Source organism: Mauremys reevesii, linkage group 27 (assembly GCF_016161935.1).
Source record: "Mauremys reevesii isolate NIE-2019 linkage group 27, ASM1616193v1, whole genome shotgun sequence".
Lineage (NCBI taxonomy): Eukaryota > Metazoa > Chordata > Testudines > Geoemydidae > Mauremys > Mauremys reevesii.
In genome coordinates, this window is record NC_052649.1 from 7,879,484 (window position 1) to 8,095,776 (window position 216,293).

Consider the following 216,293-nt stretch of genomic DNA (forward strand, 5'->3'; position numbering starts at 1 on the left):
GGCTGGAGAAAAGCCCCTAAACCTGCCCCGTGGTGCAGAGCGGCCCCTGCCCCGCGCCACCGGCCACCTTACACCGGTGCCAAGCGGGCGTCAAAGCCTTGGCAGGCTGCACGCCAGGCCCAGCGTTCCAGGGAGCCCCCATGTAGGCACCTACAGGGCAGGTTTGCCCGGCTCCCAGCAGGACACAGCCGCATTCCCCCGAGAGCCACCCAGCCACCCACCCTGCTGAACTGGGCCCCCGCTGGGGGCACTGAGCCCTCTGGAAAAACGTCGCCCCCCCCCCCCGCCATCATTCTACCAGCACAGAGGGAATCCCAACCACCCCCCGGCTGATCCACGAGCACGCGGCCCTCCCTTCGCACGCCAGCACCCGGGGCAGGCCGCTGGCTGGCTGGCTAGAGGGGCCCTGGGCGAGACGGAGCTCTGACTCTCCAGGCGCGAGCGAATCCGGGGCCTGCCCACCCTCGGCAACGTTCCCCGGCGCATCCTGTCCCTGCGAGGGCGTTATAAACTGCAGTGCGTGGTGCTCCTCCAGCGTCCTCGCCGCCACGCTGTGACAATAGGATGGCACCTTTGGAAGGGGAGTCATTGTCAAATGCACCCAATGACCATCGTTAACGACAGTCACCGTACGGATAAGGAATCCTGGAGCCCCAAGATAGGCAGGGGAACAAGCTCGCCCATTGCTGGGAAGCAGCTGTCTCTGGGTTGGCGGCAGCAGTTGTGTAGCAGCTCCCAGGAATGCTGCAGGACAGCAAGCAGAACATAGGAACGGCCACACTGGGTCAGACCAAGGATCCATCCAGCCCAGTGTCCTGTCTTCCAACAGTGGCCGGTGCCAGGTGCCCCAGAGGGAATGAACAGAACAGGGAATCGTCGGTGATCCATCCCCTGCCGCCCATTCCCAGCTTCTGGCGAACAAAGGCTCGGGCCACCATCCCTGCCCAGCCTGGCTAATAGCCACTGATGGACCCCTATCCTCTGTGAACGTCTCTAGTTCTTTTTTGAACCCTGTTGTGGTCTTGGCCGTCACAACAGCCTCTGGCAAGGAGTTCCACAGGTTGACCTTTGGTTCTTGTGTTACGAGAAGGAATAAACAACACTTCCTTATCTACTTTCTCTGCACCAGTCATGATTTTATAGACATTGATCATATCCCCCCTTAGCCATCTCTTTTCCAAGCTGAACAGTCCCAATCTGATTAATCTCTCCTCAGACGGCCGAGTAAATTGCCCGGCTAGACCCAATTTAAACAGCAGAGGGGAGGGGGGCAGAACCCAGTTACCTGAGCTGGCCCTGGCCATGGCTCCTGGGAAAGCCCCTCCCCTCCCCCAGCCAGACCCAGGGGATCCATAACCCTCGCAAGCTTCCTTCTGGAGCTCACCTGGAGGGTGGAGCCTCCCGCCCAGAGCGAGCGGGAAGTGTGCTCCTGTCAGTCACCCCGGGAAATCCCCCGACACTAGGCCAAGGCCTGAGCCTGCGTAGCTGGGGAGAGCAGAGCAGCGAGGGCCTGGCCACAGGGGCAGTGCGGGGGGGCGGTTACACGGACGTCTCGATTTATGTGCAGAACAAGCTCAGCTCTCAGCCCAGCTCGGCCAGTGGGGCTCGAGGCCTGGGGACTCCTTGAATCAAAGGTACCAGCTGCCATCAGGCAGCCGTCCCTGGGAGGGGTCTGATAAGGGGCCCAAGTGCAGAGACAAGTGACAGAGACACACCGTGCTCGCCAGCACGCACACACACCCCGGGGAGGAGGCTGCAGCTGGGTGGTGGGGGCGGGGATTTGATCCTCGTCTCGTGCCCTGATTAATTCCCTTCTCGCGCTTTTTATTATTGTTTCACCTGCTTTGAACTGGCACTAGCCATGAGCACTCGGATACATGGATTGGGAGACGTGGCTGCTCCCTTCTGCTGTAGCATCCTGCCCCCTCGCTGAATCCCAGCTATGGCTCGGCTTGCTCAGGGAAAACCCTCCCCGTGCTGAGAGGAGAGAGGGGATGAGAGCAGCTGTCAGCTGGGAGCTGGAGCTGCAGCATGGAGCGGAGTTTGCAGGGGCTAGGACAGAGCTGCGGAGGAGAAGGGGCTCGCACCCGGACGGTGGTGAGGTGTGAAAGGACCGAGAGCAGCTGGGCAGGCAAAGGGAGCAGGGAAGGGAGCAAGACAGGATCTGGGAGGTAGTTTGGAGAATGGGGGCTGAAGACAATCCTGAGCTGGATGCTGAAAGGAACCGGGAGCCGGGTGGGGGATCCTGTCCAGCCGTCCATCCCTCGCTAGCCGGCCTCTCTGCTGTCTGCCTGGGCTGAACCCTGGAGAGCAGAGACTGGAGCCACCCAGCGAAGGAAGCGGGATAGCCCGGGCCGGAGCCAGATCAAGGTGCTGTAAAGGGGGAATATCGCACCGGGGGGGACACGCAGGAGATGGTGGCAGGGCAGGTGAGTCCCTGGGGCCGGGAGGAGGACGGGAGTTCAGAGCTGAGGGAGGGGATGGAGGAGGAGCGGGAGCTGAGCAGGTTCCTCTGGCCCCAGACCCTCTTCTCCCTTCGACCCCTCAGGGAACAGGTGCTGAGCTGGAGTCACGTGGTGAAGACGCGGGGGGGTCATACAAGCATCCAAAGATCCAGCCAGCAGAGCAGCCGCCCCAGGCACAGGTCCCCCTGTCGCCGGGCGGGCTCACACCCCAGCTGTAGTCGGGCAGGGCTGGGCTGACACCACCTGACCCTGCTCCGAGTGCTTATAGACACTGGGTGCCGGGGCGGGCCGGCTCCCCAGGCGAACGCCCTGGGCCCTCGCTAGCACAGACTCCCCGTTGCTCGGAGGAGAGTGATGCTAAGGGGGCGCAGCGCAGTCTGGCTCCAGCCCGGCCTGCTCATGTTACCGACCAGCCTCAGTAACGCACGGGGGCCCCCGGCTCCTTAGCCCCCGCCCGAGCCCAGCAGCAGGGGCAGAGCAGCAATCGGGCGGCACACGGGAGGCTCCGGGTTTCACTGCCCTGCATTGGTCCCTGCTGGGAAGGTCTCAGGGGCCAGGAGCTGTGGGAAATGGGGCTGGAGCCACAAGGGGCCCTGCTGGAGCTGCCTCCTTCAGACCTGTGAGGGAGGAGGCCGACCCAGGCAAGGCCAGGGGAGGGAGGGGGCCGGCCTGCCCCGGCTGTACACAGCTGGGGCAGGGTCTGCGTCCAGACAGGGAAATGCAGGGCAAGGAGCAGAGCCGGAGGGGTCAGGACAGGTGCAGATAAGGGCAGGGAAAAGGCTGGATGTGCTAACCACCACCCCAGCTCTGCCCCTTCCATGTCCCACTCCCAGCGGGGTGGAGCCACCCACAGGCCTGGTGCAGGGGCAAAGAGACTCCTGCCACCCTGTGCCACTGCAGGTCCCAACCACACCTGTACGTCCCCAGGGCAGGGGCCAAGGGCACTGCCCAGCTGGGGGGGCAGGGGGCTGAGCCGGCTCCATGCTACAGAGACGCTGGTGTCCAGCCTGCCTGGCAGGAAGGGGCCGTGTCTGAGTGTCGCTATGGGGCGGGGCGCACAGAGAGCAGCCGGGCAGGGACCTAGCTACAGTCGTGCCCCACTGCGACTCACAGCCAGGAGGGGGCGCCCCATGGCACCCATTAGCCAGAGAGAGGCCTGGCAAGATGGGGCTGGGTCTTCCCATCACCTTTCCAGTGCACCGTGGCCCTTCCTCTCCCTGAAGCTGCGGTGAGCCCCTGCGGCGAGGGCGGTAACGGGGCTTTGCCACGGGGAGGATCAGGCCCAGCGAGCCATTCGGTAGCACAGACGGGGCAGGACACGTGGCAGAGATTCGTCACTGCTGAGCCCCGAGGGACCGGCCGGCTCGCACCATGGGCTCCCGTCCAGAGCAGGTCTGCAGTGACTGCACAGTGCTCCCCGCCCAGGGGAGCTGAGTCTGGTGGGGCGCAGCCCGTGCTGGCCGGGAAAGCCCCACCTTGCCATGGGGCTCAGCTCCTAGGCAGGGGCGAGGCACAGGGGGAAGGGGCTGGTGCTGCCAGGGCTGTGAACGTGATACCTGCCGCCTCCAGTTCCCTGGCCATCTTGGGTTCTGATCTGGCCCCAGCCCCATAAGGTCTGAGCACCTGACACCGCTTATAGGGTTTATGCTCGTAGCCCCCTTCCCCCCACCCCAGGAGGCAGGGCAGGGCTGGGCTGTTATCCCCACTCTACAGCTGGGAAACTGAGGCACTGAGGCTAAGGGAATCACCCATGGTCACACTGGGCATCAGTGGCACAGAGGGGAACTGAACCCCAGCCCCTAAAGTCCTGTAAGAGCAGGGCCCACCCCCGAGGCAGTGGGGGCCCTAAGCAGGAATATTTTGGGGCCCCCAACACATAATAAAAAGTGAATGGGGGCCCCCTTGAGCTGCTCGAGGCCCTGAGCGATTGTTAGGCTGTTTATGCCTAGGGCCAGCTCAGGACCACCCGGCCAGCTCAGGCACTGAGCAGGCTGGCACTTGCCAGGACAGAATCCACCCCAGGCCGGCACCTGCCAGCTGCAGGCACGGAGGGGCCAGCGCCGCCCAAAGCTCCACAAGGTGGCAGTAAAAGGCCAGAGATTGGCAAAGCCGGGGGGGAAGCAGAGCCGATAAATCCACTTGGGAGGTTGCTGAGAGTTTTCAGGGGCACGTAGGGGGAGCAGGCACCCCAGGCCCCGGCCAAGGCTCTAGAGTGACACCCTGTGGCCAGTGCAGGAGCAGCCCTGGCACTTCCCTCCCCAAGACTCTGCTTGGTGAAAACTCCCTGCAAATTCCAGCAGCTCCTGGGCTAGCGCTGCCCAGGATAGCAAGTCCGGCCAATGGCATTGCCCTGCCAGCCCCCGCCATGGCATTGCCCCACAAGGTTGTGCCAGCCCCACGCCAGGCATCAACGTGCCCCAGAATGATCGGCCCAGAGAACTGGCCCTGGCTGAGAGGAGCAGCCCCAGCGAGGGAACCTGCCTCCCCTCCCCTCCCACGCTGGGGGAGAAAGTACCAGCCGGGCCTGGCTCCTGCCCCCAGAGGCCCCCAGGGGGTGGAGCATCCAACGTGCCCGGCTCCCGGCCGCTCGGCTTCCTAACCCGGCCCAGCAGAGACCAGGGCTGTGCAGCGTTGATTGTCTGCAACAGTAACAAGCCTGGGGCCAGTGGTGAGAGCGGGGCCGGGAGTTCTGGGGTCACTTCGGGGGGCGGGAGCCACATGCCACAGGGCCCAGCCAGCCGCCCCGTGGCAGCTCTTGGCTCAAGGATGTCCTGACTCCCCTCCACACACACACACACTCCAGGCAGCCAGCTGGTGTTTGGCGCTTTCCTGGTCCTGGGAAGTGACGAGACAGGAACCGAGGCCTCGTCCCTGCGGTGCAGCCGGGCTGGGGCGATCCTCCAGGCCCCGCAGGGCTGTGTTCAGCATCAGGATTTCAATCCCTCCACCCCAGCTGCCAGGCCAGGCCGCTCCCCCGGCCCCACTCCGTCTGAGCAGGCAGGCGCCCATCCCAGCTGGCCCCATGACAGCCGGCGGGGCTGTCAGAGCAGGGGAGGGCTGCTCCCACCCCCAGCCAGCAGCTGGGCCAGGCAGAGCCGCCATGCTCAGCACCAGGCCAGGCTGGCAGGACGCTCTGGGCACTGCCAGCTCCCACCTGGGGGCTGCCCATTGTAGCAGAGCCTGGGAAAGTCTCTACTCCAGGCACCGCCCAGGGGGATCGATCCGCCAGGGTGGGGCAGCCCCTGCCCGTCAGAACAAACAGGCCTTACGGAACGGACCCCCCAGTGAGAGGCTAACTGGAAGCTGCCTCCCTTTGCGAGTAACAGCGGCAGACAAGGCCCCTGGGTGCTGTGAGCCAGGAGGGGTACAGCTAAGGCGCATGGGGGACCCCCGGGCCGTGACGAGTGCTGGGACGGCCCCAGGCCCAGACCCAGCGTGCGGAGGGGGAGCAGACAGGTTAAGAGACGTGGCTGGGGTCAGGCAGTGGTAATGGGACCCGACTATCCTGTGCCAGGCTCCTGCCTCCCCCCCAGGACACACCCCCCAAGCTGCGCGTGGAACCCAGCCCAGCAGCCCTCGGCTACCCACGAGCTCCCTCCCCTGGGGCCATTTCGTCCTCTCCCCCCACTTCGTTCCTGGCCCAGGCAGAATACAGGACCCTGGGTGGCAGAAAGCGCCGAGCTGGAACCAGGGTTTGATGTCGAGAGCGAGATGGGAACGGCTGCTGCTGCCTTTGATCGTGGCTGGCAGCCCATGGCGCTGAGCGCTGGTGGCAGTCGGACCCGCTGATTAGCCTCTCACGGGGTACGTGAAATGGGCTTTGCTACGAGGGACCAGCATTGGGGGGGGGGGAGGAGGGAAGAGAACAAGGGAGAGCTAGGAAAGAATGGGCCCCTCCTCAGCTGCCTATTCCCCCAAACCCGGGGCATGGGCCTTTGAGTCTTTGCCTGTGGCTCATCCCTCTCCCCCCGCCCCAGGCACAACCTGGGGCCAGAGATTGGACTTAACACTGCGACCGTGTCGAGCTGCCACAGCCTCCCTGCGCGGCCAGGGCCTGGCAAAGGGGAAAGAGAGAAGGGGACGAAGCTGGGAGAGCATATTGCTCATCGACCCTCCCTTGCTGGGGCCCAGGCAGGACTCACCCCAGGGGACGGGCGGGGGGGCTCAGGCCAGAAGAGAATAAACCCACGTCTCCAGAGTACCCACGTTCCACATCACTCAGGTTACCGACCACAGGAGGGCACGGCCCAGAGACTGGGGCCAGCACAGGGAACCAGGGTCTTTGCTACTGTCCCCCTGTGCCACAAACACCCCAACAGGACAGTGCCCTCTGCCCTTCCCATCGCCACCCAGCCAGAGCACACTGCAGAGCTGAGGGCTGATCTGCCCTGGCTTGGCTTACAGGGAGAGACCCTGGCATCAGGGGCAAGGCAGGGGTCGTGGGGGCCCCACCCCGAGGACTGGATGGCGGGAAGTGCTCTGCATGACAGGTGCACCTTGGCTGCGGAGTTCATCTGGCTCCTACTGCCTCTTCCAGGCTCTGACCTCCATCTCGCCCTTTCCCAGTGACCTTGAAAGGCCGAGCTCCCACGGGCCGCTCAGCAGCACCAGCCCTGCTCTGCCCCAAGGTCTCCCACTCTTCCCTGGCACTAGTGGAGATGGGGAACTGCCAGAGACGCAGCCCCAGCTCAGCAATGGAGTTGGTGGTGGTTAGTGGTGAGCAGGGGGACTCTGGGAGAGTCCAATACTTTGGACTTGCTGGAAATCGTAGACTCCAAGCTGACCACGTCCCGCAGGGGGGCTGGGAAGGGAAACCCTCTCCTACAGCTGGGAACTTTGCTCTCAAGCCCTAATCCCATCAGCACCTGGTGCCAACTCCCTGCGCTGTGATCCAGCTACGGGGGTCAATGCAGAGCCTGCGAGCAGCCAGGCAGCTGCTCCGTTTGTCGGTAACTCTGCAAATAGCCGGTTTCTGGCCTCGGGCAGCCGGGCGCCCCTTCACCGGGCAGCCTCAGGCAGCAGCTGACAGCTGGGGTTTCAGGGGGAACATTTCCTCTCGCTGTCTGTCCCACAGAACACGGCGGCTAGGTTAGGCTGGAGTGAAGCGGCTTTTTAAACCCAGGGTATTGTGGCTCCATCCCACCTCCGTCCTATCCATCATGGGAGCTGGCGCTGGCAACGAGCGTGTTTATCCCCCAGGGCTCATCACACGAGCCATGAGACACCGCGGAGATGCTGCCTAATGAATAAACATCTGAATTATGGGACTTTTACCTCCTAACTTCTTACTAAGCGGAAGAGGAGCTGGTACAGTCAGCAGGCTGATGACTGAGCACTGGGGAGGGTGTGGGCTGAGCACAGCAAGCGACCATGCAGCACTGCAGCCTGCCACACTCACCACAACGGGTACAGACTTCCCCCACATCCCATTGTGACTCTGCACCCCCTACTCTTCAGTGATAGGATAGGAAGATGGCATAATTATGATGCATTTTATGCAAAATAAGGCACGTGAGGTCACTGGAAAGGTTTGATTTGCTGAATATGATTCTCCTATTTCTATGCATGTACCTTTTTTGTACCCTCCTTATGAATATTGACTCTCTATTTCCCACATATCTATTCCTGGGCAACGCCCACTGGGCAAAAGCCTCTCGGTCTAGATGGCTGGCTGGGAAGGGCCCATTCAGGTTAACGAAAACAATAGGCCTTAGGAGACGCTCATCTCCCACCTGGGGAGGCTCCAGGGTAATGGCTGTTGTGACACTACAGGACATGTGACCAGGTCACCTGGTGCCAGGCTCCATCTTGGGATGTCAGTATTTTCCCCCACTGACTGGCATGGGACCCAGGCTTTGAAACAAAGGGTTCCTGCCGTATGCAAAAGCTGTATAAGGCAGGGGAGTGACATCATCATGGTTCTTCACCGACTCCCCACCCAGGAAGACTCCTGGAAAGACCTGAGGACAAAGACTGAACAGGGGGAAGGGCTGGACCCCGGCTAAAGGGATTTCTAGCCTGCGTATGGAACCCCTGGGGATGCCAAGCTGTAAGAATCGGCAGCCTGCCGCTGTCACCACTGCCGAGGAGGATCTGCTCCTCGGATCCGATCCACTCAGTACATTCCGCTTAGTTTGTATTTCTTTACTTGCTGGGTAACCTGCTTAAATTAGAAGTGATAGCAAACGGACCCGTCTTTTCTAGTTACACTGGTTTTAGATAAAGTAAAACCAAGTTTGTAGGACTCATCACTCGGGGAGAAAGCTGCTGCCTGTCCCTCGCCACGCTGAGGGAGGGGGTGAATTGTATGAGCTTACGCTGTACAGTTCCCTGGGCAGCACAAGATGGCAGAATTTTGGATTTATACTCCTGGGGGGGTGTGGGCCTTAGGAACTGGGAGGTGCCCTAGCTAAAGCCTTCCCATGCAGGGGCTGCCTGCACGTTCTGCAGCTGGGTGTGTCCCTACCTGTATGTACGCTGGTGAAAGTGCAGGCTGAAGCCTGGAGGGCTTGTCAGTAGCAGCACAGTGTAGAAGGGAGCCCAGGCTGGTGGGTCAGGGGGACTCAGTGGTACCCCAGCTCCAGGTGGCACAAATGCCAATGGGCCAGGGGCTGGCGCAGGTAGAAAAACCAGCTCACTGCAGCATGGGGTTAGGGTGTTTTATTCTTTGCTTTGGTCTATACAAAAAACTTACAGAAATAATAAAATCCTCAGTTCCTGAACCACATTCCAAGAACATCCATCCCTTTCCAACGGAAGCAGTAAGCCATCAGATCTAGAGTCGCTTTAAAAATGCATGAAGAGAAGGGAAGAGGGGAAGGAAACACACCACTCACCAGAAAGGAGACAGTCAGGCTAAATTGTGCAATAGTTGACTGATACAAGGACACAGTTCCTAGTGGTTAGAGTCACTCCTCTATCGTAAGGACAGTTACACTGAAATTCTGCTCACCCACGTCTGATCGGAAGGAATAAAGCTGTTGACACATCCCTTGGGCTAGAACAAAGATTGCAGGAAAAGACGGCACCCTTTGTTTTCTGCAAACTCACTGGATTTGCTATTTTTAATTTAAAGTTTGTGGAAAGCAAAAGGCTCACTTTAAAATGTTAGATTATTTTTGTTAAACACTAAACACAGAACAGGAAGTGGGAAGTTAAAAAGCACGAACTTAAAATCAGACGGCAAAAGCCATTTGCACCATATTAAAAATAAAAGAAATATATATTTATAGAAAAGACTATTACTGTTATGCCAATGGAGTTTGATAATGACGCGGGAGTCGCGTGTTTTAAAGCTTCAGAAACAGTATCCTGGCTTGGCTGGAGGGTGTTTGAAGCAATCTCAGGAGGAAAGGGCCTTTTTCACAGACCCACAGCAAAAAAGAAATAATAATAAAACAAATCTAAAAATAAAGCCTCTGGTGGGAATGGAAAAGTTTGTCTCAGGCACTTCTGTCTCCCAAGTCCCTCTTGCAGGCGCTCAGTTCTGGAGCCACCCTCTTCTGGCCGGAGAACACACCTGCAGCAGACCAGGAGGAAGGACCGTGTCAGACAGCTGACGGGGTGTGACGGGGGAACAGCAGCTCTATCAGAGTGGGGGATTGTTTCGAGGACTAGGGGAACCCTAGGGCTAGACTGGCCAAGGCGGAAGGCATGCTGGAGGGGAAGTCCGGCTTAGCCTCCCCTAGGTACTCCGCCCAGTCTCACGGTAGAGCAGGCAGCCATGCCGTGGGTTGGCCGTATTTGCAGACAGCTGGACAATGGTTCCCTTGTAACAACGGACGAGAGGAAACCAACCCAGCTACCCATGGCCAGACTTGTGGGGAAGGGGCTGGGAGGGCATGGAGACCTCACAGACCTTAAGGTCAGAAGGGACCATGATGATCTAGTCTGACCTCCTGCACAACGCAGGCCTCCTCTGGGGGTGCACAGCTCTCGGTACCATGGGACTGCCTGGAGCTGGCACTAGGGGGCAGAAGGGGGTGATTTCCCCAGAGCCCCCAAGCAGCCAGGTGGGGGCTGTGCACCAGACACCAGGCTATCCGGCCACAGCTCAGCAGCCATCCTCCTCCAGCCTCAGACAGGAGCAGGACAATTCCCTCCCCGCTGCCCAGGTCAAGGCAGTCCCTCCTCCCCTCCCAGCTGGGCTCCCCGCCGGGCAAGGCAGCGGTGGCCCTACCCTTGTGCAGTGCCTGAGGAACGGGTTAGGCCAGCATGTGTTCGGGGTAGTGCCCTCGGACGCCATCGCTGTAGGTGTCCATGGGGTAGTCTCCGTCCATATCCATGTTCATGTCCAAGGGGTCGTCACCCGGATACATACGATAACCAGCGTCCATATCTAGCCAGCAGAGGGGAGAGGGCAGCCGTTAGCCTGTACGCCAGCCGCTGAGCAGAGAATTAGCACCAGCTCCGTGCTCCCATCCAAGCATTACAGCCGCCCTCCCGGCCACCGAGCCTGCGTCAGAGCTGGGAGCCATCGAGGCCAAGGCCTGACAGGTGCCAGCACCAAATACTGCAGGAGACCCCCCACCATGGCCAGATATGGAATAACCGGGCCCAGGGAAAGCATCTTCCTGACCCTGTTGGAGGCTGGCCCGTGCCCTGACGCAGGAGGAATAAGCCCCAGCTGGCCTCGGCCGGGGGGACAGCAAAGCTCCCGGCCACACGCTTCGCCAACAGGCGGCAGCGCCATGTTCCAGAGGGGAGCGGACGCTGACAGGACTCGAGTTTGCTGAGCCATCCTGCTTCCAGTTCCAGTGAGGCTGCGGCTCCCGGTGGGGGCGGGCAGAGAAATTCGGCTCAACATACGGAGCATGGCAGCGCCACGCCGCCAGCCACCTGGGGCCTGCGTTTGTTCACAGCCCAGTGTTCGGTTCCCCTGTGCCCAGACACTAGAACCTGGCCGGCCAGACGTGCGTGGAGCCCTTGCGGCTCTGCTGCCAGCCCAAGCGATGCCACGCTGAGGAGCGGAGGCAGAAGGCTGCAGCCGCCTGACGGGTGCTTCCGGCCGAGCGGCCCAGCAGGGCCCCCAGCTCAGACGCACCGTTTGGTCCCCCGGCAGGCACCGACCCTGCCGAGCTTGGCATTCTGCACTAAGCACATGCCCAGCACTTACCCTCCGGGTACGGCTCGTTGATCGGGATCATGCTCTGCGCCTAGGGAGAAGAGACACACCGGTAACGCGAGGACACAGACTGGGGTCAGCCTTTGCATGGTGCTTGGAACAGGCATGTGCAGGGAATTAGCTTTTCCCGGCAGCAATGGCTTTTGGGAGGAGAGTAACATGACCCTGTGGTGCTGGGTCCCTGCAGTCTCTGGCCAGCTCCCTGCCCGGAGCAACGAAGGCTCCTGGAGCCTCTGGGGTGGTGCCAGTGCTGAGCTGTTTTATTGGAGGAATCACAGCTCCTGGGGGTGGGGCCTCCCGCTACCTGGGGATGCTGCATGCGCATCACTATCTGCCCAGCTCCTGAGCTGATGGCAGCCCCAGGAGGCCACTGGTGGCCGGGATTCTGTGCCAACACAACAGGGAGCCCAGCTGCCACCAGCCCCAGTGCAGGAAGACTCGAGGGTTGTGGCCGGAGCATGTTGGACCAGTTTCTAAATGGAGCTTAGATGTCCCAGTCCCGAGTCCCCCAGTACAAGCATTAAGCCCTCCGTTTACTAACCCCTCCCACCTAGGAACAGGCACCCCCATGCACTGCCTGCCCTGCCCCCACCCTTCCCACTGCAGACAGTCACGTGCTAGGGCTACGCGGAAGATGTGGCTCCTGTTCTTCCCGGCCCAAGTTCCACGACAGATGCATTTAACCAAGGAGCCTCTAGACTCCCCTGGGGAGGGACCGTTCCCTTGGGCCTTCTGAGCCACGGAGGGACCCGCGGAGCTGAGCAGCCTCCCAGACGCCCTGGGTACAAACCCCATTGGTGGGCAGGGTGGCAGGAGAACAATCTCATGGAAGACGATAGCGCTCAGCTCCGGGGGAGGGGAGAGCTCCTGCGGCGCTACCAAGGACCACGAGCTGGCCCCCGATTGGCTCGAGAAGGAAAAGCAGCCCCCGGCCCCTCCCAAACAAACAGGCACTCACTGCTTCCCAGGCGGCAGGGTCGTGTTTGAAGAGGGAGTTGGTGAGCTCCACGGAGACGCGTTTCCTGTAGTCGGGGTTTTTGTCCTCGGAGATGCGGAACAGCACGGCTGCAGCGTAGGTGGCTGGAGCAGAGAGGGGGAAACGTTGGAAGAGGAAACCTCTAAATGCCAGCAAATGGCAGAGGGAGCCGCGCTCCTCTCCGGGCAGATGGTTGAATGATTTCCACTTCAGCGGGCGGCTCTGCATGTAATTACGTTTCCCGTTGCCACCGGGCGGTCACAGCAGCCCTGCCATCGCATTCCCGAAAGCCCCCGAGCCCCAGCATCCCCGATGCCGCAGCACCGTTTCATGGAGCAGCGCCTGTGCGCTGTCCCCCAAACCCTGGGGCTGGAGCCTAGTGTGAGAAGGAATGGGGGCGGGGGGGGGGGGGTAACAGCACTTCCTTTACGAGCGTTTTCTGGCCTAGCAGCTCTGTGCATGGCAGAGAGGGGCACCGAGTGTAGGAGACAGTGGGACCCTGTCAGCTGGCTCGGGGGCCTGGTGGTGGCACGCTGGCTCGCCACAGCACCCACTCTCCAGATGGCGGCGGCCCCGAGGCAGCCGAACGAGAACGGGACAGAACCAGGTACTGCTGAATGCGCCGACTGAGCAGCTCGGTGCGAACCCTGCTGGGAGTCCCAGCTCCGAGCGCGCGGCTCCAGCTGGCTCGGCTCACCTGTGCCTTCGTTCCTGGAATGCAGCAGCTCCATCAGCGGAGCAGAGGCCCCCTCGGCATCAATCGTGTCAGCAGCTTCCTTGTCCTGGGCCAGCTCGCACAGCACTCCGGCTGCCACCCGCTGGATGTTCTCCACCGGGGAGTAGAGCAGCTGTCGGGGGAGGAAAAGCAGCGTGAGGTGGCGGGAGCTGCAGCCGCCTCTCCACTCCTGGCACCGCGAGCTCTGCCACTGCAGAGCCGCTTCTCCGGCTCCCTTCACCCAGCCCCGAGGCAGCTGGCAGTTCCTGCACGTGCCAATCAGACGCACAGGGGCTCAGAGCCACCCGGACCACCACAAGCCACCCGGGCCTCCCGAAAACACCCCACCCCCACCTTTGCCTTGTGCTGCAACCCGAAGCCCAACCTGCACAAAGAGAGGAATCGTGTTGAGTCGGAAGATCTCCATCCGGTTCATTGGGTCCCGGGCCAGAATATGCAGGGCTCCCGTGCACCCCTCCACTATCTCCTCCATCTTCACTCCATCCTGCAAAGGGAGCAGTGATCAGCACCGAGGGGCGCCACAGGACGGGCCTGGTAGATGGCCGGGGAGGGGGGGAATAGAGCACCCCGCCTCCCCTCATCTGCCTGCTGACAGAGTAGTTACATCCTCCAGGGATCACCCAGCAGGGGGCGCTCTGAACACCAAGTGGCCTCTGCTTAGAGACCAGTCCTTGTATGGGATGGAGGGGAGGGGAGGGCCTGGGCCTGGCACGCCCTCTGCACTGTGTGGAGCGTCTGGCCAGAGCTCACAGGAAGACAACTGCACCACTGGTCGTTCTGGAGCATACGCGGCCGCTGCTGCTGCTGCTGCCAGGGGCAGTCACCAGGGGGCAGGAGCAGCTGCTGTAGCTACAGCCGGGTTACAGCAGCCTTACCCACATGCCCAGCTGCCAGGGCAATACCCAGGGGGTGTCCAGGGGCCGAGCGGAGGCTTCATGTTCTGGAATAAGCCAGCTGAGCAATGCCCCGTGCACCGGGAAGCCTAGGACACCGGGCAGGCGTTCCCCAGCTCGGCCATTGGCCCCTCCCGCATCTGTACTCACTGTGTACGGCTGCTGTGTGCCGGCTGCCACATGGCGCTGGGCGTCCTGGTGAGCCTTCACCAGCAGCTGCACCAGGCGAGGGATCACGGCAGCCTCCTGCAGCGGGGCGTGGTTAGCCGGGCACAGGGCCAGGTTGCGGATCAGACCGATAGTGGCCTGGAAGAGAGGAGGAAGAGGCCATCGGACAGGGCCGCAGCTGTAGGCGCTCAGGACTTCTCCATTCGAGAGGGGAACTTGATGTGCCTGGAGCAGGACTGTTGGCGTTTTAACCTCCCGTGCCCCCGGCAGGAGTCCGGCTGCAGAGCCTATACGGCACCAGCTCTGTACGCACTCGGCAGGGGGTTCAGAACCAGCCGCCCCAGCTCACCGGCGCCAGCCGCTACCTGCCAGCACCTACAGCGAGAAGCCACCTTCCTCCGCCCCCACAGCTCACACAGCAGGTGGCGGCTTTTAAACCTCTAATCAGCCTGCAGCATTTCCATAAAGGGATCCACCTACTTCCCTGCTGCTGGGAGCAGACAGACAAATTCTGATTCAAGAAGAGACCAGCCCCAGCCCTGTCCTCTTCCCGCCTGCAGAACACGACTGGGGGCAGACAGGGAGCCAGAGCGCCCTCTCCTCTGCAGGGAGCTCAGTGGGGCACGTTAACATGGCTCGCTGGGCATCAGGCAGAGCTCCGCTGAGCCCCAGCATCCCCCCACCCCGCACCCCCCCCAGCACTTTTACCTTGACCAGCGGCCACTGGTTGGGCTGGTTGAGGAGCTTGACGATCGCCGGGATGCCGTAATTGAGCCGCACCGAGTTCTGGGCCATCTCGGCCTCCGGGTGCCGGCTGGTGAGGTGCCGCAGGGCGCAGACAGCCGGCTCGGTGATGTCCTCCTTGTCGCCCGCCCTCAGGATGGTGTGGATCAGGGCTTCCACCCCGTTGGACTGCGTGACCAGGGTCTTGTTTTTGCTGTTGTTGCAGGTCAGGTTGGAGAGGGTGCCGGTGGCGCAGGTCAGCACGTTCACGTCGTCCGAGCTCAGCTGGTTGACCAGGATCTTAAGGACACCATCCAGACCCTCCTACAGAACAGTGAGTAGGTGACAGCAGAGGCAAGACGTCATCACACTGTCCCCTTCACCCGGAGACCACCAACCGCAGCACGGACAAGCCAATGGACTAGGCCTGGCCTGTCCCCTCCTCATGGGGCTCAGCTCTGCAGCCACCACGAGCTGCATCGTAATAGCCCCAGGCCCTTTCCCAGAGCTCTGCTCCCTCCTGCCCCACTGCCTTATAAGGCTGCTTGTCTGTTCACACAGCTGAGCCATCCCACATCAAAGCAGGCTCCTCCGTGCAGTGAATCCTCTGCCAACACCTCCAAAAACACAACTCTCTGCCTAAGGGGCCGCTTCAGGCCACGGGGAGCTGGGAAAGCCATCTCTGCTCGGACTGGTGGAGGTGCTACGGGAGGCCACGTGTCACCGGATTCACCATACACCTCACTATAGCTGCACAGGAGCCCTCATGCCAGCTCCCCAGCAGTGCAGGCCGGCAACGGCCCCGGCCCATGCAGGCCAATAGGCCTAGGAGTCACCAGCCCAATGCTTTGGAGACATCCCTCTCCACGTGCCATGAGAACGCGTAGCTAGCCCGAAGCCTGGCGAGCTGGTTTCAGGGAGATGGCAGCTCTGGCATTGGGGCACGTAGCCAGGCTGTGCCAGGCTGCAGTGGGAGAGGGGAGAAGTAAGGTGGAGTTAGCAAGTGTTGCTGTCAGAGCATGCTGACAGGGGAGGAGTCGACACAGTCCCTGCTGCCTAGGCACAGGAAGCATTGGAGGTGTCATTGCAGAGGGCCCAGCGAGCTCCAGTCCCCACCCCCAGGCGGAACATGATGGTTTTGGGGTCAGGGATTCAGAACCCCAATTGCACACCATCAGGACACAGCCTCGAAGGATGCGCAGCCGCTTGGTAGACACAATGCAGAGCATTGTACAGATGAAGGGGCAGACAGTGAAAGACTCGCATTCCTTTGAACACCATTAATAAATAATGCCAATCTATGCATCCTCTCTAGAACTGGAGGAAGCTCAGAAAGTCATTGAGTCAGCCCCCCTGCCTTTACTAGCAGGACCAATTTTTGCCCCACATCCCTAAGTGGCCCCCTCAAGGATTGAACTCACAACCCTGGGTTTAGCAGGCCAATGCTCAAACCACTGAGCTATCCCTCCCCCTCCCATTCACACCAACCAAACCTGTTCACGCCCCCCCTCGTGCCAGGGAGATTAGATTGGTAGAGGGCAGAGCACGCCTGGGACCGAGGCAGCCATCAGCTGGAATGGCAGGTAGGAATGTTTCCTGGAGGGCCCTCACAAGGGAGAATTATAGAGCTGCAAACTATCCCCCCACCTCTCCCTCAAACCCTGCTTGGAGCATGCAGTAGGAAGCTGGGGTGTTTTTATCTGATCACACCGGAGATCTGCCCATTTAACTCCTCAGAGTGAAGCTTACAAGGTACCATCCAGATACTGTCCGTCCCCTGGGGCCCCAAGACTGTGCTATTTGGGTCTACGGCTTGGCAGACTCCAGCAGGCCTGAGAACATGCACAATTCAACAACCCTTCCCCATGCCAAAGGCCAGCTATTGTTCCAGCTCCAGCAGGGCGTCCCAATGCAGTAAGAGTCTTGCTCACGGCAATGTTTTCTTAGAACAAGAGTCCAAGGCCTCTGGACCCCTGTAACCAGAGCTCTCCGGACTGTTTGGACAGCATGAGTGACAGATGTGCCAGACATGTGCAGCTTCACTTAGGAGTTTAGTATCTTCGCCAGGTTTCCCGGCCGGAAACATGCAAGTGATACAATCCCCAGCTGTTCAGAGCAGCCTGGCACGCCAGCACGCGCACTTTGGGTGATCGGGAGGGTCGCTAGTGGCAGGACTGCGGGATTTAAGAACAGCCAGAAGGACAGTGGGAGATGGGGGTGAGGTGTCTTGGGTCCTGGTTAGACAGAGGACGTGAAGGAGTTAAGTCAGTAGACAAAGCTGCATTCCCGTTTGCTCCTCGGCAGAGCCTGACCACCAAATGTTTCATTCGTTAATCTCACTGGAGACTGAGTTACATGCCTTCCAAAAACCATCCCAAATACTTTCCACGCTGCATCAGCCCCTAATCCATGTAGAGGGGCAGGCCAAGCACCATGTGGGGAACACATCAGGAAGCAGCGGAAAGGCGGGGGGGGCAGGGGAGGGGAGGGGGGGGCATGTCTGTCAGCAGAACCCCTGGTGTCAAAGCAAGCAGCTTGGGGAAATTTCGGGGGCGTCTTCCTCATCCAGACTCCACCCCGCCCTGCCCAGCCTTGCTCCCACTCTCCTTCCACGGATACCATCAGCCTGACAAACAATGGCTTCCTCGCCGGGTGTCGGAACAGTCTGGCACCGGTTCTGCAGCAGAGGAACACCGGTGACGCCTTTCCAAGGGTGCTGACGCCTTGGCCTGGCTCCTAGCCCCAGCCCAGTGGGTGCGGTGCGTGGGCTGGCAGCGCCCAGCAGCATGTTCTCACAGGCTTGCAGCAGGGGGAAGGGCTCGCCTTCTCCCCACTGGGTCCTGGAGATGGAGTGCAAGTCAGACACGGGCAGGGAGAGCACAGACTGCCATCCCCGTGGGAACCGGCCCCCAAGGGCCGCTGGGGGATCCTGAGCACTAGGAAGCCAGCATTTGACAGGGTAACTGGCCCAGCGGACAGGGGAAGCAGTAGATGGGATGTACCTTGATTTTAACAAGGCTTTTGACAGTCCCGCACAAGAGTCCCATAAGCCAAGTAAAGAACTGGGTCTAGATAAAGTTACTATAAAGGTGGGTGCCCAGCTGGTTGAAAGCTACTCGCTGAGAACAGTCTATCAATGGTTCACTGCCAAACCGGCAGGGCGCCTCTAGAGGGGTGCTGCGGGGTGCAGGCCCCGGTCCAGAACCATTCAATATGTTCATTAATGACTTGGAGACTGGAGTGGAGAGTCTGATGAGAGGGTCTGCAGAGGACACCCAGCTGGGTGAGTCACAAGCACTTTGGAGGACAGGATTAGAATTCAAAACAAACGGACAAATTAGAGAATTAGTCTGAAATCAACGAGATGAAATTCAACAAAGACAAGTGCAAAGTACTTCAGCTGGCAAGGAAACAAATCAAACGCGCAGCTACAAACTGGGAAAGAACCGTGTAGGCGGAATTAGTGCTGAAAAGGATCTGGGGGTTCTAGCGGGTCATCTATTGAATCTGAGTCAATGCGACGCAGCTGTGAAAAAGGGCTGATCTCATTTCGGGGTGTAGGAATGGGAGTGTTAGACACGGGCGGTAACTGTCTCACTCTGCTCTGCGCTGGTGAGGGCTCAGCTGGAGTCCTGGGTGCAGATCTGGGCACTGCGCTTTAGAAAAGCTGCGGACAAATTGGAGACAGCCCAGGAGAGAACAATAAAAGGGATCCAAGGTTTAGAAAACCCGACCTGTGAGGAAAGGTTAAAAATCTGGGCGTGTTTAGTCTTGAGCAAAGGAGACTGAGGGGGACCTGACAATCTTTGAACATGTTAAGGGCTGGTATAAAGAGGACGTGGATCAATTGTTCTCCATGGCCGCTGGAAGTAGGACAAGTAGTGGGCTCACTTGGCACCACTGGAGATTTAGGTTAGATATTAGGAAGAACTCTCCGGGCAGTTAAGCCCTGGGACACGGTTCCAAGAGAGGCTGTGGAATCCCCGTCACTGGAGCAGTTCAAGAGCAGGTTGGACAAACACCTGTCAGGGAGGGTTTAGGGTTACTTGGTCCTGCCCCAGCTCAGGGGGCTGGACTTGGAGGTCCTTCCAGCCCCACATTTCTAGGATTTCCATTACTTCCTGCTGGCCCCATGGCAAGCATACCATAGCAACCGGATTGCGAAGGGAGCTGCTCCTGGGAGTCAAAGCTGGGTAAGAACATCCCCTCTGGAGCGTGGATGTTGGGCTCAGTGCAGAACAGGCTAAGATCAAGTATCCCCCCCACCCCAGAGCACCAGACAGGTGATTAATGCTCTACAGTCGATTCAGAAACAGGCCTTGTAGAAGCCTCAAATAAGCATTTCCAACGCCTGGATTCCTGTGCACTCACCTGCTTGGTGGCCACATCAGAGAGGTTCCTCAAGGTCCACAGGCAGTTCTGTACGAGCCTCGGGCTCGAGCTGGTGAGATGTTTCCCCAGAGCCTGCATGCCACCTGAGGAAGGGAACACAAAGCTCAGCCCAGCTGTAATTAGCCCCAACAGCCGAGCCACCCAGCACCGTCAGCTCTCAGAGAGAGGCTACACATGGGTTTGGGCTCTTCAGACAGCCCTTTGCAACACTAAGTCTGAGGCCACCATCTCGCCTTGTACTGTAGAGACACAAAGGCAGCATCACAGCTGGCCAGCGGGGCCGGGAGCAATTCTGCCCCCTCGTCCTCCCCCAGAAGCATGTGTCTGCACAAGCCTCAGCACAAAAAACCAGCATCTGTCCTCAAAAAGTTTCCACTGTCCTGTATAAGAAGCCAAAGAGTATGAGTGCCCAACTCGGGGCAAGGCTGGGATGGTAACCCTGACACAAGGGCACTAATCAGAGATTAACCCATCCCTGTAGCTTCGCTACTGCACTGGCTGCATCCATAAAGGGCCCCCACCTCGAGTAAAGCCGCTAGCAGGCCCACCTCCCATCAGAGGCGTCTGTGCACCAGAGGAACCAGTCCTCTGGGAAATGCCTCTCCGCCATACAAGCTCTCTGGAAACAGGTGATGGCCATGGGGGCAGAGACCCAGCCAACATGGCAAGGGACGTGCCAAGACAGTCTGTCACTCCATGGCATCTGAGCGAGTGACAAGCGTGGGCAGCATCCTGGCAGGAGTAGCAGGGCTGTAACCGGGTGGCGTTAGAACACTAAGTTCTAGACAGTCGTACGGAAACCTAGAGGGACCAACCACACTGCAAGCGCTCGGGGACGCTGCAGGGATGGAAGGTCACACGGAGGACGTGGGTGCGAGCAGTGGGGGACAGGTGCTGTTTGGGGAGAGCTGCCAGAGGTGCTTTTTAACTTCACTGCAATGGAAGGGGATGAGAGAGCTGGGAACCTTAATAAGGGGAAGCATTAGGATGTTACAATTAACACTGTCATCTTAGAGGGTCTCTGATGAAGGCCTCATTAAGAGTAACAGGCAGCACAGCTGGAAGCAAAGTGACGTGACAAATGGAAATTAAATCCACATTGCTGAATAGGAGCACGGTACAGAGCAGCTCGGGGACTTCTCAAGCCATAACTGACATCAAAGCAGGAGCCCGATGCTGCTGGCTGCTGCTGAGACAGGGCACAGTTCCACACCCAGCGTTAGTCCATGGGCCTTGGAAGAGAAGCAAGTATCCAGCGGTGCCTGGGAAGGGCCACAACCCAGTTTGCTCCAGCTGCTGAGTCTGAACCAGCCCCCTCCAGCACAGGCCCACCCCCTGCAGGGCTCACTCACCGGCCTCCACAATGGCAGGCTTGTTGCTGGGACACACAGACAGGACCTTGAGCACCCGGCTGGTGGTCCAGAGCAGCTTCTCGTAGGTGTAGCTGCGCATGATCTGCACCAGGGCTTGGGGTCCTCCATTGGCCAAAATAATCAGCTGCAAGAGAAAGCAGCGTTAGCTCGCCAGAGTGGCCACAAGGGGTGTCTGCAGACATCAGGTGCTGCCCCAGAACTCCGATTAACCCCTAACATTTACACTTAAGCCACTGAGCAGGGTGCTATTGTATTAGCAGGAATATCTGCTCTGCTCTCCTGACTCAACTGGATCCAACTCCGCGTGAATGGCAGCCTCTCAGCTTGGTTCCACACTGGAATTGCTAAACACGTCAAAACTATTCCCCCCCCTCCACCCCCAATATAACAGGGTTACTGGCCTAGGGGGTGGCGGGAGCAGTAGATGCAATATCTTGATTTTAGGACAACTTCTGACACACCGTCCCCCATGAGGTTCTCATAACCGAACCAGGGAGATGTGGTCTAGACGAAATGACTTGAAAGGTGGGCGCACAACTGGCTGAAAGCTGCTCTTGAGTCTGGTCTATCAATGGTTCGCTGTCGAACTGGGAGGCTGTGGGGTCCCACAGGGCTCGGTCCTGGGTCCAGTGCTATTCCAGATGTTCATTAATGACCTGGATAACGGCGCGGACAGTACGCTCATGGAACGTGCAGGTGACACCAAGCTGGGAAAAGGCTGTATGCACTTCAGAAGACAGGAGCAGAATTCAAACCAACCTTGACAAATTGGGGAATTGGTCTGAAATCAACCACAGGCTGAACTTCAACAAAGACAAGTGCAAAGTACTTCACTTGAAGGGTGTGTGCGCATGTGTATCAAATGCACAACTGCAAACTGGGGACTAACCGGCTAGGTGGTAGTTCCACTGAAAGGGAGCTGGGTTCTAGCAGATCACAAATTGAATAGGAGTCAACGCTGTGATGAAGCTGTGACAGAGACTAATCTCATTCTGGGGTGTATGAACCGGAGTGTCGTGTGTAAAACCCAGGAGGGAACAGTCAGGCTCCACTTGGCACCAGCTGGAGTCCGGTGTCCAATTCTGGGCACCACAATTGGAGAGAGTCCAAAGCAGAGCAACAAAAAAGGTTAAAAGGTTTAGGAAACCCGGACTACGAAGGGCACGTTTAGTCTAGAGAAAAGACGACCAAGGCGGGGACCTGAGAACAGTCGGCAGACATACTAAGGGCTGTTATAAAGACAACGGGGGTCGATTGTCCATGTCCACAGGAGAAGCTGTAACGGGCTTAGTCTGCAGCAGGGGAGATGTAGGGGAGATATTGGGAAGAAGTCTCTAACTCTCAGGGTCGCTAAGCTCTGGAACAGGCTTCACAGAGAGGCTGTGGACTCCCCATCACTGGAGCCTTTTAAGAACACCTGTCAGGGACGGGCTAGGTTCACGTGGCCCTGCCCTAGTGCAGAGGGCTGGACTTGACTTCAAGGACCCTTCCAGCCCCACATTTCTGTGGTTCTATAACCAGGGCACCAGGACAGTCTGCAGGTCCATTGTGCAACTTAAATCTGACTCAAACGTTCAGGCTTAAAGTCACAGGACACTAGACTAGACGGCCCACTGCACTGTGTGCACAGCAAATTCAGTGCAACTTCTCCACCCAAACACCAAGAGCCTCACACAGACCAGCCACCCAGCCCGAAAAGGATTCAGACTTAGGCCTGGTCTAGACTCAGTACGGTCAACATCGCTACGGCGCCCAGTGGTATGAGAAATGCCACCCCTGAGCACCGCAGTTCAGCCCCCACCCACTCCCTCCTGGTGTAGACATGGCTACGCCGCTGCAGTGCCTGTAGCGTAGACTCGGTCTAACTAGCAGCCAGAGGGTTTGCTACACTTCTCTGGCGTCTGTAACAGGAGATCCAGTTCCCGCTGCACACGCGGCAGGCAGTACCTGCTGGCAATAAATGCTGGGTTTCTGTGCTATTCCGGGCACCAAGCCTTTCTCAGGAGTGTTTACACACAACTACTGTCACACAGGAGTAGGGAAAAGAGGGTCTTTCTTCAAGGCTATAAAGACATTTCCGTACTGTCCTTCCAGCCTAGACAAGTCCAGCAGAAGAGCTAAACTCGCCATGGGGAGCAGGATGGACTGAGGGGGTTGGGCTAGAACCGCTCACCTGCTGGAGCTGAGCTGAGCTGAGCTACCATGGCATTTAGTGCTGCGGTACCAAGTATCCAGGCTAGTGGGCCCTGCAAGAGCGGAGAGGGAGCGTTCGAACCTTCCACCCTCGCTCTCACCCCAGCAGTTCCGCTGGTTCTAATTAACGGACAAGCTGACAACGCAGACCTGGCTGTCCACTGACAGCAGCCTCCACTTCCCACCTATTCCCGGATCCTGGCAGCCACGGGACAAATACAACAAGGCGACGAAGGAGCGGGCTGGCAGCAGGCTCACCTTGCTCTCCTGGTTCCCGTACGCTAGCAGCTGAAGGCAGTCAGTGGTGATGGCGAGGAATTTCGGGTTGTTCTTGTTCAGCAGGGGAACCATCTTCTGGAGGCCGTCGGCCAGGCGCACCGCCATCTTGGCGCCTTCCTGGTACAGCAGCAGGTTGTGCAGGGTGGTGATTGCATAGAACAAGACCGACTCGACCGGAGAGCTAGGGACGAGAGCATGAAGGGGAATCAGGCCACAGCAGGAGGTGGCTGAAGGCCGAGGGACGTGCGGGCGCCTTCGTGCTTGCTACAGGGAGGACGGCCTGTGGGAAGGCAGGCCGCAGAGCGGTCCAGGCACTGCATGCTGGGATGTGTAGTTCTGGCAGACTGCACTGCCATGTTAGGAATGGAAGGGCTGCTGCAGGCAGCACCATTTTATGCCAGTTGGGTGTGGCCCCCTGGCAGGCGGCCATCGAAGCGCGGTGCCTGGAAAGTTCATCCCCCCTGGGATCCGCATGGACAGAAGCGAGCACTGTGCTGTCCCTAGCTCCGCTCCTCACTAGCCCAGCAGGCACTTTGAGAGCACAGCTTAAACCTCACCAGCGAGCGAAACACCAGGGGGGCCCACAACAGACGTCTGTGGCATCCCCACCATGGCCAGCTGGAGGGAGTCCCTGGATTTCGCAAAGCGCCAGAAGCCCAGGAGACTGCGTAGCCAGCTCGGCAGAGGAGCGTCCAAGCGAGAAAGCAGAGACTCCTCTTTGACTAGGGAACAGACTCAGCTAAGCCTGCAGCAGTTGTGAGACAACGAGCTTTGCAACGCCAGTAGACTGGCCACACCAGAGCGCTGCCAATGCCTCTCACCTGCCCTGGCTCCGTTCCCTCCCACTTCCAGCCACCCTACAGCACGCAGCTGTCCTACTGAACAGACTCTGGGTGAGCGCAGAATTAGCCGTCACTCCAGCACATGGCTGCCTGGTACCTGAGCATCCGCACGAGAGCTGGGATGCCTCCAGATTTGAAGATGGCCAGCAGCCCCTCCCGGTGGTGCGAGAGGTTGTGCAGGATGCTGGTGGTGCAGCGGGCGGTGTCCAAGTCGCTCGTGTTCTGCATGGCACGCACCACCGCTGCCACAATCTGTGGGGACTGCATCAGGGCGCGGCGCGAGGCCTCCTTCTTGGACAGCTGGTTCACTATCATGGCTGCTTTGCTGACCACAACCTGGGGAGAGAGAAGGCTGCAGATGGGAGAGGGGTCCCAGCCAATGCGACGAACCGGGAGATTACAGAGCAGCGAGGGAGCTGAGTCTCCCACTAAAGAAGCCAGAAGAGGTTTCCTGCCTTTCAGATGGATGGCGCTGCACGTGAGACAGCTGGATCCACTGTACCGTACGGATATGCTGGGCCAGGGTGGTGGGAAAGACTCTGCTCAGGGGGCTGAAAGCCCGCACAGCTAGAACGAGGAGTACTTGTGCGACGGCGGCTACTTAACAAAATGATACCACAACGCACAGCAGCAGGGCGGGCTGCGGCCAGGGCTCAGGCGCTCTGGCACAGCAGGGGGGTGGGAAGGGAGAAGCAGCCAGGGGTGCAATGCATCGGGGGGTTTCTAAAAGCTCTGCTCCAGGAGTTAGTTTGGGGCAGTTCCCTGGCCTGCACATACAGGAGCTCACAAGGGTCCCTTCTGGCCTTGGAATCTATGCAGCACTAGGGTGCAGGCTGCCCTGCCTGGCCAGCTGGCCAAAGCCAGGAGCGCTACGGTCACATGAGGTATTAAAAGGACAGGAGGGAGAGGGGAAGAACTGAGTACAGATGTAAAGGGACACAGCTGTCCTGGGTCCGGTTCCCCCTTGCTGCAGCAGGGCTGATGGGCCATGTGACTACAGTGCTTTACAAAGGAGAAGGGCGTTGGTCAGCGTTGGCTGGATCTCCTCCGAGGGCCCAGCCAGAGCTACGCTCCCAGGCAAGCACGCAGCTAGGAGGCTTGCAGCCTGATCCCAGAACACACCCCAGACAAGAGCGTGCATTGAGCAGAGTTTGCTCCCTTACCGGGTCCTCATCATTCAGCAGCTTGGTGAGCTCCGGGATGGCCCGGGTGGCCAGCTCCGCATCGTCCTGGTAGTTGATCAGGTGCACAATGGCAGATTTCAACATCTGCGAGGGCTCGGCCAGCCTCTGCACATTGGTCTGCTGGCCCTCAATGTGAGTGGTCATGAGCAGGGATCGGTCCTCCACGGTCTCTGGGTACATGGCAGCCCGGACACGCTGGGCCCGTGTCATGGCCAGCTGAGACTCCATGTCTGCTGCTGCAGGGAGGAGAGGGGGCGGGAATGTTAAACTCCCAAGCTCTGCAGAGTTCACTGCCAGGCCTCCAGATTTCAATTAGCTGAGCAGGAGCTTAACAAAATAACACCCGTAAAGTCAGAATCCCCCCCCGCCCCAGAAGCTGGTGCTTCACGTTGTAAACAGATACCTCTGTGCTGCTGTAAGGGAACACTTCATTAGGCAGCATAATTAGGAAATTGTCACACAAGGCCTGTTAATTAAAAAAAATTAAGGGCATTTGCAAGTTGGGACCAGCTGGCTCAGGGGATTGGAATGGCATCTGGAGGCCTTTCACTGTGGGGTTTGCTAGGACAGATCCAGCTCTTACCACCAAATTGCCACCTGTATCCTCTGGGAACGGCCGGTGGCTTTGGTCCAGTTCCTAGCTGACAAACTATCCCCAAATCACACCATTTCCTAGGCGCAGCCTCAGGACCAGGGTAGGGCGTGAGCTACTCCACTGTAAGGCCTGGTCACGGGGCAGTGAGAAAGGATTCTTCCGCCGACCGAGCCACAGCCTCAGAGAGGTGGGTTACCTGCCTGCATGGAAACCCCCTTCTGATGCTGCAGGAAGTATCTAGGCTAAAGCAATACGTCTGCAGCTCTGCTGCTGTAGTGTGGAAATACCTTTCGCTTCCCCTCCTCTGCCAACACTGTACCTCTTCTGCGGGAAAGGGGATTTACCATCTGGGGCCAGTAATCTGATCCCTTTACTCAGAGATAAACACAGGGGAGAACCACTAGAACGGAGTCCAGCGTTGGCAGGTAAGAGTTCAACGATTCACTCTCTTGTTAGAGAGAAACAGAGCCAGGGTCTTCTACTTCGCGTCACAGAAGCTGTCCCTCCCCTCCTCAGCCCAGCCCAGCCCGCGTACTGTAGCTGCCAAGACAGCTGTCGTTCTGCTGACAATGTGCAGGTGTTTGGGGTACAGGGAAAAAAGGGAGGAGGGGAACATTTTTCTGGTTTTCTTCCCCTCTGTTTCAGACATGCCAGAATTGCACCATCGCCAGCTACTTTGGGCAAACGACAAGCTGAATGCCTGGGAACAGTTTTGCAAACTGTCTCTGAGCAGCCAGGTAATTGAGAGGCACAGATGGCTGATCACTAGGCTGGGATCAGACGGCTCCTATCTTGAGAACGCAGCTTAAAGCGCCGTTGAGGCATATGTGGAGACCGAGCTCGGAATTAGAGATGTGGTTATGCCACAAAACACCCTCTCTGTACGAGATCCTTCCTGCACTCAGCCATGCTGCCCGTGGGCAGGGAGACAGGGGAAGGTATTTTCAGCTGCAGTGGCCGCCCGGGCACGGAGAAGACAAAGGATTTATGGAGTGGGGTAGATCCAGTATAGGACATGGGAGGGAGATGGAGAAAGGCTGGGACGGAGCACTAGAATTTCTGCATCACCAACTTTATATCCTGGCCCTGTGTGTCCTACCTGCCGCTGGGCCCAGGCCCTGGCCCCCCGCCTCTCTGTAGGTGGTTGTCTTGATGGTGTACTGCTTGGCGTAGAGGTCCTCGTCATCCGCGATGCATTTGCTGCTGACCGACGGCACCTGGGTGTTCACCCCAGAGTGTATGCCGGAGTCGTAGGTGTAGGTCTGCTGCCACTCCGTCACCTTGATCGGCTGCTCCATCATGTTCATCACCTCCATTGCTGCTCTGCAGGGAGAAGGGGAAGGAAGTTACAGACTCCATCCAGAGCCCCCTCCCCTCGCAGACCCAGGCTAACACACCATCAGTAGCTAAGTGCTGCTTGCCCGGGACCCTCCCACACATGCCGAGATCACTATCTGCCCTTTTCTTATTAACCAGATGGAAGGATGAACCAAGATGACAAATCCCACAGCTCAGCACTTTGCCTCTCGTGTTGCAACATGAAAGGAGGCTGTGGCTGGTACAGACAGCCTGAGTAAAGCTCCAGCTCCCCATGGCCATTACTCGCTGCAGAAGGGGGCGGGTTATTCTCGGTTCCTGAAGGCGTGTGCAGAACATCCCGAGCCGAGGGACAGATCCCCTGCTATTCCGGGCAGCACAGAGGAGCTTTTTAAAGAGCCGTTTCCGGACAGACGAACTGGCAGAAAGCTGAAGCCAGCCACAAGGGTTTGGAGTTCAGAATAAAAACGGGCTTTTCAGAGATGTTTCTGGGACAGCTTGAGTGCACCTAAAAATAAGGCAAGCCACGCTAGCCTGTCCTAGTGAAATGCCCTCCAACTGGGTGCCGGACCCAGGGCTAAGACTCGCTGCTGTATCCATGCCACGGGAGATGCCCAGGAGAACAGGTACCGCCGTCCCAGGGCAGGTACTTACCAGGATGCAATAACCTGAGTATCGGCACCTCCAGGCAAGATCTCTTACACCCCTAGTGATGGAATTCAAATGGAAACAGCTCCGCAGAGTCGCCTCTAGACTGCCATACAGGAGAGCCACTCTCCTTCCTGGGGCTGGCAGCAGCCGGCTCAGCCCCTGGGGGAGGAGACGCCAAGCAGCCACCGCCCCATGCTGCTAGGAGTGGCTCGCAAGGGAGTGCCAGATTCCAGCCCCATACCCTGCTCAGAGATTAAGGTGGGGACTGCCACAAGGAACCTGGATCAGGATAGGAATCCCTTGTGCTGACTGAGTCCAGCATTTCTGCCAAGTGCGAACTGGGAATCCAGTCTTTCCCACAGTGGAAATGCACTTTGTCCAGGTATCTCCCCTGCCCGCCCACACACACCCTGCACAGCCTCAGAAGATTCCACACAGACTTGAGGTCAGGCTGCTCAGGATTCCCGTGGCCCTCACAGATCTGCCTCGAGCAGTCACATTTCCAGGAGAGCAGGCAGCTGCTGCAGAGGTATTCAGAGAAACACAGAGCAAGCAAGGAAATAGCCACTGGACATTGGCAGGATGGGATTTGGATGTAGGGTGACCGTATAGAAGGGTGAAAAATTGGGACGGGAGTGGGGGGTATACAAGAAAAAGCCCCAAATACTGGGACTGTCCCTATAAAACCAGGACAGCTGGTCACCTTACTTAGATGCACATTCTGTATGCTGCAATTGCAGCCAGTGCCACTAATGGAGACCCCACTGCACTGAAGGGTTAATGGAGAAAGCAGCTGCAGCTGGGTGCAGACACACCCAGGATAGGAATGCGGGTTAATCATGGTGGCTCTCTGGGTAGGGGGCTCCTCCAGATGCTGGCGGACAGGAAGGACGCATTCCTGAGAGAAGCTGGCGAAACAATGGAAACATCGGGAGCCGGGGCGAGACTGATCTCGTTAGTCACCTGAACGGGTGCTTTCAGCGGAGACTTGGCAGCTCAGAGGCTTGGCAAGAGGATATGGAGCTTTCACCTCTAGGTCACTGGCTTGAATCTGGCACATGCTGCTAGCAGCTAAGTGAGTCCAACAGCTGCTTGGCCTACACCCAGCGAGTTGCTGGGTCTCCGGCCAGCTCGGAGGGGGAACGTCTGTTTGCTCTCTTAGCAGAGCGCAGCCATTCAGCGCTTGACCTAAGATGGAACCTGCTTCCTCGCAGAGCCGGCCCCAGGAGGTTAATAACGCCCAGACCGGTGCTGTGGGCCAACCAGGTCCAAGCATACACAGCGGCCACGCATGCTCAGCCAGCTCAGTAAGGCAGCCCGCTTCCTTGCGAGCCATGTTTACCCTACTTTAACCAAGCGTTTCTCTTCATTTAAAGCTCCAGCTGGCATTTGTTTCTGCTCCACCCAGCTGTGCATTGAGCCGAATGCCAAGAGGTAACAACAGCTACTTATCTCGGAGCTGACGGCCCAACTCGTATTCACGCCAGCTGAGCGGCTGCCCTGTGACCCTCTAATCCCAATAGGCACCTCAGGTCCACAGAGGACAGGAGGGGCCCAATTCCAAGCAACAGCCAGACCCTGAGGAAGGAATTCAGGAATCTCTGCAATCCAGCTGTGCTGTTATTGGCCAGGAGTTGGCAGCATGTGGGGGGAGGGAGGTACTGCAGGTGGTAAAGCAGGTTTCTCAAACCCCCACCCCAGCACAGCGATGTCCAGATGCTAACAGGGCCTATTCCAGAGTCACTTGCCTCCTTCCCATTGGCACAAGCCAGACACCTAATGGAGCCGTCCCTATGGTCCTTAGGACGGGGTGGGGGGAGGTTTCTGCAGTGGGCTGGGTTTCAGCCCAGAGCTCAAACAAGCCAGCCCCCAGCCCCGCCTGCATATGCAGGTAGGGCACTGTCCTGCTCACCTGGAAAGCACCTAGCGTTTCTGGGGCAATACCACAAGGAACTGAGTAATGCTTGGCCTCCTCCCTGCCCAGCCCTGCCAGCCTCACCCCTCCGTAGCTCTCTGTAAGACCCACCTTGCCAGCGTGCTGCAGTAGGATCACAAGCAGGAGAGCCAGGCTAAAGAACTCGGGCAAGAGAGCTTAGCAGACAGCAAGGAGCTTGCTGCTTATTGTCTGGACTGCATGTTGGCTTGCAACAGAGTGACTTCTCCAAAGCAAGTGGAGTACATTATAGCCAGGGCTGACTGGGGTGGGAGGGATCAATTGTACTGGGGCCCAAAAACCTCTGCAACTGGGGTGAAATGGGAGGAGGGCCCCACTGAACTGGACATACCTGGGACACAAATTTCTCTCGAAAGGCCTGATGATAGCCCCAGCCTTTGTACTGAGAGCAGGGCACCGTTTTGCAGAGCTATTCCTCAGACCCACTCCAGAGGGTGGACAGGGGACAAAGCTCAAGGGGCTGGAGCATGGCTGGCTGGCAGCAGGGGCAGCTCTAACCCTGCCTGCTTCCGGCTCGTGTCAGACAAACTCTGCCTCGCTCTCCCCACATCTGCACAGATCCACTAGAGCATGTGACGCTTCTACACGGGGCTGCTTACCCCCAGCATCAGCCTGTGTTCATGCACTCTGCTCATTTGAGAAAAACAGCCCAGGCTGCAGATGGCTCCAAGCAGGGCCCTGCCCTGGGGACGGCTGGGTAAACACAGCGGAAGCTTTCCAGGAAAGAGCCTGGGTGTGGTTTGCACTAGGAGACAATGAAGGCCATTCCCGGGCTGCTATGCATTTCCCCAGTCCCATCTGTGTCCAGGCAGCCCGGGGGGGGGTTCTAACACTCCCAGATGGAAGGAGTCCCCTCCTCTACCCCCTTCCTGGGCTCCCCAAAAGAACCTTTCTGCGCTCCGGGGAGAGGGGAGGTTGCTCAGGACAACGCTCTGGTCAAGAGAGACCCAGGCTGATGCAGGGAGCCAGGAGAGCTGCCTTTTATGGCCATGCCAGGCTCCCCTCAGACTTCACTCCCACTCCCAAGGTTTGCAGGGCCCTCTGAGATCAGGAGATCCGTAGTCCGCCCTCCCCATGGCCTGTGACCCAGACTCAGAGTCACAACAAGTCAGGGAAGGGAGGGATGAGTCACAGTTTCAGACTTGATAAGAGAAGTGAGCCCCACTGTTGGCCTCACCGGAGCAGGAAGTTTGACTGGTAGAGGCAGCCACATGCATGTCCAAAGGAGAGGTTTAATTACCACCTTGCACTAATACTCTGAGTCATGCGTGGAAGGAGCTGGACCAGGAGAGCTCTCTGCTGACTGCTCCCCTCCACCCAGGAACAGACCCAAGCCAAGCAATTTCATGGGACAGCCCAGCCCGTGAAAGCTACAATGCAGCCTTAACCCATTTTGGTGCCTGAGCTGGCAGGAAGTTAGTAAAACCCTGACTCCCATTTCCCTCGGCCCGCTGACTTAGTGGCACATCTGATGTCTGAGTCAGGGCGTTGGGTGGCGGCACCAGATTTTATAGGGCAGATGGGGGTTGCACCTTGCTGCGTCGGGACGAGGTCTGCTCAGGATTCGTTACCAAGAAGGTTGCTTTTCCTGCAAGGGCTTGGTGAAAACACGTCTGAGCACTGCCAGCAGTTCCCAGGCAGCCCTGTGCTATAACGAACAGCACAGAGCCATGTTCAAGGGGGAGCGAATCAGACCCAGGGCCTGGCACATTCAGACAAACCAACGAGGAGTCCAAATGAAGCTAAAAGTGTTGTCTAGTCAAGTTAGAACAGGGGTCAGGAAATCTGGGTTCTACTGTTCCCAGCTCTGCCACAGATTGAATTTGGACAAGTCACTCCACTTATGCACCTCAGTTTCCCCACCTATAAAATGGGTGAACCACACTGAAAATTAAACCTCGCCAGCTTAGTGCTATGAAAGTCTATTAGCTCGCTGAAATCCACACAAAGCTAGTACACAGACACACCCGCTCATCATCTTCTACCTCCTCTCCCGGGACCATCCCAGGTACATTTTAAGGGCAGTTTTCTACTCTTGTCTGTCTGTAATTTTAAGCTATAAAGTTGTAATTGTATTTACTGGTTAGGTTACACCTATAATGGCCTGTGCATAATGTTTGCATATGCAGTAGTAAAAAAGGCAAAGAGAACCACTAATGGAAGCTGCTTGAGCTATTTACTCCCCGTCATGTGTCAACGGGATATGCTGGAGGGTGGGGTGGAGATGGGGTTGAACTAATGCAAAGCACCGGGTCCGGGAAAACACAGGACTCTCCACACAGCACAGGAGCATTCAGTGCTCAGTGAGCTGTTAACAAAGGTAAGCACAGATCCAAGTTTCCAGAAAAAGGCGAGAGTCGATAGCGGACTCAGTGCTGAAAAGAGACTGGTCTTACATTCAGCATTTCAGCCCACGTCTCTTGTTATCCTGATAGACTTGAGATACTTCTGTCCCTCTTCTTGCATCTGCAAACGAAGTGAACAGAAACCGCTGGGTACGTAAATACAAAGGGTCAGTCTGAAAACTGCACCAAGATGTGTGAAAAACAATTCTCTTTGCAGCGTCAGGTGGGCGGGATGTAAGTTGCAGGCTGACAGCGATCAGTCAAGGGGACAACATACCAAGCAGAGGCAGCCAGGAGACCCTCGGAACAAGGCACTGAGCAGTATCCGGAGACAAATGACATTGTCCTAAAGTCATCACTTGTCATGGAAGGGCACCTGCAGAGCTCATCCCAGGGCGAGACGTGCTACCAATTCCATGTCACAGCATGCACGCCCCTCTAAATACACAGCCCTGGTCGCTCCCCGCGAGGGCTTCCCCTGCCATGGGGAGGCTGGCCTTTAAGCCACGATAAAAGCAAGGGAATTAGTAAGCCCTGGAGTGAGTATTGACCCACTTCTGTTCCACAGCTTGGTCAGTTCTGCGTGCCACAAAAAACCCACAGCTAGTTCCCAGGGCACCAGACAGCAGGAGCAGACGGAGGTTTCGCAATTTGGACAGCAAACTGGGGGTATCTAAATACAAGGAGATGGGAAACACTTGGCACTTCTCAAATCTTCTCCCACGCCCCAGTGAGGTAGGTGGGGAAAATGGCAGGGAGGTGAGGTGAATCTCTCAGCGCCACAGAATGTGTCTGGGCCATAACGAGGAACAGAATTTACGAAGGCGTGGCTCGTGTGTTATCCCAAAGCAGAGGCCACCTACAGAGGGAGGAGATAGCCATGAGCATATGGGACCACACCCCCAGAAAGTAAGTGTTCCTAAACTGGCTGAGTATACACACGCACAGGAGTATAGTGGGTCAGAGAGAACAGTGGAGTCAAGGGGAGGGATTTTCACAGCAGTCTAGGAGATTTAAACACCTTTCAGTAGGGTTAATTGAAGAAGTGTCTCAATCCCTTTGCCTACTTTGAAAATCTCAACCAAGATGAGGAAACAAAATGCAAGTGGGTGGTAGTTGAGGCATGGAATTGGAAGCTGAAGAGATCCAAGAAGCGTTGACTGGAGCCTATGGAAGGACTAGGAACAGGTCCAATCACAGCCACTGCATGTTAACTCTGCACTGAAATTCAGGTGTTGCTAAAGAGGGGCAATTTTCTATTTAAGGAAAAACAAGGTGTCCCTAGAGTGACCAGACAGCAAGTGTGAAAAATCGGGATGGGGGTGGGGGGGTAATAGGAGCCTGTATAAGAAGAGACCCAAAACTCGGGACTGTGCCTATAAAATCAGGACATCTGGTCACCCTAGGTGTCCCCCAAGGCCAGGTGTAGCCCTGCGGGGAATCGGACCATCTGCCTCCCTCCAGCACCGCACAGCACGAGCAGGATGCCCAGCCAGTGGCCAGCAGGAGCAGGTTTTGTTAATTCAGTCTAGCACCTAAGGAGTGCATGAACTATGAGGAGGGGCTGGGTACAGAGAGACTGAGCATATATGTGGACAGTAACTGCTGCTCCGAGAGCTGAAGGAGTCTGACAGGCACTTATTTTCCAAGCATGCCTGGGTTCAGCTGGAACCCTGACTGCTCACACGGCTCTGCATAATGCATGAGCCGCCGCAGTTTTTCCAGGGTAGATGGCAATCGTTTAAGCTTACAAATCAAAAGCTAGTCCAGGGGTATTTTACAAGCTTAAATGAGCTAGGCCTGATAAGTTTTGGCTGCAAACAGGATAACAATTTTCAAGGCATTGCATGTGACTATCTGCTCTAAGAGGCTTTGTACAAACAGTGGGGAAGCCAATGGCCCTGGGACACGGCAGCTAGTCCCACAACACAGCTAGCCACTCAGAAGTGCAGGCAAATCACGTTGGCTAAAGTACCAAGCTGAGAGTAGCCCAATGAGTCTGTTTCCCAGATTGAGACTTCAGGACAGATGTCTGGCACCAGCTTTCTTCCATTCCTTCACAGCACTCACCAGGAGGCTTCAGAATGCGCTAGCCCGTCTTCCAACTGCCCAACTCCGTTACAGGATAGAGCTAATGGCGAGCAGCCGGATCCGGTGCAGCACTGGCCAAACACCGAGCAGCTTCGGGAAAGGTGGGAACCGCTGCAGGAGCATGCAGGATCAGTACTGGTTGGCAGGCCACTGGAACAGAGGGGCCAGAGATCATGACAGGGCCAAAAGCAGGTTCTCCTGGCCTCCGCTGGCTGCTAGGCAATAACAGATGAATGGCAAGGGAGTCAGCTGGGAAAACTGTACACTACAAGATTCTACTTGTTTATAGTGTGGCCTTCCTGGAATTCCTCGCAAGTGTTTTCAGTTAGGAATTAGTATTATTCAGAGTGAGCACGCATCTCCCTTGGGGAGCAGGAGAATGGACTTCCCCCCCCCCCCCACTCACCTCTCTGGGGATGGGGATGAGGAAGGAAGCAGGTTCTATTCAGTTCAGAGCGGCACTGGAAATATGAAAGGGGATTTTAGCCTTTTGATGGAAGGAGTGAAAGCAAATGAGGTATATTAATGCAACAAAGAGCCTTGCAAGCGGAGACTGTGATTGTACTTTGACCTAGTTTTCTCCAGAGTTTCATCCATGCTACAGAATAAAAAAAAGCCACATTTCATCTGCCCATCTGGCAGCCTTTGGTCAGAGGCAGGGAGCAAGCTAGTAATAAGCCTGATCGTTCGCACCTTGAGAAGCATCTCTGTGGGTTCAGGAAGTAGCACGCTCAAGCAAGGAGTGAGCCTGCAGCAAGTGCGCTCCTAGGCAACTGAGCCAGCAGAAAGAGAATGTCACTGTTTGACTAAGGGTTCGGGAAATGTCACCAGCGCCAGGGACTCTCTATTCGGTGTGGTCCTGCTGTGCTCCCCATGGTACAAGCGCATTGTCAGACCTAGGAGTCCCCGAGGAGAATGCAGCTCTGTCCCCTTGTCAGATCAGGGGGGTTAGCACAGGAAAACTAGTGAAATTCATTCTGAAGGCAGCAAGATACATGGTTATTCTGGCCTCTCAGTTGGGGCAACATGCCAAGTGGGTGGTCAACAGTGCCCACCGCGGCAGAGGTGCCTGACCGCTGCTGCAGCAGGTGGTGGTCAATCGAGAGGTTTGGGCCAGTAATTTGGAGGGACTGGAAGATAGGACGCCTTTGTCCTCACCCTGTTCATGCAGAGAGATGAGCACAGGGAAGGTATGCTCTGCGCAGCTGCAATCGGAACAGAGAACAAGGCAGCAAGGCACCCATGCAGAGTCTTCTGTAGAGCAAATGATATGCAAAACATTTGCTCAGCCTTGAGAATCTTTCAGTGCCAGGCTGCTCTGCCTCATGCCCCCCATACCAGCTCCGTGGCCTTCTGCTCCAAAGCAGCAGATACAGAGTTTCTCTCCATGCCTTCTGAGTCAAAGAGAATCCTTTCCCCAGGATCTCAGCTCTGAAGAAGTCTCAGAGGAGAGCATTCGCCGTCACAAAGGAAAGCCGACCTACAGAGTGCAGGCATGTAAACCGAGATTAGGTTAATGGGTCTGTACATAAAAGGGTTTCCAATACCACAAACACCCCGCTCGGATTTGGAAAGAGCCAGAGAACTCGCGGGAAGACGGGCGGGCAGGCACCAAGAGGAGCTGAAGTGAGATGTGACAAGAGGATCCAGGCAGTGACCACTGGTGCCAAACACTCAGTCTGGTATTTACCTTAGAGCCGTGGGAACATGCTACCATGTCCTCCACTCCTGAAGGGCTTAGCCTTGTTGCTGTGGAGGACAGTTTGAAACTGTGGCCCTAAAGGCGTAAAAACCAGAAGGCAAATTTTAAAAAAAGGGAACGTAAGTCTCGTGATTCTGGGGGTCAGACTCATGAGCTCTGAGTTGGCAGCACTGCAGGGGCCCTCCGGGAAAGGGGAGCACGGACAGGAGCACCACACAAGCGACAGGGTCCTCCTTCCCTGTAACAAACAGGAACCAAATTTTGCCACCACAAACTTCTGCATTCAGAGATGGGGTCATTATATCAGGACTCATCTGTTAAAAAAACATGATCCAGGTACCTGCTAGGCTGCTCCCCACGCTGGTGGGGTGGTGTAGCAATGAGAGGCCAACAGGAAATGCTTATTATGAGGGGCGGGGGGAGTTTTCCCATTCTATTAGCCTCTACAGCAGCAACACCAGATCTCTCCCAGGAGATCACATGAAGGTCAAGCCCTGCTCCTTTAATGGAGCGCTGGACAATAATACGCAGCATGCTCCCATCCATCACTCTGGAAGTGCTCTGCTGCCAGGAGCTCTCGACATGGGCTTGTCACTCCACACTAATGCAGCTCCACACCCTTTGTTGTGCCAGCACAGGAGCTGGAGATATCCAGATAAGAGGATCCACACCTGCTAAGCAACCACCTCCGGACCTAGACAACGACCCTGGGCAGCTGTCTGAAGGGTGCGAAGCACCCACTGAACGCAGTACAGACGGGTAACTGGGAGACAGGGACCAGATCACACTGTGGCAGCTCTGTACCTTGACCGGGTCATGGAGCTTACGGCATGAATACGGTGGTTTAGTTTAACAACAAGCAGTTGGTAAAAAAACAGGAAGCAGAACAATGGCTTGAGATAGCCACTCATCTGCCAACACTTATGGGACATCACAAGAGATATTCCCTTTGATGTTCTACCTCTGACCACCTGCTGAGCTCCCCCAACTAGGCTGTCCTGGGAGGGGCCCAAGCCTGGGAACACAGGAGAAAGAAAACCCGGCTAGATTTAAAAGGATACACCCTCAACCAGGGACAGAGTTACAGGGAGAGGGACCAACATCTGTCCTAGAACCCACAGCTACAGGCACCAGGCACAGAGAAGCTTCCCTCGGTCTCCACCAGAGGATGGCAATGCTTCTGGGAAGAGTCCTGTATATAGACAGTTTTTAAGACCTTTTCCCTCTCCCTCCCTCCTTACTGCTGCTATTACAGATTCAATACTTGGCTTAAGGCGGCTGCTAGTCACTATCTAGCATTCTGGAAGGGCAGAACCATGGGTGCCGAACCCAATCAGAGCTGATGGTTAAGCTCAGTTGATACTTAGGCTATGGCTACACTTTTCTCAAAGCGCCGCGCGGCAGCAGCGAGCGAGCGCAGCAAGCGCCAGCGCTGGGAAAACTCTCCAGCGCTGTCTCGTCTCCACCTCCTGTAGGGGGGGGGGGGGGGCGCTGGGCGCGCTGGCGCGGCTCTGGGCGGCTGGGGCTTGACTACACTGGCGCTAGAGCTTTTGCAGCGCGCTGCAGCAGTGTGTTTTCACACCCTGCTGCAGTGCTGCAAATTTGTAAGTGTAGCCAAGCCCACAGGATGCTGCAGCTCAACGCCAGGTCTCGGAGTGGAAGAACTGCACGATTCCATACCAGAAGTCACGGCTTGAGGCCTGGAGCCTGCGGTGCGCAGTCAGAGGGGACGGAGCTGCAGCGAGCTCTGTACTTGTGACCCTGGAACCAAGGAAGATGCTTGGAGACTATCCAGAAAGCCGAGATCATCTATTGGACTGTTCCACATCCTCAAAGGGGACAGCAGCAGCATGGAATGAAAGTGGACTGAGTGTCACCTAGCTTGATCACCGGAAAGATTCAACAATCACACAAGATACCACCCTACTGAACTGGTTCAATGTAATTACTGCAGAGAAGCAGGGGCTAACCTGTGCCTTTTCAACTGCAAGTGTTTGGCTTGGTTACAAGGGCTACTGCTATGCTGATAGGACAAACGCTGACCATTAACCATCAATGATCACTAGCAAAAGGGGAAAACCATGGAGATTCCAGACTGGCCAACTGCATGCGCATGTTGGGAGGACATGACACTAGATGTGAAAAGTTTATTTAAGGGCACAGAAGCATCAAAACAGAACCAAGAATCAGGTCAGGCCAGATGGTTTAGCCATCCACTCCCCCAGAGCAATGGATTTTCTTAAAAAAGGTTTAATTCTTTCCTACTACAATCCTGGAGTCAAGGAGTTAAGAATTGTGACAAGGAGCAGAGGAAGCTACAGCTGGGAAGAGAGACTAGAAGCCTCATATCTCCAAAGTTATTTGATCTGCATCCAGACAGCTTCATCTTTGCACAGATAACGTCTGACAAGGAAGTCTCCAATAAATATGCATCTATTTGCAGCTCGAATGCCTGCGTCTAGCCCTTTCCTTTTGCTCCCTGAGATAAACTTGCCCTTCTTTGTGTCGAGCAGGCAGCAGAATCTTTATTAGAGTTCCAGCTTTAAACTGATTTACCGTTGAGCGACCCCCAAAAAAGCAGCAGGGAAGCCGTAAATATTGTTGCATTAAAAAAACAACCTATCCCCAGAGATGCTCAGCTCCTGGTCGTGACACTTCCAGTTGTCAGGCTCCAATCACTCAGCGCCAGCTTCACATGGGGGGGTGGGGAGCAGCTATGCCTATCAAGGCACAACAAGAGGACACTGTGCCCCCATGCTGGAGTGCGTGACTGCATCCTACCCCACCTCCTTTCAAATCCCAGGCCAATGTTGAAAGCCAGAACTGCCAGCTCCAGTTAAAAGGATTTGAGACTAAGAACACAGGGCTTACCAGAGCACTATCTAACCACTAAAATAGGTTAAATGAAGCTCAGGGATATTACATTAACCCCTTGGACAACACAGCGAAACCTGCTAAGCATCCTCTCAGCTTGGAGGCGGAAGAGCCGCAGTGTTTACACAGTCTAGTTACACGTTAGAAATCTTACCTTGTGCTTAGAATTTTTAGAAGACTTCAAACTAAAGGTGTTGACACTGAGGATCCTAAACCACTACCCTGCGGAGGCAGGCCAGTAACTTTAAACACACCTTTGGGTAAAATGGGGGAGACCCCCCGTTTCCCCACACTTGGGAGTTTTCAGGGTTTCATTCTTCTACACAGAGAACAAACCCAAAGCGAGCTGAGCTGCTCTCCCCTACAGATGAGGGGGGGAGGAAGCAGTCTCAACTACCTATTCTGCACACAAAGCAGCCCCTCCATTTTCCGGGAGAGAACAAAAGGTCAGAAGGGCTGTTGCTCTCCCCATTCAGGAATCGCATTGTTCACAGCTCTGTGCAAGTGGGATGAGCCTGAGCGAATGTAATTAGTTACTTAGGCCTTTAAAAGAGGCATTTACGGCAGTTTGACAGACGCATGTAGCAAGAGGCACAGATTCTAAGGCAGGTGATCTCAAATCCTCCCACCAGGAAATCAGATAATACTTAAGGTACAACGAGGAGTCCTTTTGGCACCTTAGAGACTAACAAATGTATTTGGGCATAAGCTTTCGTGGGCTAGAACCCACTTCATCAGCTGCATGGAGTGAAAAATACAGGCGCAGGTATCAATACATGAAAGGATGGTGGTGCTTTACCAAGTCCTAGGTCAGTCTAACAAGATAAATCAATTAACAGCAGGCTACCAAAGGAGGAAAAATAACTTTTGAAGTGGTAAGAGAGTGGCCCATTACAGACAGTTGACAAGAAGGTGTGAGTAACAGTAGGGAGAAATCAGTATTGGGGAAATCAAGTTTAGGTTTTGTAATGACCCAACCACTCCCAGTCTTTATTCAGGCTTAATCTGATGGTATCCAGTTTGCAAATTAATTCCAGTTCTGCAGCTTCACATTGAAGTCTGTTTTTGAAGTTTTTTTGTTGAAGAATTGCCACTTTGAGATCTAATTCTTGACCGACCAGAGAGACTGAAGTGTTCTCCTACTGGTTTTTGAAGGTTAGGATTCCTGAAGTCAGATGTGTCCATTTATTCTTTTGCATGAAGACTGTCCGATCTGGCCAATGTACATGGCAGAGGGGCACTGCTGGCACATGATGGCCTAGATCACATTGGTAGATGTGCAGGTGAACGAGTCCTGGATGGTGTGACTGTCACCTGCACATCTACCAATGTGATATATGCTCATGCCCAAATCAATGTGTTAGTCTCTAAGGTGCCACAAGGACTCCTGTTCTTTTTGCAGCTACAGACTAACAGCTGCCACTCTGAAACTGAAGGTACAGAATCAGAGGGGGAGCCGTGTTAGTCTGGTTCTGTAGAAGCAGCAAAGAATCCTGTGGCACCTAAAGCAGGGAAGAGAGAAAGCAGCAGAGACCGTGCTGGCCTCTAGAGCACCCAGGAACAGTGCCACACCTAAGGGAAGGAGAAGGGCTTTTCCCTTTGCTCTCCACGTTCACGTCATAGCCCAAGTCCCAACCTGCAGAGGGCTGCACATGTCCAATTCACACTACGCTTCCTGGAGGTGATCTGTGGGCCCCAGAGGTCAGAAGAGTCTATCATGCCTCATCATCTCCTCCCCTCACACAACAGTGAAAGTATTAGACAAACCAATTTCTTCTTAGTGCTGAGCCCCAATCCCAGCCTGTCTGTGACCTTACAGACACACAACACTGAATCCATTCCCATTTGGGGCACCACCCACTCTGCCCATCACAATGCCATGGATTGACTCAGGGCAGTCCTGAATCCAGGAGCCCCTCCTCCAGCATTTCTGACTTCATGTGGCCTGGCCTGGCATCCCCTTCCTCAGCCCACAGCAATGGGAGACGTCTCCAGCAGGGCTTCTTTAGCATGGAAGATAGCAAAAAGGCCTATGCATTCACACACAGGGGGAGCAATCAAGATACCAACCACAACAGGGGATTAAAAACAGGACATTTTGTCCTGCAATGAAAATGACTTCCTCCTAACTTTGCAGCAAATAATCAGGGATACAATTTGGCCTTGAAGATGTCCCAAAAGCGTGTAAAGCAACCCCACTGGAGCACCAGTCAAGTCCTTTCTGGGAGGTATAGAAGCCAGGAAATCTTTGGGATCTCATGACAGCATCTGTGGCCCTGGAACAGCACTTAACACAATCTCTCCACACCCCTCAGAGGGAGGTAAGTGTCTATGGGCTGTAGATAGGTGCCTAAAGATGCAGACAGGTGCCTAGTGGGGTTTTTAAAAGTGCCTAGGTGCCCAACTCCCATGGGTGTTATCCCACCACATGCCCAACTCCCATGAGCTCTGGTGGAATTTTCAGAAGGGCCCAGGGACCTAAGTACTTTTAAAACTCTGGCCCTAAAGCACTGTGTAAGTTACGGTGATCTACAAGGTCTGAATGGAGTCCATATTGCTTTGTGGGGGGAGGGTCAAGAAGCACATCCATTCCCTGTCCACACCTTCCTATGCCACCCTCTAAGGCAGAGATTGGGTAACTTCAGGAGCAGAACAAAACTGCTTTTCCTCCCTTTTTTTTTTTTTTAAAGGCTGCAATATTTACAGCTAATGAAGCTCGGATAGAAAGCACGGCAAATGCAGTGCCCTAAAGACGACTAGTTGCTGAGGGTATGAAAGGGGTCCCTTCCCAGACGGAGAAACAAGGATGGGAGAGAGAGAAAGCAGCTTTTCAAGATTCCATCAGCATCAATGAAAAATAAAAGCACTACATATATATAGAGAGAGAGTCAGACCTTCGGTAGTTTAAATCATTTCAATGGAGGCTTTACAGGGAAGGAAAGTGGAGGCATTCAAAGGGAACGGAGGGATCTTTAATGAGAAGACTTGTGTGTTACAGGAGCAGTGATCTTTTTAAAGGAAGCTGAAATAGCACAACGTGATTCACTCCCTCTCCCCACAACCCCCACTCTGCTAGCTCTGTCCTGATCATCCACACAAACAAAGGAAATGAATTCCTCTGTTCTCCTGGCATGTTCGTACTGTACTGGAACCTTCCCCCAGCTTCCCATGTCAGGCAGATGAACAACGATCAACAGGCTCTTGGATAACGTCATTCCGAGTTGCTCAGAAAGAGGGGAAGGGGCCTTTGGAGACAGGTCAGCTGACTGGGGGAGGTTATTACAAAATGGTATTTTTTAAATGCCATCACTGGGAGGCAAAGGTCATTTCCAAGACTGTTGATAGAAGGTTACTACAAAGCATCCTCCCTCATGCACACAGCGGTGTGTGCATTTCTCATGCATTCCTTCACACAAATCGCAGCTGAAACCAAGAGCCACCCTCCAAACCGCGCCTTTCTCTGCAGTTACCTGTTTTGCTTGGTTGCAGCTCTCCATCAGTGGAGCTCACCAGAACAGATGCAAGAGATGAGTGCATGCTTCAAACCCTGGAAGTGCCTTGGCTTCACCCAAGTTAATAGTTATGGACAACCCCCCCCACAAGTCTAGTCCAGGTTGTAATATTTCAGCACCTCCTGTCATACGATGACAAGGGGTTATGTACAGGCAAGTCTCATCTTACATTCATTTAACATATGTGAACTCAGCTTTGCGCGGTCGGCAAAAGAGAGAAAAACAATTTAAATACTGTACCTGTAGTGCGGGCGATTCCGCCTGCCATTACACTCAATGTAATTTTGACTATACGCGATTTTCGCTTTACGCACTGACAGCGGAACGTTATCCCAGCGTAAGATGAGACTCCCCTGTATTAACAGCTTCCACAACTCTCCCCTTGTAAGAATATGCAGTGCTGGTCATTACATTTATCTTCCCCCAGCAAGTGGAGTATACAACCCTCCTGAAAGCTGTTTGAGACACACCCATCTCCATTAGGTCTTATGCTGAAGTTTGGTTATTGTAGGTACACAGCAAATGGCGAGCTGAAATAACCATTCGTTGGGCCACCACCGCAGTAGCTGTTTGCATGTTTTCCTTACCTCCAGCAAGTTGTTCTGCTTTCTGCCACACTGAAGCAAAAGCCCCACACAAGGGAAGGGCAGGGAGCTAGCATCTGCCAGACAGCATGCCGCTCAGTGCATTATCTCACTGCCATATGTACACGTGGGCACGCTCAACACAAGCAGCCGATCGGCCTGTTCTATTGTGTCTCATGCTGATATTTTCCATTGGATTAAGCCTCAGAAGCAGTGAATAACTCAGCCATGAAGAGACATTTCAGAGATGCCAAAGCCAGAAGGACCATTAAATGATCCAAGACGGAGGGCTCGTTTTTCAGAGGACATTATATTTCCCCTCCGTTACTGAGCACAATAACGTGTTAATTTGTGTTTGGCTAAAGCCTTTTCTAGAAAGGCATCCAGAGATTAAGAACCCAGCACTGCCCTTGGCCATTTGTTCCAATGATTAATCACCTGCACTGAAAAATTTGTGCCCAATTTCTAACTGACTTCAACTTCCAGCCATCAGTTCTCGTTCTACCTTTCTTCACTAGATTAGAGACCCCATTACTACCTGGTGTTCTCTCCCCATGAAGGCACTTCTATTAATCTAAATCACCTTTTTGATCAGCTAAGCGGATTGAGCTCTTCAAGTCTCACTGGAAGGCATTTTCTCTAGGCCTCAAATCATTTTTGTGGCTCTTTTCAGCAGCCTCTCCATCAGCATCCTATAAAACATGGACCACAGAACCGGACGCAATATTCCAGTAGCGGTCTCACCAATGCCATAGGCAGAGGTAAAAGTCACCTCCCTTCCCCTATGTGCTACTCCCCCGGTTTATCCGGAAATGGAGAGTCAGGGAGCCACACAGTAATAAGGTGCGATGCCCAGATACGTGCAGTGCTGTAATGATGGAACACCCTCCCATGGTCCATCCTTGAGTGGCTGAGAAACTCCACTTTACACCTCCTCTCCCTGCTCCACCCCAGCTGGGGGAGGGTGGAGTGTTATGCATGTTCTTTCCTGCCCCCACTGCTTGGAAGGCAGGGACTCCTGGCAACACTGGGTGGGGCGGGGTGGGGCACCGTTGCTAACATGGTTGGTCTACACACTCAGCAGCATCTCCCATGCATCAGGGAAAGTGCTCCTGCAATCACAGCTGACTGGGGCACCAGTCAAACCAGGCCTCTTGGCCTGCATGCCTAAGTACTGCTGTACCGGGGGACAATGGACAATCATGATTAATGCCAACTCCTATGTGGCACTCATGCAGGTCAGCTGCATTCATCCCCAATACTATATCAGGGCAATCTTTAGACCAATCAGCAGGCCCTTCCCCACAGGGAGCTGGTCAGAACCCAGCCTGCGAACCTGATTCCACTCTACCCTGTGAGCAGAAAGAAATGCAAGTTCTTTTCCCAGTGGGAAGGTTCAAGGACTCTAGCAATTTTACAGAGCACCAAGGTGACTGGCACACCAGAAGCACGCACATGTTCTTTGAGAACAGCACACACAGAACCCTCCCACACCCTTCTGTTAGCTACTTACCAACCATTTGGCAGAAAGAGGTCACTGCAGAAGTTTCCACTTTTGAATCACAACTATTCCACCGCCCTTGCAGGCCAAACCTGTCGCACCCCGTGGGCTCTCGTAAGCTTTGCTAATATATTTTTGCTGTTAGATGTGTAAAGAAAGGGAAGCCACTCCCCTTCCCTTTATTTCCCTCTGCCCCACACTCTCTCTTTCCAGGTTAAGAACCCTGATGCCACCCCATTACTGCATCTTCACTTCGACAGCAGCATCACCCTCCCCAAGGTTAACAGGGACTAGTCTCGTTTGTTTTAATAATGGGGAATGCGTGCACAATTAAGAGCAAAAGCCAAAGGCTCTGATAATTACTACATCAGAATAACTAGAGGCAAAATTACATTAAATGTGTATGCTTCTGTCTTAAGCCCTTTCCCCACCCCCTGACCTGCTTTCCCATTAACAAGATGTTTGGGAAAGAAATCGGTTTATATTAACAAAGCTGGAGAGAATCCCTGGACACAAACCAGCCAGTCAGCTGTGCTCGGGGACTTCCCAACATCCCTGAAAACAAATATGGGGCCCAACCTTCAGCATTTAAGCAGAGAGACTAGGCATAGAGGAGCAGCACCGCCTGACCCCTGGGAGCAGACATGACACGACACCCCAGGAGGAAAAGCACCACGTCTTCGTTACACCATGGTGTGATGTTCGAGGCTGTCCCCACTTCAGCTGTCTACGTAAGACACTTGCAACACTCATCTGCCCCAGGTACAAGGAGTTCTGGTGATACACACCACAGCTTCTGTTGCACAAGAACAGATGAACCACGTTTGTGCCTCCACACCTACTACGCTGCTAAAAGTCCTGTACCGGTGCTTTCTGGGAAAGTGTGGCTGGCCAATAGTGCCTCAGTACGTGTCGAATGCCCAGCAGGACACAGAGCTGCCCCATGTGTTGCTGGCATCATGTCCTCTCCCGCCACAGAGAGCTGGCGAGAGTATCAGCCAAAGCAGTTACCCAAGCACAAGGAGGGAGGGGCCGTCCATCTACACAGCGGTGGAAAGAAGCATGTCAGACCAGCTGCAGAAAGACAACCATGCACCAGATTAGGCCACCAACTCCTAGTCTCGAGGTGGGCAGGGACACAGCTGGATTTAGAGCCAGCCACGCTCAGCTGAAAGCTGTAGTGGGGACAAGATCTAAGTATCAGAAATGCTGCCTCCACTAGAGCTCCCATACAAACATATTCTAGGTACATCCAAGTCTGGAGACCTGCGGAACTGTCCTATGGAAACACCAAAAGATGCTAAGATCAGAACCCCAGTGTGCTAGGTGCTGCACAGACACAGAATAGAGTCCTGGCCCCAAGGAAATAGACAGAGGAAAGATCTACCCCATTGCAGAGTCAGGGAACAGACAGAGATTAAACAATTTGCCCAAGCACATATAGGGAGGGTTTGGCAGAGGCAGGAAATGAAATCAGAGCTCTAGAGTCCCAGTCCAGACCCTTAAGCACAAGCCCATCTTCCTTCTCCGCAGAGCAGCACAGAAAGGCTAGGGTTAGATATTTAACAGCACAAGGCAAGGGTTGAAACGAAACAGACGAGGTTAGTGGTATTCAGAAACGTAACATGGCTAGGATTCATTCAAACACATACCGAAGGGGCAAGTTTTAGGCAGGGGCTTAAAACAAAGGCAATTAAAAATAAAGATGCCACTAACAACGCGTGTTCCTGTCAACCCCTCAATCGCCTAGCGTGCAAGTGCTCCCCATCCCCCCAAGATGTGGCAGACAGCTCTTTGGGGCAGGGGTCGTCTCTTCCTCCATTTGCACAGAGCACCATAAGGCTGTATCCCCCAGGGATTACCCCTAGATGCACAATAGACCTGGCATTTCCCACGGCCTCCTTGAAGCCACACTCAGCGCTGCTCCTTATGTAGGATCGGAAGGAGCCATCTGTGCTCTGATAGGAAAGGCATTTGCTTTTAAAATTTAATAGCAACCCTTTCTGCGTCCGAGGACGTTCTCTCGTTGGCAGGAGAAGCTGGGGCTTCTCATGGGGACGCACCTTCTGGGGCAGGAAATCACTATCGGCGCTACAGCATGAGGCTCAGCTTCCTTCTCACCATTCACGTTTCCTGGAAAAAATCAGCAGTAGCTGCACTCAGCTGTCACCAGTGAGTTTTATCAGAAGGAAACAAGCACCAGCACTTGGCTCAGAGCTGGATACCAGGGGCTGACAGACTCTACAAACCTGGGACGGGTGCCTTGGAGAGTATATTTCTCTAGGTCATTAAGGTCACGAGGCTGCATCTTAGTAGGTCTCAGCTGGCATTAACAGAGGTGCAGCTGCCCTACACGGTGACAAAACATTCTCCCTCTGTGGTCCAGCAAGGACACCCGGCCATCACCTCTCTCAGGCAGAAACCTTCGTCTCTCTCACTGCTGACCAGAGGTTTCTCCTGGCTGTACAGTTTCCCACCAACACTGATCTCCCCAGCAAGCCAGACTGTCTAACCAGGCCAGCATCTGCACTTTGTTTACTATTCGCAGGCTCTGAACAGCGTAATTGCCCGCAGCTGTGAGTTACCACACAGCTCTAAGCAAGCACATTTATTCTGAAGGTGAAAACATCAGCGAAAGCACATCAAACCCAATAAAATAATCTACAGACAGGCTAATAAACGTACCAGAGATCACCCCGCAACTCTGCAGGGGCTCTGGTAGAAGTCAGTCCTTCAAACCCCACCACAGGGTTCTTCTGTGCTTACAAGCTCAGAACAAGCACCCCCATGCATGCATTAGGCTTTCCACTACACAGCCTGAGCCTTGAGCTCCAGATGCCAAAAGACAGGTAATGGGTAGACACTGGCCCCTTCCTCAGAGGGGAGCTTCAAAAGGCTTGAGGGGGGGATTTCATTCACCTCCCCCTAGACATTTCCCAGTAAATCCACTTCACATATATTGTCCCCAAAGACCATTCTAGTCTGCCACATTGTTCGCTACAGCCCTTTCGCCAGCCAGGCCCCCCCCAATAATACAAAACCTTTGCATTTAATACAAAGATATTTAAACTTAATTTAATAAGGCTTTTCAAGGATATTGCAGAGAGAATTGCCACAACTGTCACACTTTCATTTAAGGAAACCAACATCAAGTGTCAGGAACAGAAACCCTAGATGCGCCATTCTCTCATTAATGACAGTTTGTTCTTGTTGGAAATATCAGTGGGACAGATGAGAGAACTTGCCATTTGCCCATGAATAGGAGATTCTGGCATGCTTGCTTGAGCTGCCCATGACTCCAAAACAATACAATTAATCACAATAACTCCATCTGGAGAAGATAGATTTTATTACTTTTAAAAAGCTACGAACAAATAGCTCCCTAAGAACACAATAATTGCAGGCTTTAAATTTAGGTTTTGAGGCACTCGCGTGCTATTTCCAGCTTGGATAATGGCGAGAAAAATACAGTATTTCTGCAGCACAGTCCCCATTTTACAGCCAAGAAAAGAATTCAAGAGGGGAAAACAAAAGGAGTTGGGGGCTGTTTCATTTCTACATGCAACCGCATTACATCTGCGGAGTTCAGATGTTTCATAAGAAATTATAACCAACACCAGTCAGCTCCCAGCCTGTCCGAGCAAGTTAATGGTTCGCCACTAGTGCCCCGCCTGCATGTCAGAGTGATTACTAGGAGGTTGTTTAAAGTGGCCAAAGGTCTTTTTACCACCAGCTAAGCAAATGCACTTCATGCAGTGATATGGCTAAATAAGTCAATGCCACAAAGCAACAGAGTCTGTCTAAAGGCAGCATGGCTCCACATTCCCGATATAGCAGCCGCAGACTGATGTGACACCCGCAGAAAGCTATACAGCTGCCCCCTTCGACCCCCCATCTCCCCTCTGCCAGCTAGGCACGCTTCACAAAAGAGGGGCAGGGGAATGCTTCTTACACCACAAGTTTGCTAGCAAAATGATGCAACTGACATATGTGGATCCTAATTAGGAATTTTAGCTTTTTCCAAAACCAAATGAGCCTTCAAAGAATTCAGAACAGCCACACTCATCTGTTAACAAGTCTCATCTGTCTTCAGTGCACTGGAAAAAAACTTGAACAGAGTTCACCCTTTCCAATTTCATCGTGTAGCTGGAGAGAGAATTATCTTTCTGGAGCTGGAAACGGTCTCCCATCCTTGCCACGGTCTGCTGCAGAACAGCAGCAATATTTTTCATCCAGAGAGCTCAAGGCTCTTCACAAGGAGAAGGCAAAGTTGGGAAACTGAGGCAGAATTGAAGCAACTTGCCAATGGTCACAGCAGACACAGAAGAACCTGGGTTCTAGTTTCAGCTCCTAGACCAGTATTCCCCCCCCACACCCAACAGGGCCATGCTGCCACAACATCCCAGGCCCAGTGTGAAGTATGGATGTCGGTTGTATTTATTTTTACAGCTGTTCATGGATAGTGGCTTTGGTCAGCCAGGTACAAAAAACATTTAGCAACCCAGATCACCTTCACCTGGCTGTCCCGTTCTGCCTCAGGAGTGGCAGAAACCCAAGTCTCTCACTCAACATCCTGACAAGAACCTTGAGACACATTTGGTTTAAGTACCGAGAAGCCAAAACTTTCAGTGCACTGGGGCTAATGATGCAAACGCCTCTGTAGACACCAGCGTCTGTATTAAGAGTTTCAGATGGAATGCCACGCCCCCTGCCCTTTCTGTAGAAATGATTTCAGAACAAAGTGACTGAAGCATTATGAAATGCCTAAAGGCCTGACAGAATCTGCAGAAAAACTAATCAGGGATGGCAGATTTAGAAAGATATTTCAAACCTCCATCTAATTAGAAACATCCTTGTGTCTGACAACTGTTTCCCCAGCATAGCTGGTTATGAAATATACATTATTCCTACACAAGAGAAGTGGGAGGTCTGTTTGTCAAAGAGATTTCAGACAAGAGCACAGCAATATTCCTAGGCTGCGTATTCAACATCAAAGCTAGAACTGCAGTTGTCACTTACGTGTTTGTTTCAAAAGAGGTCTGAGTGCTGAAAAGAAAATTCCTGCTCTGCAGACACAAGCGCGTTTTATTCTGTAAACACCTGTAGTACCAGTATGGTTCAGTGGGGAGCACTAGATCATCCTAGGACAAAATCATGGAATCAGTTTCAACCAAGGCTATTTATGCAGCACCACTGATGCTTTACAGATTGGTCATTGGTGATCCCTGCCCCAGAGATCTTCAGATACTAAGGTGACAGGCATGAGGCAAAAACCTAGACTGTGGAGAAAGAACTTACAACAGAAAATCAGATCTCTGGTCTTTCTGAAACAGCTCTGCAGGTTAGAAGATACATTAGGAGCACTCTAGGAGCACTCTCCCAGGAGAGAGGCTGATAACCCCCCCCACCCAGCTAATGCTGTTCCCTCACTAAATGGGTCCTAATGCCCTTGTCTACTAAGCACTTAGTGCCTGTGCTTTCCATCCACAGATCCCAAAGCACTTTGGGAAGGCGGGTCCGTGTCTCCCCAGAGCCACAACAAGCACGTGAGAGAGTGGAGAAGAGAAGTCCAACAACTTCCTGTTTCATCATGTATGACTGCTGACTACCTGCACCCTTCACTACCACAGCTTATGCCTTACTGCAAAGCACTTTCAGGTACTCTGAGAATGAGAAGAATCATACAAAACCTAATTCTATTCCAGCTACCAGCTTACGTGCCTAACCTGAAACATTTCCCCAGCACTTTCAGATTCCAAAATTAATGTGACATTCAACTGACGTTTGACAAGCTAATTAGACCAGGCAAGCTCATGCCTGAAAACATTTACATCTTTAGATGAGATCAGTAAAACAGTCAGAGCCAGGACTTGCAGCTACCTGCGATGTGCTTTTTGGTTATACGCTACACCACGGTCAGGAAGGAGCAATCACTGCAGCGAAGCGGGACAGACTTCTTTTTTAATTTGTCAGTAAAGAAAGCACCTCCCTTTGCGAGAGCACAAACAGTTTCTATAGAATTCCTCTCAGCCATTACTGCCAAGAACCAGCAAGGAAACCCAGTCTAGCCAAGCCAGATCTTCGCTATTCACCAGGGACGCTTCCCCGCTAGGACTTACCACGACCAGCTAACACGTGTTAAACTATGACCTTGCCTTGTCCACACTGGGATTTCACACGTGTTTGATGACATGTTACCTAACATGTCAAAACACTCGCTTTTTTCCTAGTGTGGACATTGCGTAAAGGAGCAACAAGCAACTCATCCCCTCTTGACTGCAGCCCTGCCACACTGGTTTTACTCCACATCCCCAGGTGCCAAGTTCCTGAAATATTTTGCACTTGGTTTTGGCAATTGCCACTGTGCAAACAGCACACACTTTTAAAGCTGCTTCTGTCAGGTTCTGAGGATTCCTTTGCTAGTTTTTCTACATGCAGATACAATACTCCTGCTACCCCACATAATCATCAACTCCAACTGCTCCTCCGAACCACCTGCTATGTGTGTCATGCTGGATGGGGGAAGTGACAGCTAGGAACTTGGCGAAGAGCTGCTGGCCCCATGAAACTCCAGAAGGGCTGCCAGTGTTCGGAAACAGGCACCATTCTTCTCAGACATGAAGGAGGGAGTCAAAGGTCTCTAATCAGACCCACAATGAGTGCACCTGGACTAACGGTGAAAAGCAGAACGGCCCTGTGGGTCAGACACTAGACTGGGAGTCAGAAGACAAAGTCTATTTCCAATCCTGACACCTCTTGGGCATCACACTTTTGGGCTTGTCTTGGGGAAGAAAGTTGCACTAGATTAATGTCAGGGGGGGGAGGAGTTAAGTTTTGTTACACCACCACTAACCCCTGTGTGGACAGGCCTGGTTTAAGAGGGACTTCTTTTGGTTTGGCTGACATCAATCAGGAATAGATTGAAGCGCAACAGAAACAAACTGATGCAAACAACTGTGTGGACACTTAAATCTGTGCAACTTTTTTGTTTTTTAAATGTAGAAAAGACATCGGTTTCCCTATCTACCACAGGGGGATGCCTTCCTTTGCGGAGTGCTTTAAGAGCTCTGATAAAAGTGCTAGGGAAGACCCAAGTGTTTTCTGAAACCGATCCAGAGCTGAAGTGTAGTCAAAAGCCAAACCCTACACTGCCCAAGAAGAACCCAGGCTTAGAGATAAACTACAGAAGCAACAGGACCAAACTCGAAGTTGGAAAAGCCTCACAATCATTAAACCCTTGCTGACCCCAGCTCCTGAACCTGATCATGGATTTGTGCGGGGGAGGGGGGAGAGCCAGCTAACGCAATTAGGGCTGCACTGAGCATTACCAAGGATAAATGCTGCCTGGGATTAGCCGGGAAGTTGTTCAAGGTCTGCAGCTCTAAGGAAGGAGACTCAGCTTCGTAGAAGCAACTGACCTTCCCAACTGGAAGCGAAGCACTGGGGAAGCTGTAACCTGAGACCCAGCTGTAACCTCTCAACTGTGTGGAGTGGCCATGGATCTGGGAGGTGTTCAACTTACTCCAAGCGTTCCCCCAAAAGCTGCTTTTTTGCGCCCGGAAATGCAGCTCTGCACCAGCAGGGTTGGTCATGGCCAAGTCACGATTTAAGCCACACAGCGATGCTATAAATGGGTTTCCGCTCCCCTCAGTTCTGAAGGAAGTGGCCTTTTTCCTCAGCCGTGCAGGATTGCTCCTCCGAGACAGGCCTGGGCTTGCTTTAGTGGGCTTATGGCACAGGTTTCTTTGGAGAGATGTCGTCATGTTTAATAGGTCTGTTTTAAAATCCTTTTTACCACTACCCAGCGGGGAGGGGACGACACACAGAACTGCAACTCCAACTCTTAAAACTCTCCCCACTTCACCACTGGCATGGCCCTGGTCTGCAGTGACACTGGGGGCTTTCAATACCCTGGTCTCATGAGGTTGCCTGTTCTGCCCGACACCATTATCCAGGGCACCAACCCCCCCACCCAGCAAGTTGCTCAGTTAGGTTTTCAATAGCCACGCAGCCCTCCCTCTGGAGGACTGCTGGTGGAAAGCACCGAGAGGTTAAGCACTGGCCTCGTCAATCCTGACTGCTCACTAGGGTCTCTCTATGGAGCCCCTGGAAGCCATCGAGCCTGGGTCAGCAGACTTGGGCTAGCAGGGCTCTCACCAGCACACTGAAAACACCGGGGGAGACAGAATTTTGAAGTTGCGGCTCAGGCTGGAGCCTGGGCTCTGAAGCCTAGGGAAAGGGGTGGGCTTCAGAGCCTGAGCTGCAATTTCAAGGCACTGTCTACACAGCTATTCTTGGAGCGCTCCCGCCCCTGTCCCCCCCTCACCCGGGCTGGGAGGCTCGCTGCAAGGGCTGTGTAGACATACCGAGTTTATTTTGATAGCCCTGTTTGAAAGAAACAGACTTGGGGAGGATACGCCCATCACTCATGGATCCGTGAGACAATAGAAGATAAAATTCTATTGTTCTAAAGTGGCTGCTGCGCAGTGGCTGTTTTGCAGAGACTCTCTGGCAAGCCTGAGAGGGGGAGGTTAATGGGACCCACTTTCCTACATGCCATAATTCAACTTGCTTTTTTTAACTAGTTTCCCCCAAAATGGCCCAAGCAATTTGTTCGCAGCCACCTAAAAAAGTAAGACAATTGTGAAGTTGCAAAGCACAAAAAAAGCCATTTTAAAACAACAAGTTTTTGCATTCCTATAATGGCCAAACCCACTTAAACCAAATTTGCAGTACAATGGGTATTTCCATGACATTTTATGGAACCCTTCCAAGCTGATGAATAGTTACAGATTTAGGATGTACAAAGACAGTTTAATTGGGTATTCTGTACTTTTATAGCCTACTTCAACAAACATTAACAAAGGACATGAAAATGGACCTTTAAACCTCTCCAAATTCATTATCGGAGAATGAACGGATCTGTTGGAGTCTTCTGCCTCTACTACAAACAGCAGGGACCCCCACAGCGTGCCAACCCCATTTAGGAACACAGCTGGAAAGCAGAGGCTCCATCCAATCACTGAGGAGGAGAAGATTGTTGCTTTTAAATCCCCCTGGAAATTCTCACATCTCTTAAAACACATGGGAACAGAGAGCTAGAGATTCTCCAATCCCAAGGGTAAGTGACAGTGCCCAGATGACTACTTGGTGTTAGCACTTCTTCACTCCAGTATTTCATCAAGAAATAAAGACTGGACAGCAGGACTGCTGGAGACAGACTTCTTTTTTTGGTTCATTACAGCAGAGTCAGACTATAACTTGGCCATTTTACGCCCTCAGAGCTACCATCTCCAATGGTAAAAGAACCAAACAGCATCATTGCTGGGTTCTGAACTTCACCTCCAAGCTGGGATGTGGGGCTTTCACTAGCCAGTGGAAGGACCGTGCGTGCTGTGGGTTCACTACTCTAGGTGAACTAGTAGCACAAATACCAGAGAAGCAGGGTGCCAGTTGTGCCAAGGTGCAGTAGTGGGTTTGCTGGATCTACAACCTGCTCTTAACACTGCAATGCAGGAATTAGCTACAAGTAGCAGCACTGTGGAGTCTTCATAGCTTAAGCAAAGGTTTTGTTTCAAGAAGAGCTTATGTCACGTGCACATGGACAAAACGACTTCAGCTTTAGCACCCATGCCTCTCCAGAGGCAGTGCCCCTAGGAAGGGAAGGATTTCAGAGAAAGATGGTGCAGAGAAACACTGAACAGCTTCATTCAACTGCATGTGGAAGGGATCCTGTGTTGGCAGGGGATGGAAAAGTCAATACACGGCACAAAGCCGTCTAGGTGCAGAGATCCACCCGCTACAGCGGCTGGCAGGAGAGAACCTTTGTTTTGTGGTTAGAAAGGCAGGAGAAATGAGGGTCAGATCTGACTTGCTACAGGTCCAAGTATTTGAATAGGAAAGGGTCACGCATTGCCCGGAGAGCCTGCTACTGCTGGGGGCACACACCATAGGAACTCAAGGGCTTGCAGGCCTCTGTAGCTACTACAGGGTGTCGGGGGAACTCCAGTTTGCAAACAAGTGCTTGCTTGTGGGACTTTCAAGGGGATTCAAGTACAGAACACGTGAGTAGGATCATGGCCCTAACATCTCCTTAGTCCCTCTGCCCTTCTTAAACCTCGCCGGCCCCAGTACTGGTGCGCCTGGGGATAAGACACAGTGGTTTGATGAAGCTCTTACAGTGCTCCAGAAAAGGCGGCTGAGCATCAGTATCCCCATTTTGCAGATGGGGTAACAGACACAGGGGAAGAAAAAAAAACAATGAGGAGTCCTTGTGGCACCTTAGAGACTAACAAATTTATTTTGGCATAAGCTTTCGTGGGCTAGAGCCCACTTCATCAGATGCATGGAGTGACTCACCCAAGGTCACATAGAGAGTCTATATTAGAACTGAACAGAACCCAGGAGTCACTACCCTGCCCTCTGGAGCTCACTAGTTCCCTGCAAGAACATGTCTACTTTAATCAGGCGCACAAGCAGGTGCAGCGTGGGCAAGACACACAACCTGCTACTTCACGTTTCAAACTGACATTCTTTGCTTTGTAACTGGGACTGGCACAGCCAGAGTTGTTAATGCTCGACTTGAAAGTCGCCCTGAATGCACTAACACCTGACCCGCGAGCTCAGAGTGCTCACTGACGTCACCCCCAACATATTTTTAGAGACCCATGGAGCTAACACACAAGGGGGCACTTTGTTTCCCTTCAGGCAGGGATCAGCATGACTCATTTCAGAAGGTTCCCAAGACACAGCCCCAGCAACTGAACACACTCAAGTGCCTCCTCTCCTCTTTCAAAACTCACAGTCCTGTCCTCCACCCGGTGAAGGAATATGCTGTTCTGCCTGCTGGGGATACACCTCAGGTGAACACCGCCCTCCCTGAGAATTCAGAACATGGACACTGAGATCCTGGAAATAAACAGCACATTTTCAGCATTGCCAGGCTTCATACTGAGCATATTTATTGACCTGGAAGAAAAGGGCATCTTAAATACTCTGCAGAACACTGGGACACTGGCCGATTTCAGAGCATTTGGTATTATTGTGAAAAGATGTTTTTATTTCTTTTGCTCTTCCTAAACTTTTAATTTCTACCCAAGAAAACCACAAGCACAAGAAGGCTCATCTTTCACATGCGTCTTGTATTTTCTGCAGTTCGGTTCTAAGCAGGCTTTGCTACAACATTCTCCGAGAATAGAGGGTTTAAATCAATGGTACAGCATCACACCTACTTCAAGATTCCCACCAGTCACCACTTTTTCCATGCCTGATACTCGGGTCAGTTTTCCGCACTGGGGTGTACATCAGCCCAGGATCGAAAGTACAGAGACACAATGCTTTGCGTTCAGTTACTTCACATCAATAGAACAGTCTGAGGCCAGGTGTGGTGTGAAAAATCCACAGCCCTGAAAAATGCAGGTAAACCAGCCTAACCCCTCATGTAGACAACAACCTAGCCCACCACCCCCACAGGTGGATTAACTACATGGATGGGAGAACCCCTCCTGTGAGTCCTCACACTGAGGAACTATAGCAGCACAACTGAAGCATTTCAAGAGCAGACAAGGCCTCAGACTTTTACAATGCACAATCAGGTCTATATTCTGTTGTTATGGACAGCACCAAGCACGCTGCGGGGACTCCCCTTCACGCAGCTCTCACTGTATTTACCATATAGTTAAATATGCACCCTCCCTGCTGAGAGCAAAGTACATTAGGGCGTTTACACATACATGTTCACACTGATTTTATGGCAGCAATTTTCTACTGAGATTCTCTTTTCAGGTTCCTTATACAAGAGCTTTTTTCCCCCCAGGCAATTCCCAGCAACACTTTGGCACTGTCCTTTCATCTTTACTGCAAACCTAATTAATTAAGCTAATCATTTAGCTAATGCAATTAGAACACCCTCTCCTCTACCAGTGCCAGGGTTCCCCCAAAGCATGGGGGACTGAACATGCATCATGGATTCCTTCCTTTTGCAGACTGGCATCCTCCATTTTTACCTTCAACTCAGATATGAGGTTTGGGTGTATTCCTTCACTCTTTATCCTCACACTCAAAGTCCTGCATACTTCCATAATCAACTACTAACTCCCTCTCACTTAAGGACAGTTCCCGGCAATAAGATGAGAACACACAAGATTTCGGACTCTAAAGTTACTTTACCTCAACATGCTGCAGAGTGTAACGAACAGGCTCAAGCTCTTATAAATAGGGCCCTACCAAATTCACAGCTGTGAAAAATGTGTCACAGACCATGAAATCTGGTCTCCCCTGTGAAACCTGGCTATTGGGGAGGGAGGGGGGTTACTGTATTTCTACCTTTACCTCTGTGCTGCTGCTGCTGGCAGCAGTGCTGCCTTCAGAACTGGGCTCCCGGCCAGAAGTTGTCATTGTCTGGCCACCCAGCTCTGAAGGCAGCACAGAAGTAAGGGTGACAATATTGCAACCCCGCTCCCATAATAGCCTTGTGACCTCCTTTTGGGTTGGGACCCCCAGTTTGAGAAACGCTGCCTTAAGGGCTTTACATGTTTATATTTTTTTAAAACATAGCCATGCTTTGTGACAACACCATGAAATGTAAAATTTAACTCTCTGAAACCACAGATTTTAAAACTGACTGTGAAATTCACCAAAATGGACAGCGAATTTGGTAGGAAGCTATTAATAAGGGCCCAAACTCAGCTTTGAAGGGTGTGACAAAGGCTGTGCAATCACCATGCTGCAGACAACAAGCAGGCATGCGCTCTGAAAACCAACACGGGACACCGAGGGTGCGTGCACACCAAGGAGACTAGACCAGCATAGCTATGGCGGCATAGCCCCGCAGTGTAGACATAGCCTCCTTGAAGGAGGAGTTTTGCTGTCAGTGGAGGACCACCTCCTCCCATAACTATTTCCATCCACATAGCTTGTACAGTAGCTACACTGGGGTGTGGTTTTTCAGGTCTCAACCTGCCTAGATATGCCAATAGATTTTTCAAGCATAGGCCAAGGCTACGTTGCCAACCGCCTGGCAAACAATTTTAACCTGCAATCTCCGTGTCAACTTGCTTGCAAATCAAGTCTCTACCACTACAAGCCGTGTGACTGCAGGGACTTCAATCAGGCAATTTAATTTAAAAAAGTCAACACCGTTCACTTGTACAGAATCTTCCTTTAAAAGGTCTCAAAGCGTTGGGAGCCAAATGCCCAAACCCTGCCTGCACCATTTATTGTGTTTTGCAAGAAACAACACATCAGTCACAGAATCGCTGCATGTTAACCAAGAAAGCATGCTGTGATCATTTTATAATAAATACATGAACAGGGTTACAGCAAGCTCAGAAAGTGAATATGTCAAACACTTATAAGCAGCCACACTGCAACTTCATCCTGAAAGCTGGTTGCATGTTGATCCACACCCCTGTCAATTATACAGAGGGATGATTTTAAGTGCATGTTGTCCATGCCTCAGAAAGAAATTGCCATTTTATGTTGCATATGGAGCGCTGAGCGAACACTCTCACATCCTCCCTCCCATAACAATCAGGGGAGCAGTGACTGTACTCGCACCCAAAGGCCAGGCAAGGAGACAATTTGCGAACTTGCTCCCAGGGAATCAACAGCCACTGCAAGACTCAAGCACGAGAGCAGGAAACCCCCATTATGAGCTTTAAAAGAAAGTCTAATTTCAAGGAGCGGTTGAAGTGGATTTGCAGAACATCTTGCTCAGTGATTTTTGTAATTTGCCATTCAAGAGTAACTCAAGCTGCGCTGCCTGTTTACCAAGATTTCCTGAATTATAAAACAGCTAGTTAAGTCTGAACACCCAGGACAACTCCAGTTTACACCACTTGTCGGGAACAAGCGGCAGGCTGCCTTTTCGCTGTCGTGCACAGGGCAGGTTTCTGGAGCCACTGCACAGGGCTACGCAGATAAAAGGCTCCTCATTCTCCAGATTCCATCAGGCTCCAATTCCCCCTTGAAAAACAACTCCCCACTGCACGTAACCTGCGAGCCGGGCGTCCCAGCTGGGAAGCAAGGCCCCCGCCCGGGGGACGGTCGGGGCTCATTGCAGACTGTCCCCCACCTTGTCCGCCTTCAGCAATTAGCTGCTCCGCTCACCAGTGACCGGGGTGCTTATTCACCATACGCTGGAGACGTGACTCTCCGGCCAGGGAGGGTCCCCGCCCGGGAAGGGTCACAAGGCTGCTCGCTAGCGGCCCCCGAGAGGCGCCCGGCCCAGCCGCGGAGGGTGCGCACCTGCCCGGACCGCGGCCCCCCCCCTTGCACCACCTCTGCTAGTGCCAGACCCCGCCGGAGCCGCCTGGGCGCGGCTGCGGAGCCCCCTGGGCGCGGCCCCTCCGAGGGGCTGGGGGCTGCCCGCCCGGACAGGGGCAGCGCCGAGAGCCGGGGCGGGGCTCGGAGCAGGGGCCGCTGCGCCCCCCGGGGGACGGGACCGGACCGGACCGGACCGGCGCTGACCCGGGAGAGGCGCCGCCCTGAGCCCCCCCACGCGCGAGCCTCACCTGCGCCGCGCTCCCTGCTCCGCCCGCTGCTGCCCGGCTCTGGCGCCCGCCCCGCTCGCACCCAGCGAACAAAAGGCGGGCGGAGCAGAGCCCGCAGCCCAGCCCCGCCCCCTCCCCTACGGTCCCCATGGACACAGGCACCGCCCGCGCAGCGCCGCCCATTCATTGGCCCGGCCGCCCTTCCCTCACCCCGGCAGGGGCGGGGGCTCCGCCGCCACCTGGCTCGGTTGACCGCCTCGCCATTGGCCGCCTCGCGAGCAGAGGGCGGGCCGGGCACGCGGGCCGGAGGCGGATTGGCTATTGGCTGGGGAGCTGGGAGGCGATTGGACGTCGGGGATGGCGGTCAGGGGGGCGGAAGGCTGGGGAGGGCGTGTCCCTAAGGCAAGTGGGGAGGTGCCCACCTGGATGAGGTCATGCAGGTGAGGGAGGAGCCTGCGAAGAGGGGGAGGGGCAGGCTAGAAGCTGGGGCCTGTTCAGTCCCCTAGGAACATCCCTGTGCACCCTCAGGCAGCTCCCCCGGAGCAGCCCCCCCCAAACCCCAGACACAGGAGCCCCCTTTCCCCTCTCCCCTCAGCAGCCCCCCTCCAGCCCCCGTCACACCCCCCGTCTCCTTCCAGGGGGCGGCCCGCTCCGGTTAATAACCACGGGGGTCACCTACCTGCGAGCGAGGGGGAGACACAGGCTGTGCCTCAGTTAGGGCTTGGAGATGGAGCTCACAGTGGGTAGCACCCACGGCTCCCTCCTGGGTGGCTGCACGTGGTTGAGCTGTTTGAGCGCAACAGGCCGCGCCACGTTCAATAACCTCACGCTCAAACACCTGCCTTGGCTACTCCACTCACGGCAGGATCCAGTTCAAAACTGCCTTTTTTATTCTGCAACCCCTAGTGCACTAGCTCCAGCCAAGGGTGATGACTTTCTTGGCTCCCTTCTCTTCATGTAGCATTGGTTTCCCTTCTGGCCCCAAGTTCCCAAAACAATCCCCCAATCCGTATGCAAGAGCCTTCTCCTCTGCCTCTCCTCCCGCCTGCACCAAGTTCCTTGTGTCACTCCATTTCTTTCCTGACTTTCTGTGAAAACATTTGTTTCTCCCTTGCATTCCCTGCAGCACAGCGCAAACCCAGACAGGAACAACTGTGCAACCAATTTGACAGAGGAGAAATTGAAACAGAGTCGCTTTTCTACTCCGGAGTTGACAAAAACGATATTTCCTCCAATGATCAGAAATGATAAAAGACTTCCCATTAAAAAGCAATGAGGAGAACCTGTGCTTGGCCCGCAGGGAAAGGAGCGAGTTGATAGGAAGAGCATCTCACAGTTTAACACCCTGCCACCATCAGCGATGCTGACAAATGGACAGAAGATAAACCCCAGCAGCTTCCAGATACTTGCTACAGCAACCAGGGACCCAGACCTGAGGCTTCTACCTCAATCACTCTTCAATAACCCTTTGTCTGGCTTGAAACACCGATAAAGTATCTTGAATTTGAAATATCTTGGGACTTGGATTCTTGACCTCTTTGAAGTGTTTGCCGAGATACTGTGTGTCTGAAAGCCTCTATAGCTAACCAGTGGTGACACGGGTCACATTAAGAACTGCCAGAGAGGGAAGAAGGTGGGATGATGATACATTTCTTATTACTACAAGAAAATAGCAGATACCTCTGGCTGGGGGTTAAGAGTGGGACCTGAGTTCTGCTCCTTGCTATGTCACAGACACCTTCAGGAGTCACTTGAGTCAAAAGTGGTCTCTGAGTTTGGGGTTCTCTGCTTGGGGCTGATTTTCAGAGGAGCGCTGCTCCAATTAACTTCATTAGAATTGTGATCACTCAGCACCTTTGAAAATGAGGCAGAGTTGTCACAAGTTGGACACCCGCGATCACTAGCCACTTCTGAAATGTTCCCCAGGTCACCGTTTCTTCTTCAGGTGAGAGCACTCACCTGACTCCCAGGGGAAAGGGCAGGCTTTATTCATTTACTGCTGGAGTGTGCTTTGAGATCCTTGGCTGGAAGGCATTCTTAGAAACACAAAGTATTATGAACAAATTTGGACTCAGAGTAGCAGCCAAAAAAGTCTGTATAGCACAGCAAAACCCACAGAACAATTTGTAGAGATAAGTACAACATAGAACATGAAAGCACAAAAAGACAGACTAACAGTGTTATCTCAGACAAACAAGAATACAACAGCAAGACAACAGAATACAAAGAATTGGAAATGATAATTTGGAAGGGAAGAGACAGACAGAAGATAATAACTATAGAAAGAGAGATGAATAGCAGTGAGGAGGAAAACTTTTTAGATTTGATAATTTAGAGCCCAGAGATAGGCTACTGAGAGGGAGGTTAAAAAAACTTTTAGATCAATTGGTAAGATGGCCCATTAGTTTTGTATTGAAATTGCCACCTGCAGTTGTGTCATTGAGTGTTCTATCAAGTGAATTGTTGAAGTTTATTTAGTTGTTTTTTAATGGTATCTTTTTTTGGTATTGTCTCCAAGTTCAGTTTAGAGTCTTCTGTTGTTGTTTTTTTTTTGATGGCATGTTGGATTTTGCTGCACTTGATATAACGATATGTGTGCCCATTGTTTGCCTCAATGCCACATGAATGGTTTGGCCTGTGAAACTGGATGTGAATAATGCAAATCAACAAAAAGACACTCACATGCCAGCCAACAACATTCAGCACCAACACCTGAATGCTCCTAACCAACCAACAACCAGTGAAAAAAGTGGCTAAATGCAAACAAAAAAAAAAAAAAAAAAAAAAAGCAAGAAAAAACTTGAGACAAATAACTGATTAAATATGCAACCCTTAACTCCAAACACTGTAAAAATAAAAAAAGATGGTGGCACCAATTTACCTGAGCCATTCTCCTATGCTAATTCTGTCTCTCTCTCTATAACTTCTCTAAATTTTCTATGTTAAGTTTTTTTTTCTTATCTCAGTAAGCTCATCTCTCATCCTCCTTCTTTCCTCTTGGCCTGCTGCCACTTCCACCTCCACCTTTCTTTGTATGTATATATAATATCTTCCTCTCTGTGTGTTCCATTTTATTGTATTCAAGTGAGCTTTAGCTCACGAAAGCTCATGCTACAATAAATTTGTTAGTCTTTAAGGTGCCACAAGTACTCCTGTTTTTTTTACAAAGTATTATGTTTATTATCATTTCTTAAGTATTATTATTATTAGAATTAATGCATGTTTGTAAAGAGCTTTGAGGGCTTCAGATGAAAGATGCCAGAATAGAGCAAAATGTTATTACCGAGTTACTCATTGCTTGCAAACACTGGAAACAAATATGCACACATTATACATAACTAGCCCTCTATATGGCTAAAGGGACCATCACACCACTGTGAAGAAAGCATGGACATACTAAAGGAGGGCATTCCCCAGGGTGCTGTACACAGATGGTTGCAAGACAATGCATTCGAGTCCTGATATAACCAAGAGCTTGTTCCTGAAAGCCAGGAGTATCACAGCCAAGTTGCAGGTGGTCTGATGGGAGGCTGCCACCCATAGGGAGCTTAACAGCTCACTGACCCAGAAGGCAAAGGAAACACCTCTGCTCCCATCTCTTTCCATCTCCATTCAGTTAGGCATTTTCCTTTGATTTGTTACACCCTCTGGTTGAGTGTCATGTTCCTCTCTCTCTCTGTCTCACACACACACACACACACAAAATGTGCTTTGGATCAAGCCCAGATTTCAGTGTCAGGGGGGTTCTTCCAACTTTGCGTTGCAGTCACTGAAATCACCCTTCTCTGCATCACCTCCAGTGCCCATTTCTGATCTCTCATTACACCTTGCCTGGATGCAGCTCACTGATCTGCCTGATGCAATCTCCCCTCTCTCATCACCCCACCCTGTGCCCCCCTCCTCTCTCCTCATCCATCCACTATCACCTTGGGGGGGTCTGTATTAACCTTGTCCTCTGCCTGCGGGAGTTGCTGTTAACCCCACTCACCCTGCTGCTGATCATTCCACCTCCTGGCTCTATGCACAGGCTGCCTGGTGTGATTGCTGCTCCAGAGAAGCTAGAAGCCAAGTTTAACCGGGACAAATGGGGCTTTGCCAGTCTGCACTCAGGGTTTCCACTGGGCCATCTGTGCACAAGACCAGGTTCTTCTGGGGAAAAACAGGGGCAGAAAAGACCTGGATCAGTCAAATTAAGCAGAGCACTAAAACCCAAACCCAAGAGGCCGTTTCTGCATATCAGAAAGGTGTCCGGGAGAGGGAATAAATAAAGGGGGCCCACGTCCTTTCATCACCCATAACAAATTCACCAGCCAGGGGCCCGTTGCTTGAATAGCCCAGCTGCAGCCAGAAGGAATGGACTTTGCAGGCCGGCTTTGGGGTTTACCTGCCCCTGCTTCGGAAAGAGGGCATGGGAGCTGGGAACTAACCGGTGAACAGCACATCCAGGCCCTGCCCTCCAGCACAGCTGCCTCCCCACTCCCTCCCTCCTGGGACGGGTCAGTTATTGGGATGGCTCTTCCTCTCCGTGTCATTTACACCGTCACCCTCTCACTGGGGCCTGTCAGCGCTGTCGCTTCTCACCCACCCACCCCTCCTTGCTGCCCTGGCACCACATTACCGGACTGGCAAACGTAACAGGTGCTGGCCAGCTCCTGGGGTGGGTTTCCCGGTCTGCAGCCCCTGCCCAGGGATTAGGGCACAGACTGGCCTCCTGCATTCAGCACGACTCGAATAACACAATTATCTGCCACTGCCAGTCCCTCGGCAGCCCCTTTCCAGCCAGCGGGAGAAGGGTTGTTATTATTAAAACTCCATTTCCTGACAGTGCTTCCAGGCTTGGTTCATACCCCCATTAAAAATATCAATGCACCGCGCTTTCCGAAAGCCGTTCGTGTGACAAGCCCAGCTGCACTTCCCTTCGGCTCCCTCGGCACAGTTCAATTGAAGCCGCTAATGCACTGTGGCTACGGTTCGCAGCTGTCCTACATCTAAGGGCTGTGGAAATAATGATCAGCTCAGAGAGCCCCTCTCCCCGCACGGCAAGGCAAGGAGACAGGACGCCTGGCCGAGGCCGTTCCTGAGCGCCCTGGACCATCCCCCATCCCAAGGACAATCCCCTCAGCAGCAGAGAGAGTGTCTGTGGGGATCCAGGGCCGGGGGAAGCAGCTTTATTTGCGATGTCCCGTACGGCAGCACTAAGCGGGCGCAGGGCAGAACGGGCGCAGCCGACGCTTGCGTTGCACACGGCGGCTGGGAGCTCTGCGCTGCAGGAACGGTGTCTTGGCTTCATGTTTGTACAGTGCCTGACGCAGCAGGGTCGGGTCCATCGCGGGGGCTGCTGGGTGCTGGACCAATACAAACAGCAACAGGGTGTCTGGCCACAGCACCTCCGCGCCCCTCATCCGCTGAGTGCAGCCTGTGGCAGGGAGAGAGATGCAGGCGCCCCGCCCTGGCCCTGCTTTAAAAGCCACAGGGACGGGCTAGGGAGGTGCCATGGCCACCTCAGCTCACAGAGAAGAGGCCTCCACTGACCAGGGGCAGCTGGAGCCATTTCCACCGTCACAGCAGAAGGATCCTTTGCTCTCAGCCAGGGCGCTCTCCGAGCATGAAGGGGCCCCAATGGCTCCCAGCGAGAACCTCCCTGCAGTTCCCATCACAGACAACTCACATGATTTGATCACAAGTCCCACAATAGTTGGTGCTTTGCTTAAAGCCCCATCTCCTGGAGTCATGGGAGAATCTGATCTCTCTCTCTTCTCCTATTAAGGAAGTCTCTCCCCCTAGTATCTGGGGACAAAAGCTGGAAGAGGTGATGCCTCACAGCTCAGGACCCAGGTGCTGAAGACCCAGACCCAGGACTTAGTAATTGTTGTTTTTTAAATCTCGTCATTTTAAAGCCGATCTTGTGATTTGGTAAGAAGCCAAATCATGAGGTTTGAATATTTGGGGCTGGCAACACGGTGTTCCTCGCCTCCACCTCTCTCCCTACCGCAGCCATCAGCCCTGGTGGGACACTGTCCAGGGTCCAGAACTGCTGGCTGGTCATTAGCCGGGGGGGGGGGGGGGGTCACTATTACGTTATAGCAAACCCGCTTCTGCCCCCATCCCATCCCCCGCTTCCCCAAGCCAGCTCTCCTACTCAGCGAGCAAGACACAGAGACCCTTTGCTTCCGCACTGGCAGAGAATTCTTCCTTCAGGGCAAATCCCAGCGAGAGAGACACCCCCACAGCCAGGATCAGTCCATCTGCCTCTAACCACCAGCCCCAGGCCCTGCATGTCAGCAGCCTCTCTGTGTAAAGTGAACTGGGGCAGGGGGGTGACAAAGGGGAGCAGGAGCCCTCAGTTTCCTGGGTAGGAGCAGGGCTGCGTTGACACAGCCAGCTCTGGGGCCCTTCCATTGCAGCCTCTGGCTCTGCCGGCGTCCTCTGCGCTGGCCCAAATGCCTCCGCTGTGCCGTCTCCCACGAGGAGCTGGGGCTCTCACCTGCGTGGCAGGGAGCTGGGACACTGCCCGCGTGAGTCTCCGGCAGGAACTTTCCACCCTGGCAGCCTGAGTTGGGAAGGGAGGGGAAGCACCTTATTTCACCTAACTACAGACATGGCTCTGCAAACGCCCGGCTAAAAAGGGCCGTGGGAGGCCAGAAACCCACAATAATGCCGAGTATCTGAACGGGAGCGAGCACCAGGCCCCTGGGGATCAGGCTCAGTTCTGGCCCCGCTGCTGCTTTTAGATTCCACGACGAGTCATTTGAAACCAAAATCTGTTCCTGTGCTAAACTGCGCTTTCCTCCCTCGTGTGTGAGCCGGGCACGGCGAGGCAGGGCTGCTCACGCCAGTTGGCTGGTGCTCTCCAGCTTGTTACTGTAGGGTTGCCCGTGAGCTCCGGGCTGCACGCTCTGGTCTGTTTTTCTAGGGTGGCCCAGGAGCTCTGGGATTATTAGTGGCAGGTCCGTGCAAGGTGGAGAGCAGAGGAGCATTCACCCCAGCCAGGCTAGGCTGAAAGCTTCCTGCAGTGTAAACGTCCCTGGCCGTGAGGTGTGGTCACCTCCACACCCAGGTAGCACCAGCCGAGATTCACCTGAGCTGGTGCCTGGGTTGCAGTGGGCTGGAAAAGCACCCAACCAGGCTGGAGGAGTGGGGTGTGTGTAACTATCACCGCCCAGGGGAGCTGCAGACACTGGGATCGTGGTCCAGTGGCAACCCTACAATAACAAACGATGGGGCGGGGGTGGGGGCACTGGCTGGACTAGGAGTTAGGAGGGCTGGGCTCAATTCCTGCCTCAGCCAGACTCACTGGGTGAGTCATTTCATTTACGACAGGCCTCAGTTCCCCGTCTGTAAAATGGGGGTGACACGTCCCTGCCTCCCGGGGCGTTGGGAGCGTGATGAAGCCAGGTAAGTGCCTAGACAGAGCAGGGGGCAGGGCCAACCACCTCTCCCGCAGCAGGAGCTCTGCCCACGGCTACCCACCACTCCCCAACGCAGGAGCAGAGGAGCCGCCAGGAACGCTGCCTGCCCCTGGCCAGTGTGCAGCGCAGCGAGAAATCCCTGGATTCCACATGAACCCCGGCCGGTCCAGGAATAAGCCACCCCGGGTCGCTGCACCAGGAGGGAGCTGAGAACTGTCAGGCACTCCAGGTCCTTTGCGCTTTGCTTTTCTCTCCACAGACCAGGCCGGCCAATTCCATTTCCTGTCTCTTGCTGGTTACACTCCTGGCTTCCCAGGAACAGCAGCAGCCTGGCACCAACCGCAGCCACGCCAAGGGGGGAGCATACGCCCACCCCCCCGACACTCAACAGCTGGAGTCAGCGCCCCCCTGCAAGCTTTCACTGCATGTCAACTGTGCAGCCTGAGGCAGCTGCTGGATCCGGGCCGCAACACCCCTCCCACTTATGCTGCCGTAAATCAGGAGTAACCGCACTGCTGGCAATGCCATGGCACTGGGGTAAAGCTGGGGTAAGGGCAATCCGAATCTGGCCCAAGGGGCAGCATAATGGTTGGCTTTGGCGCATCGCTCCTGATCTACACCGGGGTGAGAGGAGAATCAGGTGGCCTGTGGTTTGAAGGCCTCTTGCCACACCCAGGCACACGCAGTGGCTGCTGGCTGGGTGTGGAGCAAGCTGATCCCTGGAGCCCGAGGCTGGCCACGTCCTTGCAGAAGGGCGGGCTCCACGGGGCATGTGGCCTCACTCTCCGGCCCCGCCCCTGTGCCAGACAACCCCCCCAAAAGCCCCAGCACAGGCTCCACAAGGAGACGGGGAAGCAGGGCGCCAGCTCCATGAGCATCGCACACCGTCCCCAACTCCTGCCTTTGCTGGAGCACAGAGTCAATCATTGTAAATATTTCAGCAGTGCATTAGGTGCAGTCGATTTCAGTGAAGTGTGCGGCCAATTCATCTATAATTCACGGCTCAGCCCTGCAGCCAGAGCCGGGCTTGGTCCTTGCAGCATTATTGCTTATTAATAACGCGTATTGGAAAGGCAAAGGGAGGAGGAGGCTGCACTAACCTGGTAGGTCTCACCCCTGCACTGGGCTTCTCCCCTGCGCTTCCGAGCCTGACGGGCGGGGCTGGATTTACAGACACAACTATTGCTGTGACGGTCACCTGCTTCCTCCAGCCCCCAGCCTCCTGGGAGACACCCTGACACATCCCCTCCCCCATGTCGGGAGTGACCTTAATGGTCAGCAGAGCCCAGGGCTGGTGGCATCCGAGCCAGGCCAGACAGGCACAAGGCAGACTGGTTTCTGCAGGGGTTAGAGCAGGGGAGCCAGAACTCCTGGGCTCGGGTCCTACTGCGACGGTCCAGCGCGGCCGGAGCTCGGAACAGGCACTCGCCTCCCCACTTCGGGGGCGCCAGGATGGGGGAGGGGAGGAGTTTCTGACTAAAATTATATAGCAAGAGAAAGTATTAATTACAGCTCTGCCAGAGCCCCCCAATCCCACCCCACTGCCCTTGCTAGCCCAGTCCTGGGCTCCCCCCAGCTCTGCCAATGGCCCCCAGCTACTGGAGGCAGGAAGGCACTTTGCATGCAGCTCGCAGGCTGGATATAGCACAGCTCCGAGTTTGCACAGAACCAGCTGGCCCTGAGCCTGAGGGCTCCTTGCACGTGGTGCTATGGGAGGAACAGAGTTTGCAGAATCACTTGTGCTGCGTGTGGAGGGGCTGGGGGGGGGGGGGGGACACAGGGATGGAAGAGGGAGGACCTGTCACACCAGAAGCTGCAGGGGCTGAAGCCTTCCCGGTTCCAAGTTTTCTCCCTCAAACGGCCCATAAATCGACTAAGCACCAATTCAAGCTCCAATTGCAGCCCTGTTGTAGCCCAAGCTGACTGAACCTACCGTCTGCCTCCTGCATTATTTACACTGTTTGCATTGATTGGCTTCCAGGCTGGCACGGCAAGGCTGGCACAGCAGGGCTGGCAGCCATGGCAGAAAAGCTGGGGCTGGGACACAGGGTCCCCGCTCCTGGCCCATATGGGCGGTGGAGGGGAAGACAATCCCTCCTGCCCCGTGACGGCCTGGCACCACCCCAGGAGTCCGAGCATCAGCCCGTGGCACCGAGGCAGGGTCACCCGGGGACGTCTCTCTAGCCCGGATCAAAGGGCAGAGGGGGGGAGCTGGTACCGCTGCTGTCTAGGCTGAACCCACTCTGGGCCCCAGAGCCACGTTCCCACCACGCACACGGCACCTGCTGGGCTCTGCATGGCAAAATGCTGCTGCACACACACTTCAGCCAGCAGGGCTGCCCCCTCCCTGCCATCCTGCCCCTGGATCCCTCCGCAACCGCCACCCCACCCACCCGTATCCAGCTGGTGCTTGCCCGACTCCGCCAGCCCGCAATCCCCTCTCCCGTCTGCCTCTTTCAGACATTCCAGGCTCCAGCCCAGGAAGAGACTTTCCGTCCCTTTCGCTGCGTAGGCTGTGGCACGGAGCCAGGGTCCCCAAGGCTCCAGATGGCTTCAAGACACAAGGAGCTCTGTGTGCAGGGCTGGAGAATGCACCACGCCGCGCTAGGACTGCAGGGCAGCGCCACAGACCCCTCTGGAATTCGAGAGGAACCGCAAGCCAGACACCCTGCCCCGGGCCTGGCGGCAGCAGGAACTCCAGGGGCTGTGTCTGTCCGGGCACGGGGTGCAGGAGCGTCACAGACCCGGCGTGGGGCCTGCAGCGTCAGGCCGTGCATGGGAAGCATCAGGAGAGGTTTGGCCTCATGACTCATGGGGCTCGTAGGAACCTGCGCTCTGGTGGTGGCTGTCCCAGAGCCAGGGGCAGGAGATACAGGCCCTGCTTATCTCAGCCCGAACCTTCGTCGGGGGGGGGGGCACCTCACCTTTTACCTCATGCCCCTGAAACACACCTGCACAGGCAGCTGGACCGGAACTCCTGGGTCCCATTCCCATCTGTGCCTGGCATGACCAAATCCCATCCTGCCTCGTGCCTCAGTTTCCCCCTCTGCAGGGGGCTCGAGAGATTCCTGCATAAGTGTCCCTGCAGCACCTGGGATCCCAGTGTGAAAGCGGCTGAGGAGAGGGGGTTATTAGCACCCCTCATTGCAAAGAGGCCAGAGCTTGGGCTGCAGCATGGCCAAGGGCCCTGGGAGCGGGTGCGTGAGGAGGGAGGAGGCAAGTCCCGTTTCTCTGAGGCCCTGCAGGGAGAAGGGCTGGAGTGGAGGGGTGGGTCTCCTGGGTAAATCAAAGCCAGAGGATGGCACGAGAGCAGGGACCAACATCCAGCAACTGTGGGCAGAGCAGCAGGTCCCTGGGCAGACAAATAACAATCCCAGCTGGCTCAGAGATCCCAGCTTTATCCTTCCCTGCAGCAGCTTCTGTGCTGGGATGGGTGAGGCACCAGGACAGAGCCCGGCATGGCCAGCACCTGTTCAGGGCTGGACCCCTCCACCCAGTCCCCTGAGGCCTCCAGCTCAGCCGGGGGCACTCACCCCCCACGGGAAAGCGCGGTGCTGAGCCTGGAGAGGAGTCACTGCCTGTGTGTATCAGACTCAGGAAGCCGGACAAATGGGGCACAGGGGAGGCTGACGCAGGGGCAGGTCCCAGGGGGATCAGATGAGCCCAGCTCCTGTTAGCCTCCCCACAGACCCACCTGGTGAAGCCGCTGCAAAGTCCCCGCTCAGCTCTTCGTGCAGGCGTCTGGGTCTGGCCGCCTGCAATTCGGGGCAGAGGCCGGAGCTCCGAGCTGCTCTTTCCACTGCTCAGGGTCACACCAGATCCCAGAGGGAGCCACTCCGGCCCCACAGCTCTGGACCAGGGATCAGGCTGCAGAGGCACCGACCACACAAGCAGGACTGCAGCCCCTGCCGAGCCCTGGGTATGGGGAAGGGGAAGGGGGCAGGGCCCTTTGCAAACGCAAGTGTAGATCATTGCACAGGTGGTAGGAGCTGCTCTGAGCAGGTCTCAGCCTCCCCTCGCCCTGAGGGGAGCCAGGCTGGGCTGGGCTGTGGGGCCACTTTTAGCCCAGGCCCCGTGGCAGCCTGAGAGCCAAACAGCTCAGCCCAGAGCACCGGGACAAAGGGACACGGGGGCTTCAGGACCAGCCCCTTGTGCTGCCAGGTCCCAGCTCTTCCCTTCCTGGGGAGAGGGCGCAGCTCCTGGGCGGGCGGCTCCAGGGAGAGCCTGCCCCAGCCGCGCAGGGGGGCTCCGGGGAGAGCCTGCCCCAGCCGCGCAGGGGGGCTCCGGGGAGAGCCTGCCCCAGCCGCACAGGGGGCTCTGGGGAGAGCCTGCCCCAGCCGCACGGGGGGCTCCGGGAGCAGCCTGCCCCAGCCGCACAGGGGGCTCCGGGGAGAGCCTGCCCCAGCCGCACGGGGGGCTCCGGGAGCAGCCTGCCCCAGCCGTGCAGGGGGGCTCCGGGGAGAGCCTGCCCCAGCCACACAGGGGGCTCCGGGGAGAGCCTGCCCCAGCCGCACAGGGGGGCTCCGGGGAGAGCCTGCCCCAGCCGCGCAGGGGGGCTCCGGGGACACCTTGCCCCAGCCGCACGGGGGGCTCCGGGAGCAGCCTGCCCCAGCCACACAGGGGCTCCGGGGAGAGCCTGCCCCAGCCGCGCAGGGGGGCTCCGGGGAGAGCCTGCCCCAGCCGCGCAGGGGGGCTCCGGGGACACCTTGCCCCAGCCGCACGGGGGGCTCCGGGGAGAGCCTGCCCCAGCCGTGCAGGGGGCTCCGGGGAGAGCCTGCCCCAGCCACACAGGGGGCTCCGGGGAGAGCCTGCCTCAGCCCCACAGGGGTGCTCCGGGGAGAGCCTGCCCCAGCTGTGCAGGGGGCTCCGGGGAGAGCCTGCCCCAGCCGCACAGGGGGGCTCCGGGGAGAGCCTGCCCCAGCCGCGCAGGGGGGCTCCGGGGAGAGCCTGCCCCAGCCTCACAAGGGGCTCTGGGGACTGTTACTTGAGAGGAAAATGCACCAGGTGGCAGGAGCTGCTGTCGGGCAGCAATTCCCACCTGCTTCCCCACAAGCCTGGCCAGGGAGTGGTGGAGCTGGGCCCCACAGCACGACGGGGGGGCTGCAGGTTGGACCCGAGGGGTCACAGCAGAGCTGTGGGTGGGGAGCCCAGGGTGGGGCAGCAGCGGGGCTGGGAGGTGCTGGCAGAGCCGTGGGGCGGGATTGAGGGGTGTCAGCAGGAGCCCATGGCTGGGCTGGGGGGGGATAGTGCTCAGGCCAGGGAGAGGAATCTCACTCAGCCCTTCCCATTATCCTGGTATTTGATCCACACAGAGACTCCCATAGCCTCCCCCCTCCCCCAGACACACACAGGGGAGGTTGCCGGCAGCTGCTGGCCCAGAGCTGGGTGTGGGAGCCCCCCCTGCCCCCGGCTGAGCCACCTGCATTTCCAGAGTGAGGGGAGCAGGGTCCAGGTGCTGCGTCTGTGACTCAGTGAGAGGCTGGTGTCATGGGCGGGGGCCGGGGGGCGACACTGCCCTGCCCTCTGCCCCACTGAAGAGCTGCCGGACCTGGCCTGGAAAGGGACCGAGGTTTCTAGGCAAGGCCACGCCTGGATGACGCCCCGAGAGCGTGGGCCAGACGCCAGCGCTGATGGGACGGCTCCAGCTGGGTGGGCACCAAGGCCTCTCCTAAGAGTTGCTGGAGCTTGGGCTGCAGAGCCAGGCTCTCAGCTGGGGGCTGAACCAGCCCTCGGAGGGGGGCCTGTAACACAGACGCTGTCGTGTGTTCGCTCTGCTCTCCCCTTCCCGCACCCTCAGGGCTCCCGGACCCCCCAGTCAGACCCGAGCAGGGCCGGCTGCACAGCTGTTTGTAGCACCGTAGCACAAGTCTGAGTCGGTCGAGCCAGGGGGTTTCTGCAGCGTGGACGTATCCCCAGAGTCTCCAGCCCCAGAGATCTCCAAGGGGCTGGAGCACAGCTAGGAAATACCCACTGCTGGAATCTGGCTCGTCCCAGAAGCGGCTCCGTTGCAGCCGGGGGAGAGTCAGAGATTTCTCTCGTCTGTGCTGCGTGCACAGGGCCTGAGCTCCGCCGAGCGAGCAGCGGGTGAGGTTAAACCAGAGCAACCGGCCATGCAAAGCCAGGCCTTGGTGTGGGCTGGCTTTAAAGAGCCCAGGCTAGAGGAAAAGCCTGGGAGCCAGGGCCCCACCTATCCTGAGCCAGCCGAGTTCCTCACAATTCCCCCTGCGAGGCAGCCGGCGCTGCTGGCCCCCCTGGGAGGCTATGTGACATACCCAGGGGCACACGGCGTCTGTACAGAGCAGGGACTGGAGCCAGGTCTCCTGAGTCCCAGCTGAGACCCCAAACCACTGGGCCACCCACCCACCACCCTCTGCCTGGTGTCACTTCACTTCTCCAGGCCTGTCCTTCCCACGCTCCCTAAAGCACCCGTGCATGGCTGCCCAGCGCCCCAGGACCCTCAGGCACAAGGGGCTGGAGATACACCCAGGGCTACGGTTTCCTACCAGGCAGCAGCCCCACACTCTGCAAGGTTCACGTTAGGGCTAGCAAGGGGCTCGCCGGCCACAGGGCAAATCGGGGTCCCAGCCACCAGCTCGGCCCACCCGCGGAGTTCGGGTTGGGCATGGTGCTCACGTGCCCTGCACCTGCCTCTGCCCAGGGCTGAGGACGAGAGAGAGCCACTGGGCACCTCAAAGGACAGCGCAGGAGAACACTCACGAATCCACTGCCTCATCCCAGGGCTTTTGTGCCCTGCAGAAATCCAGGTGACAGGAGGGAAACCAGCCCTCATCTGCCTTCGAAAGCAGCCTGCAATGAAAAGCTTCCAACTTGCCCGGCTGCATGCTCCTACACCACATCTGCATGCTCTCCCTGTGCGCCCCCCACTGCCCGCACATCTGGATGCTCTCCCTGTGTGTGCGCCCTCACTGCCCGCACATCTGCATGCTCTCCCTGTGCACCCCCACATCTGCATGCTCTCCCTGTGTGTGCGCCCCCACTGCCCGCACATCTGGATGCTCTCCCTGTGTGTGTGCCCCCACTGCCCGCACATCTGTGCGCTCTCCCTGGGCGTCTCCACTGCCTGCACATCTGGATGCTCTCCCTGTGCGCCCCCACTGCCTGTACATCTGGATGCTCTCCCTGTACACCCCCACTGCCCGCACATCTGGATGCTCTCCCTGTGCGCCCCCACTGCCCGCACATCTGCGTGTTCTCCCTGTGCGTCCCACTGCCCGCACATCTGCATGCTCTCCCTGTACACCCCCACTGCCCGCACATCTGTGTGCTCTCCCTGTGCGTCCCACTGCCCGCACATCTGCATGCTCTCCCTGTGCGCCCCACTGCCCACACATCTGCATATTCTCCCTGTACACCCCCACTGCTTGCACATCTGGATGCTCTCCCTGTGCGCCCCCACTGCCCGCACATCTGCATGTTCTCCCTGTGCGCCCCCACTGCCCACACATCTGGATGTTCTGCCTCTCTCGCCTCTTGTCTGTTTTATTTGCTTTCTCTCCACGTCCCCGGTCCCAGCGCAGGGCCCAGCCTACAGATGGAACAAGGGGCTCACTGGAGTGCCAGGGCCCTTGATGTGTTCATCAGCCTGAGGAATAACCCAGATAAAAGCCCACCGTGCCCCCAAGCCTCCAGACTCGGCTGAGCCGAGCAGCAGGGTTCACTGACTCAATTAGAATGCATTTCCCGTCTGGAAGCGAGTGACAGATCTTCAAATGCCCCTGCAAGAACAGGATTTCATGGCCCCGCTGGGAGCCAAGGCCCAGTGTGAATCCTTTCAGTGCGAGGAAGAAAGGAGCCGGAGACGAGCGCTCTCCCCTTTCATCTCCCAGACGCCAGCTCGGCCTTCGGACTCCAAAGCCTGCCTCGTGCCGTAATTAACCAGCACAGAGCTCGGCCCCTGTGTGGCTTCTGACCCCTCTGCCACTGCAGCCCGCACGGGTCCCTGCACGGTGGAGGTGCCGTTAGCGCCGTCCGCGCAGAGCGGCGGAAAATGTGCAAACAAGCACCGTCCGGAACGGCCTGCAGCCCGCGGGTGGGTCTCCGGGGCACAGGGCTGGGACAGGACCAGCGCAGAGGACAGGCTACCCACCTAATTCATAGTCCTTGGCTGGTCAAGGTCAGGAGAGACAGCAGCCGAATTAACCCATTAGGTGCCACACAAACCGCAGTGCCCACCAGGTGAACATGAACCATGCTGGGTCTAGGCTAGCTCTGCAGCTGGCACACACCAGGGCGCTGGGCCAGTCCCCGCCCTGCTCCAGGCCTCAGGTTCCCTCTCTGGAAAGGGGGTTGATGATCGAAGATGAAGGTGCGACCCCTTTTGGGAGCTTGACTCCCCACCCACACCTGAGTGAGCAGGGCTGCCAGAGACCAGCGGAGGGGGACACGTCCCCCTGGGGGCTTTGTGGCTCAGTCCGGTCCCCAGTGGACAATTACGTCCCGGTCAGCAGAGAGGCCAAGCACTGCATGGGCCATGGCGACCGACCTGCCCCTGTGCTCCCAGACACGGTCACTGCAGCACAGGGCCGAGGCACCCCGGGGAGGGAAACCTGCCCTGCTGCTGTGCTTGCTCTGGAAGGTAAACTGAGGCCTTGGCATGCCAGGGCCACTCTGCCAGCAACCACGCACTGGCCACACACCATGAACCTCCAGCTTACATTCAGGAAGCCGGCCATTCCCAGGGAACCTGTGGGTTTTCCTAGAGGACATCACAGCACGGAGCCGAGCGCCCCTCCCTGGGGTTCCAATGAGCCATCGCTGAGAAATGCGGCCGCGGGCCCCTCCCTCCCCGTGGGTCACCCTTGCTCAGAGCCTGGAAGCTCTTCAGGGCAGGGACCATGTCTCTGTTTGGTTCTGTGCAGCACCTGGCCCAGTGGGACAAGCAGGGAGCTGGGTCTCCATGGAGCTGGGAGAACCTCAGAGGTTTCTCTTCACAGGGGCTTGCGGGAACCTCTCTCCTGGGGGTCACAATGCCTGGGAGCTGCCCCCCGCAACCAAGTTTTGCATTTGAAGAGCCCCCAGCAAAGGTCAAAACAAAACTTGGCCAAAAATGGTAAAAAAAACAAACCCTTAACTCTGACTAATCCCCACCCCCAGCATCACCCCCCCAAACCCCAGGGCCTCCCCACAGGCTCTGTCTTACTCAGCCTCAGCTCCCCCGTAAAGTGCTGGTGCTCGGCAGCCAGGTGAACGTTTGGGGGTTGTAATAAAAACCCAGGGGAGTTCCAGGCTAGCAGGACCCCCCTCCCCCCAATCTCCCCATTTCATCCTGGTTCAGCCACTTAGAGTCCCCAGCAGAGCGACCTGGGGCAGGTGAGCTCCCACCCCCACCCCACGGCAGATCCGTTCCTCACCCCCGGTTCTGCTGGGGCTTTGTGCTTTACACCCCTCTGCAGCTCCGGGATTGTCCCGGGGTTGGGCTGAGGAGCTGGGAGAAGGCAAGGGGAATGCGGCGCTCATCCCAGCAGGGCAGGGCAAGGCAGGGCAGGGTGGGGTGGGCCCTGGCACCCCCCCAGGGGACACGCTATGATTCAGCCTCTCGGTTTCGCTCCTCGGAGCCAGCGTCCAAGGGGAGCGAAAACGCCAGCTCAGCAGGGAGGAGCAAGTGCGTGGCTGGCTCCCGGAGCCAGTGCTGGGGAACGGCGTCCCACTGCCCGCCCTGGGAGCGCAGCACCCAGCACAGGCACCAGCTTGCCTCCATCATTCACGGTTACAGCAAAGCAACGTGCACCGCCCTGGCCCCAAGCCGCTGACACCGCGGCACAGGGAGCTCCCACTCCTGTCCTGCTGCTAGCACTCGCCCCCAACCCCGTATGGGGCACGGACGGTCCCACCATTGCAGCAGCTCCCTGCGCCCTAACGTGGGGTGCTGCGAGTAACGATGAGGGCCAGCCCCTGACCACGTCTCCTGGCCCTGCCTCATCCCCAGCCCTGCCTCTGAGCCAGCTCCCCTGGCCAGGCTAGTGATGTGGTGGCCACCCGTATGCTCCCCATGTTCTGGGGATAGGCAGGGCCCTGCCCCCTCCCCTAGCATAGATAGAGCAGCCTCGAGGCTGCTGGGGAGCAGAGAATTGGCAGCCCCTGTCCCCCAGTCTGCCCCATGGGCCCTGGAGAGCAGAAAATATCTTGAGCACAGTGGGTTCCACCTCCCAGATGGGCAGGGGGGGCTGGTAACTGCTCCCCGCCCCCGGACACAGGGCCAGGGGAGGCAGCAGACACTGGGACTCACGGGGAGTGCGGCCGGCAGAGATCGCATCCAGGAAGGGGAACACGTCCATGCAGGTTTGAGCCCCCAGTATCAGGCTGAAGCATAGGGACCCGGCTGCTCACTCCTGAGGGGAAGGGGAAGGGTCCCCAGAGCTGCAGCGGGGCAGGCTGGGGCAGGGTGGGGCTCAGCGCTCTCCCAGCGACGGCCAAGTTACCACATTTCCCCTTGGCCCGTTGAAAACCAAGCACCCAAACCAGAGGCCAGCGCTGGCCCTGCTCCCGAGGCTGGGCCCTTGGCTCCCACCACCGACCGACCAGCCCACGTCTCCCAGGCCACTGCAGAGCCCCGGGCAGGGGAGGGGCCACGCACAGCGGGTGGGGCAGGGAACAGGCCACACTGGTTATAGCCTCCGCCCAGGCACAGGTGAGTCAGATGTTTGTGAGTCTGGGAGGGGCCACCTCCCCTCCCCCACGCCGTGGCTCATCCCCCAAGAGGGTGGCAAAGAGCCGCTGGGCCTGCCTGTGCCCAGCCTGCGCCGGGGCGGGGCCTGGAGATCAGAGGGGCCAAGCGCCCAGAGCTGCCTTGGGACCAGCCTTCAGCTGGCTCTCACGGAGCACCCGGGAACTGGAGCCCATGCGGGGGGGCCACTGCACCCCCTGGCTTGAAGTGGAGCCCATTATCTCCAGGGTTTAGTTTGGGTCAGTGGCTCTCAGCACCCCTGCTCTGGACACATTTGACACCCAGCAATGCCACTGCCTGGCACCGGTGCTGGGCCAGGGGCCCAACAGCCCCCCAGGAGGGTCGCAGCCAGCAGGGCCTGCAGGAAGGGAATGCAGCTCAAAGGGGCTGCCTTCTGCGCCAGCCAGAGAGAGGTGTGAAGGGGGCCACTCCCCTCGGCCCCAAGCCCCCCAGCCCTGCCCTGCGGGACCCCTCCAGGGCCAGAGCAATTCCTGCCCTGCCCTGAGTGCCTCCCAGTGCTCTGCAGGGAGCAGCCATATTGCCAGCTCCTCCCGGGCGGGACCCTGGCATCTCTCCAGGCCCGGTTCCCCCACGTGGGGAGTCCCAGGGCAGCGCTGCCTGGCTGCAAAGCACATCCCCCGAATCCCACCAGGAGCAGGAGCCTGCCCCACGAGAGCCCCCTAGCTCCCCGCCTCGTTCCCTACAGCAGCTCCTCCCAGGCGTGGGGCTCCCTGCCCCCCCTTCCCCACGAGCGGTGCGGCGCAGTGGGGCTCAGGGTGATACACCCCAGCCACAGCAACCTTCCCCACCTGCTCTCAAGGCTCACAGCGCCACCTCGTGGGAGCAGTGGGAACCCGGGGCCAGGTCTCAATCTCACACTGTTCTGCGGGGATGGGCCGGGGCGGGGGGCAATGGATAATTGATCTGTGGGGAGCTGAGTCCCCACCGCCCCACCAGGCAGGTGCTGTTCTGCCCCCAGCAGTCCCTGCTCCTGGGTAGCTGCCAGGGCTCTGGCATTCTCCAGTGGGGTGAGGGTCGGCCTCACACCCCGCTGCTCGTGTTCGCTCTCCTGCCCCCTCCGGCTCTGCTGTGCCCAGGCTGGGTGATGGGGTAGGACGTAGGGGCACCGTGGGGCCATGCTGCCAGGTGCAGGCGTCTAGCAGCTAGTGGCACCGCGACAGCTCAGAGGTGAGACACTGGGGAAGGGGGCCCCCTTCACTGTTAAGGCCAAAGGGACCATTACACCCGTAGTAAGATGAGGCCTTGAAACATAAACCCTTGGGATCGGAGACCTGGTCTGAGGCCTGAGGAAAGGAATGGTCAAGACTTTGCTAACATAAAGCAAAGTTCAGCTGTGAGCCAGAGACAGGCCCAGCTCGCAGAAGCTGGCAAGGGAAGGGCTGATGCTGCCCAAATACACATACCTGAAAAGTGCTGGACAGAGAGATATACACATGTGCCCTGATGGTACCAGAACCCGCCGATACCTGCACATTCCACAGAGATAACAAGGACAGGGGCAAAGGGGAATACGATGGATAGTGTTGTTTTGTTCGAACCAACATGAGGTGAGAGGCAGAACCGTACTGCGTAGGGGGGTTGCACCTCAATACATCAGGAGAGACGTGTAACTTGTTTGTACCTGTGGATAAGAATGCATCCCTGGGCGGTGTCTTTGTCCGGCCAAGGGGACAGTGGAGTGTCCCGCCACTGACTGAGCTGTGTCCATTGTCAGGGAGCACATATGTATGAGCAGAACTGTAGACATCTGATCAGGGGAGCTAGAGACTGTTTCGTTTGACAATGAACCCGGCCGGGTGCCTTCGTACCTTATCGGAGTCTGTGGCCATTGTGGGGTCTCTCGGCGTCTGCTGTGCCAGCGATCTGCGCAGGGCCGGGGCAGCACACAGCAGGAACACGCACGCAGCTGACTGTTATCAACATGGGATAGAGCAGAGCACCACGCCGGCGGCATATGGCAACACTGGTGACCCCGCCATGACAACAGCACCCATCAGGCCTGACCTGCACCACACAGACCGGAGAATCCCACCCAGTGACTCCTGCACCAAGTTCAGGGACTGGTAGGACAAGGGCAGGTCGGTCGCTATGGCCCATGTGGTGCTTGACCTCTCTGCTGAGCGGGGGTGGAGCTGTTGCACTGCCCTTAAAACAACCCCCCCCACACACCCCCAGCATGGACTTAAAGCCTCTGCGTGACGGAGAATCTGCCACATCCCCTGGAGAACCAGCCCCAGCCCCTCTAGGCCCAGCGTCCTTGGTCCGGGGGGAGGTAGTTACAACCCATGATCCATTCGCCTCTCAGCCTGCGAGGGGGTTTCCCAGACCACGGGTCCTTCTCCCAGCTCTTCTCAACTCCCATCCCCAGCCTGGCCCCAGAACCAGAGCCGGTATCAGCTGAGGGCTTCCCAGCCCACCCAGAGAGGGAATCACAGCCCAGCAGCCGTGCAGGGAGGCCCAGGCAGCAAGGAAAGGACCCATCCGGATTTTATTAAAGTTTAGCACAAATATAAAAAGGAATCGTCCAAGGCAGGAACCATTAAATTAATGGAGAATAACCTCACCAAGGGCTGGTCTCGCGAGAGACGCCAAAGCACTCGGGGTGGCCGAGTGCCACCAGGCAGCCCCAGCGCCACAGGCTGCCAGCTGCAGCTAATGTGCAGCCCCTGGACCAGGGGGCAGCTGCCTCCCTCGCCATGCAAGCAGCCACCGCTCCAATGTAGCTCGGGAACGAGTTTAGTGGGGCTCCTCCATAGGCCCTGAACTGCTGAGAGATTTACACACACCGTAACCACCACTGCACAAGGCACTGTTCAGTGGTGTGCCGGACAAAAACCCAGGGCTGGAACGCCAGGGGGCTGCAGCTCAGGGTGGAGGGGCACTGGGGGCTGGGGTAGGACTGGGCCAGCAGGGGGCTGGACTAGGATAGATGGGGAGAGAAGGGGATTTGCCCAGCCCCTGCCCACTGTGTCTGAGCCTCACCGTCCCCTCCACCACCAGAAACGGATCAAGACAACTGAAACCATGTCCGTCCCCATCTGCCCCTCCCCTGCAAGACTGCCAGCCGTGGGGAAGGTTACAGGCAGATCCCAAATGGCTGCAGCGAAGGTTCCCAACTGCCCCCGAACCACAGGGGGAATTTTCTCCTCCAGGCACAGCAGGGGGACGACACAACGGGAGCGATAGTTCAGAGAGCCACAAGGTCTTCACCCCGCATGTGTGTTAGTGACCCAGAGGGGCCATTTCCCATTCACCCCCGCCCCGCCCCACCCCACCCCAAGGAGCCTCGTTATCCAGCCAGGGGGCCCAGCTCAGCAGGGGCTGGTCCTGAGGTTCTCACAAGTTAGCGGGGGGGCGGGGGGGCTCTTATTCAAGTACTGTGAAGTGAGGCCTCATGGGAAGAGCAGGCGACGCTTGGATTGGTTCAGAGGTGCCGGAGCTCAGCCAATGGGATCGAGGGGTCCATGAATTATTTAAGAAAGTTTAGGCACAAAAGGCAAAGGCAGAAAAGTCCCGGCCGGTTGGGATCCCCGGGCACGCCTGTGTTTATACATGGCAGAGCCTGGGGGAGCCCCACGTCCTGCTCCCGGGGTGGGCCTCGCCCCCCAGCTCCCACAGGGAGAGGTTATTTGGGGCCATCAGCCCCCCGGCCCCTTTGGCCTAGACCCAGGTGAGATGATGGGGCTGAAGGGCTGTCGGGGCAGAGACCCGGCTGCAGATGCCACTCGGCCCCTGTGAATGCTGCTCATCGGATCCTCTCTGCAAACAAAAGAAGAGCTACCGTTAGGGGTGGGCGCGGCTGCATCTCGGGGCACTGGGCTAGAAGGGTCTGGTCCCTGTTTCCGGGCCTGTCCCGTCTCAGGAACTGCCCAGGGTGGGCCAGGAGTGCCCAGCACCTCCTCCAAGGGGACTGTCTCGGGCCCCCCGGGCGAGTGCCAAGCATGTGCACCGGGCTGCGGCTGGAGAACCTGGGGCACTGGCGGAGAGGAGTGGAGACTGAAGTGCTGGGCAATCTCTTCTGGGGGCGCAGAGCGTGAGCAGGGAGGCACGGAGCGCGGGCCATGCAGACGGGGTTTAGGCACAAAAGGCAAAGGCAGAAAGGTCCTGGCCCATTGGGATCCCTGGGTGAGCCTGTGTTTATACACAGCAGAGCCTCCGAGGCAGCTCACGGCTCCCCCGGCCTGGATCCAGCGTCCTGCAGACCAGGCGTACTTCTGCAACCGGCAAACGCCGCCTGATCCATCATCTGCTGCGTGGTCCGGAGCTTAGGGGCAAAGCTGCTCTTTCACCCAGGCTCGTGGAGCTGGGGGAGGGCTGGGGGGTGATAACACCCCACCCCCCTCAGTCGTCATGGGCAACGTCAAGGGAAGAAATTCCCAGTTGTGCAGTATGGGGCCTGCCCCCTGCCCCAGGGTCTTGCAGCTCCAGGCCGGGCGGGGAGGGTGGCCGCAGTGACAGCCGTGGACAGCAGAGGCTGCTCACAAGCGCAGGTCATTGCCAGAGCCATGCAGAGGCAGACCCGGCTGGCAGCTGGGATCACACCCGGGCGGGACAGAGGCAGCAGGAAGCAAAGGGGGAGGGAGGAGAGAGCCCAGCCCTGCACAGACACTGGAGCGAGTGGGGGGGAAGCAGGCGCCCTGCAGAGCGGGGTTGGCCAGCCCGCAGACTAGGCCTGGGGGGTGTCGGTCCGAGATGGCGACACCCCACGGGGAGATGGGGGCGCTCAACCCCGCTCAGGATCAGGCCCATAGTGCTGGTGAGAGAGGCTGGGATCCCCCCCCAAGCCATCCCCCACAGCCTCAGCCCTGCCCTGGAGGGTCCCAGCCCGGGGCGGGAGGAGAAGGGCCTCTCCCGAAGGGGGCAGCCAGCGGGGGGCTCTAGTGAGGAGGCAGCCCTGGGGAGCCGGTGGCCAGGCTGTGCTGTCACCCCAGGAGCCACCTGGGCTGTTGCTCCTCTCAGCTCCCTGGGCCCAGCAAGGGCAGTGGGGCTCCTGCTGCGTCCGTGGGGCAAGGGGAGACTGTGGCTGCCCTCCCCCCGCCCCAAGCCTCACAGGCCCTGGGAGGTGGCGGGAACCCGCAGTCAGTAACCTTGGTCGGCTTTGTCCCCTTTGGACTTGGGCTCCTGCCACCACTCAGCGAAAAATCCCTCCTCGTAGTCGCCTTGGCCTTCAAACTCGCTGTCCGCGGGCAGGTCCCGCCCGTCCGGCTCCGCGCCCGCAGCCAGCTCCATCTGCAGCACAGGGAGGGAGACGCCGTCACCGCCCAGGGCAGGCCCGTCCCCGGGCCTTTGCTCAGCTGAGCTGGAGAAGGCCCAGCGGGAAGGGGACAGTCTACCCCTCCCTCCATAGGAACCGGTGCAGGATCGCCCCTGGACTGCACTCTCCAGAGCCCCCCCGGCAGGAGCCGGTGCTGAATCACCCCCCACCCTGTTCTCCAGGGCTTCGGCAGCCTCGTTTCAATGGGCACTGCCCGCTTCTCCCCTGGGGACACCTTTCCAAAGCCACCTGCTTAGACCTGTTCGTATCAGCGAGGGGCACAGGGCTCATTTCCCCCAGCGCCAAAATGCAGCCAGCTCTGGGGCGGGGCCCAGCGGCGCTGGGTGCTGCTATCAAGCAGCCGTTACTGAATCAGCACGGCCCAGGGCTCCCATCCAAACAGCGACGTGGCCCAGCCCTGCTCAGGTCCCTGCCCAAAGGGTTCCAGCAGCAGAAAGCTGAATGGGGGGGGGGCTCCTCTCACCCCAACCCCCACCCCCATCTTCAGCCGCTGCCCCAGCCCCAGCTCACCTCGTCGTCAGCCTGCAGATACTGCTTGGCAAAGTCCAGCAACTTCTTCTGCACGGCCGTCTGGTTGTGATACTGCAGCGCCTCCTGGAGGGGACAGGAGGGGGCACGTCAGCCTCACTGCCGCCCCCGGGGCCAGGAGCAGCTCCCAGGCACAGCCGGCCCCTGGCCAGCGTGGAAAGGGTTAAAGGGTACCAGGACGAGCTGGGCCAGGGCAGCAGGGCACGCTCAGTTCCTGGGCTCAGTTCATCCGGGGGTCCCTGCGCCAGGGTGGGAGGGGAACCCCCCTGCAGGACCCCCAATCAGCCACAAGAGTAGTTCCAGGCTCCCCATCTCCAGGAGCTGGGCTCACCCCCCCTCCCCGGCTCCCCCAGACCCTGAGATGGGGGTTCAGCCTCCCCTGGAGCCGAGGGCTGAGCCCTGCCTGGTCCCAGGAGCCACTGAGGGGCGCCCGGAATCAGCCCTTCCCACAGCGCCCCGGACCCCTCACCGGGCGGGGACTGAAGTCGTCGTCCTCCAGGTGCCAGCGCTCGCGGTAGAACCGATAATAAACCAGGTTCTGCTGCATCACCTCGTCCGCCGGGTCAAAGAGCATGTAGCTGGAGACGCTCTGCACCGCGTTCTTCACGTCGTTCACTGCACCAGAGCCAGGCGTGAGTGGGGGGCGTGGGGCACAGAGACCCCCCCCGCACTGCACCAGAGCCAGGCGTGAGTGGGGGGCGTGGGGCACAGAGACCCCCCCACACACACTGCACCAGAGCCAGGCGTGAGTGGGGGGCGTGGGGCACAGAGACCCCCCCACACACTGCACCAGAGCCAGGCGTGAGTGGGGGGCGTGGGGCACAGAGACCCCCACACACACACTGCACCAGAGCCAGGCGTGAGTGGGGGGCGTGGGGCACAGAGACCCCACCCCACACACTGCACCAGAGCCAGGCGTGAGTGGGGGGCGTGGGGCACAGAGACCCCCACACACACTGCACCAGAGCCAGGCGTGAGTGGGGGGGTGGGGCACAGAGACCCCCCCACACACACACACTGCACCAGAGCCAGGCGTGAGTGGGGGGGTGGGGCACAGAGACCCCCACACACACTGCACCAGAGCCAGGCGTGAGTGGGGGGCGTGGGGCACAGAGACCCCCCCACACACTGCACCAGAGCCAGGCGTGAGTGGGGGGCGTGGGGCACAGAGACACCCCCCACTGCACGAGAACCAAGTGGAGGGGGCCATGAGTGGGGGGCATGGGGCAGAGAGAGAACCCCCTTTGCATAAGGACAAGGACCCCCCAATATGAGGCCTCTCTGATCCTAACCCCTCACAGCACAACGGGCCATGGGGCAAGGCCCCCCACTCCAGACAGACGAGGGGCACCCCTCCCACAGCATTGAGGGGTTGTGGGGCAGGGCGACCCCCAATAGGAGAGAGGCTCTGAGGTGCTCAGGTGCTGGCTGCAGATGGAGGGGGTGAAAACAGGCAAGGGTGCATGGAGGGGGAATCAAGCCCCTGCCCCCCGACTGCCCACCCAGTCTGCCCCCCCGCCCCCGCCCCCGCGAGGGCCAGCGAACCAGGACGCGGCCCCGGGGACTCACGCTTGTAATAGGCAAACTGCAGGTAGTGGTACATGGTGGCCACAAACTTCTCCACAAAGTACCCGCCCACGTTGGGCGTCAGGTCGGCCTCGCAGTCCACCTTGCACTGCAGCACGTCCACGAAGTGATCTGGGAGGAAACACCCGTCACGCCGGCCCGGCATCCCCAGGCCCCGGCCGCCCTCCGCTGCTGCCCAGGGAGACGAGCCCCCCAGCGGCTGATGGTGGGATAACCTGCTGCACAGGGAAGTTTCTCCCTGACCCATCACTTATGGGGCAGCTTGTGCCACAGTGCAAGAGGCTCATCTCTCTGCCACGCCTCTGGGATTTCTAGGACCGGCTGGGTTGAACCCCCCCCACCCCCCCCTCGCTGTTCCCTCCAGCCAGGCAAACGGCCCATGTCCCTGCCCTTTACATCAGAGTGGCCAGGCGGGGTCAGACCCAGGGTCCCTCCAGCCCAGTGTCCTGTCTGCCGACTGTGGCCAGTGCCAGGTGCCCCAGAGGGAATGAACAGAGCAGGGAATCGTCAGTGACCCCTCCCCTGCCGCCCATTCCCAGCTTCTGGCAAATGGAGGCTCAGGACAATCCCTGCCTGTCCTGGCTAATACCCATTGTATGGACTGATCCTTTGAGGGTGGGGGGATGGGAACGCCCCCCTCCCTGAACCCAGCCCCGGAGACAGACTCCTCTGCGCATCCCGGGAGCACATGTAACCTAGGCAGCAGTAGGCTGAGCTCCCTGGGCTCCCCACGAGGGCCCCATCCTCAGCCCCACCCTAGGGGGCATCCGGCTACAGACAGACTGAGCCCTACCCCCACCTCACATCACGCCACCTGCCCCCGGGGACCCACACGCGTGTGTGAATGGGAAACAGGCGGCTCGGGGGACACAGAGGTTTCCATCACCTCTTGGCCATTTCTCCCCAGCACCCAGCAGCAGAGCCTGCCCCGTGGCTCCGTGAGGTGCCCCCACCCGCCGCAGGCCCAGGGATGGGCCCCCCACCTGCAATAGCCGGGTAGAAGTCCTTGAACTCCCGCAGCTCGTAGGCGCCCTCGCAGCCGGCCAGGCAGTTCTCGTAGGCTTTGTAATACTCCGCCAGCGCATGCTCCATGTCTGCGATGCTGCTCCGGAAATCCCCACTGTTATACAGCTTCACAGAGCGCACGAACGCCGTCTGCAGGGATCGGAACAGCCCCGCGTCACGGGTGGGTCCCCGCCAGGCCCTCACCGCAGCGGGAAAGGGGGCAGACCCAGCCCCTCAGCCTTCTCCTCCTGCTCAGCACGAGGGCCGGGGCTTTGACTGGGGCTGCCTGGAATTCAGCCCTGGGCAGAAGGCCCTGCCCCAGGCCCAGGTAGCACAGAATCAGGGACTCTCAGGGTTGGAAGGGACCTCAGGAGGTATCTAGTCCAACCCCCTGCTACACTGACGAGTCCCTCTTGATTTCTGTATCACTCGAGTTCCTCTTGATGACTCAGTGGTTCGAAGCCTGGTGAGTAAAGTCATCACCGGCGCCTTGCGTTCTGCACGGGCTGAATTCCCAGCAGGGCCCAGCTTGAGCACAAACCGCCCCAGCTGTCTGCAGGACAGCAGCCCCCGGGGACGCTCTGGATGACAGCAGCGGGGACGGGACAGACATGAGCACAGCAGCCTCCTAGGTAACCCAGATCCTGCCCCCAGCGCGGGCTGGAGAGCACCCAGAAGTGTCGCGGTCTGAGCAGACAGCTGGTCCGAAGCTCGACGCCAGCACAGCTGGGGCTGCACGAAGTTCTCCTGGTGTCCTGGGCCGGCAGGTCCCAGTGTGAACGCCCTCTGCTGGGAGCTGCGCACACCTACACAAGGGCTGCATCTGGCTCCCGGCATCAGCCTGGGACCAGGCCGCCACCACCTGTTTCCCGGGGGTGTTCCAGCCTAGCTCCCCACCCCGCGCCGGAGACGTGGATTTCTGCGACGCTGATCGAGGAGCAGACAGGGCCTCCGAGCAGAGCCCGGGAAATACGGGTGTAACCTCGGGCAGCGAACGCCTCCCTCCCCGTGGTCCTGCCACAGATGGGAGCTCACGGGACAGGGCCCAGCACGGCCCCTCCTGCTGCTCTGAAAGCAACAGCTTCACAGTTACCGCTGACCCCCGGGGGGCCGAGGGGAGGGAGCGAGGCTCAGACAGACCAGAGCCCACTCGTTAAACAGCTCCTGGGCCGGGCACGATGCAGAGATAATCCATCGAAGCTTCCTCCCCAGATCATCCTTGAGGCACCCCAGACCTGACCTGCAGCCCCCCATTCCAGGCATGGTCACCCCTCACCCAGCTCCGTCAGTGTCCTCGCTCCTGGCCCACAGCTCTGCTGATGCCTCTCAGTCCCGACCCGCATCCCCCTTACCCCAGCCTGCCCCCCGGCGACGCACTCACTTCGTAGGGCTGGGCCTCCAAGTCCACGAGGAACTCGTCCACGTCCAGCATGGTTCTGTAATAGTTCAGGTACTTCAGCGTCATCTCGTGCTTGGGATTCTTCTGCAGGAAGGTGTGAGCGGCAGACACGGCTTTCTCCACCTTATTAGCCTGAGAGAGGGGAGAGTCGCACGACACTGCAGGCCAGGGTCTCGCCCGGCCATCCCAGGGAGCTCAGTCCCGGGTTCACGGCAGCTCCACGTGGGGCTCAGCGTCTCCACGCTGGCCAGCCACCGGCCCAGAAAATCCACACGGCTCCTACTGCCTACACCAAAGCTGGGACTGAGTCATCCCGGCCTAGCTAGCACAGCACAATCCCACAGCCCAGACACAGGGCTTTAAACTCACGTGGCTTCTTCCCCTTCCCACGGGGGGCTAAGCTATCCCAGGATAACACCATTATACCAGTCCAACAGCGTCCACCCCACGGGCTTGTCTGCTTCACCTGCACCGGTGCAGCGACCGAGATACAATCTGGGAGGGCGCACACGGCCCCAGAGGCACTCAGCCAAGGGGCGAGCGGCCAGGGGACGAGTGGAATTGCCGTGTCTGGAGAGATTTCTAAGCAGGGATCGGCACCCGTCTGCTGGTCCCTGCTTTCTAGGCCCCACAGAAACATCTGCTCCTACCGATGTTCTGAAAACATATCCCCTTGTGACATAGGCAAAGAGCCATGATCTCAACCCACCTCTCCTCAATCCCGGCCACTGTATTAGCCCCTAAACCATCCCTCTCCTCCTGGGCTATGCCTCCCCTCCTGGTGTTTCTTTCACATCCCAAGATCATTCCAGACTGAATGCGGGAAAGCAGCTCTCCGGCACTCTGGTCTGGAATACACTGGCTCCTTTATTCGCCCCCGAGTGCTGGGACACGCTCGACCCTCTTGTGCAGAAGGCAGCGCAGCACGCTGCTAATTCTCTGGCTGCTAACCCAGCCGAGATGCAAGTGATCTCACGGGATCGCCAGGCCAAGGCGGCTGGCATAGCTAGCGATGCAAAAGGAGCCCAGCGTGGGTCCAGGGACCTTTCCTGGTAGGAATCAGCCAATGCGGTGCTGGTGCTCGGTGGCGGCTAGGATCAGCAGCAGCAGCCCTGGGGCCAATCTGCCCCCCACCCCCGACCCCTCTGCAGCTCAATAGGAGCTGGAGCTGCTCAGCCCCTTGGCCAATCAGGCCACGTCTGGTTGGGTCCCTAAATATGGAGTCTGGAGTCTAACTTTACCCTCTGGGGTCTGTAATTTTCAGCCAGGTTCCCAAGTGATTCTGGGGCCCAGGTGGCCACAGGTTAGGGGTGTTTCTCAGGTCAGTCACGTCTGATTGCACCTCGGATTGTTCCTGCTCATCGGCCTACAGGCCTCCTGGCTGAGATCTGAAATGGCATTTCTCCACCGTCTCCTACCAGCCGTACTGACTGCCCCAGCGTTACCAAGCCTCGGATTCTGCGGTTCCAGGCTGAGAGTCCCTCAGCCGGAGGTGTGGCTGCTGAGGCTGAGGGGAAAACCTTACATTAGCAGGAAGGACAGACTCTCCCGCTGAGCAGGAGCCTCGTGTCTATGGCCTGGAGGAAATTAGCCAGTAACTCCAAGTGTGCACAAGCGTCCGAGCAAACTGCTGCCTGCCGTCCGTCTGCAAAAGACAGACTCCTCCCAGCACGGCACATGGGAAGGGCAGCTTGGATTCAAACTGGGGCACTTTACACTAGCCTCTCAAAGGAGCCATTTGCACTCCAGGAGCAGTGAAAACGTGTCACTCTGGCAATGGAAAAGCCACCCACAGCATGGCTCACGCGATAGTATTCAATGGGTAAGAACTGCAGGATCAGACCTAATTAATCCTCCCAAACCCCCCCTGCTACCCCCCCCCTTATTATCCCTGCTTTACAGATGGGGAAACTGAGGCACAGAGCGAGGCAACATGACTTGCCCAAGCTTGCACAAGAAGTAGGTGCCAAAGCCAGGAGTAGAACCGAGAGATGCTGACTCCCAAGGTCTTTGCTCAGGCCACTGGACTCACAGCGTCCCCCGGCTTTGCTGGCAAATCCAACAGAAAGAGAAGCTAGAATTGCAGGGCAGAGAAAGGTGGTTGAGTGACTGATGGATCAGTGCGCACAGAGGTCTCCTCCGGCAAACTGCAAAGAAAGAAACTAAGTTTCCTGGTGTCTCCTCCCATTTGCCCCCACCCCCGGGAAAACCCTTTCATCAGCCTGTTCAAATAACTCTTCCTGAGCATGTACAAAACTGGGAGCCCCGGGCAAAACCCTTTGATTCTCCCTTTGCCCTTGTGCTCTTCAAAAGGCTTTAACGTTTCTGCCATGTGGACACTACAGCACACTGGGCCTGGGTATGCCCCAGCACTGGGGCTTCTGGGGAGTTACCCAAAGACCCCCCCCCATGGTAAGCAGACTCCCCATTCCAGCCATGCTGTCGGACAGCAGCACTGGCTACATCTGACCATGAGAAGTGACCACGACCCTTCCCTTGGGCTAGAGGGGAAAACAGACTCTGCCCCAGAAAACACACGTTTTGGAACTTTTCCCTTCTCGGAATGGCAGGGCTGGAGCAGAGGGGGCAGGGCCGAGCTCACAGGGCCAATAGGCCAGTGAAACTGCAAGGAGCAGCAGCCAGCGATGGGTCCAAAACACTGATCTATCCCCCCCCACCCGCCAAGGATCCCTGCAGGGTCTATTGCCCAGGTCTGTGCTCAGCAGTCACCCAGGCTTCTGCTGCTCCTGATACAGGGGACGTGGCATTTGCATTCCTCCCGCAAATCCAAGTCAGGGGGCTTCCTGGCTCCAGCTGTGGGGAGGGCTGGCCAAGGGGGTGGGGAGAAAGGGGAGGAGAAAGGGGGGGGAGAGGAGAAAAGAAAAGACCAGAAGCAACTGGCAAAGGTTTTAACACTCCATCCTGGCGCACGCGAGCTACACGCTGGTCCCAGCTGCTGACACGGAGCCTGCAGCTCCCGCTCGATGTGATGGGGTTGAAAAGCAGCACAGATTGTGAAAAGGAAACAATGACACATCACATGACGCACACGGCTGCTGGCCGGTCCCCTTGCAGCAGTGGGATGGGTGCCCCTTAAACCCACTGGGCAAAGCACTCGGAAACACCCCGAATGCCACATTGCTGCTCCGGCTGGGAAGGGAACACACTGCGCCAGAACTCCAGCCTGGGGACCGGCTCACATTCACACAAGCCCAGAGACACTAAGGGGGGAGGGCACCCAGGCACAGCCCAGAGCTTGGTCTCTGCCCGGCACCTGGCTCCTGTGGAACCCACAGATGCCAAGGGCAGAAGGGGCCATCGCGATCATCCGCTGACCCGAGTGCCCTGCAAGGATTTATTATCTGATAAATGCCCACAACGTGCTCTGGGTGGACGAGATGCAGGGCGCAGATGTTGCCCCCTGCCTGGAGAAGCCAAAGGCCCCAGTCCTGCAAACCCTCAGACGAGCAGTGCCCGAGACTCCAGGAGGCCAGGGCCGGCTCTAGGAACTGCTGGGCCCGATTCGAATATCCGGCGGCGGTCCGGGTCTTCGCCGGCAAGGGGTCCTTCACTTGCTCCGGGTCTTCCGTGGCACTGAAGGATCCCCCGCCGCCGAAGTGCCGCCAAAGACCCAGACTGCCACCGGGTATGTAAAAAATAATTTAAAATGTAAAAGGTGCCTAAGGCGCAGGGCCCGGTTCCGGGGAATTGGGGGAATCGGCCTAAAGCCGGCCCTGCAGGAGGCCACATGTGTAGCCAATGAGAGGGACTGGGCCAGAGTCGGGGAGACACTGAGCAGGCAGGAGGCCCCAGGAAGGGGTGACAAACCAGGGAAACAACTTGGTGAGAGAGGGGCCGTGAGGCAGAGCAGGAGCCCTGGGGCGGGCAGGCTCCCAGGCACCTGGCCACATACAGGGTGACCAGACATCCCGATTTTATAGGGACAGTCCCGATATTTGGGGCTTTGTCTTATATAGGTGCCTGTCCCCCCCCCCCGTCCCGCTTTTTCACCCTTGCTGGCTGGTCACATCCCTCGCAGCCTGGTTTGAAAATGGATCCCAGTCCCCACCCCCACCCCAAAACACTAACCGCTGTGGCACCAGCCCCGCTGAGGTGCAGGGCCCGGCGGGGACGGTTCAGCCCCGCACCCACGCGAGTCAGTGGAGCCCACGGGGCTGGACAGTGCGCGGAGCTGGCACCACCCCCCCTGCGCGCAGCCTGCGCCCCGGCTCACCTTGAAGAGCGCGTAGTGCAGGTACTGGTAGGGTGCGCGGCGCTGGAAGTCGCGCAGGGTCTCGGCCGGGGGGTAGCGGAGCTGGAAGACGGGCAGGCCGCGCTTGCAGCTCCGCAGGCAGGCGGCGCGCTGCAGAACGTGCCCGAAGAGCTCCAGCTCCCGGCCCCACTCCTCCTCCTCCTGCTCCTGCTGCGCGGCCGCGGGCTGCGCGCCGCCCCCCGCGCACTCCCGGTGGCAGTGCGCCTCGCTGTCCCGCAGCAGGCGGTGCAGGCGCAGGCTGGCCTCCAGCCCGCGGGCGCTCTCCTTCCAGCGCTCCCCCTCGTACTGCTCCAGCGCCGCGGCGTAGGCGCTGTGCAGCGGCACCAGCTCGGAGCGCGGGAACCCGCGGAAGCTGTACTCCTCGTACTGCGCGGCCGCGGCCGCCGCCAGAAGCAGCAGCAGCAGCAGCCGCCGGCCGCCCCGCTCCATGCCCGCCCGGCTCCTCGGCGCAGCGCCGCACGCAGTGGAAGGAGCTGACTCGCCTGGGGAAAGGCGGGGAGTGCAGGAGGCCGGGCCAGGCGGATCCGCGGGGTCTTAGTGCTGCCTCGTCAGCAGCTGGCGGCTGCGCCTTGCACCACTGTGTGCCTTGCACGAGTTTGCTCCTTGCACCAGTGGGCGGCTTTGCACGGGTTTGTTCCTTGCACCAGTGTGTGCCTTGCACGAGTTTGCTCCTTGCACCAGTGGGCGGCTTTGCACGGGTTTGTTCCTTGCACCAGTGTGTGCCTTGCACGAGTTTGCTCCTTGCACACTTTGTGCTTCTGCCCCGACTGGGTGAAACCCTGGCCCCACTGTAGGCAAGGGGATTGTGGCCACTGAATGTCTGTGGCAGGATCTCGCCCACACCCGTTTCTCCCTGGCGCTGTGCCCTGGACGTTGAGTGCAGGACTGGTGCTAGCCCACTGGGGCGATAAGCAGAAATATCTGCCCCCAACACACACAAATAATTCATAGGGGGCCCCCTTGAGCCACCGGGGCCCTAAGGAAGTGCTCAGTCTGCTTATGGCCAGCGCCGGCTCCGATTGAGCATGTGTTGCCTTAGAGGGGACGTTTGCATGGCCGAGCCGCTGCTGCCCAAATCCAGTGCGTCCCTCCCAGCCAGTCATGCCCAAGGAACAGGTGAGTGGCACCGGGAAGGACCCCACTGACTGGTGGGGCCAGACAGTATCTGGGAGCCTGTTCTGTTACTCCCCTTATTACGCTGCCGTGTGAGAGACGACGCTGTGCTCGCCCAGGGACCCAGCCACGCACAGGGACGTGCGGCACGTACAGTATTATATCGGCTCCATCCTCCACCCTCCCGTGCAGCCCACAGTCACAGGCAGGCAGGGGCAGAGCTTTCTGTGCGGGTGCGTGTTAGCTTGAAAAGTGCTGCGCTGGGCTTACGAAGCATTCATGTCAGGGGATCATGGGACTGGCCACAACTGCACAGCCCAGGCGTGACTGCGTAAAGAGCCCAGGGCCGGGCTCCCGGCCCGTCTCGCTAGGGCGGGAATGTTTGTGTCGCTCTGGACAGGGCTGCAGCTGGGACAAAGGGGGTGGAAGCAGCATCTTCAGCTGGGGATAAATCTGAAGGGTGACAGTCACGCAGAGCCAGACCAGGAGCTGTGCCCCACTCCGCTCCTATTTGGAGGCCAGGCCCTGTGCCGTCTCATCTCTCTGCCCAGGGGGTGCGCGTCACCAGAAGCAGAGAGCTGCAGGGCTGTCAGATGGGTGCAGGTGCAAACATTATATATACAATGCCAGCAGCGTGCCATGGGCCTTGCAGACGGGTCTGAAGGCCAGGTCTCTGCCCCAAAGACCTTCCAGTCTGTATGCTGGGCAGTGCCACGGACTGAACACAGAGAGGTGGAGTGATGGCCCAATTAACACCTGATCAGCTGCAGTAGGAGACACGCTACTGGGGGGAAAAAACAGTGCTTCTCTCTCCACACCGCCGCAGAGAGAGGAAGTTCCCCGCAACCTCTCTCTTCCCTAGGCCTAAACTTGTAAAGCCAAGAATCCGTCAGCCTTGCAGACAACTAAGGGACTTGCTAACTCCAGCAGTGAACAACAAGCTTCTGTCTGGATCCTTGTTCCCATCTGTTGAGGACCAGTGGGTCCCATCCCAGTTCCTAGATGTCTATTCTGTATCCAGGACGTGCAGAGCGCACTTAACGGTGGTGACCGCCGTTCGCAGATCAGCTTGTGGAAGGCAGAGATGCCTGCAATGGTCTGATGTGCATTTGGTAAATAGGACACCAGCCATTCCTAATTCATTATCATTTGCACTTAACACCTTTCCTCAGCAGGTTTAAAAGGGTTAGAAATTGCTATTAATAATTATTCATTTGCTGTATTTATTACTCCTGACTGATAACGACCGATCCTAGAATCGTAGCACTGGAAGGGGCCTCGAGAGGTCTAGTCCCATCCCCTGCACTGGCGGCAGGACTAAGGATTATCGAGACCATCCCTGACAGGGGTTTGTCCAGCCTGGTCCAAAAAATCTCCAGTGATGGAGATTCCACAACCTCCCTGGGCAATTTATTCTAATGCTTAACCACCCTGACAGGAAGTTTTTCCTCATGTCCAACCTAAACCTCCCTTGCTGCAATTTAAGCCCATTGCTTCTTGTCCTGTCCTCAGAGGCTAAGGACAATCCTTCTCCCTCCTCCTTGTAACAACCCTTTATGTCCTTGAAAACTGGTCTCATGTCCCCTCCCAGGCGTCTCTTCTCCAGACTCAACAAACCCAGGTTTTTTCAATCTTCCCTCACAGGTCACGTATTTTAGACCTTTCCTCATTTTTGTGGCTCTTCTCTGGACTTTCTCCAATTTGTCCACATCCTTCCTGAAATGTGGCGCCCAGAACTGGACACAAGACTCCATTGGAGGCCGAATCGGCGCGGAGCAGAGCGGAAGAATCACTTCTCTGCCTTGCTCACCACACTGCTGCTATGCCAGCCCGGACGGATGGTGGCTGGTTCTGCCCCCAGGGATCAGAACGTGCCCCTGGAGCTGCCCCATGGAGAGGGACCCCCGACCAAGCCGCGGCGCTGGGACCCAGGGGGAGCCTGGCTGCCGCCGGGGTAGGACCTCTCCCTGCACAAACTTGCAGTGAAATAGTTCGCTGCGGATTTTCCCTTCTCAGAAATAATTGCAAAAAAAAAAAAATCGCCCCGCGTGGAACGTCCCCCTCGGCGTCTCCGGAGCCCCCCGCGGGGCGGGGGAAATTCCCGCGTGGGCGCGGGAGCCCCCCGCGCATCCCCGCGGGCAGCTACGTGCGCTCGGCGCCTCCCACGCCCGCTTTCCACGTTGACAACATTCCTGGCGAGGGGCCGGGCGGGAGGCGAAGCTCCAGGCTCGGAGCAGCCCAGCCCCTTCCCGCTCTGCCCGCGCCCGCAGCACCATGGCCCGGGGCGGCCTCCTCCTGCTCCTGCTCGGCCTGCTGGCGGCCCCCGGCCGCGGGGACCCGGGGCCCCTGGAAGACGTGGTGGTGGACAGGTACTACATCCCCAAGGTCTGCCTGCGGGAGGCCCAGATGGGGGACTTCATCCGCTACCACTACAACGGCACCTTCCGCGACGGCCAGAAGTTCGACTCCAGGTACCGGATCGGGCTGTAGCACATGGCACGGGGCGGCCCTGCCCCCCTGTAACAGCAGAGGGGGGGGCTGCTGCAGCCCCCCCTTCATCTGGCAGATGGAGCCTGCACCGTCCTTGCCCCCCCCCCAGCGGCACTGCAATGCTCGCTCTGCTCCGGAGCCTGGGTTCAAATTCTGCCTAATTCCTCCTGCCGGCGGTGGCACGCCCTGAACCGATGCCCATCGCCGTGCCAGGAGCCCAGCGCACTTCTGCACGCACGGCCCAGGGGCTTGCTTTGCAACAAGGGCAAGGGGCCGCCGGGGGGGGGATGGGCCATATGCCCCACGAGAATACAGTATTCTAGAGTATTGCAATTATTTCTTATGGAAGGGGCCCCCGAAATTGCTTTGCCCCAGGCCTCCCGAATGCCCTGGGCGGCCCTGGTTCCCCAAGGCAAGAAAAACCGTTACATGCCCTGGGGTGCTGCTGAACATGCAGTGGGGGCCCGCTCAGTGTAGACGTGTCATTCCGGTGGCTCCATATTCGCCACGTGCAAACCATCCCCGAGCAACTGCCCTGGTCCGGCGGGAGGAGAACCGAGACCGTTGATGTCGCTCTTTGGGGTTCGTTTTTCAGGAGCCGTTGCTTTGTATTTTGTGTCCGTTTTGTTTTCTTTGGCGGAGAGCTGGGTCCTGCAATCTCCCATTCACGCCAGCAGCCCTTACTCCCAAGGGCAGGCTTGTTGAGTCCAGTGCAACTGCTTGCAGGGGTAAGGACTACTCGGGTGAGTAAAGGATGCAGGATTGGGTCCTACCGGAGATCAGGCACAACAGGCCGAGCCTGCCGCTGCAGAGAGAAAGCTAATCACAGCGGCCATGACACAGGGACAGATTCAAGCGCTTTTCGAGCCAGTGCAGTTTCAGAGTGTGGTCCATCCAAAGGGCCCTTTTCCACCTCTGTGAGCGGGTCGCAGCTCTCCCTGGGCCTGTGCAGCCAGCCCTTTGCTCAGTCAGGCGTTACAGTGCTGGTGTCGCTCCAGGGGAATTTCTCCTGATTGAAACCAGTTGGGAGCAAGAGGCAAAGCAGGCCCATTGCACAGGCCTGCGGCCGTCTCCACGCTCAGGATCAGGCCCAGCAGAGGGCAGCAACGCTTGCTTTCCTGGTAGATTTTCAGACGTGCCACCGAAACGCTTCAGGGAATCTGCTCTGGTTTGAAATATTTAAAACGTTGCTACTCGTCCCTGAATGGCCGAACAGGAAGCGTAAAGAGTGGGATAAATCAGCCATCCAGCAGCCACCGCTAGGCATGAGTCTGGCAGATAAATGGGGCCCCAGGAAACCTTTCCTACTAAAATAATTCTTTGTCTTGATGGCTGCAGCGTGGTTCCCGGAGAAGTTCCGCTGGCCATTAAACGAAGCAAAGGATCTTGGAGCACTTGTAATGAGCCCGAATGGCCCCTGAGAGAGTGGGCTTTACGAGTTAAAAATCAGAGTCATTTGCAGGTTACAAATGAGGCTTGGGTGTTTGGTCGTTAACTACTCTGCACAGGGTTTGGAAGGTGGCATATCTGTTCCCTGGAAGCACCGGAGAGTCGGCCAGCCAGTGCTTATCTGGGTGTGATGCTTGTTTGCATTCGGTCCCGGCTTAAACATCACGAATGATTTTTGCAAACAAAGGGCCTGATCCTGCATTCCCAAGCCTCTGCGTGTGTGAGGAATGCAGGATCAGACCCAGGATCAGGGACATCAGCTCCAATCCCGCTTTGATGGGAGTATTCCCCGGCACTGGGTCCGCGTCTGGTGCAGAGATTGAGTTGCAAAAGAAATCTGGCCAGTAGCATACGTGGGACATCATACTCCTGTATATGCTCCACCATGAAATGCAACACACGTGTGCCCTCTGCCCCCCCGTATTCCAAGATCAAAGAGCCAGAATCCATCATCTGCAGAACACTATGGGCACCCCCCTAGCCTGTCATTTCATGGGCCGGTTGCTTTAACCACAGGGGTAGCTGTAGTCTAGTGGGCTGAGCATTGGGACTCAGGAGATCCGGATTTTGTTCCTGACTTTGCTGCCAGCTCATTGGGTGAGTCACAGGGGCCAGTGTTTTCAGAAGTGGCCTCTAATTTGGGGTCCAAACTGAGCCGCCTCGGGCTTCGGCCCCCGCAGCTCTGTGGCTGGAAGGTGGGCAGCGAGCTGAGCTCCCAGCCGCAGAAGCCCCCAAAATTAGAGACTTCTGCAAACGTTGGGCCATAGCCACTTTGTGCCTTGTGACATGGGGCCGAGGGCGCGTAATAATCAGTCGTTAATTAGTGCTCGAGTCCCGAAGGGACCGTTATGATCGTCTAGGCTGAACTGCCTTGTGCAGGCCAGAGACCCTCACCCAGTAACTTGAGTATCAAGCCCATCGCTTCTGTCTGCGTGAGAGCGTGTGGCTTAGAAAGACGTCGGTCTGGATTGAACTACTCCGGTGATGGAGACTCCCCTACCTCTGCTGGTGGGTTGGTCGAGTGGTGACAGGTCTGGTACAGTCGTTGCCCCAGGAGGGGGGGATGCATGGAACATCCTGATCTTCAGGCTGTTAGTCTCCGGACTGGTCTTGTGGCAGGCCCCACGGGCAGGGCTGGGTGGGAACTTTGCAATCCTATTGTTTGGGGCCAGCTATGGGACTCACTGGACTGGTGGGGCAGGCTGGTGTGGCCAAGGATCCTAGTTGCTTTGCAGTATCCCAAACAGCCAAGGCCATCAGAAGAGGGGGACTTAACGTGTCTCCGTTCCTCCCCAGCTACGACAGAGGTGCCACGGTGGCGGGCGTGGTGGGAGTCGGCCGGCTGATCACCGGCATGGACCGAGGCCTGCAGGGCATGTGCGTCAATGAACGGCGCCACCTGATTGTCCCTCCCCACCTGGGCTACGGCAGCATCGGCGTCGGTAAGGGGCGGGCGTCGAACACAAGGGCCCCGCCGGCCGTCCTAGCACGGCCCAGGGGGTCTCCGGTGCGATGAGGTCAGGCCCAACGTCTCTCCCGTCAGCCCTGCAGGAGCCCAGGTCGCGGCAGGGTTCTGCCTCCTGCATCGCTGGCTAAGCTCTTCTCACTGGGGATAACGTGGGAGGCAGAAAGGCCCCAGAGGGTGGATCAGCTCCCATCTGTGCTCCTAAGGACTTGGGCACCCACCGTTCCCGGTGAAGTCCATGAGCTTCGCAGGGCTCAGCACCTCCGTGGGCTGGTCTCCCCTGGATGAGTGCAGGGGAGTCCAGGGACCCCCAGGGCAGGATCTGGCCCTGGGTGGGGGACTAACATGCAGAGATCTCTCCCTTCCTGGCCTCCTCTTCTCTGAGCTGCTGAGCCGCCCGTTGGTCTGGCCCGAGCCACATGCAGCTCGGCGGCGGCTGCGACCACAAGGATGAGGACAGGCTCCAAGTCCCTCGCTGAGATCCGGCCCCCTCCTGAAGTTTATATGGGATGCAGTGGTTGGGCAGAGCAATTCCAAAGTCCTGGCCAATGAGTAACATGTAAAAATAAGATGGACAGGCCAGTAGGAGCAATCAGCTGGGATTATTTAACCCATGGGCTGTGAACCTTTGTGTCACATGCACAGGGCAGGAGAGACCCAGGGCCTCCTGCACTGGGAGATCAGTGCAGATCTCAGCGTGGTCAGTGACAATCCCGCTGTAGCATTACGGGAGCAGCGCGGCCCGGCTGAATTCGGTCAGGAGAATAGGCTCACACCTCCTCACGGTCCCCCAGTACTCTCCGCTGGACGCAGTATCGTTTCTCCTCGGTGTGAGGCTACCCAGCTGCCACATTCAGCCCAGAGGTGGCTGCATGTTAGTGCTGAACAAAGCCATCTCTGAGCATGTGGAGTATCACTAGGTTTGATAAACCCTTTGAGAGCCTCACATGAAAGGCGCCAGGGGAGGGCTAATCTGAGAATTACTCTTCATTCCAAGCCGACAAATAATCGATACAATAAACCCCCGAGCACTGTTCGGCTGTGATGCTGTCACCCCTCTCCTTAAAGGGAAACCAGCAGAAAAGGGCAGTGAGGTGTTGAATAAAGGCTGTGTCCTACTCACCAGGACTGCCCGGGTTCCCAGTGCCAGCGCTCTCCATTCTCCTTAGGACAGTGGGGTGGAGGGAGAGAAAATCCGGTAACTGGCATTTGGGGCACCCCCATGCTGTGAGGTGTGGTGGCCCCTTCTCGGCTCCAAGGATAAGTGACCCCACTTGGGCCAGTGTGAAGCTGGGACCAGCCCGTGTCGAAGTCCGTCAGCTCCAAGCAGCAGCAGCCTCCTGGTGTCTCGTATGTGGACCAGCCGCTGGTGGGGGGACAATCTGCAGGGTGTGGAAGAGCACGTGAACAGCTGTTGTGAACGGGGCTGAGCGGCAGAGGCCGGGGGGGCCTGTGGATGGATTTCGAGGTGCTGAAGTGAACAGTCTCGGCCTCGTGCCATGAGGCTGCTCCCCTCGCTCTGACACTCCCCGGGGCTGAGCCGTTCTCGGTCGTTGTCCTTCGCAGCTGGCATGATCCCCCCCGATGCCACCTTGTATTTTGACGTCATCATGCTGGACATCTGGAACAAAGAGGACAAGCTGCAGATCACCACCTTGCACAAGCCGGAGCGCTGCAACCGCACTGTGGAGAACTCAGACTTCGTCCGGTACCACTACAACGGCACGCTGCTGGACGGCACCCACTTCGACTCCAGGTACAGGGAGCCGAGCAGGAGGGGCAGCACGCGGGGGCTAGTGACAAACGCCAGCTTGCCCGTCTGGGGGACTGGAGCAGGTAGCCGCGGGGCCAGCTTCACACGTGCCCTGGGCCCTCCCCCAGACCCATCTCCCCTGACTCAGAGGGGCCTGGCTGGAGGAGGCCTGAGTTCACGCTCCATGACTCCCTGTGGGGGAGGGGAGCCCACGCGTGCCAGGACCCCTGGGCTGAGCAGGTTGGGTTGGGGGCGCTGCCTGTGCCCCGGAGTCATTCTTCCCCTCGTCTCTCCCCGGTGCCAGCTACAGCAAGGACAGCACGTACGACACCTACGTGGGCACGGGCTGGCTGATCAAAGGCATGGACGAGGGCCTGCTGGGGATGTGCGCTGGGGAGAAGAGGAGGATCATCATCCCTCCCTTCCTGGCCTACGGGGAGAAGGGCTACGGTGAGACGGGGACTGCACACGCCTGGCACGCTGGGGCTGCCCAGAGGCAGGCAGCCGGGAGGCAGTTTGCATGGGCGAAAGGCAGCGCTGGGTCTGAGCCCCACGAACGCCAGTCATGGCAGCTGCCAAACTCCCCAGGCAAGGAAACGGCGAAGCAGGTGCCCGGCCAGCTCGCAGCCCCGCCTGGGCAGAGGAGACGGGGTGACTTTGGCTCTGGTCGGGAAGCCCTGGGGCCAAGGGAAGAGCGGGGAGAAAGGGATGGGAAGGACGGGAGTGGATGGGGAAGTAGATGGCTCGGGGTGTGGGGGGGAGGGGTTAAAGGGCCATGAGCATCTGATCCCGCGCAGCCCAGTGTTCTGCCGTCTGCCAAACAAGCTGGCGGGCAGGTGGCTGATAAAGCCGGGGCTGGCCCCAGGGCTGCCGGACAGATCTCGCCATGCAGCATTGGCACCATTTCCCAGCGGAACTCAGGCAGGACCAGAGAGGAGGGTCTGAGCCGCCGGGGCAGAGGGATGTGAGTGGGGGGGGGGGGGCGCAAAGGGACCCTGCTCAGCTCTGGGTCGCTCCGAGGCAGCACGTCACGGCCACGATCCGGTGCATGGCGAAGCTCCGCCTCGTGCCGTTAAACACGGAGCTGCTGCATGCCGGTAACGCCCGGTCGCAGCCGGGGGCGCTCCGCACGGAGCTAGAGCGGGGCGTGCTGGGGTCGGCTGCCCCGGGGGCCCCACCTCTGCAAAAGAGGAGGGGGTGACTGGCCATGAGGAGGCTGCAGTTCCACCCCAGAGGTCCCTCGCTCCGGCTGCTCTGGGCACGGTGCAGGGGCTGGCTCTGCTTGGGCACGACCCTGCTTCCCTCCTCCCCACCCAGGCACGGTGATCCCGCCCCAGGCCTCCCTGGTGTTCGACGTGCTGCTGGTGGACCTGCACAACCCCAAAGACGGCATCTCCCTGGAGCACCTGGAGGTGCCGGCGTCCTGCAAGCGCAAGGCCGTGACGGGCGACTTCGTCCGCTATCACTACAACGGGACCCTGATGGACGGGACGCTCTTCGACTCCAGGTACTGGCCACCGGCGGGGCCCACGGACGAGCACGGGCCCCCCCATTTGTGCCTGGGGTTTAGAATCTCCACTTCGTCCGGTGGTGCCATGCAGCAGAGCTCCTCCCCATGCGGCCCCCGGTGGGGTGCAGTGGCCAGGGCAGGGCTGTGGGTGGGGGATTCGGGCTGGGGTGCAGGGGCCTGGGCAGGGCTGTGGGTGGGGGATTCCGGCCGGGGTGCAGGGGCCTGGGCAGGGCTGTGGGGTGGAGGATGGGGCCGGGATGGAGGGGCAGGGGCTGGGGAATGCAGGCTGAGCTTTCGCCGCTGCGCTCCCCTCATTGGGTGCTTACCTGCGACCTGACGCTGCCTGGTGCTGCGTTTGCTGCAGTTACTCCCGCAATCACACCTACGACACCTACATCGGGAAGGGCTTCATCATCCCCGGCATGGACCAGGGCCTGCAGGGCGTCTGCGTCGGAGAAAAGCGAAGGATCATCGTCCCGCCGCACCTGGGCTATGGGGAGAATGGAGCCGGTAGGAAGGGGTCCCCGCAGGGTGCACCAGCCCTGGGATTGCAGGGCAGGGAGCAGGAGGACGGGTGTGCTCCCCGCTGGCTCCGTTACACGAGCCTTTGTTTCCTGCATCACATCAGTCGTCCCCGTGCCCATGACGAGGGCAGCGGGCTGGGATCGCCCGCTGGACGGGAGCCAGCCCTGCCCTGAGCCGACCGGCTAGAGCTGCCCCAGGAGAGGAATTCAGGCTGAGCCTGTGAATAAGATGGGGGGGGCTGCCTCCCGCAGGAGAAGGGCACGGAGCCCCGGCACCAGTGGCGGGGTTGTCAGGTGGGGCCGTTGGCTCAGGGGAAGGGCCCAGCGTAGGGGGGTGTCTCTCGGGCTGGGGCAGGCAGGGACATGTTCAATTAGCACCCGGGGCACTGGACTGTAGGAACGATCCGGCCCCCGAGGAGGCAGGGTCTTTCCCCCGGCGCTGCCCTCTCCCCAGCCCCTCATCCCCACAGGGCCCTTCGTCCTTCTCCTCCAGGGAACAAGATCCCCGGCTCAGCCGTGCTCATCTTTGACATCCACGTCATCGACTTCCACAACCCCCTGGACTCGGTGGAGATCGAGACCCTCTCCCGGCCCGAGGGCTGCAACGTTACCACCCAGGAGCGCGACTTTGTCCGCTACCACTACAACTGCTCGCTGCTGGATGGCACCAAGCTCTTCTCCTCGTGAGTGTGGCCCCGCCGCGTGGGACCCCGGGGCAGCCTGGACCCCCCCGCCAGCTCAATCCCAGCAGTCCAGGTGCTGCTCGTGGGGCTGGGGCACTGAGCCGACGAGCTCGGCAAAGCTCAGCAGGATGGAGGTGCCTGGACTGGGGGGCTGGGGTAAGATCGTGGGCACCAGCAATTCCCCTGCCACAGCTGATTGGTCCGAGGTCGGGGGAGGCCCGAGGCAGGTTCCCGAGGGTAGGAGGCTGCGTGGGCTCAGGAAATCCCCTCACCCGTCCAATGTCCGCATTGCCTCCTGCAGCCACGACTACAACCACCCGCAGGAGGCGACGCTGGGGACCAGCAAGGTGATCGACGGCCTGAACACCGGCCTGCTGAACATGTGCGTGGGGGAGAAACGGGTGATCATCATCCCCCCCCACCTGGGGCACGGAGAGAACGGAGGTGAGGGGGGGAGGGGAACTGCCTGGTGGGTTGGTCTGTGGCTACCACTCGCTCTTTGGCCCGTCGCCTGGCAGCAGCCCAGGGTGTTACCTGGCCTCCTTTGGCCTTTAACCCCCCAGCTGAGCCAGCCTGGGCAAGGCGCCCCAGCGGGGGTGTTCAGAAGCTCATTCTCGCACGTCGCACCATGGTGCAAAGGCACCGTAGTGCATCCGAGCACACGAGGGATCGGTGACATGCACCCCTTGCCTTTCAGCCCGGGGCGTGCCAGGCAGTGCTGTGCTCCGGTTCGAGGTGGAGCTGCTCTCCAGGGAGGAAGGAGTCCCTGAAGGCTACCTGTTTATCTGGCACGGGGACCCACCCGCAAACCTGTATGAGGACATGGACCTGAACAAGGATGGCGAGATCCCCCCCGAAGAGGTGCAGCCGAAGCTCCGGGCACAGGGGGGGTGGAATCGGAATCAGGGATCAGCCCCAGCAGCAGTCTCGGATCCTGTGATCCACTGCGCTTGGGCTTTCCAGTGGGTCAGGGGCCAGGGACGGACTCTGAGCGACGCCCCTGCCCAGGGGTCCAGCCAGGCAGCAACATCCCTCTGGCCCATAGCCACAAGGCATGCTGGGAACCAGCCACAGGCAGCGGCTCGAATTGGGTCTGGCTGTAGGCTAAGGCGAGGTGGGGGGGCCGCGTGCCCACGCTGGGCCGCCCTTCCCAGAAAGCTTTGAGAGCATCGCAGACCAGGGAACCTGGAGGGGAGCCTCCTGCAGCCTGGCGCTGGCGTGCTCCCTGCCCTTGTTCCTGTCCGGCCATTGGCCTCCACCCCAGAGCTGGCTGCATGCTGTCCTGCCCCGCTGCACCGAGTCCTAGCCACGTAAGCTGTTCTCATCTCTCCCTGCTGCAGTTCTCCACTTTCATCAAGGCCCAGCTCACCGAGGGGAAGGGGCGGCTCATGCCCAGCTCCGACCCGGAGATCGTCATCGCCGACATGTTTCAGAACCAGGACCGGAACCAGGATGGGAAAATCACCGCGGAGGAGCTGAAGCTGAAATCCGACGAAGATCAGGAGAGAATCCACGAGGAGCTCTGAGGAGCTCCTGCCTTCAAGAGACAACTTTTCCCCTTCTCCTTTCCTGCCTTGGAGCGGGCTGCTCCCCCACCACCGCGGGACCGGGGCCTAGAGAAGCCAGCGCAGGAAACTTTAGAGCCAGCCCCTTTGCAGAGCGAAGTTGTTCGGTTTTGTTTTTTTACTATTTAACAGTGTTTTATTGGAAGCGTTTATAACAAGCCAGCCGGGGAAAAACTCCACATAACAAACCCAGGCCCGAGGGTCCCAAGTTCTTGCCTTTAAAGGCAGAACCTAGAATGCGGTGGGCAAAGTACGCCCCGGGAGCTGCATCCAGCCCTTCAGACGTCGTAATCCGGCCCCTGAGCTCCCGCTCCGGTGCTCCAGCCAGGGAGTGGGGTTTGGGGGGTGTCCCGCTCCGCACGGCTCCCGGAAGCAGCAGCATGTCCCCTTTCCGGCTCCTACGCGTAGGGGCAGCCGGGGGGCTCCGCTCCATGTGCTGCCCCTGCCCCAAGCGCAGCCCCTGCAGTGCCGACTGGCCGGGAACCGCAGCCAATGGGAGCTGCAGGGGCGGCGCACAGACCCACCTGTCCACACCTCCGCATAGGAGCCAGAGGGGGTCATGGTGCTGCTTCCAGGAGCTGCTTGAGGTAAGCACTGCTCAGAGCCTGCCCCCGCCCTGATCCCTCTCCTGCCCTCCAGACCCCACTCCCAGCCCAGAGCAACCTCCTGCACCCCCAACCCCCTCATCCCCAGCCCGCACCCCCAGCCGGAGCCCTCACCCCCTCCCACACCCCAACCCCCAATTTTGTTGGGGTTTGGGGGTGGGGCTGGGATTCCGGAAGTTGGTGGCTTCCCCCCAGTCCAGCTGAGAGCCCTGCCCGTAGCCCCCACGTCAGACCCGGCCTTTTGCCTTCGCTCGCCTCGGCTCCTTGAGCATTTCAGCAGCGCTGCTCTCGTGCGGCTCGGTGCTGTCGCTGCCAGGACACCTCCCAGCACGTACCCAGAGTGCAGAGCGTGAGCCAGCGAGGGCGTCCTGCTGCCGCTGGAGCAAGGGGCATGAATTGGCATCAGCTGGAGCTTTTCCTGTAAGGAACCCAGTCGCTGTTCCCAAGCGATTAAAAAACACATACGTGTAATGCCTGGTCCAGGCGCTGGCAACAGCTGGAATTGTACCAGGAAGGAAAGCCAAGACCCAGTTCTTCAAAGTGATGAGTGGTTTTAGGCCCAACGGTATTTTGGGGCTTGAACTTGAGACACCTGAAAGGGGCCTGATTTTACACAGTTCGGCCTCCAAAACCACCAGTCAGTTTGGAAAATCCAGGGCCCAAACCCTCCCAGCTGGGCTAACACAAGTGGGTTGATTTTCAGTTCCTGAGCACCCGGATTCCAGACGCCGACGAGAGCTGGGCTTGCTCAGCAGCACTGGAAATCAGCCCACTTCTTAAATATAATTCAGGAGCCTTCCACGTTTGCAAATTTTGGCCAGTGTGTCCCCGGTTTTAAAGGTTTGTGACCCAGGATCACGGCTCAGCCGACGAGTGTCTCCACCCACTGCTGGGCAGGGATAAACGATCAGAAGTGCAAGGACAAGATGATGTAAAGGTTCAAACAACCCCCCAGTAGCAATTTCTGCCTTGCACCCAATAAACTGGTTTAAAGTGGTTTCCAACAACTCTGCTTCCCAGCACGTTATTTTGGGATGAAACGTTGCTTGCGCTTGTCCACACGAAGAGGGGTCCCCACCCGCGGGTCTGGGTTCGCTGTCCGTGGGGGGAGCAGTGGAGGGTCTGGCTGGATAAGCCTCCCATCCAGGCTTCTTGCGTCTGCGGCACTGGGTTGGAAAAGGCTTCGTCTCCTTCAGGGGCTCCCGCCCGTCTACGGACACCCCCAGATTCAGGAAGGGCTAAAAACATTTTAAAGATTTTTAGCTGAGGCTGTTCCAACCTCCGAGCCCTCGGGAAGAGTGGCTGGCCCCAGGCTGCCTAGCGGGGAGAGTTGCTGGTCACGGGGTGGGTCAGAAACCCACTGCAGGTTCTCTGGCACTGTTGGGAACAGGATGCTGCGTTAGCCATGTCTGCAGTGACGCAGCTCTCTGCATTTCCCCTTGGAATCTCTCAGGTAGCGAAGCAGAGCAAGCTTACGGCTTAGAGCAGCGAGTCAGGAGATGCGATTTCCTTCGCTAGTTGTGACTCGTCACCTTCCCGTGCCTCAGTTTCCCCATTTGGAACATGAGGATAACTCGCTCACCCACCTTTGCAAGTTCTGTATGCTCGGCGGGCCCCCCAGGCAGTGCTGTACTGCGAGCTCACAAACCACTCACACGCCGGCTTTATCCAACGTATTTATTTCAACAAGCGGAATAAAACCTGCTCCCCCCGCCCAAGTGACATTTACATCTGACTGTGACACAGCGAGCGAGCCAGATGGCTGCCTGGGACCCCGGACCAGCCCAGCTCCTACAAGCCAAATGACAAGTGCCTTCGCTTACCAAACAACGCAGGGGCCCGGGTTGCTAGTGCCAGGCTGGGTCACAGCGAGGCAGCCACGTGGACAGCACCTCGCCAGGAACCGAGGAGACTGCAGGGTGGGAGCTGCCTCTGGCTCTCCCCGACAGGAGCAGCGTGAAAGGAGATGGAGTTTTACACGGTGGGACGGGGAGCTCTGAAAGAGCCATCTGCACTCCCAGAATGTTTGCAGCATGCAGGCCAAGCTCAGTCGATAAGCAGCTGCCTGTCCCCATCCAGCTGCCGAGTGCAGGAGTCTGAGTCCCCCTAGGATGAGTTAAATGCCATTGAGGCAGAGCCCAGATTGCCATGGTGGGCAGTTCTCACGTACCCGGGCCAGACGGCTGAACTTGGCATGAGGGACATGGGGTTCCTGCTCCTTTGGAAACGCCGACCCTTAAAGAAAGCTTTCTGTGCGGTAAAGCAAGTACACCCAGCGCTTCCACGGACACGTGGGGGACCCAGAACACCCGCTTAGCGTCAGCCCTCTTCCAGGCCAGTGTGACTGTCACGCCCAGAAGGGAGTCCCAGCAGACAGGCTCCCAGAGGGGCTGCACTGCTTTGCTTTTCCATTTTTTTCCATTTGAGGGAGAGAGATTTTATGCTGCTGACAGAAGTGCTGCCCTGAGACCCCAGAACCGGCACAAGGGGTTAGTTATACAATAGTCACACTTCAAAAAGCCCCACGCAACTAGCCTGCCCGCCCTCCCTGCCTCCCAGCCACCTTTAAACTACCCACCCCAAGGACCCACGGCTACCACTGCGTCCCCCAACACCCCCGTCCACCCACGACAAACCTGCTGCCTGACTTACCAGCTGTAACAATTCCACTCCACAGCAACGTGAATGGCCAGCAAAGCCTCGTTGCTCCAGCGAGAGCCGTTTGCCAGTGGGATTCAGTGCACACCACAACCCAGTCCTTCTGCCAGCAAAACACAGCAGCCAAGCAAACCCTCTCCCACCGCGGGATGACCAAACTCAGCCCTTGTGTTCATCACACAAGCGGCTCTCGGACAGGAATCCTCACAAGAGTCCCACCCCTTTAAGCATCACTGCAGCTGCGCAATCATCTCACACACCCAACGTGTTAATGTTCCAAGCGACAGGTCCCCCAACCCGTATTTCCCACCTGCACCCACCATGCTGTCTGAGTAACTCTAGGCTCCACCCATAACAGGTCGGTGCACAGACAGGGGTGGGGCTTCTGCCCTCTAAAATCATCTCTGGTCCCCTCTCCAGCCACCAGTGACGCCCATGAACGTCCCAGTAGGTTGCAGGCAGAGGGAGCAGAGAACTGACCAGGGGATTTGTAGGGTTTCCACAGCAAATTGCAGACACCTGCGCCCCCCAGCAGAGGACAGGCTGTAACTCTGCTGTGCAGCTGAACCATGCAGCCAGCAGCCATGTAACAGTCGCCAGCCAGGCCGCCAGCCAAACGACGACCTTGCGTTAGTGGCCTTGAACTTCCAGGGGTTGGGACACGAGCCGGGAGCGGTGCCGCTTGGGGGCTGGGGTTTGAGCAGAGACATGGTGGAGGTAGTTGGGGCAAGCAGAGAGTTTCTCCAGCTCACCCCTCAACCCCCGGACTGACGAACAAAAGGGTATTTATAAAAGCCCAGGAGGGCGCCGGGAGGTGGGGGGGAGGGAACTCCCGAGGGCATCAAGATGGATTCAAATTGGCCTGACTCTGCCATGGGAAGCACGGTGCCAAGACACCACCCTGAGAGGCCGAAGTCAGGATCCTGGGCTCTCAGTTCAGGGCTCCAAGGATGTAACAAAGGATCCCGTTGACCACATCCAGAGTCTCGTCCTTCTCCAGCACGATGTCATAGGCGTCCCGGTACTTTCCTCGTCGCTCGTCCACCTGCAGAGCCGCCGTGGGGTGAGGGGACAGGACAGGACGGCAACATTAGCAGCTGAGAATGAGCGCGGCCGGCTGCCAAGCTCAGAACTTCAGGAGCCCCATGAAAGCCGCGCTGGGGATTCAGGTACCGACCAACAGCCCTAGAGGCAGCATCTCCAGAGCATGGGGCACAGCTCTCCCCTCTGACCCAGCACAGGAGCCCCGCCCGGCCACGGAGGGATGATCCATCCAGCTCAGCTGAGGGGTGAACAAGGGGGTCAGGCGTGATGTGGACACCTTCCCCGTGGGACTTGGACTGAGACCCACCAAACTCATTTCATACAGCATGCCAGATAGCACACGTCTCTTGCAGCACATAGGCTCCTCCCACCCGCACCCCCGCCACTCCCCCGAGAACGCTGGGAGGGCAGACAGCCTCCCGCGGCCTCTGCCCTCGCGCTCACCTTGTCGTTCAGGAATCCGACTCTGAGGACGTTCTCCACGTTGGGAACCCCGTCGGCCATGCTCAGGTCTCCCAGCGAGTCCCCCAGCAGGATGATGTTGGGCCTGCTGCTCAGCAGCTGGAAGTGCTCCGTCTTCTCCAGGACCGAGTTGTTCTTGTTGTAGGTGTGGATCAGCGGCCCTTTAAATCGTCTCAGGACGCCCTGTGCAGCAAAGGACGGGCAGACAGACAGGAGGATTTTTGGGGTGTCTCGGGGCTGAAGGAACAACACTTCAGCACGGTTTGCACCTTTCTTAGAGATGCTCTTAGTGGAGCCAGCTGGGAAACCTACTGTCCCATGCTCCCCCAGGGCCCTGCTCCAGAGCAATCCACCCCTTCGCTGGAGGGCTGCGCACAGGATCAGAGCCCTTCAGCACCACCCAGAGGTGGCATCTCCACCCCTCCAAAGGGCTCCCAGGCCACCAGGGGAGCAAGGGACCAAGGGCCTAAGTCTCGGCCACTCAGGCCCCGTTCTGGCAGCATGAAGGGGCCTTTAACTGGGTGGAATCTGCCTTGTGCAGAACAGATGCAAATGCTCTGCAGTGGCTGCAGTGTCAGGGGCGGATTGGGGACGTGCTGGGGAGCAGCGAACGGGGCTATTCTCTGCTTCCCTGGCTCTATAGGGCGCGACAGGAAGCAAAGCATAAGTCAGAGCACCCCCAAGGCCCCTGGGTGGCCTCACAGACCAGGGAACCCCGAGGTGGCTAAAATCTCCTAACCCCCTACATGCCCCCATGTCCACCCCAAGGGAGCCACTGGGAATCAGGCCCAACTTAGTGGGCTGTTTCCGGGGGTTTCATAGGTTTTAAGGATAATTATGGTAAGTTAACGCCCATCCTCCCGCAGCGCTGCCCCCGCCCCCCCCCCCAAACACGGTATCACAGGCCTAGCGCCAAACCAGAGTGAAAGTGACTCGAAACAAAGCCAAGAGCAGCAGCCCACGTTCTCCTGCCGAGTGCAACACAGAAAGGAGACGAGCCAGGTAGATGCTTGTATATTGCATAACTTTTCCCCAGCCTCGTGAATGTAGGGCCGGGCTCTCTGCCGGCCGGGCTCTCTCTTCCTGTTTTTACAGATGGGGCCCGTGTCTGGCGTGCTACTGTAATACAGCTAATATAGATGGATTTGCATTCAAAGCAATTTCAGCGCTAGTAACTGGAACAGTTGCTGTGGTAACAAGGGGTGACATTTCCAATGGACAGATGGGTTTTAACCAAACGGGGCCCTCTCTAGATGCCCCCCGGCCCGCACTCGGGGCTAACGTGACCCAAGCACGGGGCACGTCGCACAACGCACCTTGTCATCGAAGTCCATGTAGTTGGACACCACGTTGATGTTTGGGTGGAAGATCTCAGCCTGCCGGAGGACCTCCTCCAGGACATCGCCCACGCCGGCCGAGAAGATGAACAAGGGGATGTTGTGCTGGTGGAGTTGGTCAAAGAAGGTGTTGGCTCCGTCCCTGAGGGAGGAGGGGGGAATGCACGTTAGACAGAGTCATGAGAGCACCCTTCACCCCAGAGCACAAGTGCGTCGCACTACCACCGTGCTGCAAGTGCTTTCATCCCCACTGGAGACTGGACACTCGTTGGGCAGGGACTGCTACATGACCCAAGGCACCAGGGCATTCCTTAAATCATGGCTCTGGTGGCAAGGTGCATAAACAACAAACTGTATCGATGATTTCTGCACTGTGGGTGAAATTCAAGCCTGCCCCAAAGGACCCCGCCATATCTACAGGGATTTAGCAGTGGATGGGCCTAGTGTGGGGTTAATTTCACCCTCTATGGTGCGCACGTAACTCCCTGAACCTTGTCCCAAAGTGCATCGGGCTCCATGTAAAACCTGGGATGCATTCTCTGCAAACGACTTCTTCCTTGGTCGCACCAACAGCCTAGGCAGGGGTTGCTCCCCGAGCACTCTAGGCTGGATTTCAGTCACCGGTTTTTCATCGATTCCAAGGCCAGGTCATGTGATGATCTAGTCTGACGTGTGTAACACGGGCCAGAGAACTTCCCCCCAATCATTCCTAGAGCAGAGCTTTTAGAAACTCCTCCAAGCTCGATTTTCAAATGGTTCGTGCTGGAGACTCCCCCACGACCCTGGGTAAATTATTCCAGTGGAATGACTCTCACTCTTAAAAACTGACACTTTATTTCCAGCCTGAATCTGTCTCACTTCAGCTTCCAGCCCCCAAATCATGTTAGACCTGCCTCTGCTAGACTGCAGAGCCCATTGTTAAACTGACGGTGTTCTGGTCTAGAAACACTGACCAATACTTCAGCAGCTGTGGAAACCGAGGCACCGAGAGGGGACGTGGCTTGTCCGAGGTCGTAGGGGAAGGCAGTGTTAGAGCTGGCATCAGAGCCCAAGAGTCCCTGACCTCAGGTCCCTGGACAATGCAGCCTTCTACTGCCAGGCGTATAGACACTGGAATAATCACTGCCCTTCCCCCCTGGAATCCATGACCATACAGCTCAGCTGGTCTGGAAAAGGAATTTAATCCTTAGGCAGCAAAGCTCCCAGGAAAGATGATGCCTGATAAATCTATTGCACAGATGTACACCCAGCCAGTGCTCTCAGCGGACGGGGGTAACACTCATCCCACGCTATTTCTCCCAACCGCAAATTACCTACAGGAAATATGGTCCTTGGCTTTCCCATAGGCTGTAAGAGAGAGACTTCCAGGGAACAAAGCTCTGGATGTAACACTGGCCAGGCAGCTGGTGGGCTGTGACCCCTGCTCATCACACTGATCAGACCTTGCGTTGTCTCTGCTGCAGCCACCTGTGGGCTCTTAGGTTGTAGGTTCTTGGCACAGGGGACATCTTATTGTTCTTTGCGCGTGTGCAGCCCCTAGCACAATGGGGTCCCGATCCCCCCTTGGACCTCCACGTCCTACCACAATACAGTAATCACAACAGATTGGGCCCAGTACAAACGAGCAGTAGGTTTTTCCCTGTGGAACGCAGTTCCCTACTGAGATCACAGACAGAAGCTCCGGCTTTCTCTGCACCAGAATAAATATCACTAATCGAACACAAATGCCACCCTGCTGGGCAGACTCTCAGCTGCTCCTGTGGGCTGAACACATGTGGTGTCTGTGCCACACAAAAAGCTGCTGGGTTTCATCACTTTTGACTTTTCCAGGCAGTCCACGGAGAGAGAAAAATCTTATCTGTAACAGATTGGCAGCGTTTGCCCACAAAACCCAGCTTCTTAGTCACTGATGATAGTGCCGGATTATGTTGAGTTGGCTCTGCCGACTCACTGATGCAAGGGGCTTGCCACCCCACCTGGATTTATGGGAGGTGGGAGTGGACCTCACAGGTGGGTGGAGCAGTTCTCGGGAAGGAACCCTAGGAGCAGCCAAGTATGCAGAAAAGGCTTCGGTTGGAGTTTGTGTTGTTGCATTTTGAGGGGTACGTTCTGGCTGCCGCCCCTTAGGTGCCATGTCTGGAAAGGGTGAGGAAGCAACTTGGAGGCGGATTAGAGTTCTCAGAAGTCAGTTCAGTGCCTCCCTTTTTCTCTCTCTGACAAACCCAGGGGTCTGAATGGAATGAGCAGGTGCCAGAACTCAAGCGAGAGCGCGACAGGGCCCTCGCGACGTGTGCTCTCACAGGGAAGGGACAGAGAGAGCCCAAACCCCTACCTGAGCATCACCTCGGATTCTCTGACGATCTTGGCTATGTCACTTTTCAAAATCTTCTGTTCCAACAGAAGGTCGTGGGCTTTGGTCCACCTGGAAACACATCCCAAAGTGAGCTTCAGTTCTGACCGACTGTGAGCCTCTAGGACAGGGGTTCTCAAATGTTTGTCCTGGTGACCCCTTTCACACAGCGAGCCTCTGGGTGTGACCCCCCTTATACATTAAAAACCCTTTTTTATATATTTAACACCATTATAAATGCTGGAGGCAAAGCGGGGTTTGTGATGGAGGCTGACAGCTCGTGGCCCCCATGTAATAACCTCATGACCCCTGTGGGGTCCCGACCCCCAGTTTGAGAACCCTTGTTCTAGGATCTGACCTAGGGGAAATTACCGGAGTCATGACCAAGACGCCGCCCATCAGACTAACTGTTGTTTAAAGAGAGTTTCAATTTTCTCTCTGCTTCACACATAAGGCTCGTTATGGGTAGGAGGCTGCCTGGGGAAGGCTGATAGGACTGACTTAATTGATGCATTTTATTGCGTTCACCACCAGGCTATCTGGGCACCCAACACAAATGTCCGACTTGCCCTGTTTTTTCTCCAGCACTCCTCAGTGCAGCCACTGGTGATCTATTACCAGGGACTGATGATCAGAGCTGGAAAATAACCCAGCCCAAAATACCAGGCCTTTTGGGATCCCTTTCGTGGAAGATGTGAGAGCAGGGCAACAAAACTACAGCTGTGCCAGATGCACCATCGCTCGGGTGGGGAATATTGAAACCCACAAGGAAGAAAGGAAAGGGAAGGAACTGGTGTTTCCTTCTCAGACACAAAAGCCACAGGCTCACTTCTGACAGCTGCATTTTCAAAGAGCCGCCTGTCGCTGCCATATCCTGCGCTCAAAGGGGACCTGCTCTCCCTTGCATCCTTTTCTTATCAGGAACGTTACTTCCAGAGCTGCAAGTCTGCACCTAAATCTTCTGGATCCAACAAATCCACTGAGATCTCATGAAGTCGGATCATGATGGCACTGCGACTGCCAGAGTTAACTATACAACAGAGAGAAACCTGCTCCTCCCTCTCCATGTGCTCCTTGCTGTTGCTGTTTGTCCACAGCACTGCCATTCTGTAACTGGATCTGCCAGGCCATATGACCAGAAAGGACGCTTCATGCCCTTGGAGAAAAGGGAAGATGGACTATCACTAAACTGTACTTCCGCTGCACAGTGAGTTCTGCTATGCAAGGGACTCAGGGGACTGAATTCCTCCCTCTCTTCTTGTTTACCCACTTATTTTCGAGCTCACGAAATTAGCTCCTCAGACACAGTCACTCACCATTCCACCATGAGGGGACGTTTTTCTTCCATGGTCCGGTTGGGGTCAATTTCAATCGGATAGTAATAGTGCAGTAGGTCTTGTAACTAGAACGTTTGATGGGTTTAGACAGAAAATGCAGTGAACAGTTAGGGGCATCGAGAAAGAGACTTTAACAACAAGCAAGTAGAGTATTTGCAGAATTCACGAATGCATCACAGCTTAAAAATAAAACCCTAAATTGTTCATGAAACAACTGAGGATTGTGGCAATTTCACGGGGTCCCAAGGGAAATATTTCATACTGCTCTAGGAATCAAGCTGAGAGTCAGCAAGGTTAAGCTGTTCTAGACAGAGATTAGTGTCCTTTGCTCACTATTTATCACTGTTCTCTTTGACATGAAATGCCCATGCTTGGGTGTGGTGACAGGTTTGTAAAACTTCCCTTGAACTCCAACAAGTGCTCCCATATCTGAAATGCTGTTTGGAAACTTGTTCTGTTCTCTTTGCTGGCAGGGGGTGACGTCTGCCTCAGGGCTGCGTTCAACCCCGTCCCCAGGGAGCCCACCCCTAGCAGGAGCAGCAGCCCGGGCTGTACATAGTGCCAAAAGAGATGGAGTCTGCTAGCACTAAACGTACCTTCTTCCTGCCTTCTTCGCTAATGACTCGGCTGTTATCTAGGATATCTGGAAAGACATAAACAGCCACTTACCAACCCCGGGAAAACACACGAGGGCCCTTTCCAAATCCCACAGAAAGACCAGACTCAACACTTGCAAAAATGACAAGTGATTTTGGGTGCCACAATTTCTGGATGCCAACTTGAGACATTTGACAGGCGCCTCCCTTTCAGAGAGCGGGTGCTCAGCACGTCCTGAAAATCAGGACCCATTAGGGCCTCTCTCCGAAGGAGGAATTTGTGTAGCAACAAGGTCAGCAGGGGGCTTGGGAGGGGGCTCTGAGCACAGTGGGTGGTAGGAAGGAAAGTGGTGGGAAGGATGCAGCGGTGAGTAAAGAGCCAGGGAGGTGCAGGAGGAGAAGAGAGTAGCCCGGAAGGGGAGGAGGAAGCAGAGAAGGGGGCTGTGGGGTGGGGTGGAGCAATGAGATAGGAGGGTGATCTGCACAGCGGCATTTTGGATGGGGTGGGGGAGGCGGAGCAATCGGTATGAGCGACAGCCAAGCTGTGGAGCAGAGTTTCAGCAGCAGAAGGGACTGTATCAAGAGAGATGGTTGGAGAGGAGAATGCCAGGGCTTAGCAACAGCCCGTGGGTGTGGGTGTGGGTGGGACAGGTGCAGGTGAGACAGAAGTGACAAGACTGGGCCACAGAGACAGGAGCGAGGAACAGAAGCTCCGAACTGATGGACAAGCGTTCGTTCGACTCACTGTGCGAAGTGGGGCATCGTCGCCCGTTAAATCCAAACCTGCTGAGAGTCATGTCGAAGTCCGAAATGACCTGAAGGACATAAAGGGGGGGGGGGAGGAAGGACACTATCTGAAACTGATCCAGCATGTTGTGCTTTGAGAGGCGCACGGGGGAGGGTGTGGGCAGCAGGGGCCTGTATTTCTCCGGCAGCAGGAGCGGGTCTTCCCCAGAGAAGAGCAGGAAGAGTCCCGAGCAGGGAGGCAGAGTCTGGGCCGCAGTTCTACTCCCAGCTTCGACACAGGTGCCTTCTTAAGACTTGGGACCCCACCCCCGCCATGCCTGTTTCCCCATCTGCACAAAAGGGCCCTGGTGATTTACCTCCTGGCAGGGGGCGCTGCGCAGACTGGCTCATACATAGCGAGCCCCAAGCAGCTGAACACAAAAGGAGGGGCTGAGGTCAGGGTGCCGGCCTGGACTCGGGAGAACCAGGGTCCTCTCCCTGCTCCTCCCCAGACAAGTCACTCGGTCTCTGTGTTCCACATACGTCCAGTGGAGGTAAGAGCATCTCCCGACCTCACACGGGCACTGTCAGGATAACGGCCTTGTTGCAAGGGACTCGCATACTACGGAAATGGAGGTACACAAGTGCCGTAAATTGCTGATGGGTTCCACACAAACTTGGGGTGTTATTAGTCCTCCCCCCACTGCCATGGCAATGCTGAAATATCCCACAGGAACAGGCTGCAAACTCCTGACCGCACAGCTCAGAACACAAAGAGAAACCTGCAGTTTGTCTGTTCCCTCTTTCCTGAGCGCTGAGATGACGCGCTGCACGTGATCGGGATTCTTCATGTGGACCGTCGCCTTCTCCAGTTCAGGAATCTGCAGGCACAGATTGATTCGGAGGAAGGGGTCAGTGCTAAGAGACAGGCCCCAGCACGGTCAGTATTCGCTGGCCTGGTTTCCACGCAGCTCACCAAACACCCTCTAACCCCGCAGTGCCTTAAGGAGCATTTCTCTCCTCCAGGGACCGATGCAGGAGGCAGAAAATCAACTCCGTAGAGATGACGCTACAGGGTCCCAATCAGTTCTTCCGTTTCAAACTGGCTCCACTGATAAGCCAAAGAGCAATTTCTCTACCTCTGGTCTTGGAAACCCTGTTGGATTTACCAGCCATGAACAATTTAGGCCCTGATCCTGCAGCTCCTGAAGTTGCAGGTTCAGGGCCTTCCCTAACTGCTCTGCTGCTGTCCCAGGACAAACAGAGCCCGGCTGACTCTCCCATAGCGAGGTGGGCTCTGTGGGGCTAATGGAGGCAGCCTACGGGAATCAAAGACTCTGGGAAGCAGAGATGCTGGGGAACGTGGCATCTCTCTGCCTGTCACTTCTCTAACCACAACTGCACCAACGTTCTTACTGGTTTGATTGGTGGCCCTTGCTCAGCAGTGGCCCTGGCAGCCCATACAGACACTGAGGCTTCCCATTGGAGCTCGGTTCCAGCCGGCTGCCGGGGTCCGCACTGCGCCTGTGGCTGGAGAACCAAACTGGACTGTTAGCTGCTGGGGGAACCTCGGCCATCAGTGTCTGCACCACGACAACCACCCTGGCTAACACCCCCGCGCTGCACCGAGCAGTCGGGAGCTAGGCAGGACGCAGCTCCCATCCCGCAGCATGGGGGTGCGTGTGGGGCACCCGGTGCCAGAGACGAGGGCCCCTTCTGTGCCGGGGAACCCTGAAATCAGTGACACTGGCAGCTTCCATTCATTATAACAACACACCCTGCCCCACTCTCTGCCTTCGACCCCACCCGGGCTCTGCTCCCCACTCTCCCACCCCCAAGGCTTCCCCTACTCACCCCAACCCACTTCCCCAGTGCTCCCCTGTGCCCTGCTCCAACCCCCAGTGCTCCCCTGTGCCCTGCTCCCCTGTGCTCCCCCAACCCCCACTGCCCCTCCCCCAGTGCTCCCCTATGCTCTGCTCCCCCCTCCCCCTGTGCGCCCCCAACCCCCAGCGCCCCGTCCCCTGCCAGGGGAGCCCCCCGGCCCCCTCTCACCATCGCGGCCCCGGCTCCCCTCGCCCAGGAAACAGAAACTGAAACGCCGGAGCCGCGGCCGGGACGCGAGAGGAGGAGCCGGACTGCGTGGGGGGCTGGATCCGGATTGGGGGCGGGGCTGGTAGTTTAAACTCTGGAGCTGGGGTTAGAGTTATGGGGAAGTCTTGGGGGGCTGGGTGTGGGGGGCTGTTAGGCTGGGGGCGGGACTGCGTTAGGATTGGGGGGCTGGGTGTGGGGCTGGGGGGCTGTTAGGTTAGGGGGCGGGACTGCGTTAGGATTGGGGGGCTGGGTGTGGGGCTGTTAGGCTAGGGGGTGGGACTGCGTTAGGATTGGGGGGCTGGGTGTGGGGCTGTTAGGCTAGGGGGTGGGACTGCGTTAGGATTGGGGGGGCTGGGAGTCAGGATGCAAGAGCTGCTGCGTTGAGGGCAGGGCTCATGGGGGGCAGGGGGCTGAGCTGGATCTGCTCTGTCACTGCAGGACATCCCAGCTGTGGCTCTCAGTGACCCTGTCCCCTGGGGACAGCCCCGTTCAGCCCCTGAGGTTGCTGGGCTGGCATCACCCAGCGCATCTTCCAGTGCAGGGCGGGCTGGGGCTGGCTGCAGAAAGCTGATCTTGTGCCATCTAGGGCCCAGCCGGCCAGGAGCTGCTGAGCACCCCCCACCGTCACTGCAGTTAGAGGCCGCCCGTTGCAGGTGCTCACTCCCACACCTGCTCAGGCCCTCACCTCCAGCAGGATCTCCCACTTCCCCGTTGCCCCCAAACAGCAGCGAGACTGTACATCGTTCCCAGAACAAACACAGCAGGCAACTGCTGCAACTCAGGGCTTGTCACAGCCCCATGTTGCTTTTAGCTGGCACGAGCCCAGGCTATGGCAACGAGTGCTAGAAGGTCACTCACTAGAAGTGGTTGTAGTTGAGTTATTAAAAACAGTCAAAAGCCAGGAAACGGAACATGAAGGCAATTAGCTCTTATCTCACAGCACCAGAAGTAAAACCGGGTCATGCTGAAAACTGCCTCTGAACTTCCTGCAACGCAACCCTAAATAACATCATTTCATTACATTGAAGAAGAAAAAAAACAACTTCCATTCACAGATCTCAACACACTTTACAAATAATAATGAATCCTTACAAATCCTCGGTAACGTGTTTTTTTCATTGCCCATATTACTTACTGATGAGTATCTTGAGAGATGAGTATCAGAGAGAAGTGACTTGTCCAAGGTCAGACAGTGAGTCAGTGGCAAAGTCAGGAACTGACTCCTAATGCCTGTTCTGGCCTCCTGCAGGACTCCACTGCCCCTCCAGAGAGCAGGCAGCATACGCAATCCAGCAGGTCAGGCACCAGGCTGAATCATAGAATCATAGAACTTAAGATCAGAAGGGACCATTATGATCATCTAGTCTGACCTCCCGCAAGATGCAGGCCACAAAAGCTGACCCACCCACTCCTGAAATAATTCTCTCCCTTGACTCAGCTGTTGAAGTCCCCAAATCCTGATTTAAAGACTTCAAGTAGCAGATAATCCTCCAGCAAGCGACCCCTGCCCCATGCTGCGGAGGAAGGCGAAAAACCTCCAGGGCCACTGCCAATCTACCCTGGAGGAAAATTCCTTCCCAACCCCAAATATGGCGATCAGCTGAACCCCGAGCTTGACTCCTGGCTCTGCCACTGACTCGTGTAGCATTAAGCAAGCCACTTAAGCTCTCTGTGCTGTAGCTTCCCCATCTGTAAAATGGGCATAATAATGGTTAAGACGCTCTCGATGGAGTAAAACTGTCTCCACAGACGTCATTATGCAATCCCACAAGGCTGAGAGCCATTGCTCGGTCTCTGTGAAACATCAGATGTATTTGGAATTCAAGCTCCAGTGTAGCTGTGCTGCCAGGCAAGCAGAGGCGGCGGGAGGGGGCCCCTTTTCCAAGGCAGAGACGCAAATATAAGTTGCCAAACAAGTTATCCTTGCAGCCAGCCCCACTGATTTAGGGCAACTGTCCCAGCTGCTGCTAAGGGCAGGAAAGGTTCTAGAACCTGGCCCTGTCAGTGATCTCATTATCAGGCATGTTCTGGAACTTCTGGGCTAAATACGCATTTCAAAGAACATGTAGGAGGGGGAAGGAGAAAGCCCCAGTCGCGCCTCGGAGAGGAGCTGCTTCTGCTGTCTCCAGGCTTGCGGACATGGATGACACCTCGGCTTCAGCGGGGTACGCCCACCCCCACATGGAGAGAAAGATGAGCGCCATGGCTTGCACAGTCTTCAACGAGCTTCGACTGGAAGGGAAACTCTGTGACGTGGTCATCAAAGTCAATGGGTTAGAGTTCAATGCCCACAAGAACATCCTGTGTAGCTGCAGTTCCTACTTTAGGTCAGTGCTTGAAGCAAGCCAAGCAAGGGAACAGATGCAGTGACTGTCTGCTTGTCTAGCGTAATGGTTTTAAAATGGATTTGGGGTGGACGGAAACCCTGGAACTGGCATCCGTTGTCTAGCCAGAGTCCCGATAATGGCCTAGGAACCAGTATCAGGCCACAGTCTAATATTTACCCGTAGCCCTGGAAACTGGTGTCCAGACTGTATCCACAGAGCAGGAACAGCCTGGGAAGGGCCATTCTGGGAGTCCCGACACTGCCCTGCCAAGATGCCTGGCTTCCTCCCACGTAAGCCAGAGGAGATTTCAGTTTCCCTCCGTTGTCTCTGCTGCAACCAGGCAGCCAGTCATTCTGCGGCTACTTATCCCCTGGGAACTCTCCCCAAGGCCCCAACTCATTTAACGCAGGCCAACAAGCCAATCAGATGTTGGTCACTATCCTGTAGTCAGATTTAAAACCCAAGGTGAATAGGTCCACCCTGCCATTGCTCATCCCCGAGTCGTCTATCCACCTGGAGTGGGAGCTGGTGAAGAAGGGACGTATACGTAAAACGGTAGATTTTGTGTAGGCTGTTTGGTTAAAGTGTTGCTTCTTTTCCAGGGCTTTGTTTACCAGTGGCTGGAACAACACGGAGAAGAGAGTGTATAATATCCCTGGCATTTCCCCGGACATGATGAAGCTAATTATTGAGTATGCCTATACTAGGACAGTCCCAGTCACGGCTGACAACGTGGAGCGGCTGCTGGCTGCAGCAGACCAGTTCAACATAATGGGCATTGTCAGGGGGTGCTGCGAGTTCTTAAAGTCTCAGCTGTGCTTGGAAAACTGCATTGGCATCTGCAAGTTCACAGAGTACTACCACTGCCCGGACCTGCGGCAGACGGCCTACATGTTCATCCTGCATAACTTCGAGGAAATGGTAAAGGTGTCTACGGAGTTTCTCGAGCTCTCGGTCAATGAGTTTAAAGACATCATTGAAAAGGACGAACTCAACGTGAAACAAGAAGATGCAGTGTTCGAGGCCATTCTCAAATGGATTTCCCATGAGCCCCAAACCAGGAAACAGTACATTTCAGTCCTGCTGCCTAAGGTCAGGTTTCTGCTGGTTTTCTCTCATGCTAAACAGTGGTGGATGGCACTGGAAGGAGCTAGAGTAGCAGCTCCTTAAACTGAAGTTAGTGCACAGGAATGTATAACAGACAGCGGCTGTGCAAAGATTTTCCCACACTCAAGCCAGCTAGGCCCCAGTCCTGTAACCAGATCCCTGTGAGGGAGCCTGGAGAGTCCACAGAGCTTTGCACAAGCATGGGGGCTGACCAGGATAGCAGCAAATCCTTGCCAAGGAGCCAGAGGCTGTGGAGGGGGAAAGCTGGACTGTGGTACCAAGAATTTTTCTTTAAACCAAGGAAATTAAATCCCCTCAAAACTTAGTTAACACAGTGTTAAGATTGCCCCTGAGGGGCTGACTTAAACCTCTGAGACCCAGGAGAAAACAAGATAATATGGATGAAACTTCCCCCCCCCCCTTGCAATCTTAATTCGGCCTCCCACCAGAGCCCAGACACACCAATCACACACTCTAGCACTCTATCCTCATGGGTAGATTAATAGATTCATAGACTCTAGGACTGGAAGGGACCTCGAGAGGTCATCGAGTCCAGTCCCCTGCCCTCATGGCAGGACCAAATACTGTCTAGACCATCCCTGATAGACATTTATCTAACCTACTCTTAAATATCTCCAGAGATGGAGATTCCACAACCTCCCTAGGCAGTTTATTCCAGTGTTTAACCACCCTGACAGTTAGGAACTTTTTCCTAATGTCCAACCTAAACCTCCCTTGCTGCAGTTTAAGCCCATTGCTTCTTGTTCTATCATTAGAACACATGAGCATTGTGGGATAAAGGCCAACACGAGTTCCTTGCTAAGGCAACACTAGGGTTTAGGACAAGCGTTGCAAGCAGGAGCGACTTACACTTGGCCTGCACTCAGACACTGAGCCTGCTCCACACAAACCACCCCAGGGCCTGGGAAGTACGGTATTCCCATTAATAAGCCTCTCAGATAGCCAGTCTTCCTTTCAGAGTCCCTGCTCCAACATGGTTGAAATCGAACTATTTCTAGCAGGCCAGTCCTGTAGTACATAAAAACCACCCGGAGACGGCTCTCCTGACCACCCACCCTCCATCTTGATTCCCGCCTCCCCTTTGCCTTTCCAGGTTCGACTAGCTCTGATGCATGCTGAGTATTTTATGAACAACGTTAAGATGCACGACTATGTAAAGGACAGTGAGGAATGCAAGCCTGTCATCATAAATGCACTGAAAGCCATGTATGATCTCAACATGAACGGCCCCTCAAGTTCCGATTTCACCAACCCGCTCACGAGGCCTCGCCTGCCCTATGCAATTTTGTTTGCTATTGGTGGATGGAGTGGGGGTAGCCCGACCAATGCTATTGAAACGTACGACGCCCGGGCAGACAGATGGGTGAATGTCACGTGTCAGCAGGAAAGCCCCCGGGCTTACCACGGTGCTGCCTATTTAAAAGGTTACGTCTATATCATTGGAGGATTCGACAGCGTGGACTATTTTAATAGCGTCAAACGGTTTGACCCACTTAAGAAAACATGGCACCAGGTTGCTCCCATGCACTCGAGACGCTGCTACGTGAGCGTCACCGTTCTTAACCACTTCATCTACGCCATGGGAGGATTCGATGGCTACGTGCGGCTCAACACAGCAGAACGGTACGAGCCAGAGACAAACCAGTGGACGCTGATTGCACCCATGCACGAACAGAGAAGCGACGCGAGTGCCACCACGCTGTACGGAAAGGTAAAAAGGACTTGAGCTTACGGAATGCAGCTGCTGCCATAGCCCTCCCCTCTGGTGAGCAAGAGAGCCGCCGTCCGTAGCATGGGAGCGTTAAAGAGTGCATGTTGTAATAGTCGCCGATAGAATCACTGGGATTTACTGGAATGCAGAAGGAACCGAGGCCAGCACACACGTCCTGCAAACCCCCCAGATCAAATACAACATCTTAACACTAAGGCCTGGTCTACACCCAAAACTTAAGTCGACCCAGAAATGTCGCTCAGGGGTGTGGAAAATGCACACTTCCCAGAGACGTGGTTAAGCTGATCTAAGCTGCGGCATAGAGACCGCTAGATCCATGGAAGAATTCTTCCATCAATGTAGCTGCTGCCTCTTGTGAGGGTAGAGTAACTGCTGTGATGGAAAAAACCCTTCTGTTGCTGTAGCACATGTCTATGCTACACGGCTGCAGCAGCACACCTGCAGTGCTGTACGTGTGCTGCTGTGGTGTCCGTAGTGTAGACAAACCCTAAGATACAGCACCATATATTGATGGAGGTGCTGTCTGCGCCCAAAAGTACAATAGCCTGGACAGTCATTATTCCTTGCATTAGGGTAGGGGCTTCAGCTGAGGGCCCCATTGTTCTAAGCACCTCCAGCTGATCGTCTCAATGGATAAGGCAAAGGGAGGAAGGGGAAGCAAGAGGCATGTAAAGGGGAAGTGGTTTGCCCAGTCACCCTGCAGCTCAGTGGCAGAGCTGGGACTAGAACCCAGGTCCAGAGCAAAATTCTGCTTTTGAGCTACAACTGTTGATTTCAGAAGTGGTAGAGACGTGGTCCGGAGATACAAGCTGGCCACTGCTTGTTAATCTTTTTTCAGAAGCTTCTCAAATTACAAACATTGGAAAAATACAAACGTAAGCATGAAGACGAAACAGGAGCAAAGGTACCTTTTGTAGCCGCTCCCCTTCTCTGACCGTAGCTGATGAAATCCCTGTCCCAGGACTGATGTGAGCACTCCCACGGACGCCCAGGTGTGGTTAGGATGTCCAAAGCTAGTAGAGGGGAGAGAGACTTACTCCGCATGTGCTAATATTGAGTTAATATTTTTTCCTGTTATAGAGCTATGCATGCAAAAATCTGTCAGAGCAAGAACTGCTCACATAATTCCAGTACAATATTAGATGCAAAAATATTTTGTATTTGGTATATTTGCTAGAGACAGGCATGTAGCAAGATGATTTAAAAAAAAATAATCTGTAGAAGTTAAATGTTTTCAGGGTTTTAAAAAAAGTGGAAATGCAGCAGCTCAGGATCCTGGAGGCCAGAGTAGTACTGAGATCGCATAACACAGAGCAGGGGACACTAGGAATCAGGAATGCTGGGCTGTAATTCAACTCGTCCATTGATTCAGAGGCTCGTCACTGGTCTGTTTTCCCTGGTTATGGCAGGTCCTTGGAGGGGGAGAGGAGGCCTATGAAGTATATTTGTGATGAGCTTTGAAAATCTTGCTGAAAGGAGCTGTAGCAGTGGAAAGTGTAACTGACACGCCCACTGGACTGGTGATCTCTCTGTCACTCTCCACTTCCCAACTAACCCTTTAGACCCTGGTACGACAGACCTTGGCTGTCCAAGAACAGAAGGGCACGAACATACGAATGTGGAGAAGATTAGAATAGGGGACTGCAACCTCTTACTCCTGCTGTTCAGCTAGAGTAGTGGTTCTCAACCTTTCGTACTGGTGACCCCTTTCACACAGCAAGCCTCTGAGTGTGACCCCCCCCTTATAAATATGTAAAAAAGTGTTTTTAATTTAACACCATTATAAATGCTGGAGGCAAAGTGGGGCTTAGGGTAGAGGTTGACAGCTCGCGACCCCCATGTAATAATTTCATGACCCCGAGGTGTCCCGATTCCCCGAGCTAGAGGATTCCTAGTACTTCTATAGAACTCCCATCTCAAGAAACAGAAGTCCAAACTCAGTTCCCCCGCGGTCAATCACTGCATTTGCATTAACCCTGGCCCAGGAAAAGAGGATATTCCAAAACAGAATAGGATCGTTTCATTTCCCCCCCACAAATAGAAATATTGTAATCTTTTTAAAACAGGTCTATATATGTGGTGGGTTCAATGGAAATGAATGCCTATTCACAGCTGAAGCATATGATGCTAAGACAAACCAGTGGACACTAATTGCACCAATGAGAAGCAGAAGAAGTGGAATAGGAGTAATAGCTTACGGAGAACACGTCTATGCGGTAAGGTGACAGCTGTTGGCTTTCATTATGGTGGATGTACGTGTGGCTTTCACTCTAGTTAAAGTGCTGGAGCAGTGCTCATACATTTCATTCACTCTCTGTCTACAGGTGAGATTTCAAGAGGCAAGGTTGAGCAAAAATGAATGAACCACTTATTGAGAAGGGGCAGAATAAAATGCATTTTTCCTCCATTTAAAACATAAAACATAAGAACAGCCAGACTGGGTCAGACCAAACGTCCATCTAGTCCAGTATCCTGTCTACTGACAGTGGCCAATGCCAGGTGCCCCAGAGGGAATGAACAGAACAGGGAATCATCAAATGATCCATCCCCTGCCGCCCATTCCCAGCTTCTGGCAAACAGAGGCTGGGGACACCGTTCCTGCCCATCCGGGCTAATAGCCATTGATGATCCTCCATGAACGTATCTAGTTCTTTTTTGAACCCTGTAATAGTCTTGGCCTTCACAACATCCTCTGGCAAGGAGTTCCCCAGACTGACTGTGCATTGTTTGAAAAAATACTTCCTTTCGTTTGTTTTAAACCTGCTGCCTATTAATTTCATTTGGTGACCCCTAGTTCTTGTGTCATGACAAGGAGTAAATAACACTTATTTACTTTCTCCACACCAGTCATGATTTTATAGACCTCTATCATCTCCCGCCTTAGTCGTCTCTTTTCCGAGCTGAACAGTCCCAGTCTTATTAATCTCTCCTCAGATGGCAGCCGCTTCATACCTCTAAAAAAAGTTTTGAAATGATTTTAACAGCTATAGCTTTGAAATGAAGTTTGGCAGAGAATTAGCCCTGATGGAGAAATGTCTTTCATGGTCCTACTGAAGACATTTAACAGGTCCAATACCTTGAGAAATGCTGTTCTTGGATGTTCCTTACTCAGTCTTTATTTCTAACCAGTGTCATGAGCAATACGGTACCACTGTACACAGAACCGTGCCTAGGAGGGTGCGGGCCCAGGACAACCTCCTGCACCCCAGGCCCCAGCCCCACTCCACCCCATCCCCCAAGCCCCCGCCCTGGCCCCACCTATTTCCGGCTTTCACCACCTTCCCCAAGCAACGCTGGGAGCTGGCGGGGCAGGCTGGGGCTAGGTCACTCGCTGCTGCCAGCACCAGGCCCCCTGCTAACCACCTAGGCTGCCCTGGACCCTGTGTCCCAAAGCATGGGGCTCCCCAAAGTGCAGAGGTTGCCCTGGTTCATCCTATGGACAGGATGGCTCTGACTGTACGTATACAGCATACAGAGGAAAGCTCTCTCAATTATGGTGCAGCTGTTAAGGTGGGAATTGAGGGAGGCACACACAGTGAACATACAGAAGAACCTCAGAGTTACAAACAGACCAGTGAACCACACACCTCATTTGGAACCGGAAGTACACAATCAGGCAGCAGCAGAGACAAAAAACCAAATACAGTAGAGTACTGTGTTAAACGTAAACTACTAAAAGAAAATAAAAGGAAAGCAGCATTTTTCTTCTATATGGTTAAGGTTTCAAAGCTGGGGTAAGTCAATGTTTAGTTGAAAACATTTGAAAGAACCACCGTGTTTTAAGAACTACCTCCATTCCTGAGGTGTCATAATTCTGAGGTTCCTCTTGCTTCAGTGAATGAAGTGTGCACTCATCAGCTACTCACATTTTCATGGAATAGGGTCTTCTGATTCTCCTTAGGCATTTAGTTCCAGATTAGGACTTTTGCACTAAGTTATACTCATCCCTTTGTGTACAAGCAGTAAGATCAATATCCTCAAATACAATATAAAAGTTTACCTATAACCTTAGAATGTTGTATACAATGAAGAGAATATTTTTACAATATACCCCAGATGAACAACCTAGAGGAAATGAAAGTTTAGAATATGAATGTCTCCTAAATTCATAGGAAACTACTCTATTCAGCTGTCTCATTCCCCAAAATTTCACCTAAAATAGGCTGTGCACGTGTCATGTTTATAGCTCAACTGTTTAACCTCCAGTAACATCTAAGGAGGTAATGGAGCTGAGAAAGGTTGGTACTGACAGTTATTGAAATAAATATCCAAGAGAATTTATATGAAGTCAGAAAGATAACGGAGTGTTTTTGAACAGGTAGGCATCAATTGTGACAAGAGGCTACACATATCCAAGGTTGTAGAAAACTGAATTGTATTGTGTTTGAGAAATAATATGATGTAATTTGGAATACTATTATAATGTTGCACTTGGAACCTTATTTGTTATTTCCCCACTTTGAATGCTTGACCTCACAACCTTACAATTCTCTTCATGTAGTTTTTAAGTGAATTTTGGATTATTTCTACTTAACTCATATACATCCTGTGCCTTTGCCTCCTTTAGATGTAAGAATGTAAAATCTGACTATTCCAACAAACATTTTTGGCAGTTAGATTTTACCATAACTAGAAAGAACCAAGTAGTAGTCTGCAGTAAGTGAACATGCAGAATTAAGGGTCTGATTTTCAGAAGTGCTGAATACTCACACTTCTAGTCAATGAAGCTGAATATGCACAGAATTTGGCCTACTGAATATACACGAGTCCTAAACCCATGTAACAATTCAGCCACCTAATGCAGGCCCTTCCTCAGCTAGTAAACTCCATATTTCTTTGATGTCTACAGGTAGGAGGCTTTGACGGCGCCAACCGTCTTCGGAGTGCAGAAGCCTACAATCCAGTTGCCAACACCTGGCGTACAATCCCAACCATGTTTAATCCCCGTAGTAATTTTGGCATTGAAGTGGTGGATGACCTTCTGTTTGTGGTGGGTGGCTTTAATGGTTTCACTACCACATTCAATGTTGAATGTTATGATGAAAAGACTGATGAGTGGTATGATGCCCATGACATGAGCATATACCGTAGTGCTTTGAGCTGCTGTGTGGTGCCAGGACTAGCCAATGTTGGGGAGTATGCTGCCAGACGAGACAACTTTATAGGATTATCACAGCGAGATGAAGTCAAATACTCCTCTTCGACAAGTACCCTACCTGTATGAATAGCTCCACTTAGCTAATAAAGTCTTCTAAGCAAGAACTGTATGTATTCACTTTTTAAAATAAAAGCAATTGGATACAAACTCACAGGAATAGTCAGTCCTGGAAATTGTTTCATTCAATGGAGCCAGACATCTATCATTTACAAACATGGGTTATAGTGCTAAATAGTGCATACCTGGCAAAAAAGCATATGGAAGACCACAATAATAGAGAAATAAAAAACTTTTATTACAACAAAACATTAGAACAATGTTTAGTTTCAAGAACTTAAATATTACAATATTCTTTGTTTCAAACAGAAACTCTACTTTACCTTACAGGAAGCAATGTAATTCTTCCCGGTATGGAGGTTACTGCTTGTCCAAGCAATTGCAGAAGCCTGCACTAAAACTGACAGAAGAGAACAGCTGCCTTATAGGTCATGGGATCCAGAGTGATGTGGATCCATGAGGAATATCTATGACTATTAATGTTCTTCAGACATCTAGTTATTTCTACATTTAACATTAATGTACTTTATAGGATTATATCCTCAAGAGTGCTTGTATTAGGAAGCTTCCCCTAAACTGGTTATATTAAAGATGATTATATTCTATTTGAGACGTGGCTGAAAATAAAGCTAAGCCATACAAATACACTTATATTAACTGGGTCCTTTACAAACAAGTCTAACACTACAGTATACTATTGTAATTTCAGGTCAAAAGGCCCTTAAACTTCGTTAATCTGCACAATGCAGTCTGCCTCTAGTAAACAAAAATATACATTGACGCAATAGTCCTGTTATTTCACTGTTTACTGTAATGGAAAAATAATTTGAGGATAACATCAATAAGCAGTAGCAGAGAATATTTAGTGCATATATTCGATATGTTTGGGGTAGTGTCCTTCCAACTTTGTGCAAGAGAAGTATTAAAAATACATACAAAACATTTACTTACTAATAGACCATTTGGGATGTTATAAAATACTATGTACACATATGGCACCTAAAAATGATTACACTGCCAGTCTAGCTGGTCAGAGGTTTATGCTACTTCACTAATATTCTGAACAGAAAGATAGGACATAGACTATGCATTTCATGGCATGTGTTTAGTACAGCAAAAAAGGTATGATTGTCTTAAACGGCAGAATAGTCTGAATATTCTACCTGATTTTTTTCTTAATGAAAAACAGACAGGAGTCAGTTTAGTTATGCTTACTGGATATAGGTGTAAGATTCTTGTTAGTTTAACTACCCTGCTGTAACAATAGCTGAAGAGTGCCCAGAGTGTTTTACATGTACCACCACGCTACGCTAATCGAGGGCCACAAGGAACTTGTTAAATGGCTGACAGGTTAGTGGACTAAGCTAGATCCACAGTCAACACACATTTTAAGTTTTCTACATCTTATAACAACTACTTTGTGTACAATGGGCAGTTAGATTTTTTGTTTAAAAACACGTGCGCATATGCCATTGAGCCACATCATTTTTAAATAGGCTTTTTTACATTGAATTTAAGAGGTCCCCTGGAACTGGCATTATAAAAAGACTGCCATGAAATTGACTATGCTCCATAGTGCCCATCACTCATCATGCAAACTGAACACACCGGAAGTGAGATAAAGTGCATCACATGATAAACCAGGGCTGGCATTCACAAGTTAGACCACCCGGGCATGAAGTTATTTTTACATCTTCATTTAAGAATTTTAAGATCTCTAAGATGTACAAAAGCCAAAAGTTATTTCATGGCAAGGGCTGTTATTAATTTTTGTTATAACCAAACAAGATCATGCTTGAGCATCTGCTGGCCTAGGTTGATCTGTGGTGATATGCAACTCGAAGATTTTGCTTAGATTGCAATTAAAATATGATAATTGTGATATTTTACAACCAAATACTCTATCAGTGCTGTTGATAAACTACATTCATCAGCACCTTGCCAAATGAATTCATGCAGGTCTTTCAGAGCCAACAACTTCTGGATGTCAGCCTTGAACTTGAATAAGCTAACTGATTTCCCCTCTTAAACAGGTGAGACCTGCCTTGCAAATTTCGACCTGCCCGCTTGCTCTTGCAGCGTAATTCAAAAGCCAAGTAAAATCCAGCATGATGGTATTAGCACATCATTAGATTGTATCTGAGCTGTTACATTTTCATGGCAATTTTTACAAGCCTGGATTAGTCTGAATATTACAGCAAGGCAAGTTAATGATACAGAAAGTGTCAAGTGAATTTCAAGAGGAAATATTAAGGGTCATATGCAAGTCAGAAAAACCTGTACACATCATGCAGTTGAAAGACTTACCTAGTATTTCAGACATGATCTAGACTGCCTGCTGAATTGGAAAATGAGAAGTGTCAGTTCAGAAAGTTAAACTTTTAAAAAGAGTAAAATGTTTAGAAGAGCTTTCCAAAATTAGCTGCCCCCATTTAAGACACTCTACCATAAAATGAACAAGAGAAAGCAGCTTTTTCAGCAATGTTTGACTGTGTAGACATTTGGGATACCCTTGTTACTACTCCTTTCCTTTCCCTAAAATCCTGAGTTAGGCCTACAGTGGAAATAATCCAAACAGTTAAATAAAGGGAAGGTTTGGAAGAAGAGGAGGTAGAAAGGACAATGGAATTCACAAGAAATAATTGAGCAACTTTCACGATGAGAATAAGGGGAGAGGGCTTAGTTGGATGGTTACTTCTGGGCAATGATACTTCCATGGGACAATGTGTTGGATATTTCCCTTACAGAATATTGTATTAAATAATCTAGAACCAACATGGCCCTATTCATAAAACAATCTCAGATGTCAAAAAATTAAATAGCTTAATTTCACCCGCAATCATCTATAAATGCTGCAAACAGAATAAATGGAGAATTCAAACATTTGAAGACTGTGAAGGCTTAAGATCCCTAAAAGCTTCTTATTGGCAATTAGATTTTAAGAACTGATTGTTCCACTTCCCTAACAAATTAGCACTTGTTTCTGTTGAACAGTGTGGCACTGCTACTCTAAGTTTATAGAGAAAATATATCGACGGCAAAAAAGTATTGATTGTGAAAGGCAGGCTGGATACAGGTTCATTTTTCAAACTCTTACTGGAATTAAATGTGTGTCATGTTCGGGAAAAAAACTTAAAGTAGCTCCATTTTTAATATCCTGCTACGAAATAATTTTGCTTTTAGTAATCCCTAATGTCCTCAGTTATTTTAGAAGTGGACAGTTACTTTTTTACTGTTAACATTTTTACTGTTTTCACTCATTTAATCAGGTTGATTGTTTGTCTAAGTTTCTAATCAAGCTGACAAAGAAGAGACCCAGAAACATGAAGGATGTCCAGATAGTGAAATCATCCCAAGTGCTGTCTCAAATGCCATTTTAGTAAGTCTCTGATGTTTTAGCAATCATTTGTTATAAGTAAACTCTGGCATTTCTACAATATACAGAAAAAGTATTTAACACACACAGAGAAACATCCTGAAGTAATTTTATGAAAAAAGATTGTGCTTTTATTTTTATATAACAGGTATTCCTAACTATTGCATGTGCCTTCAGTTTTGGAGAACTAAGTGCACGGATGCCAATGGTATGTGAATTTCAGCTACTCAGGAGAAGAGAAGCTAAAGGAATATCAATATGTAAGTACAAATAAAATTGGTGCTTTAAGAATACAGCTGTTTGTTTTTTAAATTGAAGGAACTGTTGACAGACTAACTCCATATAAATCCTTGAAAATGAGGGTTGGACAAGAGAATTAACAGATTCTGCATCAAATTTTCTTAAAGTGTCAGGCATTTCATCACATCCCCTTAATAGGAATTTAGTTTTCCTGGGCTACTGTATGCTCCTCTCAATGATACATAAGAAAGAGGGATTTTAGGTGTTTGTTAACTATTTCCCATCCTCAGTATTTAAGTAAAGATGTGACTTTTATGCATCAAACCAGCAACCAGTTCAGTTATTCAAATCCTAATATATGATGGCACTGTATTGAGCCTTACAAAATAGATAGCACCGTATTTCTTAAACCAGGTTTATTAGAGGAATGGTCTTCCATGAATTAGCACTCAATCTGTGAGCGGGGCATTCTTCGCAAGCTTAAAGAATGCCGATGTATTTCCTGCATCTGCCGTATTCTATCCTTTTGCCACATCAAATTTTGTGGCATAGGGTATCTTTGCGTACCGTGTAAGCATCTGAATGGGATTCTTACATGGCAGGCTGTTGCTCTACAGCGAGGCTGCGGCATGGGAGGGAGAAGCATCCATCGCTTTCTCTCAGCACAATAACGATAGGCCTCTTTTCTGTATTGCTTATCTATATCATCACTGTTCTTCCACCCACCAATGATGAAAACATCATCTTTAAAATAGCAAATGGCCGCCCCTTCAATGCTAAGAACTTCTGGAGGTAAACTTTCAAGAATCTCCTCTGGTATTCTGCCAGAGATCTTTCTCTTAGCCTCTTCATTATCTATGGGGTAACTCTTGGGGCAGCATGATGCTGTCTGGTAAAAGTTTGTGTTGGCAACAGACATCTGAAAAGAGCAGTAGTTATCAATGAGTGGCAGAGACTCGATGTCTTGCCAGTGCCTTGTCTCCGTGTCATATCTGGTAATGACTGCCCTTAAACCATCTTCACTATCATCAACTGGGGTTCGAGCAGCAATGTAAACAAATCGATCTTCTACGGTGACTGCTTTGACATCACGTAAGATCTTTGGGGCCGACTCCAGGTTGTGCCATTTGTCTTGCTCGGGATTGTAAATGGTTACATCTTTAAAGCCAGGACTGAAGTTACCATGTCCACCAATACTGTACAAGTTCCCCTTGACTTCAATGAGGCCAAAAGAATGCTTTCTGGTTATCAGATGAGAGACTTGCTCCCAGACATTTCTGTTGGGGTTGTACTTTTCTACAGTCTTGGCAAAGCCAGGTTCCATGGAGCCAGCCACATAAACATATGATTCTGTGACAGCAACAGCATGTCCATCAAGGTGATTATGTATGTGAGGTAAGTTTACCCACCTATCTTCATCGATGAAATACCCCACACACTCACTTAAATAATCCCCTCCCTCTGACACACCACCGATCACCATGATGACATCCATGTTCTGCCCATAGCGAGGCAGCAATGCTACAGGATAAGCAGAATGTTGTAAATTACCAGACTGCAAGTTCTCAGCTCTCAGGGCATGACTTTCCACAGCTTCAGATACTAATTTAAGACAGGCTTCATTACTGGATACTAGCCTTTCAGATTTGACATGCCGGGTAAGGTAAGTGGGTTTCATCTGAGACAGTCTGAGCAGTTTAAAGAGTTCTTCAAAGTACCTCTCTCTTTCATCAGCGTTTCTCTGAACCCACTTTAAGACAGTCTCAAAAAGAACTTCTTCAGAGTCCACTGTGATTTCCAAGTCTGAAAGCCAGTCTCTGATGAGGTGAAAGGGTAACGTGTAGAACTCTTCATCTTGGATAACTTTGCAGAAGTTTCTTCTTATCATGTCTGCGGCTTTCAGGGCAAGCTGGTTCAAGGAATACATATGAGCTAAGCTATGAATAGCCACACAGTTGGAGAGATTCAGTTTTTTCTTCAGAAACTCTCCACAGAATTCCTTTAACCGCATCAATAAAAACCTGAAGAGCAAACAAAAATGAGTTAATACATGAACTGAGGGGAGTGAGGTTAAATCCAATCATATATCTTTAATTAATAACAACAGCCAAGTTCCTGATGTACTTTAGGAAGTCAATGTTACACAATTGTTCTTTTAACAGTTCCCTTTAGCCATCTTGTAGCCAATAGACACATTCAAGAGCTGCAAGCCAAACTGGAATACTGGCTCTGTTCACTAGGTATATTAACTGCTGGTGGAATGGGGGCACCTATTAGATCAGTACATTTAAGTTCAGATGCCTCCAACCAGTCCACTGTAACCTCTAGTGAATCATTCCTAAGGGAGATGAATTTGGTATGTCCAATCTCCAGGGTGCAGCTCAGGGAAGCTCTTTGGAGGTTAGGAATGCTGTGCATGATATGTGCCCACTCCCTGAAGGGAAGCTTTGATCCCTTCACCTTCAGAGAATTCAGGAGCTGTACAATTTAGCTAGAAGAGAAGGGCCTAATTACGAGGATACAGAGATGAGAAGATGGGATAACAGGATCCTGCTGCTATAGGAAGGACATAAGGACTCAGGAGAGCATGCCACTGCTCCACCTCCACTACTGATGATCCCTCCACATCTCCCCTGCCAGCTCCAGCATCCTCCCCGCTCATTCCAATGTAACCACTTTATGAATAGCTATGGTCCTCCAAGCTCCCTCTGTTGCCCACCACCTCGAACCCACCATTTCCCATCATCTCCGCACTTCACTTACTAGCCACCTCCATCACCTTCTCCCTTGCCCCTTCACCTGCGTGCCTAGGCTACACCAGCTTTTACCTTTCTCCACTGTGCCTCTCTGCTCCCTCACCTGTCTCCCCCCCCCCCCCACCACTCTAGCTACAAACAAACCAGACTGCTGCCTAGGGTGACAGATTTAGCCTGGCCACCCCAAATTTGAGTGCCACCCCATGCTGCACTAGATCAAAACGGAAAAATGGACGGGCCAAGTCTACCACAGGAGTGTGTGTGTGTGTGTGTGTGTGTGTATGTAACACATTGAAGTTTTGCAGGGGGTGGGGGTGGGGCAGATTGCCTTAGGCAGCCTCTGGCCAATCTCTTCCCTCCAGTCACCTGTCAGCCACCTCCTTTCCCGCCCCCTTCACCTGTGGGCCACCTCAGCCCACCTCCGCCTGCACAAGCCCCCAGCCCACTTCCTGCCCTTCCCGGCCCGCCCCCTCACCTGTCAGCTACCCCGGCCCACCCCCACCTCCTACCCTGCCCTCCCTCACCTGTCAGCCACCCCACCTCCTGCCCTGCCCCCTCACCTGTCAGCCACCCCGGCCCACCCCACCTCCTGCCCTGCCCCTCACCTGTCAGCCACCCCGGCCCACCCCACCTCCTGCCCTGCCCCTCACCTGTCAGCCACCCCGGCCCACCCCACCTCCTGCCCTGCCCGCCCCTCACCTGTCAGCTACCCCGGCCCACCCCACCTCCTACCCTGCCCCCTCACCTGTCAGCTACCCCGGCCCACCTCCTGCCCTGCTCCCCGTTCCACCCCACCTCCTGCCCGCCCCTGACCTGTCGGCCACCCTGGCCCACCCCGCCCCTGGCGCCCCCTCACCTGTCGGCCACCCCGCCCCGCCCCCTCACCTGTCGGCCATCTCCAGCACCTCGTGCACGTTGCCCGGGCTGACGCGGATGCTGCCCGTGTACATGAAGCCCACCACCGCCTCCACCGTGTCCGGCTCGGGCCCCCCCTCCGAGCTCCACTTGCGCAGCTCCACCCGCCCGGAGCGCGACTCGGCGAAGCCGCCCGACAGCAGCGGGGTGAAGTAGTCGGTGGCGGCGGCCAGCACGGAGCGGTGGGCGCGGAACTCGCGCAGCGGCCCGGCGCCGCCCCCGAAGGCCAGGGTGATGTCGCAGAAGAGGTCGAGGCGGCGCTGCTCGTTCTGCCGCCAGGCCAGCTCGCCGCAGTGCGCCGGGCACGCGAACTCCTCCGCCTCCGCCTCCCCGCCGCCGCCGGGCCCCTCCGCGCCCGGCCCGCCGCCCTCCGGGCCCGCCTCCTCCGCGCCTTCCCCCGCGGGCCCGGGCTGCGCCTGAGGCGAGGCCGCGGCCGCCGCCGCCATCTTGCCCGCTCGCCAACGGCTCCCAGCGAGACCCGCGGGCGCCGCCGGAAGGACGTGGAGTAGCACGGCGCTGGGCGTGCGCGCACCCCGACAGGCGGCGGTGGCGCGCGCGCCGCCTCACGCTGACGGGGGAGGAGCTGTACGCGGGAAAGGGGCGGGCTCGGCTCCGGCCCCGCCCCCCTCTCAGCTTTCCCCTCAGGGAGTTCTAGCGCCGGGCGGGTCCGCGGGTTCGAAGCCCGGTGGGGACTCGGGCGGGTGCGCGCGCATGTCCCCTTGCCTCAGTTTCCCTCTGTGTAAAAGGGCGCTAAGTCGGTTGGAGGGGTGTGGCTTTGCCTCACTGGCACGAGGAAGGGGCAGGTTCAGGTAGCTTGGTGGGAGGCCAAGGCGCAGTCAGTGCCCCCCAGCTCTCCTTGGTGGAGGGCAGCCAGGCACTACACCCCCTCAGTGGCTCCCGGCCTGGCAGAAGCCCCCTCCCCCATTTCTGAGCCAGCAGGTCCCTCCCCCTGAGCATCCCACCTAACGCTCCAGCCGCCCCCCTTGGCAGCAGGCCCGTGGGCCTCCCCCGGACCATGGTGCTGGCGTGCCTGAGGAAAAGTCACGCCCCACGGGGCCCTGCTCTGCTCCCCGGCATCCTCCCTGCTGGATCCACACGCGACAGAGGCAGGTAGGACTGTGCCTTCAGCGCACGGGGCCCTGGCTGCAGGGGGGCTGGACAGCAAGGTCAAGGGGGCAGGCTGGTGGGGGCTGAGGCCCTGGGCTAAGGTGAGCAGAGATCCTGGGGCTGGCTGGGATAGGCTCCTGCATCCAGAGACATCACTTCTCCTACACCTGGAACCTCTCCACCTGCAAGACACAGGCAACAGGCAGGTGGCACAGGGCTTGGTTTATTAGAACCCATTGGGTCACCGCTGAAGTAATATTACAGAAGAGACATCCCGCCCCAGTGTGATTTGATAGGGAGACCTATCTGGGAACCGCTGTCTTACAGTGTGTGTCTCATTGCTGGGGAAGCCAGTTGTGCAGACAGCAGTTGCTGTATCTGTGCCAAATGCTCCCTACCTACGGTACCCACTTGTCAAAGCTCAAGTGTACCTTTACCCATAATCTCATGCAGTTCATCAAGCCCAAGGGAAGTTTTGAACCATATTCTCCTCATTTCAATCTCTCTCTCTCTTCATTGGGGAGTTTTGCAGCATAGGGTCTTTACTAGGATGGCACAAGGCATTACTAATTTTCCTGTTTTCAGGATATACTTTATTTATAGTGCAGGTGAGTGGAGAGTTTACTTTTGTCACCGTGATTCAGTCAACTACAGCTTGTCTTACTCTAAATGACTTAATAATCCCAATGTCTAAATGCAGTGTGATACAGCACCCCAACTTTCATGCAGTGTTACTGGAGCATTTATACAAATTAAGTCCCTTAATTAAGCAAACTGCAGAAAGGCATTGATGACTTTTTTCCCCTTACATCTTAACTCTTGCTGTAAGACCTTGCCCATTCCTGCCAAGTTTATCCAGGTACTTATATATTGCCCCCTTCGCCACAGTAGCTTATCTCATACACATGACAAAAAACTGCTATGATTTTGACCATTTGCCACACATTAAGGCCTAAACTTTCAGAAGTATCTACTGATTTGGGGTCCCCAATTGGAGACACTGAGGGCCTGATCTTCAGAAGGAAAATCCAAAGAAAGAGTAGACATTACAGATTGCAGGTTACTCAGTGTTTTAAAGTATTCTATTTCCCTGCGTAAAGTAAGATTCAGAACAAACAAATCTCAAGGTGCCAGCACTGAGAAAATACAAAATCCAGCTAAAAATGATTAAAGTATTGTTTATTTAAGTTAGGTTATAATATAGAGACAAGTAGGATTATTATAGCAACTATAATTAAATGGCCCACTGAATATATATCTTGCATATGCAGATATGTAGGAGGCCAGCGATTCCTGTAAGTAATGTGGTGGCTGTGTAAATATAGAAAATGCACTACAGGTAGTTTCACAGTTTTACCAAGAGTATATGTTACAACTTTACATTTTAAATTACTACACCAGAGTTTGAATGGTATTGGCTATATCAGCAGTGGTCCCACTACACAGGATATTATTGGGCTGTGGAGGTAAACACAGAGCAAACAAAGCTGAAAAACAACCTACAAGAGAACCCCAACCCATAGCTGATGGGGAACAATATTCTTCACGTTTTGGTTCCTCCTTTTGTCAGGAAGGTTACAACTTATTTTCAAGCTAACATGTCTAGTTCTTCAAGTCAAAAGCAGCTGTGTCCATGAGCAAAACACACTCCCCTCCCCCATCTTAAAATCTTGTCAGAACACACACAAAATAAAAACAAGTAGAAAAATTAAAAGAGGCGGGGGAGAAGAGACAAAGTCCAGCTGCTTCCAAGCATGAAATACAGCAGGTAGCATATGAAATCTCACACTTTTGGTTTTATTTGCATCAGTTTCTATGCTTATAGAACAGCTGCTTTGCACAGTAGTTCTTGATTTCTATAAACCTACGGCCTTTACATTTAAGTCCCATGTGTAACGGTCTTCCATGCAGGCAACTTGCTTCTCTGATTTAAAGCAATGCTACTGGCCATCACATGGTCATGTGCTCTGGTAGAACATAGGAGATGTCATCCCACGGGTGACGGTACAGGCCTTGTTTCAGCCTCTTCTGATCCAGGTAGTGTCCTAAAATGAAAGTGATTTTTACATACAGCAATCCAAGTTTCCATTCCTCCCAGACTGACCTTGCCTTGAAACTTGTTAGGCCCCTTCCTGGCCCCACAAATGATCATTATATCCTGAAGCATGAGATCCAGTTACTCCTATTTTAGGGCATGACAACAAGCTCCAGGGGGACGAGTGAGAATCCTAACTATTATTCAAAAGCTACCCATCCAGTAGCTTTAAAAACCCAGCACTGAGAGCATCCCAGCAGATTCTCCTGGGCTGGGAGTGTGGCTGATGCACCACATGCAGTCAGGACTGGTATGAAAAATGAAGGGTTTTTTAGGAGCTGTCTTTTGGTGGTGGTGATGGGAAACATCACAATAATAGGGCTTTTGGGTGCATGTGAAACTTACCAATGAACCCCATACTTCTGCCAAGCACGAAGATGCCATTGAGGGCTCCGATGTCAATATATTCATCTGCTTCTTCCCTACAATAAAAACCAAACAATTCTTGGGCACAGGGTACTTGGTACAATGGCTCCCAGAGCAGCTCTAAACCACCTCCAATGCAAATTCAAGGCCCAGTTCTGGAAATCTTCCCCTCGCAGGAAGACCCAGGCTTCTGCAGGGCGCCTTGCCTTGCAAATGTCAGATGAAATCCTGGCCCCCATTGGATGGCAGTGGGAAAACTCGCATCACATTAATGGAATCAGGATTTTACCCTTCCTCCCCAAGTTCATACAGCAGCTAGAGAAGATACGTCAATGTTTACCGGGTGAAGGAGCCACAGTTCCTGAGCACATCAACAAAGGCGACTCCAATAAAGCCATCCACATTCAGGATAAGATTTGGTTTCTGAAGGAAGTGAAAAACGTTAACTGTTAATAACTCGCACTTATCCAGCAACTTTCATCACAAAGGGCGTTAGTATGCTTTAGAGCAGTGGTTCTCAAACTTCTGTACTGGTGACCCCTTTCACATAGCAAGCCCCTGAGTGTGACCCCCCCCCTTATACATTAAAAACACTTTTTAATATATTCAACACCATTATAAATGCTGGAGGCAAAGCAGGGTTTGGGGTAGAGGCTGACAGCTCGCGACCCCCCATGCAATAACCTTGTGACCCTGAGGGGCCCCGAGCTCCCATTTGAGAATCCCTGCTTTAGAGGCTACATGCAATAAGGGACACCCAAACTTCGTAACACAGAGGTCTAATCCGGCAATCTGCCGGAGAGCCACAGTCAATCTGAATGATGGGGACTCCCCCCTCACCATCTGCATGCGGCTCTACCCAGTTCAAGGTGGACTTCTGCCGGGACCCAGCATCTCTGCAGGCTACACCTCCTTATTACATGAGGAGCGCAGTCACAGGCTGCTCTGTAGAATGCTGTGGGCTATCATGGGCTGGCAGTCTGGCCTCTCCTGGTGTATAAAGCTCACTTCAGCCAGAGCAAATCCTGTAGCTGTGCCTGGCTCCGAGCTGGTGCTGTCTCTCTCTGGCTTGTATTAGCACCAATGCATTACTCCCTCTCCAGTTAAAACATGGAAACAGAACTCCAACAATGACCCCAAAAGATTTTTGTCTTCCAGGTATTGGAGAACAAAAATGCAGTGGGGTGTTTTACCTTGGAAGTTGTAATTTTTTCTACTTCAAGTGCATAGTCCAGTAGTGGGGTAGCAGGAAAATGCTGCTTCACGTAGTCCTTGAGAATCTGAACTCTCATGTCTGGGTTATTTATCTGCATGTTTAAGAACATATTATATTATTGGCAGTAACAGCCAGACACGCATGTAAGAGTGCACATCTTACTGTACCTATCAACTCAAATGAGCTGTTTGTTTGAAGCCAAGGTAATTAAATTTTGTCCTTATAGCTTTTTTTTCTGAAATGTACTCAATTTAGAAATTAAATCTATTTAGTTTTAAGTTTGTAAGGCCTGTGAATGGAGAAGACCAAATACTGAACTGTAAGAGATTAAAGATGTTAAGGGCTGTCAAAGTAATTGCTTAAACAATGCTGAACTACTCTCTCTACTGCTGACATATCACCCGAGTATCCAAAGACCAACTAACATGTATGTCAGTGATTTATTTTAAGGATTAGTCCAGAAACCACTTCTAAAAGTTGCCATCCTTCCTCCACTTGCTTTTTCTTCTATTCATTTTCCTCTCCCAATGAAGAAAGCCCTACTAAAACAAGGTAAGTTACTTACTGATTTGACTCTGTGTCCAATGCCCATGATCAGTTTCCCTTCTTTCTTCATCTTGTTAACAAACTCCATAGGGATAATACCACTGTCAAAGGCCTTACTGAACATCTTAGCTGCAGCATCCAACGCACCACCAAATCGGTCTCCCTGTGCCCAACATACATAAGTTGAACTCCAGCAAAGATTTCTACAGTTGCATGTTACAATAGGTACATGAACCAGATCCCCTCTCCCACAGCACCCTCCCTCCCTACAACAGGGACATTGTGAAAGCAGGATTAGACTATGCAGGAGTCCAAGATAAAGAGCCAGCTGGGATTCATTGGCCAATTGTAAACAACTAGAGATGTGACCTACCTCTAGGGACAAAAAGGCAAATAAGATTAAAAGGCCCATTTCTTGGTCACTTCTGAGGCTATGTCTACACTACTGTGGGATCAGCACTCGGGCGATAGATACACTCAGGGTCAATTTAGTGAGTCTAGCAAAGACCCGCTAAATCAATGGCACAGCGTTCTCCAGTTGACCCTGGTACTCCGCCAGGAACAAGAGGAGTAAGGTAAGTTGAGGGGAGTGTCTCCTGGTGACCCAGCGCGATGTAGACACCGAAGTAAGTCAACCTAAGCTATATCAATTCCAACTACTTTATTCACATAGCTGGAGTTGCCTAACTTACGTCGACTTACCATAGTAGTGTAGACATAGCCTGAGACTCCCAATAAAAAGGGGCCAGTTAGTGCTAATAGTGATGGTATTTTTTGTGATGTAGACAAAAAAACAAAAAACAAAAAAAAAACCCACAAAACAAACCTAGACCCAAACACATTTTACATAAAGGAACATCAAACAGCGGTTACCTTATGATCACTACCCTTCTGGGGCTGGATTTAAACCAGCCATCTAGAGATGAAAGGGTCCAATTCACACAGATATTTTCCAGTGGCTCTTAACTTGATCCAGTTTCATTAATGTATTTCCCCAGCTACTCCTCATTAGTACTGGATTCAACATAAAGCCAATGTTTTAATCAATGACAGAGTAATTAGGGGAGGACAACTGACGAGACAGTAAGCGGGGCTCAGGCTTGTCTATGGCACAGGAGTCATGCCAAGTTCTGACTTGCTGCCAGGTCACTATTGCTACAGAGCGCAAGTAAAAATCAGATTGTATAGTAAGGAGAAAAACAATGTCGCCGATGTTAAATGCTTACAATAGTGAGAAGGCCTGAAGTGAGACTGGAGACCAGGTCTTTCCCAGCTCTTGCACAGACAATGGTGTTGTGGGCTCCCGATACGGCAGGTCCGTGATCTGCTGTTACCATCAAACACATCTCAATGAAGTGACAGGCATACTTTGGTAACCTGTGGGGTGGGGGAGGGGCAGAGAGAGAGAGATGGGTAACATTACCTAATAGGAAGAAATCAACATGGACAGACAATGCATCTCATATAAGTGTGTGGATGGGAGAGAGCCTAACACAAGGGGAGAGCTAGATAGGAGATGCAGGATCATACTTAATGCTGGGTCTCAGAGCCCAGAAAGTCTCCCTGAATTATCTGAGACTGCTGGGGTGTGGGGGGGAGCTGGTTTTATACCTCTGCTTAGTGCACTCAATGCTTTGTACAGTGGTATATTTTCCACATAGTCTAATGGTTGCAGTGTTCTAGCCATCTGATCAGTGATTTAAACCCAAGGGGAGTGAATGAAACCGACTATGCAATTTCTTTTCCCCCTATGGATAGCTGTTTTGTTCTAGAATTGGCTCTCTGGGCTAAAGCCAAGATTTGAACCCAGGTTTCCACATCTGAAAGCCAAGTGTCACAGAGCCCAATCTTACAGGCTGATGGAGGCCACCTTGGACATCCACTCATACTCACTAGCATTCACTCAGTGTTAGCTGGAGTTGTCTTGGGTGTATTGGAACGAAAGAGGAATTCTGTGTAAGAATATTTTATTGTGACTATCTGTTAGTGGATGGTGTTTGAGGGAATTACTGCAAGTGACATCTCCTGCACTGCACAGCAGGGACATGATTTTCAGAGGAGGTTGCAATAAATGTGCCCAGAAAGACACGAAGAAATTCAGGTGTCTCGGGGCACCTGTCCATTTTTGTGGGCCCACCTGTTGTCCCCACCTTTGAAAATCTGGTCCCAAACTTGCATTTTCTACATCTTAACTGCAGATTATTTCCAGTTCGCATCCAGATGCCTGGCAACACCAAATCCCCTTAAATCTGGGATCATTCAGCAGGCACATTTAGTTGGCTCACCTGGTGGCCTAGTGGTTTCATTCCACATTGTTATGTGGGAAACTGAGTTCTTGTCCCATTCTTAGTTCCTTGGCCACCTGGACTGACCAGAGGTGAGAGTATTGTGCAGGAAGTGTGTCCCCCACCTCCCATCAACTGGGGGGTCAGGGAAGGAGGGGGAATATCTTTGCCATTCAGAAGGTTCCCTGCACATTGGTAACAAATTTTATAGGCTCTGCAGACAGCCCTGCCCAGTCTTTTTGTGCTGAAGGATGGAGGCCATAAAACGGGGCCAAGAGAGGGGTAACAGAACTAACGCAGAGGGATTTCCCAGTGCTCCACCATGTTTCTGGAATCCCCCCCTCCTCAAAGTCAAAGAAGCGTATGTGGTCTTCAAACTCGGATATATTCTCAGAGGGAGCAGATATTGGCAGGGTATTTCCTGTACAATAGTCTCTCCTTATTCATAAGGAAATACCAGAGTTACATCTGTGCCTAATCCCTATTAAACACAAGCTAAATTTGAAGCCAAAAGGAGTCAAGACCATCCAGAAAGCAGCCTCACCTCCTCTGAAACCAGAGCAGGCCCAGGACCCCACCAATTCCCATCTCCTCTTTGAAGACCTCGGTGATAGGCATCCCAGCATAGATCAGCTCCTGGCCCCTCTCATCACAGATGCTGGTCATGAAAGAAGCTGGTTTCCGGATCAGACCCAGCTCCTGAAGGATGGAACAGAAAGATGAGACTGATCCAATCCAGTTTAGAAATAAGGGACACCCTCCCGCCCCCGCCCCACCAAACTGTTCTGCAGATGATTACATTGATTGCTCTTTACCCAACTCCAGTACCTAAATTAAGCCAAGAGGAATCGCTTTTCTCTAGTCCAATGCCTAACAGTGACTTGCCTACATTTTTTGGGGTCATCTGCTACCTGGTATAGAAGCTACACCCCCCAATACCCAGCTCTACAGGTAATATTATGGAGCCCATGATTTAAGATCTCTGCATTATCCCAGCATCAAGACATTGCTCCATCCCATTGCATTTTGTTGGTATGATGTTGCCCCGCTAAAGTCATGAGAATCCTGGTCCCAGCATACATGCTGTTGGGAGTGAAACATCTAACACCAGATTGTCAGGTGACAAAGCCATTGGTGGCAAAATGTGGGATAACTACCTTGGCACTAATCAGTACCTATTGTAGAAGAGTCTGGGAGCCCTAATGGATAATTCCAGCAATGTATGTCAGAAGCTTTTGGTGCGTCTGCTTCACCGGATAAATCCATGAACAGCATCGGATGGCATGAGAAACATAACACTATTATGGGAGGGAAGGTATCATCTAAAATCTCCCAAACAATCTGAAATCCCAGCAAACATCCCAGCCGGCTCTCAAGTAACTGGATGGCAAGATACACAACCTACCCTTGCCCAAGAATAGTCCATTGGTACAGTGGGGGGAGGCACTTCCTGGGCCGGCTCGATCACTCCTTTGGAAACGAGATCTTCATACACAGACCTGGGCAGAGGGGGAAACAAGAGGCAGACATCAGCTCCTTTTCAGATCTCTAAGGGGACTCAGGTCAAGCAGTTCTGGTCCAAAATCTGGGAGAGACAGACAGAGAGAGAGAGACAGACAGAGAGACAGAGAGACACCTAGTATGAATAGAAGTGTTTTCACAAAGCAAGGTTATCACATCTCCCCTGCCAGTTTAGAGGTAGTACCCCAGTGGTTTCCTATCCCCTGCAAACACCACTATGTTCATGGTGCCCTGTTCATACCACTTACTGAATTACATCTCCAAGCTCATCAAAACTCCGGGGAACAAATACTCCAGCTTCTTTCAGGGCCTGGTTCTTTGCAACAGCAGTTTCAGAAGCCTGGTTGGCACAAGCCCCTGCATGGCCAAACTGCACCTATTAATGATGAGAGAAAGTACCAAGAGATCCAGTCATTTAATTGCTGATAAAGAGAGAGAAAATAGAGTCAAATATTAGATTAGAAATAGAGTCAGATATTAGACTAAAGTAACTCCACAAGCTTTAGGAAGGAAACCAGGTTGACTGGAGATGAAGAAGTGGTAATGCACATGGTCATACCAACTTTCTATTCAGCTTCATTACTTCAAGCACTGGCACAAAGACCCTGACCCTCACTTGTTAATGCTGCAAGGCACAAAGCACCATCTAATCTGGAAGCTATATTATTACAGCGTGGCTAATTACATTATTTTCCTCTACATCCCTGCCCCCAGAATTTTTACATGGAAGCTGCATCTTCCTCATTTCCCTTTCCTAAATTGATGTACAGCATTATATGCCATTAAACAGTTGCCACAGTCCAACTCAGGACATTCATGGCAATCCCTGTGTGTGCAGAATCCTTTGGGATCTTTCTGGATGAAATGTACTGCAGAAATATAGGACACTACTATCGTTTAGGATTTGTTAACTTCTACATCCATACATGCAGACTGCTAACGATGACTGTCTGGAAAAGTTAGGTTCCCTAGGTGCAATGCAAGGAAGCGACCCCTCTTCCCAAGTGTGCATATTTTACACACACACACACACACACACACACACCTCTGAAGAGAACATGGTGGCACAGGTACCAATGCACCAGCAGACAACAGGCTTAGTGATGCGGCCCTCTTTAATACCCCTGCTGATCTTGTACTCTTCTGTGCCTCCAATCTGCAAAGAGAAACAAATAGTAGCTTGCCTGGGTTCAAGCTTACGTATTTCTATAGAAGTCAGCTTTTAAAATCAGGGCAATATTTCTAAATGAATCCCCTTTTTTGCCACATCTCATACACAGAGAGCCACATGCTTGTAAAAACAAACACAAAAATATCAAGCCTCCCTTAATCTCCAGAAATAGTTTTTTTTTTTTAAATGGAAAGGACTCTGTGGGCCTATTCTGGGCTGGATGTTCCTACTTCTGTGAAGCAGTATTTAAAAAATAAAATAAAATAAAAAAAAAGGAACAGGAAAAGATTCATTTTTTTTAGCAGGAAGAGACAACTGTTACTAAGATGAACAGCCCATCTGCAATCGTTATTGGACGTTCCTATAGCTCAGTGGTCCCCAACCTTTTTTGTCTGGCAGGTGCCAGACAATGAGCCACGGAGGACCGTAGTGGCGGACGAGCATCCACCGAAATGCCACCGACAAGTGGCAACATCAATAGGCATTTCGGCGGATGCTCATGTGCCAGCCAGTACGCAGGCGCACTTAAGACACCTCAGCAGGCGCCATGGCACCCACGGGCACCGCGTTGGGGACCCCTGCTATAGCTGATTCAACTGTCTCTCAACCAACACTGTAAGAACTTCTATTATAAAGAAACAAAGTTTCCAGAGAATATTTGGCCAGTGGAGCAGATGGGTTTAACTCACCTCCCCCAGGACCACAATCATTTTCACTCCCGGTGTGTCCTGATAGCGTAATACATGGTCCATGAAAGTTGATCCAGGATATCTGGGTGGAGTAGAGGGAAAGTGAAAGGAAGTTGAGCTTTTATTTATTTTAAATTTCATACAGAATGTTTCTGAGAAGAGGAAGGTTAATTTAAAACATTTCCACAACAACTTCTAGAAGACCCATGATGTTTTTGAGTCAGGCACTGGAAGAAACAAAGACATGGTCCGTGAAGAAAAACAGTTTCCTACCTGTCTCCACCAATAGCCACACCTTCATAGACCCCATCTGTGGCTCTGGAGATTATGTTGTTGAGCTCATTGGACATTCCTCCAGAGCGGGAAACATAGGCCACGCTGCCAGGCCGGTAGAGTTTCGATGCCAGGATATTATCCAACATACCCCCCGTGTTGCCTATTTTAAAGCATCCAGGTTTGATCCCACCTACCTACAGGAAGAGAGAAGAAAGCGTCAGGCCCTTCACTAACACACATGGAAGCTGAGCACACGTCTGTAGAGCAGGCTGCTTCTCCCAGGATTTATATACATAGAAGGCAGCAATAGAATGTCTTGCTCCATAATGACCATAATGACTGGGAAAGACTCTGCGCTTTATAGTATATTACAAACAAGAATTTGAAATAGATTCTAATGTATATTTTTCCCCCGTAAGGAAAACTGATCTGAAAACAAGTATGAAGGAGTGTAGGGGCAGGAAGCATGATAGTGGATTTCTTACAGTCGCAGGCCCGATTATAGTAACCCCTTTCTTGTCAGCAGTCTTGATTAGTTTGCGTGTCAGTGCCTCTGGAATGCCTTCGGCAATGATGGCAATGGTGCGGATCTGCAACACAAGAGAGAAAACACTCACTCACTAACTTCCAGCAGTCAACAGCTTGACAAATTCTAGGGAAGGCAGCAGACAGAATTCTTTAAGGTAAGAACGTTCTATAAACACAACACTGGCCAGAGCAAGATCAAGTGTCTCTCAGAGGGCACAGCTTAGCTGTCTAGTTGTTAGTGCTGGGTACTATCTTGTGGAAGGGCCCAGTTTTCAGTCCCAGGAACAGCCTGGGATGATAGTGCTGTGAAGATGACACCAGTAGCATTGTTCAAGAGCTATCCCTGCCACTCTTCAATTAAAAACAAAAAGTAGTAGTAGTGCTATTATGTCCTGAAGCGGGGAGTCCAGTCCAATCTAGTTCTCCTCACCAGGCAGATGGGAGCTGACTCCCTATTCCACAAGCCTCAAAAATCCATCAAGACATAGCTTTGTAATACAGCACTAGGCAACGACAAGTTGTTCTACACCCTTGGTGCCCCTTCTGCAGCTCACAGGCCACTTGTAGACTCAGCTGTGTTCTTCATGGACCCCAAAACACTCTGCCAACACTGTGGTTCTAAAATATTGTCTCCCTGGTATTATTACCCTGAGCATCCTCTACTGCTTGGACCTCGGCTGATTCCTCACTCACCTGTGGAAAGTTCATGGTCTCGATAGTACTGTCATAAGCAGACCGTAGAGATGCAAAGTTGATCAGCACATCTACCTCTGGGTGCTTCCTCATGGCATCAGACATGTTCTTGAAGACAGGGATCAGGATTTCCTTGTGGCCCCAATAGAATTTCTGCTTGTGATCGCCACTATGAACACCAAGATGAGACAGACCTGATCATTCACACTGCTGCAAAGAGACATTGCTGCAGGCACAGGAATGCGTCAGCAAAACACAGTTCCCAGACACTGTCAGGTTGGCTTTTCAGATCTCAGGGGAGAGGTAAAGGTAGTAAGAGCCAATAGCAGGCAGGTGTGCAGTGTATAAAACAGAGAAGCTGGATTGATGGGACGGAGAGGGTAAAGGAAAGCAGGATCACCTAGCAATGATAAGCTCCACAGTGAAGTTAGCAAACAGGATCTCAATTCTGCCAGAAGCTGGATAGACAAAGCAAGGTAAAGAAACAATAAATAAGACATTTAGAAATGATGTGTTATGGCTATTTAACAAATACAAGTCAGAAGGACTAGGGAATTGGAAGAGAGCACATGGCACCGACATCCTCATGCCCGAGAAACACAGTGGCAGAGTGAGGGTCAGCTGAATTTCCTTTTCATGAAAGGGGGATTTTACCCAGACACATCAAGGAGATGCACCCTAGTAAAAGCTTCATTCATAGATGTCATTCTCTGAAGTCAAGAGAGATTGTGCAGCTGGAATCAGATTGCTGAACCGAGTGGTTCTGATCATGCTTGGGTGTTAAAGATCCTGAGCGTCCTGGCCAAATTCCACCTCTAGCCATTACATTTTGCCAACCTAAATTCCCCCTGCAGACTCAGTTAAGTACAGGATACATCTTCATTTCTGGTCTTAAACTTGGCAGCTGTTACGAGGAAGCAGCAATGTGGCAGCAAAGTCCCAAGTGGCTGCATTTCAGCAGAAAGTGAAGCTCTGCCTGCATTTAGAGTGTGTAAAGTGCTTCTCACCCAGAAGGGATTCCAGAGATGCAATCCTCATGATCAAAGTCTAAAACTAACGCTGTGGAGTGTTTGATTGACAAGGGGCGGAGGAGGAATTCACTGAAGGACAGTGATACTTAATCCTCATATCTCAGATTCATAGAAGAAAAAAACAAAACAACAACAAAAAAACAAAAAAACCCAGCAGCAAACAAGTAACAACCCTTAAGGGAGCCACTGTCTAAATTTCTCAGACAAACAGATCAACAGCCACTCTCATTCTCCTCCTTGCCACCCACCCTGTTCAGTGAAGAGTTTCCTTCACATCTCCCTCCCTCCCTCAGGGAGGGAGCCTCTCCTAGATGCAATTCCGTAGGATGACTCAGCAGCTTAGGCAGCATGTCCGCACCATGCACCAGAAAAGCCACATCCTGCAGGGAGCCAGGCACATGCAGCGCAATTGACAGAGATTAAACAAACTCTGCAGGATTAAATATCATGATTACATCCAAAAGTCCCAATGAGGACTGGGACTCCATTGTGCCAGGTAGTGTACAAATATAGCTGGGAGAGTCTCTGGTCCAGAGAGTTTAAGCTATACAAGATGCAAAATGACCAAGGCAATGTCTGGCACTTTCAGTTCGACTGGTGAAGCAGGCTGAAGGATCCCAGGAAATTTTAAACAAATTGTGGATGCTGGATTCAACACTAAAGTCAAGGGATTAAAAAAGAAAATAATAAATAAGGCACTAAGTGTTCATGATGTCAGGCTAAAGGAACTGCACTCTCCCTGCCCCAAAGAAAACTTAAAGGAGACAAATAGCCACACTCAAAGACAGGATCCTAGGCTAGATGGACCAGTAGTCTCATATATAGTGTGGTAATTCCTACATTCCAGTGTTGTGTGGCCATTATACTTTTGGGAATTATTTGAAAGAGAGAGATGGGACCTGGCAAACATGAACCGTGGGGTTGTTCCAAGCTATTTCACAGAGACAGCGTACAGTCAGGAGTGGCAAGGAAGCAGTTGGGAGAACAGCTCAGCTGGCAGGTCGGAGGGTAGGAGAATGTATCATCATAGATATAGGATGGGATGGAGGTGGGCAGAGACTTGAGAAATAAAAGGGAGCTTGAAGGGGAGAAAGCCAGTGGACAGATCTGAGAAGGGAGATAAGGGAAGTGAGGAAAACTACCTGGTGGATACAGGACACTTACGTGAATGGATAAACCATGGCAGTGACCGAAGGCTCATCCCTGGAGCAGATATAATCAAAGTCCAGCATGCCCTGCACAGCTCGTGTCTGCATCCCCCAAACGATAGCTTTGGTGTGACAGCTGAACAGGGTTGTGGCTTTACCTATACGAGGAAAAGACACACCACCCCCCACTTATAAATCTGTGCCAAAAAGCTGTAATGCAGTACTTTATACATTCAGTGACTTCCCCCACTCCAAACCCACTGGCTGCATTGCAGGAAGTAGCAGACACCTCATCCAAGAGAAAGATGAAACTGCAGCTGAAGCAGCCTTTCCAAGAGTTTTCAATATAATAGCCACACGTCAGTTTCACAAACAGGGGAGGGGGGAGGAGGGAAAACTGCTTCCTTCTCCCATCCCCCCGAATATACCAGCCTTCCCCCCAAGCTGGATGTATAGATTTATTCTACGGAGCTGAAGAGAGCTCAAATGCATCATTCTGACACCCATATTTTGCATGTGCCCTGTGACCTAGTAGGACCACAGGGGCTTGATTTCCCATTGATTGAGTTTTCCAAGTGGGAGAGCAGGAAATGGGGAGAAAAAAATCACAAAACAAGGAACAAAGAAAGTAAAAGGAGCTTCACAAAACTCAGCCTGTGGTTTCAGTTCTCTTTGGAGATGAGAATCCAACAGGTGACTGACTGCCCCAGGAATGTAAAGGTACCACAGAACCCGGCTTCTGAGACCACACTCACTGAAAAGGCAGCTCTGTAGCTAGTGAGGATGGACTCTTTACTAAAAGTGACATTTTGGGTTCCTCAACTACCTCCAAACTAAAAGTCTAAAGATTCTTCCTCAGCTGCAGAGCCTGACAGAATCCTTAATGCTATTTATCTGCATTATAAGACACCACCCTGCTCCTTTTGTTAAATTCACAATTTTTCCCATCCCCGTGAGTATATGGACTGCTAATTCAGACTGGTTGCTCTTAGCTCACATCTCAAAACAATTCTCGTCCGAAAACATCAAATAAAAAAAATCCTTAGCATTTGTGTCTTTATACTTCTCCAGGATACTCCAGGAGGCGTCATTACCCCCATTTATAAAACAGGGACAGAGGCCCAGAGAGCTAGTGTGACTTAGTTGAGGCCACACAACGAGGCAGCAACAGAGCCAGAATTAGAACTCTTAGAACTCCGCCATCTTTGCTGTCACTGCCATGAGACAGTGGAGCTAGGCCCCGGTGCCTTATTAGGGCAATCGTTTCAGTTAGCCCTGATCAAGCAGCCCATCCTCATTCAGCAAAGGGCTTCAGAACATGCTCAGGTCCCATGACTTCAGTAGGAACTAAGCCCATGCTTAAATGTGAAGCCACCACAACTTGGGGTTGATCCAAAGACTTTCCTCTGCGCTTTGCATGAATCACAAAACACAGACAGATGCTATTTGCATTACTATGCACCCGTTTAAGCATACAAATAAAATGTGTTTTTTAAAACACACTAGTACCTGACTCTCAGTAAAATAAACATCAAAATCTTCCTAATAATATCTGGGTTTTTAAGAAAATCAAACCTTTTGCAGTGTGCCTGAGTTAAACCAGGCAACTGATCATTCATTCAAATCTTCCCTCTAATGAGCTCTCTTCTTTTGGCCTGAAATGTGTCCCCACTCTGCTCCCTATCCCATAAGACGACTGCCCATGGAACAAATGAGTGTCAGATCTGCATTTCAAAACAGCTGAGAAGTTAGAATGGTGCTGTGCTACATATGCTGCATGAGGGAGGGGAGGGGAAGAGGTGCGGAACCAGACAACACTGCAAACTTTTGGAGAGAGAAAATGGGAGCGTGGGGAGCGGGAGGGGGAAAAAATAAAGTCAGCTGTCAGCAAGGCGAGACACATTCAGCTGGTCACACGTGTCCTACCTTGCACAGGTCTTGAAGCTGGGGCTGAATCTGTTAAAGAGAGAATCACCAATGCAACAATATGACACAACTGATGGAACAAAGAACTCTGGCTGTTGTCAGCCCTGACAGCCCATCAGGGTGCCTGGTGAGTTGGTTAGATTGTGCCCTCCCTGCCCCACAGAGTTTTTTCCATGAACAACCACCTCTGAAAAGCAAGAGGGCACAATAGATGGAGTGTTTTAAAAATACAGAGGAAAATAAGCATATTAACAAAAAATGGCTAGGTTGCCCCAATACTGTAAGACATTATACCAATGCAACCGAGCAGCTCCAAAGAACTGAAGTGAAAACATCTGCCTTCCAGATAACTGGATATCAAACTTGTAATTTCACCACCCAAGAATTTTTGCTCAGCCCAATGTGGATATATTTCAGGCTCAAGCAGCGCAGTCCTCGGCATTGTAAGACACATAACACTCTCCACAATCCACTCAATTGTCAACCTCTTTGCTAAGACTGTCAACAGAATTTCCAGCTAGTACTAACTATGATAGCAGTCCTGGCTCTTGTGATCTGGCCTACTAGGAACAGGACTTAGTCTCACCAAAATCATTCACTTTTCTGCACATATATAGCAAGGTCAGCATCTCCTTCAAATTGGAGGAAGAAAACCAAGAATCTGACTGTCTTCCACAAACACCTCTCCCTACCCCCAATTCTGCCATCAGCTTCCTTCTCTGCAGAAGTTTCTCACAAGTACATCCAAAACTACAGTGTCAAGCCAGAGACATTTCCCAGCTATCTGAATTAAGAAATCATGAATCTGATATCATGGGTTTTCATTATGTTTTTCCAAGAGGTAGGCCATGACCTCTATTGCACTAGCAAGGTTTTCAACAAAACACCAAAATAGCATTAGTCCGGGAAGATCCACATGCAGGGAATGTCTGTCTAGGTACTTATGTGGCCTCCAACAGCCAACTATCAGAGCACGTCCAAAACCAGAAAAACAAAAACAAAACCCAACCCCAACCAACCTGGAGAATATTCTACCTCTTGGCTACATCTGTGTAACATGAGTTGAGAAATCCAGCTCTCTCAGCTTTAGCTTTTTCCCCTGGAGGACACATCCTGAGTCAAAAGACAACTCTGACTCATCTTTTATAATCTAGTGGGACTCCAAGTGACAACTATTAAAAAACAGCTACATCCAAGTTACAGCAAGATTCTTGCTCATTATCTACAAATATGGGAAGTGAAGACTGTCCCCCCGCTATGCCAGGCTGGAAAGTGGTGGAGGGGAAGGGTAGGCACTGGGACTCACTCCTGCAACAACTGGCAGCCAGAGAAGGTGGGTGGGGGTGGTGAGAAAGCAATGCTGTTAACGGTCCATCAGAACCCCGGGCTTACCAGGAGGTGTCATGGGCTTCGCTTTCTTGGCTGGAGCAATCCCATCAGGTTTGCACTCAGAAAAAGAGGCAGTTCTGCTTGGTGCTGGTGTCTGAAAGAGAACCCAGGAGCAGGGTCAGCAAAAGATGACACTGCAGAATGGGGCTTCCTGATGAACTTCTTCTTGAGGGCTAGCAACTGACTTTGGCAGTGTGTATCCTCCAAAGAAAATGGAAGAAAATTAATTTTGGAAACAAATGTTTCAGATGTCACACTCCCCCTCCCCCACAGGGTAGTGAGGGGCTGTGTTTCTAAGTGGTGGATTCACCCCAGCTGCAAGACCACCCACTGGAGCTGGTGATTTTTGGTGCTGAAAATCACATTCCTGTGTTTGAGATATTGCTGATTTGCTGCAGAAGTGAGTTTGATATTAGAAGGATTCACTGCAAGATTGGCCAGACGGGTGGAAACAGGCACAAACCTTGTTCTAATGCCAGGACTCCATGGGCTGTTAAAACCCCACACATCTGGAAGTCTGGGTTAGACTGTTTCCCAAGAGGTAATGCCACATTTTTAAGTAGTAGTTTTTATTGGGTTGTATTAGAGGCTTGCAAAAAAAGGGTCAAGGAAGTGACACCAGATGTGAAATAGTTTGTATTGGTAGGAGCCTCATCTAAAGCCCAGTGAAGTCACTGGGAGTTTTTCCATTGACTTCAAGTGGGCTTTGGATCATATCCTACATTATGGCAGGCAAAAAGATTCATATTGCACATAGTGTCACTTTTCACATAGATATCTGTAATTCTTTTAATACTGGATTTAAACCATAAAATAAATTAAAGTCAGAGCATGGATGTACAGTGAGACAGCCTACTCCAGTTTACTGAGCATTGCAGAGTGTTTTTACTGTGTATTAAGCTTCCCTGGCAATGTTCTCAGGCCTGAAAGACAAAAAGCACCTCAGTCCAAGAGAAGAAGTTGTAACCAACACATTTCCTCTGTTAAGAGAGAACCAACCCCCTGTGCTTAAAGGAATGAGATATGAGTTAGCTAAACATGAATTTAATCATGATTGCTCCTGCCAGGATTTTCCTGGGAAGAGATTTACTTTTGGTGTTGGCCAGATCGTGCTGTACAGATTACAATAAGTTGTAGCCAAAAGTGTTTCAAGCACAGCCTGGATATGGCCTAGGAGAGCAACAGCAAGGGGACAGCCAGCCCTGAAAGTCTTATGGCATTAAGCCTGACCAGTCCATAGAGGAAAGTCCCCTGCAAGAAGCGTCCATTGGACTCTGGGGGATTAGAACCCTGCTGTCATTATTCTTCTCACTATTTTCTAAGAAAGGTTTCTTCACACAGAGCAAAACAAAGAAGATCCCTGTGGCTGGAAGACTCACAGAACAGCTACCACTGGCATTGAGGAGGAAGTTGGCAGTGTGGGCTGCTGCAGGAGGCTGATTAGGGATAGGTCGCTGGCCGAGTGCCATGCCTACAATGGCTGTCATGTGGGTCTCTGTCCCAAAGACATGGATCGGGATCCCAGTGGTTTTTCCTGCAAACAAGCATACACAAAACCCGGTCAGGCTTGGGGAAAAGACCCAAGTGATTCTCCAATGAGGCCCCATGTCAAAGTTTGAAGAAAGAGCAACAGAAACAAGAAAAACGACAACAACAAAGTAAATGAAGCTTAAGTGGTTGGTTGAGTTTCCTTACCCACTTCACCCATGACGCGCAACCCTTCCTGGTAGTTAGGGCCTCCTCGCCGTACAAAGATCCTCACGCCATGCTCTTGCAAAGGGCCCTGGTAATCCTTAATGGCTTTCACAATGCCCTAAAACAGAACATATGGGTGTCTGCTAGTGGAGAGAGGTCCTCTCTCTCCCGCCTTCCACATCCCTCTTGGAATTCAGAACACCTCCTCCTGCTTTATACTCTTTGAAAACCACGTTCACGGTTGTATTGGATCAGAGCCCATCAGACACTCTCCATAACTGGCCAGAAGGGGACACTCTTGAACACCTTCCCAAGTGGCTTGTTTCTGTGGTGTCCTGTCAATCCTGTCTATGCTGGGGCATGAGACTGGGGATTGAACTAGGGTCTAATGCGCTATGGTGCAGAGCATTAATCCTGAACCCCTGCCAGCCCAGGGAGCGAGAGACTAGGTATCACACCTGGGTCCTCTGTGCAGCCTTTCCTTCACTCTGCTGAGTGACTTAAATACTCTTGGAAATAGTACTGCATAAGCAATGCAAGAATCACATCATGCAGCCTCCCTCCAACACATATTCCAACCCCAGTTGAGACCGACAGTGTCTGTGGAACAGAGGGAAATTCACTCAGCCCTTAGCCTCTCTGCTGAGACTGCCAAAAAGGAGACCAGTTGGGAGTATGGATGTGTGTTGATGATACCCAACAGGATACATTTCCTTGTGTTTCAGAATCATAGGTTACCTTAAAGGTGGCTGCCACGTTGGTGAAGTTAGCAATGCTGCCTCCAATTATCAGGATTTTGCCTTTGGGAAAAAGAGGAGAACAACAAACAGCTGTTAGAACACTGGCACAACACACTCTTAAGTGTTAAGCTGCTTAGGAGGCGGCAGAGACAGTCAAAGGGTCTCTCAGTTTTGGATGCTAGCCACAGCTCTGTACAGAACGGCTAGCCAGACTCTGGGAGATGTTTGATAAGAAGTGGGATTTGTGCCTGCAATAGCAAAGCAAAAAGTTTTCTGATAAGAGCTGGAGAGTCCACACTTATGTCATTTACCATTCCAAAGATATTGGCTTTTGTCATCTCTAACTTTCATGGGAGGAGACCCATTAGGTGCCAATCATCCATCCTAACAGGCCACAATAAGACACTGTCTAATGGTTTGAACATTCCACGTGCTGGAGCTTCTACTGCTTGCTTTGGGAGGCTATGCCACACCTCCAAACACGATAGCAGCTCAAATCCATTCAGTGTTTTTGCTGCTACAACTGTATAGCTGATCTCCTTAGACTGCTCTGGAAGAGTTCCTGTAACAGATCTGACTGCAATCTCTAGAGTCCAAATCCCAGATGCGCTTTCTTACCCTCTTGGTGCTTCTCCCGAGTCATGAGGGAGAGAATGGTCTTTGCATAGTCGTATGTCTGCTGCTCACTAGGGGCTCCAGAGTATTCCCCATAGTTTGCCAGTTCATTTACACCCCCCAGGTCACAAATGGTGTCACTGTAAGGAAGACACAAAAGATCACTTGGAAATGCTAAATATTCTTCGAAGGCACTTCACAAGCCCTAATAAAACTTCACGAACGCTCTGGTGGAGGAAGCAGGGGTAGAGGTGGTGGTCAGAAGGAGTTTGAGTGGCCAGAGTATTTCCTGAAAACAAAGATGCTTTCCACATGATTAATCCCGAATACATTTCCCAGAGGTGAGGGGAAGGCCTTTGAGATACAAGGCTCGGGGACAGAAGACCAGACAAAACAAAATAAACCAATGACCACTACGAGGGAGTCACTGCTTTAAACATCTCTACTCAGGCCCTACACCACCGGCACTCCCAGCTATCTCCGTGACACCACTGATCTCCTGAGGAAACTACAATGCATTGGTGACCTTCCAGAAAACACCATCCTAGCCACCATGGATGTAGAGGCTCTCTACACCAACATCCCACGCCCAGATGGAATACAAGCTGTCAGGAACAGTATCCCTGATGATGCCACAGCACAACTGGTTGCTGAGCTCTGTGACTTTATCCTCACACACAATTATTTCAAATTTGATGACAATATATACCTCCAGACCAGTGGCACCACTATGGGCACCCGCATGGCCCCACAATATGCCAACATTTTTATGGCTGACCTGGAACAATGCTTCCTCAGCTCTCGTCCACTCACGCTCCTTCTCTACCTACGCTACATTGATGACATCATCATCTGGACCCATTGGAAGGAAACCCTGGAAAAATTCCACCACGATTTCAACAGCTTCCACCCCACCATCAACCTCAGCCTGGACCAATCTACACGGGAGGTCCACTTCCTAGACACCATGGTACAAATAAGTGACGGTCACGTTACCACCACCCTATACTGAAAACCCACTGACCGCTATGCCTACCTTCATGCCTCCGGCTTCCATCCCGGACACACCACACAATCCATTGTCTACAGCCAAGCACTGAGATACAACCGCATCTACTCCAACCCCTCAGACAGAGACCAACACCTACAAAATCTTCATCAAGCATTCTCAAAACTACAATACCCACATGAGGAAATAAGGAAACAGATCAACAGAGCCAGACGTGTACCCAGAAGCCTCCTACTGCAAGACAAGCCCAAGAAAGAAACCAACAGAACTCCACTGGCCATCACACACAGTCCCCAGCTAAAACCTCTCCAACGCAGCATCAGTGATCTACAACCCATCCTGGACAACGATCCCTCACTTTCACAGACCTTAGGTGGCAGGCCAGTCCTCGCCCACAGACAACCCACCAACCTGAAACATATTCTCACCAGCAACTACACACTGGACCATGGTAACTCTAACTCAGGAACCAATCGATGCAACAAACCTCGATGCCAACTCTGCCCACATATCTACACCAGCGACACCATCACAGGACCTAAACAGATCAGCCACACCATCACCGGTTCATTCACCTGCACGTCCACCAATATAATATACACCATCATATGCCAGCAATGCCCCTCTGCTATGTACATCGGCCAAACTGGACAGTCTCTACGTAAAAGGATAAATGGACTCAAATCAGATATTAAGAATGGCAATATACAAAAACCTGTAGGAGAACACTTCAGTCTCCCTGGACACACAATAGCAGATTTAAAGGTAGCCATCCTGCAGCAAAAAAAACTTCAGGACCAGACTCCAAAGAGAAACTGCTCAGCTTCAGTTCATCTGCAAATTTGACACCATCAGCTCAGGATTAAACAAAGACTGAATGGTTAGCCAACTACAAAAGCTGTTTCTCCTCCCTTGGTGTTCATACCTCAACTGCTAGAAGAGGGCCTCATCCTCCCTGACTGAACGAACCTCGCTATCTCTAGCCTGATTCTTGCTTGCATGTTTATACCTGCCCCTGGAAATTTCCACTACATGCATCCAATGAAGTGGGTATTCACCCACGAAAGCTCATACTCCAATATGTTTGTTAGTCTATAAGGTGCCACAGGACTCTTTGCCGCTTTTACAGATCCAGACTAACACGGCTACCCCTCTGATGCTTTAAACATAACATTCAACTAGCTTCTTCCCTTCCAAAATGCAGAGAAAATCTACTTCACAACCAGGCAGAGGTCAGAAAAGCCCTAGCAGAGCCTGAGAGGTGCTGGAGGCTCCTCAGCGAAGTCTGGGAGTGTGCTAGAGACTGCCTCAGCCAAGACTGCATTCTTCAAACTGGAGATGGGAAGAGAGGTTTTGAAGAAGGCCACAGGGAGGTGCTGGGGGGAGTCCTTTAAGTTGGGCTTGGATTCCTCTCCTGAGAGCACTGCTTAAAGCCTGCTTTATAGGTTTACCCACCTCCCAGAATTGTATTCAGTACTGTAACAAGGACACAAACATATTGCACCCTGGAAGAGGGTGCCTCATGGCAGCTGGTCCTAGTTCTAAACAGGACCCAAATACAGCTGGTCAGGAGTTTTTCAACAAAACTTTTTTCCACTGGAAAATGTTAATTCCACTAAAAGTTTCGGTTTTGATGAAATGCATCAGTTTCAACTAAGTTTTTGTCAGGAAGGTTTCTCAGGTCCAGGATGAAATTTCTGATCAAAATAAGAAAGAAAGAAAGAAACCTACCCCAGAATAGCCAATAGCACAGGGTTAGGCACTCACTTGTGATTTGGGAGACCCAGCTTTAATTCCCTCATCTCACTCAGGCAGACTGGACACTTGAGTATGGGTCTCCCAGATCTCAAATGAGTGCCCTAACTACAGGGCTATTGGCTACTCTGAGGTGTGTCTCAAACTTTTTTGTGAAAAAAAATGAGACAGGCCTTGGTTATAAAAAACAACATTTTTCATGAAACAGAATTCTTGTTTTGTAGCCACCCCTACTCCCAAGCACACATGGCTTGGGAGCTGCTGCACTAGGAAAACTCCCTTTTCCAAAAGCTGCATCAATTATTTTCCACTGGCAGCTCTCTGGGGTTAGAGTCCTCTGCCCCCTATAGAAACATGTGCTTGGTACCTGTAGACCACAGATGCCCCTCCTCCAGCCACCATAGTCCAGATCCTCCCCTTGGGGTTGAGAAGAGTCAGTTTCAAGCTGGCTCCGCTCTTTGCGTCCAGATCAGCGATATAGGCTTCCTGCAGACAGACAAGCACAAATGTTTTGGAAGGTGACTGCACTCTCCTTGTGGAGCAGGCTGGGTTAGGGAAACTGGGCCTGATTTCCAGAGGTGCCGAGCCCCTGCAGCTCACCTTGACTTAAACTGAAATTGTGGGTGCTCAGAACTTCGGAAAGTCAGGCCCACCACATATGTCCTAGTGCCTTTTAATTCTTGTTGTTGGACACCAGGCTACAGTTAGTAACCTACTTTGGCAACACCCCATCTATTTGTATTTCTAGCCAGAAGCCTAGAAATCAGAAGTGGAAGAGAGCTACTCAGTCTCATCTAACCCCATCCCCGCAGAGGCAGGGCAGGGCTGTTCTCCTGGGCCTTGTCCAGTCCCTGCAGATGGGGCTTACACCACTTCCCTTGGAGGGACAACATCAGAGGGTAAAAGATCTCACCACTGACCAATGTGAAACAAATTAAAATTCCTGCCTGTGAAAATTGTCAACCCCAACCATCTCCACTGTCATCTGGTTACTGGACAGCATGTTCCTCCTTACCAAGTAGGAGTTAAGACCGCCCATGTGTAGGTAAAGAGCCTTTGGGAGAATCATGCAGAGCCAGTTATAATTTGACAGGGCTGCACTGCGATTTAAATTTCTGTCTGTATTTGTTCTGTCACTTCAAGATGGGAATTTTACTTTGCTGCCCATGCTCAATTTTGAAAGCTCCCAGGCTCCATGCCCCCACATGCCTCAATTGCAAGAAAGTTTCCACAAACAGTCCTTTATGCCGAACTCCACTGTATCCAAAAATCTCTCTGCTGACCTTTGATGATGTTAAGTAGGGGAAGGGTGGTATCAAAACACCCTTAGTTATAAACTTTCTAACTAAACTGCAGCCAGAGATCTAATCACAGACAAGAGTCATCATTTGGCTCACCGTTGTGTTCTTTTACCATCACAACAGGCAGGCACGCTAAGCACTGTAATGGGAGCTCATTAACATTCTCAATGAGCATAGAGACGTAATAACCTTCAGAGTGACTTGCAGGGGGATGATTCAGAAAGGCTGAAATTAAACGAATCCATTAAAGAGCAAATTGAATTAAGTGTTGGCACCCAGCAAGCTACATGGCAGGGGAAATATCTAAATGGATTTCTTGGCCATATTACAAAAAATCTTTCCCAAATTAAGCATCGTTAGGATTATTAAAATGAATGGTCTGAACAACAGACAGGTCTTCCAGAAATGCCAGGCCAAGCATCTGAAAGAAGTTTTTGCATAATTAGTGAGTGCATCACACCCAGCAATCTCGGATGCTGCTGGAAACCTCTATAAATGGGGTGGGATTTTTAGAAGTGCCTAGGTAACTTCGGAGCACAAGTTCTGTTGACTTCCAATGACATTTGTATTCTTAAGGTACCTTAAAAATCCTACCCAATTTTTTCCTGTTCTTGACTTTGCAGACCAGCAACTGGTTTCAGATGTAATATTTTATTTCAAAGTCTGATAAAGGAAAATTCTCTTCTTGGATCAACACATCAGACTTCAGCCCAGACAGAGATTTTACACAAGTTCCAACTCCTGAGAGAGTGAGTGTGTGTGAGATAAACAGAAATGCTGAGTGACCATTGACTCTAGAAGCACCATAAGCATGATATGGCACAGCAATCAGCTATGGTTAGCCAATATGGCAGGGGCTGCCCTTTCAACACAGACAACACTTGCACACTATTAACACACACAAAAACCCCACCACACACAGTAGCATACCTGCCATTTAATTCAATGCAGTTATATTTGATCCTCCAGTTAATAAGGAAGGTAAAAATTCTAAATGAGAGAGAAGAGAAGAGCCCAAGGAAGATCCATGTAGTGATGAAAAATGGCTACAGCAAGGAGTACTGTTACTGGCATTATGTGAATAACAATGTAAGCACTACCATGAGCTATGGTCCACATCTAGTGCTTACCAGGTCAGCTTTCTCAGCAACATGAACTGTGGTGACAGGGCTGTATAAGAAAGGAAAGCCCCATCTGTGTCATGCACACTTTGACCTATGTATATGGAGAATGATTTCTCGTTAACTGTGCAACAGTGGATTCTTTACTTGCCTCTGGATAAGCCTCTCTGCCAAAGGGAGGGGGGAACTCCACATCCCCCCATTTCACTTTGCAGATGTAGTCAGCTGTAGCGTCAATCTTTGCAGCCAAATCCAGAACATAGACGCCATCTTTAGTCACGACTGTTTTAAGAGATTCACCAGAGTTAGTTTTTTGCTTGTACAGCCTTATGCATGGATTAACTATATGGATTCCCCACTAGCTGGATATTTTGTGATGCTTTCTATATTAGAACGGGGGCCTGTTTAGTTTTTTCTTTATATTACTGACTTTTGGTGAAGGTCACCTCTATACAGAGAGCCATCCCAGGGTCTATACCCACTAAGTCCCCCCCTTTTTGGGGGGGGAGGGAGAAGGGTCTAATTCACGGCAAATGGACACCACAAAATTCTGAGTGTCTGTTTGATACATATAGACCACTTTGTCACTGATGGGTGCAAGTTACTCATTAGGAACACACATTAGTACACCAAAACCTACAACAGAGAATTTTAAAAACCTGTATGAAAACTGCAGTCTGCTTGCACAAAATTTACCATGCAGGGATCTTTCCATTGCTTTCTTTACACCATTCAGAGTATTCTATAGCCAAACCAGGCCAATTACATCACTAGAGACATCTTCTGAAAATGATCTGATTTCCTCCTGTGTAGGGCCTCAACTTTACCCAAGATTCACCCAGCATAACTTTCTATTTGCCTCAGACAGTTATACTGCTACAAACTAACACATGCAGTATACAGTCTATTTTAGAGATATATAATTAACTAGTCATAGAAAGCCTATGAAATTTTTGGATCACTTTTGCTTAGGTATTACTTTGACCTGTATATAATGTGGAAGGATGAACAAAATATCACTGTTAAACAAACAAAGCAACCCTGCAGCGATTCTTCTACCCTCTCCCCAAAACATCAGAGTTACCTAGTGGATTTATCTCCAGGTATGTGAAATACAAGTCTTCGTAAAGGTTGAAAAGGCCAGATATGAAGCTAGCCAGGACACTGCACAAAAATTAAAATACATAAATTCATTAGAGCAGGTAGATACACAACTGATACAGACGAGCCTGTCCCAGTTCCTTTATCATCTTTGTCTGTGGAGAAGCTACCGCCTATCAATTTATTTCATTCTCATGGGAAGATGTCTGGGAGATGACTCAGAGTTCAGGACCTGGATGACTCAACTTAAACCCCCACTAAAAAAAAAAACCTGCCGAGAAAATGTTATCTCAAGACTGTCATCGGATGTTTCCATCTGGTTTAATCTCATTAGGAGTGAACAAGAGTGGATCTAGGAGCCTGATGAGGTGCATCTCAAAAGGCGGCCTTCAGCAATTATTGTGTTCCCAAATAATGAATAATGAGATTAGTTACCTGCATCTTCTTTAACTAGATGCTTAATAGTTAGTTTTGAAATCTGAAGATCAATTGGAAATAAGCTTTTGAATATCAAGAGAGGCTATAAAATCTCAAGTAGCTCAACCAGGACAAGGAATCATACCTTTCCATAATCAGCCACTGGATTCAAGGAGTTTTACAAGCCCTGCAAGACACAGCAATCAGACTCCAGGAATTGTCCTGCCCTTACATAAAGAATGATGGGGGGGAAAAGGGTTGTTCTGAGGCTGAAGGCTGATGGTAAAATATGCCTATTGCAGCTCAACAGGAAACACAGACAACCCCAAGGAACTTAGATTGTTTGGGATGCAGTGCACATTCCTGCCCATACTCGTAAGCTATAAAGAGAGGGACCTTCAGGGAGAAAAATGAGGATCAACTCCTCCACTGAAACATGAGAGCTCTGGGGAAGGAGAGCTGGCATATCGAACATTGGGACTGGGGGCATATAGGATGTAGAATTATATCTCTGCTTACTCTTTCTTCTCCTCCAGTGTGTGCACCAAGAGATGTTTTTTCACATCAGATGCACTGAGCTTTTCGTCCACCCTCACCAAGAGCTTCTGAGCTTTGGCATCAACATCTCCCACGTCCACACCCCCTTGATGGTGGAAGAGCACATAGTCCCCCTCGCGGGCAGCATAGATGCACACGTAGAACTCTTCTTCCTGTGGCACAGATCAGGGGGATGAATATTAGCCAGTAAGTCACAGCCAGCAATGGCATTGCTTAGCTGAATTTCCAGGGGTCCCCAAGTTAACTCATTGAATAACCCAACCCAGGAGTAGTTGGTGTCCATCAGAGATGTCCTTAATACATCCCAGGGAATTCTATAGACTATTATACGGCTGTGCTTGGAGGGGCAGCCTGTGGAGACTTCAGGTCCTAGCACGTGATGCTCCAGTTTGATCCCAACAGCTTTCACTGGGCACATCATATCCCAGGACCTAAAGTCTCCTTGGTCAGCTGCAATCTGCTCCCATTTTCAACAATGGAAGTACAGGCTTCAGATGCCTGTTAAGGTGCCAGCACAATCCTCAGTTGGGCAAAATGAGGGAACTTCAGTTTCAGATGTTGGATGTATGCTACTTTCAACACCACAGACTAAGGCAGGGGAAGATTATGTGGTAGCTACATCTCCCTCAATGTCACGTAAATTATCTCACTTCAGCACTCTTTCTTCTTCCTGCTTGACAGCCACCAGATTGGAGGAACAATTTATTGCCTGTTCCCATGTGATGTTTACTGCAGCAAGATTTCCTCCTGGTGGGGAGGAAAAGCAACCAACCAGTGCAGCTGTAAATCGCCATCTCCGTGCAAAGATTCTAAAGCTCTCTATTTCTCAGTGACAACCTGCATCAGCATCATCACCTTTAGGATATCCACTCAGGTGCCTGCTTTCGCCACCCCTAAGAGCAGTCAGTCTGGGCAAACAAGATTATTTTGGAGCACTTCTTTGTGTTTTAATTGGAATACCAACCTGCTCATGAGGGACGAAGGGCTCGATCAGGAAGTTCTTAAGGATACCTGTCGCTTTAGCGATCTGTTGATAGGAGAGAGAGACACCATTAAAGCTTCACACAGTATCCACAGCTAAGACACTCCAGGATGTCTTTAATGCTGCTCTGACTCAAATCGATTCCCAACAACCTCTATTGGTTTGAATGTGTATCCCTGAAACCAAGATCTCCACTCTCCAGCATGGCAGCGTGTACTATTGCGGCTATGAAGACCACTGAGCTAGTCTGTGGCATTTCAACACTCAAAGGAAGCTTCAGGGAGCCTTCTCAGAGCTCAGTGGCTCCCACATCTCCATGGTCTGTGTTCTCCAGGACTCTGGCAATCATTGTACTGAGATCACCTACGAAGTCTGCTTTCCCCTTTTCCAATGGCGGCGGCTGGTCTTACTCAAACTGCAATGTAATAGTAGTTTGCCACTTCACATCCCAGAAGCACAATATTTCCAAAGGGCACCACTCAGTTCAGATGCACGTACTGTCCCCCCATTAACCCTTCAGTAATTAAAACACATTCCACAGTGTTATTACTAGCATGGGGCAGGAGGACCCAAATTTTCTCATTAGACATTGTTAATGGCTGATTTTTTGAAGGGTTATCGTCAGATGAATAGTCGGTTTTTGTCCTCTTTGCCTTCAGCTGACAGCTTACATCAGCTAGGGCACATGAAGGCACCAGAATGGCTTTATCCTCAGATGAACGGCAAAAACGACAGGCCATCAACACAGGCCACAATCCATTTGCCCCGCCGAAGTCAGCAGTTCACAGGCTGGGTTCAGACAAGGCAGAATGCAGTCAACACCCGGAGATCAACACTCACGTCTGCCCAGAAAAGCCATTCCCCAAACGCAGGCTGTGGAGGGACAGAGACCTGTCCTCTAGGCTCACACTATGGGTTATAAATATTAGTGATCATGGAAGGGGATGGGAGATCTAGCAGGAACATCTGGTTACTATTTTAACTTCATACACATGGAAACCTGGTTTCAAATGCCATCTTAAGTCATCATGTAAAATGAGTTTGGTGGTTCTTCACTATTAGACAGTTGTCCAGATCCCCAAACCAGTGCACAATTTGAAGTGATCAGCCTCTGCTCACAAGGCTGGGATGTCAGTGGGCTGCAGGACAGGAGTAAGGGTCATCAGCAGAGCTATGTAAGGCAGCTTGCAAAACCCACAGTTAAAACCAGCCTAATCTGCTTCAGTCTAACTAGTGCTATCATCCCCCACTTTCACAAGCCCTGAACATTAATTTGGAGGGCGTGGGGGAAGGAATGTATATGAAGATAGAATAATCAGATCTCCAAAAGGTCTGTTTTACGGATAACAAGATGTCTTGTCTGATTTAATCCTTTTTTAAATCGTTTTTTACCCTGAATGATTTTTTATGCCTTTAAAGGCTCAACACATTTAGGAAAATGGGTGAGACACATAAATACTGGGTCATGAGCCCATGCCCCCATACTGAGCCCACTCAGACATGGCCATTGCATTATCCTCAGCAGTTATGTCAACACCCCTTGTTTCTCAAGGGGCAGCCCCACCCGGATGCAGCTGCCTTGCCCCATTTCACAACGTCCTTCAGCAGTGGCTTTGCAGTCCCTGCTGTGCATCTCAGTGATAAAGCCAACTGCATATCAGTCACAGGAACGACAAGGCCTTGGTTACCCCCAGAAAGCATGACTCCATCAACTCCTGAGATGCAGAGGCTGAGATAACAGGTGTCTTTATCATTGTCAGAGTGTTCCCAGGAGAATAAAAGTTACAAGACAGCATCCAATTAAAACGAGGACTGATATAAAACTCCATTGTCAGCCAACAAACAGTGACTAATACACTGGCTGGCAACAATGAAGGGGTGATGCGAGGACTTTGCTTTTAGTCCAGTCTCGTTACAGCTACTTTGGGCACCAGTAAAATGAAACAGCCACCCCCACTAGAGGCAGTGCTGGCTCTTTGAGGTCCTGTTTTCTGGCTTCTAAGTGGGGACAGGTATTTAGAATTGTACGAGAATTCAGTGGGAATACACCACATTTTTCTACTGTCAGCGCTTCACAATAGGCTTAGTCACTGGATATAAATAATGGGTAGTAAGTCGACTGAACTGTGCCATCAGTGGGGTACCATATGGTGCTTAATTCCCAACAGTAGATACACACAGGTCAGATTCTCCTCTCTCTTGGTTTTACATCAACATCACTTCAATGATTTTTCCTGCCTTACACTGGCATATGCAAGAGGGAGAACCTGGCACACAGAAACTAATATACAAAGCCCACTAAAGATCAGGTTTATAGTATGGAAGGGTCAGAGCAATACAAGTGACATTTCAGCTCTTCACTGCTACATCTGCCATCAGAACCTTGGCCAATACGCTCCATACCTACCGTAGTTTCTTTTCCCAGACGTACTTTGAGCCAAGCCTTCACCTGACCCAGGTCAAGATTAACTCCAACTAATCCGAGCTTCCCACGCCGTTTTATTAGCTGATCCGGCTTCACCACCAGACGCTAGAATATAAGACATGAGGGGAGAGAAAAATCAGAAGCTTTGAGTTAAGCAGAAACAGTCTCTGCAAATAATTAAACTGAGTTTTAAATTAAGTAAATTCTCTGCAGCAAATGTTCTGGGGGAGAGTTCGTTTAACCTATTGGCTGGCACCCAATGTACTATGGTTGCTAGGCAAAATGCATCACTAGTACTTCCCTAGGTACTAGGTGAGAGATTCCACCAAGTTCACAAAAGAAAAAAAAAATGAAAATATCATAGCCACAGAACAAATGCTGGGGCAGAAATCCAGCTGCAATACAGGTAAGTGGGGGTTCTGGCAGAGGTGGGCATTAGGAGAGGGACAGAGTCAGATGACGCCTTCCTGGAAGCATCCTGCTTGCAGTGAAAACTCGCTTGGATTTTTGCTCATATTTGCAGAGCTGTGTTATGAGCCAACTGAACATAATCCCAAGAATTCTCCAAAAACTTTGTGGTCAATTTCCCTTTTGTTCTGACACTTAACCGGACTAAATTCCAACTGGGCAGTAACATTCTAAATCAGATTTCCCTTGTTGTTTCATTGGGATACAGCACTCGTCCTAACTCCCTGTCCTGAACTGATAGTTTGTTGCTTTGTGTGGTTAAAAAAGCTGCCTTTTATTCACTTCAGAGGTTGCTATGTGTCAGCAGTGGGTGTAGGGAGATAATTTGTTGAGTGCTTTGGGATCCTTGAGTGAAAGTTGTGAGAGCAGCTGTGATTATAATGAGATTATCAAAAGGTGATTTGTTTAGCTGTTCTCCTTCCCTGAGAATCCACACTGAATAACATTCATTATTCCCTTGGTTTTGCAAATTGCTTTGGCAAAATGCATCATTAACTAAAGCTTCCCTGGTGAGCAGAGGCTTAATAAAGGCAAAATTGCTACTGAAGTAGAAACACGCAATGCCAGAGAAGTAAGCAAATGCAATCTGACTTCTCACAAACATGACTTTTCTTTACCCTCCCGACAAGCTCTGCACATGGAGATTTGCCAATGCCAGGGATAAGGCTGGAATTAGGAGGGTATCACATTTCAGTTGACCCACAGTAGCTCTCTGTTGGACTGCTGCAGAAGGCTCTGCCTAAAGGAAGTACACATCTCAAGCTTACATAGGTCACTTTTTGCTGAGCAGAGAGAGTTCTCTACAGTGCTTTTCCCCTCCTGTACTGCCCATCCCCATTCATCCAGTACAGACTATAGCTTTAGTGATCTATGTTACGGAGCAGCGGTTCTCAACCAGGGGTACATTACTCCAGGGGTATGCGGAGGTCTTCCAGGGGGGTACATCAACTCATCTAGATATTTGCCTAGTTTTTCAACAGGCTACATAAAAAGCACTAGCAAAAAGTCAGCACCAGCGAAAATTTCATACAATGACTTATTTATACTGCTCTATATAGTATACACTGAAACGTAAATCCAATATTTATATTCCAACTGATTTATTTTATAATTATATGGTAAAAATGAGAGTAGACAATTTTTCAGTAATAGTGTGTGGTGACATTTTTTGTATTTTAGGTCTGATTTTGTAAGCAAGTAGTTTTTAAGTGAGGTGTAACTTAGGGGTACGCAAGACAAAAATCAGACTCATGAAAGCGGTACATTAATCTGGAAAGGTTGAGAGTCACTGGTATACAGCAACAACAAAGTACTGCAGTATGTAATATGGTGATAGCAGTGTCCCTTCGCTGGATGGACACTGAAAGCCCACAGACATTTCAAGTGTTCAGTAAACAACCCCAACAAAAGGATGTGTGCTGTCCACAGTTCATTTAGGAGTCCTGAAAAATCTCTCAGCGATACTGCTGATATTTCCCAGCAGCAGACTCATGCAGCTAAGTGGTGAGCATTTAATTAGTTACTGTGCAGGTGCTATCAATCAGCAAGTAAATGGACAGTGTGGAACATCCATGTTCTGCTAACCAGTGGCTAAAGTAATTAATAGCTGGAAAGGAGCCAGGTTAGCCAAACAGAGAAAGGAACTCTGAAGAGATGCTCACTGCTCTATGGAGAAGATGCATGGCTAGGAAGCAGGACAAAAAGACTTAGAAAATGAAAGAACAACAACAAACTTACCTTACATTTTTGCTCAGGTACAAGAAATCCAAAACATCTACTTAGTGAAACACAAAAACTAGTCAGAGTGAAGGCCAGTTACTCTAATGCTATGATCATCCTCAGCCCACTCTATAATGCTTGGGTAAGGAAAGGGTGTCTGAAGAGGGCACGTTATTGGGAATGAAGACTGAAATATCTAGAGCGTAGTAGCTACATGACTACCTCACACTCAAGTTTTTTTGCTAGCGTGGGCCAATCTCTTGATTATTTGTCTGCTGACATTTCTTCGTTTAATCAAAGTCACTCAAGCCCTCAAATCAGCAACACAGTCAGATTCCTTTGACACCAATACAGCATTACTGAAGCCAGATTTATCAATTCTCAGTGCTCCACTGCCACGTTGGGAGACTTTCCTCCACATTTCCTGGCACAGATCCTAACAGCTACTGACACTTCACAATAGCACAGCGTTCTACAATGCAGCCTGCCACTGCCATCAGCTTTAGAGAACCTGCATGCAATGCTCCAACTTACAGCCATGTTGGCAGTAGCCATACTAGAGTGTGAGAGCAGGGGACCAGAAGACCAGATGCATGGGTTCTAGTCCCAGCTATCAGACTTACTGTGTGATTTTGAAGGCAGGTCATCTAACCTCCCACTCTGTAATTACTCACCTCACAGGAAGTATGTTGTACAGCCTAGTGATTGTAAAATGCTTAGAGACCCTCCAATGAATGGCACTGCAGAAGGGCAAGTCATTGTGCTTACCTCAGTCAGGAGCCAGGGATGATCCTGGGTCAGCCGATCCCAGTCGGTGTCTGATGTCACTCTGGCATACTTGAAGCGGTTCTGAATGGCTGAGGATGTGCAGATATATTTGTACAGGAACTCCTTCCCCGTCTGCTCAGATATGGCTTTGGCTGACATGGCTATCTAGTAACTGAATAAAATTAAGAGAGAGAGAGAGAGAGACAAGGTGAGTGATGTAATATCTTTTTACTTCTTCTAGACCTGAGGAAGAGCGCTGTGAAACACGAAAGCTTGTCCCTTCCACCAACTGCAGTTAGTCCAATAAAAGATATTACCACACCCACCTTGTGTCTCATATCCTAGGACCAACACAGCAACAAATATAGACAGAGACACTGACTCAGATTTGCACAGACATTTCATCCATCAGGTTCAATGAGAACACAAGGCTAGCCTAAGTAGAGACATTTATTAATCCAAGTGCCTATCCAGAGCTCCAGGCTCCATCTTGTCATTATGAAAAACCTACAAAATTCCATTGATCAAGTAAATAGTCCCCATTGATCAAAAACCTCATCCCATTCAACGACTCCTTACACCCTATCCATTTTCCACCCCCTGGGGGAGAGACAGGAGCCTTGCAGCAAGACTGGAGAGCCACCCAACTCTGCATTGAAGAAGCCTTCACAGCAGATGACCTGTCAGGTCTGTGCCTCCCTGCCATCCCCACTCCTATAGGCAGTGCAACCTGCCCACAACTACATACACCCCGGGCACTGGCTCTCTGTCATCACAGGGCCTCCCTGTAACATACTTGAACACAGCCCGGGGGGGGGGGGGGGAATGGCGAGTGGCAATAGGGCAGTATGACAGAAACCCCTCCTCCAGCCCACTCCTTTTTTCCAAAGTATGTTACTTTTCCAGCATGTCCTCCTGACAGGTCCCCTATTAAAGTTACGATTCTTAATGTTAATCAAATGCTTATATCTGAACAGAAAAAAACCCCTCGATTGTGGTCCCGTCCCCCCCAAGAACCCTTGTTTACAATACCACCTCCCTTTATTTTTCCAGAACAAGTGGTCTGAGGGCAGCCTCACAACATGTAGACTAAGTGCTTAACAGCATCTAGTTTCTAGTGGGGAGGAAATTCTATGTGCAGAATTCTGGAAGGGGACTAAGTGAGGGGCTGGAAGTTCTTGTATTCCTTTCCCCTTCCAAAGGATGGGCTCTATGACCAGCTAGGAATTCGCTCCTTTAAAGACACCACCACACAGGGCTCTATATTCTTGGAGTTGCAACTTGGTTTTGGATGCAACATCAAAGTACCAAAAAGTGTTAGTTATAAATGGCACAGAAATGTTTACTGCTGCTATATGTAAATGCTCACTATAAAAATTCTCATTTTACTGAACCCATTTCCACGTGACAGGCACCAGATCAAACGCTTGTGACCTGCAGAGGTTAACAAATGGCTCCATTTTTTCCTAAGTGTTAGATCACTGACAAACTGGCATAGCCAACAATTCATAGATTTCTGGGCATGACAGCAGCACTCTTCAGGCTACTTGCTGTAGCAGGACTTCCCTTTGCAAAGCTAGGGATGGCAGTAAGTGGAGGTGTTCACACAAGCAAAGCTCTTTCATTCCAGTTTCTTTTGTAGGAAGAAAGGGGACATAAGTGATTCTCTCCCAATTATCGTGAACCAAGAACGACTCTGAACAAAAATCAGCAGAGAGGAGTGGAAGAGCATAAGAAAAACAAACCTTCAGCCACCTTGTAGCAGTCTGGCCATGGAAGTGTACAAATATGACTTGGCAAAGACAACTGGCAATCCCATCACAGGACAGGGGCCAGAGAGCACCTACAAATCCATGAAAGGAAGCAGTCTAAACAGACAACAGAATCTATTCAGTGCCTCTAGTTCTTGTAATAGCTCATGGTTAACAAGAACCTGTGCCAAGGTGGGCAGTTTCATCTTTGATTTAGCTAGGCCCATGACTGCGAATAATTAGTGATCGTTATAAACAATGGTCTTCCCCCCCCTTGTGGGCAGAGTTTTAATTTAAAGGAAGGAAAACTCTCGATGGAGAAAAGGATGGGAGTCATGCAGCATTCTCCATACAAATCTGGGATCTAACGTGTTAATCCAGGAGACCCAGGTAGGCATTCAAAGCGCTCATGGAGGTGGATAGCTGAACTGCTGCGTTGGCTGAATGCAAGAGTGCAGCCCAATGCTCAAGACCAGACTGCTTTCTGAATAGGCTATAGCACAATGCTGACTGACTGATCAGCTAGATTAAAGTTAGCTCTATTTGCTTATTCTGAGACTTTCCTAAACAAAGTTATCATTTCTCAGGGTGGAATTATAGCCGTCTCTCAGGGATATGTATGTCTGGCAGGTACTAGATTGCATGTTCAGCCTGGGTGTCTACATGCAGTCATCCAGAAATAGCTGTAGCAGCAAGCTAGAATGTCAATCAGATGTCCGTCATTATGACTGACTTAGCAACAGCCTGTAGAGGGAGAGGAAGTGCAGCTGCAATCAGGTGACAGCAGGATATAAAACAAACTAACAACCAAAGCCATCATAACATCATCTCAATGATGCTAAGAGCAGGTGGGGGCAGGTAACAGGTAAGTGGATATGCTGCATGCCAATGGATTAGCTTCAAACTAACATTTTATGACCTGGAAGGCCTGCTCCATAGCTCGTCTCTGGATCTGGATACAAACAGTTGTGCAGATACCCACTTGGTGTTGCTGGAGCTACTCAGCCATACTGCTGTGAGGGCTACAGCATCAGGCTCCTTTAGTACAGTGGTTTTCAACCTTTTTTCATTTGTGGACCCCTAAAATATCTCAACTGGAGGTGTGGACCCATTTGGAAATCTTGGTCTGCAGACCACACGTTGAAAACCACTGCTTTAGAGGAACAAGAAGCTTGATGAACAGTAGTGAACTAGCAAAGGCATGATATAAGACAGTGTTGAGGAGAAGTAATATCTAGAATATCGGCAGGTATGCATGGCTTCATCCTCTCTGCTCACTATAGAGTCCAATCTGCTGAATCTACTGTCAAGAAGAAGTTTTCTGCCCTTCTTAGCCCTGCAGATGCCACAGAGCTTTGGGAGAGCAAGCTGGATTCTACTGTGCACCAACATGAGCTGCAGAGTTGTTTTGATTGCTGAATCTTGATTAGCAGGGAAGCTAAAAGAGGCAGAAAGAACAGTTGCACCATTGGGAACCAGCTGGAGTTTTCAGGACCAACAGTTAGAAGGATTGTCTGATGATTTGCAAACTGAGCTAATTTGATCTGCAATTAGCAAAAAGGAGATGGAATGTCATCTTTACACAGTCACTTTCCTGACTATAAAGTCACTGTGACAGATTGTTTTGGACAGGTATATCCAGAAAAGCAAGTGAATTCCTTCCCAGCATGATTTACTGCTGGGTCAACCCACTGTCAACCTTTCATTTTAGACAGCAAAGACCAGGCATAATTGTGTGTTGGCTCAGTAGCTGTCACAGGTAAATGCAAGCCTTCCCTGCCCACCCAGACACAGCTCTGCCAATCACCTTCACAGCAGCCAGCATGCTATTCTTGGCCATTTGTACAGCATCACTCACAAAGCTTTCCATTATCTTTTTGCTTTTAAGTGATGCTCCTTCCGGGAGCTTGGAGAGCTCCTGAGCCGCGTGCTCTCTTTTATTTTGTCTGATAGAAAGCTACAATGCACTTGGCTCCCACACCCCATGAAAATCCATCACTTGCCTGTTTTACAGCATGCCAAAGGGCAGCCTCAGAGAAAACCAGTGTCGCATTTCACTGCATTAAGATACTGAGTATGGCAAATCCATTTCTTACGTATTTTAAAGAGCTGATTACAGAGCTTACATTTTGGGTTCTTTCAGGATGAAATACTAAAGTTCTCCTATAACAGTACAGCTCTGAAAAGCACTGCAGTACACAAATTGAATAATGAAAGGCCTTATACAGTGACTAAGAGTCAGTACTCCAAGGTTCCATTCCTACCTCTGGGAGGGCAGTATTATCTAGTGGTTAGAACAGGAGACTGGGAATCAGGATTCCTGGCTCCCAGTCTGGCATTAATTCTCTGTGTGACCTTGGGACTCTTCATGACTTCCTGTGTCTGTATTGTCCCCCCCCCCAAAAATCTGTAAAATGGAGAATACCAACCTAATCCACTGGGCAGTTGTTAAACCTGGGGTGTGCAAAGTGCTTTGAGAGCCTCTGATAGAAAGGCAAGAGTGCTGTTATTGTGGGTTATGACACTGAAAGCCCACTAAGAGCTCAAAGGCTTTACAAAATCTGTATTCCCTATTAATTCAGCTGTTCACAATGGTTGTTCCTCACCTGACCCCATCATCCTGAGTCTGTGACATCACAGCTGCTGTGGCAAGAGTGGTGATGCCAAAGGATTACGACACTGGAAGAAGTTAAAATGTTAAAAGCAACAAAGATCCTGCTTTCATTCAAGTGTCGCATAGTAATAAAATTGGTGGGGGGAGAAGCGGTAGGACTCTAGCATAGTTAAGCTCTTCAGCTGCACTGACCCTGCTGTTCCCATGACCATGGGGATAGAGAGAAAACTGAAAATATGCTACTATCTGCAGAACTGTTCTGCACAACACTCAGCAGAAAGGTTTCCACAAGGCATCAGCAGATGCCTGCTCTATGCACTGAGTGCAGGTCTGCCATCTGTCACTAAGACAATCAGAGCAGGCCCGGCTAATTGTCTGTATCTGTTCTTTGGCAAACATTAGAGCCATAGCACAAACTAAGTGAAGTGCATGTAGCATTCACTGCAAAAAGACCTTGTTGTTTTCCAATAATTAAGTAGGTCAGGTCCCAAACTTCACAGGCTCATTTTAAGCACTGAGGGTCTCACAACTATACCTGCTGCCAGTGGGAGCGGTGGGCACTCAGCTCCTCTGGGGAAAAAAAATAATGTAAGTCTCCCGTGCACACACACAAGCCCCAGGGTCACCCCCCATCTCCTGTCCATTGGTCCATTTACTTGTTGACACCTCATTGTTTTTGCTTTCCTGGTCAAATCAGATTGCAGTCTTCTTGCAGCATTAGGCTGCAATCCTGCAAGCTACATGTAAATAGGCAGACCCCTACACCTGCTGCTATGTGGCCAGGACATTAGCAACATTCCTCAACTCAAGGGAGGAGTGGGATGAAGTTGGTGAACCTGTTCGATTGCTAATCCACAGCACTCTTTCGCTGGCTAAAGAGCCATTCTAGGGACCCTATGCAGGCATGGCACACAGGCTTACTGCTAGGATCCATTTATTTCATTATCAGAAATCATCCCATCCTCACTGAAAGGAGAATGGTGGAAGCACAGTTGAGTGGGAGACAAGACAACAGAGCGAAGGACAATTAGTTGGCGTTTCAGAGTGTTTGGTCCAGACTTAACTTCAGAATATGCCAAAGACATTTATTTGAAACGGCTGCACGATACTTAGCTCCTTTGTATGCACAGAGAGCTCTGCTGAATGAAAGCCATGCACCTTGCCTTTTCTGATGGGTGAATCACTGTAGTAAGAATTACATTAAACATAATTTACTTTTTCTGAGACATTGATTTCTCATGGAACCAGCCTTCACACATGCTTTGAATAGATCTCGCTGTGTTTACAGAGGCTTTGCAAAAGAACAGTCTATCTGCAACAAAGATTATTTTGAGGGCATGCTTTGAAAGCAGTAGCATTATCTACAAGGATGTAAAACCCAACAGCTTTTCAAGGAGCACCATAAAAGTTATATATCAACATCAGAAGGGCAAAAAAAGATGAAATGATTATTAAACTAGAGAAGTCTGAGGAGTTTTCATGCTTTCTGAAGGGCGCATTCTTCCTAGTGAACTCCGGGTGATTTAATGCTCTGTTCCTTTCTATATGCTGGTCACATAGTATCAAGTTGGGCTGAAGAAAGTGACAGGAAGGGCCAGAGCGCATCTCGGGGGAGATTCAAGCTACTCCCTGATGGATGAAGAGGTCACAAGTAACATTACAAATCAACCGAAGAAAAACAAAAACAGCCCCTATTCCCAACCTCCACACTGTGCCTCAGACTAGCCTCCATATTCCAGAACACATCTTCATTCCCCAACTCACTGGGAGGGTGGGGGTGTGTTGTAGATTGTTTGGATCGGATTCTGGCCCAAGATCCTAGCTGTTTTCACACCCTGCAGTAGATGCACTTTTGTGGGGAGATCATCTGAATGATTCCACACCAGGTGTGAAACAATCTTTCAGCATGGAACGTTCCACTACAAAACAGAAGATTTTTAATTCACTGTATTTTAGGCCATAAGGGCACAATACTATGTTAAAATTGTAACCACAGAACTGGACTAAGTGGCCCAGAAAGCACCAACCCTCTGCCACGAAAAGGACAAAATTATTAGAAATCAGCTGACCCAAACAGAAAGTCCTTAAACCCAACCCTGGATGCAGCTATGGAGATATTTGGATAGGGAGTCTCCTCCTTAGACAGAGGGTCCTGAACAAAGGGGACTCTGCCCAGCCCAATCTCGCTAGAAACCGCTAGTTGACTGCACAGGCGAGTGTCAAGAAGATGAATAACTAGAGGGTTGCACACACTGTTGCTTCCGCAGGCCAAGCTCACTGCACATACCAGGGGCCTCTTGTATTCCTCCATTCCCCACAAGCTCCCTGTGAGCCAACTTGCCATCCCTCTCTATGTCAGGGATTCGCTGTAATCCCCCACCCCTCACGCCAGGGGCTCAGGGTGTCTCCCTTCCCTCGCCCCATTGGGCAGTATCTCTGTGCTCCCATTCCCCTCTCTGCCACATGCCAGGGCTCAACGAGTTTCCCTCCCCGATACAACATTTCCGCCTTCCTCCTATGCTAGGGATGCTGTGTGCCCCCCATGCTGACCATTTCCCCCACATGAGGGGCTCTGGCTGCCCCCCCCACATAAGGGGTTCTGTGTGCACACCTATTCTCCCCCCTTCAATTAAAGAGATTCAAGTTGCTGGCTCCGCTGACCAGATGCCAGGGGCTCCATGTGTCCCCCATGTCTCTCCCTTTTCAGTCTTCTGATTTTCACCAAAATCAACAGGCTTCTTCTGCCCATCAGTGCCTAGAACATTCCCTGAAATGGTGGAATTGATCAGATGCCATGTGTCACATCCAGACAAACAGAAAAATGCCATTGAGCCGAGTGCAAGGCCCCACAAACTCAGCCCATAGACAATCTAACATTTACTTTCTACCAAAAAGCCTAGTAGCTTTAGAAGAGGACTGGATATTTAAATGGAAAATGAGAACCTACGGTTATGTTCGGAAGGCCATATACTTCCAACCAATCTATAAGAGGATATCAGACCTCCTACTTCATGTTTTGAACCAACCATTAGCTAACAGATTTAGGAAGAAATGTCCATTCTGGACAGGTTATTCCATAATTGTCTATTACAGGGTTTTGCACCTGCCTCTGAAACTGCTTGTACTTGCTACCTCCACAGACGTGGTGTTGGGACAGACAATCCCTGGCCATTCCTCTCTCTTCTCACTGTAAGGAGAAATTATACATATGGGAGTGGACACACATTACTTGGCAAGAGGGTGAGCTACCCCCACTACTTTGCTGGGCTAATTGCTAAACACAATTTAACATGGTTCTTCCAAAAGGCTTTCAATTAAACTGTGAGGGTCTATCGACTCTGGGGTTGGTTCCCTGCACAAAGATGCCAGTTACTGTGTTAAGAAAACATGTTTTGAAAACTCGTGGTTATCAGTTCATAAACAGGTACCATCTTTACAGACATCCCAATGCTCATCAGGAACTCCAGAGAGGGTAAAGGAAACTGACAGACTAAATCACATTCTCCGGGGCTCAGAAATATTTACCTCCCTGTTCCAAAAAAGATGTCATCTGTCAAAGCTGCTGGAAGGATTTGTTCTCAAGAAAGTCATTCAAGCACATTAACAAGGGAGAAGAAAATAAAATATTCATACTGACGATGACAAGCTAGATAGGGCTGAGTGACTGAACGCTGACTCTGCTGTAACTTGACAGATGCATATAACCTGATCTGGTGAGGGCCAGCTGAAGGCAAAATACCACCTAGGGCAGTGGCACAGAATCGGGGAAGTCAGAACGGGCATTTTAGGCAAAGGAATCAGGGCAAAAACCGCTCCTTGACTTCTGAAAAAAGTTCCCTGGGATCTGCAGTGTTCACTAAGAGCAAGTGAGACATTGGATTTTAAGGAGTGCTCCAAAAGAAACTACACACTTTAAACGGCATGGAACTCAGGTTTGTCCCAGTAGTTTAGGGATTTCAGAGCAGGGCCACTAAGCCATTCCCTCTAGTAAAAACTGTCCAATTTGTTTAGGAAGGAGAATCTGTTGGGAATATTTAAACTAAAATTTGTCACTGTGGCATCAGCCACCATTTCTGGGAAAATTGTGAAATTGGTGTTGGTAACAAGAGGAGCTTATGATAACCCCCTTCAGGAACAGTTACCAAGATGACATCTGAGTGGAGTGTCCCATCTAAGGCTCAGTTCAGATCTATGGAGCAGCAACTTTTGAAGCAAAGGGGACCAAAAAAAAAATAAAAAATCAAGTGTTCTTAGGAGAACAATTTCCCTTCTCACCTCCAAGGCAAAGCCTTTCCTAGGAGCAAGGGGCACCCAAGCATGGTATCTGTTAGATCCTGGACAGAGTTCCTGTTTACCTAGTGCTACCAGCAGAGAGGAACTTTTAAATGCCCTCTCTAATGCAACAGATGGTGGATTGTTTGTTTTATAACTGAGTCAGCAGAAAGCAATGATCTTACCCTTCCAAGCTGAGCTCATGTCAGCAATGCCAGGCCTTCCTCATCATTCATTCAGCTGGTCCCTTGCTTTTCAGAAGTGAGAAGTCAAATCTCCAACTGCCAGAGAGTTGCTTTGCCAGATCTGCTGGGGCCATGTTTATGAATCTTGTTTGTAAAACTAGTAACAGATATTTAGCATCAACTAACAAAATCTGAACTCTGGATGGGTGCAGCCAAAAATCTTAGCTATAGTGGCCAAATCTGCTCCTCTTTTTCATGACAGAAAACATCTGAACTACCCTGGTTTCCCAAGACGACATGGAGCTCACTGCTTGGGTGTCAAATATCCAGTCACACTTGACAGAGCAAAGTGTTTATTCATCTTAGTAGCTCCCCAGAGCTTCCTTCAAGGTGACATGCCAGTGCTGCTTCAAAACACACTAGAAATACAAGACACTGAGGCAAAGCTTTCCATTGGAGCTATCAGCACAACGCAGCTGTGGATATGGACATAGATGCATGATAATTTCGGTCTTAATCTCAGTTGCTTCAGTCTTTACAGGCTCTTTTGAAGGTGGGTAAGAGGTCAGCTTGCTATTTATCTTTCTTCCTCAATTTTGAGTGCCTGGTCCTTGTAACATGAACACCTGTATTCTCACTAGGAGGAGGGGAAGAGAAACTATGGGAACGGGAGAGATTAAAGACACTGTGCCGAGTTCCGCTCATATTGGACCCTGTTCCAGTCACAGGTCCAGGTCCCACTCGAGTGCATGGTATTCTGCTCTGTTACATGGATGCAAACCAGGGGCTACTTATGTCTTGTCCACACTTGGTTCAGAACCATGCTAGCTAGCTGCAGTCACACCTGAACACTGCTGATGCTAGTAGACAAGAGATTCTCATCAAGAGTTTGTTTCTTTTTGAGAATTAGCTACCATGCTATAGACCAGCCCCCTTTCCAGGTCATTCATTAACACCAAGACCAACACACAATAATCCCGGCTCACAGTGGCAAGGCCAGCCACACCAGCTCCCTTCTGGTAGCAATATACCTAGCTCTGATTGGAGCATAGGCAGGGCCTTATCAAAGGGAGTGGAAGGAGGACAGTTCAGAAAGTGAAGATGGAGAGTTTACACTCCTGGTGTTTGTTTTCCCTCTCCAATTCTCGAGATGTCACTGGGGTCTCTGGAAAGAGCTAAGAGGCTGACATTGTTTAAGAACGGATCAAGGGAGACAACACACAGTCAACACAAACATCCATTTAATCCTTGGATGTCAGCAAATCGAGATTATTTCTGTATGAAATCCTAAACCCAGCACCATTCAGCTACAACAGGATCAAAACCCAAGAGATCCTTATTGGCCCGGCAGGGGGCATGCTCTGCTCAGCCACGTAGGAGACTAGAGTTTGAATCCCTGGCTCTTGAGGCACTAGGTCCCCCAAGTACATCTTGTTCCCCACAGGAACAGAGACACACCATCAATACGGAGAACTGAACGTTGACTAACGGGAGAGATCTAATGCCCTGAGCAGAAGACGAGCGTTCTAAACCCAGCTCTAACATCTTTTCCCTCTGTACCTCTGGGCACGTCCCTTAACATCTTTCTCCATCTGGAAAATGGGCAGTGATAGTACAGCCCTGCCTCCAGGGACGGGTGCTTGGCCAGCACTCTGAACTGTTAGTATCCAAATCCTAGCCTCACTAGTTGTGTAGAACTCCCCAGTAGCGTCACTGGGAGTCCCCTGCTTGGAAGGAGGCAGAAACATGTCCCTGTAGCAAGGGTTTATTTTGAGTAAGAATAAAGAAATACTATGGTCACAAGGACCCAGTCAAACCATCAGTTGGGGGGGGGGGGGCAAAGAGCGCTTTGCACATTGTGGGCTATAAATAATACATTTAAAGGATGCGGCTGATAGGATATTAGGAAGTGAAACAGAAGAAGTAGGCATAATATATTCAACAGGCAGGTAGGATTTCAGCCTTTAAATGCTTGGACGCAGCTGAAAAATGCAGTTCTGGGCAGAGAAATGTGAAGTTTAAAGTAAAAGAATTTTTAAAAAGCAGCAAAAGAGGAAGAGGTGTCTGAAACAAGCAGGCAAAAGAGAGCTTGGGACGTGGTTGTTTAGAAAACCTGTGAAGCCTTCGGTTCTATTCACAGCAGGAATGAGAGGTCAGACAGGCTTCTCAGTCATTTCACCAGAGAACAGCAGCCAATAAGAGGGGATAAGACCCCAAAAGCGTCTCTGGATCCAGACTTGAGGAACTGCCACAGCACAAGCACTAGAACAGACCGTGCCTAGACAGACTGTTTGCACAGACAACAAGAAATCAAATCTTTGTGATCCAACAAAGAAAACAAGAGCCCTTTATCCGGGCTTCTTATAGTTAGGGTTTGTGCTAAGCTCATTTGAAATAAGGTGGTATGTTTATTATGGCTTTTTAGCCAAGATCTCAGAACCCTCCAGAGAGGTGAAGTGTCTTGCCCAAAGTCACAGAGCTGAAATCAGAACCCAGGAGTTCCTGATTCCCAGCCCCGTGTTCATACCACACTATTCCCCATCTTTACCTGTTATCATTGGTGTTATAGAAACCCTAGGTATACTAGCAACACACAGAAATCTTCTTTCCAAGGCCTTTTATAATTCATCTGTAATATGTAGCAGACTAGAAGAGCTATTGGGACCAGTGTAAAGAGTAATACCTCCAGTATAACATCACCACCTCCTGCTTCCTCCCCCTCAAAAATGAGAGATCACAGGAAAGGAGGACACTCCCAAGTGTCAGAGGGGTGGCTATGTTAGTCTGTAGCCATAAAAACAACGAGGAGTCTGGTGGCACTTTAAAGACTAGCAGATTTATTTGGGGATAAGCTTTCATGGGTAAAAAACCCACTTCTTCACGCATCTGAAGTGGGGTTTTTACCCACAAAAGCTTATGCCCAAATAAATCTGTTAGTCTTTAAAGTGCCACCAGACTCCTCGTTGTTTTTTAGGAAGGGAGGATGAGACCTGCAACTTGTTGGGCTCAAATATCTCACCTAGCAATGACTACAATGCCTAGAGGTCAATAAATCCGACACCAAGATATTTAAACCACTATTACAAGTTTGTTGATTTATTCTCATCAAGAGCTGAATCACAATACCAGAGACTCCACAAATAACATGATTTTAAATTAATTAGTGCTGCTGTTTTACCCAAACTGCACATCACCCAGGAGTCTGATTCTTATCTAGCCAACTGCCCTAAGTCATGCCAAATCCATGACAGAATCAGTGCTAAGAAGCAACTGACAGATAAGACAGAAAACCAGAACACCTGAACATTGAAGTTCTACATAGCATCTCAAAGCCTGGATAACCAGGCAAGAACTAAACTCTCCTCAAATTCTTCCGCATTTCTAGGAGGAGAAGGTGGATCTAAGCTCAAAGGCTCATTTTGCAGAAATACCAGTCTTGGGCACAGCTCAGCTCTCTGAAGAAGTCAGTGCAGCTACAACGTCTTGCAGGGGCTGTTATTGAAAACTAATCTGGGTGTTTTCCCTTTAGAATGGATTACTGCTTCACACGACTAATGGCCGAATATTTATACCATCAATTACTGTCAGAGTCAGTAAGAAATAAAACTTGTTAAATGGGAAAATGTTGAGAGGTATTTAAAAGGTCTGTTATATGAGACAACAGGTGAGGCAGTGGCAGCACATAATGATAAGCAGACATAGAGATGCGAACATGCCAGTGAAGGAAGGAAAAATTCATCTAGGTTATCTAGTAGTTTGCTGACAATTTGTCAGGCTAGGTCTATGGCTCCTGGACTTTCATAATTCTTGTCACACCTGTAACCTTAAAAACAAGTAAAGTCATATCAAAGGAAAATTATTTGCTTAGTTAATTCCTCATTCCTGCCTTTGCCTCCATAAGGAAGTCCTGCTTCTTCCAGGCATGCTGCAGTGTCTATACAGATGAAAACTTACTGTAGCAAGGTTTTTAAATTGTGTCGGCCCTAGCAAGGGAGCCTTAGTGCCCCGTTCTCAGCTGCCCTGCACCTTGTGCTGCCATATACACTGCTGCAGCGTGAGTGTGAACAGCTACCAAACCAGCAGGCTGGCGTTTCTCACGGACTTTGCACTGGTGTAAATAACCACACAAGTTCCAGGGCAGTGGAGCATTAGCTCTGTGTCAGGCCAGGTCAGCAGCACTGAGCCTCACACACTAGAGCCGAGCCGAGCCAGACACGCAGCAGCAGGGTGTACAATGAAGTGTGTGTCATTGCCACAGACACCCCGCCCTGTGCTAGCCAGCCCTGCTTCCTACCACCTCCGGCTCGCACGCTGGCCAGTCAGGCTCCAGCAGCGATCTGCCTGCCTGCCTCCCCAACCAGCCTCTTCCCGACCTGCTGCTGCTCCCAGCCAGGGTCCCCACTTTGGGGGCTTTTTCTTATATCGGCTCCTATTACCCCCGTCCCGATTTTTCACATTTGCTGTCTAGTCACCCGTGCAAGCCGCCCCGGCTCGGCCAGAAGCAGAGCCAGGAAGCGCCCACCCCTTCTCCGAGAGAGGGGGCGCCCGGCCGGCCCCCCCATTGCACCTCCCCCGCCGGAGCTCCGCGCTTTGCAAAGGGCCCTGCACGGGAGGGACGCATCCGCCGCCGGACGGGCTGCGAGCCGCGGACTTACCCGGGTGCACGCGCGGCTCCGTTACCGGCCCCCGCCGGCCGCTCGCAGGCTCCTTTTGTCCAGCGCCCGGCCCACCGGGCTCGATGCGCTCCCCGCGCGGGGATTGGGCCGCGCGCGCCCCACGTGCTCCTGGCGCGAGCCGGGGCCACCTCCCCGGGGTGGGTCGCGGGGGCTGCTGGGAGTTGTAGTTCGTCCGCCCCTGGGCTGGGCAGAGCGGGCGCGGCCAGGCGCTGACACCGCAGCCAGCCATTGGGTAGCCGGCCGTGGCTTGACGGGACACGCCCTCGGCCGGTTCGTGACTCACGGCTTGGCCGGGAGCCGGGGGGGCGGTTGAAATGTCAAGGAACCGCCCAGGGAGGCTCTGCGGCCCCCCTGAGACTGGGGAAGGCGGCGGAGCTGCAGCCCCGGGGTGCACTGTGCACCCCCCGGCCATTCGCAAGCAGCCCGCAGCAAAGGGGGTGCGTCCCCCGCTCCCGCTGGAGACAGGACTCCGCAGCGTCACCGCCTTGGCAAGGGGGGCGGCTGGGTGTGTGGCAAGCTCCTGCACCCACCTGTTGCTCTGCAGAGAGCTGCCTGCCTGGCTCTGCAGCTACCAGCCCATTGTGTAAATAGCTGCTTGTGCATCCTTTTGGTTATGTTGCAACCATCTGCTGATAACAGATGAAATGTCCTTTCCTTTGGGGCTGACACTAATCCTTTGCCCTTCTTACGGCCTTTCATCTGAGGCTCTTTATAAACATGAATTAACCCTCTTACCCTGCCCTGGGGTACAGACAGTACTCTAGAGTGGGTGCCTGAGATAGGTTTGGATCACTTCCTTCACCCCAATCCTGTCAGCCCGCCACACCTCCCTACCATACCACTGCCTTCAGCTGCATCCCCCACACCTCCTCCTTCTCTCTGGGGTCCTCTCCAGCGTGGCACAGCACTGGGACAACTTCTTGGCCAACCAGGCCCCCCCACCCTCAACATGCTTCTCCCATGCAGCCTATCGGTGCTCATCTGCCACCCAGTAAAGTGTGATTATTTGTAGAAGGAAAACGCTAATTGCAGCAACACTTTGGGACTGAACCCCATCACCTGGGCCTTGTGGTTTAACTGTGGTCAGCTGCCTTCTCATAACAACAACAACAACATGATTGCTAATATTTTGTACTTACAGGTGCTTTTGATACAGTGTGGGTCAGTGTATCACATTTACACATGGAAAACCTACCTGAGGAGCAGAGAGGCTAAGAAGTGAGCCCCACGATGCATCAGTCAGGAACAGTATCCAGCAGTCTTGACTCCCCATCCTGTGCTCAGTTAACAGATGTCTCATTTTTAGATCACAAGCTCCCAATAGCAGCCACCAGGCCTTTTCTGCTTGCCAGAAATAGTCACTGTCCATTATTTTTTGCTGATATTTCCAATCTGTGATTAAAGCAAATATTTATGTCCTTATGTTCTTACATTATTTTCAACTTTCTAGTACTTTGCTCTTCTACAGCACCACTTATCAGAGGCTACCTAGGGCCCGGATCCTGCAGTGAGATCAACACAGACACAGGGGTCTGCCTTCATGATCTTGCAGGACTGGGATGTCAGTGTGTTACAAACACTCATCCTCCTAACTCTCTTGAGGGCAAAGAGACTTAAATCCTCACTTATAGTTGGAGGAACTGAGGCTCAGAGGGGTGAAGTGACTTGCCCAAGTTTGGACAGCGAGTCAGTGATAAAGCCATGAACATGCCAGTCCCTTTCTCTAAGCATAAGAGGATATTCCCTCCTTGAGATTAATACTATACCCACAGTCAACATGCTGCCAATACGTATTAGTTACCACTGACTGTCCCAAGTTCTCTCTCTCTCCTCTCAAGAGCCCAGGATTTGCGATCTTGAATCCGAACCTTGGTCTAGTAGTCTGGTATTCACACCCCACTGTCCCTCCACCAATGGACAAGGGAGTCTCTCATGCCACACAGCTTGTGCAACACTGTACATGAGATCACTTTACCCACTGGAGCATGAGATGGGATTAGCACATGCAACTGCAAATATTGACCAGGAAATTCTCTAGCCCTTTTCAAAACCCAGCCTCAGGCTTTGACTTTTCCTAAATGAAGAGGTTAAATGTTACAGACCTTGATTAATTTGTTGGGATCAGAACCCCACCCGGGCTGGACTCATTGGTTCCAAATATCATTTTCTGAATATGCCACCCACTGTGAATCAGCTGGCTGGGAGAAATATGCTAGACCTTAAACTTAGCAGGGCTTTATCCAGGGCCAAAATAAAGTCAAAACTAGCATGTTCTGATAGTACAAGGGAGACGCAGATTCTCTCAACCACCATTTCCCTTTGTCTGGAGGTATGAGAGAGAGTCAAGATGCCACCTCTACACCAGAAGATTGTCAACCCAGATTGACTAACCCCGCCTAGACATCAGGAGGCCTGCCTCCTCAGTACCTTTGCCTTATTCAGAACCTCATGGGATGACCAGGCAGAAGAACCAGTTCTGTGTGTCAGCAGTGACTGTGGAGTATTTACATAATCACTTGCTGTGAAATTTGGCTGCAAGACAAGCATGCTCCAGACTTCCCCGCTGTTCTTCCAGGGCGATGCTTCCAGCAAGGAGTTTGGAAACATCCAGCCACGTGAACAAAGTCATACAGAAAACAACTGATTTCACATTCTCAACAGGTCAGACCTGTTGACTCAGGATAAACTGGTGACAGTGACCAAAGGTAAGCAGCAGACTGTACCCAGTGGCTAGAGCGGTTCCCAAGAGATTTACTTACACCACTGGAGTATGTTTAGCCTGATTTCCTAGAACTTCCTGGACCCCATATTAACATGTACTGGGCTTTTCCTCTCCTCCCCTTCAAAGCAGTGAGCAGCTCCACCCCTGCCAAAATCTCTGCTCTCATCACTGCCTACCTATGCTCCTCTAAAGCGTCTTTTCTGCCCACTCCCCTGGCTTCCTTCACCCACTGCTGACTTTGGGCCACTTTTCCCGTAGCCCTTGTGCCTGAAACAGCCTCCCGAGAGAAATGCAATGAGCACCTCTTTCCTTCAGCTCCCATCTGAAAACCCAGCTGGTCTGCAAGGCCTCCAGGTGATAAAGTAACCCACGTGCTGCACTCGGTCCATTCTCTGTGCTGGGACGGATTGGGATTCTAGTCACAAATGCACTGGGCAGGAGTTCTGCTGCTCCACTGTTTTAGCCACATTTGGTCTCTTACTCTTAGATCTTAGCTTTCTGGGGCAGGGCAGGACTCTCACGATGTATCTGGACAGTGTCTAGCCGGTGGGGCCCTGACCCCTAGCTGCGGCTCATACACACTGCTGCAAAACACGTAAATAATAACAAGGGTTGTGCAGAGCGATGGGGCAATAGTCAGAGTCTTACCTGGACTGTAAAACCGGGCAGGCACTTCCAAGAGAAGACAGGGCAATTGCTTCCAGCTCCTCCACAGCCTTCCTTGGGGATTCTGTTTGCACACGGCCTCACTAAGGGCCAACCCCGCTCCAGCTTGTGTATCACAGACAGTTACAGGGTCTGGCTGGGAGAGTCGTGCTACGCAGCCCTCCTTGGCAGAGCACGAGTGAAGGGCACTAAAGAAATCCCACAGCGGGTCAGACCGACATTATGGCCCCTCTTAGAAATAGGTGCACAAGTGGGTCAGGCCCACAGCCAAAGGGCAAGGATCACAACACAGGGGCGGCACTAGTCCGAGTGCCCCAGTTTATCTATAGGGGGTCCCAGGTAACGGGCTGCAGTTTCCCTCGCAGTCATTAGGAGATGAGCCTGTGGATCTGGGTGGGAGGCAGAATGGTTAGCCAGGGGTCTGGAAGCCAGGACTTCCAAGTTAGCGTTGTTTGTGTTACAGCATCCTGGCCACAGAGGGCAGAGAGCTCTGGGGGTGATGAGCTCAGGTGGGTGGAGTACATCTCAGAGCGGGGGGTAGGGGGCAATGACAAGGCAGCGAAGGGGCTGGGAGTACTGGGGGCCAGGTACACAGGGTGGAGGCCTGGCTCTGAGGAGCGTGGGAGGATAAGGCACAAGAGGGGATGGAGTTCTTTGGGGGGGAAATGAGGTATAGGGAAATGTGGGGGGGCAGAGGACAGGGGTGATGGGGGTCTGACAGTGAGGGCAGAGGGCTGGCAGAAGATAGGCACTAGGAGGAACGGAATACCTATGAAGCAACAGGGTACAGGGAAAGTGTGTGTGTGGGGACACACGAGGGCAGATTGGGGGCTGGGTGGAGAGCTGGGGAGCTGGCAGGGACAAGGCACCAGGGAAAGAGGAGCTGGGGGGGCAGGGAAGTGGGGAGCTGGGGGCAGGAACAAGGCACCAGGGAAGGGGGCTGAGGGGAAGTGGGGGCAGGGACAAGGCACCAGGAAGGGGGCTGAGGGGGAAGTGGGGGGCAGGGACAAGGCACCAGGGAAGGGGGGCGGAGGGGGAAGTGGGGGGCAGGGACACGGTTCCATGGAAGTGGGGAGCTGGGGTCTGGCAGGGACAAGGCACCAGGGAAGGGGGGGCTAGAGGGGAAGGGGGTCAGGGACGAGGCACCAGGAAGGGGGAACTGGGGATGTGGGCGTGCAGGGACAAGGCTCCAGGGAAGGGGGAGCTGGGGAGCTGGGGATGTGGGGCGTGCAGGGACAAGGCTCCAGGAAGGGGAGAGCTGGGGGCAGGGACAAGGCTCCAGGGAAGGGGGGCTGAGGGGGAAGTGGGGGGCAGGGACACGGGTCCATGGAAGGGGGGAGCTGGGGTCTGGCAGGGACAAGGCACCAGGGAAGGGGGGCTGCGGGGGAAGTGGGGGGGGGCAGGGACACGGCACCAGGGAGGAGGGGAACTGGGGATGTGGGGCGTGCAGGGACAAGGCTCCAGGGAGGAGGGGAACTGGGGGCAGGGACGAGGCTCCAGGAAGGGGTTGGGGGGAAGTGGGAAGCTGGGGGGGCACAAGGCTCCAGAGAAGGGGGCGCGGGGCTGGGGGGGCGGAAGCTGCAGGGCAAGGGGCGGGGGGGCGAGGAGCCCCTCCTCTCCGCCCGGGGGCGGGGTCCCCGCGGGGGTGCGGCAGGTCCCCGCCCCCCGGAAGTCCGGCGGCGGTTGCCAGGCAGCGGTTGCCGGGCGGCGGCGGCGGCGGCGGGCCGGGGCCGATGGGGGACGCGGAGGGCGAGGGGCCGAGCGGGACCTTCCCCAGCCTCATGGCCGAGGGGGCGCTGCTCAGCCGGCGCGGGGAGCACGGCAAGGCGCTGGGCAGCTTCACCAACGTGAGGGGCCGCAGTGGGCGCAGCGCTCATGAATATTCATGAGCGTTGACCCCCACGAGAGGGTGGGGGGCGCTGACACCGGGCCGGGCGCGGGACGGGCTGATGGGGCGCGGGACGGGGTGATGGGGCCTGGGGCGGTGGCACGTGTGCCGGGGGGATTCTTTGGTGATCTGCCTCCGGGGTGAGGGGATGCGGGGCAGGGCAGGGGTGACGTGGCAGGACTTTTGGGGCACAGGGGCGAGGGGACGTGGCAGGTGCGTGGCAGGAGGTTTGGTGCACAGGGGCGAGGGGACGTGGCAGGCGCGTGGCAGGAGGTGTGGTGCACAGGGGCGAGGGGACGTGGCAGGTGCGTGGCAGGAGGTGTGCACAGGAGCGAGGGGACGTGGCAGGCGCGTGGCAGGAGGTGAGGTGCACAGGAGCGAGGGGACGTGGCAGGCGCGTGGCAGGAGGTGTGGTGCACAGGAGCGAGGGGACGTGGCAGGCGCGTGGCAGGAGGTGAGGTGCACAGGAGCGAGGGGATGTGGCACACACGTGGCAGGAGGTGTGGTGCACAAGAGCGAGGGGACGTGGCAGGCGCGTGGCAGGAGGTGTGGTGCACAAGAGCGAGGGGACGTGGCAGGCGCGTGGCAGGAGTTCTGGTGCACAGGAGCGAGGGGATGGGAGGACACGGCCCGGGGAGATGAGGGGATGCAGTGAGATGAGATAGCACGTGTGGGGGGAGACGTAGCAAGGGCTATCGTGAGGAGACGTGTGGACAGGGCAGAGGAGAATGAGAAGTGATACCACGAGGGGAGGGCCACGGTGTCATCCCGATGTTTGCTTAGGTCAGTGACATGTGTCAGTGTTCTTCATCAGCCCTGAGCCGGGACCAGAACCTCAAACCACCAACCCCACAACTTACTTCCCTCCACGATCTGATGGCCAGGGCAGAGCGATTTAATGAGGGCAAGGTTATTTCTCCAGTTCTCTAAGTGGGGACCAGAGGTTGGAGCAGGGGTCTGGGCGCTAGGATTCCTGGGTTTTATTTCTGCCTCTTCTACTGATTCTGTCAAGCCACATGCCTCTGTTAGCACCATAGGGGTGATAGAGTTTACCCCTCGCAGGGGGTTGTGGGACTTTGTTTCTGAATGCTTGGGAATCACTTTGAGATCTGGCTTGGAGGGTGTCACAGATGTGCAGCAGGTGCCAGTGTGTGCTCCCTGTGCTGACAAGCCCAGCACCTCTCTGACTGAATGCTTCTCTGTGTTCGCATCCCAGGCTCTGCAGCTGCAAGCAGGGAATAAGCACTGCCTGGTCGCCCGGTCAATGTGTTACCTGAAACTCGGGGACACAGAAAATTCCCTGAGAGATGCAGAAGCCTCTCTTCAAAATGACAAAACCTTCTCCAAGGTAAATGGCATTAAGAGGACAAGGGATGGGTGTGTGCCTAGGGTGGCCTTCAGTGAGTGGGGCACCAAGGGTACATCTACACTGCAAAACAAAACAAAACAAACAAAAAAACACACACGCCTGCTGCAGGGTATCTCCGGGCTTGTGGTCAAAGGTCTTGAACTAGTGTGCTAAAAATAGCAGCGTAGATATCCCTGCTCAGGTTGGAGCTGGGTCCCTGTGACCACCCTCCTTGACTGGGTTTCAGAGCTCAAGTGGGAACATTGTCTATACTGCGCTTTTTAGCACCCGACAGGAGTCCAAGTCGTAGACCCAGGCTCTGAGACTTGCTGCTGTGGCTTTTTTGTTGTTGTTGTTGCCATGTAGACAAACCCCAAGAAGCCAGAGGGGAGCAGCAGGTTGTTAGTCTCCTCTTCCCCGCTCTTTGTTCCTGCTCCAGAGCAGGAGATCAGAGCTGCCGATGAGTTGCTGAATCGGCCCTTGTGTTGCCTGCGCTCAGCGCGAGCCCTGCCTGTTAGGTCAGGAGAGGGGTTGTCTGGAGAGCTATTCTTCTGTCCAGCTGAAAATCCCACATTCCACAGGGAGACTCTAGTTTCAGTTGAGGTTTACTGGACACACTCACCCTATATTCCAGCACCACATAAAGAGCTGTAAATATTTACCATCTAACAGCAACAGGGGCCTGATCTGGCACCCCTAGCCCTTATAGTGACCCCAAGGAAGTGAAGGAAACTCACCTGAGTCGTGGTTGCAGAACCGGGCTTTATCCTTGGCACAGATGAGATGGCCCATAGTGCTCTCCTCACTGCTTTGGGCGCTGTTCTTTGTTGCGTTCAGACTGTTTGTTTCCTTCATTACAGGGACTTTACCAAAAGGCCGAGACCCTGTACACCATGGGTGACTTTGAATTTGCACTAGTGTATTATCACCGAGGCCACAGACTACGTCCAGAGCTACAGAAGTTCAGGCTGGGAATTCAGAAAGCTCAGGAAGCGATTGACAACTCTGTCGGAAGTAAGATGTAACCGTGTATTGACAATGCAAACGCATCCCAGAGCAGGCAATTCAGTAGCTAGTGACATTATATTAGTTCCTCATGTGCTCAGAGAGAGAGAACATTGCACAGCAAGATCTGTCTGCCTCCTGAATCACATGCAGAATTGTCATAGAATCATAGAATTTCAGGGTTGGAAGGGACCTCAGGAGATCATCTAGTCCAACCCCCTGCTCAAAGCAGGACCAAGCCCTAGACAGATTTTTGCCCCAGATCCCTAAATGGCCCCCTCAAGGATTGAACTCACAACCCCGGGTTTAGCTGGCCAATGCTCAAACCACTGTATTTTCTGTAACTGGGAGGCTTCTGGACACTACAGCAATGGAGCCCATGAACACCTAGCTAGATAGTCTGAGAAACACCCCCACACCTCCCGGCTGGTCTAGATAGTCTTGTCCTGACTCTCTCACCTGAGGAGACTCATTAGAACAGTGTCTGACTCTCCTTTCCCCCTTCTGGCTTGGCTAAAGCAGAGCACTATCTCCCACTTCTGTGTGTGTTGCCAGCAGGCAGTTAGACTGGCAGAGTTGAGAGCCACTGTCTGAGTCAGAGAGGGGCATTTTGCTCTAAATATTGACAAATATGATTTAGAAATAACTCTCTGGGCTGGTGGAGGTCCTGGTGTCCCACTCTGGTACTGCTCCATCTGCCTGTTTAATTGGCCAGTTGTCTCTTGTCTTATAGGTAGATTGTTAGTTCTTTAGGGCAGGGACTGTCTTCTTGTTTTATTTGTACAGTGCCTAGCGCAGTGGGACCCTGATCTGTGGTTGTGACCCTCAGTGCTACCATAGGGGCCACAATAATAATAATTATTAATAAGAGATACAGCGGAGCTGTTTCTCTGAGCGGCAATTCCTGCTTTGGGACTGAAGAGAGGGATACAGAACTTGCCACATATTTAAAATAAACTCTAGGGCCTGTGCGTTGCAGTTCTTGAATGTTTACAAGTATGTTTTTCTCCGTCTGCAGGTCCTTCCTCAGTTAAGCTGGAGAATAAAGGGGACCTCTGCTTTTTAAGCAGGCAGGCAGAGGTATGGTGTGAACCACTTTCTCTTGGGAAGCTCACTAGAGATATCACAGTGCTAACCTGGGGGAGCCTTTCTGCAGCCATATCAGAACTACTTCTGGGGTCAGCCCAGTGTGCCATGCGTGGGGGACGGTTCTGCCTTCTCCTTGACATTTTGTGTAGCTCTGTCAGAAGAGAGCACCAGCCAAGGAGAAACTGAATGCCTGATCTGGCACCTTTCCACCAGCAAAACTCGCACTGCTTTCAAACAGACTATTACACAGGAAAGCGAGGACATTAAGAGCATTCTGCTCCCCTTACTCACAGGAGTACTTTCCATCAGTTTCAGTGGGGCCAGGATCAATCTGTAGCATCCAGACTAACATGGCTCCCCCTCTGATACTGGTCAGATGGAGTCACTCAAGAGCAGTGCAAGACACACTCTCTCCGAAGGGGCAGAACTCCTGCTTTTATAAAGCTGCTGTCCTAGGGAGCGAGTGAGTGGGGGTGCTTGGGCTTTGATCCCCACCAGATCAACAGGCTAGTCTTGTGCCTGTGTCATTATCTCCTTCGTGAATAAGGAATTTGGGAAGTGGATCCCAAAGCGAGCCCTTTCTGCTTGTGTCAGTCTCCCTGTCCTCTGCATCCTTCTGTTTTGTTCTGCGGCAGAGCAAAAAAGTGAAGCAGAAACTTCAGGTCAAAGCCCCCAAAAAGGATCAAAAGCAGCAGAGTAAAGTGGGGCCCATCAGGAATGAAAAGACCGAACGGCAACTTCTTGGAGAGCTTTATGCTGACAAGGCCTACCTGGAGAAACTCCTCAAGGATGCAGGTCAGTCTTTATTTAACTAAATATAACATGTTATTCCTCTTGGTTCAATCAAATCCATTTTCCCCCTTTATTCTGTTATTCATGACTACCAGGGGACACATCATCACTTGCGTAGCACATATTAGTGTTTGCGGTTGTCCCAAACCTACAAATTACTTGATCCAGTTTTGTACAAGTTACTCAAGTTTCCAGGACCAGTGTTTGTAACAACGTCTAAATAAGTTTTATCCTTTATATTTCCTTATTAGTTAAATAGCAGCATTCTGTAGTGAGCAGTTCAGTTATCCACTAACACCAGCCCAAAGCACTCAACACCAATCAAAATAAAAAGCAGAAATTATATTATTTTAAGTACAAATGCCCTAGTTGATTAGATAAATTAGTGTTTGAATTAAGTGGAAGGCACCAGTAACTGAGTTTTGCTTTGGACTGCTCAATGTCATATGGGATTTAGAAAAGGATCAGATTTCTGAGTTGGGCAGAAAATGCATCCCTGTTTAATTAGTTTTCTTGAGAAATATTTCCCCAGGAACATAGGAGAGTTTGAGGCTTTAGCAGCACTGCGTTCAGAGGGTTGTTATAGCTGGTTTCCCCTGTTACCTCGTGTTACATTACCAGTAGCTGGTTTCCCCTGTTACCTCGTGTTACATTACCAGTCTTCATAACTTGCATGGGTCCATCCTGTCTTCTGAGACTTTAAAAGTTCTCGCAGTATTCCGTTGGGACAATCCCTGGAATCCAGAATGCCTACATTCCATTAAGGTGCCTTCTACCCTATAAGTGGATCAGATAGTTTCTCATCTTCTGCTATGGCCCAGTGGGACAGGTATCCAGATCACCAAACTTCACCACCACTAGTGCTCACTGGGCCTCTCCTAGGTTGTTTCACCTTTGAAGAGAAGGATTAAAGGGGCCCTGGACACTGACTCTTACAGGTCACGCCTACATGGCAGGTTTAGGCATGACAGCAGGGGGTGGTGAGGTGGTGGGGGAAGCTAGCCGTGCCACCACCCATTCTGTGTCTGTTCCAGGGATTATTAAAGGACTTAGTCTCCGGGGCGCTCAGTCTGGGGCTTGCACTAAAAATGTTGCCATCCTCCCCAAATCATGGCTTCGCTCCTCAGATCCTTTAATACTCTCTCCTGGTTCTGCCTTTCACTGATTTTCAGACTTGATCAAAAGCAGCACAAAGCATGGGATGACAGTGGAGGACCTGATCCTGGGCGGCATTAACTACCTGGACACCCGCACCGAATTCTGGCAGCAGCAGAAGCCCATCTACGCCCGTGTGAGAGACCGCAAGCTCATGCAGCAGAGATGGCTCCCAGAGAGAAAGCGAAAGCCATCGGAAGTTGCCAGATACATCCTGAAGAGCATGGAAGAAATTGATATGTGTAGGTGTCCCACATGGAAGCAACAAGAGCGTTGTGACTGGTGGGCAGCTACAGACCAGATCAGCAGGAGCATTGCGTTCAGAGGGTTGTTATAGCTGGTTTCAAAATGTGTTCTGCTTTTCCCTGCCTTTCCCAAGCAAAACGTTAGTATAGAATTTAACACACTGGGGTATTTTCCAGCTCCTCCTACGCTCAAGGTATCTCAGAGCGCTGTACAGAGCAGTGCTTTGGACACTAGAACTCTGTAGGCAAATGAAGGGTGCTTAGCAAATGCCCCACCCAGCCTGGGACATTGGAGAGGCCAGGGCACTGGTTCTTCTTTACCGTATTTGAAAAGTAACAAGGACAGAGAGGGCTAGAAGGATGAAGAATCTGCAGGGAAGGGTCTGGAAGGGAGGGGAGAGGGATCCAAGCCATTTCTGCTCAGTGTTTCTACTGTACGCGTTGTAACTCATAAGACCTCCGTTGTCATCACTGAGGCTCAGTTCCTTTCACTTGCCACCGAATTGCCCCCAAATGTGGCAGATGACAGAGCTACGCAGTGTAGTCTGGTGGTTTAATTGCCACAGCACTGCACAAAGCTGGGACAGGTACTAGAGCCACGTAGCACAGCGTGAGGGACTGACCTGTGAGAGATGCCATAGCCAGTGTTGTGTTTAGCACTTAATTTCAGATGACACATTCAGCTCCCACACTGCATGACTAGATTCTCCCAGCCCATCTTCTGACTGTGGGTCTCATTCTCCATTGTCCTCCATGAGGGGTTTTCATTTGCACCTGTGCAAAGTGAGTACAAAATGGTACCAACGCAGACCTACATTGGTGGCAGTATTTTACACCCACTGCACAGGTCTAAATGACCCCCTGAAGACCCAGTGGAGAATCAGGCCCTGTGTCTCCTCAGCTGTCCCTGTGCCCCAGACTTGGTTCTGAGCGTTCCTCTCTCTGTGCTTCTAGTGTTGACCAGTAGCTGCCCTGAAGGAAGCTGTAAGAAAGCTGAGCATGTGCTAAAAACAATCCAAGGTTGGTCTGAGGATGAAATTCCCAACAAGAGCGAACTGATTGGAAACCTCTACAGCTGCATTGGGAATGCTCAGATAGAGATGGGGCAAATGGGAGCCGCACTGCAGAGTCACAAGATGGATCTGGAGATCGCAAGGGAAAAGTGAGTGCTCCAAAGCCCAGTGTTAATTTGGGATGGGCAGGGAAAGGTGGTAACAGTGGTGGTAGGAGCTTGGATGGGAAGGGCACATTGCCTGACTGAAGGGCAATTCTCAAATAATGCTTTGACTGTCTACAGCACTGCTCTTCCGGGGACCTGATGTCCTGGACACAGTCATTACCTGCCCTCACAGTATCCACGGACATATCATCATCACCATGGTACAAAGACGGAGGCTGAGGCAGAACAATGTATGTGTCCTTCCCCAGGACACAAACCAAATCCATGTCAGAGCCAGGGCTGGCACCCAGGGCTCTTGATTCCCAGCTCCCCGCCCTGCCCCAGGCAACGCTTCTGCCCAAGAAAATGTTATAATCCGATTTCTTTATAGGTTTCCTGGCTGGGGAAATCATTTTCATTTGAGTCATGATGTCAGGAGTGGACCCAGTAGGTACAGCCACCCGCTCCTGCAGAAAACGTTCTGCAGGATCTCTCAGGTGGAAGAGAACAGAGCAGATTGGGCATTCTATCGTCCTCTCCTAATGGAGTTTTGCAGAGCACTTCACAGAGCAAGGAAGTGCCTGTTGGACGTGTTTGGGTTTTTGCTGCCAGTGCAGTGATTAGGCAGGGAGGAAGCGTCCTCTAGTGGTTAAAGTGCAGGACAGGGGTGAGAAGATCTGGGTTCTGCTGTTCACTCACTGTGTGACCTGGGGCAATGCATTTAGGGTATGTCCACACAGCAATTAGACCCCTGGAGCTGGCCTGAGCCCGGAAGTCTACGCAGCAAGGAGACAGTCCCACAGCCTGAGCCTAAGTCAGCTGGCAAAGGCCAGCCATGGATTTTTCTTTGCTGTGTAGACAGACCCTTAGTCCCCCTCTGCCTCAGTTTCTTCCTTTGTAAGCTGGAGATAGTAAAACTGGTTCATATCAGAGGAGGGGAGTGAGGGTTAGGTCATTACCATTTGTAAAGAACACGTAGAGCTCACCAGGGGGCATTATTATAAAGTGAGTAGCCATTAGTGTTGACCAGGAGCTCACACAGAGCACTGGACAGCAGAGCCTGGTTACTGAGAGCGAGCGAATACAGACCAGGACACTGAGATTCTCCTTTTCAACTATTGAAAAAAGCTGCTTTGTCTCTTTAACTGCCACCAGAGACATGGCATCTGTCTCAGCGCAGTGCCCCACTGCAACTTTAAACGGGCCCTAGCAACCTGAAATCTACTTAACTGAACAGAAAAACAGTTAAAAGTACTTGTAAGTTCTACGACTGCCCCTTACTCCCCCCTACAAATGGTACACTTTCCAAATACAAAATGCTTTTCTCACCCATGTTGCTATGTGAAAATCCATACAACTGACTGACTACACAGAGGGAATAGTGGAAGTGACTGCACACAAAACGTGTGTTATCAAATGCACAAAAAAATTCAAACAAACAAAAATGGATAAAGCAGAACCATTCCACCCCACTTATCTCTTCCAGCTACAGTAATCTTAGGTGTTACTTAGAACAGTCGGTGAAAAGTATTTCAAACTGACAGTGTTCCTTTAGTGCTGTCTCACATTGTTATGTGAGCTCACTGAACCAGTGAATCTCAAAGAGAATATAGAGAGAGCCTAAGAAAATGCAGGATTATTCAGGGGCAAGACTCTTTGAAGACCTCTTTCTTTCACTTCAATGCAGTGATCTGCCAGATGCCATCTCCAGAGCCCTTGACAACATTGGCAGGGTTTATGCCAGAATTGGCAAATTCCAGCAAGCTATTGACACGTACGTAACATTCATAACATTACAGGTAAGAGAGCAGATTTAAAATTAAATGGGCGTTGCTTGGTCCATGTATTTAATTACGCTGTCAGCAAGGGGCACTGCTGGTGCCAGCTGTGATGTGGACACCCGCCACTAGGAGCTGAACTGGACAGGCCACTGAACAGCCATCAGATGGTAACAATTTCCAATTGCAGGGATTGATCTTGCCTTGATTCAAACTGGCAGCCCTGAGAGTAAATGACTTTGTAACCCAAACCCCAGAGTCTTCCAGACTTTCTGACTTGCTCTCTTTCCAAACATGTAAGTGGCCTCAGCATAATATACTTGGGGTAATGGCAGCATCTGGAACCCTTTTAAGGGTTTAAAAAGCCAAGAGCCAACACTATGCTCGACCTAGGGCAGCAGAAGTAACTTTCTTTTCCTGTGCAAAGATGGGAGGAGAAGATCCCACTGGCAAAAACCAGCCTGGAGAAGACGTGGTTATTCCATGAAATTGGCCGATGTTACCTAGAGCTTGATGAAGCAGCAGAGGCCCAGGATTATGGAGAAAAATCCCTCCAGTCAGCAGAGGAGGAGGGTGATGTTGAGTGGCAACTCAATGCTAGTGTGCTGGTTGCACAAGCACAAGGTAAAGACATTGTTGCAAAATTTGCTTTAAAGATGGCAGATACTGAATCTACTCCACAGCTTCATTAAACCTGCCTGTGCCTTACAAACAACCCCACAAAGTCTCATTTGAGCAAAAGTCTTTTCAAGACAGGCTTCTTGGGCTGACATACTAGTTTTCTCTTGTTCTTAGTCCTGCATTCAAATGGATTCTTGTTTGTCTGTTACAGTGAAACTCCAGGACTTCCAATCTGCAGTTATGAACTTCGAACAAGCTCTTGAGAAGGCAAAACTCATTCATAACGATGCAGCTCAGCAGGCCATCATCATCGTAAGTGATTTACTGTAACCAAGAGGAGTTTTGGAGTAACGTGCATAAGTTACTGACCACTCTTGTTCTCAGCCTATGGGGCCAGGGACCCAGAGCAAGGAGGGAATGCCAGCCGGCAGCTGGGGGATGAGGAAATGAAATGTATCACAAGAGGAACAAGGCAGTCTCTGTCCCACAGTTAGAAACATATGAAACCCCTTGAGTTAGAAAACAATGCGAGCTAATGCTGGAAATATATGGGGTAAAATCTTGGACCTGTTGGAGTCAATGGCAGAACTTCTATTGACTTCAGTGTAGCCAGGAGTCAAATTCTGTCTTTCATTGCATCCAGGAGCATGCCAGCATGCTCCTGGCCAGCAACTGGAAGGTGAGGTTGAATATGGCCCCCCTGTTCTGGCCTCTCTGAAATATGGAGAGGCTACGCTGCATGACCTCCATGACAGGAACATCATGGGTATTGGCTATGAATTGGGGTACACGATGTGCATGTTATTGGCACATATGCTTGCTGCCTTAGCAATGGTCTGCATGCATAGGTATCCCTCCAGGTTATTCATAATCTCATTGGAGTAGATCACACTGAGCTGACCTCACCCAGTGTTTCAAAACACAGACCAGTGCTTCTGCAGCATGAATGTGTGCCTCTTTGGGGAGCCCTTAAGTGTGTTCCCGAGCACAGGGGAACCACCTCTGTTGGAAAACCAGTGCTAGCTGTGTGGGGCGGGGGTAAGGAGCCAGGGATGATCCCAGCTGAAGGGTGCTAAGGAGTGTATTAGCTAGAGTAGTGCAATCACAGAGGGGCAGGGGAGGAGCTCTTCACTGCAGGTAGCTTTAAAGGCACCAAAGGAGCAAGGAGTGATGGGAGAGGGGACAGCAGAGGGGAACAGGACAAACTTTTCAATAGGCCTGTCATGTGACTGCACGTCTAGATTTGTCACTAATTATTCTTGTCAACTTCAGGCCCTGGATGATGCGAACAAAGACTTCATCCAAGAGTTGAGAGCAGAACAAAGGACAGAGAGACTCGAATCTTTCAGAGGTACTAATTCACCTGGGAATCGGTGTGTAAAACAATGTAGAAAGTTTTGCATATCCCCTTCTCTTCTACCTCATCCCAGGACACTTGGAGGAGTAGCTACCCCCCAGTGGAACGGGCTGGATACCACTGACACTGGAGGGCCATAGCACCGCCCCCTGCTAGCTCAGGCCCCAGTCTCTGACCCTCTGCGTGCCGCTGCAGTAGAGAAATGGGGACCCATTTTTCAGCAGTGGTACTGAGACAGGCTTACACTGTTGGTAGCAATGAAGCAGTTGCCCTCTTGCTGAGCAAGGAGCACCAGTATTTCTTGTGTGCACCCACCCTCTATAAACAGTGTATTGTGGCAGAAATAATTTCACACAGAATCACAGAAATGTAGGGCTGGAAGCGACCTGGAGTGATCCCCAGTTCAGCCCCTTGCGCTGAGGCAGGACCAAGTAAACCTAGACCATCTTTGACACGTTTGTCTAACCTGCTCTTAAAAACCCACTAGGATGGGGATTCCACAAACTGTTCCAATGCTTAACAATCATTATAATTAGAAAGTTTCTCCTAAGTCTCCTCCTCCTGCAGATTAAGCCGATAACAGTCTTCAAATGTGTTAAGGACAAGAAGTAATCAGGTTCCCTCTCTATCTTTCCTCAAGACCAAACATGCCTAGTTTTTTAAACCTTTCCTCTTAGGTCAGATTTTCTAAATTTTTGATATTTTTTGTAGCTCTCTTCTGGACACTCTCCAATTTGTCCACAGCTTTCTTAAAATGTGGTGCCCAGACCTGGACACAGGACTGCAGCCAACCTTGTTCGTCTGCTTTCTTGAAGTCCATTGTCCTTGTTCTGCTGCTCTTTCTCCTTCCTTTCCTTAGAAGCAGTAGATCTGTCATTTCATGATCGCTTCACCCAAACAGCCTTCCACCTTCTGATTTGCAGCCAATTCCTCCCTGTTAGTCAGAATCACATTTAAAATGGCCATCTCCCAGGCTACTGCCCCCACCTTCTGAAACAAGAAGTTGTCCCCAAGATGTTCCAGGGGCTTACTGGACATTTTGTTTTGCCAAATTACTTTTCCAACAGACATCTGAGTAGTTAAAGTCCCCCCATTACTAGCAGGTCTTGAGTTCTAGATATTGCTGTTGTTTGTTCTGGAAATGTCCCATCCCCCACCTCCTCCAGATTCGGCGGTCTATATAGCAGCCCCCTGTGGTGGCATCACCCCTGGTTTTCCCCCCTTTTTATCTTCACCCAGAGACTTTCAGCTGGTCTGCCTCTCACCTCCTTCTGAACCTCGGAACAGAAGTACAATGCAACACCTCCTTCCTTTTTCGCCTGCCTGCCCTTCCTGGACAAGCCATACCCCTCTAGGCAAATATTCCAGTCTCGAGATTCGTCCCACCAAGTCTCTGTGATGCCAGTTGAGTCATATTTTAGCTTATGGCTCAGATTTCCAGTTTTCTGTTTCTTCCCCGTACTGCTTGCATGTGTCTATAGACATATGAGACCATAACATGGCTATGAACGGTGGCTTTGCTTTTCAGCAGTGAGGTTCCGATCCCCAGCTGGTGTCAATCAGCATCTCTCTGACTTCTATGGAGCGATGCTCATTTACACCAACTGAGGATCTGGCTCCGATTCTTTAACACACATTAGTGCCGTTTATAAACAAGACATTTTCCAAAACACAAAGTGATTCTTATAAAGATGTTAATTTTTCCAGTGCCCCAACACCACGGTGATGGGCCTAGCAAGAACCTAAATAGACAGCTACAAAATGTGCTTGCACCTAATGCTGCGCGAGTATGAGATATGCAGGAAAGAGGAAGCGGGAAAAGCTCACCTGGCTTTTGGAATCCACCTGAAATAAACTGTATCCAATTTCCCATCACCACCTGAATAACTCCATTCCCTTGGGAGCAGCCGCAGCAGGACGAGAGTCAGTGCCAGGGCGGCAGCGACCCACAATTATCAATCCCAATTTGATTTCAACAGCCACTGCATCGTCTTTCCTCCGTACACATGTAACTGCTGTCGACACTGGGGGGCGGGTTACACCAGAACAATGGGGGCAGAACGGAGTTTAAAAATAGCCCTGATCTGTGTGATGCTTATGGTTACCGGGGCTGCAGCCGCTGGCTGAGGCTGTAAAAGTGGAGGTAACGGGGGCAGACTTCAGTAGAGGACGCAGAGATTTCCATGGATATAGATTTAAGTGCGGTATCAGCGTTGAGCTGTAGGTGGCAGCATTTGTCCAGCTTCCCTGTCACTGCTTGCAGAAGGTGAACAGTCCTCTCAAGCACCAGACATGCCAAACCTGTGAAATAAACGCAGAAATGGGGCTTGTTTTTGGCTTAATTGGCTTGTGAGTTGGTTGTTGGCTAGTTTTTGGCATGTAGCTTGTTGCTTCTTTTTTTTGATTGGCTCCCGGCAAGCAGGGGCAAGGGGTCGGGGAGAGAGTCCGGGGCACACAGCGGGCCCACCCCAGTCCCAGACTGCACGCCAGGGGATCTAGTCACAGAGTGTTGGGGTTCTTAGGGACTGGCCTGTTCTGGCCTTGTTTTGAAACGGGATTAGCTTGATTTTTGGCTTATTGTGAAAGTCGGGGGGGCTTATTTACTGCGTGAACGTTGGCAACTGTGTCAAGCATCCCACCTTAAAAAATAATACATGGGTCATTTTGTTAGCCAAGTCTGCAGTGAGGTCCTTGGTGGGTGCTCCCGCTATGGCATGGTACGGGGGAGCATGGAAGAAAGCAGAGGGCATGATTCTCCACTCATTGGTGCAGTCAAGAGTAACACCACGTGCTGATGTGAAACTGGTACAAGGCTGGCAGGGTCTCACAGAGTACAGGGTCACCACAGACCCCTTGTGGGAGAAGCAGCTATGTAACACTGTGGCAGAGAGTATACTCAAATGGATCCTCAAGAGTGAACATATTTGAAATGTTATAAAACTGAAACAATTTTATACTGTGTCTGTTACACATACCCTGAAAATTTGGATCCCATATTTATACACTGAAATATAGCCGTAATACACAAACTGGGTGGTTAATACAGCTGTAATAGATCCTCAATTGATATACACAGGAGGCCCTGCTCCTGCAGTTGGATCTGGGAGGGCAGCCCCAGGGTCTGAGATTATTATTTAATAAAATAAAAATATAAATGGGATACAATGTTACAATATCCAGTATATATATGACTATTATACAGCTATATGGATCTGAATCCATAAGAATAAATGTTTCAATATATGCCACTTATTAAATTGGCACTCTTCTCATAATACTTAAATATTGAAATCTTAGCTGCTTCATTCTTAGAGTGCTGCTTGGTCTGACAGCCTGCAGGGGATGCACTGCTCAGAGTTAGGCAGGCAGGTCTTGGGCCAGGGTAAATCTCGGTATGTGTGTAACAGATGACTAGTTTGATATACATCCTTCTGTTACGCACGTCTGGGTTTAATGTACCGCCCCTGAACTGGCAAAGGAAAGACCAATGCCCCTTGAGCCCAACCACACCCCTTTTCCCAGCAACAGTCTCCCCCGCCTCCCCACTGCCCCGAGTGACTAAGCAGAGTTCACCTCTCTTTGTGCAAACACGAATTCCAAACAGATGCAACTTGCCTGCTCTGACCTGCAACTTAAGCCCTTACTCCAGGGATGAATTGAACCTGTTGAAACAAAACAGAAAAGGTGGGGGGAGGGGGAAAAGGAAAGACACTATCAATGGGGTGGAAGAGCTTGGCAGCCCTGGTACTCCTCTCCTCTTGGCAGTCCTGGTACTCCTCTCCTCTTTACGTGCCCTCCATATCTGGAAGGTGCAGCTCCAGTCTCTGCTAAGCGCTTGGTGGGCAGGAACTCTGCTGTTCTGTTTAAGAAACCTGCACTGATTTTTTTTTCCAGATTATGATTATGACGATGAATACAAGGAAGGAGAGGAGGCCAAGGACCAAAAAGAAAGAGAAGAAAACAAACAAAAGGAGGTAGAAAAGGAGGAGAATGAAAGAAATGGAAGAGGAGAAGAAGCAGAAGAAAAAGAGGAGACAGAGGGAGAGAAAGGGGAAGATTATGCAGAGCCTCATCAGGATTTGCCTGAATAAAGAGGCAGCATTTCCCCAGGAAGCCACTCATTAGGGTTAAAGTTCATGAGGGTTGCTGGCTTTGCAAACTAGTGCATTTTAGTTAGTGTGAAATGGCCCCTATTTTCCCTGGACATGGAGTCAGCCCCTTCAGACTGGGGGGCTGCCCTTGCTGTCCCTTTTAAATACTGGTTTTTTCATGTTCCCAAGCTGTCCATTCAAGGCTGTTTGGGTTCTTACAGTGGGAGGAGTTCAGGTACTTCCCTCCCCCTCCCAGCCTTTCAGCCTAGAGTTCAGAGCCAGGTCTGTGCTGAGATGCTTTGCTCATATAGCTCGACCAGTACACTACAGAGGCAAAGTGCAAAACTCAGCAATTTTGCCAAAGTAGCTTATTCCAGCCCTTCTGAGCAAACTAAGCTATACGGGCAAAAGTGCCTGCTTGCTGATCTACCTGGGGCTTGCTGGCACAGCCATGTCCATCAGGGATCCCGTTTCATTACACCCCTGGCTGATGGAGCGATTCCAGGAGAAGTGGTGGGGTAGACCTGGCCCAGGACTCGGACACAGAGGCAGACATTACAGAAGGCCCAATACTGGACCTGCTATGCAAGGGCAAAAGTCCCATCCATCCAGCGGGCGCGCCGCATGCACTAGCACGGCAGCATTGGGCTCTTGCAAGTATCTTTGACCCACTGGGACAGCTGCACTCATGGCAAAGTTGGGTAACATGACAGCAGGATCACGTGCAGCTGACTGGCGCAGATACCCCAGGCCACATCCAGCGCTGACTGATTCCCACAGGCTGTGAGCAAGTGCTGGGGTGAGAGTGGCCTAAGTAAACTGGGGCTTTGGGTCACTGTGAAACCGCCAAGGAAATGTTATGTTTAGTGTATGTGACTTGTAAATAAATGATGCCAGCAGTGATGGCCACAGCTTGCCTCCGTGAGAGCACAAACTACAGTGCCTAACAGCTCGTGCCTTCACTGCAGTGCGGGCGGGAGCTGCCCCTGCTGTGCCTTCTCTGTGGGAGCTGGGGGCATAGTGATCGCAGAGCCAGGCATGGGGCTGCCCCTTTTAGGGCAGTGTGCCGGTGTGCGATAGGACGAGCCAGGCGCTGCAGCCAGACCTCTGTTGTTCACCATAGGATCACGGTTGTGAAGCTAAAGTGTAGCTGTTCAGATTGCAAACAAAACCCCCTGACAAGCATCCACCCACTGTAATTGATGGCTGCCTGACTTTGCTGGGAGCCTGAAACAGCTCCAGGCGCTGCCCCATTCATCGGTGCGTAGAAGCTTTGCCCATAGAGCGCTATTGCCGCTACCGTGGCTGATGGTACTTTAACGGGCGCATTGCTCAAAGCGGCTCAGGAGCAGAAAGCTCAAACTGGTGCTTTAGCAGTTCCAGCGTGGGCTGAGGGGCAAAGGCCTATGGGGGGTGGGAATGAAGGCGTGTCTGTGTGCAGGGCAGCTGGGCGCCTTAGGACCCGGGAGCGCTCACCCCACCAGGCGGAGGGGTGGGGGCAGGAGCTCGGTTTCCCCTTTGGTAAGAGCTCAGGGTGCAACCCGGGGCCCTGCTGCAATGTGGCTGGCTGGGGTCTGGGGGTGTCTGCAGTGCTCGGCTTGGCCGCTAGGGGCGGCTGGTCGTCAGGCCTTTGGCCAGCGCATGCGCATTGGGCGCCTCCCGCCCTGCCCCCGCCGCGCGCCCGCCCACCCCGGCGGGGGTATGAAAATCGCGGCGGGCGGGCCCGTGACAGAGCCGCGTCCCCTCCGCTCGGCACCCGCAGCCCCTGGCGGCGCCGCCCTCGCCATGGTGAGCGGGCTCGCGCCGGTCTGAGGGGCTATAGGGAGCTGGGGGCTATAGGGGAGGTGAGGGGTAGGGGCTGAGAGGGGCAAGGGGGACATGTGGGGCTGTAGGGGCTAGGTGTCTGGGGGCTATGGGGCGGTGGGGGCTGTGAGGGCGAGGGGTTGGGGGACATGTGGGGCTACAGGGGATATGTGTCTGGGGGCTATAGGGAGGTGGGGGCTGTAGGGGATAGGTGTCTGGGGGCTATAGGGAGGTGGGGGCTGTAGGGGATAGATGTCTGGGATAGGTGTCTGGGGGCTATAGGGGAGGTGGGGGGGCTATAGGGGAGAGGTGTCTGGGGGGGCTGTAGGGGGTAGGGGTCGGGGGGGGCTATAGGGGAGGTGGGGGGGCTGTAGGGGGTAGGTGTCTGAGGGGGGGGCTATAGGGGAGGTGGGGGGGTTGTAGGGGGTAGGTGTCTGAGGGGGCTGCAAGGGGGACGGGGGGTACATGTGGGGCTATAGGATCAGGTGCAGGGGGCCATATGCTGTGGCGATACAGGGGTCACGGTGGGGGGGTGAGTGAGGTGTTTTGCTGGTGAATGGGACCCCCCCCACTGGGAGGGCCGAGCAGAGCCCCCCCCCGGCTGGGGGGGCTTCTCGCCTGGGCTGGCCTGTTGTTATGGCCCTTCTGCAAGGCTGGGGCAGCGCCTTGGGATAGCAATGGGGTGAACTTCTCCCCCCCCCCCATGACCTTCCCAGCTGGGGCACAGCCCTTTCCTAGGAGCAGCCAGCGGGGTTCAGCCAGTCCCCCCAGGAGTGCTAGTTTCTGGACAGTCACATCCATTGCATACAGTGGGGCAGGGTGTGTGTGTGGGGGGGGAAGGCTGCTCGGTGGGTGGTTTTTGACCAGGCAGAAAGTGTGAAAAATCAGGCCAGGGTAGGGGGAGTAATAGGCACCTCTATAAGACAAAGCCTCGATACCAGGATTGTTCCTCTGGTCACCCTAGGCAAGGTGCGCAGGCTGTGGAAATTAGGGGGATCCCTGCACCGTCCAGCCTGACTGCTTGCCATGCGCCTTCACCCCCTCAAGGGAGCTTTACAGCACAAGAGTTAGAACCAGCCCCCACCGCGAGGGCAGCACCACAACGTCTGTCTGTAAACACAGGAAGAAAATTAAACCCACCCAGGCATCTGAATTTCTCATACAACCATTCGCCTGTGTGAGAGATACAGAGTCTCTGGTAGGTTTCGTTTCCCTTTGTCTTTGTCAGCAGCGTCTACAAATTCTGAGCTGTGTAGTGACTGTCTAAGGCAGATTAATGCAGCCCCTGCTCCGAGCAGCTCGCTATCTTTGTAAAGTGCCAAACTGCATGCTAAACAGTCACGCTAAGATCGTCACGGCCTTCATCTTGGAGGCAGAGAGAGCCTGCTGGCGCTCCCCTGACAACGTAAGGTCTCCTCTTTTATTTGGGGCCCTGTGAACCTTATGTGTGGTGAGTGAGTGAGGGGTTAAGTGTTGCTGAAATGCATTGCACAATGGCGGGTAGTGATGCGGGGACGATCTACTCCATAATTTGTAATCAATCCTGTGCTGTAGCTGTGTGTAACTGGTGGTAGAATTTCCAAACGTTCATGTTGCTCTTCAGATGCTTGGAGGGAGTGGGAGTGGTGTTAGAGGGATGGGGTGACTGGGGGGGGACGACAGGACAGAATCTGGAACAGGTACTGGCCCTGATCCTGCGGTTGAACTCTCCCAGCAGGTAAAGGTCTGCTCGGACAGAGCCACTTGTAGGAAGAGTGACATTTGAGTGTGCCAGTCTAGCTTAGAACCTTCTTGCCCTAAACAATTTCCTGCTGTTGTTTCATCAAGATACCTATGGGAACATGCACCTTTAGTACAGAAAGTAAGGAGGATAGGACTTGTATTCTTACTTAAATACAAACTGTGTGGGTGTAGGCAAGGAAAGAGGCAGCAGCCTGTCACACATTAAATGAGCTTTCTGGAAACGTTGGTGTTTCCTGTTCAGGAAACAAGCAGGGTATAGCTATTACTACACAGTGTCAGAATCGTGTAGTTTTGAAAGGGGCACAAGGAACTTTTAGAGGGGGCTGACTGACATTTTAAATAGCTAATACTTGGTCTAGCATACTGTAGTGAAAAGGGGAAAACTTTGTTCTTCAGAAGTATTTTTAACAAGACTGTGGCAGGACTGGTTCAATAGACGACCAAGAGAGGGGATGTTTCCCTTGGAGCCATGTACCAATCTCCCTTGCAGCTGGTGACAGCAATTAACCAAAGCACCCTAGGAACTCCATCAAGCACAGTGCTGGCCTGTGCTAACCTGAACTGTTGTCCCCCCCTCAGTGTTTGTGCTATGGACAATGTCTGTTGCACTGTGGAATGTGTATGTGAGGGGTAGGAGTGCTGGGGAAAAAAACCCGAGCAAGTGTCCTGCATGGGACACCTGGCCCATGAGACTATAAAGAAAAGTTCAAATCTCATTTCCTGGAATCACCACTCTTTGAACCAAGAGACAGGCAACTTTTTGCCACCTGCAGAAATGGGTATTGTGATTAAGAATGAGAAGAGATACTAAACTCTCTAACATAGCTCCAAACCCACTGGCACAGATCGCATTGGAATTTAGCCTTTGTATAGTTCCCAAGATGTGATGTATGCATTACAGATGGTAAAAAGTCAAGGTCTCTATCATAAACTACTTAAAAAAAGCGACCAAGGGCAGAATGCCAAGTGAGGTGATGTGAGGGGCAAGGTTTAACAGACATCTTAATTCCACCCATTTTTCTAAATCCTTTGTTAGGCCACCAGTGCTTAGAGGTTCTCCTCATAACCTCAGTGCCAGTGCACTCTAGAAAAACCCTCACTGGTCACGTCTAGTAGAAAACACTTTGCTAATTGCTTCCCCCCCCCCCCCCGCCCCTTAGCAGGGAGTAAAACACTGTTGCAAATCTTACCAGTGCCACTTAAAATTCATCCTCTTTCCTGGAAGGGAGACCAAAATACTTATTTCCATATAAATAGGAGCTTTGTAGGGACAATTGTGGGGAAGGGGAGAAGTGACATAGCTTGTGTTGAATTGAATAGATTGTTTAATCAGAAACTGGCCAACTGCTCCTTTAAGACTTATTTGTGTGGCACCATTGTCTATCCATTTTGTATGTGGCCTGGTTTCATTAAAGAGCTTATTATTTAAAGCTGGCTGATAAACAATGGGTGCTGAGGGTGTTTTCTATTATTGTTCTTTTGTTTGCATCTTAAAAAAATGCCTCAGTTACTGCTGTTCACCAACAGCTGTTTTCATCAAAATAGTTTGACTGCAAACCAGTCATAATCCAAATACTATATGCAGGCCCCGCTCAAATGCTCTCTTTTGGTTGTAGGTCTTACTCAATCTCTCTCTCTTATTATTACCGGCATACTTGCTGAGGTTAAATGGACCTTGTCAAGTTCAAATCTGACCCAACATTTAGATGTAAAAAAGTTTTACAGCTCCCATTCAGACCACTTGGATGTGGACAAAGAGCTTGGCAGATGAAATGAGACACCAAGTACCTCTGTAATGAGTAAAAAGTAGCATGTGCTTACCAAGAGGGAATACTGGCTCTGCCAAGCTCCCAAGAGAATTCCAGGTGGATTGTACCATTCTTCCAAACAAGACCCAAGGCTACTTTTTAATATAAACGAGCTACTTTCTCTGGTAAACGTTCTGCCTAAAATCTGCCAATAGTACACAATGGTCAGTCAGTTACAGGGCTACATTTTGAGTTCATCATCCTACTTTTTATAGCTTCAATTCAGTTTTAAAGGGATTTATATTTTAGTAGCACCTGCAAACGTGTTAGGCACTCCTCAGACATACAGAAAGACACAGCCCTTGTCCCAAATTGCTTAAAAGCGAAGAAAACCACATAAGAAGGATGGAGAGATTGATACAAGCAAAATGTTAGTTTCCACAGACATGCCTACATTGTCTTTACCCCATGAGTACTGGTGAGCAGAATCAAGCACGTCCCCTCTGCCACAGACCAAATAAATATTTGACTAGTAAAAGATGATCCAAGCTTTGAGTCAGCAGTGAAACTTCACTTCTCTAGCATTTTGTCTCCACACTTGCTTCTACTAATTAGTTGTAGTGAAACCACCATTGGTAAACCAAGCTGTTGCTCCATAGCAGGTTAACCATTCTCAGTGGCCAGAATATGCCCGAGAAGGAAATTAAGAGGCTATTTAACATTTACAAAAATCTTTGTCCCTGCTGGTACTATTGAAAATATTTGTGCCTTTAAAATACCTTTTTCTTCAAATTCCAGCTTCTACTTGGCCCTATAGGGATTCCACAGTATATTGTCAAAGAAACTTGTGTGATGTCATAATGCCAAGTTTGTGATAATACATCACTGCAGGACCAAGCCCCACCCCAAAATGTCTTATGATTTCATGAAGGCCAGTGTTTAATTCTGATGTATTTTGAATTACTCCTGCGTGGAAAGATCCTAATTAATTTCTTCCCAGAGTAACCACATCTCATTTTGAATCTTGCTAGCAGTGCAAAATGCTGACAGGCAGAATCATGCAAACATTTCCAGGAGCACTTGCTTCTGTAGAATCCTAGCGATTTCACTAGTTTTGGTTTCCCTTCAGTCTCAGGTAATGCCAATTGTGGGGCTTTAAATGTCTTTGCCACAAGTACAACACCACAAAAAAATCATTCTACCCTGCAGCAGGTAGCTGCCAATAAAGATCTTATCTCAGAGGCATTTCCAGGGAGGCCCTTCTGCACAGCATCCAAGAGGAAAGGGTCTTTTTGGCATGATGTGCAGCAGTAAGTACGCACTCCTGCAGGCAGACTTCTCTCTAAGCGGTCTCTTACACGCAACTGGAAAAACACCTGTAAAGCAGGGGTTCTCAAACTGGGGGTCATGAGGTTATTACATGGGGGGGTCACAAGCTATCAACCTCCACCCCAAACCCTCTTTCACCTCCAGCATTTATAATAGTGTTAAATATAAAGAAAGTGTTTTTAATTTATAAAAGGGGGTGGGGAGGTTGCACTCAGAGGCTTGCTCTGTGAAAGGGGTCACCAGTATAAAAGTTTGAGATCGACTGCGTAAAATATCAGACTTAAAATCAAATCAAACTTTTTGCAGTCTCTGTATTTTAGTTTTTGTTCTTTAACTGAATCTTCCCAACATCAACAGCTGTCATAGTAGCATGAGCTTTCACTTCTCCTGTTCAGGCTATATTTAAGTTTCTGTGAGCAGTGTCTTTGAATAAAAGTTTTAAATATGGTAACCTTACAGCTTTTTTTATTTTCAGCTAGACTCAATTGAGTTTGACCCATGAACTGGTGTCTGGTATGTTAGAATTCAAGGAGGGTAAACAATCTGTATAAGCATGGAGTTTGCAATGGTATAACCCCACACAAGCCAGTTTCGAAACAGGTGTGAGCATCTAGCTAGTAAAAGGCAAATCCACAGATAAATGAGCAGGCAGGCAGGCCTACGCCTTTACATTTTAATTTTCTTCTAAATTCAGATTAAAAGGGTCACTTTGACCCATTAGGAGGGGAGTCAGCAGAAACATTTAAGCACAAAGTTGTTTTAGTTGTTCAGAGCACTGTAAGCTGAGAAAAGCAGCTGAGGTTTAATATGATAATGGTGGCACAGAATTATGACATAATAGTGTCATTTAAAACTATCAATGGACCATTTAATGCATATGTGAATAGCAAAAAAAATTGCTTCTGTCTAGTAAGAACTCAAACAGTGATATTGTTTAGTGTCAGAAAGATGGTATCTGTTTGGATTGTTATCGCAAAAAAATAATACAAATTAATTTTTTTTTTTAAACTTTCAGAACAGAGGCTTAACCCGGAAGAGCCATACATTCCTGCCTAAAATATTTAGAAAAATGTCTACTCAGTCATCAAAAGAGAGGCCCGAAAATCTGCAGTTTCCATTCCTTGATGACGACACTACCATTTCTACAGTCAAAGAATCTAAAACCCTTTTTATCATAAGAGGCCTGCCTGGCAGTGGGAAATCCACTCTTGCCCAGGCTATTCAAGACCAGTATAAGGATGCCTGCAAGGTCATTTCTGCCGATACCTATAAAATTACACCCGCAGTAAGAAGCTCCATTCCTGAAGATTATTCAAAGTTGGATGAGGATTTAGCTGACTATTGCAAGCGAGACATCAGTGTTGTTGTTGTGGATGATACTCACCATGAACGGGAACGGCTAGACCAACTCTTTGATATTGCTGACAAATACCAGTATAAAGTCCTCTTTGTTGAACCCAAAACACCTTGGAAGATGGATTGCTTGCAGCTTAAGGATAAGAATCAGTGGAAACTGTCAGTGGAAGATTTGAAGAAGATGAAACCAAGCTTGGAGAAAGATTTCTTACCTTTGTATTATGGATGGTTTTTGAGCAAAAAGAGTTCGGAGAACTTGAGGAAGACTGGACAAGCCTTTTTAGATGAGCTCGGAAGTCTTAAAGTATTCAAAAAGGAGTCTAAGTACTGTATGTATATAAATATTTTACCAAGCTTTTTATTCTACTAACCAGAGGGAAGGTTACCACTTTAAATAGACAACACAGGGAACAAACTTGCCCACTCAGCTTCCAAAGTAACACTTCCAGTTCAGTCTAAATTCTCCACAAGTTGTATTTAAAGACACTGATTAGAATAACAAGGCACGTTGTCCAAAAAGCAGAAGCAGCTTTAAATCATTTTTATGTAGGGAAGCACAACCCACCGCCTCTTAAATTTAAAGTTTTTGGAACCCGATGTTTAGGGGATTTACATGGGGATATAGAACCTTAAGCCTGCAGCCCACAGGTTTGAATCCAGTGTAGACTGGAAATAACCAAGCCATTCTCACCTGCTTTCTGCGATGGCCTATGTGAAGTAAGTTGGAGGAGAGAGGCCAAGGATTGAATAAAAATGGACTGAAACATCATGTTGCCCCTAAAGTGATTCCCCGCAATATCAAGGCCTAGGCAAACTGGCTAGCAGTGCAAGGAAGCTTGCATTGCTGGACTACGCGAGTTGTGAGGCTAAAGAATACTTCATTTTCTACTGCTGTCTAGCACTCTCAGCTCTAAGTAAAATTAAACCTTAAGTGTACCTCTTAAATGAGTATTTGCAGGGAAAGATTAACATTAATTTGTCAGTAGTAATTTTGCTTGTCTACACTTGCAGTTCTTCCTGCTGAAGATCCCAAAGTAAAATTGGACCTGACCAGCTACTTTGCGAAAAGGCCACCCAGCGTCTTGCACTGTACAACAAAATTTACTGACTTTGGAAAGGCTATGGGAGCTGACGAATATGCACAACAAGAAGTTAGTGTCTTGTTTTTGGTTTCTTTCCCCAAAACGTGTGTTCCAGTTGTATGTTATGCCAACCTTTTACCTTGGTAGATCTGGTGTGGCTGTGCAGCTTTCTACAACCTTAGCGCGACTGCACGTGTCTCCCTCACAACAGCACTTGTGAAGCTGGCTCACCTGACAGCCTGTTTAGAAGAGAAATAGTAAGGCTGTTACTCCTCGGGACTGAGAAATCACGGTGACAGGGAGATGCATTGAGGAAGTTTCCATCTTGCCTCCAAACTAATTGCAAGGTCTTATGGGTTTTTTTCCTGTAAGTACTAGAGTCCTCCTCTACTGGCCTGGTTTTGAGTGCTCGTGAGTTAAGGTATGGTCACTTCCATCTTTTGTACCATATCTGATCAGCCTGAGGTTCCAATTAAAATACATAAATTAAGATGACCAAAAGGGGGAGGGGGAGGAGAGAGAAAACAGTGACCTGTAACCATGATGGTGTTTTCATTACCATATTGAGTGCTGGAGAAGCCAGTGAAAGACCCTAAGATTGTTGAGGAGAGCAGTTATTCATGATACACTTTGTAGCATATACATGGAATGTGTGAGAATTCCTCAAAGGGGATCAGTGAAGAATCTAACTGAAAAGGCAAAGTAGTAGATCTGGCTGCGTGAACCTTGGAAGGGGCTTGGCAGGGCAGGTTAATGTCACATTGAGTCAGGTAAAGTTCTATTCTGGATTCAGACTGTGTGGTCCTCTCTCCCCTTAGGTGGTGAAGGCGTCCTACGGAAAAGCCTTTACCTTGACTATCTCTGCGCTGTTCCTCACAACAAAAACTGCTGGTGCTCGCGTGGAACTGAGTGAGCAAGAACTGCTGCTGTGGCCGGGAGACGTCGACAAGATACTGCCTACAGACAACCTGCCCAAAGGCAGCCGGGCTCACATTACCCTTGGCTGTGCCAGTGGCATAGAACCGGTCCAGACTGGACTTGACTTGCTGGAGTTTGTCAAGCTGGAAAAGGCAGGGACCAAAGGTGATGAAATTGAGGAAATTGGTGGAGGGAAACTGCTGTACTTTGGCAATGGCATGTGGATGCTCCTACTTTCTAAAAAGATTGAAGTGAAGGCTATTTTCTCAGGTTACTATGGCAAGGGAAAGCTAGTGCCTACTCAGGGCAGTAACAAGCGAGGCTCTGCCTTTAATCCCTGCACTATCATCTAGGTGCTCCAGCCCTGCGGAGGTGTGGTTGGTTGTTTTTTTGATTTGCTTTTTTTAAGACAATAACTTGGGTAACCTTTATAAAGTTGTAAAAAGAAAGTTGCGTGTACTAACGTAGCCCTTCTGCAAACTCTAGTATGAAGTGTCTCTCCTGGGACAATGTATTGGCCCTCAGGAAGGAAATTGGTGACCTGACTGTAAAGGAAAACTAAGTGGCTAAACAACCATTTCTGATATTTAAATATCCTATTTGGTCTACTTAACTAACTGAAGTGCTGAATGACTTTTTAAAATGATAGATTTTTGTAGAGAGGTCTCATCCCTCAGAGGATCATTCCGGATAGTCTGCATGTTTTGTAATTTCCCTATGGACCACAATCCTTAGATGTGACCGTAATAACTGATTTAGACAGTGGTGGACCAAAGTTTTTAGCTACTTTTCATTTTATTAAGCCAAGTGAGTTAAAGTTGAGTTGAACTTTCAGCTTCAAGTTGGTACAGCCCCCCACAGGCTGGTGGAACATACTGCCCTGGGTAGATGATGATTAAAACCACTAAGCCTCCGTGGGAGGGGAACAAGTGCTCCAAGTGGCTTTGGTCGACAAGCACAAGGATTAGGTATGTACTTAGGGGAGTCTTAGAAGCTTCATTCAGCAGGGTCAATCGATTGCATCCCCATGGTTAGCAGTGTGTGGCCTATCCTAACTTCATGTGCTACCAGAATGGCTCGAAGACTTCCGGGGGTGTGAGAGAAGCAAAAAGTGCATGGGTGGGTGGAGGATCTACTTCGTTTCAAATTGAAGCTCTATTAAATGGAACGACTATAGGTAAGATCATGGAAAAAGAGAATTTAAATATCAGGAAAAACTTCCTAGCAGTGAGATCTGCTCTGCCTTCTACAGGGGCCACCATCATATGAGACATCTAAATGTAGACTGGACAAAGCACTACTGTATGTATATTGTAGGGAACAATCCTGCCCTGGCAGGGAGATGGAATAGATGAACTAATAGGTCTTTTCCATCTCTAACTCCTGATCCCATATAAACTAAAATCATGTCTGAAGTACTAAATTGTACTTCATCCAAAATAGGTTTTCCTGCTTTGGATTCAAAGTCTAATTCTTTCGAATGTTAAGATTAGCATGGAAGTACATGAAGCTAACATGTTACTTAGGAAGTAAATAACGGTGGCATTGTAATTTATGCATAACTTAACCTGCTTAAATCTCAGTTTTCCAGCTGGTTGTCTAATGTTCAGTTATTACACTTTTTAATTATAGTTGAAAGTTGTTTCTGCTCACGTGAACATAGCCAAATGCTGCTTGCCTATTGATCACAGATATTTGCTGTCATTACCCTCCTGTAACATTTGGCTGAACTAATCAATTCAGGTCAGAACAAGCAGTTTAAACTCATGTTATGGCTTAGTGTCCCATGAACTGTAAAGTGTATTGAAATAAATCCAATATTAATGTGGTTCCTGTGTCTGACATGCACGTGCAAGGTTCACAGCAGTAAAGGATCTGTTGCCGTGACACCACAACCCTAACTGTGCTTGGGCAAGGAGGTCACTTACCAAAACCCAAATCCATGTGGGGGATTTTCTTTTGGTTCCCCTCTGAACATCTAAAACAAAACTGAGGGAAGCTTTAGGGTTCACCTGGTGGCATATCAAATTCTGCAAGTGGGTGAGGTTGTTGGTGAAAACAATGAACACGCCCCAGCTGCCCTCCACGTGAGAGCACTGACAACAGTTCACTTTACTCTGCCTCCCTTCACTTCAGCAGAGAAACTGTTAGGTGTCTGCCTCTGCCAGAACTCACCCATAGCCCACCAAGAGCTCCAGTGTGCGCTGCAGGGGAAGCCCAGAATAAAAGGAGATCCCTGTGAGAGCAGGCCCAACTTCTGTACATCTTTATAGTCCTTTGGGGGAACATGCCTCTTCCTTAATGGCATTTCCCCCACAACCCTTCCTCCCAGGTTGTAGCTGAAAACCTGACAGGACGTTCTCAGCAGGGGCCCAACTTTAAACCGGGGGTGGCTGGAGAGCCTGGCTCGTTCGCCTGGTCAAGAACAGTCACACGCTCCTCATTTAACTGTTTATTAGTTTGTACATCATATACAGTTTATAACAAACCAATTGCACATGGTTTTGCTTCAATCTGGTTGAGATTCTGCATATAAACACATCATATGAATTATGCCTAATGAAGTAAACAACAAATATTCACAGTTTTTACCCTTCACATCCTAGAAAGGTAAAGGGCCCGAAGAGGGTCAGTGTTTATATCAACGTGAAGCCTGCCTTGAAGAGGGTTAGGCAGCTGGGAGAGCGATCTAGAATACAGATTGCTTCATGCAATAACCTTTCCTCTCCAGGGAAAGGTTAAATCTTTACACTGAGGTAAACATACAGAATCTATTCCTTAAATTCAATTAAATACTACAGCACAGGGGCGAATGTCTTCTCTGAGGGGCTTCACATCAGCGTATCGGCTTTTGTCTCTAGTACTCCTTAAAGTCTCTTTACAATAAAGCAGATATTATGCATGCAACAAAAGGTGTTCAGGTTGCCATTTTGCAGTGCAAAAACATTGCTTCACACTCTTACCATTTTCAACTTTCTTATGTAGCACAGCCATTAAGTGAAAGCAGGGAGTAAACGGGGTATCAGTTTAAGAGTGGCTGTCACAGGGCCTGCCCAGCCACAGAAGGTGAAAGATGGAAGCTGACAAACTACAGTATTTTTGTGCCATCAACCAAAGCTTTAGCCCAACAACATTCTACCACTTGTGGAACAGACAAGCCGGCTTAGCACCCCCGCTACGAGTCTGCATTCGGACCCAGTCAGTTCTGTGCACCAGTGCCCAGCTTACCGGGAAGATCGTATCCCACTGTGTGCATGGCTGCGGAAAACTAGGGCAGGCTGGAGCCAAAAGGTTCCCTACTTACTATCTCAACCCATGTCTCTGTTCTGGGGAGTAGGTTCTAATGGGAAAATCTGCTCCCAACAGAGCTGCTGTTGCATGTAAATGACATGAGATTTAGAGCAGGGTCATAGTTCTTACTAGCGTTGGGTTTGTTGCTTTTCAGAACCAGTTTCAGTACTGAGGGAGCTGCAGTTTAGCACTAGACCAGGGAATCTAAAGGTGGTGAGACACACAAACTGGTTTTTCTGAGCAGGGGGTGGGGCACAAGGCACAAACTTAAGCTGGAAGAACACAAGTCTACTCACAGCAGATCTATTGCCGAACCGTTCGTGTTAAAGAAGTGAGGAGGTAATCTGCCAAGAG

The 216,293-nt window shown here is 52.4% G+C and overlaps 9 protein-coding genes across 26 annotated transcripts; 4 read left to right on the forward strand and 5 right to left on the reverse strand.

Annotated features, from left to right (window-relative positions):
* Positions 1–9,110: 9,110 nt before the first annotated feature.
* Positions 9,111–59,088, reverse strand: LOC120392135 (junction plakoglobin). Of its 2 annotated transcripts, none has more exons than XM_039516678.1 (15): positions 58,988–59,088; positions 27,043–27,266; positions 25,328–25,584; positions 24,262–24,500; positions 23,302–23,503; positions 20,830–20,974; positions 19,457–19,560; positions 15,071–15,409; positions 14,345–14,500; positions 13,666–13,785; positions 13,263–13,413; positions 12,548–12,669; positions 11,581–11,620; positions 10,645–10,803; positions 9,111–9,984 (listed from the first exon to the last, which is right to left on the reverse strand). In XM_039516678.1, exons 2-14 carry the CDS (start codon positions 27,257–27,259, stop codon positions 10,670–10,672), a joined length of 2,226 nt encoding a protein of 741 aa, XP_039372612.1. In that variant the 5' UTR covers positions 27,260–27,266; positions 58,988–59,088; the 3' UTR covers positions 9,111–9,984; positions 10,645–10,669. The 2 variants fall into 2 exon arrangements, with proteins under 2 accessions (XP_039372612.1, XP_039372613.1); XM_039516679.1 differs by lacking the exon at positions 58,988–59,088 and adding an exon at positions 27,915–28,010.
* A 20,461-nt stretch (positions 59,089–79,549) lies between these two features.
* Positions 79,550–91,642, reverse strand: P3H4 (prolyl 3-hydroxylase family member 4 (inactive)). Its single transcript, XM_039516246.1, has 8 exons — positions 91,109–91,642; positions 86,857–87,006; positions 85,454–85,625; positions 84,453–84,581; positions 83,353–83,498; positions 82,866–82,949; positions 82,168–82,309; positions 79,550–80,839 (listed from the first exon to the last, which is right to left on the reverse strand). Exons 1-8 carry the CDS (start codon positions 91,574–91,576, stop codon positions 80,826–80,828), a joined length of 1,305 nt encoding a protein of 434 aa, XP_039372180.1. The 5' UTR covers positions 91,577–91,642; the 3' UTR covers positions 79,550–80,825.
* Positions 91,643–94,448: 2,806 nt separating this feature from the next.
* Positions 94,449–103,852, forward strand: FKBP10 (FKBP prolyl isomerase 10). Its single transcript, XM_039516948.1, has 10 exons — positions 94,449–94,731; positions 97,496–97,641; positions 99,231–99,420; positions 99,722–99,867; positions 100,735–100,924; positions 101,292–101,437; positions 101,945–102,134; positions 102,436–102,578; positions 102,832–102,995; positions 103,475–103,852. Exons 1-10 carry the CDS (start codon positions 94,535–94,537, stop codon positions 103,658–103,660), a joined length of 1,698 nt encoding a protein of 565 aa, XP_039372882.1. The 5' UTR covers positions 94,449–94,534; the 3' UTR covers positions 103,661–103,852.
* Positions 103,853–105,999: 2,147 nt separating this feature from the next.
* NT5C3B (5'-nucleotidase, cytosolic IIIB) lies at positions 106,000–118,253 on the reverse strand. 6 transcript variants are annotated; one of them, XM_039516510.1, is made up of 10 exons: positions 118,041–118,148; positions 117,764–117,904; positions 115,597–115,695; positions 114,834–114,903; positions 114,089–114,135; positions 113,472–113,557; positions 112,138–112,227; positions 109,785–109,947; positions 108,451–108,651; positions 106,000–108,007 (listed from the first exon to the last, which is right to left on the reverse strand). In XM_039516510.1, the coding sequence occupies exons 3-10, from the start codon at positions 115,663–115,665 to the stop codon at positions 107,894–107,896; spliced, it is 840 nt and encodes a 279-aa protein (XP_039372444.1). In that variant the 5' UTR covers positions 115,666–115,695; positions 117,764–117,904; positions 118,041–118,148; the 3' UTR covers positions 106,000–107,893. The 6 variants fall into 6 exon arrangements, with proteins under 6 accessions (XP_039372444.1, XP_039372441.1, XP_039372443.1 ...); XM_039516507.1 differs by lacking the exon at positions 117,764–117,904 and having other exon boundaries at positions 118,041–118,253; XM_039516509.1 differs by lacking the exon at positions 118,041–118,148 and having other exon boundaries at positions 117,764–117,984.
* Positions 118,254–118,940: 687 nt separating this feature from the next.
* Positions 118,941–130,974, forward strand: KLHL10 (kelch like family member 10). Of its 3 annotated transcripts, XM_039516505.1 has the most exons (7): positions 118,941–119,232; positions 119,835–120,324; positions 121,454–122,071; positions 124,159–124,308; positions 126,942–127,082; positions 130,577–130,686; positions 130,832–130,974. In XM_039516505.1, coding segments are annotated over exons 1-7 (1,698 nt in total). In that variant the 5' UTR covers positions 118,941–119,044; the 3' UTR covers positions 130,833–130,974. The 3 variants fall into 3 exon arrangements, with proteins under 3 accessions (XP_039372439.1, XP_039372440.1, XP_039372438.1); XM_039516506.1 differs by lacking the exons at positions 130,577–130,686; positions 130,832–130,974 and adding an exon at positions 127,638–127,772 and having other exon boundaries at positions 118,942–119,232; XM_039516504.1 differs by lacking the exons at positions 130,577–130,686; positions 130,832–130,974 and having other exon boundaries at positions 118,942–119,232; positions 126,942–127,354.
* Positions 127,524–135,055, reverse strand: KLHL11 (kelch like family member 11). The gene is made up of 2 exons (XM_039516503.1): positions 134,565–135,055; positions 127,524–132,944 (listed from the first exon to the last, which is right to left on the reverse strand). The coding sequence occupies exons 1-2, from the start codon at positions 135,038–135,040 to the stop codon at positions 131,366–131,368; spliced, it is 2,055 nt and encodes a 684-aa protein (XP_039372437.1). The 5' UTR covers positions 135,041–135,055; the 3' UTR covers positions 127,524–131,365.
* Positions 135,056–136,859: 1,804 nt separating this feature from the next.
* ACLY (ATP citrate lyase) lies at positions 136,860–184,082 on the reverse strand. Of its 5 annotated transcripts, none has more exons than XM_039516660.1 (29): positions 183,949–184,082; positions 169,256–169,427; positions 166,283–166,405; positions 163,858–163,920; positions 162,855–163,045; positions 161,902–161,981; positions 160,969–161,099; positions 158,763–158,881; positions 155,635–155,771; positions 155,015–155,076; positions 154,277–154,394; positions 153,961–154,115; positions 152,585–152,675; positions 151,193–151,222; positions 149,283–149,424; positions 147,088–147,256; positions 146,352–146,456; positions 145,864–146,060; positions 145,591–145,672; positions 144,776–144,886; positions 143,979–144,106; positions 143,615–143,708; positions 142,754–142,908; positions 141,151–141,301; positions 139,944–140,087; positions 139,356–139,469; positions 138,503–138,585; positions 138,142–138,218; positions 136,860–137,746 (listed from the first exon to the last, which is right to left on the reverse strand). In XM_039516660.1, exons 2-29 carry the CDS (start codon positions 169,412–169,414, stop codon positions 137,652–137,654), a joined length of 3,306 nt encoding a protein of 1,101 aa, XP_039372594.1. In that variant the 5' UTR covers positions 169,415–169,427; positions 183,949–184,082; the 3' UTR covers positions 136,860–137,651. The 5 variants fall into 5 exon arrangements, with proteins under 5 accessions (XP_039372594.1, XP_039372595.1, XP_039372596.1 ...); XM_039516661.1 differs by lacking the exon at positions 183,949–184,082 and adding an exon at positions 182,733–182,834; XM_039516662.1 differs by lacking the exon at positions 183,949–184,082 and adding an exon at positions 173,613–173,634.
* A 3,787-nt stretch (positions 184,083–187,869) lies between these two features.
* On the forward strand, positions 187,870–203,979 carry ODAD4 (outer dynein arm docking complex subunit 4). 4 transcript variants are annotated; one of them, XM_039516485.1, is made up of 12 exons: positions 187,870–187,988; positions 189,246–189,377; positions 190,238–190,391; positions 191,401–191,462; positions 192,107–192,266; positions 193,436–193,660; positions 194,618–194,825; positions 196,510–196,596; positions 197,028–197,224; positions 197,433–197,533; positions 198,494–198,572; positions 202,473–203,979. In XM_039516485.1, the coding sequence occupies exons 1-12, from the start codon at positions 187,875–187,877 to the stop codon at positions 202,667–202,669; spliced, it is 1,716 nt and encodes a 571-aa protein (XP_039372419.1). In that variant the 5' UTR covers positions 187,870–187,874; the 3' UTR covers positions 202,670–203,979. The 4 variants fall into 4 exon arrangements, with proteins under 4 accessions (XP_039372419.1, XP_039372418.1, XP_039372421.1 ...); XM_039516484.1 differs by lacking the exon at positions 187,870–187,988 and adding an exon at positions 188,811–188,938; XM_039516487.1 differs by lacking the exons at positions 187,870–187,988; positions 202,473–203,979 and adding exons at positions 188,811–188,938; positions 199,818–199,962.
* A 372-nt stretch (positions 203,980–204,351) lies between these two features.
* Positions 204,352–214,476, forward strand: LOC120392092 (2',3'-cyclic nucleotide 3' phosphodiesterase). 3 transcript variants are annotated; one of them, XM_039516494.1, is made up of 4 exons: positions 204,352–204,457; positions 210,308–210,977; positions 211,660–211,799; positions 212,549–214,476. In XM_039516494.1, exons 1-4 carry the CDS (start codon positions 204,371–204,373, stop codon positions 212,999–213,001), a joined length of 1,350 nt encoding a protein of 449 aa, XP_039372428.1. In that variant the 5' UTR covers positions 204,352–204,370; the 3' UTR covers positions 213,002–214,476. The 3 variants fall into 3 exon arrangements, with proteins under 3 accessions (XP_039372428.1, XP_039372429.1, XP_039372427.1); XM_039516495.1 differs by lacking the exon at positions 204,352–204,457 and adding an exon at positions 205,402–205,670; XM_039516493.1 differs by lacking the exon at positions 204,352–204,457 and adding an exon at positions 205,701–205,877.
* The last annotated feature ends 1,817 nt before the right edge of the window (positions 214,477–216,293 follow it).

What these genes read in the sequence shown, in the direction of transcription:
- LOC120392135 (XM_039516678.1), bottom strand. Translation starts at nt 27,259, where the DNA reads ATGGAGGTGATGAACATGATGGAGCAGCCGATCAAGGTGACGGAGTGG. An exon ending in ACGGGAACCAGGAGAGCAAG is followed by an intron (nt 20,975 to 23,301) that starts GTGAGCCTGCTG and finishes TTTCTCTTGCAG; the next exon opens with CTGATTATTTTGGCCAATGG. An exon ending in CAACGAGCCGTACCCGGAGG is followed by an intron (nt 10,804 to 11,580) that starts GTAAGTGCTGGG and finishes TCTGCTGGCTAG; the next exon opens with ATATGGACGCTGGTTATCGT.
- P3H4 (XM_039516246.1), bottom strand. Translation starts at nt 91,576, where the DNA reads ATGGAGCGGGGCGGCCGGCGGCTGCTGCTGCTGCTGCTTCTGGCGGCG. An exon ending in TGGAGGCCCAGCCCTACGAA is followed by an intron (nt 85,626 to 86,856) that starts GTGAGTGCGTCG and finishes CGATCCCTGCAG; the next exon opens with ACGGCGTTCGTGCGCTCTGT. An exon ending in ATCTGCAGGCTGACGACGAG is followed by an intron (nt 82,310 to 82,865) that starts GTGAGCTGGGGC and finishes CCTGTGCTGCAG; the next exon opens with ATGGAGCTGGCTGCGGGCGC.
- FKBP10 (XM_039516948.1), top strand. Translation starts at nt 94,535, where the DNA reads ATGGCCCGGGGCGGCCTCCTCCTGCTCCTGCTCGGCCTGCTGGCGGCC. An exon ending in CTACGGCAGCATCGGCGTCG is followed by an intron (nt 97,642 to 99,230) that starts GTAAGGGGCGGG and finishes TGTCCTTCGCAG; the next exon opens with CTGGCATGATCCCCCCCGAT. An exon ending in CTACGGGGAGAAGGGCTACG is followed by an intron (nt 99,868 to 100,734) that starts GTGAGACGGGGA and finishes CTCCCCACCCAG; the next exon opens with GCACGGTGATCCCGCCCCAG.
- NT5C3B (XM_039516507.1), bottom strand. Translation starts at nt 118,187, where the DNA reads ATGCTGCCTGCTCTCTGGAGGGGCAGTGGAGTCCTGCAGGAGGCCAGA. An exon ending in ACGATGCCCCACTTCGCACA is followed by an intron (nt 114,136 to 114,833) that starts GTGAGTCGAACG and finishes ATGTCTTTCCAG; the next exon opens with ATATCCTAGATAACAGCCGA. An exon ending in GCGAAGAAGGCAGGAAGAAG is followed by an intron (nt 113,558 to 114,088) that starts GTACGTTTAGTG and finishes CAAACGTTCTAG; the next exon opens with TTACAAGACCTACTGCACTA.
- KLHL10 (XM_039516504.1), top strand. Translation starts at nt 119,045, where the DNA reads ATGGATGACACCTCGGCTTCAGCGGGGTACGCCCACCCCCACATGGAG. An exon ending in AGCTGCAGTTCCTACTTTAG is followed by an intron (nt 119,233 to 119,834) that starts GTCAGTGCTTGA and finishes CTTCTTTTCCAG; the next exon opens with GGCTTTGTTTACCAGTGGCT. An exon ending in CCACCACGCTGTACGGAAAG is followed by an intron (nt 122,072 to 124,158) that starts GTAAAAAGGACT and finishes TTTTTAAAACAG; the next exon opens with GTCTATATATGTGGTGGGTT.
- KLHL11 (XM_039516503.1), bottom strand. Translation starts at nt 135,040, where the DNA reads ATGGCGGCGGCGGCCGCGGCCTCGCCTCAGGCGCAGCCCGGGCCCGCG. An exon ending in GTGCTGGAGATGGCCGACAG is followed by an intron (nt 132,945 to 134,564) that starts GTGAGGGGGCGG and finishes TTTGCTCTTCAG; the next exon opens with GTTTTTATTGATGCGGTTAA.
- ACLY (XM_039516660.1), bottom strand. Translation starts at nt 169,414, where the DNA reads ATGTCAGCCAAAGCCATATCTGAGCAGACGGGGAAGGAGTTCCTGTAC. An exon ending in ACGTGGCAGCCACCTTTAAG is followed by an intron (nt 154,395 to 155,014) that starts GTAACCTATGAT and finishes GTTCTGTTTTAG; the next exon opens with GGCATTGTGAAAGCCATTAA. An exon ending in AAAAAATTACAACTTCCAAG is followed by an intron (nt 138,586 to 139,355) that starts GTAAAACACCCC and finishes CACTTCCTTCAG; the next exon opens with AAACCAAATCTTATCCTGAA.
- ODAD4 (XM_039516484.1), top strand. Translation starts at nt 188,822, where the DNA reads ATGTGTCAGTGTTCTTCATCAGCCCTGAGCCGGGACCAGAACCTCAAA. An exon ending in TTTTAAGCAGGCAGGCAGAG is followed by an intron (nt 191,463 to 192,106) that starts GTATGGTGTGAA and finishes GTTCTGCGGCAG; the next exon opens with AGCAAAAAAGTGAAGCAGAA. An exon ending in CATGGAAGAAATTGATATGT is followed by an intron (nt 193,661 to 194,617) that starts GTAGGTGTCCCA and finishes CTGTGCTTCTAG; the next exon opens with TGTTGACCAGTAGCTGCCCT.
- LOC120392092 (XM_039516493.1), top strand. Translation starts at nt 205,749, where the DNA reads ATGCAGCCCCTGCTCCGAGCAGCTCGCTATCTTTGTAAAGTGCCAAAC. An exon ending in CAAAAAGGAGTCTAAGTACT is followed by an intron (nt 210,978 to 211,659) that starts GTATGTATATAA and finishes CTACACTTGCAG; the next exon opens with TTCTTCCTGCTGAAGATCCC. An exon ending in ACGAATATGCACAACAAGAA is followed by an intron (nt 211,800 to 212,548) that starts GTTAGTGTCTTG and finishes CTCTCCCCTTAG; the next exon opens with GTGGTGAAGGCGTCCTACGG.